This window comes from Microtus pennsylvanicus, chromosome X, assembly GCF_037038515.1.
Source record: "Microtus pennsylvanicus isolate mMicPen1 chromosome X, mMicPen1.hap1, whole genome shotgun sequence".
Classification (NCBI taxonomy): Eukaryota; Metazoa; Chordata; class Mammalia; order Rodentia; family Cricetidae; genus Microtus; species Microtus pennsylvanicus.
In genome coordinates, this window is record NC_134601.1 from 254,595 (window position 1) to 542,952 (window position 288,358).

Below are 288,358 nucleotides of genomic sequence, written 5' to 3' on the forward strand. Positions count from 1 at the left end.
ACTTTGACAAACAGCTGTGAGGAATTCTAATACCCATTACTTAGAGACTTCTTCCTTGTACATTTTAAGATTTCCACTTCCTCTCACCTCATTGGCTGCAGCATACGGGTGTGTTGACCAGTTGCAGGAGCTCCTTCCGCTCCTTCAGCCAATAGCTGCTGATATACTCTTTAAAAAAGCAGTGACTGCCCTCCCCTTGCTCTCTTGTTTCCGGCTCCGCTTCCGGCTCCTAGACTCCTTTAATGATCACGCAGAAGGCTGTTGTCAGGGATGGTGATCTGGAAGTTTTTCCCCTTTAAATAAATAACCATTATATTAATCATAATTCCAAACTGGTGTGGAATCGTTTGTGAATTAATCATTCATCTTGTTACATGGACTCTGCTGTTCACCTGAGCAGAACAGTGGTGCTGACCCTCTTGGTAGGGATGGGGTGGGGGGGGGAAAGGATGGGTGGGGAGGGGAGAAAGTAAGCCAACCTTGAGTGCAGGGGAGCAGAAAATCTGTCCCTGCTACAAGACCCCCTATGTCTGCCATGTGGTGGAATGGGTAAAGAACTGTCCTCCGCTACCACCCCTTGTTACCTGTAGCACGCGGAAAGGCTGGATTTTGGAGAATGAGAGCAGGGCAGCTGGTCCTGCGTCTGACTACTGCAGTACTCAGGAGAGCAGGCCCTGCATCTGACTAACTGCAGTACTTAGGACAGCTGGCCCTGCATCTGACTATCTGCAGTACTCAGGACAGCTGGCCCTGCATCTGACTATCTGCAGTACTCAGGACAGCTGGCCCTGCATCTGAATATCTGCAGTACTCAGGACAGCTGGCCCTGCATCTGACTAACTGCAGTACTCAGGAGAGCAGACCCTGCATCTGACTAACTGCAGTACTCAGGAGAGCAGGCCCTGCATCTGACTAACTGCAGTACTCAGGAGAGCAGGCCCTGCATCTGACTAACTGCAGTACTCAGGAGAGCAGGCCCTACTTCTGACTAACTGCAGTACTCAGGACAGCTGGCCCTGCATCTGACTAACTGCAGTACTCAGCAGAGCAGGCCCTGCATCTGACTAACTGCAGTACTCAGGAGAGCAGGCCCTGCATCTGACTAACTGCAGTACTCAGGACAGCTGGCCCTGCATCTGACTAACTGCAGTACTAAGGAGAGCAGGTCCTGCATCTGACTAACTGCAGTACTCAGGAGAGCAGGCCCTGCATCTGACTAACTGCAGTACTCAGAAGAGCAGGCCCTGCATCTGACTTACTGCAGTACTCAGAAGAGCTGTCCCTGCATCTGACTAACTGCAGTACTCAGGAGAGCTGGTCCTGCATCTGACTAACTGCAGTACTCAGGAGAGCAGGCCCTGCATCTGACTAACTGCAGTACTCAGAAGACAAGGCCCTGCTTCTGACTAACAGCAGTACTCAGGAGAGCAGGCCCTGCATCTGAGTAACTGCAGTACTCAGCAGAGCAGGCCCTGCATCTGACTAACTGAAGTACTCAGGAGAGCAGGCCCAGCATGTGACTAACTGCAGTACTCAGGAGAGCAGGCCCTGCATATGACTAACTGCAGTACTCAGGAGAGCAGACCCTGCATCTGACTAACTGCAGTACTCAGGAGAGCAGGCCCTGCATCTGACTAACTGCAGTACTAGGAGAGCAGGCCCTGCATTTGACTAACTACAGTACTCAGGACAGCTGGCACTGCATCTGACTAACTGCAGTACTCAGGAGAGCAGGCCCTGCATCTGACTAACTGCAGTACTCAGGAGAGCAAGCCCTGCATCTGACTAACTGCAGTACTCAGGAGAGCAGGCCCTGCATCTAACTAACTGCAGTACTCAGGAGAGCAGGCCCTGCATCTGACTAACTGCAGTACTCAGGAGAGCAGGCCCTACTTCTGACTAACTGCAGTACTCAGGAGAGCAGGCCCTGCATCTGACTAACTGCAGTACTCAGAAGAGCTGTCCCTGCATCTGACTTACTGCAGTACTCAGGACAGCTGGCCCTGCATCTGACTAACTGGAGTACTCAGGAGAGCTATTCCTGCATCTGACTAACTGCAGTACTCAGGACAGCTGGCTCTGCATCTGACTAACTGCAGTACTCAGCAGAGCAGGCCCTGCTTCTGACTAACTGCAGTACTCAGGACAGCAGGCCCTGCATCTGACTAACTGAAGTACTCAGGACAGCTGGCCCTGCATCTGATTAAGTGCAGTACTCAAGAGAGCAGGCCCTGCATCTGACTTACTGCAGTACTCAGGAGAGCAGGCCCTGCATCTGACTAACTGCAGTACTCAGGAGAGCAGGCCCTGCATCTGACTAACTGCAGTACTCAGGAGAGCAGGCCCTGCATCTGACTAACTGCAGTACTCAGGAGAGCAGGCCCTACATCTGACTAACTGCAGTACTCAGGAGAGCAGGCCGTGCATCTTACTAACTGCAGTACTCAGGAGAGAAGGCCCTGCATCTGACTAACTGCAGTACTCAGGAGAGCAGGCCCTGCATCTGACTAACTGCAGTACTCAGGACAGCTGGCCCTGCATCTGACTAACTGCTGTACTCAGGAGAGCAGGCCCTGCATCTGACTAACTGCAGTACTCAGGAGAGCAGGCCCCGCATCTGACTAACTGCAGTACTCAGGAGAGCAGGCCCTGCTTCTGACTAACTGCAGTACTCAGGAGAGCAGGCCCTGCATATGACTAACTGCAGTACTCAGGAGAGCAGGTCCTACATCTGACTAACTGCAGTACTCAGCAGAGCAGGCCCTGCATCTGACTAACTGCAGTACTCAGAAGAGCAGGCCCTGCATCTGACTTACTGCAGTACTCAGAAGAGCTGTCCCTGCATCTGACTAACTGCAGTACTCAGGAGAGCTGGTCCTGCATCTGACTAACTGCAGTACTCAGGAGAGCAGGCCCTGCATCTGACTAACTGCAGTACTCAGAAGACAAGGCCCTGCTTCTGACTAACAGCAGTACTCAGGAGAGCAGGCCCTGCATCTGAGTAACTGCAGTACTCATCAGAGCAGGCCCTGCATCTGACTAACTGAAGTACTCAGGAGAGCAGGCCCAGCATGTGACTAACTGCAGTACTCAGGAGAGCAGGCCCTGCATCTGACTAACTGCAGTACTCAGGAGAGCAGGCCCTGCATCTGACTAACTGCAGTACTCAGGAGAGCAGGCCCTGCATCTGACTAACTGCAGTACTCAGGAGAGCAAGCCCTGCATCTGACTAACTGCAGTACTCAGGAGAGCAGGCCCTGCATCTGACTAACTGCAGTACACAGGAGAGCAGGCCCTGCATCTGACTTACTGCAGTACTCAGAAGAGCTGTCCCTGCATCTGACTAACTGCAGTACTCAGGAGAGCTGGTCCTGCATCTGACTAACTGCAGTACTCAGGAGAGCAGGCCCTGCATCTGACTAACTGCAGTACTCAGAAGACAAGGCCCTGCTTCTGACTAACAGCAGTACTCAGGAGAGCAGGCCCTGCATCTGAGTAACTGCAGTACTCATCAGAGCAGGCCCTGCATCTGACTAACTGAAGTACTCAGGAGAGCAGGCCCAGCATGTGACTAACTGCAGTACTCAGGAGAGCAGGCCCTGCATCTGACTAACTGCAGTACTCAGGAGAGCAGGCCCTGCATCTGACTAACTGCAGTACTCAGGAGAGCAGGACCTGCATCTGACTAACTGCAGTACTCAGGAGAGCAAGCCCTGCATCTGACTAACTGCAGTACTCAGGAGAGCAGGCCCTGCATCTGACTAACTGCAGTACTCAGGAGAGCAGGCCCTGCATCTGACTAACTGCAGTACTCAGGAGAGCAGGCCCTGCATCTGACTAACTGCAGTACTCAGAAGAGCTGTCCCTGCATCTGACTAACTGCAGTACTCAGGACAGCTGGCCCTGCATCTGACTAACTGCAGTACTCAGAAGAGCTGTCCCTGCATCTGACTAACTGCAGTACTCAGGACAGCTGGCCCTGCATCTGACTAACTGCAGTACTCAGGAGAGCTATTCCTGCATCTGACTAACTGCAGTACTCAGGAGAGCAGGCCCTGCATCTGACTAACTGCAGTACTCAGGAGAGCAGGCCCTGCATCTGACTAACTGCAGTACTCAGAAGAGCTGTCCCTGCATCTGACTAACTGCAGTACTCAGGACAGCTGGCCCTGCATCTGACTAACTGGAGTACTCAGGAGAGCTATTCCTGCATCTGACTAAGTGCAGTACTCAGGCCAGCTGGCTCTGCATCTGACTAACTGCATTACTCAGGACAGCTGGCTCTGCATCTGACTAACTGCAGTACTCAGCAGAGCAGGCCCTGCTTCTGACTAACTGCAGTACTCTGGACAGCAGGCCCTGCATCTGACTAACTGAAGTACTCAGGACAGCTGGCCCTGCATCTGATTAAGTGCAGTACTCAAGAGAGCAGGCCCTGCATCTGACTTACTGCAGTACTCAGGAGAGCAGGCCCTGATTCTGACTAACTGCAGTACTCAGGAGAGCAGGCCCTGCATCTGACTAACTGCAGTACTCAGGAGAGCAGGCCCTGCATCTGACTAACTGCAGTACTCAGGAGAGCAGGCCCTACTTCTGACTAACTGCAGTACTCAGGACAGCTGGCCCTGCATCTGACTAACTGCAGTACTCAGGACAGCTGGCCCTGCATCTGACTAACTGCAGTACTCAGGAGAGCTATTCCTGCATCTGACTAACTGCAGTACTCAGGAGAGCAGGCCCTGCATCTGACTAACTGCAGTACTCAGGAGAGCAGGCCCTGCATCTGACTAACTGCAGTACTCAGAAGAGCTGTCCCTGCATCTGACTAACTGCAGTACTCAGGAGAGCTATTCCTGCATCTGACTAACTGCAGTACTCAGGAGAGCAGGCCCTGCATCTGACTAACTGCAGTACTCAGGAGAGCTGTCCCTGCATCTGACTAACTGCAGTACTCAGAAGAGCTGTCCCTGCATCTGACTAACTGCAGTACTCAGGACAGCTGGCCCTGCATCTGACTAACTGGAGTACTCAGGAGAGCTATTCCTGCATTTGACTAACTGCAGTACTCAGGACAGCTGGCTCTGCATCTGACTAACTGCAGTACTCAGGACAGCTGGCTCTGCATCTGACTAACTGCAGTACTCAGCAGTTCAGGCCCTGCTTCTGACTAACTGCAGTACTCAGGACAGCAGGCCCTGCATCTGACTAACTGAAGTACTCAGGACAGCTGGCCCTGCATCTGATTAAGTGCAGTACTCAAGAGAGCAGGCCCTGCATCTCACTTACTGCAGTACTCAGGAGAGCAGGCCCTGCATCTGACTAACTGCAGTACTCAGGAGAGCAGGCCCTGCATCTGACTAACTGCAGTACTCAGGAGAGCAGGCCCTGCATCTGACTAACTGCAGTACTCAGCAGAGCGGGCCCTACATCTGACTAACTGCAGTACTCAGGAGAGCAGGCCGTGCATCTTACTAACTGCAGTACTCAGGAGAGAAGGCCCTGCATCTGACTAACTGCAGTACTCAGGAGAGCAGGCCCTGCATCTGACTAACTGCAGTACTCAGGACAGCTGGCCCTGCATCTGACTAACTTCTGTACTCAGGAGAGCAGGCCCTGCATCTGACTAACTGCACTACTCAGGAGAGCAGGCCCCGCATCTGACTAACTGCAGTACTCAGGAGAGCAGGCCCTGCTTCTGACTAACTGCAGTACTCAGGAGAGCAGGCCCTGCATCTGACTAACTGCAGTACTCAGGAGAGCAGGTCCTACATCTGACTAACTGCAGTACTCAGGAGAGCAGGCCCTGCATATGACCTACTGCAGTACTCAGGAGAGCAGGCCCTGCATCTGACTAACTGCAATACTCAGGACAGCTGGCCCTGCGTCTGACGAACTGCAGTACGCAGGAGAGCAGACCCTTCATCTGACTAACTGCAGAACTCAGGACAGCTGGCTCTGCATCTGACTAACTGCAGTACTCAGGAGAGCAGGCCCTACATCTGACTAACTGCAGTACTCAGGAGAGCAGGCCCTGCATCTGACTAACTGCAGTACTCAGGAGAGCAGGCCCTGCATCTGACTAACTGCAGTACTCAGCAGAGCTGGCTCTGCATCTGACTAACTGCAGTATTCAGGAGAGCAGGCCCTGCATCTGACTAACTGGAGTACTCAGGATAGCTGGCCCTGCATCTGACTAACTGCAGTATTCAGGAGAGCAGTCCCTGCCTCTGACTAACAGCAGTACTCAGGATAGCTGGCCCTGCATCTGACTAACTGAAGTACTCAGGACATCTGGCCCTCATCTGACTTACTGCAGTACTCATGAGAGCAGGCCCTGCATCTGACTAACTGCAGTACTTAGGACAGCTGGCCCTGCATCTGACTATCTGCAGTACTCAGGACAGCTGGCCCTGCATCTGACTATCTGCCTTACTCAGGACAGCTGGCCCTGCATCTGAATATCTGCAGTACTCAGGAGAGCAGGCCCTGCATCTGACTAACTGCAGTACTCAGGAGAGCAGGCCCTGCATCTGACTAACTGCAGTACTCAGAAGAGCAGGCCCTGCATCTGACTTACTGCAGTACTCAGAAGAGCTGTCCCTGCATCTGACTAACTGCAGTACTTAGGAGAGCTGGTCCTGCATCTGACTAACTGCAGTACTCAGGAGAGCAGGCCCTGCATCTGACTAACTGCAGTACTCAGAAGACAAGGCCCTGCTTCTGACTAACAGCAGTACTCAGGAGAGCAGGCCCTGCATCTGAGTAACTGCAGTACTCATCAGAGCAGGCCCTGCATCTGACTAACTGAAGTACTCAGGAGAGCAGGCCCAGCATGTGACTAACTGCAGTACTCAGGAGAGCAGGCCCTGCATCTGACTAACTGCAGTACTCAGGAGAGCAGACCCTGCATCTGACTAACTGCAGTACTCAGGAGAGCAGGCCCTGCATCTGACTAACTGAAGTACTCAGGAGAGCAAGCCCTGCATCTGACTAACTGCAGTACTCAGGAGAGCAGGCCCTGCATCTGACTAACTGCAGTACTCAGGAGAGCAGGCCCTGCATCTGACTAACTGCAGTACTCAGGAGAGCAGGCCCTACTTCTGTCTAACTGCAGTACTCAGGACAGCTGGCCCTGCATCTGACTAACTGCAGTACTCAGCAGAGCAGGCCCTGCATCTGACTAACTGCAGTACTCAGCAGAGCAGGCCCCACATCTGACTAACTGCAGTACTCAGGAGAACAGGCCCTGCTTCTGACTAACTGCAGTACTCAGGAGAGCAGGCCCTGCATCTGACTAACTGCAGTACTCAGGAGAGCAGGTCCTACATCTGACTAACTGCAGTACTCAGGAGAGCAGGTCCTACATCTGACTAACTGCAGTACTCAGACGACCAGGCCCTGCATCTGAACTACTGCAGTACTCAGGAGAGCAGGCCCTGCATCTGACTAACTGCAATACTCAGGACAGCTGGCCCTGCGTCTGATGAACTGCAGTACGCAGGAGAGCAGACCCTTCATCTGACTAACTGCAGAACTCAGGACAGCTGGCTCTGCTTCTGTCTAACTGCAGTACTCAGGAGAGCAGGCCCTACATCTGACTAACTGCAGTACTCAAGAGAGCAGGCCCTGCATCTGACTAACTGCAGTACTCAGGAGAGCAGGCCCTGCATCTGACTAACTGCAGTACTCAGGAGAGCAGGCCCTGCATCTGACAAACTGCAGTACTCAGCAGAGCTGGCTCTGCATCTGACTAACTGCAGTATTCAGGAGAGCAGGCCCTGCATCTGACTAACTGGAGTACTCAGGATAGCTGGCCCTGCATCTGACTAACTACAGTATTCAGGAGAGCAGGCCCTGCATCTGACTAACTGCAGTACTCAGGAGAGCAGGCCCTGCATCTGACTAACTGCAGTACTCAGGAGAGCAGGCCCTGCATCTGACTAACTGCAGTACTCAGGAGAGCAGGCCCTGCATCTGACTAATTGCAGTACTCAGCAGAGCTGGCTCTGCATCTGACTAACTGCAGTATTCAGGAGAGCAGGCCCTGCATCTGACTAACTGGAGTACTCAGGATAGCTGGCCCTGCATCTGACTAACTGCAGTATTCAGGAGAGCAGTCCCTGCCTCTGACTAACAGCAGTACTCAGGATAGCTGGCCCTGCATCTGACTAACTGAAGTACTCAGGACATCTGGCCCTCATCTGACTTACTGCAGTACTCATGAGAGCAGGCCCTGCATCTGACTAACTGCAGTACTTAGGACAGCTGGCCCTGCATCTGACTATCTGCAGTACTCAGGACAGCTGGCCCTGCATCTGACTATCTGCCTTACTCAGGACAGCTGGCCCTGCATCTGAATATCTGCAGTACTCAGGAGAGCAGGCCCTGCATCTGACTAACTGCAGTACTCAGGAGAGCAGGCCCTGCATCTGACTAACTGCAGTACTCAGAAGAGCAGGCCCTGCATCTGACTTACTGCAGTACTCAGAAGAGCTGTCCCTGCATCTGACTAACTGCAGTACTTAGGAGAGCTGGTCCTGCATCTGACTAACTGCAGTACTCAGGAGAGCAGGCCCTGCATCTGACTAACTGCAGTACTCAGAAGACAAGGCCCTGCTTCTGACTAACAGCAGTACTCAGGAGAGCAGGCCCTGCATCTGAGTAACTGCAGTACTCATCAGAGCAGGCCCTGCATCTGACTAACTGAAGTACTCAGGAGAGCAGGCCCAGCATGTGACTAACTGCAGTACTCAGGAGAGCAGGCCCTGCATCTGACTAACTGCAGTACTCAGGAGAGCAGACCCTGCATCTGACTAACTGCAGTACTCAGGAGAGCAGGCCCTGCATCTGACTAACTGCAGTACTCAGGAGAGCAAGCCCTGCATCTGACTAACTGCAGTACTCAGGAGAGCAGGCCCTGCATCTGACTAACTGCAGTACTCAGGAGAGCAGGCCCTGCATCTGACTAACTGCAGTACTCAGGAGAGCAGGCCCTACTTCTGACTAACTGCAGTACTCAGGACAGCTGGCCCTGCATCTGACTAACTGCAGTACTCAGCAGAGCAGGCCCTGCATCTGACTAACTGCAGTACTCAGCAGAGCAGGCCCCACATCTGACTAACTGCAGTACTCAGGAGAACAGGCCCTGCTTCTGACTAACTGCAGTACTCAGGAGAGCAGGCCCTGCATCTGACTAACTGCAGTACTCAGGAGAGCAGGTCCTACAGCTGACTAACTGCAGTACTCAGGAGAGCAGGTCCTACATCTGACTAACTGCAGTACTCAGACGACCAGGCCCTGCATCTGAACTACTGCAGTACTCAGGAGAGCAGGCCCTGCATCTGACTAACTGCAATACTCAGGACAGCTGGCCCTGCGTCTGACGAACTGCAGTACGCAGGAGAGCAGACCCTTCATCTGACTAACTGCAGAACTCAGGACAGCTGGCTCTGCTTCTGTCTAACTGCAGTACTCAGGAGAGCAGGCCCTACATCTGACTAACTGCAGTACTCAAGAGAGCAGGCCCTGCATCTGACTAACTGCAGTACTCAGGAGAGCAGGCCCTGCATCTGACTAACTGCAGTACTCAGGAGAGCAGGCCCTGCATCTGACAAACTGCAGTACTCAGCAGAGCTGGCTCTGCATCTGACTAACTGCAGTATTCAGGAGAGCAGGCCCTACATCTGACTAACTGGAGTACTCAGGATAGCTGGCCCTGCATCTGACTAACTACAGTATTCAGGAGAGCAGTCCCTGCCTCTGACTAACAGCAGTACTCAGGATAGCTGGCCCTGCATCTGACTAACTGAAGTACTCAGGACATCTGGCCCTCATCTTACTTACTGCAGTACTCACGAGAGCAGGCCCTGCATCTGACTAACTGCAGTACTCAGGACAGCTGGCCCTGCATCTGACTAACTGCAGTACTCAGGAGAGCTGGCCCTGCATCTGACTAACTGCAGTACTCAGGAGAGCAGGCCCTGCATCTGACTAACTGCAGTACTTAGGACAGCTGGCCCTGCATCTGACTAACTGCAGTACTCAGGAGAGCAGGCCCTGCATCTGACTAACTGCAGTACTCAGGAGAGCAGGCCCTGCATCTGACTAATTGCAGTACTCAGGATAGCTGGCCCTGCATCTGACTAACTGCAGTATTCAGGAAAGCAGTCCCTGCCTCTGACTAACAGCAGTACTCAGGATAGCTGGCCCTGCATCTGACTAACTGAAGTACTCAGGGGAGCTGTCCCTGCATCTGACTAACTGCAGTACTCAGGAGAGCAGGCCCTGCATTTTTCTAACTGCAGTACTCAGGAGAGCAGGCCCTGCATCTGACTAACTGCAGTACTAGGAGAGCAGGCCCTGCATCTGACTAACTGCAGTACTCAGGAGAGCAGGCCCTGCATCTGACTAACTGCAGTACTCAGGAGAGCAGGCCCTGCATCTGTCTAACTGCAATACTAGGAGAGCTGGCACTGCATCTGACTAACTGCAGTACTCAGGAGAGAAGGCCCTGCATCTGACTAACTGCAGTACTCAGCAGAGCAGGCCCTGCAATTGACTAACTGCAGTAATCAGGACAGCTGGCCCTGCATCTGACTAACTGCAGTACTCAGGAGAGCAGGCCCTGCATCTGACTAACTGCAGTACTCAGCAGAGCAGGCCCTGCATCTGACTAACTGCAGTACTCAGAAGAGCTGTCCCTGCATCTGACTAACTGCAGTACTCATTAAAGCAGGCCCTGCATCTGACTAACTGCAGTACTCAGGAGAGCAGGCCCTGCATCTGACTAACTGCAGTACTCATGAAAGCAGGCCCTGCCCCTAACCTGGGGAAAACAGTAGACCTGGCCCTGGTGGTGTGACCTTGTGAGCCAGCCCTTAGGGCATGGAGCAGGAGAACTGTTTCCGCTCCTTGCTGCTTGCTGCAGTGGGCCAACAAACCAGGGCAGTTCTGGAGAGCTCATCCTGGTGGTGTTGATGGAAATATGGCAGGCTGTCCAATCCAGCTAATACTCAGTCCCAGGACCTGGGCTATATGTTAGCTCACCCCGGCATCCACCTCATCTATGAACTGCTGGAGCACACAAAGAGGCCAGAACTACAGATTCAAAAACTGTAAGTTCTCCATGACTTGGGACAATAACAGGATATCCAAGAGGAGTCCCAGGGAGGTCCCAGTATTTCAGGTATAGCAGAAGCAGAGGCCTCAGAGCACAGCAATGACTCATTGCAATGAACACTTACAAGTAAAGGTGTATGGACCAAGAACCACTTAGACTGTGTGTCTCACTGGGCCACACTATAGCTTCCATGCCAAGACTTTTTGTTGTATTTTTCTGTATGATTTTTTAAAAATTTTATTTGGGAGAAGAGATTACAAGGGCAGAGGGCAAATACATAGAGATGGGAGAGGAATGCCATCAGGATCCACAAAGAATCAATTAAAAGACCGACATCTTAAAAAAAAAATAAAAGATTTCCACTCAAGTTCAGAGCTTCTATTATGTTGATGAATCTTCATTTTTATGTTTAATTTTATTGCAGAAACATTGAAAAGCAGCATTGCTTAATAGTACTTGTAGATATTTTTTTTCTGGGGAAATAGGACCTATTTTAAGATTTTAATCCCCAAGTGTTTTGCCCCCACCGTTGCTTTGATGCTCTTTTGTGTTGTTTGTTTTTGGTTTTGGGTCCCCAACCTTGGAATTTCTTGGTTATTTGGGATCATTTGTGCTTCCACATGAACTTGTTTTTTTATTTATTTCAGTCAAGGAGGTCATTGGGCTTTAGATGGGGAGTGTACTGAATCTCACTTTGAATTTAAGCCTCAGGTCTACTCATTATATATATATATTAGCCATATGCCACATCAAGATAAAACATTATTCTGGCTAGTTTTAGGTCAACATGGCATAAGCTCGAGTCATTTTGGAAGTGGGAACACCAGTTGAGGAAATATCCTCACCAGACTGGCCTATGGACTAGCAAGTGGTATATTTTCTTAATTGATAATTGGTGTGGGAGGGCCAGCTCACTATGGCAATAACACCTCTGGCTGGCTGGTGGTCAGTCAGTGCTATAAGGAAGTAGTCTGGTAAAGCCAGTAAGCAGCATCGCTCCATAGTCTCTTCATCAGCTCCTGCCTCCAGGTTTTTGCTGTGTTGTTTTGAATTCCCTCAGTCATGGGCTGTGCTGTGAAACTGTAAGCTGACATGAACTCTTCCCTCCTCAAGTTGCTTTGGTTCATGATGATTTATTTTATTTCCAGAATAGAAACCCAAACTAAGACAAGCATGAAGGAACTTGTCAAAAACATGTTTTCTCATGTCTCAAGCAGCCTCTACCTCAGGATGAGTAGTAGGCAAAAAGAGTGAACAAATGAACAAGTGACAAAAACACACAAGCTCGATCACAGCAGGTTCTAAGTCCAGATAATGTAATAATGCAGAGAAGTTGTGATTTTAGACTGGGTGGCCAAGGAAGGTCCCATCTAGTAGATGACACTTGAACAAAGATCTGAAGGAAATGGAAAGGTGAAGCAAGCATGTATTGTGTGGGAAAGAGCAGCCCAGGCAGAGAGACCAAAAAGCTGAAGCCTAGACATCTACGAACAGAAAGGTGGCTGTGTGTCTCGAGACAGTACAGAAAGAGAGGGTCAGCTGGTACCGAGGGCAAATAATGGGACTAGAAGATGCCACCCATGAAATGAACAGGGAGCTTTGTGTTTTTATTCAGGCAGACCCAGGACATTGTTGGAAGTCTTAAGCAGAGGAGTGACATGGTAACGCTAAAGCTTTCCAGAGATAACTTTGAGTACTACTGAGAAAATGAATTGGTAGTCTGGAAAGGGCAAAGGGTGAACTATGCCAACCTGTTAGGAGACTTAGTCATAGGAAAGCTGGTAAGAAGTGATTGGATCGTGAACATTGTTGGAATGTACAAGCAATGGGGCTTACTGGTGAGTCCACTTTCAGTTTTTTATTATGCTATGTGTATTCGTGTTTGGCTGCATGTATGTCCTTGTATCATGTGTGTGCCTGGTGCCCTCAGAGGCCGAAGGGTGTTGGATTCTGGGACCTGGAGTTGCTTATAGGTGGTTGTGAGCCACCATGTCGGTGATGGGTATCAAATTTGGGTCCTTTGGAAGAGCAGCCAGTGCTCTTAAATATGGAGCCATTTTCCAGCCCCGTGAATCCTGACTCACCTCTGTTACTATTCTAGGAAAGATATGACCTAGAGTAACTGGGTATAAGATCCAAGAGCAACTGAAAAAGTGCATAATTATTATTCCTGACATAGAAAAAACACCTAGGACAATCAGTTTTGGACATGTGAGGTTTAAACTGCTGACTACATAGCTGAATGGTGATGTGTGGTTATGTATCAATGTGGGGTTCTTTGGAGAGGTCTGTGCTGTGCACAAATAACATGATTTGTAGCTATTAGTGTGAGTGATAGTACTTGCAAAAAAGAAGAGCCTCTAAGGTTGAACTTTGTGGAATTCTAATATGTAGAAGCCAGGGGGGTAAAGAAGAGATTAGCATAGGCATTTGCAGAAGAACAGTTAGAGAGGTGGAACAGGGTGTGCCTGCAAGACAAGTTTAAAGAGGACAAAGCAGTACGTTTTGTCGAGGGCTACTGATAGGGTAACTAAGATTACAAAGAATGAATTGCAGGCACTGCGAGGTCGTCAATGACTTTGATAACTGTGGTGTCGGCTGGGGGACAGACTCAAAGAATGATCGGCAATTGTTCATGAGAAAACTGGAAGAGTGGAGTGTAGGGCAGGGAATACATCACTTCCAAGGAGTCCTGCTATAAACAGAAAGGCTAGGGTGATGCATAGAAGGAGACGGCACAAAGAGAAAGGCATTTTGCTGGGTCATGGTTTTCAAGTACAAAAGACACTTGAGTGCAAGAGAACTCAGGCAAAGTAAAGAGAATTGGTAATATAAGGGAAAGACCAAAGAAACGTTGAAGCTGATATCCCTGAACAAGGGAGAGGGCACTGGCTGCCGTGTACAAACAGAGGACATCTGCTAAGAAGGGTCAGGACAGTGTATCCATAGTAACAGAAAAGCAGGCTTAACATAATGGGCTCTCAGATGAGCCCATATTATGAGCTTCTGGGGAAAATAAAAAGCTCTCTGGCAGCTCCTATTCTCTCAGTGAAATGGTCGTCAAAACAAAGAAGCGAGAGTGCCCATGAAAAGGATGGGTTCATTGGTCTTTGCGGTAGAGCCCAGATGAGAAGCTATTGTTTGGGATGGCAGAATGCGTGTCTTGGGGGTAGGTATTGGAGAGGCAGCAGGCAGCAATAAGGATCTTTTTATGCTTCGATGCATCAATACACAGTAAGATACTCCCTCAAGATTATAGATTTTTCTGTAACCATGCAATCCAAGTTTTGGGCTGCATAATATTAATGTATAGTTCAAAAATGTATGAAAATAAAACTTACATTGCCCACTAATAATATTAAGAGATCATCTTCAACGAGAAGCAATATTGGCAGAGTAGTTTCATGAAATGAACCTCCGTAGGTCATCATTTATGAGCCGTATCCCTGGTCAGCCGTATACTCAGTGGATAAGAGGGAAAAAAAAACATTCAAGAAAAGTTATGGTACTTAATTCCCTCCCCTTCAGAACTCCATATTAATCAATTTTTTAATCATCCCTGGCCTGTTTCTCCACCTTGTACTCACCGATTCCTTCACCAGTTAATTTTCTTGTTATGTTGAAACAACACCTGAAAATAGCAGCTTAATCAAGGAAAGAATTATTTTGGTCCATGGCCTGACAGGATAGAGTCCATCATGGTGGAGAAGGCAAGGCTGTAGACACTTGCTTACACCTGGCCAGATCAGGACCTAAACAGGAAATGAGACTGAGCTAGGAAAAAAAAAACACGAATATCCACTCCTGTCCCCATCCCCCAGAAGGGAACTTCTTCCAGTTTTGACTTTCCAGAGGCTCAACCATCTCTCAAAACAGTGCTACAAGCTGAGAACCAAATGTTCAAACAAATGAATATCTGGGGGACTATTTCCCATCAAGCCATAAAAGTGTCTATTGGGTAAATGACTTAATTGATGGTGGATGAATAACCATAGCATCTTGGTCTTGGCCACTTGCTCCCATCTCTTTGGGTTATGATTGCTTAGGTGGCAGATGTCTTCTCACTATACATGTCCTTGAATGTGATGGGATAGAATGTCTTCCAATAGAGGACACTTGAAGGTTTTGCGACGTAAATAGCAGGGTGTGGTACCAGTTGTTTGCCTCTCAAGCCAGGACCTAGTTGTGCTGATGGCTTTGAATACTAAAGAAGATTAATCGGATTTCTATTTGACCTGATCTTCAGGTCTTTCTTTTGGCTGGCTCTAACCTTAAGTAAGAAGTATTAGTTGTCAATCATCTCAGACTCTCACACAAGTTTAGAGACTACGTAAAATGACAGGTTACTAGTGCAGTGGAAAATCCTAGGAATCTACAAGGTGACCCTACAGAAGACTACAAGCAATAGGGAATATGCAGCCTGAACCGGCCATCTTCTGTAACCAGGCAAGATTCCAACTGGAGGGATTGGGAAACCAACCCAGCCTCAAAACCTTCAACCTATAATTTGTCCTACCTACAAGATGGGCTGGGGTAAAGGTGGAGCAGAACTTGTGAGAATGGCCAGCAAATGACCGGTCCAGCTTGAGGCCCATTCCCACCCGACACTGTCTGGAGGGCCAGGACCCAGAGGCTAGGTAACCCAAAGACCTATGATAGAATCAAATATAACTGGCAAAAAAATCAATGGAATGATTTCTAATGATATTCTGATATACTCATAGACTGTTGTCTTACCCAATTGTCATCAGAGAGGCTTCCCCCAGCAACTACTGGAAGCAGATACAGAGACCCACAGCCAAACATTAGGTGGAACTCAGGGAATCCTGTGGAAGAGGGGAAGAAAGGACTGTAGGAGCCAGAGGGGTCAAGGACACTCCAAGAAAATGGCTCAGAGAATCAACTAACCTGGGCTCAGAGGAGCTCACAAAGACTGAATTGACAACCAGGGAGCCTATGTGGGCCTGACCTAGGCACTCTGCATATATGTTACAGTTGAGGAACTTGGTCCTCTTATGAGACCCCCCCCAACAGTGGGAGCAGGGGCTATCTATGACTCTTTTTACCAGATTTTGGGACCCATTCCTCATGTTTGGTTGCCTTTTCCTGCCTTAATACCAGGGAGGTGCAGAGTCTTACTGCAACTTGGGGTATCATGTTTGATTGTTATCCATGGGAGGTCTGCCCTTTTCTAAACAGAAACAGAAAGAGTGGTGAAGGACTGAGAGGAGATGTGGGAGGGGAAACTGCAGGTGGAATGCAAAATAACAATGCAATTAAAGAGTGGTAGGTTGCTAAATTAAGGTAATAAATAATTGACCCACAACATGAGGCTGTATATGATAAAATAGAAAACTAAAAGCCAACCCAAAATCCAATCCACAGGCTGATGTGATTGAGTGCTTGGTTCCCAACTGGTCATAATGCTTCTCATAAGTGTGCCACATTTAGGAGGTTTAGATTTGCTTAAGAAAATAAGTCACAAAAGTCAGGATTTGAGGGGTTATAGGTAAGCCTCACTTTCAGTTTGCTCTCAGCACCCTCAGTGAACTAAGACATGAGAAGGTGAAGGGTCCTAGCTACAAACTACTGGCAATGAAAAGCACCTACTATGTTTTCTCTCGATGATGGACTGTATCCACTCAAACTCTAAACTAAAGTGAACCCTTTCTCCAAAAGTTGCTTTTGGGCAGGTTCTTGGCCATAGAAACAGGAAAAATAACTAACACAATGTTCGTGACATGTATATGGGGTGGAGAGGCAGTGATGGCAGTCCAGACAGTTGAAGATCTACCACAAACACCATCTTATCATGAACACATCTTTAGGAGGGAAGTTACTATTTCATTGTTTAAAAAAATTCATTGCCATTAAAAATTGCAGTGCTTTTTTAAAATTTCACTTTCTAAAACAAGATGTAGACTAGTTAATATATAACTAGATACATCCCCACAAAAGTCTTTAGCAAAAATCATAGTGATGCTAGCTAGTACTTACGATAACCCTGGGAGGTCCCAACTATTAAAACATTTTTTGAGAATTTCATAGATGTGTACAATGTGTTTGTATCAAGTCAACCCCCCAGTTATATCTACCTTCCAACTTAAAGTATTCTTTTTTAGACACTGAATCCAACTGGTGCCATGAGTACATTCATGGCTGTAGTTACATCCCCTGGACTGTGGACAACATATCTGCTCAAACCTTACTTTCAATGTTTCATATCAATTATCTCATTTAATCTCCATCTAACTTTATGAGGCAGGTAGTCTTGGTATCTCTATTGCAGATGTAGGAACTTAGGCAAAGTTAATTATACTTGGCTTTGGTTATATAGTTCATTGGCAGAGCAGAAATTCCAGCCTGGGGACTCAAACTGTAAAGGTTCTCATTTTTTTTAAGTTGTTGCATTTATCTGTCTGTCTGTCTGTGTATCTATCTATCATCTATCTATCTATCTATCTATCTATCTATCTATCTATCTATCTATCTACCTATCTATCGTGTGCATGCATGCATGCATACTACTGTGAGGGTATGGAGGTCAGAGAACAGCTTTAAGCATCAGCTGTCTTCTTCTACCATGTATACCCTGGGGATTGAACTCAGGTCATCAGTGTTGGTGACAAGATGACTCACCCACTAAACCATCTCAGTGGCCCCAGACTGCATTAATCATTAAATAATAATGACCAATAGGGAGGAACCGAGGAGGCATTATAGTCTTCCTGGTTACACAAACAGCACTAAAGCAGGTACCATGGAACATGCTGAAATCCATTGAGATCAAGCCTTGATTTGGGGTGAACCTCATAATCTGCTCTAAGAATGAGGAGCGGGCCAGTCATGGAAAGTGGGACAAGCAATACTACCGTTTTGGAGAAGACTGGAATGCTGAGACTTCAAGACATCCAGTTACATTTTAGTTATTAATCATTGTGATTTTTTTGCAGTATTTTCAAGACAGCATCTTAACATCTTTCTGATGTGGGAGTGTCATATATCAATCTGTTGATTTCATTGGCTAAGCAATAAAGAAACTGCTAGGCCCATTGGATAGGCCCACCCTTAGGTGGGTGGAGTAAACAGAACAGAACGCTGGGAGGAAGAGGAAGTGAGGTCAGACTCCACAGCTCTCCTCTCGGGAGCAGACGCCGCAGCAGAGACGCCATGCCCAGCTCCCAGGCAGACGCAAGCAATGAAGCTCCGACCCAGGATGGACATAGGCTAGAATCTTCCCGGTAAGCGCACCTAGGGGCGCTACACAGATGATTAGAAATGGACTAAATTAATATGTGAGAATTAGCCTAGAAGAGGCTAGATAGAAATGGGCCAAAGCAGTGTTTAAATGAGTACAGTGTCTGTGTAATTATTTCGGGGCAAAAGCTAGCCGGGCAGGCGGCTGGGGTATTGGGGACCCAGCCCCGCCGCCCCCCTAATACAACATCTTTCTTTGTCTTCAAATATTTTTATTTAATTATTCAAGAATTTTGTATATCATTCATTGATCATACTCACACCCTCCCCAAACTCTTCTTATATCCACCCGTCTTCCTACACACCTGGATTTGTGTGCCTCTTGAAAAAGCCACCAAAACCAATATGTGCTGCCCAAATATTCTTGGCTGTGTGACCCTGTACTGTAGCATGACTGGCTTGAGGGAATGGTCTCTTCTCCTAGCAGCTAGCAATTGCCAATAGTGCCTCAGTCAGGGATGGGACTTTCTGTCTACCTTTACTCTCTGAAACTTGGTCTGTCTTTCACGGACCTTTGGCATGCAAGGCCACATTTTTTTCTATGTAGCCCAGGTGGTTGACCTGAAACCCACAGTCCTCTGAACTCAGCTCCTGGAATACTGGCATTACAGATGGCTGTCACCACATCCAATTGAAAAGGTAAGAAATGGAGCTCCAGAAAGTGACTTACCTTGTCCAAGACCACAAATTTCACTAACTTTCATTTAACTACATGCTATGAAGCTGAGAGCAGACCCTGCCCATCCCAACAGGCTCCTGCACTGTAAGAAATGTTCCTGTCCTCTTCAAAAGGTACACACTACACTCTCTGTCTGCTGAACTCCAGTGGAGGCAGAACAAATATCTGGATCCCCTTTGGAAAGATTTTACAGCACCGTGATGAACGCTTTCTGTGTACGAGTCACAGACCAGCACTGTGCTCCTGTCTCTGTAGTAAAAAATAAATAAATAAATAAATAAATAAATAAATAAATAAATAAATAAACAAACACTGTGTGGCTTGAGGGAATTTTTAACTAGAAAATTCTACTTGAGCAAACTTTGGAGCTATGGGCAACTCTGAAAGCCCAGGACACAAACGTCTAGGCTGTTTTTTGCCTATGAACTCAGAGCGGTGGGGGTGAAAATGGAGGCAGAAGCTTTCCTCAATTCTCTCTCCACTTTAGCTCCAACTGATTTTTACAAGTGGTCAGCATGGGACTTGGTGGACTACTCTTTGGGATTTATGGAACTTTCAAGAAATCAATTTAAGGCAAGGGTTTGGTAAATTCAAGCCGTGAATGATAAGGCTTCTGCTGAGGCCTAAAATCAGATCTCACTGACGTTCATTCAGTATGCAGGGCTCCTTATAGAAAGCACTAGATTATGCCTGGGACTGTGGCTCAGTGATTCAGTTCGTGACAATCTCCACAAAGACCTACATTTCATTCACAACACCACTGCCAAATCATAAAAAGAAAGCGATAAAAGGAAAATCCCCAGGATTCTGTAATCCTGGCAGACCAAGTATAATACCGTAGTTCTTATCCTCTGTGACAATAAGTGGAGACATGGACTTCATAGGCACTGACTCCAAATACACTCATCCCCTGCCAACGCAGTTTTAGGATTGGTGCTGAGAGGTACAGGTTACATCACAGTGAATACCGCACAGCTGTTTCCAGAGCCTCTTCAGCAGTAAGACAAGTGAGAAGGGGGATGGTAAAGCTGAGCTCAGGGGGAGATCCAACCAGAGAGGAAATGAGGGTCACGGAGCTGTCCAGGCGGGACTAAGATATCCTAAAGAGGAGCTTGTGTTTCACCCATTGACTGTCAGACTAGTGAAATGTTGGTCTCCAAAAACGTAGAATATCCCTCAGTGATCTCTTGCTGGAGAAGGATAAGCCTGGTGCCTGTTGGAGTGGGAACTCGTCTCCCAGGAAGAAATTTCAGGCATTGCTGACACTTTGTCGAACCTCTCTGCTTGAGAGACTAGAGCTGAGCATGATGGGTTGGGACCACACCTTGACCAGGGATACTTAGTTATGCAATACCTCTCCCAGTCTAAACCCAAATGTCATATGAATAGCTCCAAAGATGGAGCTTGGACAGGTGTGGGAGAATTGTCTGTATTCTGTCAATCATGTTTTATATAAACACTGATTGGCCAGGCAGGAAGTATATAGGTGGGAAAACCAGACAGGAAGTAGAAATGATGCAAGGAGAACAGGAGAATTCTGGGAAAGAGGAAGTTGATTCCTCGCACTCCTGCCCAGGTCACTGAAGCAGCAGGATGTGATCTGCCAGCTGAAAAAGGTACTGAGCCACATGGCTAACATAGATGAGAATAATGGGTTAATATAAGTACCCTGACCTAATGGGCCAATCAGCTTTATAACATATAGAGATCTCTGTGTGATTTTCTTTGGGGTTAAACCACTGTGGGAGCCGGGCAAAACAGAAACCCCAATAAGCCAGCCCCAATCATGTTACAGACTGGTCTCTGGGCTTCTTTGATTCTTTTCACAATGTGACCACATTGAATACATCTCCCTCTATTGACTTTTTACCATCAGATGTATCATTAATTGAATTATTGGGATGGGAAGTTGAATTTGGGGGCTTTCTGGGCCCAGTTTGACTCTAGTTTGGGTAATAGTCACACCAAGTCAGGCCAGAAAGGCAATAAAGGCTGAAGGGATTTGAGAAAGGGAAGAAGGCTCTTTTTCTAGGATGTGTTTACATTCAACAATGGCTGAGAGACATTCACTTCAACACAAAGGACAAAATCAAGGTTGCCAACAAATGCAGCATTCTCTTTCCAAGAGATATTGCGAAGATGCTACAAACAACAGAGCCTGTGCTTGGGAACACAATGTCAGTGACCTTGGATTTTCACCTCATCAGCACCCCTCTCTTCCTAAAACCAAATGATGCTCTTCAGAAAACCACTTCATAATTTTAGGTTCAAAAGGAAATTCTTTACAATAGGAGAAATAAAGAAACCAACTCAAATCCTTTCTACTTGGTTTTAAAACCTTGGTTGAGTTTACAGCCTCCTTTTAAAAGTTCACAGTTTTTTTTATCTTTAAACCCAGTTACAAACTATATCCTTTGAGCAATGTGATTCCAAGAGCCACAAAGTCTCTGTCCTGAACACAAATACAGACAGAAAAAGAAGACACGAGCACAGACAGACAGACAGGCAAACACGTACACACACGCAGACAGAGACAGACAGACAGACACACACACACACACAGGCTAGGGAGGGAAGGTAAGAAATACTCTAATTTGTTGTTGTTTTGATTTCTGTGTGTCAGGGTGTGTACACCAGCAAGCTCTAGGTAGGCGAGTCCTCTACTACTGAGTAAACCCTTCATAGGACACTTAGATATGAGCCTCCCTCTTGAGAAGCCCACACCTGTGTCTTGGGTGTGTACTGTCTTTCTAAAGGTCTCCTTTTCTCTGTTTAATTTTGAATTGTGTACTACCTTCTTATTGCTACTTAAGAAAGACACCAAAATTGTTTACTTCTGACTTATCCAGAATTTATTTCCTCCCTTTCTTCTTCCTTCCTTCCTTTCTTCTTCTTTTCTTTTTATTTCCGGTCTCTCTATGTAGTCCTGACCGTCCCGGATTATCCCAACGCTTCTGACACTGCCCGTTTTCTGCCTTGGTCTGAGCTTGATTCAACACTGAAGTGTACCCCAACTGGAGAGATCATTATAAATCTTGTAGGATTGAATCTTCATCTTAATATATGTTTAAAAATAACTCTTGAGGGCTGAGGACAAGGCCTAGTGTGTAAGAGTGTTTGTTGTGGAAGCGTGAGATTCAGAGTTCATATTCCAGTGCCAATATAAACTAGGCACTGTGGGGTAGAGGGAGACTGGAGGATCTCTCAGGCCTCCTGGCTACTAGTATAGCTCCAAGTTCACTTAGAGACCCTCAGGAGAATAAAGCAGAGAGTAACAGCACATGGGACCAGGTGTTCTCCTCTAGCCTGCACAGGAGGGGTGTGGACACTTAAAAAAAGCACATCAACACGGTATCTCTCACACACACTCATATACCACATGGATACACCGAAAATTAAAAATAAAAACAGTAAGTAACTTCTATAATTCTAAAATAAACAAACCTGGTGTTCAGACCTGGCAAACATACAATTAACAATGTAATAAATGAATACTGTCGTCTGGTTTTTAAAAAAGAGGAAAAAATGAAGAAGGGTTATCATAAGGTAAGATTTATTTTTCTATCTGAAGTCTTGGCAAGTTACACAAGAGGAGAAACTTGCACCACCCCCGAAATTTCTCAGACGTCCACTGGGCAATGCTACCTCAGCTGAGACACTGCTGGGAAATGAAGACATATGGGGATGGGCTTCCCTGGCTCCTCAGGGCAGTCTGTCAGAACAGGCCACCTCAGTCTAGTCCGAAATATCCCAGAACTCTAAGCCTAGCAGCAGGGTGTTCATGCTTTTTGTCCCTTCTCACTACCAGGAATTAGAAGCACAGGATTTGCAATTTAAAAGATTGACTTGGGGCCTTGCTAAGCAACAACTGTGTGACCCTGTGACAGTTAGCTTCTCAGTTCTCTATATTCTGATATATAAATTGGAGAAAGACAGCACCTACTCCTCAGGATTAGGATAATGTCAGAAAGAAGTAAATGAGAGTTACTGCCGTTAGTGTTTTGGGTGCCCCGCCAACTGTTAAAGAGCACGGCTGATGCAATCATCGCCATTCCCAGTGATGCTGTCACTGTCTTCACACTTGCCTCAGGAATCGCCAAGGGGCAATGTCTTGATAGCCAGCCTAATGTGATTGTCTTTGTATTAGGAAAGACATTCTGACCACATTCACTTGGCCTGACCCTCCGTTTGCCGTGGAATACAGTCTAAAGGACAAGGCTGAAAGCCATCCACAAGGCTTCTCTGGAGTGCCTTTCCCAGTGTCCCTAAACCGGGAGCCCAGGGACTTCAGCTCTCTTCCAAGTGAGTCTCTGTCAACCATCGATGCAGAAATGGCCTTTTAAACTGTGCTATGCTGAGAGCCTTCCTCAGTTATCTTCTAGGATATTTCTTTCTGCAGGTAAGGTGGAGGGGACTTCCCCATTTGCCATAAAGTCCTCAAACCAGAAACAGCATTTGGCCCCCATTATGACCCGTGTCTCAGTAATTCAGAAAAACTCGACGGCGCCTTATAACTATTATGGGCCTGTGATTTGACGCTTAGGCGGTGTGCAAGTCTGCCTGTGTCACTGTCACCAGTTGGGAGGAGGGTTTCTTAGACACAGAGCATGCAGAGGGATACTAGACTTTGGCCAACATCCAACTCTCACACAGTTGTTGAGACACTTTTAACCCACTCCATTCTCCAACCCTCTGCATCCCTCACATTTTCCCATCAGCTAATGCAAACAACAGATCCTGGGAAGTGTTTATAAGCAGCATGCAGTGGGGAGGCTTGCTTTGCCTCTCCGGTTTATGCTGAGGTTAGATACCTGAGTGATACTTGATACTTGTCTATATGATACCCCCTAAGGGCCAAATAGATTAAAAACAGGCTTTTTCTCCTCCAGTATGATTCTCAAGTTCCCTTTTCACAGTTCTAAGAATATCACACTACTAGTAGGCCTCAGGGTATCTGCCGGCTTCCTGTTGAGGGCTGCTCTGTGATGTTTCAGTCAGGGAAAGGTAGGAGAGGGGGCAGGGGGGCAGGGCAAAGCCAAGCAGGCACAAGCAGGCTCTCATAATAAAAGTGCACACCCACCAACGTGAAGCCATGCTTTTCATGTTTATTCTCCCAAAGCAGCATCGCTAAACCCTTAAGAACACTCAGACCAAAGGACCTCAATAGCCAGAGTTTGCTGTCTGGAATATGCAAATCAGCAGTACTAGATCCCCTCAAGGCAGAGTTTCCTATATTTTTTGAGGTAAGCATACTTGAGTGTAATTTACGTCATAGAGGCAGCTACAACCAAAGGGGAGTGCGTACAGTACACGGGCATGGATCATATACACACTTTCCCCTTGAACTGTGCCACAAATGTTATTCCAGTGGTCCTCACAATTACATGAGAGAAATATATAAACACAGAACTGAACTTGATGTAAATACTCCTTCATTTATTGGAAAGAGAAAGAAACTGTGAAATCGGGACTCCAGTGAGGTTAGGGAACTCAGGATACCAACAGGAAAGTTGAACAAGCTAGCAGCAGGATGGAGAGCTGCTGGCTCCTGAAAATCCACACAAGTCACAAAACAGCACGTGCCACTTCGGCCTCAGTGTTCGCTCCAGCCACACGATTCTCCTCTTTAATGTTGACTTCATGATTCCGTGAAGTCATTAAACTGGCTCTTCACCATCGCTAATCATTTAGTTCTTCCCCTGTCTTTTGAATTATGAACGCATGATTTGATCATAAAGACGGCTCTTCCCGGGTCTTCAGTCCGCGGTCAGCTAATGTAGCGGTGCTATTCTAACACCATGAGTTTCAGCTAAGCTCCTTCTAGCAAACTCAAGTCGTAGCCATGGGAAGCAGCAGCCTAGAGTGGCAACAAAGAGCTCAGGCTTTGATTTCACACGGATTAGAAGCCCGCTGGCTAGATGCATGACGTTCAGCAACTTCCTCAACTACTCCATGCCTTGGCATTTTTTCTTCTGAAAACCAGACATCACAATAGCATTGAAGACACCACGTTGTGTTGTGGATAATGATATCATCTAATGGGAAGTATCTGGTCCGAGGTAGATGTTCAGGAAGTGTTAGTAGCCACCGCCGCTGCCACCACCACCACCACCACCCCTCCTCCTTCCAGTATGGCAAAACTGTCCAGATAATCCCAATACATAACGCCTCTTCCACATGTCTTTAGAACGTTCATTTCTTTCTTTTCTTTCTTTCTTTTTTGTTTTTTTCTTTGAGACAGAGTTTCTATGTGTTGCTTTGGAGCCTGTCCTAGAACTAGCTCTTGTAGACCAGGCTGGATTCGAACTCACAGAGATCCACCTGCCTCTGCCTCCGGAGTGCTGGGATTAAAGGCATGCGTCACCACCGCCCAGCTGGGATGTTCATTTCTAATATCCATAGAACTCAAGGAATTTCTTTTTGTCCTCTGAGTCTAAAATCATAGATTCATTCCAATTGCTATCCTGTGTGTCAATTTTTCCATAATTATGCCAATTAATTCTCAACCGATCCTCTCAGTGACATGCTAAATGGCTGCACAGGGATGGGAAAGCAACAAAGCTCTGGTCCTTTGGGATGCTCCATTGAAAGATAGGTGCTTCTCTTCCTGAATCCCATCCTCAAGTTCTTCAGCTCCCTTAAAACCCCGGGGGAGCTAGCGAGAAGGAAGCATTTGATGGCAAATATTTACTACATCTGGGAGCAATGTGTGAAAGCAACTGATCTGTATCTTAAGAAAAGAAACCTGAATGTTGTCGATCCTTCAGTCCTCTCACCGCCTCCCATCCACACTGAAGAAGAGTGTGGCTGTAGAATCGTCATCTGTTGTGCCAGGTGCTCATGGATCTGCCTCTGTCTTATGACTTTCTCTCCTCGCATCTATCTCTTGCTTCCCCAAAGTCGCTCTAATTTCAGCCCCGTCACACTCCATTTCCCTCTGTTCAGGCTTGATTCTTTTTATGAGGTAAAACGATAAGAAGAGGTCAGAGAGGTACGAGAACCTCAAGGCAAATGGTTCTAGTATAGAAAAGCATATATTTACTCTGTAGCTCTGTTTTTATTGTTATTCCTAAAATCATCCTCCATTGTCAAACTGCACTACTTCAGGAGCAAGAAAAAAGAAGTATGCCAGGGGAAGCAGAAAAACACTCATGGCAAATATATAAGCAGCAAAATGTGGGCTTGGTTTAAAAACAAAACAAAGCAAAAGAAGGACACAAAGTGTGTAGGGAATGGTGCTAGATCTGAGGGCGAGCTGGGGGAGAGCCAACTTAGGATCCAAACATGGTGTATGAAATTGTCAAAGAAGTAACAAAAATAATTGTCAAAGATTGGGGAAACTGGCTAAGAGAACTATATTTCAGCTCAAGAGTCCTGCATCTCAGGGCTGAAAAGTCCATTGGAGCTTCTCTTAGTATTGTATGTGTTGTCCGAATTCATCTTCACCCCTGAAGCTTCTGCTCTGCTCAGGCCAACTTCCTACTATACTGCTGCTCAAAGATATTTTTCCCAGAGAATTCAGAGCCATGTACAGGGGCAGCAATCTGCAAATGACCATGAGATATGGCTTGTGGCCCCTGGCTCCTTGGGAGGGAATAATTCTCAGATGTATGGTTTACACCATTGCTCACAGATTCTCCACATGATTGTCAGCCCTGTGTGGTGGTAGCTAGCTTCATAGCATATTCCATGGATGGACATTATTTTCTTTAGAAGCTACCACACATATAAACACATTACCTGCAGTGCCCAGACAGCCTATCTTTTAAGATTTATAATTTCCTTTTGTATCTGTCTTCCAGGGTGTGAGAACTTCCATGGTCACATGATCAGTTCAGGATTGCTTATGTAAGTTTATATAACTACAACTGAGGTAGATAATTTCATTTTTTTTTAATACTAGCAGATTCAACAGTTCTAGCTTCTTTATTTTCACCAAAACCTAGTAATGTAACTCTCTCTAATCTTGACATTTTTTTCCATTGTTGGGAATCAAGCCTCTGGAATGCCAGGTAAGCATCCTACCACTGAGATGCACCTCAGCCAAGATAGTCTCATTTTTCATCAACAATCTATTTTTATATGAATCCCTGTCTAAGAATCTGCTTTCCAAGAAGCCCAAGCTAAGGCTTCATGATGATTCATGAGTCCATTGAGAAAGAAGTCAAATTACTAGGGAAATTCCCAGGAATCCACAAGGATGACCCCAGCTAAGAATCTAAGCAATAGTGGTGAGGATGCCTAAACTAGCCTTTCCTTGTAAACAGATTGATGACTACCTTAATTGTCATCATAGAACCTTCATCCAGCAACTGATGGAAGCAGATGCAGAGTACCACAGTGAAGCACTGGACTGAGCTCCTGGAGTCCAGTTATAAAGAGGGAGGAGCAATAATACAAACAAAGGGGTCAAGACCATGATGGGGATACTCACAAAAATAGCTGACCTGAGCTAGTGGGAGGTCACTGACTCTGGAGAACCTACACAGAGCCAAAGTAGGCCCTCTCAATGTGGGTGACAGTTATTGTAGTAGTATATTATTTGTGTTTTAATAAATAAAGCTTGCCTGAAGATCAGAGGGCAAAGCATCCATACTAGTCAGCCATACAGGCTAGGCAGTGGTGGCACACACCTTTAATCCCAGGACTTGGGAGATAGAGGCAGACAGACCGATCTCTGTGAGTTCAAGGCTACCCTGGGTGGGCTACACAAGATTGAATCTGTCTAAAACAGAAGCAGAACTCACACCAAGGTGATCCCAGCACTTGGGATAACATGGTTTTAATCTCATCACTAGGAAGGTAGAGACAGGAGAGATATGGCTGGGCAGAGAGGAATGTAAAGGGGAAGAGACAGGAACTCAGTGGAGTGTGGAGTCTGAGGTTGGTGGAGACAATTGCAGGATCGTCCTTTCTGTCTGAAGAGTTGGTAGAGGTAAAAGGTCTCTCTAGTGGTTGGCTGTTTTGCTTTTTTGATCTTCAAGGTGAATGCCAATATCTGTCTCTGGGTTTTTATTGTTTGTGCTACAAGTTCTGTGGCTTGGGCAGTTTGTGGGGCCACTGTCTGGGAAACTAGTATTCATTCCTAGTGAATGAACTGGAGTTTTGGCACCCATTCCTTATGGAGGGATATCTTGCTCAGCCTAGATACAGGAAGGAGAGCCTTGGTCCTGCCTCAAGTGACGTGACAGACTTTGCTGACTCCCCAGGGGGGACCTCACCCTCTCCGAGGAATGGATTGGGAGTAGGGTGGGAAGAAGGTGGGGGAGGTGGGAGAAGTGGAGGGAATGGGAACTAGGATTGATATGTAAAATAAAAAAAGATTGTTTTAAAAAAGTAAAGAAAGAAAAGAAAGAGGCCAAATGAGATGACAGGTTTTTTCAAAGTGGTTCTTTCTATTTTATCTTAAATGGAACTGAGACATTAACTAAGTAGAATAAAGAGAGTAATTATGGAATGAAGATAGTTGGACATACTTAATTTCCTATTGAGAATATCAGTCATCTAATGTAAGAGAGAAATCCTCATCTTACTCCAAAGTAGGAATGCTGAGAGCAAGGGTCATTTTTCACAAATTGACAAACTAGTGGGATTAGGGAAAGTCATTCCTGATCATAGAAAATGCAAACCTTCTCTGTATAGGTCAAGTGAATAGTCAAATACCTGCTGAGATTTGTTTGAAAAGCTATTTGAAAATTATTGAGGATAAAGATTTCTGGAGCATTCTGAACATTTTTTTTTTTTGGTTTTTCGAGACAGGGTTTCTCTGCCTGGAACTAGCTCTTGTAGACCAGGTAACATATACATTTTAAAAGTATAAATAGAAGTATATAGTATCACATTCAACAGATGAAAAATAAAATTAAGAAAGGCCAAAAGAATATTTTTTAAATTTATTTATTTATTTAATTTTTTCAAAAAACATCATTTTAAGCATGTTAGTATAGATAGTTTGCTACATACTTTATGTGCATTATATCATCCAACCCTCACAGTAAGTCTGAAAAATTATTATTTTGCTGTTATCACTGTTGCTACATTATTATTATTATTATTATTGTGGTAACTCAGGTGAACCCCAAGGACACACAAATGCTAGGCCAGTACTTTACCAATGAACTATTATCCTGATCCTAAAAAGTATTTTTTTGCATTATTATTATTGTTGTTGTTGTTGTTTGTGTGTGTGTGTGTGTGTGTGTGTGTGTACATCCTCATGCTTTGGAGTTTGTATAGTAGTTTGAGGACAACTTTTGGGAGTCAAATTTCTCTCCTCTCATCTTCTGTGTCTCATAATTCTCTTTTTTATACCTATTAATATTTCAATAAAGGCCAGCTGTTAAATGCTATTTTGTGTATATGTACATGTATGTAGCTATGTGTGCATGCTTGCGGGGACGTGCATATGTGTCCAAGTGGAGCCTAGAGGGCTACCTCAAATGCTACTCTTCAGGTATTATCCACCTTGTCTTCTGAGACAGAGCCTCTCCCTGGCCTGGAACTCCCCAGTTAGGCTGGACGGGCCTGGCCTTCAAGCCCCAAGGATTCATCTATCTCTGACCGACCAGTGCTGGAATTACAAGAGCATGCCACGTCACCTGGCTTCTTTACCTAGGTTCTGTGGATCAAATAGTTCCTCGCGCTTGAACAGGAGCATTTTACTCTCTGAGCTACTACCTCTCCTGTACTCTAAATGTGGTGTACTGTTACAGTAACTACTTTAAAAATTCAGTTACAAGGAACAAGAATCAGAGATTCTAAGTCTGGCCCAGGATCAATAGCGAACCTCACCACGCACCCTAAAGAGCTCATGCACTTGGCCTTTTGTCAGAGTTGAAGCCTGCAGGCTTTGTGCTCTCAGTATGGCCTTTGAGTTTCAAGTGGTCTCACCTGATTCATAATACCTTTCAAAGAGGAGCTCTCAATAAATGAAAAGAAACAAATGTATCAAGTCCCACCATCTCTTCCTGTCTGCTGTTCAGACGCAAGATCCACTCTCGATGTTGGAAGTGCAGATCAATACCTTGGCCCAGTTTTGAGATCACTATTTCCCACTCTTCAGTCAATGGCAAAAAGCTCTTGCCTTCATTCATTCCTCTTATCCTCCAGCCTGGTGATTTTACATAGTGTTCAGTTTCTCGGTCTCCACGCTATTGTGTGCTCTGTGTGTCTCGGTGCTGACAACAAGCCTTCATCCCTGAGCCCTGCTCCACACGGTTCTCCTTTTGTCTGTGTTCATGCTCTTCTATGGCCTGGGAAACCAGTCATCTTCATATCCTGACTTCTGCAATGGCCCCTGTCCTGAGTTCTTGGAGTTTGCCTGAACTGAGTGTCTATGTTATTCTAGCCCACTTAAAGCAACAAGAAATATTTACTTCAGAATACAAGGGACTCTAACCTTGACCAGGACCCCAAAACTGGTGGTTGTCCCAGAATAATGATGATAAGGGAATGGAGAGTCCTAACAGGACACCGTTACCCTGTATTAGCTAGAAGCCTGATCTTCATTATGTGCCTTTAAATACCAAACTTAACTCATATGTGTTTTGTTTGAATTCATTGAACGCAACAAGTTTCCCCCGCCGCCCCCCAAACCAATTAAGACAGCATGGGAAGAATCCTGCCCTTACCGGTCCATGATAAATTGGCCAGTCTGGCCTGTAAATATAATTTGGCCTTTTTAGTGAGTCTCAGTTGCCTGTAGAGACATGTAGCCTCACAGAACACCCAATAGACACAGCCCAGAGAAGACGCTGTCAGGAAGACAGCGTTGACATGGAATGCGCACCTCCATACACAGCTCTATTTGAAGGTGAGACTGATCTTTTTTTTCCCGGGGCATGGTCTCATGTATTTCCACTTCCCTAGTGCTGTAATTCCTGGTACATGCCTTTGTATGTGGTTTATGAGACTAGACCCCTAGGGAGAGTCTTGTTGACTCTCGGACGAAGAGTATTGATGTGGTATGTTGGAACGAGCTGGCCCTGGGGTATTTAGAAAATCCACTTGTTTGAACTATGCCAGCCTCAGCATACATGGCAGACAGTTTTTACACTCTTGTTCTTCATTATCTGACCACGCCTTTGACAGACTTCTAGGATATATATATATCCTATGCATTTGCCCGAGGTTCATTTTCACTCCCAGATGAAACATCCCCTTCTTGTTACAATTGTACCTTCAACTTGAAATTTGAGCAGCAGGTGGTCAGAAGCCTCCATCTCTCTGCTAATGGGCTAGCCTAGCCCAGGAGTGGATTTCCTTCACATTATTGTGTCCTTGCAGAAATACATGTCATCACTTGCCTGGCCATTGTTGCTTTATGATTGCCTGATCGACTATCATCTGATGCCTTCCCTAACTCCTCTTCAACCCCAGGGAGTCCTCATCACCGTCCAGGCTCCTACTCATTCTGTTGAAATGATGATAGCTCATAAGTAACTGTTGCTTTCAGTCCTATAAAAACATTTCTGCAAGGAAAAGGTAGCTAGCCTGTTGATTTTATTGGCTTCCAATACGTTGGCATTTTTATTCAATGCAATCGAATTACGTTTGTTAATGTAGCATGACTATGGATCTGCCGCAGCAGGGATCCGTGTTGCCTAAAGCATCGCTTCACAGAGTAAAGGGCAATTCAAATTGGATTGTTTTCCTTAGCAAAGGTGTTCACGTTCTCCAGACAACAGTGCCTGTGAGGAGTCCCCTCCCATTTTGAAGGCACTGTTTGTAAGAAAGGAAAGAAACCTTTGAATAATCTGAAATGTGTGAAAAATAAGGCTAGTCACCGGATTTCCTGCCCCCAGAGCGAACAAACAAACTTTCTTCACTTCCTCTTTTGTTCAGTTTAGGCTCACTGACATAGCTGCTTTTGCTCCAGTGGTAACTCTCTTCACCCTGTTACCAAAGGTTACTCAGGGTTGACAGCGCCCGAAGCACCCCCTCCTTCTCGCCACCGCACACACCACATACTTTAAAATGCCAGACTCTCTATTATGAATTTACACCCAGGGGACTTGGTTTCCTTCAGGTTTGAGTATTTGCCTTTCTGTGTCTGCTTTAGTCTCCTTATCTTAAACTGAGCCTTCTCCAGCCCTGGCTCTTCCTTCAAAGTTCCCACCTCCTCCGTGGCTGCGTTTTTAAATTGTAGTCCCACGGCTCTCCAGTCTCTGAGCTTTTTCAGGCCTTTAGCAAATTCTACCCTTTCCAGGACCTTACCTTTACCCACTTACACCTTCACACCCTGGGCTCAGGTTAACCTTGGCCTTGTGTATATGGATGAGAGTTTAGAGATGTGCTCGTTCCCTAATGTTGTCCCAGGTCCTCAGTGTTTGCTTAATGAATGGAAATAGAAAGTAGATTAATTATTATTCCTGCCAGATGATGGTATTTCAGTTTACTAGGAATGGGTTTTTCCACAAGGCAAGGGAAGATTAAATCTAGTGGTCTGAGGGTTTCTACCCATGAGGAATGATCTCTGTGCGGCAGTGTAGTTCAGACCTTAAGCTGCTGTGTGTGATGGGACTGGAGGTGTTCTTATTCCAGGTTGTGGGTGACTTTATCTGTGCATTTGCTACTCACATTCCTTTATTTCCCTTGTCTTCTTTATTTTATTTTATTTGTCTAACATCCACTTTGTCTACGGAGAATTAGCAAAGCAGTTTGGCGTTCTCAGAAGACATCCCTGTGAAAGAAAGGAATTCCAGACTGTATACTATGTAACCAGTAAAGGCTCTTTTTCCCCAGACACAGTTCACATGACTTTGCACAGCTAGAGGCCCTAGGCGGAATCTACTAGGATTCTATCTGCGAGGCATTCCAGTTTAATCACGTGCCTTAGAGGGATGAGGATTCTGGTTGGTTCACCTTCCTTTTACCCTCTACTCTAGGGTGGAACTCCTCTCTTTGATTCTAATATTGGCTCCTGGAGGGGGAAGGCTCTGTTTTGTTTCACCCCTGCATGGAAAACAATGGCTTGTATCTGAACCCAGTTTGAACTTTGCATGTAATCCCTTCACTACCAATACAACAGCACATTCTCTCCACGGGGCCCTGGGAATTTGGCTCTTCACCTTCCTGCTCTAGCCCAAGTCATGCTTTATGAACTCTCTCCTGTATCAGGCACTGTTCTATCTACAAAGGCCCTGCTGTGCACTGTCTGCTGGGAGATATCTAGGCTCTCGCTGTGGAGTCTTGTTTTTTTCCTCCTTGCTTTGCTCTCAAGCAGTCTTTGCCCACCAGACACAGTCTCTGACCACATTTGGTTTGCTCTGTTAGTTTTAGGCTGACGCTAGTGTGAGCCAGGGGAGAAAGAGATTTTAGCTCTCACGGGTCACCAGACCATCTTGTAGAAGAGACTGGAGCTGAGGAGGAGACACTAAATAGGATTTTATTTTATTTAATCTTTGATTTTTCCAGAAAGTTTTTCTCTGTGTAGCTCTAGCTGGCGTCGAACTCATTGACACCCTCCTGCCTTTGACTCTCAGGTACTGGGATTAAAGGCATGTGCTACCACTGCCTGACTGCTTAAAAAGATTTTAAATGAACAACAATGGGGAAGAAAAAAGTCAACACAGACGTTCCAAAAATGGAATCATTTCCCAAATGATTACTTATAGAAACTGGATCCAGAAATGACTTGGCTTCTTAAGCAAGACATTTAGAGACTACTTTCATTTATTCCCTGAATTCTATCATGTACCCCAATGGAAATACTCTACAAGCACTGTCTATGTTACCACTTCCAATATTAAGTATCCCTCCTAATCAACCCCAGATCTGCCACCCATGGATGCAGCATCCCTGTCTTGCCTGATGAGCATGCTAGTCAGATTGGTTTACATGCCTTATCCCCATCCCTCTCCATTCTCATCAGTCTCCACAGGCCATTGGAAAGGCTTTGGGGAATATGAATGGACATGGTACTCCCCTGCTCAATGTTAGTCCATGAACTTAGGCTACAGACTTTTCAATTCTCCTTTTAGTAAGTATGTTGTCATATAAATGCAGGCTTGAATCTTGAAGCACAGCCCATACATCTTAAGAAAACTGTGTGTGGTTGTGTAGGATGCTACTGCTGTGGCTTCTTAAATATGATGGGAAGACCAAAGCACCCTGATTTAAAGATCATAATTTTGTCAAGCTGGATTAGGTTCCTGAGAGCTTATTTTGTCTAATATACATATATATTTCTGTATAAAAGCAAATTCATCAGACAAAAGCAACACACAAGAACATTCACCCTATCAATTTGTAGAGAAAGCAAAATGGTAAAGCAAGTATTCTTGGCCTTTTCCTGCCTTTTATGTGAATCTGCAAATGTCTCTTTTCTTCTGTCTGTATTCAAGGTTTCTTTCCACTCACTAAATTTAAAAGCTTAGTGACAGGATTTACCACTCCAAACAAAGCTTCCTTTTCAAGATACAAATATTACACATTAGCATACATAATAAATACTTAACACTTAATATATTATTGAGGGAGCTTTTTTCTACAGAATTTGAAAACATAAAATATATATACTAAATGTTTATTAAAAGTCTGAAATTGCCCAAGTATTGGACATTTATCTTACTTAAAGAATAGTGGTTTATATTTCAACTAAACAAAAGAAGAGAATCATTCTGTGTTTATTCTTTTATTACTGTCTTATTTCACTTAGTATAATGTGTTGAAGTTTTATCCTTGTGACAAATGGCAAGATTCTGGTCTTTTTATGGCTAAATAATATTCCATTTCTATATCTATGGCCATTTAGTTTGTTTTCACCTCACTTTGAGAAAAGGGGTTTGACTTTCCAGATGGCCCCTGGTGATGGAGAGAAGCATTAAAAGAGACCACGTACGCCCTGTTCTTACAGGGGTCAATAGGAAGGAACAGAACAATGGGCTACAGAACATCAATATAGCAGTGTTATGCTATACTCAGCTCAGTGGGTAGCATTAAATCCCCTCTCTCTTTTCCTCAAACTGCTTGGTTAAATGTAAAGCCGGCAAGCTTCAATCAGCCCATCAGAGGGAATAAGTACAAATGCTCTTAATGAAGATATTCCGATCATAGCACATCCCCACTAGCTAGCAATCTCTCTCCCAGCACCAGGAGGCACTTAGTCTTTATTTCTACAAACTTTCCTTTACTCGCTCTCTTGAGGGATGAGTTTTTCCCTAAATAGCACAGAGCACCTTCTCCATTAAAAAGCCTTGGGTTTATTAAATCTGATTTACAATGAGTATCATGACACTTGCCAGATTTGTCAATATTCAATTGTTGTTGACCGGTCATAACTAATCGTTGTTTCTGATGTTGCCTCCCTAGTTTCTAATCTTCTGAACTACTATAGACTTTCTCAGTTCCACACAGTCTGTCAATTCGAAAATGTTTTATGTGGTTTCTTAGCAAAACAAATTGTGCAATTCTTTTTCAGTAAAGCTTGGACCTAGTACCTCACTACATTTCATGAGGCTGGCATATAGCACATCTTGATTGCTGGTTGGATTTGAAGTAGTTGATACAGTTTTTTTTCCTCACTATTGTGTTGCAAGCATGGTGCTAGGCAAAAACCACTGTACTTTGCATGAAATACGATTTTCACTATTATCTCACAGTCTAGTGAGCCAAAGGATGATAGAAGTCAGTAATTACAACTAAATCTGTTAAGTACACTGCAGGAGTTTAATGCAGATAAATGCAGGTGTTATATTTCAAGGTGAAAGAAAAATCTTACTGAGGAAGTACACATTAGGCCTTTCTTACATAATAAGGTAGAACACAGGAGGGAGAACCTTCTCCCATCAAATGAACAGGAAAAAAAAGAAATGTTCAGGGACAAGAGTACAAGTTCTTTTTTTATTATTTATTTATTTATTAAAGATTTCTGTCTCTTCCCCACCACCGCTTCCCATTTCCCTCCCCCTCCCCCAATCAAGTCCCCCTCCCTCGTCAGCCCAAAGAGCAATCAGGGTTCCCTGCCCTGTGGGAAGTCCAAGGACCACCCACCTCCATCCAGGTCTAGTAAGGTGAGCATCCAAACTGCCTAGGCTCCCACAAAGCCAGTACGTGCAGTAGGATCAAAAACCCATTGCCATTGTTCTTGAGTTCTCAGGAGTCCTCATTGTCCGCTATGTTCTTATCAACATAGGGCACAGAAGAAGAAAGGGGGGGAAGGACCAATGGGGGCCATGCTCAGAATTTTGAGCCTCATCCAGAAAGCACTAGGGAGCCACTGAGACATTTCCAGCAAGGCAACATCATGCTCTTGTTTGCATTGCTAAATAGGCCACGGGTAGCAGGCTCAAGGAGCACAGATCCCAATACCACCAACACACCAATCTGCAGACTGTTGCTATGGAAGGTAGCCTACACTAGGGTTCCCTAAGATACTGGAAGCTCAATAATAGTTGTGAAAACCATGATAGAAGCAAAACAGATAGCATCTAGTGATCAACAGAAGAATGCACACTCTGCACCAGCTTGAGGAATCGAGTTTGAGTCGCAGTACCTGGAAGCCCAACAGCGTAACCCCAAGCACCATGGCACATGGAGATACACAGGGGACCGCTGGATCTTACCGGTCATATGCCAGTGCTCCAAGTTTCAAAGGAGTGGGGAAGAGATTGATAGAGCAGGACACCTGAGCATCTCCTCTGGCTTCCACAAGTATGTGCACTACACACACACACACACACACACACACACACACACACACACACAAACCCACACACACATGCACACACACCACTCATACACACAGAGAATAAATTACGTCAATTTTAAAATATTAGACTGGAAATTCTGATCAATGGCAATAATATCAATCAACATGAGGTGTGCTATCAAGAGCCTGGAATTTGGAATCCAGACTGGAATGCTCACCGTTCATTAGCCATGAAGTTTGGGGCATGTCTTCTTAACCCTGAAAATAGGTAAAATCCAGATAGCATGACCTACCACAAGAGGTCTGTGTGGGAACTGAACACATGCACATAACTGTGTAACTGTGTATTATATGTTAGAACATGCTGAATGCAAATGCTGACCATTATTCCTTTTACTTGAAGAGTTGCCCTGCCTCCCCCCACCCATGCGCGTACATGCGTGCACGCACACAGGCACAAGTGCGTGGTACTGGAGATGCAACCTAGGCCCGTACACATGCTAAGCTTCTTTAACTGACCTAGCCTCAAATCCCTGCAACCTTAGATTTCTTTTTTTAAATTTATTTATTTATTAAAGATTTCTGCCTCCTCCCCGCCCCCGCCTCCCATTTCCCTCCCCCTCCCCCAATCAAGTCCCCCTCCCTCATCAGCCCAAAGAGCAATCAGGGTTCCCTGCCCTGTGGGAAGTCCAAGGACCACCCATCTCCATCCAGGTCTAGTAAGGTGAGCATCCAAACTGCCTAGGCTCCCCCAAAGCCAGTACGTGCAGTAGGATCAAAAACCCATTGCCATTGTTCTTGAGTTCTCAGTAGTCCTCATTGTCCGCTATGTTCAGCGAGTCCAGTTTTATCTCAGGCTTTTTCAGACCCAGGCCAGCTAGCCTTGGTGAGTTCCCGATAGAACTATGTTCATAGCAGCATTGTTTGTAATAGCCAGAACCTAGAAACAACCTAGATGCCCTTCAGTGGAAGAATGGATGAAGAAAGTATGGAATATATACATGTTAGAGTACTACTCAGCAGTAAAAAACAAGGACGTCTTGAATTTTGCATGCAAATGGATAGAAATAGAAAACACTATCCTGAGTGAGGTAAGCCAGAACCTCAGATTTCTTGAATTTCCTTAGAATCCGTCTTCGGCGACTAAATTAAATAGCACTTGCATAGGCGAGCAAGGCAGAAAGGGTAACAAGGAATCGAAATGCCAAGTCAATCACCCACACTCCCCAGCTGCCTCCCTACCCTGCTGAGCAGGAAATGTCTATCGGGAATTATTGTGCAGGTGACAGTGAACAGCAAACTTTCAACATTCCATCAAAACTGGGAGTTTGGCCTGTTTTAAGTCACTGACGCAAGGCCTCACCTCGGCACTGTGACTCGGTGATTTGAGCTTTGTTTATGCCTGCGAATCAACAGACTCGTGGCAAGAAAAATGCTCTCCGGCTCATGGACGGAAAGAGATATGTTATTTTTGCTAAAGTTTTACAGAAATAAAGATGAATATGATCGTTTTGAATTGTTTATCACTGAGGTCTTGCCCTCAGACCCGTAGCCTGAAGGAACCACGCACCTTATCCACTTCCACTGAAGTGGTTTTCTAAGGACACTACATGCTGGTTGACACAGTCTGATAAAAAAAAAATCAGACCTCCCAAAAAAGTTACAGAGAAACCCTGTCTCGAAAATAAAAAAAAAAAAATCAGACCTCGGGGTGTAGGTAATGTTTGCTTCTGCTTTCAGCTTTGTTCCATCTGTGGATGCATCCGGAGACTGTTTGTTGGGCTCATGAACCTTCGATGCACTATTTTCCCTTCTAACCATACCAGTCAGATGTTTTCCTTGGGGGTATCTTTTACATTGATCTTTTAGTTGGAAGGGGCACGATGCATAAATTCATACTTCTGTGCTAAAGACTGATCATTTGCTGTTCTTTTCAAGGATATTTGCATATTAACAATGGGTTTGTCTAAGTCCTAGAAGAAACAAGCAGAGACCTGAAAATTCCAGGTAAGAGTCTTTTCAGGTAACTTGCAACGCCAACTATATAATAAATTTGAGCCTGATACTCACCAAATGTCTGCTGATGAAAAAGCTGGTATAAACCAGACAATGCTGCTTTATTCATTCAATAGAGAATGTAGAAATTAATAAGCAAAATTGTTTAGTGTTTATCTAAAACTACATTATTGTTAATTAAGTTTGAAGTACCAAAGGACACATTATTAAATTACAATTTCCTGACTAGAAAACTCCTCCTATATTTGATATGCATTGTAGGGTCCTCAGAGAAGCATTCTGAAGAACTCTATATTATTTCTCTCTGTATTACAATCATTACTAAAAACTTCTATGGGGAGTTTCACATACAGAAACCAAATAGAATACTGAGGACCTAGAACTCTATTTGCAGTTTTGAATAATAAGGGTCAAGTCACGGAATAGATTTATCTTTAGTTCTCCATCCGAATTCCATTGGGCCCTGCAGTTGTGAAAGAGCTGAGTGAGGTTAGGGTTACAGGCTATGCCCCTGAAACTCGATGAGGCTAAGTTAAACAAATGGGAATTGACCCACCAACTTTGACCTCAGCCACTGCGTGGTCTAAACAACTGAGCTGTGCTAGCGTTGGAATGAGACCTAGTGACTAAATTCTCTGGCACTGAAAGTTTGATTTTGTTTTGCTTTTAGAATTGATCAAACACGTTTCGTTTTTAAAATCACATCTGTCTTGTACACGGTTTACCATCTGCTATAGCTAAAAGGTACACAGTCCTCAAATACAGAAACAAAATGGTATGCAAGCCATTTAGTTTTAGTAAAACCTTCATACTAGCTATGAAGCTATTCTAAAGTGCAACCCACATGCACAAGACTACTACTGTTCTCAGTAGGAAAGAGTATACTATAGGAAATCCATTCATGTACGCGGCAGGAAAGAGGCTAAGCAGGACAGTCCCATGATCAATTCAGCATCCGCAAAGCTTCCAGTGCTGGGGGTATAGAGGATGGATTGGCAGAGGGTGAGAGGCCTTAAACAATGCCATAGGGAAGAACTTAAGGCGGGAACCGCAGTTTTTCAGAGACGATGACAAGTACTTCTGAAAAATAAAGATGGATTCAAGGGATATATAATCAGAGTTTAGGGTATGTCTCAGTTGGTCAAGTATTTTCCTGGCATAGCCTGCACTTCACAAACCATCCGTGGTAGCACACACGCTTTATAATCTTGACAGTCTAGAGGTAGAGCTAGGAGGATCAGAACTTCAAGGTTGTCTTTAGCTGCACAGGGAGTTCAAGGCTATCCTGGACCACTTAAGACTCTGTTTGAAAAGAAAAAAGATATATGAACAACATAATTATTATGCCATGGTCATTAATCAATGGGGGTCTTGCTGGGGAGAGTTGTATAGGAAGAAGGGTTAAAAAATAATAGTTCTTCCAATTGAACAAGTAAAAAGTACTAAATACTATATGTGTTTATTTGTGTTTGGAATGTGCAAGATTTCTAATGTGCATATAGACACGGGTGGAGCAGTCCGTGTAAAAGTGTTTCATCGCAGGATAAAGACCTTTTCTTCTGGACTATTCTCCCATGGGTGAAAGCAGTGTTACCAGGCAGGGACTGTGGTCATTGGCCCAAGGGAGTTGCACAAGGTTCAAGTCAGAGAAGTAATCGCAAGTGCCGGGTCCTAGGGTGAGGTAAGAGAGTCGAAGAAAGAATGAGTCACGCCGTCAGAAACTTTAAGAGGCAGCGGGAGTTAGGAATTGGAGTCTGAGATAAGCTGGGGTGAATGGTTCAGGAGAGAAGTCATGAATTCTGAAAGAATGAGGGGGGCCTGTTTTCCTGCAGCGTGGGCAGGTTGGTACAGGCAAGTACCTGATAGCTTAACAGCATTGAGCAGGCCCAGACACCGCGTGTGGAATCCCTAAGCCAAATTGTCTCTGCCTGCGGAGCTGGAAAAAAAAAGTACATTCTTATCATTAGAGCCGAGTTTCATGTGTGTGCTTCAGTTTCCCAAGATTTGCTGTGGAAATATCTAACCCCATTAAGAGGCAAGATTCCCCAAGTCCTCTCTGCCCCCTCGAAATGCATGGGACAGATGAGTTCCGATCCTGAAGTTTAAATCCAAGACTATCTTTCTCCTTCTATTTAATAACTGTTTCCAAAAGAGAAATCCTCGAAGCTGTAGACACGGGCTGCTGCACTCATTGTGTTTAGCAGGTAGCAGATAAGCTACCCACAACTGCCAGGCAGTGACTTAGAAAGCAGCCTTTTCTCCGCAACTTTGCTGTCATGTGATAAACAGGGCACACTTGACCTCCAGAGAGATGGCTAGTTTAGGATGATTTTTTTTTTTTTTTTTTGCTCAGACTGCAATCATCTATGCTATTGTCTCGGGCTTCCCACAAAGTACATAGTGGCCTTGAGCTAGGAACAGGCAAGAGCGTAGGGAGAATGCCAACGTACAGTGGCTTTTGCCTGTATCCATCACCAAATTTAGTTGTAGGAATAAAGCAGAAAAGGTTTAAGGAGGAAAAAGCTTGGGAGAGGAAATCCAAGGCAGGAAAGGGACACTAATCCCAGCTGTCTCTTGCCATTTCCAGTCCTAGATTGACACTGACCTTCATTTTCGCCCAAGCCCTCTCCCAAGCCTTCCTAGTACCCTTTGCCATCATCAACCCTGACTGCCTAGAGTCCTGTGAGTGCCCTAATGCTAGTGGACTGGTTATAGGCAGAATACTCTTTGTTCTACCAATACAACGCTAGGATTTTTCAAGTGGATTCTTATAGAGAAGGACTATACAAAGGCAAGGAAATTCTGTTGGCTGGGACTGAAACCCTAAGATTTTTGGATCTGAGACTAGATTTCAAAGAACACTTAAGAGATAGACGACGAGCTGCAGCAAGCAGAGACAAATCCTTAGGTTCCACACTAGACACACTGAGTCTGAATTTCTGGCCTAGGTTCTAGCCATCTTTGCCCCCATGGGACTCTGATGTTTGCTCAAGTTTGAGAACAAGTGACTCGAGTGGTCTCCTCCCACAAACCCCATGACTTTGTCCCATTTCTGTCAGCCATGTTTGGTTTGGCTTGCTTTGTGGCAGAGTTACAAGTGGCCTTCTCTACATCTGGCCCAGTGGACTCCATGTCCTAGAGTAGCATCCGTACCAAGTGCTACCACTAGCAGTCTTTCTAGTAACTGGCACATGCTTGCCTGGTTTCCATTGTACCTGCAACACTCCCATCCTTCCCATGTGTAAGCCCTCTGGTGCTTACTGCTTGGTTCAAGACCTCTGTCTCATAAATGAGGCCATCATTCCAGTTCACCCTCTGGTTAACAATCCTTACAATCTCCTGTCTAATGTTCCCCAACCACTTCCTACTTTACTGTTCTGGACCTAAAAAATGCCTTCTTCACTGTCCCTTTACACCCTGACTCATACTTCCTCTTTGCCTTCACCTGGGAGGACCCTGATTCCCGGCCCTCCAGACAGCTTATGTGGATTGTTCTCCCTCAAGGTTTTTGAGACTGCCCCCGTTTCTTTGGCCAAGCTCTGGCTTGAGATCTCTCAAACTTTGACACAGGTTCCAGCATGCTTCTCCAGTACATGGACGACCTACTTCTCTGCAGTCCTACATTGTCTCTGTCCCAAAAGGCCACCTCTGTGCCCCTAAACTTCCTCAGATCCCTGGAATATCGAGTCTCACCAACTACAGCTCAGTTACGCTCTCCTACAGTGGTATTTTTGGGTGTTTAATTCAACCCAGGGTCTAAAACCCTCACCTCTGACAGGGTCCAGACATTGCGAGATTTATAGTCTCCAACCACAGGGGCTCAGATCCTCTCATTTTTGGGTCTGTTAGGGTTCTTTCACCATTGGATTCCTATCTTTTCCATTACAGCCAGACCTCTGTACCAGGCAGCCAGAGAGACATCCATGGGACCTCTCACCCACTGGGCCATCATCCATCGCCACTTCTCTCTACTGTAGGATGCCCTTCTAACAGCTCCTGCTCTTGCTCTTCCAGACCCCACAAAGCCTTACCATCTCTATACAGATGAGAGGTCAGGAGTGGCCACAGGAGTCCTAACCCAACAGGCTGGGCCTTCAAATTGGGCCATCACCTTTTTATCCAAACAGCTGGACCTCACTGTTTGTGGATGGCAGCCATGCCTGAGAGCCCTGGCAGCAGCAGCTGAACTCACTTGGGAGGCTCTCAAGATCGCCTTGTCCGTACCAATTACAGTATATTCTACTCCCCGCCTCTCAGACCTTCTGAGATACTCCTCTTTCTCTCCCCTTAGGCCTTCTTGAGTCCAGGCTTTTTACTTACTGTTTCTAGAAAACCCCCAAATTACTTTGGCTTCTAGTCCTGCCCTAAATCCCACAACTCTCCTTCCTGTTCTCTCCCCCTCAGGTACCTCCTCTCACTCTTGCCCAGAGGCTGTAGAGGCTTTAACCTCACCCCGGTCTTCTAGACCAGCCACTTACAGATCCCCAACTCACCCTGTTTGTTGATGGAAGTGCCCTTATAGATAAATTAGGAAACCACCAGGCAGCGTATGCAGTGTTGAAGCGACCCGCCTGCCAATGGGAACCTCCTCACAAAAGGCCGAATTAATTGCCTTAACTAGGGCACTCCAAATAGCCATGGGCCAAAAGGCTAACATCTACACTGACTCTAAATATGCCTTCTCAATAGCCCATACTTATTCTGCACTCTGGAAGGAAAGGGGCTTCCTTACTACCAAGGGCATGCCCATAGTTAACAGACCCCTTATAGCCAACCTCCTGGAGGCCCTGCAGAAGTAGCCATTATTCACTGTCAGGGACACCAATCCTCCAAGGACCCAGTGGCCTTAGGCAATGCCAAGGCTGACTCAGTGGCCTGGGGGCGTGGCCTCCAGATCCTCAGATTCACTCTGTTGTAATAGGAGCAGCAGGGCTGCTTCCCGCCACCCAGCTAGCTTTACCCAAAATAATTACACGGAAACCGTATTCTTTTAAACACTGCCTGGCCCATTAGTTCCAGCCTCTTATTGCTCCTGGTGGCAGGGCCATCCACTGGAGTGTGAAACACACCAGGAAACACACCTTAAAAGCCATCAAGTGTCCTTAGTTCCTCAGCTAGGATCAGGGACTCCTGATCCCCTCCCACATCAACGCTGGAATGTTGACTGGCTTGATTCTGTGCTGGTATTCTGCAGGCAGCCGCAGCTGCTGGGCCTTCATTTAGGGCAGTGATCTTGTCATTTCTAAAAGGCGTCGTTTCACTTTTGTCCTTTCTGACCTTTTCAGAGACTCACCCTGAACCTTGAAAGGGGGGTGATCTAAATGTCCCATTTGTGGCTGAACACTCGTCAGTCACTTCTTCTCTGCACTGTGAGCAGCTGTGAGTTTCTGTCTGAACTACTGTTCACTGCATAAAGAAAATCCTCTGATGAGGTTTGGGAGCTACATGAATCCACTGGCAAAGAGATGTATAACAGGTAGTTTGATACTAGGTCCACATAACACAATAATTATGGTAGGTTGACTTCTGGGTCTTGTGAGCGCTCCAAACCAGGGTTTGTGACCAGATTTACAGTCATGAGTTTCCTCCCATGGAAAGGGTCTTAAATTCAACTGGAAAGTGTTTGCTATCCCCATAACACGTGTGTCGCCATTGTGCCCATGGGAGTAGCTTCCCACGCTGAGTATTATTGCAGTGCAGGAGTTCCATCTGCATAAGATTACTGATGAGCTATTCTCCCAGAAGCCTATGTTCCAAATAAGAAAATGTATTCTGAAGAGGAAGGTTTGCACAGGCTATCCAGAGTCAGGATTCCTACCTAGATTTCTAGGGCTCCAACATACTCCATAAAGACAAATGGTTCATGTGCCAGGCACTGTGACTCTGGCAGCTTCTCTAAGTCTATGCCAGCTCAACATCATAAAGGAACAACTCTCCTCATACACTGGCCTTTTGTAGGTTATCCCAAGAAAAGATTTTCAATCTTCAAGAGCATCAATTCTTTTGTTTGTAAAATGGGAGCCATAATTACCTCAGAGAGTGGTTTCAGGAGTTAAATAGAAGGACATACACCCAAGGATTCTAAACTATGTTTTTTGTTGTTATTACTTTTGAGGCAGTATTTCATGTTGTGTTTGAACTGGTTATATATATCAAGAGATGACCTTGAACTTTTGATCTTGCCTCTTCCATCTCCCACTTTCTGATATTATAGGAACATGCTACAATGCCATTTAATTTTTGGTTTGTTTTTTTTTTTTGAGACAGGGTTTCTCTGTATCTTTCTAGCCTGTCCTGGAACTAGCTCTTGTACACCAGCCTGGCACCAAACTCACAGAGATTTGCATGCTGCTGCCTCCCGAGTGCTGGGATTAAAGGTGTGCACCATCACCACCCAGCTACAATGCCTAATTTTTATGTGATGCTGGGAGTCTAACTCCAGGCTTCATGTATGTTAGGCAAGCACTCTACCAACTCAGCTACATTCCCCAGCCCCTAAGCTCTTGGGAAAATGAAAGGCATTGTCTACATTTTTACAGATGAAGAAATAGGAGTTCAAAGTGGTGAGCTACCAGACAAAAACTGTTCACTTGGCTTATATGAGGGTCAGAAGAGATTGTTGCCCTCATGCTATCGCTACTTGCAACTTCAAAGAAGAGACAATATTTAGTAAGTATTAACTTTTAAAAAATGAGGATGAAAAGGTTCTTAGGTCAAGGTAACAAATAGGAGGAACATAGACACACTGTGATCAAATCGAGGGATGAGAATGGCCTACAGTCAGACTAAGTACTTACTGGCTTCCATGTGGGCTGGGAGAAGTTAAAGAAGTCATAGAATAAGATCAGTTAGCTTCATTTGTTTCTGCCTGTGGCCCAGATACCTATACCAGCATTTGAAACTGCATTTAGTTAGTTACCATCTCTCTTTTAAAGCAATTGAAAATGGTTAAGTATAAATATCTTTATAGAACAAGGCTATCTTCACTTGTCCCTTTGTTTCTCAGCTCTCCTCGTTGTTTCTTTGCATACTTCCTGCCCATTGATAAGGGAAGCTGTCTGTGAACTCGGTGGTTACAGCCAATCTGTCTTCTCTTCTTTGCTCACATGCATGGTGTACACAGATCATATACAGTGTTTCAATTAGGGTAGAGGTCATAAAAGTCAAGGTAGGATGTTGGGACATTTTTTTTTTTCAAAACCAGCAGTGTCAGGCCTACGGAACAGAAGACCTTGTGAATGAAGGCTGGTGCAACAGAGAAGCCACTATGTAAGTTTTTTATGGGAGACACTTTCTCTTCAGATTATTTCCTGATGTTTCTCAGATGAAATGTTTCCTTTTAAATGGATATTTTTTGTTTTAAAAATATAGACTCAAAACCCAAATAACCGTTGACTTAGACATTAGATGCTAAAAGAAAAAAAAAATGCTTCTGCCTCTTCTTTGGGGGACAAGGCACCTTCAGTAGGTTGTCTTTACAAAGGATTGCATGTCTACAGGGTGTAGAGCTTTGTTGGAAATGGGAGTTTGTGTGGTTTATGCTATCAATTAAAACAGAATCAGGCATAATATAAATGACAATCACCCTGATGGGTGATTACAAGGAATTGCTGTACCATTTCATCACTTATGTCATAGTTTAAGAAGAAAAGCCACCATGTGGCCAGAATTTGGATCCACATAGCCCAAAAGTTTGAAATGGAACTGAGGGAGTGTATTGATTATAGCAGCAGGGAGTCAGCCTCCGTGACAATCCCATAGGTTGATAACAATTTACAAGATCCTCTTATTAGCATGTTCTAGGTTTTATTTTCTACAGATGTAGTCCAAAGCCTTCTTGAACCATGGACTACCCAACTTCTGCTACTGCTGGATGTGGTGAGCCCCGCAGGTTTTACTGCCCACTGTATAAAGTCTCACTTCCTTTTGTTTGTCTTGGATTTGACTCTTTTGAGTTTAAAGGTCTGTGCTGCGCTCTTGCCTGTTGATAGCTTTGATCCTTATTTACTCTGACCATATCCTTCACGATGCCTTTACCATGAAGTCAGCTGTGGAATCTCCTTCATAAAGTGAACAGATACTGAACGATACCGTGCCTGTTAGGTGCTTAGACTTGTGGGACACGCAGAACGTGTCCTAACTATGTGGTCACTCTTAGTGGTTCTGGGAGCCACATTAACTTTGCCATTCCTTGTATGTCTGTCTTTTGTGGGTAGTGAACGGCAATACTTGGTCGCTGTCTCTATAGCTTCTCCTTAGCCAGCCTTAGCCGCTACCCATCTGCTCACCACTTCACACTTCATTTGTGACTCCGTGAACCAAACATTATGTTCCAGACATGGCTGCAATGGAGTCTTAAGTTTTCTCCCCCTAAAATTAGATAACATGCAATTTTATTTCTAGCTTATTTTCTATCATTGCACAGAGTTTTCCTGAGCTTCCTGGCCAATACAGCCTAGTGGGCTGAAATTCTTCCAGAAGTACCTTTCAGTTCCTAGATGGCTCTCTGGATTCATAGTTAACAGGAAATTCAGTTACTGCTATGGTGTGGGCTTTGCTTTTCTAAATGCTTTACATTAGTTGAGTTTGGTTCACACATCTGTAATCCTAGCACTGGGGAGACTGTGCAGGAAGGTCACAAGTTTCAGGTCAACCAGGCTGCACACTGAAGATCTGGCTAAAACTATGTTTTCCCGTCCTGAGATAACACATTGTTTCTTTTTTCAACTCCCCCTACTTTGAGACATTTTCTTGCCATTTACCCCACAACAGCCTTGCATTTCATTACTGAGAAGAGGTTGGTGCCAACTACAAACACAGAAATACCACCGCATATACTGCATTGCACACCGTTTATTTTATTTAGCAGGTATGAGTCTGGGAGAATCTCGGCTCAGACACACCTTCACCCAGAGAAGCACCCACTTTCCCCCTATCCTCTAGTTAGTTCTGCTAGTTAGCTTCCCTTCCTCCTGAATCCCATAGGGACTCATTTAAAAATAACAACAAAAAAAAATCAACAAAAGAGGATCTTGCCAAGGGCTTTTTAAAAAGTCGTTAGAAATTCCGTCCATGGCTTTCTCCTGTCCCTCCGGTATTTGCTCTCTCTAGGAGCACTGATAGATCTGCCAGACGTGATTTCCTCTCCCAGAAATTCCTCTTTATTTAGAGAAGTCATGTTGGTCTGTGACTCTGGGTTTACTAATCAACTATACAATAATCTTTCGAAAATTTCAGATTCTGCTTCTTTGTTTAAGAAATGTTTTCAGTTTTATCCCAGGCTTTTTCAGACCCAGGCCAGCTGGCCTTGGTGAGTTCCCAATAGAAAATCCCCATTGTCTCAGTGTGTGGGTGCACCCCTCGCAGTCCTGAATTCCTTGCTCGTGCTCTCTCCTTCTGCTCCTGATTTGGGCCTTGAGATTTCTGTCCGGTGCTCCAATGTGGGTCTCTGTCTCTGTCTCCTTTCATCGCCTGATGAAGGTTAATAACATTCAGGAGGATGCCTATATGTTTTTCTTTGGGTTCTTCTTATTTAGCTTCTCTAGGATCGCGGGGAAGAGACAGAAATCTTTAATAAATAAATAAATTAAAAAAAAAATAAAATCACACAAAAAAGAAATGTTTTCAGAAGCAAGTCACTGATAATCACACAATACCATAAAAATAGTTGTTAATGCTTGCCACAATATACTCCTGCTTCATTTTAATGTAAATAACTGAAAAACAATATCTAAAATAAATTTTATCTTAATAAAAGACCCCATCATACCTATCTCCATGTCAATTTAAGAAGTATTAGAGTGTAATTATCAAATAGACATGGGAGCATAATTGAGTTTAAGTCTTTGCTCAGAAATGTAGATAACTGAAGAGACTTGCAAAAACTATTTGCATTTCCTAGTCCTTCTTTAATGTTATTTGTTGCATTGTTCCTTGAAGTAAATTTTTCCCATTATTCTATAAATAAAAATGCTTTGAAGAAAACAAAAAAAAATTAAAAAAAAGAAATGTTTTCAGGGGTCAGCAAGTTAGCTCAGAGGCTAATGGTGATTTGCTGCCAAGCCTGATGACCTGAGATTAAACTCCAGGACCCAAATGGTGGAAGGAGAGAATCAATTTTTGTAGGTTGTCCTTTGACCTTCACATGAATGCTGAGGCATGCGCACACACACTTACATAAATACACACACACAAATGCTTGCAATTATATGCCAAATTATTAATTAATATGGAAAAGAAATATTTTCATAGAACCATTAAATGTCACTGGTGGCATATGCAGTGTCATTAATATGTTAGTCTAGACGAGACTTGCACTAGGACTGCACCTGCTGATATGTCGACATGTATGGAGAACATCTCAAAAAGCACCACCTTCAGATGAAGAGCTAGAGGCAACCAATGGCTGTAGAGAGTGGGCAATCAATCTTCTCCAGGGACAGATCCCCTAATAGATTATCCAACTCCAAGTGGCCAACCCTGAACACATAAACAGAAGAGCACCGCTAAATGGACACAGCAGGTTGTGTATGTATATGTAACAAAAATAATTAAAGAAGAAATTGTGCAGCTGAGTGGCCATGGAGGGGCGTGAAAGGAGGTGGAGGGAGGAACGGGAGGGGTGGAAATGATGCCAGTATAGAACACAGATGCAGAATTCTCCAAAACAAAAAAAAAAATAAATTTAAGAAAAAGTCAGTGTTGGTATGAGAAGCCAAGGACAATGGCACTGGGTTTTGATCCTACTGCGTGTACTGGCTTTGTGGGAGCCTAGTCTGTTTGGATGCTCACCTTCCTAGACCTGGCTGGAGGGGGGAGGACCTCAGACTTCCCACAGGGCAGGGAACCCTGACTGCTCTATGGACTGGAGAGGGAGGGTGAGGGGAGTGGGGGAGGGGGAGGGAAATGGGAGGCAGGGAGGAGGCGGAAATTTTTAATAAAATAAATAAATAAATAAAATAAGAAAAAGTCAGTGTTGGAAATTGCTTTTGAGATAGCCGAATTCTCTTTGTTCTGAAGTGAGAAAACTGAGGCCCCTACTAAACTTATTTTTTTATCTTTCACTCAGTTAATGATTTCAGAAAAGCGCTTGCCCTGATTATGCTGAAATGTTTTGCAAGATACAATGGGTGTATTTTTTCATTAAATAAACAATGAATATCATTTATGGAAGGAAATTTGGAAAACTCCAGCCTACAAGAGGCTTCTCACCCTTAGATTTATTATCAGATGCGTTGCTCTCACCTCACAAAGTTTCCCTTTTGTTTTCTATCCAAGACATAGGAATTTTCTTATCAAAAGCCAGCTGCCAAGTTTATTTAGTGCCTACTATGTGCCAGACCCTGTCCTTGGCCTTTTGTTGTAGAAAATTGGAGTGTGGTGTTACAAACTTTGGAGGAGAAGAGGGCGGCTTTGCGCCGCGGTGACAGTACTTAGATAAACTTTGGAGGTGAAGAGGCAGCTTTGCGCCCGGCGACTGTACTTAGATAAAGATGGCAGCTAAGTATAGGTAGAGTGCTTCCTGTTGACCTGAATGATAAATCACAGGAGGGTTGACTTTGTAAAAATTCTCTGAGCTATTGAACACTTTAGATGTGTGCAGTTTCTGTAGGCATATCACACTTTAATGAATGTTTAAAGAAAAACGAATCTTCATTTGTAACTCTAGATCAATATTTTGAGTATATATAGTTGAAAAATTATAAAACCATAGCACAGGCTAAAAAAATACTTAGTTGAAGACCACAGGATGCACATAAAGAACAAACTAAGATTACCACTAAGTAGCATGGTTCCAGAATCTTTGCTATAAACTTGTATCACATATACCACCTCTCGGATTTGATTCACTTCTTTGTAGCAACTCCTCACTGTCTAGTCCTGTGATAACCTTTTATCTGGCTCCTTCTGAGTCTGCTTCTGTATAATCCCACATCGTACATCATCAGCCCTCAATTAAGTACAAATGGACGTTGAGAAAACAAAATGAAAAGGGCAAACGCTTTAATGACATCAGTTCCCTGACCTGGCCGTCTTCTTTGCTGTCCATTAAAAGAAAATAAGCTACATAAAGCCCAAATTGCAACTTTAAGAACATTTTCTATGGCTTCTAAAAGCCACTCTAAAAATCTTGCAACCTACCTCTAAGAGCAGAAATTACACTGTAGAATCTGCTCTATCCTAATCATGATATGAATTCAGAAAATCACGCAAGGCAAAGTGGAGTTTAGGTAACTTGACCCTTGATTTTTATGTGACTCCAGGCCAGGCAAACGTTGGTAAATAAGGATTATCCTCTTAAAGACTCCTGAGGGCTTGCTAAGAGTAGTAGAGAGAGGCTCAGGAGAAGGGACAAATGAACCGAAAAGTAGAGATAGTACTTTTGTGAGTTTTCAATTCTTTATTAGATTTTATGTTACAGCAGGTTATGTTACTTATCTCCTTTGGCCTCCACAATTGGATATGGCTGTTAATTATCTCCATACTGCACAAGACAACAAGACTCAGACATTAAGTTCAGACAACTAAAAAGGTCCAGCAGGCCCTCCAAAGATGGTCACTTTTTTTCTTTGGAAATTATAGTACTTCTCATCGAGGGAGTATTGCTGTTGTCTATTTTAGAGTAGAAAGATCAGAAGAAAAGAAGATGGTATAATACTTTCAATAGGCAGAACAAAGCTACGTTGTGTTAGAAGCACAAGGTGATTTGAACAACAGTACTGACCAGCTAATTCAGTTCATTACAGTGGATCATGAAGGCCAATCACACTTATTATTTTAATCTCTCCATTAGAGAACACAGAAGGAAATAAAAGTTAATTAATAGTATAGACCTTACCACCTTGGAAACAAAAATTCACACTAAAATGTTGTTATTAAAAGATACTAATAATTACAGAAAATTCTATTAAAATGAAAGTTATTTCAAACTCATGGTCTTCTGAGGCTTATCTATTAGTTACAATTGTTTCTGGTATTCCACATAAAGCCCTCGGATCTTGTAACCAGTTTAAATGAATGTAGTGGGATAAAGCTTGAATTCTGATGCCTTATTGCTTGGCTCTAATTCTCATTTCACCTCTTAATAACTATTTGACCTTGGTTTATAAGATTGTCTGATTGTGCAAGTAAAAGTTATAGTTGAGTTGCAGGTAGATGGTATTTTTCCAGCATAAATATGTATCATACAGAATTATGCATCATTGATTTAAAATTCAAATTAAATTGTCATTCTATATTTGTCTTAGATAAGTGATTTAATCTGTTCTTTTTTTTTTTTTTTTTTGCTTTCTTCATCTGTAAACTGTGAATTGTATTCCAGCTACCAGTGCCTAATTCATGGAGTGCTGGTCAGGATTAAGCAGGATTTTGTTGAAATTATAGTCCTGTCTGATAAAGAGTAAGGGCTGCAGAAATGACATCTATTATAATTAATTCCCTCTGGTTACATTAATTCAAGCTTGGCTTGGGCTTCTGCTTTATGAACAGTGGAAGAATTACTCTAGGCAAAGTAGAAGATTGAGCGTGTAACATTTGCTTATGCACACGCACTTTGGATAGCTTACATTTTGCTGGGAAATATATTCACTAACCCAGCATTTTACAATCCAGACACAGTTTTTCTGCTATTGGTCATATAAATGACCTTTCCATGCAGCAATAATCTTTTATGCTTTTAGAGTCTGGAAATTTTTCTTTTAAAAATCTATATACTTCATAAACTATATTCATTCTTCATAAGCATCTATTTCAATATTTGCATGGCAGGAATCTGTATGTTGTCAGATGCAAAAGAAACATTAAAATTTAAGAGCTGGTATACTTGAGTTTCTTGTAACATGGAGAAAAAGCCCAAACACATAATAAAATGTGGTATACAAAACATTTAAAATACAATCTATTTGTATCTGCTTTCATGATCTCATCTTGTAAATGTCTACCACTATTTTCACAATTTATATGGGAAGCATGATTTATCTATGTTAATTTTGAGCTGGCAGCCAGCCATCTGAATGCTTACCTTCCTATATTGTAAACTACAGGGATGTGTGAAGTCTCACATAAGGTCACTAGCACAGAAAGTATGACAGAGCCAAAAGACTATGAATGATTCTGAAAAACTGAAGAAATGCTAACAAGTCACTACACACTTTCAAAGCCAGCAAAAATCGTGATTTTGACTGTAATCTGTGCTTTAGATTGCAATAAATTGTTCCTGTTTTTCTTTCCATTGTGGAAGACACTAACTTGGCTTCATGAAACCAAGCATGCATGTCATCTCCCACCTCATTTTCCTTTGAGTGTAGGAGGGGAAATATAATACAAACTGTTCTGGTGCACAATAATCTATTTTACAGTTGCATGCAAGAAAACCATCCCAGAAATCCTGGCAACATAGCATTTAGATCTCTTTACATCAGTTCTCTCTTACTTCCCTTGTTTATTATTAATACTATGTAGTCAAAAATAATTTATCTATGCAAGCACATGGCAGAAATATTTAGTAACAGCCCTATACACATGATATTAACTATTTCTATTTGTAGGAAATAGTATGTTTTCTGCAGATATGATGATATATAGATGTGACGTCAGTAGGCACAGACAGCATTTGACTGTCCCCAAGCATAGACCAATTATTTAAGAAGTGGTTTTCTAAATGGGAAGTGAATGTGGTTTCCATTTTTTATGCTCTGTATTGACACTTTGTCATGGGGTTATACAGGATTTATCTCTACAATCATCAAATCTATATTTGCAATCTGATTCCTTGATATTTTCAGCAGCTCTCTGGATATGTTTTTCCACTTAGGTGCCTTACAGGTACCTTAAATTCATGGATCCCAAACTGATTCCCTTATCTTCTCTCCAATCTTGGTGTCCCTTTTATGTTTTCAGGGATCATTTATCCAGTCCCTTAAACTCTATGTTTCTATCATCTTAAATCTCTTCCCTGGTCATGTCCATGTCGAATCAATTGAATGCTGCTTATTTCACCTTCAAATTGTTTCTGGAATCAATCCCCTCTTCTTTATTGTATCAGCCATTAATTTAGCTCATTCACTCCCTACACTTTTATGTTGATAACTTAATGGTCTCTTAATAGGTTCCTTTTCTTCTACTTTCTTCTATATCCAATCCTTTATTTGTGGTTTTCTTTTGGAAAAAAATCTGGTTCAAGTCTCTCACTTCCTTAAAACACTTTGGGCTTTGTAGAAACCTCTGGAATCAAGTCTAAATGGCAGAAAAGCAAACCAAGCCCACAGTCTGCTCCTAACTTATCCCACCCAGCCTTCTTGCTGGGATGCCTCATGGACTCTGTTTCTGCCTGCCCAAAAGCAAACCCACAACTAGACCACAAGGACAGCGTGTCATTTCTCTAAGCTAGCTGTTCTTAATAGAGTACATATAAACAGAACCTCCAAAAAATACAAGTGTTCTTTCTCTATTTGAGACCTAAGAATTCACAACCTGTATTCATGGATGACATAATCTATATTTATCTAGAACAGAGGTGATGTGGGATATGCGTGCCTAACTTATGAATTTCTTCGTGGCTTTTCTTCTTTGGATGCCCTCTTTGCTCTACTGTCTCCTCAGTTCTCTCCCGTTTACTGACCACTCATTTTTCAAGGCTTCACTCAAGTTTTTCCTCTATCCATCCTTCCATGACTTACACAGGTAAAATCAATTGCTCTGTGGTGCTTGCTGCTCTACTTTGCTTTTGTTTCCTTTGAGACAGAATCTCACTATGTAGTCCACACTGGCCTCACACTGTGATGATGTTGCAGGCTTGTAGAGGTATGCCTGGATTCTAGCATTTTTAATGGAATGCTATTAAAATCACCCATTCCCTTGAATGTGTTTTGTTCATGGCATTCTGCTGGGAGAAAGCAAACTTCGTGTTTGTCTTGGTATTTAGTACACTGCCTGGCTTGGTGTTCAAGAAATATGTCAGAAAAGAAAGGCAGAGAAGAAAGGCAAAGTCGTGCGACGTGGGCAGTGTCTAGGGTCAAAGTGAAAGCACAAATGAGCATGTCATCTGTTTCTTGGCACCAGTTCTCTCTCAAGCAACTGGAGTCTTCTCAGCAGGTGTCATCGCATGGCACATGGACTCTTAAAATATCGAAGTGGCCTTGGGGGAAAAAGTAATGGAATAGGAGATTTGCTTGTTTTCAATGTTGAGTTTCTGTCCCTTAGATACTCCAGCGTGTCTCTAATAATAGCCTTGCAACGAGTGTCTGTCATTACTGTACGCTGTTCATGACCTCTTAAGTATAGGCGTAACAAAACCATGGACGTTTTTCTACCACGGTGTGACAGGACCTCGGCTGAGCCAGTTAAAGGTTGGTGATTTTACACAACTGCCTTTCTTAGAGGTCCTGGCAACAACTTCCTTTTCCTCAGTGTGAGCTGATGGTATAGTCACTTCCTATTTGGTTTCAACTGCCAGTTTTTTTTTCCTGTTTTTAACTGCCACCTTTGACTAGAGCTGTTCACTTGAGAAGCCTATGAATTAAAGAACAAGTGGCCAATTTAATACATTTTGAAAAGTCAACTCAGAAGGGAAAATAACACCTAAAATGTCAGTTGAGCATCACTTCATGGGGACACATGAAAAGGCTCTCTCCTGTACCTAAAGTCTGCACTCCAAGGAGCAGAAAAGCTACCCGAGCTTACTACAAGGAGCCCAGCTTCCCAAATCAGTCCTCCGGGGAAATGCCCGTCAACATCCTTTCACAGAAGCCTCTCCACTATCCCTATCAAGGCAACACTGTCATTACGAGGTGACCTGTGCAGCAACCAGTGTTTCTTTTTGGCACCAGAAGAGCTGAGTGCGCCTGTCTAGGTAACTGCAACTCTCCAGCATGATTTTGTCACCGAGGAGGGAGAAGGTAGCCAAACGGGAACCAGGGAAGAAGCCATTCTACCTTTGGATTCAGAAATACACACATGTATGCAATGGCCCAGACTGCATTGCCCTCTCTCAGCTCTGGAACCAACTGATGCAAGCAGTGAGCTCTTTACATTTGGTGCCCAAGTGAAAGCATTTCAAAGGGCTTCAGCACGCACATAAAGAAATGCTACAAGCAGGAAGCTGCTTAAACAACATCTGCTTCCACCCACCTAGTCTGTTGCTGTAGTCCCCTCGGTAGCATCCGGAAGTAACGCTACTGACAAGAGTCTGCTGCCCAGAGTCTCGCACACTTTGCTTTTCTGTTACAAATGATACCGTGGCAGACTACTGTGCAAGCCCCCAAAGGTCTAAGGTTATTCTGGAGAATTCAGCAACTACACAGGCTTAACATTCTCTGACTCAGATTGGATTCCTTAGAGTTTTTGCTCAGGACACTTGTTAGAACAAAGGTTAGAGCTATTATATCATGCTTTCCAATCTGCTACCCACAGAGAGCAGAGAGAAGACTGGAGATATCCAACATGCTTTTACAAAACAAAAAACCCCCTTCTGGGTATGGTGTTGCATGCTTTTAATTTTAGTACTTGGGAGGCAGAGGCAGGCAGATCTTTGTGAGTTTGAGGCCAGCCTGGTCTACACAGTGAGACAATGTCTCAAAAACACTCAAACAATGACGACAACAACAAAAACAAAAAGATCCTCGAATGCTTTACTTTAAAAATCAACTCAGTAGCTTATAGCATGAATCCAAATATCCATATCACACTGGATGGTAAACTTCAAGTATAACCCAAGTAATTTCCTTAGGTTGACTATTTTTCAATAATTAAGATCTAGACAATTGTATCATTTGTCATTACACTTTGCACATTTTATATAGTTCAACATATATATTAGGCTTAAAATACGAAAATTCATACTGTGAGGCCTTTTAAAAAATTTTGTGAACTAAAGGCTCACACTTGTCTTGATAAATTATTATGTTTGAAAGCTCTTGGATAATGCCTGGCATATTAAAATATGCTCAATGACTATGTTTTAAGCAAACCAATATTTTGCTTAAACTTTTCTGTTTGATATTATTTTGAAGTAAAATATGCAAGTCTCGTGTGTGATGGAGAGTGGGTACCAAACGTTATATTTCTTGCCATTATGTTCACATTTTGGGAAAAGGTGTTTTGTGGTACAATGATGACATAGTAGTATTGTTTTGTTTATAGGACTCACTTGACATGTTTTCATATAATTTTTTTTATTAAAGACAGCACACTGGGATAAAATACCCAAAGAACACGGATTCCCTAGTGTGTTACTTTATTAGTAGTGCCTCTAATAAAGAAGGTAGGACATGGTTTCTTAAGTTTTGGTATCACTGACATTTCAAAGGAGAAAATTCTTTGTTATGCACCCGTTGCCTCTACCAACGGTAGAGTGGTAGAATTCCCACATTATTTATTATACCCAAATATTTTCTATCAGAGGTAAAAATTAATGCTAGTTGAGAACCTACATATTTGTTATGAATCAGTCCATCAACTAAATATTTATAAGCATGAATAAAGTTAAATATTTAATATTGAAAGTATGATAAATATCAGCAAATGCAATCCCTAGATATTACATTTTATTTAGTTATTTATTTGTGTGTCTTTGCATGCATATGTGTAGGCCTGCCCTTGCCATGCCATGCAAGTGGAGATCAGAGGACAACTTTCTCAAGTTGGTTTCCTTTCACCATAAAGGTCCTAGCGTCTGAACTAAAGCCCTCAGCCTTGTTGGCAAGTATCTTTAGCTGCTAATCCTTCTCACTGGGGCAGATAGATGTTCATTTTTTTTTTTTAATTTTGGAGGGATCATGGATACTGAGATGGAATTTATTTGCTTCGCTAATTCATCACATACTCTTCATTTATCATAGAAATAAGGTCATATGTATCAAGCAAGCACTAAATTCTGTCTAAGGTGCTGTGTTATAACCCATGAGGCTACCCAAAAAATCATCAGATCTTTTGTCTGTCCTCATGGAACATTTTCCATTGAACTGTGGTAATACATTGCAACACAGAGGCTGGGGGTCCCTAATCTGAAATCCAAAATGCTCTGAAATTTTGAATATCAACCTGATGCTTGTGTAAACAGCCCCATATTTGAAAAACTGGATTTGAGACACTTCTCTCAAGCACTCAGATGAGAGACATTCAACCTGTATTATTAGATTCTGGACAGACATCTTGAAGTAAAAGTCAAGCATTATATGTGTGTGTGTGTGCACGTAGATGTGTGATATTAAAAGCAAACTATAATTTGCCATTTTAATTTAAGATCATGAGAAATAGTGTTATGTGTGTGGGGGGGGGTGTCCTGGTACTCATGATATTTGGATTATTTTCAAACATTTATACCTTCAAAATGTTTTATGCACATGTTCACGTATAGCACACACGTAATATAAGAAAAACATAAACAGAACCATAAGGAACCCCAAGGAAATTCCCAAATGTTCTTTATCAATAACAGCCATAACGAATGGCTTATTCAAGCTCCACACATCTAAAATAAAAACACTCATCTCAGTAGTCTAGATCTGAAAGTTTAGTGTTAATTGTCCCGTATTACCACATCATTCTAGGCTAGCATGATGTCATTTCTCTGATACGTTTAGAGCTCACTTGTTTACTAGAATCATATGACATTCTCTTAGGTAGTTATGAAATTTAAGGAACGAGAAAGAACACAGTAGGCCAAAATTGAATGGTACAACATATAAAAAAGTGACCAACTTCAAGTTTAACCAAGAGCAGTGCCTACGAGTTTACCCTGACAACAATACAATAAAATATAGTGTCCCCAGAATACGCCTAACAACATCAGCAAATCATTCTAAGGAAGTGCATTCCCGCAATCAACAAATATTTAGTGAGGATCTACTCTGTGCCATAGAACATTCTAGGCTCTGGGAATACAGCAGTAAACAGCAACAAAGAGCCATCATTCTTGGATAATTTCCATAGAAGAGAAACTGGATCTCTAGGGTTGGTGGGCAAATAAAAGCCCTTCAATGCCTGAGGTAAGAAGAAACAGCAACAATGTGAGCATTGCTTCCATGCACACACAGTAGGATTTGGAAAGTTTGCATGGAACAGCTATGAAGATTGCATGGTGGGTCTAAGAAAGTTCCGTGTCCTTACTTGAGGTGGGTCTTTAGTGATGGAGCTGGAGTCACGTGACTAACTTGAAACCTGATCTAAGAATCATTGTGCCATCTTGTCGTCTCAGATCTCGCTAACAGTGCAAATTCTTGGGCTAACTCTAAACTTGCAGATTCAAAACCTTCACTTTGAAAAGATCCTCTGAGCTCAGCATGGTGGCACCTTTAATCCTGACATTCAGGAGGCAGAGACAGGTGGATCTCTGTGAGTCTGAGGTCAGTCTGGCCTACATAGGGAGTTCCAGGATAGCCAGCGCCACACAGTGGGACCTTGTCTCAAAAACAACAACAACAACAAACAAACAAAAAACAGACAAAAGTAAAGCAAGAAGGAAACTCCTTTGAGACCTCTATGGACATTAAAGTTTAGGTGGCATTGCATGCTTCAGGGCAGGCTAGTGGAAAGTGTGTATTAGACTAGTGAAAAATAGACACTAGATTGGGGCCTACCATTGGGTAAAAATAAAGAACACTTAGAATTGGGGACCTGTGAGTGAGGAAGAGGCAATGCTATTGTTTAATAATCTTCCAAGTAAACAGAAAGCAAACAGAAGGTAGTAAGTAGTCAGGGGGGACCGCGAGGAGAATTCTCTGATGCATCACTTTTTAATTGCAATATCTGAGTCAAATATTTACTTGGCTGAGCCTTTTGCTCTATTTGTTCAATGGGGGAGAAAACAGTGTGACCCAGGTGAGCTCCTGTCACAGTAACTCATTCCAAAACTCAAAGTCTGTACTTTAGGGGTCTCTGGCCCAAAGCGAATGAACTCATTAGTAATAGCTGTGTTGACAGTAAGCAGCTACTTTCCTTAGGGAAAAGTTATAAATGAAGGCTAGCATTTGTGGGGCGTCTACTTAGAGTTTCCACCCAGTGTGTTGGATACACAGCCTCGTAACAAACTGTAAGGTGTGTCCTCATTTTCGTCTGGCACTTGACTGTTAGCCCCTCCTATGTACACAAAAGAGCTTCCCTAGATTCCTGTGAGTGCTACTATTAGCAGTCACTGCTGATTTGGGGTTCCCGAAAAGGGGCTTGCCTTGCTCCTGGAGTTGAGCTTAAGTTGGAAAAAAGGCAGAAGTCGCTACTGTGTATGCTGAATTCAGCTGTCTGTACTGCCAAAGATCTAATCTCGTGCTCCTCGCCTCTGCTATCCTCATTAATTTCTCTGCCAATAGGTGATCCGTTTTCCAATCGCCTGTCTTTTACACACGCAGAAATTGTGAGAAGTTTCAGCCAGGTCATTCCTCAACTGATAGCCTAAGGGAGGGACAGGCTCAGGTTAAAATGACTTACTTGAGGCATGTATAGGGGTAAGAAAGCTGAAGAGCAAGAGGGAAGGAACCTATGGCGTGAAGGAGCAGGTGTCTGGCTTGGTGGCCCCACCCTCGGCCAGGTGGGGGAGCCAAGCAAAACTTTTGCAACTCCAGACCTCTGGAAGGCTACACGCACCCCAGCTCTGCAACGTGGCCTCGTTCATCCGGGTAGCCCTCATATCCCCCACCCCACTCCTCTCTCGCAAACTCTTCTGTTCTTTCTCCAGGCCCAGTCGTATTCCAAGTTTCTCGATCCAGGGCTTCTGCTGCTCCCCCCAAATCCGGAGAGCCTCCTGCTTCTCCGACTCTAGCTACTTTAGCCAAACCCCTTTGCAGCCTGAAGCCTCGGCTCCCCCGACACCGCCCGGCAGCGGGGTGGAGGCAGGGCCAACTGGGGAACCGCCCCCAACCGCCTCCCAGACTAAGCGATCGGGCGGGTTGCTGGGGCGCCTCCACCTCTTCTTCCTAAAGCGGCGAGGCGCAGCCGAGCGGCATCACTGGAGCCCAGGTCCCAGCCACTGCCTCACGTACAGCCCTGCTTTCAGGAAGAGGAGCAGCACCGCAGTTGGCCACGACCTCGGCGGGCGGGCATCTGAGAGGTAAACTGAGTCCCAGGGAGCAGTGCCGCGAACCGCTCACCTCCCAGGAAGGGGGGTGGGGTGGGAGAGTGGAGGCTGCAAGCCACTAACTCCACTTCTCTGCGTCCTTCCAGGCCCCGATCGAGAAGCCTGGGAGAGCAGCCTAGCTACCCCCGTAGGAGGAGCCAGTCTGAGCCCAAGGCGCCACCACCGCAGAAGCAGCGCAAAGTAGCACTCGCCTCCATGGCCCACTCACCGGTGGCTGTCCAAGTGCCCGGGATGCAGGTGAGAAAGCCCAGGCCTCCTCTGCCATCCACGTGACGGCTCCGGAGCCCCGCTCTGGGCACCAGGGACCAGGGGCAGCCACCGGGCAAACCTGAAGGCAGGGCCGGATCCCTCTCCAGGTGACCCCGAAGTAAAGCTCGAGGTGTTTCCTGGCGTCCTGGCTAGAAGGTGCTTTGCACGAGAGAGATTGGGACGACTGGGGCGCGACAGTAAATGGGGGCTGGGGTTGTGGGGAGGGGGGCACGATTAAAAACAGGCCAGAATCTTAGGCACCTGTGCTTGTTGGCTCTTTGATCGTGGCACGGTTGGGGACTGGGGGGTGGGGGGGTGGCCTAGAACTTAACCTAGATGAGACAGAGGCATCTTGGGGTGCGTGGGCTAAAACACCCCAGCGTTGCCCCTCGCTCTACACACACAGAAGTTGGGGCGGAGCGAGACCAGGAGTGGTGGTGGCATTGAATTGGGTTCTTCCTGTGTGCAGAGAGAGAAGAGCTAGATGACTTTTTTCATCTCTTGTGCCACTTAAAGGCAAACTTGTATCTCGCTCCCCCACCTGGCCCAGGGGATAGTGCTGAGAGGAACGCAGGAGCCTATTCTGAGTACCTGGGTGATGACTTCCCAGGCCCATCTCCCTGTCTCTGATAAAGTGCTGAGCACATGGGTTGAAGCTTTTGTCCAGTGCAAAGGACTACTACTGAGTGGGACCCAACTTCTTATTCGAAGTCTGTGCAGTTTCCCTCATTATATTATAATTTTATTAGACAAAAGCTATGTCAACAGTCTTTCTACACATCTTGTTTATTTTTTAAACCACTATAATATTTTAAACCATTTACATTTGACCCCTGCCACACGGTAGCTTAAACAACCCCTTCATGAATAATGGGTCAGAGGCTAAAAACACTGAAACGGATTCCCTGTGATCTTCTAAATATGCTAAGCCAAACAAACAAACTTTTTTTTTTCAAGTTAGAAAATGTCTGGAACTTTTGCATAGCTTATGCTTCTAGTAGGAATCAAAACTTTGGGAACTGGAGATTCATTTTACTGCTTGCTGCATGCGATTCAGCTTTTGACTTGGAAATTGGTCTCGTTTTACCCATGATCACAATGGTGATTTAAAAAAAAAATCCTTTCTCCTCAAAGGGGCCATTTGTGTAGGACATACAGCTTCCCTGAATTTAGAGCAGGTCTCAGTCGAGACTCAGGAAGTTTGCCTATATTTAATAAAATTACAGAAGGGGAGGGAAAGAGATGTGAAATAGGAAATAGTAGGGCTTTTTATGGTATTAATCCATTTAAGCTTTTCCCAGGGCCCCCAACTTTTTTCTCGTGGTTCTCCTGGAACTAGCTCTCTTTCCCCTAACTACTCTGCCCCGCACCCATTCATTCAGTTCTACCTTTGGTTGTTGCTGGTGAAGCAGACATTTGCAATAGGAGCTACGGTTTTGCTCTGTTTGATCTGGAACACAGTGTGAACTTTCCCCTGCCTGCTCTTCTTGCTATGATGTGGAGAAGTAGAGCTTTACATATATGTTTGTCGCGCGGGGACTCCACGCTTCTTTCTCTATCCATTGTGTGCAGGCGCCCGCCTGCTCGCATCCTCACTGGTACCCCCTCATTCATCAACTCTGTGATTCTGGGGGACTCTGTGTGCTCAGGAGAAAATGGTTTCTGGTCTTTATTTCATTTGTCTTGACTTTATTTGATTTATGTGGTTTCTGGTCTTTATTTAATTTGTCTTGACTTTATTTGATTTAGATGGTTTACGAACTGCTTGCTGTTCAGCATTTTTGTATTGCTCCTTGCTTTGTTTAATTATCTAAGCTGGTTATTTCTTGGGTTTTCGGTTCTTAAGGTGGGTCAAAATGGGAATCACATATTTGAAATGATCAACTTTGCCTCGCATGGTATGCCTTCTCAAAGTTGCTGTTATTTTGTCAGACTGTGGTTGCACAGGGCAGGCATCCCATTTTTAGCCAAGACACAATGATTGTTGATTTGCTACCCTCTCCATCTAAATGAAACAGCAAATTCTGAAATTATTTCCATTTTTCTTTCTAGATGTGGTTCTGAAGTGCTTGCTGTAACATAAAAAACAACAACAAAAACTTTTTCCGTACTTGAAATTATACAGTGACCTAAAAAAATTCACAGCATTCAGCATGACCCTTTAGCCTAGAGTATTTTTGTTTTCTTTTGCAAAACTATGATGTGGAAATATATCCTGGGATCATCATAGTCTCCTAGAGTTTTGATAGAGTTAGGAACAAGCAACTTTTAGGTTGCTTAAGTAGTAAGAAGACTTGATTTTGCCATGTGTTCTTTAAATTAATGTGGAATATTTCCCCAAATCAGGGTGAAGTGACTGACCAGCCTGTACGTTTTTAACTGTTTATGTTGGAGAGTTTTGAAGATTGTTGGGAAAAATTAGTTTTCCAGAAATTAAAAGCAAAATTACATTCCCCACGATGTTTTTCTCCCTTTGAGGAGTGATGAGGAGCAGAAGCCAAGCTACCTGCTCTGTCACTTAAGATTCCGCATTGCAAACTTTTCAGACGAAGACATTTCTGTTGCCACTGGTTTAAAATAGAAAAGAAACTTGGAGTGAAGGAAGAAAACTCAGGATTTGGTCCAATTCAAACTCATCCTTTATGAAATTAGTTCCTCAAAATTTGGGTTGTTACTTCTCAGTACTGTACTAATAATGAACGTTTTTGTTCTGTTACACTCAACGTCTAGGATATGACTTTTCATATTTAACTTGTGCATTTTTTAAAGTTTGTAACTAAAGGAATTTTCCATCCAGGAACTGTACTCTTGAACCACATTTAAAGTACAACCTTAAAAAAAAACCCAATAAACCTGTTTCTTTCCACCCAAATATTTACTCTTCAGTGATTTAAAACCTGTTTTTGTCTTTAAAGTTGTCAGTTAAAAAATGACATTTGAAAGTTTAAGATATTTCCCTTAAAGCTTGTATTAGTGTTTTTATCGAACTGTGGAAATAAGCCTTGAAAGTATAGTCTTGCATTAGTGTTTTTAAACAAATATGCAAAAGCAATTTTCAGTCTTTCATAATGTTTAGGTAAGAGAAAAAAAGTTAGATGTTCAACTGAGCATGAGTTACTATGTTTGTTATGCTTTGTGCTATGTCTCTCACTAGCAAAACAAATTTGCTTACTTATAGAATTCTAAAATTAGCTCTTCTGTACCTTTCCATGTGAACGGGATAGTGCAGCTTAACAGTGGCTGTTTGAGATACCAATGGAAATGGAATTTTCGTATTAATAAATACTTTGAGAACTTTTAACTAGGGAGTAAAAAGCATTACCTGTCACTGGTGAACCCAGTAGTGGCTTCTAGGAAGGACCAAAATAGAAATATATGACCCGCCCTTAAAGAACTATCAAGCAATACGAAGTCTGTAATCTTACCTCTCTAAGTATAAAAAGAGGTTATGAATAGAAGAGTTGAAGACTTTCGGAAGGTCAGTTGACCCTACAGTATTGTTAAGACTTAGGATAGACATTTCCAAATGAAGAAACACTCTTAGCTAAGGTATAACCAAGGGCCTGCCTGCATGTTTAAACATACATGCACACATGCACATACACCTTCTTTGAGAGTGGGATAAAATCATTGGGGTGAGATAAAGTTTTTCTCTAAAGAAATAATAAATGATAATTTTGGAAAACGGAGTGAGGCCGGATCATGGTGGCCTTTGAATGCTAGGGAAAGATTTAAGCATTTGAAATAGCCTCGCACATTTCTTGATAATGGTACTCAATAACCACAACTATGTATAGGGGAGAAAACTCCATATTGGATGAACGAATGTACTGAGGAATTACAATATTTAAGTCAGTTTGATCTGCAGAGGCTCTTTTGGTAGGACAGTCATAACTATGCAGATAAAATGGATCTTTTATTAACAGGTTGCCTGGCATATCTCTGGGTAGCTTAAAGAAAAAAGACATGGCCTGACTTAATAATTAGTTGCAGGGGGAGAAGTGATACAAGTACAGTAGCTGGAGGAAATAAGAATGTAATACAGACGAGGCGGACCTGGCAGGAAGCCGATGATTTCTGTTCCATGCATGTGAATTTGGAAGTAGCAAAGGGATGACACCATACAAAGTCCAACATAGGGTTAGAGATGCAGAACTGGAGTCTTAGCTCCTCAGTAACGATTTACTGAGTGTCTCCTATGTGACCCAGCATTTTACTTGAAGATAAAAAGACGGAGAACCTTTGAGATGAAAGCGGGTCATAACATCAGTGAGACTGTGGAAGTGAAGGCCCTTGCGGGACAGGAAACACAGGTGGTCAGTGAAGATGCATGCGAGGATGAGAAAATCTGGCAAGATAAAGAGGGAGTGATTAGTTGGGACAAAATCTTTAGTAACTGTCACCCAGAAGCCTGAAGTGAAGAGATGACTTGTGGTACCAGATTCCAGTATGTGGTGGTGTTGTCTCCTCATTTCTTTCTCATTGATCAGTCAGCTTTGCTGTGTGTCGTAGCAAGAGGTTGGAAGCATGACCTTGAACTTGGGAACCCTGTGTTGAGTGGTTGAAACTGAAGCATTAGGTAAAATGACAATAGCTGGAGCAAAATAATCCGAGCCAACTTTATCTTGGAGGAGGAGGAGTAGGTGCAATTTGAAGGCTCCACACTAGGGTCTGTAGGCTGGGGGATATTGGGGGAAAGTAAATGGGAATTGGGCAGAGTATAGCGTGTGATGTAAACGGTACAGAGGCTCTAGAAATGGTACTTGAATAAAGAAGGCCCCCCACGCACTTCCCATTCTTGAGCCATAGGAAATGAGAGCTTATAATTTGCCTGGTGTTTAGGAGCCAGTGAGCATTGTGGTGCTGTATTTTTTTATTCTTCCTTTTTTTTCGGTTTAAGGTCATCTTTATTTATGCAATTATGCTCTCATCCCTTTAAAATGCCAAAGATTACATAAATGTTCACATATGCATAAAATGGTTGAAAACTACACAAAGCTGTTAACACTATTACCTCTGAGAAGTTGTTAAGGGGATGAGAGTAGAGAAACTTATTTTAAAAACCTCCTGTGCTCGCTTCTTTTTTTTCCCCTGAGAATTACTTGGTTTTGCTTCTCTTTGCTTTGTGGGGGGTTTCGTTCAACTCACTGTGGTTCACAGAGTAGGATTAGCTAGTCTGATTTTGTGCGACTCCCTTAATTTTACCCATTAGGAAATGGATCCAGAAAATGGAATGGCTTATTCAGACACAGCCTGTACTAGTCTGAATCTGCCTTTCTTTTACCTAACAACCTTGTACAAATTGTCTCCAAAATTGGGAATAATAAAAGCTGCATTTTTTTTTTTGCCTCAGTGAGAGCTTGTTATGATGGAGTTATCTGTGGAGTATACTTGGAGCTCTCTTTGGCTTGATACCCTCCTTTTCTTTTCAGTGAAACCAAATCCTGACCACTCCACTGCCCCCAGTCAGATCCAAGCCCTATGCTCCGTTTCCCTTATTTTCTACCTTGGGCTACTCTCGATAATAGCTCTAAACTCAGTTTAACTACTTCCCACCAAGCAATCCTATTTGATCTGCTGTGTTAGTTCCAATTCATTAATCACTGCTTGGCCAAACCTTACCTGACTTTTCAGGTCCCAATCTTACTTTCTCTATGGACTTCCTGAGAATGTACCAAGCTGAAGAACCTTCCATTTTCACACAATTTGTGTCTACTGTCAGAAGCAGACAGTGCCCAATTTATATCCTGTCTTCAATTTTCTTTGAATGTGTTTGTTTGAGCTAAAGAGATGTTTCAGTCAGTGGGCAAAGTCTTTGTCACCAGAGGACTTCAGTTCACAGTCCAGCCCCACATGAATACCTGGTGGCTCTGACTGTCTGTGATGTGAACAGCGTTTGGGATGAGCATAATATACATATGGAAAAGTAAATAAGCTGTGTGTGTCTCCAAAGCTAGGTTGTAGATTGTTGAAGCTCTGGACCACTCCTTTTACTTTTGTTTATACCATTATCTAGGAGCTTTTACATAGATAAAATAAAAATATAAATGATAGTTATTAAAAATACATCCATGAGTCTTTATACATAGAGTTGGCAACAAACGTACTATAGACTATTTCTGCCTTTTAACTTTCTGGCTGATTTTGAAGTAAGTTGTGGAATGCTTATGTTGTGTGGTCCATGTGGGCAGTAGAGACTTTGCATTCGTTGAAATGATTTTGGCGAATACTATAATATGTAAGCGTGATGTAGTTCAGAACAATTCAGCTATCCACAGTCTGACACTGTTATCCGCTTGTCGTCCATGTCTTTGTGAGAAAATGAGAGTCTCGTGGATTTCCTTCTAAGTGGGACTGATTTCTGATTTCAGGCAAACTTTTGTCTTTGGGGAAAATGGCTTCCTCTGTCTTCATCTCTTCGCTTTGCCTTTTCATTTGAGCTGCCTTTCCGTTGCCCCTGTAGGATTGGTGGGTGATTAAGCCCTCACACCCTCTTTGCATCTTTGATCTGTTCTCCTGTTGCCTATGCTACTTTCTGAGGCTTCTTTATTTCCTAAACCCAGCTATCACATTTGAATTTGATAGTTTCATCCATATCAATGTATTTTTAAAAATATTTATTTTTATGTGTGTGAATGTTGGCCTGCATGTATGTAAACGTGTGTGTACCACATGTGTGTCTGCTGTTCAAAGATGGTAGATTCCCTGGAGTTAAAGTTGGTAGAGCCTCCACATAGGCGTTGAAAACCAATGGGAACCAGGGTTCTCTGAGAGAGTAGCAAGTGCTCCTAATTGCTGAGTCCTTTCTTCCTCCTGTATTAAGGCTGTTTAGACTGAGAGTTCAGTGTGTGGAATCTCTTGTAATAGTCACATTTTACAGGGACTCATGACAACTAAAAGGAAATTTCATAGTAGAGTTTCAAGCATCTTGGTACTACTTTTTGATTGAGTTGTGTCTTCTGAAAGAGTGGTGGTACAGCTGATTGTATTTGTTGCTAGAAAAGGGAATTCAGAGAATTAAAACTAACATCATTATTAGGTGTGATGCAACAAACTCCTTTTCATTTCTCATAATTAAGACTCAAGGTCTTCCTATGCACATATAAAACAATGTTTTTGGAGGAATGTCATGAATTTTATTAGTATTTACCTATTCATTTAATTTCTGCAGCACTTATGATAGAACTCATGGCCGTCTGCATGATGTGTGCTCTAGAATTGAGCTACATTGCCAGCTCCTAATTTTAAAATAAACAATAATTAATAAAATATCCACGGCTAAAATTTTCAACTCATGTTAGATACATATTTCTTATTTGGTCATCTGCCTCTTTAAGTAAAGTATTGTGTTCATAGAAAGCAGATATTTAAGATAATAACTAATTCCCCATTAAAACTCTTATGAAATAAAAGGAGCGATTGAAGGAAAATGCCTTCAAAATGGAATTTAAATGTAGAAGGCTGTCATCGTAGCCCTGGCTGACTGTCTTCCCCAACCTTCACTACAACAGGCTAATCACCTGATACGAATGTTTAGAAAAACAGGCAGGCTTATTTCCACAGCAAGTCCTGTACTCTATTCCTGCCTGCCTCCTCGTAACATCTCAGCAAACACATCCCTACTGGGGCTGGAGAGAAAGGTGCAGGATGCTGCCAAGGATGCTCCTTAGCCTTCTCTGGACTTGTTCCAGCATTCCCCTGACAGCAGCCTACTTCCTTTTCATCTCCTTCATTTCTCCTAAGATCGTGGATTTGAATGATTCATATCCCCAAATGTTAGATTAGCCATTAGAATGGCATACTTTTAGATACTCTGGCAAAATTAGAACACAATTGCGGTTCATACTTCCTGAGCCTTAGGGGAAAAACTGTAGACAGCTTAGATGAAAGAGATGAAAGATTTGTAAACATGCGTGTGTATTCCCCATCCCCCCCCCACAGCATCAGTCACAGTGCCTAGTAGATGCTAGACAAGGGTTAGACCGTGGAGCTACATTCCCAGCCTCTGATTATGTTTTCACTGCTCAACTTCTACCTATTTGATCAAGTTCCTTTCCTGAAGTGTTGTCGAGAAAACAAGGTGCCATGGTTTTGTGCTTTCATCATAGAAAATGTCTACAGAAAAAAGAAAAAAAAGCTTTTCAACTCTTTCTCTGTGGCCCTTGGAACAGGGATTGTGTGTTGATGGTGTTTTCCCTTTTGGTGCACCACCCATTAAGGAGAAAGTTAGGGGGATCTGTAAAACCATTCTGACTTAAAATTCAAAGCACCGAAATAAGTGAGGTTGAAATCAACCATGATGACTTTAAAAATGTGCTTTTTAAAGAACAATAGGGTGTCCCTCCAAAGAATAACTGTTGCTTTGGATTCTAGGAGCAGCTTCCTAGCATCAATGTAATGAAGTTTCAGGGGAATTTGAAATGTACGCTGCCCTGGATGTGTTCCGTCATTTCAAAGTATGCTGGTGAATTACTCTACCAGATTTCAACAGTGCCTGGTAACATAATCCTAGGAGTGGATTTTTGGCAGGTGGAGGAAATGCTTCAAGCATCTAGAAGCACCCAGAGTTTTCTTTGAAAATGCATTTTTGAGCTGCTCTGTTCCAGCGTTTTCTTTTAAAAAATAATTCCCTCCCCTAGATTTCCATTAAACCACTGGATTTGGGGCATATCACTTTACAGCATGTCTATTAAGCTAGGCTTAGCTATTTGATGCAGTAGCGTTTGAATAACAGAGTAACAGGTGATGGGGGAGGGGTGAGCAACATACATAATCAGGTGGGGTGTGGGGTGGGTGTGATTGATGCAAGGAAATTGGAAGAAGCTGAACCAGTCGAAACCATTAAGTCAGAATTTCTTCCCAAACCCTCTGCCTGCTAGAGCTGGGAAAGTTCTTGGATTCCTCCGTCTCAATTTCCTGCTGCCTGCCTTAACTTTAAGCAGAAGCACAAAAGAAACCAACCAGGAAAGCATGCACACATGCTACTAAGTATGGCGATAGAAAGTAGAACTTTGACCTCTTGTGGTTAAAAGAGACTATAGTCAGAGTGTCTAGCCGCCCTGCGGAAAGAAACATTTTTCAGATGTATGCTTTTAAATGCTACTGACCCCATGGGGAAAAGGGTTAGCAAACTCATTAGCTCAGTCCTATTTACTTCTCCAGTTTACATCCAAATCCTTTTGTTTGAAATGAGCTCAGAGCCTTCCTATGTGCCACCCAGTAAATGGTAATATATCAGACCTTCCCATGCTGGGCTGTGCTGCCCCAGGTTTAATGTTTTTCTATCCTCACTCTTCAAGAAGTAACTGGTTCTGAACTCAGGTAGAAAGGCGTTATCAGGTCTTTCCAAAGCTTCTTTTGATTAGGGCATAGGACTTTGTGCTCATCGTTTGAGACAGCAAACACAAGAGATTTTTCTGACTTCAAGAAGGTCGTAAACTAGAATGACATTGAGAAATTTGACAAGGCAGATTGAAACCAATGCATGCTAAATGATATAGCCTCTGCTACAGACGCGTCCCGGAGAAGATAGATTATGTAGAATACTGCCATTTAGAAAAAAAAAAAGAAGTTCACAAAAGAAGAAATGCGTACATCAGAGGTTTGAGGTAGGTACTAGTTAAAATGAACTGTTTGGGACACGTTATACAAAGCTTTGAATGGCAGACTGAGACATTTATTTACTTGGTTAATCTTTAGTCAGTTATCAAAAGTTATTTAGCAAGATGAGTGTTTGTTTGGAAGTTCGCTTAAAACTTCAAAAATATGCAGGAGGCTGGATGGAGATAGGAAAGGTCTGAAGGCTTAAGTTGAAAAGTGTTTGTTCTAAGGTAGTGGTTCTCAACTTCCCTAATGCTGTGACTCTGTAATACAGTTCCTGGTGTTATGGTGATCCTCAACCAGAAAATTATTTTCGTTGCTAATTCATAACTGTAATTTTGCTGCTGTTATAAATCATAATATAAATATTGGATATGCAGGATATCTGATATGCAACCCCCATGAGAGGATCATTTGACCCCCCTAAGGGGCCAAGGCCCACAGGTTGAGAACTACTTATCTAGGACAATGAAGGGCAAATTCCAGCCTGCTACGAAACCACCTGGAGGGGTTGTTAAAAGCAAGGCTGGTCCCATCCCTTCCATTTCTGATTCTGGAGGTCTGAGGTGGACTCTGGGAATTTACACGTCTAATAAGTTCTCAGCTGTTCTGTTGGTTTGGAGACTCTTCTGAGCACCACTCAAGGTGTTTACAGACCTTGGTGACTAATTGAATGTGGGAATTGGAGAAGCATAATGAGAAGGTCAAGAATCAGATGTCCAGCTGAGTCTTGAAGAGAATCCGCCGAAGGCCAGATTTGAAGTGCTGGTTCACACAGCCAAGCAGAAGCAATCATTAGCCAGCTTGTTCGGGAGAGAAAATGGAAACAGGGAGGGAGCTGATAGAAGATAAATGTGTGGGAGATGAAAACAAGATTTCCAGCTATCCCTCCAAGGATGGGAACACAACTGTGTCCGAGTTCTACAGCTTCGGAACCAACCAACCAACTGAACAACAACCTCCCACTCCATCTGTGACTTCTTTCCTCCCTCCAGGTATGTTTGCATCTTAGAGAATGCCCATTGTCATTGTATTGATCATCGACTCATGCGTGCTCTAAGTAAAGAATTTCTATTTTTATCTATCAATTGATAACTTAGATTTTGTTATATATAGTATATATATATTTAACTTTTATATGGGAAAATTTTTTTCACTTAGTGACAGTTTTTAATGAGCCTGGTGTCAACCTAACTGGTTTCAATGGTGCCATGTCACAGAACATCCGCCCTCTGGGTAATTCTTTAGGTGGGAAATTCTTGCAAATAGCAACTTTCTGTTGAATTCTGATAGCATGCCCAGCATGGTTCTGTGCTTTCTGTAGTAAATAGCTCAGCAGATTCTCTTAGTTAGGATGCAAGCACTCATTAAGAACATAAAATCTGGTTAAAATGAGGTAAAAGGCCATGATTATAAATGCCAATATTTTCCCCTAAATCGGAGATTTTTAAAGCCCTTCCACAATTTTCATAAACAGTATCACTTTTCGTTATTCCGACCCTCCTGCGGCTTGCTGTTGTACACCTTCCTACCTACATGGACCTCATCAATCAAACAAACTGAGTCTAATGTATCTAGGCTGCTATTAGAAAAATGTTTATTCATAATCATGCCACTCTGAAGCCAACTTGTGATTAAATATGTAAATTTCCGGAAGAGAGAGGAAGTTAATTCTGAATCATTAAGGAAATATCAAACTACTTTCTAAATGGCCTTTCTGCCTTGTAACACATTCCCTAGACCTGCCAGGTTAGTATGTTAGCACTTGCCAACAGGTACCATGTAGGAAAACCAGAGTCAAGTTCAAACAGAGTATTAGAACTGAAAACAAGGGAAGCAAATATTTAATGAGTTTGCAGACTCCGAACAATGTGGACAAACTTGATTACCCACTGTGCCAGTTTTGTATTAGATCATTTTCCAATTTCTAAAATGAACACAAGTTAACAACAACAACAAAAAAGAATCCATCCTTCAGAAATAAAAATTGACCACCCATGATATCCCAAACAGCACATACAACAATTTCTCTTAAAGTATTTTAATCTATGTTTATTCATCATTAGAATCAACCCATATAATCAGCTATTGTCCCTTTATATAATACTGTTTCTTAAACTGTAAAAGTCTGGTTACCCTATCTATACCCCATGCTTTAGTGAACATCCATTAACGAGAGTCAAGATTGTTAACTTTAATTTGTGTTGGTGAAAATGATTGATGGATGCAGCATACATGTATATATACATACATGTATACATATGTATACATTTACATGTACAAGGGTACTGCACAGGAAATAGAGTTTTGTATTTGAAAACACTTTATTTAAAAAAGAAGGCTCAGCATAAAGTGGACAGAAGATGACATGGTTCCTAAGTTCAAGAAACAGACAAATACGACTTGATAATGACATTTAAGAAGGTCTGCACTTAATGGCAGGAAATGAAGGTTCTGGAAAAGTGTATTTGTGAAAATCTGTGGCATTCCTGTTGCTAGCAAATGTTTCTGACATTTGGAAAAAAAATCTAGAGAACGCAGACTGCCATTTAGAATGTTCCCTGTAAGGTAGGGCGTCTGTTTATTCCTACCTCTGCTGAGATGCTGGACACTTCATTGTGACGCATGGTAGTTACACTTCCATCGTGCCTAGTTCTTCCTTCCTCATTTTGTTCTCTTGCTATTTAAACTCCCATGATTCTTACAGAAATTGAGCGCACCTCAGTCTGTTCCATACAGATCATGAGAATTGACTTTGAAGGAAATTCGATGCCAGTGTTAAGCAGTTTTAGAGAATTAGAATTGAACATTACGTGGGATTACATTTATCAAGATTTCCGATAGTCTCCTTAATTTCTCCCATAGAACAGTCTTACAGAGAATCGTTGCATTGAAGGAGCAGCCTTTGATAAACACAAATCCATTCACCTGTTAGTAAAATCAGAGGTCCTGGGCAGTATGCAAATGATTTGTAGCTGTCACTGTCCAAGCTAATTCTGAAGCTAAATGTATTACCGATGTTTCACACTATGGATTCTAAGGTGAAGGTTACTGAGAATGGAGGGAACCAGATAATGGAGTCTGACTCAGTCACGAACAGAATCTTGTACCAGGAAGCTGCTTTTTCTTCCAACTATTTATTTCGTTATGAAAAATGGTGACTGTCACTGAAAGATCTTTTTTTTTTTTTTTACTCTGCCACCACCTTCCCAAAGGGCACATAAAATGAAAATGTGGGTTTCAAGTTGTTAAGGATGACTCAGTTTTGAGACTTCAGTATAGATGACACCTCCACGGTCGTCTTTTGGGACTGTGATCTCTCATACTAGCACGTGAAAAAGCTATTCCCTTTCTTGCTCTGGGTTGCCTATCTTCTGAGGTTCAGGCATCGTTTTTGGAAGCCCTGCTTAGGGGAGGTAGCATTTCCTAATACCAGAGGATTACTGCTGTCTCCTGAGCAAACAGAAAATATAGGGGAAGTAAAACGGTGCTGGACTCAGGGAGCACAGAAGGACAGTGTTTCCAAGGAAGAGGAAAGTAGTCTTTTGCTTCAAAGACAGAGAATTTTGTCTATCTATTTTTTAAGAATGGGAAATTTCCCTACTTTCTGCAGAGTGGAGAAAAAGCTAACAGAAAAGGAGACTGAGGAGGTAATAGTAATTCTTTTTCTAAATGTTCTTATGGCTTCTGTGATGAAAGTTATATTTGCATAATTGATTTGTAATTACAAGAAATATCTGTAATGAGAATTGGGGGCGGGGGGCTTGAGATCAAGCTTGTGAAAGATTGGGAGGATAAGTGATGACAATGGGGTGGTGATTTTAGCTGCTTTTCTAATTAAGATGTGCAAGTTTAGTTGTATGCATATTGATCTAAATAATTGCTTCTAGATACCTGTAATCATTTTCGGTGGTCCTATCCCCATGTCTTATTTTCTGCAGACCCACTGTCCGCACCTAAAGGCATACTTTGTATTTAAGCAAGGAAAGATGCCAGAATAGCATGGATTTCATTTAACTCATTCGGACTGCTGTTTTGTGTGGAGGAAGGACAAAAGAATGAGTCTCACTTTCAAATGATTGGGCTTAATATAATGGTTACATTTTCAATAGGCTCTGACATTTAAGGTCTCCCTGGAGAAGGGATTAGAATAGTTATTTGGCGTGCTTCAAGATGGAAGACCATCTCTAATTTACTTTGAAATAAGTTTGCATAATGACTGTTTGATTTGTGTTTTGGCTGAGAAAAGAGTTCAAGCTGTAGTTACCAGGTTTTGTTTGGGGTTTTTTGTTTGTTTGCTTCTGGATTGTTTTCTCCCTAGGAACACCTAATGGATATTGAATATTCCATTGTTTTTATTACTGATTTAAGTCTGCAATAGTTTAGAAGGTATAAATGTCTTCATTCTTTGCAGAAATAAAAAGAAAAAGAAAACAAAACTAAGCCCACTTGTTTATCCTAGGGGTTTCAGTGCCGGCTTCAGATCTGGGACAGAGAAAGTTCTTTCCTGTTGCTCACCTACATTCTTCTCTCAAGCTGGATAACAAGAAGCATTTTAATCTGATTGCTCGGTCGTATATTTTTTTTTTGATGACAGTTTGACATCCAATTACAATGTCAGGGATCAAAATTCTAGTTGATAGATAAGGCGCAGTTTCCGATTTGCCAAAGTACTCTGTTAGCTGAAAAGATGTGTTCATTGTGAAAAAATATTCTCGCTTAACATAACCAAATATTTCCCAAGCTTGAGAACTGGATTTTTTTTAACATCAGGAGGTCAGTAAATTGTTTCCTCTTACCCATGAGGCTGGAGAACGCAGTGCAGTCTGTTTTCCTATGCTCTAGCATCTGCTACACTACGATATAAGGAGACTGCCCCAATGACTCTCCAGGTACGAGTTTGTGGGGAGTAGGAATTAGGACCGAGACATTGTTGCTGTTGGTTCATTTTAGTGGGTTTTGTTTAGTTTCTTCTGCTTTAGTTAATTTGGTTGTGACACAGAATCTTGAAACATAGCTCAGGATGGCCTGGGACCTGTAGCACGTCTCCTGCCTTAGCTTTCCAAGAGCTGGGATTACATGCCTGATGCATCATATCTGGCTTAGTTTTTATTTGTACATCAGGGCAATATTCAAGTATTTATATATTGGAGAGTCTGGATTCCCATTCCAAATAAACTTTGATTGAGATGTGAGGTATTTTCTGTGAAAGCAGTTTATGTACAGCTTATGTTTTGACTGAGAAATCAGTTTTCTACTAAGAGGTATATATAATGTTTGCCTTGCAATTGAGACAAAGGAACGGGGCTTGAAATTGGACAATTTTGCATTCTCCCTTGGTAAATATTTATAAATGACTGTGTATTTGGTTTTGTATTTTTGAGGCAAGGTCTAGCACTATAGCCCAAGCTGGTCTCTCATTCACAATTCCTGTGTCTACTCCTCCTGAGTGCCTTACCATGCCCCAGTCCTTGACTGTATTTTTAAAACATTTATCATTCACCTTAGGGTGGAGCTTTTGGAACTTTCTCAAGTAGGACTTGGTTATCTGAATCACGAAACAAGAAAGGTCCCGATTTTCCTTTGAAGGACACATGACTAAGGCTAATTCTCTTTGCACTCTAGAGCAGTTATGATTGTGTGTGTTTGTGTGTGTATGCGTGCGCACACATGTGCACACGCCCGCACACACACACTTAACATATAGTGGATTCCTGATGGCAACAGTTAGCACACTATAGCTGAGAACCAAATTCTGCCTGCAAAACAAAATAATATTAATACTTGCAATAGTAATAAAAATGAATATAGCCATGCTGGGGATGGAAGCAAGTACATGCTTGGGAAGCATTTTAACACTGAACTCTGTCCCCAGGCAGGAAGAAAAAGATGATCCTTGTTATGTTTTTAGAAAAGAGTTTATAAATATGGCACTCGGGGACTGCAGGCTTCATTTGACTCACAAAGCCTCTTTTAAGAAAACGTTTCCCAGCTCTGCCTTAGGACCTTGACCCCAATGAGAATTGCTGATCTAGAGAAAGTAGGGTTTTATATCGTTTCCTATAAAGGTAGACGTATAGTGTGAAAATTAAGTTTTCTGTTTGCCGTACACCTGATTTATATGCAGCCCTATTATTAAAATGAACCCAAGGAAATGCCTCAGATGATAGTAAATGTATACTTATTTTCTTCACTTCTTCAAGATAAATTTTAGCCACTGAAGAATATAGAAAGTTGGATTGATAAGAATAATGAACATAAAGCATGTGTGTTTTTTTAATGGGCACATTTAAATTTTTTTCTCAATTTTAACACAGAAAATAAAGAAATGTAATGGAGGACAGAAGATAGTGTTCTTTGCGTTTATTTGTATTTTAAATTAAACAGCTATATCTATCTATTCAAGAGGGGAATTGAATAGCGAGTGTTAAGTGTCAGAAATAATCACATTTATTTCTTCCTTGTACTGCGTGAGTGTCCTCTCCCTACAATTAACATCTCAGGGACCTCGTCAGCAGAAAGGAGAAGAATACTTAATCAAAAATGCATTCAATTTATTAGATCATAGCATGTGAAATAATCAGGCTCTATCAAAAGCCACTTAACCGCTTGATTTCATGGGGGAGGTGACATCAGCCATAAAGCATGTATTGGCAAATCACAATATGATCGAGACCAGCAAGCATTATGTATAACCTGCTGCAGATTTCCTTTCTCGCCCCATTTCGTTAATCACGAGGCTCTATCAGCATTTTCCCCCTTGGAAAGTGTCGGATATCATCCTTGCTTTTTATCATGCCCTTCTGGCTTTTGTCAGTAACTTGACTCAAGGCTGTGTGCAGGCATGATGGAATTACCTGAACTACAACATTTATTTTAGCCTTCATCTGCTGAAAACTGTCAGTGGCTCCCTGCCAGCCGAATAGAAATTCCGAGGAAGGCTAAGCCAGTCCAAACTGTTGAAATGATCAGGAAAAGCATTTTGCCATAGCTGAGCTGCCATTAAGGTTGGGTATGAAGAAAGGAAAGAAAAGGGAAGAAAGAACTTTCCTAAGGCAAGGAAAATCAAAGAAACCTCTTCCATTTTATTTCTAAGTGATTTTTTTTCAGTCTTTTTGGGGTGGGCAGTGAGATTTCCTTGGTGAATGGCACTTTCTGGCTAGGGCTCCAAAGTGAGAAGCTGAAATTCAGCTAAAATTGGAAATCGCCTATCTGAAAGCATTTTAATTGCTTTGAGTCAGCCTTCAAGATTATGTTGATGACAGCAAGATAAGAACTGATTAAGGGGCTTGATCATCTGCGTTCAACCTGGGATCACTCGTTTGTGAAAATCCACTGCACCATCCTCCCACCTAGAAACTCACGATGAAACCAAAAGGGCAAGTGCTTCTCAATGCTCATGTCTGTTTTCAAATCTTGCCCCTTTTCAAAAGCTATAAATAGAGCGTATGGCAGGTTCTGAAGGGAGAAATTTTGATTCCTGTGCATATAAAGCTTTGGCACTAGCTATTGTTTATTCTAATTGGAGAATGACAGTTCTGTTGGATTGATTGTCAGATAGACAAGGACTGCAAGTTTCCAAACATAAAATGGCTCGCATTTACATTAATATATATAAGTCATATTTGTAGAGAAAACACGGAAGCAACTTCTTGCTTATAATATTTGTAAAACATTTTTTTTTAAAAATTAGCTCATTATTATGTAACTCAGAACTTAGTGATATTTTCCCTTTTATTTTGGCATTTAATCTATCCACAGATTTAAATTGTGCTTTGGCAATAGGTACCAATTTTGGTTATGTCAACAAGACCAAAGAGTTTAAACACTGGTGAATCCGTACCTGTAGGGAGAGACATTTGATGCCCGAAATGCTAAAGACAACTGGGATAACAACGGGGGTTTTGAGTGGGATTAAGGTAGGTTTGAAAATTTTCAGTTCAGGAAATGTTGCTGAACTTCCAGAGGAGATTAATTTAAAAGAAAAGGTAGAAGAGCTTTCCTAGCTCCCTTCTTTGGGAAGATGCTTAATATTTTTCTTAATCAATGTTATTCCATATGTCGAGGAAATGACAATAATAAAGTCACCATTAGAGAGGATGCTGGCATCCAGCCAGCCCTGTCCCCGTAAAGCAACGACTTATACATGTTACATACATGATGTGCTGAGTGCACACATGTTTAGTTTAGCTGTACTAGTTCTTAGCATGGATTTTCAGGCATAGCCAATTTTTTTTACTTGGTTTCTGAGTGTATTCTTTTTCAAAAACATTTTTATTGTTGTTTTTTGGGAATTTCATGTATGAGCTCCATGTATCTTCATCATATTCATACCCTCCCCGTCCAACTCCTGCAATGTCATCTCACATTCTCCCCAAATTCATGTTCTCTTCTTCTGTAATCATTATTGTTCTATTTATATATCTACATATAGATATATGTATGTAAAACCTATGGAGTCAAGCCGGGCAGTGATGGCGCACGCCTTTAATCCCAGCACTCGGGAGGCAGAGGCAGGCGGATCTTTGTGAGTTCGAGACCAGCCTGGTCTACAGAGCTAGTTCCAGGACAGGCTCCAAAAAACCACAGAGAAACCCTGTCTCGAAAAACCAAAAAAAAAAAAAAAAAACCTATGGCGTCCACTCTAAACTTATATATACAGAAGCTCCAGTAGTATTTTTAACTTTCGAGAAGTGAAAATAAATTGTCTATCATATTGGAAGACTATTCTATTTTAGTTTACTATAATCTCCCCTTGACTCATTAGTAGTGTTTCCCATGATTAAAATCATTTGTTGTTGAAGACCTCATGCCATCAACATCTTTTCTTGTGATTGTAGAATGTTAAAGCCAGCAGGACCCAAGAGATCATTTTCCTGAGTCGTAAGATTCCTTTGGGCAACTCCTTGCAAATACTTTTTGATTAAATTCATTCCAAGGATAGATTTGATTAAGGAAGAAAATGTTGGCAGGGAATTATTTTACGGCACTTTTTCATTAAGAATGAAAAGGTAAGTCTACGCAAAATTCCACTTTTTCAATCAGTGTTAATTTTCTAAAGGAACTCACGGTGTTAATAATTTAGTGCCATGCTTACAAGCTTCAAACCTATTGATTTTAATTGGAATTCTGTATCTAAAAGGAAGCCAGGGCATGAGCAAATCAATTTTGTTTTAATTCAATGCATTTTAATAAGTGTGCTAAAGATTCATCATAACATTACCGGGGACAGCTCAATGTCTGCTCTGACGGGCTGCTGCCCTCGGTGCTGAGCAAAGGTGCCCATCTCTGGAAGTACTACAATGACATCCTTTTATTTAACTCTGATATGGATGACAGAATGAGTCTCTCATTGTCCATCACTTTAAAGAGCCCTGTGTGGGTTTGATGAAATAATAGCCTGAATATATCAGGCTATCTATTTGACCATTTATATATTAACAGAATCCCTGTCTTTCTTTCACTGTGTGGCCTTTTCCTCCTTTCTGAATGAATATTTCATAGTTAGGGCTTATTATCAATCCCAGGCTATATTTATGTAACATCCTGTCTAGTCAGTAATAATCCCTTTCATTTTAACATTAATGCTCATGATTCAGCCTGACCCTGGCTGAATTGTGTATTTTTATGTGTTTAGCTGGGCTTAATTAGAAGAGATGCACAGCACAGTGATAAACCAAGTCCTGGGTCTTGAAGCCTCTAATCTTTACATTACAGTATAAAATGGCAAGACAGCCCCAGGCCATGCAGGAGTCGTGAGCTTTGCCTAATTGCTACTGCAGATGGGCTCACAGAATCAGATTTGTGTATTCTACTGATAGGAACCCTGGTGTTTGTGGCTACTCCCAACTCTTCCCTGGCTGTAGATTCAGACTGTTTTCCAAACTGCTCTTTTCCAAGTCTAATGATGTCTCCCACTGAAGAAAAATCTTAACCTTTAGAGAAAAGTCAATCATATATGAGCGCAGGGATTACCAGAAAATTCCATGTCTATTTTAACACCCTTCAGCTTATTAATTGTAATCTCCCTTGTACCAAACCAGCAATCCAACTGCAAATGAGACAATAACCTGATGCCAAGGATTTCTCCCCTAGGTGGTCCTTAAATGAAACACTTTGTAAACAGCCAAGGACTACAACGTATAAACTATTGTCCTGGGGTCCAGTGAAGCATAGCTGGTACCAAGGGAAAGAGAGCCCTACCCTTTAAATTAACTTAGGGATGAAATCAAAAGGTCGTGGCAATGGAAGAGAATGCAAGCAGAATACAATGCATGCGCTAATTGAGGCACGAAGAAAGGGTACGAGCGGACAGAGGATGAAACAGTAGCTTCCGCTCGGAAATTGTGAGTTGGGAGAAAGTATTGTCTTTGAAAAAGATAGGTGATATCCAGAAACAGAAGAAAGACAGGATATTGTTCATTGAGAAAACTGCATGGTTCAAAGCCTCAAAACTAAGAAAGTAGAACCATAGGCTACTGGAGCATTGCAGTGAAATTGGTACGTCTAAGCTACTATCTTCAGGAAACACTGGCCTTGAGATATGGTAAACTATCCCTGGAACTTTCGCCTTGGTGCTTAGTTTTGTTGGCTGTTACTGTTCTATTTCTGTTCAGTATAGCTGTGTTACCTTTCTGAATCCTTTTGGAGAGAAGTTACTTTTAGGTTCTATATCTGTTCCAGTCCTGGATGTCTTGACGTCTTTGGGGACAGTCATTTATATATAATGGTGAGGGGCAGAGGTCAGTATGCATAGTGATTAACTGTATTGCCATTTCTCTATCCTTAGCTCTGAGGTCTGCATCACTGTTCTGCTCGGGAGTTGGGACTTTGGTACAGTTGGCTAGCGATGCTGATCTTACTGGCACATAGTAGTGCAAGCTTTTCATTTCACTCACTATGTACTACTATGTGATTAATGCCAGTTCATCCCTTCCTTACTTGTGTTTAGAAACCAGGGCTGGTGACTGTTAGTGAGAAAGGGAAAACAAAGGAACTTAACTTCTAATACTTCACAGCTACCCAGCATCTGAACAGTACGGAATCTAAAGCTCACTGAATCCACCCACTCTTCCTCACCAGACAGATGGACAAGCTGACATTTAATTGTGGATGTCTTGTAATTTGCAGGATAAGCAAAATTAAGGCAATTTTGCCTGACCTCACTGCTCTCTTTACCTCTAGAATGCTAGGAGACCCCAGACCTCCCTTTTCCTTCAGAATGGATTTAAGGTCAGAGAGAAATGAGCTAAATGATGCAATGGAATTTGCATCCAGCGTTTCTTGTGATGGTAGCCTTGGCTTTGAGTTTATCGAGAAAAGAATGTGATTGTTTGCAGGATCCCTCTTTCCCCTTATCCATGGCTATAATTAAAGGTTTCAAGAACTCTGGATCCCACAGTTCATAAAAAAGACAAAATTAGTTATTTCCTTTCATTTACAACCACTTTAGGCCCACAGATGATTAACTTGGCTGGACAAAATAATCTGAGACATGTCCATTAGAATAACAGGGACGTAGAGACCGCTCTATCTGGGAAACAGAGTGAATAAAAGTGCTGCTTCTTGGCTCTGCTTCCTGTGTGAGCAACTCAGAGGTGGGATAAGTATGCTCATTATTTCTGCATTTCATCTTTCTTTGAAAACACATGGAAACGTGACAGGAGACTACAGGGTTTCATTCTTCCTCCCCCCACCTTCGCAAATTGATCTGTCTCACAAACATATGTAAAGAAGCTCGTTTTTCACATCTCTGAATGTGTGTCCCACTCACTTTTCTTTTTTGTGATCTGAGCCCTGGGGAAAGAGCAGAATGCAAGTTATGGGTAGAGGAAGCTCTTCTCTTTCCTATCCTCTCTTGAGTAGGCGGAATTAAGATGAAGGAATAATATCAATTATTCTTTTGTTCTTAAAAGATAAAGTAGACTCAGAGTTACGAATCATGGGAAACTCCTCGAACTGCTGTGGTATGCATGCAACTATGTGAAGAGCTTTTATTTTTTAACAATTTTCATGAAGTTACCCTTTACCAATGTATTGCATCCTCACTAGTTTTGCACTTAAAAATGGACAAATAAAATCAAAGGGGGATGAAAAAGTACTTGAGAATTTAATTGTATTTCTGCTTTATGAACACATTTTTCTTGGTGCTAAGCACAGAATGGCTGAAAGTTAGTGCTTCCTTAAGAGTACCAAACAAGGCTGCTCAAGGCCTCTGACTCCATGCCTTGCCACTAAGACCAAGGTTTCCGTGCTGGCCTCATCCATCTCTACACTGGCTTTTAAGTGGGTGTACAAAGAAAGGGACTGGCCTGTGAATGATTAAATGCCTTCTAATGGCCACGGGGAAGCTCGGAGTTGTTGGAGCCGCATTTCTCACTACATTCCATTTATCTCGTTGCACTCCCGGGAAAGATGGTGACTGGAGACCTGCGTTATTGTGCAGAGGCCAGTTTAATAACCTTTGAGAGAGACATAAAAATGTAAGTACACTATAAAAATAGATAAACTAAGACCATTTTCTTTATATACCTACATAAATATTTTGAAGTCTTATAAACGTGGAAATGCAAACTGAAGCAACTGGCCACCTAAAGGAATCTGACCTCGAGCCAAATTCCTTGTGTTTAATTAGAAACATACTTAATTTTGATCTCAGTTCTTATGCTGTCATACGTAAAATATAGTCAGGCTAAGTATTTTACTTCAGAAATATAAATCGCGGAAATCTCTTAAGGTTTCCATAAAATTTTATCAGATCCTTGTAATACGATCCTGAGGTTGTGCACAGCACACTCTTCAAGAGTTTAGCAAAATTTATGGAGAGTTTGTTTACGCTTTCTCGTTACTGAAGTGATCTGAAAACTTCTACAGTCATTTAGACCATTCTAGACCTACACAGTACTTAGCACCAGCTTAATAATTGATAGTAAATATTTTAATCTTGGATCAATTCATCAGTTTGTGGGGATTGTTTACGAACTGAGCTGAAGTCTGCAGTAAGTCACTGATTGGAGCTGTTGGCATGCTGACATTGGATCCTAGGGGAGTCATGAGAGAGACTGTCACCTTTGCCTTCCACACTCTGGAGGTTAGCTGCTTTCAGCCTCATTATTGCCATGGGAAAAAAGCAACCAAGTGTAGTAACCTTGATGGAAAGTCAAGATTATGGGATCATCCCCCCCTTTTTTTTATAGATTCTAAATCGAAACATATGGTAGCTGCATATATGTACAGGAGTTGGTCAGGGTACTGCGGATTGGTTCAGAGATTAATATAATAATATAAGACTTTATATTATTAGCAATGTCTCCTTGATATCTAGCTCTACCCTCACCAACTGACCCAGTCCCCAGTAACCATTCCTCTACACACTGATTCTGTGAGATCAGTTTTTTTAAAGTTCCACACATGAATGAGGTACTTTTGTCTCATTTCATTAATGTCCTCTAGGCTTTGCAATGCAGTGATGTTTTGAAATCATCACTGTAGTTGGTGAAAGGCTACAAAATTTTAGTTAGCTATAATGAATAAGTTTATGAGATCTCTTATAGAGTGTGTTGACTGTTAGGATCAGGCGTCTGTACTGGCCCTCCCTGGGGGTCCTGACAGGATCCATACTCAGCTGTGGCCATTAAGACCACCTCCTGTGCACTCACTGTGTCCCTTTTAAAAGGGCCCTGCCCACCTCCCATCTCTTTTTCTCTGTTTCTTTCTCTCTCTTTTTCTCTTCTGCTATTCTTGTCCCCAAGGACCAGTCTCTGGCCCCCTCTCTGCCAGCCTCTCTGCCCCTTCTCTCTCTTCTTCCAACAAACCTCCTATCTGAGCCCCGTTGCATGGCATGACTTCTTCCATGAGTTTTTTTTTAAATTACAATATTGACTCAAGTTATCAACTATACATTGTAGTCTTGAAAGTACATATTACATGTTCTCGGTACAAAAATTATATCTGTGGGAGGTGGCGCATGTTCATTATATAGATTTAATCATTCTAAAACATATATGCTTTAAAACATTATAAATCCATGATAAATGTGTAATTTTATCAATACATTTAAAATAAAAATTTATAATATGAAATTTCTGTGTTAAAATTTGAAAACTCTTTTGTTTAATTTTTTTAATCTCTTGAAATGATGAGTTATTAGAAAACTGACATTGGTCATTTGTTTGGTCTATTTATAGTGGAAATAATTTTTGGCTTTATGGCAAAAAGGGAATACTGTTTAAGTTTCATGTAAACTCAAGCTGTAGAAAGAAAACTTTGGACTTAATAATCAGGAACTCTGGATTTAAGTTTGACCTTTGCCACTAGCAAAACATCTTGTGTACCTAACAATTTGCCATCCATCTAGGCCGTGGTTTGTTGTGCTACAGAAAGGTTTTGGCTAAAGCGTCTGGCTAACTTCCTATTTATCTCAAAGGTCTTCTCATTCTTTTAATCCCAGGATTATGTTTAGCCCTTGGCCTCTCACTATCGCTGCCACCCCTCAGACAGTAGTTTAGGGCACAGCAGACGCACCACAATCCCCCGGCGGTGTAGATAGCAGTGGTAAGAGGTAAGGTTTTGTGACCTTTGCATTTCCTGTTGGCCCGAAAGCCTGGGACTGAAGCAGAAGCCAGTTGTATTTGCATATGTTCAGTCCTGGCAAAAGATGGTGATCTATGAGGCCTCTGCCTGATCATTTGCAGCCAGATCTTATCAGTGTCTTGTATAGGAAATCCACTGGGAACTTTTTTCTTTCACAATGCTCAGAGAGAAAGTGAAACATTTTAACATGAGGGAATAGTAATTTAATTGAAGGCTCACAAAGGCAGTGGAGACTGATTTTTATTTCTGTGCACCTTGCTTGTTAGGTGACAGGTAGCAGCTATAGACATGAGAGTAATCCAGAAAAGCCCATCATTTTTAACTTAGAAGGAATCATCTAGTAACTGTGCGTTGTTGGGCTTTAGCATATTGTTAGGTGCTGTAAACATAGACGCCCCAGTTGGCTGCATGCCACTTGGGTTTTAAGGCAATAAAAGGTGTCTTTATTTATCATCCCATTGGGGAGACCAATGCCAAACCTCTCAACCTCTCAACCTTTCTAATGTTGTGACCCTGTAATACAGGTCCTCATATTGTGCTGACTCCAACCATAAAATCATTACGTTGCTACATCACAATTGTAATTTTGCTACTGTTACAAATCATAATCTCAAGGCTACCACAGCGGGGTTAGGACTCCCAGGTTGAGAACCACTGCCTTAGGTGGTCGGCCTTACTCAATCTGGTTATTAAAGACTCTTTAAAACACCCGAACTTAGCCATTCCTACCCCACAACTGAGAAATCTACCCACTTTACTTAAACTTCTTATGATTTCACTCTTTTCCTCGTAATGGCAGTCTTACTTAACTACCTCGTATTAGCCACTGCATATTCAAAGACGTAGATAATATTTGATTTTTTTTCTTTTTTTTTCTTCTAGATTTCTGATCTGCTAGGGCCCAAAGAATATTTCTAATTATTTCTACAGTATTTTTCTGCACCCATTGTCAGTGTCCCTCTTTAACAAATTGGAGCTATTTTCTACTGCCTTCTAGATCAAGATTTTTATTCCTCATTGTTGGATTTTTAACGCAAATACTATATCATCAGTTACAAATCAAATCACTGTGCACCCCAGAGACGATGTCAAATAAAAATGATGTTTGAGAAGAATTACAGGAAAATGAGGGTCTGTGGTGGACAAACCCTTTGATGTTGGTAGTCCTGAGGGAAAAGTACTGATTTTTGAGAAGTGTTTCAGACTTCATTTTAAAGTCTAGGTACATGCATGTAAGCAACACAGTGCTCTTGCTTTTGTTTTTGTTTTATTATGGTGGTGAAGATAGAGCCCCAGTATACACATGCTAAAAAATCTATCGCTGAGTTACACACAAACCTCCTCAGTTTTAATCTCTGAGTTGTTCCCTTTAGTGTGCATAAGTTGATGAGGCCTATATGCTGGCCCAAAAAACTAGGGACAATGAGTTCTCTGTACCCAGTGATGTAAGCTTCACTTCTTTGTGCTCAGTAGTTCCCAAATTCTGATCTCAAGACTCATGCCAAAGTGTCTTTGCAGGAATCATTTAGGATACTTAAAAATATATAAATTGATGGCAAAGTCCTAGTCTCAGGCACTCTGAATCAGAAGCTCTGGGATGTGTCCTAGGTGTCTACATTTCTTAAGGCTATACAGATGATCATGGTGTTTAGCCAAGATTGGAGCACATTCCAAAAGCTTTTCCAAATTGTACTAGCCCTCTGTCTCTATAACTTGGGAATTCAAAAGGCCTTCTTCCACATATCACTGGGAAGGTGGGTTTTCATTGCATTGCTTTAAATGCTTGCCATTTATTTATTTGACTTTGCCTTCATTCTAAATACAAGAAAGAGTTGGATATGATTGCCTGCTCCCACAGTCTCAACTCTCAGCGAACTGAGGCAGCAGGATCCCTGTAAATGGAGGACATCTTGGGAAACAGAGATTCCCGTCCTGATCAGGATAACATGGCAAACATCTATCTAGGAAAGAAAAAGAAGGAAAGAAAGAAGAAAAAGAAAACAACGATAGAGAAAGGCCTCTGTGAAAGTAAGAATGGAAGAAAGAAAGAATGAATGAATGAATGAAAGATGAAGAGAAAACGATGATAATGAAAACAAAACCAAGCAAATTGTCAAGAAGGAAATCTGTCCTTGTATGCTTGGAAATCAATGTAGCGATTTCTCAGAAAATTGAGACTCAATCTACCTCAAGATCCAGCGATACCACTCTTAGGCATATACCCAAAGGATGCTCAATCACACCACAAGGACACTTGCTCAACTGCATTCATAGCAGCATTATTTGTAATAGCCAGAACCTGGGAACAACCTAGATACCCCTCACCTGAAGAATGAATAAAGAGAAATTTAGAAATTGGGTGTTATTTATCAAAGATTCAGGAACTGTCAGTGAGACAAAGATTTCTACCCTCCAGATAGTTAGGAGAGGGAGGTTACAGTAGAGAAAACCCTTTGTTTCAGATTTCTTCTACTCTGAAAGTCAAAGTTTTGCAGAACTCGTAAGCCCAGAATTAGAGTTGAAGTAGAATTACTCTGTAAATGACGGCTCTGTCTTTCTATCTCCAACTTGCTGTTCCTCAGTTGAAATTCTTAAGCTATATTGATAAGTTAGGATTCACTTCATAGCCTCCGTAACATGTGAAGTGTGACTTGGTTTTTAAATCTGTGATTTACATATTTTCAGGAGCCCATTTATTACAGAAAGCAGTGAACAGCTGTGTCCTCCTTAGGGTTAATAGCTCCACTTAAAGCCCTTTAAAACACCAATTAAGAAGAGTAGAATTTAATTTCTGTTTCTTATTAAGTTCTTATTAGGAAGTTAGTTATTAGTATACTCCTCAGAATGTATTATTAGACAGTACATCCAATATGTAATCAAGACTGTGTTTTCCAAAGTTCAGATTTCTTTTGCAAGTATATTTAAAAAAAAAAACTCAAGGGGTTGGGAAGACAGCTTCATTAAAGTGCTTGCACTGCAGTGCTGGCAAACATGAGGACCTGAGTTCAATCCCCAGAACTGGGCTGAGGTGGGTGAGGTATACACATACTTGTTATCATTGTGCTGGGGAGGTAGAGACAGGCAGACAGATTCTTGGGGCTTTGCTGGCCAGACTGCCTCGCCTACTAGATGAGCCTCATGCTCCAGTAAGAGACCATGTTTGATTATTTGGATTTTTTGTTGTTGTTGTTGTTGTTTTTGTTTTTTTTAGAAACAGGCTGGCCTTGAACTCACAAAGATCTGCCTGCATCTGCCTCCTGAGTGCTGGCATTAAAGGGGTGTGCTGCAACACCCAGCTGAGAGACTTAAAATACAAGGTAGGGAACAGTGAGGTGGCTCAACAAGGTGAGATGCTTGCCACATAAGCCTGGTGATCTCAGTTCAGTCCTTGGAAGTCACATAAAAATGAAAGGAGAGACTACTCTACAAAGGATGTGTTTACACATATGCACTGTGGCACTTGCACCAAATAATAATAATTATAACAATAATAATAATAATAATATTTTTAAACTTAAAAACACAAAACAATTTGGGCAGTTGGTGAAGACTGACACCCAAGGTTGACCTCTAGCCTTCCCATGCAAGCACACACACATGCACATGTACCTATAGTCAAATGTGAACCTTCACACTCATTCACATACATGTACCCATATACACCTAAAAGAAAGAAAGCAAAAACTTGACATCAAATCTTTTTCTAAGTTCTCTACGTTTAAGAAGTTTAAGAAGGTGAAATCATCCGCAGATTATTTCTTGACTATTTTCAGCACAAGCTACTACAATGAGAAAAATTATCACACAAACTAGGAGGAGGTAACTGTGGGCTAGCCACCATACATGTGGTAGTAATCACAGCACGGTGCTGGCAAAAGGCTACTCCAAAGGAGTAGTGCCCAGTTGTTCACACCTCTAATTCCAGCACTCAAGAGGTCCGAGACAGAATCACCAATTCCAGGGCAGCCTCGGCAATGGGTGGGAACAACCACAAACCAAACCAAACTGCAAATAAGAGAAAGCACCTGTGCTCCAAAGAATCTGTAATGGTGGCAATCGAGTTGTTGGGAAGAAATGCTAACAAAATGTGAGCTTTGGGGCGTCACTTATAGCCACTTAGAACTGTGTTACAACTCCTTCGAGACGCCCTATGGGAATTTCCAGGTGTATTGGTTAGTTCCATGTAGAGATGCACATTGGACATGGTCACTAAAGGTAGGTAGGGACTCACACTAATCTTGAAATGGAGAAAAATACTCATAAATGGAAAGTTTATCTCCGAGAAAAAGAAAATTAAACTTCATCGAGGAGAATATGTGAAGACTGGAAGGTCGATAGATCATGTGCTTAGCTTTATTTTTGGGTAAGATGACAAAGAGAAGTTCAAGACAAAGCACTTGATCGGAAAGCTTGAGCAGCTTCTTTGTCTAATGAAGTGACACACAAAGGATATGCAGACTCTAACTGTCTCCTGAAATCCATGTTGAGATGAAGCTTGGGGGAATTATAGCAAAGGAACATAGAGTAAATGAACTCACAGTAGGCTTAGGTTTAGTTGGCAAATTTGATGGAGTGACTAGAACTAGGTAGTATCCTTTTAGGTTTTGAAGAAGCTCAAAGTAAAGTTTTGGACTAACAGGCCCCTCAAGTATACTTTAATAATGTTCTGTTTGAAAGGTTTGAAAATCTTCCTTTTCAACTTGGTCTCTTTAGCCATAGCAATAAGAATATAGAATGGTTATCTCATGGGACAAATTGTTTTTTATTTATTTTTTTTAATTTATTTATTTATTAAGGATTTCTGCCTCCTCCCCGCCACCGCCTCCCATTTCCCTCCCCCTCCCCCGATCAAGTCCCCCTCCCTCATCAGCTCGAAGAGCAATCAGGGTTCCCTGACCTGTGGGAAGTCCAAGGATCTCCCATCTCCATCCAGGTCTAGTAAGGTGAGCATCCAAACTGCCTAGGCTCCCCCAAAGCCAGTACATGCAGTAGGATCAAAAACCCATTGCCATTGTTCTTGAGTTCTCAGTAGTCATCATTGTCCACTATGTTCAGCAAGTCCGGTTTTATCCCAGGCTTTTTCAGACCCAGGCCAGCTGGCCTTGGTGAGTTCCCAATAGAACATCCCCATTGTCTCAGTGTGTGGGTGCACCCCTCGGTGGTCCTGAGTTCTTTGCTCGTGCTTCGTCTCCTTCTGCTCCTGATTTGGACCTTGAGATTTCTGTCCGGTGCTCCAATGTGGGTCTCTGTCTCTGTCTCCTTTCATCGCCTGATGAAGGTTAATATTCAGGAGGATGCCTATATGTTTGTCTTTGGATTCACCTTCTTATTTAGCTTCTCTAGGATCACTAATTATAAGCTCAATGTCCTTAGTTTATGGCTAGAAACCAAATATGAGTGAGTACATCATGGGACAAATTTTGCGTCTTTTTAGGCAAAGCTATCTCTGTATCAACAAAGGTCAGTACATTTATGCATTTAGGTTTTGCTAATGGACATATTTATTCTTAGTTCTAGATTGTTTTTTGTTTAAGTCTAGCTCCCTTCTGTAAGATGACTTGAAAAAATATTTTATATTTTTCTTTAAAATTATTGTAATTATATACATGATGTCATAATTCAATCCACAAAGGACAGTGTATAAGAATCACCTGGGGCAGTTAATATTGATACCTCCTTAAACATAAAAAATCAAAGACACATAACAGTAGTACATATTTATGTGGTATGGTACGGTATTTCATGTGTATACTTTATGTGCAGAGCATATCAAGTGAATGACATTCCTATCTATTTATCATTACCTTGTGTTTGAGTTCTTATTCATAGAATGTATGAGCTTACTGTGAGCTATACTCCCTGCACACACATACTGAATACTGGAACTTATAAACTCCTCTCTGCTGTGTTTGGCTACCTGTCCTCCAACCTCCCCCCATGCTCTCCTCCCACACTCCCAAACCTTAAGTAATCATTATTACATATTCCAATTGCCTTCTCAAAGCATACTTACGTAAAAGTGTGTGGAGAATCCGTCTTTTTGCAACTGTCTCACTTTACGTAACACCCTCTACCTCCTTCCATTTTCCTGTAAAGGATACTATACTAACCTTTTGATAGCTGAATAGTATTTTATTTGTGTGCATGTGTCTATACGTCACATTTTTCATATCTAGTCATCTCTTGATGGTCCCTAGACTAATTTCCTATCTTAGTTATTGTGAGTAGTACCTAACTATTGTGAGAAAGCATGAGGGTGCACATGTCTCTGAGACAGTTACTTCTTTTCCTCAAAAGACAAACTCTAATGTGTGATACCTGGATCAAATGGTAGGTCTCTTTTTGATTTTCTGTCCCTACTATTCTCTATAGTGGTTCTACTCATTCACTTTCCTGTTAACTGTATATAACAATTTCTTCTTCTCTACCTCCTTAGCAACATTTGATATATATTGGGGGGATAAAAAATGAAAACTTCCATGAAGTAGTCTATATTTAATCTGATTCATCTTTCTCGATTTAGAAAGTTTGATTCATGCAGCCGGAGAGATGGCGCAGTGGTTACGAGCACTGGCTCTTCTTGCTGAGGACCTGGGTTCAATTCACAGCACCCACATGACAGCTCACAACTGTCATTAACTCCAGTTGTGGGGAATCAAATCCTCTGTTCAGTTCTCCATAGGTACCAGGCACACGTGTGCTACACTTACATACCTGCAGGCGAATAAAAATAAACACACGTAAAATAAAAATAAACCGAAAAGAAAAATTGATTCAAAGCTTTTGTGTTTCCTCTCTGCTTTCTTCCCCTTAGAATAATATAGCGGATCCAGAAGAACTGTTCACAAAATTAGAGCGCATTGGAAAAGGCTCCTTTGGAGAAGTTTTCAAAGGAATCGACAACCGTACCCAGCAAGTGGTTGCAATTAAAATCATTGACCTTGAGGAAGCCGAAGATGAAATAGAAGACATTCAACAAGAAATAACTGTTCTGAGTCAGTGCGACAGCTCATATGTAACGAAATACTATGGGTCCTATTTAAAGGTAATGTGCTCATTATATATTATATTATATATTATTTCATAATGTGTTCATGCTATATTATTTCATAAGGTGTTTTCATTATATATTTTTTGCTTTCTTTTCATTCTAATTTTAAGAGGCAGTATCTTTTTTTCCTTTTTTTTTTTTTTTGTGAAACAGGGTCTCACTGTGTAGTCTGACTCTCCAGGAACTCACCATGTAGACAGAACAGGCTGGCCTTGATCTCATAGAGATCTGCCTGCTAGTATTAAAGGTGTGCACCGCCACACCCAACTCAGAAGGCAGGGACTTAAATTAGGATTTGGTAATCTTTACCGTCTAGGCAGAATCAGCTCCATTTGTGGTGTCAACTGAACCATTGTTAGAGTTAACAGCCGCTTCTTAAAAAGTACTCCAGAGCTCAGCTGCTCTCTTCCATTCCTGAACTTTTGGTACAGGGGAAGAGGAAAAAGGTCTCTGGTCTTTAGGCCACATTGCCACATTAAAGCTGTACCCCTGGCTTTCCACATGTAGTAGTCTAATCTTTCTCATACTCAGAGTGGAGGGAGCATATAGATAGTATTGAGTTATGGTTGTTACTTATGCATTCCTTTCACCAGGTTGTGAACTCATTGATGTTTAGCTGAACTTGTCCCCGTTTTTATATCCTTTAGTCCAGCTTATGATGCATACTAAGCACATGGTATAGTTTACCTGAACCATCCCCAGGTTCTTTACTTCTTCCTCAACAACACTAAGATCCATGTGACCAAATCCTTCATTCACATAAGATGGTGCAATATTTGCAGAGACACTTCCCATCCCACCTAGAATAATGTGTTCTACCCCAAAGCCATAGATGTCAAGTGCGTTCATTAATCCAGTGACTCACAGATGCATTCTTTAATAAATAAATTCTTTTCTTATTGTCAAAAACTAAAAAGAAATAAAATAAACAAGAGACAAATAAACAAGAAAGAAAAGAAACTACATCCAGCCCAGTATGAGCCATATTGCTATGGCGGCAGTATAAAATCTGACTTGTGGGTGGCTACGTTGCCATGGTATAATGGATTCACTGCATGGCTTTACTGCCACGGCGGCATAACTTTGCGTTAGAGACAGGAGTGCTTGTCTGGAGCACAGGCACGTGCAGAAAGATTTCCAGTTTGGTATGGTGGTGCCTGGGTTGTCGGAGATATGGTGAAGACAATGTAGCCATTGAGACATCTAGCCTCCAGAGTGCTTGTTTTCCCTTGTGGCCACCAGGCGAGTTAGCGTGTGCAGCCCAGGTGCACACAGAGAAATTTTAGTTTCACCTGAGTGTGAACTAGGGGTCTGAGGCAGTGACCCCACCTGGCAGTGACATGTGGTTCGATCTAGAACAGCTACAGAACCCAGGTCTGGACTGTGGACCCTCATAGAGCAGCCATTAATCCAAGGCTGAGGAACTGGCATGGTTTGGGAGAATGGAGGGTCCTTTTCCCAGTGCCTCAACAGCTTTTTTGCTTCATGAGCAAGGTTGGGTTACTGTGCCTGCCCTCCCTCCCTGGAGCTCCGTAGGAAGACTAGCTGCTGATCACTTCAGCAGTTACGATGTCAGTTTCTTCTGGAATAGTTCATTTGGGGCCGCAGTGGTTCTTACTGCATGGCGATATTGATAGCCTTCCTCTTTCTTTTTCATTCATGGTCATCTCTCAGCTGCACAGGTATGCCACTCACCAGTGACCCTTTCTGGGGAGAGATCCTGCTGCCTTTGTGTCTCCTGTGCTGCTACAGTTAGGGCTAGTGAGTTATTTTAGTTTGTGGGTATGTTCTCTCTCATCTTCTCTCCTTCCATCCCACCGTGTGCACCCATTATGTATGCGTGCATGCATGCGTGCAAGTGTTTGTGTGTATGTGTGTGTGTGTGTGTGTGAGAGAGAGAGAGAGAGAGAGAGAGAGAGAGAGAGAGAGAGAACGAAAGAGAGACAGCACGAAAGAGAGAGAGGTGAAGACTGGTGTCTTCTATGCCTCCATCTTGGTGACCTAAGTGTCATTGCTTCCTTGATCTTTATGTATTTATATTAGCTTATATTGATATGAATCATCAATTTTACTGACTTTGAAAAACTTATTTTACTAATATATTGCATACATTAGATTGAATAGGGAGTGAATTTGCTCTAGAGTCATTCAACAGCTAGACACTGTGTCATACGGGGTACCAGGTGCTGGAGATGTAGAATGAATAGCGTACTCCTGTAGCCAGAGAGCACTCAGTCCAGCATTACATAAAAAAGTACAAATTTTATGATAAAAGTATATGGATACTTATCATACCATATAATACTGAGTATCTACATATAGCAGATTACAGATGAAATGGGCAGGAGTGTATAGCTCATTGACTGGGAGTTTGCCTAGCATGCTTGTCTTACTGGGTTCCATTCACGGGACTGCAAAAATTAAAATCAAACAAAAGCTACATATTAATAAGTGCAAATAAGCAAGTGCTTACTTGTGTATTTTTCATCAAGAATAACTTGAAGAAGGTGCCTCAAGGAAGAGGTGATGAGAACGGAAAATTCCATCTAATTTCAGCATTTACTCCTACGAGTTAGCTGTCATCATATTTTACTACATACGAAAACTTCTGTTTTTTTGTAGCATAGTATTTGCTTTCATATTCATCCCTAAAATATCTAACTTAGAAGTTCATCTAGTTCTCCCCCTAATTCCTACGGTGGGCTTTGTTGTAGGCAGCTCTGGGAATTTTCTGGTCACATGTATTATTGCTCGTTCTGGATTGAGTACTGGTAATTCCAGACTCTCTCTAGAGCAAACCTGAACCCTTGTTATTTTTAGGCACCTAGATCAGATAAGCTATTTTCGGTGGCTGGCTTAAAATATTCAATAGACTCTATTTAAAATATTTTTTAATACTTTGTTCTAACTCAGCAGTAGCATGGCGGTGAAGATTTCAGTAGTTACTAGGAGCCTTTGTTTACTCATGCTTCTTCCACAGACGAATTGCTGCAGTTGCGTGGGTTTCTATTTGTAAGAGATTACATTTCAAAAATACTGCCTTCAAACCTAGCCTAGTAGGAGCTACATACTAGTCTTCTAGTAATTACTCCAGCTGTTAATAAGTACAAACTAATGCTTTATTTGGTCCCACATAGTGACTGTAGAATTCTTTAGAGCATTCCCTGGTAGAACACTAATATCCAAGATATCTGTTAAAGTATAAAACTGAAATATTTTCATCTCCTTTACTAATCATTAGTGGAAGTCCTGGAAAAGGGTATTTGAGGAACCTTTTTCTTTCATGATAAACTCTATAAATACAGTTATGGGTAAATGGCTATACATACAAAATGTAGGACTCTTATCTGATTTTGAGTCACTTCCTCTTTGAGTCGTGTGTGTGTGTGTGTGTGTGTGTGTGTGTGTGTGTGTGTGCACATGGTTGATGTTTATTAGCACTAAGCTAAATCCTAGGCCTAAAAGTATAATCCACGCTGGCCCTGAACGCATGGTCCTCCTGAGCTTACCCTGTGTAGCTTTTGGATTACTATTGTTCACTTCCATGGTGGGCTAAGTATTTTACTGAAATTAACCAACTCATTATTTTCCATTGATATTATCATATTGTGATTGCGTAGGCATGCATTTTTTTTTTTGTAAACTAAAACCACATCAAATCTAACAGCGTTCTGTTTAAAGCAGTCAGCGTAACTTGAGACCACATCCTGTTAGTATCATGAAGGAATGGCTTTGTCAATTGACTTAGATACGTATTGGGGGGGGGGGGTTGTCCGTGCATTTCAGATGGCAGTGGAGTTTGTGAGTCGGCTTAGTTGAGCAACATAGGATCTGGGATTTACACAGGCTACCATACATAACCAAGACTTTACTGGAAGCTGGGGTAAAAAGGGACTTTACTGTAAGCTAGGATAAAAAGTGACTGCATTTGAGAGAAAATTATATGTTCTCTCAAACTGTGTGCAGTTGTAGCGATTTCCTTCAGACATGCAAAAATGTACTAGGTGTTCATTTTGACTGAGCTCACTGTAGATTCCAGCTTTAAAAACAAGAGTAAAACAACCAGACAAGCACATCAGTGTGACCACAGTGTTTTCCTTTCGTTTTCGTTCACTGCAGTTTCTTGACAGAGTTGTCTTTATGAAGAGTGCTAGGAGTGCACGGGCTTTCCTTTTGATCTCCTAATAGTGCTAGAATCTTTTTGAATCTTTAAATATTTTGTTAGTTCAATGTCATTTTTAAATGAAACCCATTTAGGCATTGAACGGAATTTGGGCCATGCCTTTATTTGCAGCTGAAAGTGCCTTTAGATTTCTGTTTATGTTAAGGGAATGTGGTCCCTCCCATAGGTCCGTATAGACTACAACCAGCATCTGTTTAAAAACTTGAGTGAATGAAGTGAAATGTTCCAGAGCAAAATCTATAGTTGTATGGTCTTCGTGCTATTTTTTCATCAAACTTTGTGGTTTTATCTAGAGTATATTTAATGCCTCTGGAATATTTTTTTTATTTGAAAATGTGTTTGGTGTTTTCTTATAAAGCTTGAAGTCCACTTCTTTCCCCTTTGTAAAATGCCCTTTTCTCAAAATGAAATGATTTTAGGCTTAACATAACCCATCTCTAAGAAGCCCCATCTTTCAACAGACGTGCATTTATTGAATGCTACTATGTGCCTTCATCTCATTTTGCATAATTTGTCCAGTCAATCTCATCCACTTTATTCTGTCAGCTTCAACATTCAGCCTCCCTCCACAGCTCCAGGTGTGTGTTTCAAGTTTGTTTCCTCTTCCCTGCTGAAACTAGAGTGTCTAGAGGGCAGTAACACTAACACTGGGGAGCAGCATTTGAGCTCCTGGAGGTATGACTTGTGAAGCATGGGCTATGGACAAAGGATTCACAGCTGGAGCAGAACCCTGTGGAGGGCATAAAGTTTCTGGCCCCATTCTTCATAAAGCTATCTCTACTCTCCCATTTAATTAATTCTATAAACTCGTTCATGCTACATTTTTAAATGATGGCAATGAATAATGTAACTTTACTATTTTAGCCATTTTCTGTATTCATTTTAATAATGTTTTTATTTTTTATATTTTTCCTGTTCCCATAACTCCTCCCCCACCTCCTTATCCCTAACCAACCTCATGTTCTTTCTCATAAAAATAAAATCAAAACATGGAGTCCAATTTGTGCTGGCAAACTATTTCTGCCATGGACTCTGCCCTGGAGGGTAGTTGATATGCTCAGTATCCATTTTTAAGTGTGTCATTTTCGTGCTGTTGTTCAACCATCACCACTATTCATTTCTAGGATGTGTTTACCAATTGAAATTCTGTACCAAGATATAATAACTCCCTGTAGCTAGCTTCCTTGGCATCCACCATCCTAGGACCTACTTCTACGCTCTTGACTGCTCTAGGTACCTTATACAATGGAACCACACAATACTGACCCTTTTGTGACTGGCTAATTACAATTCTACATTCTAGTTTATGTCGTTAGTGTTACAGGCTATTGGAGTAGGCCACCCACTTGTATTGACTTGTATACAGTATAAATAATCCTCGTGTGTGTGTGTGTGTGTGTGTGTGTGTGTGTGTGTGTGTATGCCATGGTGTGCATGTGCAGGTCATGTGCATGTGACTTGTGAGAGTCAGTTTTCTTCTTCTGCCATGTAGATTTCGGAGATCAAACTGAGGTCTTTGGACTTGCAAGCAAGTGTCTTTACCACCCTCTGAGCCATTTTGTTGGTCTTGGAGTCGTTTCTTTTCGTGTGTTCTAAATTTGGGCACAGTTTCCTATAACTTAAATTTTCTCCTTCAAACCATCATTCAAATGCATGGCTTCTTTTATAAGGGAAGTGGAGGTTTCCCTACAGAGATTTCCTGCCCTTAACAGTGATGGGTTTATGGTTATGGATTATAGTCACTTGGCACTTTTGGAATTGTAGACCAATATATCGACACCATTTCAATCTAGCACATTTATTTGCATTCTGCAATACTAACTTCTGTTATCAGAAATCAAATGCAGAAGCTGTCCTACCCCCAAATAATAATATTTAGGTTGTCTTGGTTTCTGTTATTTGTAGTCCTTTTTTGTTTGTTTGTTTGTTTGTTTTTATTTTTGTTTTTGGACCCTTTGCGCACAGATGTAGACTGTAGATTCCCTGTGGGACAAGCTTCCTTGGGCAAGCTTTCTTTTTTTTTTTATGGTGCTCCTTCAGGCCTTGCCCTGGCTCATGCCTTCTTAGCAGGAATTCAGATGTCCCCAAAATCCTCCTGTAAAGCTTATCTCTAGAAATGGAGAGATCTAACGAAGGTAGCTGCAAAAACCTATCAAGTCCCCTGGTTGTCTCAAAGTTCCAGTGAACCACCTTGCTTACTGGTAGAAAGCCTTATTTTCAGATGTAGAAGTTCCTTAGATGGGACTTGAGAAATCTCAGCCATATAGCCTGCTCTGTAAGGTCACTGCTTAAAAGCTTTCTACGCATCCATTTTGGTGACAGTTGGAAAGCTTCCATTTAGAACTGGTACAAACAAAATGCCATGTGTTGTTTTTTTAACTTGAAAAACAGGTTCTTTCATTCATGCAGAACAGCAAAATAGAAACATATTTTATAGGGACTTTCTTTTAAATGTCAGGCACACAAGAAGCACTCTGAGTTCATGTGGTAGAGAGAGTATAGTTACTTATTAGGAACAAGTGTGTGGCAAATGAACAAATCTTAATTTATCTGTTGGAGAAGGGCCGCTTGTTGGTTCCCGGCGCTAGCTTAGACCTGAAATAATCACATAGAAACTGTATTAATTAAATCACTGCTTGGCTGATTAGCTCTAGCTTCTTATTGGCTAACTCTTATATTAATTTAACCCATTTCTATTAATCTGTATATCGCCATGTGGCTGTGGCACATCTGTCTCCCGCAGCTCCATGGCTTCTCTCTAACCCCGCCTTCCTCCTCCCATGCTGTAGGCCAAGCCAGTTCCTTTACTCATTAACCAATAAAAACAACACATAGACAAAAGGACCTCCCATATCATTTATCAGTAATTATAAGAATTTTTTCTTCCTCATGAAAACGCGTAAAAATGCATCACATTCGCCGTTTTCGCTGTCTCAGTGTCCAATTGCTCTACATAAAAGCAAGTTGCATGAACCACTCCTAGATCTCTGCTTCCTCCCCTACTATTGTGGGCGCTCATATCTTCTTTTCTAATGTAGACATAGGGCTCCTGGTTCTTTGCTTCCTCGGTTCAAGCTGGACTGCTATGGCAGAACAGATGGATGTCAAGATTACTGGAGGGGCGTGAAGAGGATAGGGAACGCTTTCTTTTACATATCCCACATAGAAACAGAATCAAGAAAAGGATTAAAAGGGTTAGGGAGGTGGTTTGCAGGTAAAATGCTTGACATGCAAGCAACAGGACCAGAGTTCAAATCCCCACAACCCATGTACAAGTTCTGTAAGTGCATTTGGCCTATAATCCTAGCCTATAAGAAGCACAGAGAATCCCTAGAGCAAGCTGGCTAACCAGACTAGCCAAGATGGTATGTTCAAAGTTCAGTGGAAAGAAACTAAAAAACCTGCCTCTGTATATAAGGTAGAAAGCAATGCTGAAAGCCATTCAACTTCAGACCTCTATACACAGTCACACACATGAAAACAGGAATATACATATGCATATCATACATATACATATGGAAGAGAAAAGACATCCTTTGTGTCCTATATTTGATATGTGTGAACATTCGCTCCCTAATTCTTAACTCTAAGCTACATCCCGGTTTTCCTACTACAGAGTTCACCCAACTCTTGATTCTTTAACCTTCTCTCATGAGTGTTTGTATCTCTGGAGTCCGTTCCCTGCCGTAATAAAGCTCCAGGCTCATGGGACTGTTAGAAATTTTAAATGAAACTTCTGAACACGACTGAGGGATTTTAAGAGTATGAGGGCTAGTAGCAGTGGCTTGAGAACTTTCATCTCACAACTGGGCCTTTAAGTGACAAAAATAGTACTTGTGTCATAAGTTGAAGCACAGCAATGACTGTATTTTCCCCTAGAAAAAAAAATTGTTGATGTATAAAACTGTAGGCCATGTCTCTACCGCACTTCGTGCTTGCTACTGTGGATGCACTTACGTTGAAGTTGTCTTTGGAAAGCATCTATTCGCTGCCTGCCTTCCCCTGGAACCTAGGCATTATTTTAATGAAGAAACACAGGTTTCAAAAACTTAAATATTTTACTTGGTAATGGGCTCACAGAACACAAATCATTCATGGTGTGACCTGCCGTCAGCCTTGTTAAACCTGCCTTTTCACCTCGAGTCGGTTCTGTGGTCTCACAAAGTTTCAGCAAATACCATTCATGAAGTACTAGAGAGAAAGGAGTGTTTCAAGCTATGTCTGAAAGAAAGAGGAAGTTGGTGATTTATTTTTAAAAGGTTTTATTAGGAGAGGGAGGTGTTTGGTGCCTCATAGGGTCTAGGCAAGCACTCTGCTATTGAGCTGTGTTCCTAGTCATCTAGTGTTGATCCAATAGAGCTGGAAGGTGTGCATGCGTGTGTGCATGCATGCGTATGTGCATGCATGCGTGTGTGCATTTTATAGTGCATTTCTTTATAGCTCCCCTATAAAATGTTTTCTTTTTTTGTTCAGCTCACAGTGAAGTCCTCGGTTTGGAACTTAACTATCATATTAAACTATATACTCCCCCCTCCTTTTTTGGAGGGGGATAGTTGTTTTTTTTTTCTGGATTCCATGTGTGTGCAAAAATATCTATTAATCATGGCTGGAAAAGGCTCTAAAATGTCTTAAAACAAATGGAACAATGTAAAATGTTGCGTGTCTTCGAACTCTAAAATTACACAGAAAGCATTCAAAATTGTCTACTTGCTCCTTAGTTTTTGATGTCATTATACTTTTCTTTCAGTATTACTTCAAATAATGACTTCAAGTGATTGTTAATTTTGTGGATTTTATAAAAGTTAGTAATAGTTAAAGTGACACGTGGTAGTTGTATATGGCTAGCTGTATTGTTTAAGTAGTTTTGCAGGAAGTACAGGATTAGAATCTGACTCTAATTTTCTATGAAAAAACAATGTATGGTCTGGATCCCAAAGAACCATGTTAAAGTTTGTATTTATAACCAGTAGACTGGTTACTATGTAAGTTTTAATTTTTTTCTAATGGGTGATTTGGGGCCAGGCATGTAATCACTAAATTGTCTTATGTCTTTACAGGGCTCAAAACTATGGATAATAATGGAATACCTAGGTGGAGGTTCAGCTTTGGATCTTGTGAGTATTTTAAAACAGTTATATACACATACATAAACTTATTTAACTCTTTGAAATTATGTAAGCAGTAGCTTTGGGGCAAGCTAAGTTATTCAGGTAAGACATTCAAATTAAACTCTTTTGGGATGGGCTTTTAATATTGTTTGCACAAACTGCATTATAAATTTCTTCATGCTGCTAAGAGTCTTAAGGTATGTAATCAATGCAAATATCCCAGTAAGATAAAGTCCTGACGTTTACAGTGATTGTTTGCCAATTGCTGTCAGTTTGACATTTTCATGCATGCCTTAATACTGAGTATACTTAGACTTAAAAATACATTATGGGGGGATGGAAAAATGGCTCACTGTTTAAGAACACTGGCTGCTCTCTTCCAGAGAACCCAAATTTGATGCCTAACACCCACATGGCAGCTCACAACTGTTTGTAATTCCACTTCCAGAGGATCTGATGTCTTTTTTCTGGCCTTCTCAGGCTCCAAACACATACGTGGCACAGGGACCTACATGTATACACACAAAATAATACAGAAAAACTTTAAAATACTTCATTGAGATAACTGTCACTAACAGTGATTATGAACCAAAGGTCTGAGTCTTTGAAAACTGATGTGTTACTACCCTGCCCCCCCCAACATGATGGTATTAGGAAAGGTAATGAAGGCATGAGAGGCACAAGAGTGGAGCCTTCAGGGATGACAATGGTGTTCTTGTCAAAGTGGCCCTGGAGGACTTTCTAGCTCTTCTTTTATTATATGAGGATACAATGAGAAGGACTATCTGGAAACCAGGAAAGGTGGTCTCAGGAAATACCCGTCTACTTAGACTCCCCAGAACTGAGAAATCGGCATTTACTATTTAATCCACCTTGTCTGGGATGTTTTGTCACAGCAGCCTGAGGTGTAGGAACGTGTTACTGTCATTTTTTTGTTTAAATTTTGTAAATTGTCTTTTATTTGTGTTTCTTATGAGGGTGGAGAAGGGGTATACATAGTCCATGCTACACCTAAGAAAGTCAGAGGACAAGTTATCCAAGTCTCTTTTCTCCTCCTACCATGTGGATTCTGGGAAGCAAATTTAGGTCATCAAGTTTGATGGCAAGAGCCTTTGCTTGCTGAGCCTTCTGCTGGCCCCTTTCTGAGGCAAATATTTCGGTGCTAAAATCTGGTGCTGCATAGGAAAAGTTCCACCCAACGAAGACATATTCACATGGAAAACGCCTCTGAGAAAAACTGATCGTTTTTCCTGCGTTGCTGTGGTGGTATCAAAGTTGTTCCCTCCCTAGAAAAATTATGAATGTGCATTTATACTTAAAGTTCAATACAAGTTATAATAGTCAACTTGTTATAGATTGACCATTGGGTGACCATATAGCTGTTTGAGGTTCTTCAGCTGGCTCTAGTCATCAAGGTCTGTGACTTTGAAGCTTTGGACTTGAAAATTCTACAGCACACAGAACTTATACTAAGTGCTTCTAAGTTCTCTTGCAGCTTTAATAGTATGTGATATGATGTATTTGGGGGTTTGTTTTATTTTTGAGGCCCAGGATGACCTGGAACTCATAATCTTCCTGCCTCAGCCTCCTGAGTGTTCTATTCTTGTTTTGAGGCAGAATCTTCAAACCCTCTCATATATCCCTTCTTGCTCTCTTTCAGATTCATGACCTCTTTTTTCATTAATTTTGTTACATGCATATATGTACATGTATATACATGTATATCCCTTAACTATAATTTCCAACTTCTACCATCTTCTGTTCCTTTCTTCAATATTTAAAATTTTTAACTGTAGAATTCTTTTACACCCTAAGTTAGGTATATAAATTTCAAAGTATTGTATGTCTTTGAAAAAATTGTGAATGAGATTACTTCTCTAGTTTCTCTCTCAGCATGTTTGCTATTGGTATATAGAAAGGATGTTTATTTTTGTGTGTTAAATTTGTGGCCTGCCACAAAAGTGGTGGGGCTGGAGAGATGCCTAGGTGATTAGGAACACTGGTTGCTCTTCTAGAGGACCTAGGTTTGATTCTCAGCACCCATATGGCAGCTCACAAATGTCCCCAGTTCCATGAGATCCAACACCCTTACACAAACATACATGTAGGCAAAACACTAATACACATTAAATATAAAACATAAAAGGCTTTAGCCCTGACTGCAAATGACTTCAAATTTCCGGGAATTTGGTGACTAGGAAAGTGTCTGAGAGATTTTCCTTGGTGGGGTAGGTGGTCCATACTTAAACTATTCCAAAGAAATGGCAATTAAGCCAAGAAAGCCAGCCTACAAACCACAATCCCAGAGAATTTAGACAACAATGAGGACACTGAGAGAGAGACATACATAGATCTAATCTACATGAGAAGTAGAAAAAGACAAGATCTCCTGAGTAAATTGGGAGCATGGGGACCTTGGCGGAGGGTTGAAGGGGAGAGGGGAGAGGCAGGGAGGGGAGCAGAGAAAAATGTAGAGCTCAATAAAAATCAATGATAATAATAATAATAATAATAATAATAGAGAAATGACAGTCTCAATGGAGAGCCTCACCTAGGAATTCATGGCTAATTCTTCCTTGACTTTTCTCTTTTATCTCAAGTTCAGTCTTTATGTCTCTATTTTTTCCAGTGAGGCAATTTCTTTTAGAAAAATCTTTATGCCTGTGAGTTTAAGCTGTGTTCTCTTCTCGAACTGAAATGAGCTTATTTCTATAGCACAGGCTCTCCCAGTTGCTCTGGTCTACCTCCTCCATTCCTTCAACATGGATAGCCCTTTATGGAGTCACCACTTACTAAGTCACTAATAGCAATGTACCCATTGGCTGCTGCCATAATCCTAGCTAGCAACCCTAATCTGTATCCGCTGCCAGTAGTTTGTCCAGTTTAATGTAATGTCTAAGTCAAACAAACATATTTCCTTTACCTTTTTGCCGCCCACTTCATCATAAGAAGACAATTGGCAATTCATATAAACTTAATAAGTTAAAATGTCAGCACTCCATTGGTTAAAAGTCTAGTCACCTAATCCCAGCTCTACTAAATGGCTCATGGCTACTGAGCATGCCAGTCACTCTGTGACTTAATTTCATCACATGTTAAATCAAATGAGGAAAATGGGTTAGAAATGTCTAGTTCTGCTTTTCTAGCTAAAAATAAAATTGACACTGCTGTGGTTTAATTATACAGCCCAGAAGATACTGAGAAAACATGTTGCTCCTTTTCAATGTATAGTCATCGACAGATGAGTGCAATTGATTTTGATTAAGAATTTGTTGTAAAAAAAAAAAAAAAAAAAAAAAAAAAAAAAAAAAAGAATTTGTTGTAGAGTAGTAAGAGAAACAAGATGGCTCTGAGCAGCGTGTTTCTCAACTCAAACTGGCACCCACCTAACTGGCTAACACGAGACTATCAATTCTAGTTTATAGTCAGGATTATACACTGTACTCCTCAAGAGTCTTATTCCAAGAAAATCATTCGTTGCAGTTGAACAGACTTTGACCATTTTAGATGCGATGTTATGAAATTTATTGTTTACTGCTTCTTTCTAAAACAGTTAAGTTGTTTTGCACAAAGACATCTGATGGGTAAATAGGATAAAACATGGGCACTGTAGAAAGAAGCCTGGAACCACGTACTAGTTATAAAAGAAGGCCTACTGTGGTAGGCAGCCTCACGGACTGGCAGGAAGTGAAAGGAATGTAGGGAAAACCCATAAACCCACAAGTGCAGGGTCTTTAAAGAGCAATTGTCCCTCTTCTGCATATCCTTATGTTCAAAACCCAGGCAGGTTATACAAGGCAGGTATGTTGCCCTGAGCAGAGGCTTAAAACTTTGCAGAGAAGTTTCAGTTAAGCATTCCAAGACCTTGGCATTTTATTTCCCAAAGTTGTATTTGAAATTTTAAAGAAGCAAAACAATCACTTCCTCTTATATTGCATCTTTGCCACATTCCTTCTGTTCCCCACATGCTTTGTCCTCTTTTTCTCACAACTGCCAGCACACCGTAGGAAACATGTGTACTACAAGGTTTTAGGCCATTTTGGGTATGGTAATGGTCCAGAAAAATCCACCCACACCCACCATCCCATATTCACCCCCTCCCCCTCGCACCACCACCACAAAATAGTCCCTCCCGTCCCTTTTCAGCTTCCAGTTGAAGGTTTACTTTGAATTTTCAACTAATCCTAAAATGCATCATATGTTAATGGACTTTCAAGACCCTTTTTGTTGTTCGTACTGACCTGTTTTAAAAGTTCTGTATTAGGAAGTGGATTGAGCTATCTATCCCACACTTAGAAAACCTTCAAAATGATAGTGGGTGCCCTGAAATTGCCCTTGCCCAATTTCTTAAGTAACCAAGAGTATGCCTCTGGCCCTACCAATGCTTTATGATCATGTACTAAATTCTAGTCTTTGCTCATATGATGTATGTCCTCTGGTTAGTTGGTAGTTCCACGGAATTTCTTTGCCAGCCATTAATAAAATAATGTCTCATTTTTCACCTTTAGAATCACGTTAATCACTAACCTTTAAATTAAAAAGAAATTGAGGTGGAAGTTTATAGATTTGAAAGTTAATAGATAATGTTACCTAGGAACGGGATCTATTGAATTACAGGCATCTCTGGGGGATACAGTAAGACCACTCTTAATAGCGGATGGTGAAACCAAAGTACAAGGTCTATTTTAAGCTGCTAAATTTTGACATAAAAGTGCCCTTTATTCGGTATAAATATGGCATTCATGGAAAGATGAAATACACAAGGTGCCAAAGAGCTGTGAATCCCTCCCAGTGAGGCAGAATAGGCACCTCCCCCCTCCTTCCAGCAAACAGAGCTTTGCCTCCCTGTGCTTCCAGCTTCCCACCCTTCCTGGAATAACACTGTTTGTGCTTTATGAGGTACCAGAATTTTAAAATGACCATTTATTTTAAAGGGATTTTTTTGGGTGTTCCATTACAAGTTCTCCTGAAACCTAATGATTGCTTTCCTTGTCTTCCAGTTGGAATGACTGGCTTTGGTACAGGGGTGGGGAAAGAAAGGGAAGTGTGTTACATTTATTTGAAAAATATTATTCCTCCATGATCTGAATTTTTTACAATGAGAGTCTGAATGGTTGAGTTATTATATTTCTGGCTGAATTTAGATTACGGATGTGTGATTGAAAAACCAGTTCAGTGTTAATATGGAGTGACTGTTTAAAAGCAAGTGCATTCTGTCTTTATCTAGTCATTGTACATGGTATAGTGTGACCTAAGGACACTGCCATGCACACACATGTATTATACTCTAACTGTATTCCCTTCATGCCCCTAAACCCCTGCTTCTTAGTCTTCCTGCTAGTCCATTGTTCCCTTGGAGAGCTTTACTCCCTAAGTAACAGATTCATTCCCCCTTTGCCCATGTGACAAAAGTTCCATTGCCCTTTGCACAGTTTTGCTAAATCTTGGATGTAAATTTTAGAACCCTCAGTAGTTTGCTGGTGGAGTTTTTGGAGTCACTTATGTATACTATCATATCATCTACAAATAGTGGAAGTTCGACTTTGTCCCTTCTAATTTGTAACCAGGATACCTTGCTCAGGCTTGATACAGGGGGAGGGGATCAGTTCTGCCTCAATTTGCTATGCAAGACTTTATTGACTCCCCAGAGGAGTGGGTGGGAAGCGGGGAGGAGGGAGGCAGGAGAAGTGGAGGTAACTGGGTTAGTATGTAAAATGAAAAGAAATTTAAATAGAAATCTACTGTCAAAAAAAAAAAGAATTTGGAGCTAGTATCTAGGTAACGCTTAGCTGAACTTTCAAGATAAATCATTTGTTTATGTGTATATGGGTGGCTTGTTTTTAGGCAGGATCTCATGGAGCCCTGGCTCTCTTGTAGCTCAGGCTAGCTTCAAGCTGTGGATGTAACCAGGGACGAACTGCAACTTTTGACCCTCCTGCATCCATCTCCCAAGTACTAGAATTACAAGCATGTGCCTCCATGCCCAGTCTATGAGTGCTGGAGATCTAACTCGTGTGCTTCCACGCCCAGTCTATGGATGCTGGAGATCTAACTCAGGGTTGTGCTCATGTTAGGCACATACTCTACCAGCTGAGCTATATTGGCATCCTGCAATCTAAATGTCTAAAGCCCTGCACAGCCATTTGAAATGACTTTTATTACCTTTTCTCCCTTTAAAGTTTTTTTTCCTCATTTGTTCAAATGTTGGTTTAATAAGCTATTTCAGATAACTAAGTGATCCAAAATGTCAAAAATACCAATTTTTAATTTCTCCCGAAACTTTTGAAGTGTGTGAGTGTACACGTGTTTTCTTCTTAAGCTGCGCGCTGGGCCATTTGATGAATTCCAGATTGCCACCATGCTCAAGGAGATTTTGAAAGGTCTGGACTATCTGCATTCTGAAAAGAAAATTCACCGAGACATTAAAGGTATACAAAAGTCAAATAGAAACCTGAGAAAAACAGATTCGTTTTGGAGAAGCTGGGAGATACTCATTTTGATTTTCTTTGCCCCCTAGCCGCCAATGTCTTACTTTCAGAACAAGGCGATGTTAAACTTGCTGACTTCGGAGTTGCTGGCCAGCTGACAGATACACAAATTAAAAGAAACACCTTTGTGGGAACTCCATTTTGGATGGCTCCTGAAGTTATTCAGCAGTCAGCTTATGACTCTAAAGTAAAGTATTCTCTGTCCAGATGGGATTCATTGGATATAGGCTTGTCGATAAGCTTTTTAATTTCTCCTTCCTTCGCAAGTGCTTCTAAAAAAAATTATGTCCTATTGTGTTCCTTAATCATAAATCTCTTCAGTGTTGGAAGTATTTGAACCCTATTTATTTCAATGGCTTTTTATCGCACTTGGAATAAAATCTAGAGTCCTTATGGTCACTCATAAGGCCATTGAAGATCTGGCCATTTTTTATCTTCTACCATTGTCATTTCTACTTTCTTTGCTCCAGGCATTATGGCCTCATTGTTCCTCAAACACAAGAACATTTTGACCTCAGGATTTTTCCTCGCTTTCCCCTTTGTCTGGCGAATAGCCTTGCTCCCAATGAGCTATCTCTAAGCATCCCCTGTACAGAGATGCCTCTGCCAACCATCCCGCAGAAACATGTAGCTCCTGTCCCTACTTCGGTCACCATTCCCTTTTCTACTCTTTGCTTCCCCACAGAACTTGGTCCTACCTCACATAATGTTACTCCTTTATTTGTCCCTCCCTCTTAGTAGAATGTAAGCCTCTTCAAGGCAAGAGCTTTCATCTGTTTATTTAGCATTCAAGTAGTATTGTGCCCGTACAAAATATGAGATTTAAATTTTGAATTCATGAGTTACGTTAATTAAAATTGTTGTAATTATTATATATTATATAATACTATTATATTATTATAATTCACCATATTCCTTGATATGTCATTGCAGGAATTTTTGGGCAGCATCCTAGAATGGAGTTTCAAGGTGATAAACGGTTTTTGTTATTATCTTCTTTTTAGGCTGACATTTGGTCATTGGGAATTACTGCTATTGAACTTGCCAAGGGAGAGCCTCCGAATTCTGACATGCATCCAATGAGAGTTCTGTTTCTTATTCCAAAAAACAACCCCCCAACTCTTGTTGGAGACTTTACTAAGTCTTTCAAGGAGTTTATTGATGCTTGCCTGAATAAGGATCCATCGTTTGTGAGTATATGTCATTACCACTGGTGGTTTCCTATTGTTCCATCTACTTCTAACTAAGATGGTGTTTCCTATGGCAGAGAGTACAGTGTGTGGCGAAAACATCTGTGATCCATTTGTACTGCTAATTCCACTCTGTTCTTAACCAGATCCTTGGTCCTTTTTTCTCCTCCCTGACATCATCTTCTTAGTCCCCAGCTACCTAATTATTTCCTATTTCAAGGTTTGGAGAAATAATTAATTTTCTATTAGTTATTTCTTAAAGTACGTGAGTACCTGCTAGTGGTAGAATTGACTAAATTTATTATACCGTGTAGTGTTGTTAAAATAGCCCTGCTTCCACTCCTGGTGATTAGAAAGCCATGAGTACTTTTCTAAGCGAGATGTAGTTATGTTTATGTTGACAGCAAACATTCCAATAGTAAAGAAATGATGAAACAAGCACATTCCCCAAGCACTTGGTGTTTGCATTCATCTACAATAAGAATTAGTGTTTGAAAGAGAAGCATATGCTAAGATGTGGGCAGATAATGACAAAATCAGGGATTCATAAGATGTGCAGATAGCAAAATTGCAACAATCTTGCTCATTTGAATGATTTTTTAGAAATTACAGTCAATGTAATAAAGTGTCTTAAAGTGTTGTTTTGACATTTTAGATGCGTGCTAAGTCCCACTCTTTCTGAGAAGGCTTTGTTGCCTGGCATGCTGGTGAGGTAGCCCAGTATCCGCTTACTGCTGCTCTTTAACAAATGAAGCCGTTAAAGCAGCGAATTTAATGTGCTTACCTTGACCCACCTCAGATAATCGAATCGTCAGCTTTCCTATTACATTTTAACCATCCTTGTGTCTGTAGATATTATTTTCTAGATTTCAGTTTAATAATTCAAATGATGTTTTACCACCTACCTCTCTCTGAAAGATCCTCAAAATAGTCATGAGTTCTTCTTTCTTTGTGTGTGTGTGTCTGTTCCTTAGCGCCCTACGGCTAAAGAACTTTTAAAACACAAGTTCATTGTGAAAAATTCCAAGAAGACTTCATATCTGACTGAACTAATCGATCGATTTAAGAGATGGAAGGCAGAAGGCCACAGTGATGATGAATCCGACTCCGATGGCTCTGACTCGTAAGTACACATTACTGCTGTTTTTATGTGGGCAACCCGTTCTTGTATGCGCTGCCTTTTTGCAATGACCTTCTTGCTTTAGATTAAGTTAAAAATCACATTCTGAGGGCTTACTTCAGCCCCTCTTTACAGTCTGTGGGATACAATAAATTTGGATATATGCTTTGGAAGTGAAAAGCCCTGCTTTTAAATGGTCTCGGTCTAACCCCTAGTGGATACTTGAGTACATTACAAAATTTTGGAATAGGATTTGATTAAAGGTGTTCTATTAGTTCACAAAAAAAGCAATAAGAAGCCATGTTTTCTCGTTCTGCCGTGGCAACCTGCAGAACCCTTTTGAGACCTGTTCTCATGACCTTTCCTACCTCCTGGTCTCCAACCAAACTGATCAGACTGATCTGTGAGCTGCTATACCTAGTTACTTAGGTATGATTTTTACTCTGTGGACAAGTTAGTCTTTTTGAAAAATGGCAGTATTTGCACTAATAGTTCTGCTTCTTAACTTGTGCTCATCTTAACTTGAGTAGAAGAATCCAAGGTAGGTAAACCTCTACAAAGGTAGCACCCTGTGTCTTCACACAAGATTCTCAAGTACCTGCATTTAGGAGAAATTGCCCAATATTGAAATGAACAAAATATATCAGGATAGTTTGTCCCCAATCTAAGGCTTGTTAACCTTAACTGCCCATGAAAACTTCTTGATGGAACTTTAAAAACACAAGGCATTCTGCTAGGGAGCCTGGTTCAGGCATGGAGGATAGCAGTATTAGCATATAGAGATATGGGTGATCAATTGGAGCTGAGAAATGCTGCTGGTCTTGAATAAAACAGAGTATCCACCTGAAACTGAGGTCAGATGCGGTATTGTATGGCGACTTTACTGTAAGCTCTTCAGATTTGGTGTGTTTTGCCATGTCAAATTACTTCGCATCTGGTATTTCTTTAGGGAATCCACCAGCAGGGAAAGTAATACTCACCCTGAATGGAGTTTCACCACTGTGCGTAAGAAGCCTGATCCAAAGAAACTACAGAATGGGGAGGTATGTATATGGAGCTAATTATACAATTTAACATAGTAGATTGTATCATATCATCTTCATATACATATCATTGTAAGTTTTTCTCAGCTGATCATATCCTCCTTCATATCCTCCTTATAGGCTTTTTAAAAATAGTGTGATGAGATTATAATGTGCAAAACTATGAGAATTTAATACCACTGCATGCCTGTCTGCCTCCCTATCTGCATAATAATGTTCATTTATCATTAACTGTGACCTAATTTAGTCATAGAAATCATTTAAATGGCCACTGTTACTTTTAAAATTCATGTCCATGTAGAAATGTAAACTCAGGGAATCAGATGTCTATTGGAATCCTAGACATTAGGGGGCTTCCACTGATGGGTGCGAATCTGTGACAGAAAGGAAATATGGGGACTAGCCTTATCTTGGGTCTTTTGAAGGAAGAATTCAAATTGATTCACATTTGCTATCAAATAAGTAAGAAAAGCCATGAATGATTATTTTAATTCCGTGTGTGTAATCTGTATCATTTCTTCAAAGGAGCAAGATCTTGTGCAAACCTTGAGCTGTTTGTCTATGATAATCACACCTGCATTTGCTGAAGTAAGTGTGGGTTATTTAGCATCCGATATCGGTCTCGAGTGGCAGGATAGTTTAAATGTTATAGCTATCATTCTTTTCCAGCTTAAACAGCAGGATGAGAACAATGCAAGCCGAAACCAGGCAATTGAAGAACTTGAGAAAAGCATCGCTGTGGCTGAAGCTGCCTGTCCTGGCATCACAGATAAAATGGTGAAGAAATTAATTGAAAAATTTCAAAAGTAAGTTTTAAGTATCGTTTTCAAAATGATGTTAACATTTCAGATGTTAATTTATGGTGGAATACGGGTGCCTTGGTGCAGTCATTTATGTTCCCCCCTACAGGATCGCTTCCTAATAGTTGTGTACTTGAAAACAGTTTTGTTTCTTGTTTCTTGCCCATCTTAAACATTGCCTTGTGTGTGTATGTGTGTGTGTGTGTGTGTGTGTGTGTGTGAAAGAGAGAGAGAGACAGAGACAGAGAGAATGGAGGGAGATTGCTGCATATGCTTATCCACATGGGTATGTGGGCGAACTGTCTTGCACACGGGCCTGTGTTGGAAACAGGTCAATATCAGATTTGTAACCCTATCAATTTCCACCTTACTTTTTGAGGCAGGATCTCTCACTGAACATGGAGCTTGCCCTTTTAGGAAGACGATCTATCCAGTGACGCCCTGAAATACTCCTCTCTGTCCTCCCATGCTGAAGTCCTGGGCCTTAGTCACACCTGACAACAACAAGGGCACTAAGGATCTGAATTCAGGTCCTTGGTCTTGGACCTCAAGCACTTTACCTACTGAGCCAGTCCAGTATTAGCCCCTGAACTATTATGTTTAGATATGGAAAGGCAGTTTTCTACTGAACCAAACAGCCTAGATTTTTTCCCTCTCTTCCTCCGTCAGCATTGAAATTTGGGCACATGTAACATCACGCATGTTTCCATTCTTGGCAGTACTCTTACTATTTGCAGAAACACCACTAACCTGATTATTTCCACTAACAAAGTTATTCCATTTGAGCCCTTATGTGATGTTGATTAAAAGACTTAGAAAAGACAGCCCAGACCAGTGGTTCTCAACCTTCTTAATGTATGACCCTTTAATAAAGTTTTTCACATTGTGCTGACCTATAACCATAAAATTTCTTTCATTGCTAATTCATAATTGTAATTTTGCTACTGTTATGAATAGTAATGCAAATACCTGTATTTATTTTTATTTTTTTCGAGACAGGGTTTCTCCGTAGCCTTTTGGTTCCTGTCCTGGAACTAGCTCTTGTAGACCAGGCTGGCCTCGAACTCACAGAGATCCGCCTGCCTCTGCCTCCCGAGTGCTGGGATTAAAGGCATGCACCACCTCCGCCCGGCATACCTGTGTTTTCTAATGGTCTTTGGTGATACCTATGGAAGGGATCATGACCCACAGGTTGAGAACTACTGCCATAGACAGCAATAGAGGCTTCTTCAGTTTCTGCCTTGTTGCCTATTCGCTTGATTTTGTTCAAAAAAGTTCTTACAGTTAATGTGAAATTTCTTTTCTTAAACAAGACTTTTGTATATATACATACATATTCATTAGCTTTCGTGAGTTGAAACATGATTGTACAGATCATAACTTTAAACCCATCATATCTCTTCTGGTTCCATCTTTAGATTTCCCTGCTCAACTGAGCTCAAGGTGAAACTAAATATTTATCTTTCCACCCAATAAAGTTTACTACTGAGGACTAAGGAGCTAAAGTAGTCTTAAAAATCCCCCAGATTCTAATAAAATAAAAAACACCTCCCATCTCTTTTGCTGTTTACAACCAGATCCATTGCAAGTTAGGAGAGCAGATGCAGAGGAATTGTGGACCATCTTTGCATCTTTTAATATCCATCTACATAATAATCAAAGAAAAGAATTTGTCTCCATTTGTTGTAGAGTTCATGAGTGAGAAATATGGATGACTTGTCTAAAATTATACATTGATTTATACTGTTCTTAATTTTACAGATGTTCTGCCGATGAGTCCTCTTAAAAATGTGTTGTTGCTATTGCTGGCTTCAGTTTCATATGGAGCTAGAGAAACCCACCAAAGCTATGTCAACCTTAATTATGCTTAACCCATGAGCTCCCGGTGCCTTTGGATCTTTGCGACATTGAAGATTTAGGAGAAGCTTTCAAGTATTTTGTGATGGTGGCTATCATTTTGTATTTTAAAGAGATTATTTTGTAAGGAATAATTTTAATACTATAGTTTCACCTGTATTGTAGTAAATGTTGAGATATGGTTGATTTTTTTTAACTTTAAGTACCATTATTTTTTATGTTACTAGAATGAATACTGTTTGGTTTTCAATCTTTAGTTAACTGTACACTCATGAAACATACAGGTCTTTCAAAGTCATCCTAAATATTGAACGTCTGTAAATCATCAAGCTTTAAAAAGCATTCTTTTTTTTTTACACAAACACTCTAAGATTGACTATTTGTAGGGAGATAGAAATAAGTCATACCTTCTTAACATCATATTTTTAATAAGCTCTTGGAAGAAGCGCCTAGAAAAGTATTGATTTTTCTAGCAAGGTATTCTGGATTCCAGGCAGCTCCATGATTATCATACTTGAGAACCTTGTGTTTGAAGAACCATTTCCAGGCAACATGTAGCAGAAGTACTTCTTGGTATTTTTATCTTCTCTTTAAGATGGAAGAAGCGGTTAACCCTTATTTAACATGATTAGACTTTTAAAGTAATCTCATTTAGCCAAGGATGAGGGTTTGGTTAAACTGGAGGAATTAGTCTGGCTTCAACCTTCAAATCTTCAGCTCAAATAATATTGTACATGCTTGGATTTAGAAAAGTTTTAGAAACCTTGTTGTCTTGTGAGTAAATACCTGATCCATAGTTATGAACATAAGGACACCAGCATCTTTTGTCATGGTAACTCAATTTTCGTAGAAACTATTTATATATTTTTTCTTTATAATTATACACACATAAGCATAGTGTGTTCGGTTTTGAAAAGGTATTTAAGTGAACATTGTCTAGCTCATGTGAAAATACCATAGGGCACGAACATTTCTCTTCATACAAAGGTAAGATAGACTGTACAGTTAATTTTCAGTTCTATTTATGGTACTGTTAAGTGAGTGATACCCTCTTTTAGCCCTATATATATACTATGTTTGCCTAAGAGCTGAACTGGGGCTATAGTTTCATAGCTGTAGGCTTGTTGTCACTGATTAATTTTGACAGTTACGATTTTCGTGTTTGTATCTGCACATGATTTTTGCACAAATGATCTTTAAAATGTCTGGACAACTGCCAAATATTAAAAGAAAGGTGTTATGTAAGTAAACAATAGAGTTTTTAGTTGAAGTGGCCATTACATGCCTTCTTTTAAAAAAGAAATTCAAACACTTGTGAAGGTATAGTGTTGTATGTCATGAAAATTCTTTTTGTTGGTGCCTGTACGCTAACAGTTGCTTTTACTTGATTGTATTTTGAAGTCATGATTCGGTTAGAGTTTTCATCAGTTCTGTAACTGAAATTCAATTACACTTTGTTCTCCACAGTGTTCTACAAATAATTGTGTGACTTGAATCATGGATTACATTCGTATTTTTGTAAAAATAAAATCCACCAGTTCATAAATTGATTATGTAAAACCTTACCACATAACTGCATCCCAAATACAGCTTGTATTGCTTGTTCATTGGAGCTTTTGTCCCGTAGACTGTTTCTAGGTAAAGCATACTTCAGTGTTTGGGGGATTTTAAAAATAAATATTTAAACTTTATGATCCTTGACGCTTGTTTTCTTGAGGGTAGGTCTGATATGTTATTCTAATTGTTTTAAAATACTTCTCCTTTTTCTTCTATTATTGGAACATAACCAAGGTTTACTAAGAATTGATTCTACCCACAGGTGAACACAGATATCCTGCCTCCCCCCTTAACAAAATTATTAAGTCCTTTCAAAAATGTCTTCAGACAACCAACTCACTGCTCTCCGTAATTACTATTTTAAATAAAAATCACATACAGATTTGAAATTTATCATTCTGAAGGAAAGTGTACATTTAGCCAAAGTGTTTAGAAATGAAAATGAGATAAGGAAAAACCATATAAAATATAAGATTTTGAATTTCTTGTGGGGAAAAGATTACAGGTAATTTTTTAAAAATAATAAAGATCTCTATAAATTACAGCTAGGTGGTCAAGCTTCAGTATATTCATAGTTTTCAATAACTACTCTACACTTGTGACTTAGTGGATTTGTGTCCAGGAATAGAAGAAAAGGAGTGGGTTGAAGCACAGTAAAGCTGTTTTTGCTAAGGTGGAGAATAAAGAAATCTGTTGTCTACCTTTTCACTTATTAAATCACATAGAAAATTGTTTATTCTATCACTTCACTTCTTTGACATTTATATTTAACACTGGCTTGAAAATTCATTGTACTTAAGATTATCAACGAAGTTCTTCAATAGTCTTCCTTGAGGATTGGTAGACAAATATTGAATGGGTCAAGAGCAGAATTTTGAGGGTTGGAGAAATTGCTCAGTGCTGAAGAACACTGGCCGCTTCAGCAAAGGACCTAGGCTGAGTTTCCTAGCACCAACATGGTGGTTCACAACTATCTGTAACTCCCATTCCAAGGGATCCCACCCCATCTTCTGGCCTCTACAGGAGGCAGGCACACACATGGTATACTTACTCATGCACATAACGTTTTTTCAAAAGCAATCAAACTGAGCTTAGCACCATGTTACATCACTGTAACCGCTAGCACACGGCAGGCTGGGGCAAGAGGATCAGGAGTTGGAGACCACCCTCAGCTTCTTGAGAAAATTAAAAAACAACCACACAATAGAATTTTTGGTCCCTTTCAGAGCCTGGTGGTGGTGCTCTCTCTTTTTGTCTCACTCGGCCCTTGTTTCCACGTGATCCCAGCCATTCATTTTCTCCTGTCTCTATTCTTTTTCCATCTTCTAACTATCCTCTTCTATAGATATAGGCCACAACCATCTACTTCAGAATTCTTATTAAAACAAAATGAAAGTCATACGTATAACTTCTGTTTGAGTAGATCTTCCATTGTTCTTTATTAAAATTATACCTCAGATCCTTGCCTACATGCATGCAACCAAGGTATGGCAAAAATATACTCCAGCAGGAGAAATTAATAAACAAACTTGCTTGTTAACATTGATTTCCACCATATATCATAAGTAGTTAAGAAGAGAGAAATTAGAAGTCAACATCATAATATCTTCATCAGGCACACATCTGACATGAGAAATGGGCCTAATCTAAGAACCTCCAGGATATAGAATTCTGTTAAATCCTCTATTAATTCTAAACATGTTCTGCTGAGAGGAACTATGCCACTCACTTACGTATATTGACATTCTTAGTATATAACAAAACTGATCACTGGGTCCCAAACAGGTTATCAGGAGAGAAACCATAGTTTAGTGTTACATAAGCACAAACACAAACCCAACATAATCATGGACTACTGAATCACAAAGTGGCATTAGAAGCCAGTCCCATACACCAACCCATGCCATTGTTCTTCAGCTTTGAAGATGGTCTTCATTTATAATATCTGCTCAAAGAAATGTTGAATGGTGATGGCGTACACCTCCCTCACACTGCCATAGGAGAAGGCATGTTCCAGAGTCTGCTCGGAGGAAATAAAAGAACGAAGTTCCTAGAAGGAGACCGCAACTTAATCTTTCATAAACTGAGTGCCAGCAGTGAGCAGACTCCATTAGCATCAATTAAGATGACTAAGGAGAAGGTATATTGAAAGGCTCTTAGGTCTTACCTAAAGCAGTAACAGGGAACAGGCCAGGAACATTCACAGAGTTCACTCTTTTAAGCTAAGAAATAGTTGCATGGCTTCAGCAAAGTCCTATCTTCAGCATCTGGCATGGTGAAAGAAATATCTTCTTCCTCTTCATCTAGCTGTAGACTACCAGACGACAAGCGGATTCGGGCCCTAGGTGACTTTGTGCCTTTGCCATACAAAGAGTAGTAGTCTGGTTTCAGAATCTCCGATTCTGAATCACTGGACTCACTAACTACGTATCTTTCTGCCGAGCTCTGATCCATTACAACCGTGGGGAACTCCTGCTCTGCAAATGTACAGGTAAAGGGATCTGTTTTACGAGTCAAAGCAGGACAAGGCCCTAAAGGTCTAAATTCTGACCCAAAAGGAAAACGGATCGTTTTCATGTCTGAATGGCTCTGAGATCGTTTAGGAGTTTGCTCTTGAAGGTTATATGCAAAAGCATCATCCAAATGTGGATCTTCCTCCCCTAGGTCTACACTGATATTGCTCCTCCCACAAGTTCTAGCCATAGCTTCTTGAAGGTCTTGCTGTAAACTTTTTATCCTGCTATTCCTGGGGCTCCTCTTGACTGGTTTTACTGCACTGGGATCTAGATAGCTGTCTGATCTAACATTTTCCTCTGCCATGATTGGAGACCGCCTGGGTACCTGGGGTGGCTTGTCCACATAAAAAAAGACTTGAGGAGGCATGATATCAACCTGCTGGCTAGTACAAGGAATATAGGGCACATCGGTGTATGTGAGCTGCCTTGCTGGACTCACTTTGCTGGGGAAAGCAGGAGATGTGCTTATGTGATTGTCCACACACTTCGAGCCTGTCTGGAAGGAGCTTAGAGGGCTCCGTTCCTCAAAAAAGTCTATGGGATCCGGGTCGGTGTTGAAGACAGGATCTGCATAAACAAAGGTGAAAGAGGAACTGCTTTGGGATGGATGGAGCGGTGTGGGATCTGCCTCTGGTTTGGACCTCTCCAGCTCGGCTAAAAATGTCACCTCTACCGCCGAGTTTCTCCTCCTCTTGTCTAGCATAGGTTCAGATGTGTGCGCCCCATCTGCGTTTCGGTAGTAGCCGCTGCCATAGGGAAGTCTCAGGTCTTCCACCTTGAAAACCCAGATATGTTGATGTCAGATGGGTTAGGTTAGATATGTAACCATGAACCAAGTTATAGGTTAGAAAATACATGTGGCACTCTTCATTCTCAGTGACATCTCATTTCTAGACTCCACATTTCACGGGTCCTTCAGGTCATTCTATTTCAAGCAGTTCATTTTGGTAGCTATGTCAAAGAAGTAGCAATCCCACGCCTGTCTGCCTTTGTCTAGCTATGTGCACCTTAGACACCACGGTCTTACATTCCTACCCCAGCCTCCTCTATATTTTCTGTAAATAAAAGGTAGAAAGGAGAGCTGTGCATGGCCTGAGAGATTCATAATCTCCATGATCCCTTTCAGCGGTTACATCTGATGCCTTTCGGATAAAGGCCATCTGTGACTTGAGTGAAGGCATGGGAATTTGTGTCGCCTACAATTAACTTTTGTAGACAGTACCAAAGAAAAATGATGAACAATCTTCCTGATCTAAGTCTCAAATGGGGCGATCATTTTACAGTTCCAAGGTTGTAACTGTATCTAGAAATCATGTTACCCAAGTAAGAAACAACACCGTACGCCTTTCTTGAAGCCTTATTGTTTCTACTTGATTTAAAAAAAAAGAGCTTTTAAATTTAAAATTACGAAGCCATACAAATGTATTAATTATTATCATCTGAATTTTTAAAGATGTTGATAGGACAGATTGCAATTTGAAGGTACACCAGGGATTTCACTTGTACACAGTACACAGTTAGTTGTAGTTTACAAAACGGCCTATTAGCAGGAAGGACTGACTGTGCCAAGACCTCCCCAAGCGACTAACCCCGTATGGAGTGACCTTGGTACACAGTAGGTAGATCTGGCAAAATCAACTCTTGGAAGCATTTGAAGACTGGATGACTTATACCTAAAGAAGTAGGGCTTTTCTGAAACCTTACTTGTTTGGACACGTCTGAGAGAATGTCTGGTGATGACCTGCACTGTCGCTCGTGATACTGAGATGGGTACTGTTTCCTGTAAGCCCCAAACAGAGAAGTCATTGAAATGCCCATTAGGTAAATTACAGGCTACATAGACATCGCTAAAGTCAACTTCCAATCAGCATGAGAAACAAGAAGGAAAAAGGTGCACCTTTCAAACGGCAGGCTCTTTAACCTCCCCTTTTTCCCATACTCCAAAAGTTGCCTTTGAGTTCTTCCACTATTGTAAAGAAAAGACAAAAATCATTAATTCCATCATAAGACTATATGCCACTAAAACCCGACACCCTCATCTTTGAACCTTAAACTGTCTGGATGAGTGGCATGCATTGTGACTCTCTGTCATACTGATGCTATACCTACTTCTCTGGACACCAAGAATAGAGTAAATTCATCTACCCAAAAAATGGGCTTTAAAAAACCTGTAAAATACAAATCCCAACTGACTCTTACTGGGAGAAACACAAGAGGCAGGAAAAAGTCACAATAATAAGAAAACCCAAAATTTCGGGACCATTTAGCAAAGGGCCAGACCTAACATGCCACCCCTACCTAAGGCTATCACTGCACAATGGCCTGCAAAGGCTAAGAAGGGAGTTTTATAAGTCGGGTCATTAAGACAGAGCAAAATATGCTCAATATCATCTGTTTAACAACATAGGGATTTGTAGAGTACACTTTGGAAACATTCCATCAAAAATATGTTTTTTAAATATCTCTATTCTTCCAAGGGCAGGTTTCCAGGGTCTGAAAAATTCCTTATGTGGAAACATTATGATTAGAATCATTTTTGCAATCACTAGAGTTTTGTAAGCTTCTCCCCGTGGATTTCAAGGCTAGTGTGTTCAAATAGAAACAGTATCTCAAGTCTACCTCTCTTCAATTCCCCTAAGGTGGAAACTTCTCAATACAGGATTGCTCCATCTTTCAAATCTCTTGACCCGCATCCAGTGTTTACTCACTCTATCTTTTCCCTAAATGCCATTAATAGATATGATTGACCTTTCCTTCCACATCCTGCATAGAAGCTGCCTTTCAGGGAGACAGTAAGTTCATTGAATACAATTTTTCAAGTACCCTCTGCTACCCTACATCCTCACTGTAATTCTGACCCAACCCCTTTGGTTAGTAAATACTGACCTAATGCAATGCAGCAAGAATGAACAGTAAGGAATATTTATAATCTTTCAAGTGACTTAAATAGATTCTTTATTACTTCTGGAATTCCGACTCCTCCCACTGTTTCCCATGGACTGAAAAGAAAGTGTGCATGGTCTTCCCATGCACGGAGTGTAATTACCTGTAGCGGAAACTGGAGCCCTTGCTGCAGAGAAGGGTCTTGGGCTTTGACTTGGGCTCTTCGGAAAGCCTGAAGAAAGCATGGTACTCCACACAAGTCTTCCAGAAAGCTTTGCATGCATCTCGGCTAGCCATGGTGAACTCCAAAGTGTCTTTGTACAACATCTATATAAACCATTTTCTATCAAGCAAAACATCCTGCGAGAATACCAAAGACCTTCCAACCTTCTAAACAAACAGTCCGGCAGCCCATGAAGTGTCTGCTTTTCTGTTTGGCTCCCCGTAGGCTCCACAGCCACCGGAACCAAATGAATCGCAACCTTCCAAAGATCAGACACTGCATCCACTCATGCGCCAAGCCTTGTCTCAGAAGCCAGGCTTGCTTCGCGCACTCCCCTCCCTTTAAATGCCGTTCTGCCTTGCCTCTTTGCTGCCAGAAACATTTTAGGAAGCTGTAAATTAGGTTAAAATGAATATCAAAGGGCTTCTTTTTCAAGGTGGCAAGAAGGTATAAATGACCAAGAAGCAAGGGGAAGGGGGGAGATTTCATTCTTGCTGTGAGGATGATTAAATGTGTAGGAGTGTTTTCAATGACCCAGCAAGAAATACACCTGCCTCTACGTACTTTCTCATACCGCAGCGCTTTGTATTTCTCTCTTGGCATAGTCCGTATTTTAATGTGTCCTAAGGGAACTTCGATTTACAGTTCTAAAGTACAAGTTTTTCCCATCTTGAGTCACCGTGCACACTCGTTGGCCCAAGGCTCTATGGAGGTTCCCAGCTGTCTTTTCAACAGCCCCACCAGCAGTCAGAACTGACTTCCCCCTCCTCTCATTTCCTTCCAGGTTCTTGCGTATAGCCCCTGAGGCTCCCCATGAAGTTCACACTAGGTCTGGTCCCATGAACTATTCAAATGAACGCCTTTACATAACACCAAGATCTAGGCAATGTAATTCAAACTTGATCTTTTATAGGTTCAAATTACTTGATACACATATAGGTTTTTTACCCCTTCATGGTCAGTCATTAAAACATCCTTCCTAACACCTTGTCAGCCTAAGCATGTAGTTGATGTTTGATATTTTTCTCTTAAGGGAAGTGTGTGAAGATACTTTATAAAATATAAAAGAGAAGGTCAAACAATTACTTCTGTTGTCCTAGATCTGGTGGCCCCCATTTAACTCATCAGATCCCTCAAAGATGCTATCCACAGAGACTTGCCTTTCAGTCCAGCTGCCTCATTTTCCTTTTGCATCATTTGTTCTGAAGTGCAAATCAGATGTCATAGTGTTTTGCCTTTAGTTGAAGCATCATTAAATCTCTGCTCAGTTTATATAGAGGACAAAGAGGGATCCATCACCCTTCAGGGCTAGGCACCTTTCACCATTTATATTCAAATCATTTCTAGAGCAACAGCAAAACTCCAAGTGAACAGAAATAGAATGTATTAGAAACCTACTCACCAAAATATTAGCATGAAGTTTGATGAGAAAATGTTTCCTCTTAAAACTCAACTTGCGGATCTTAGCCCAGTTGAAAGTATTAATCTTTGTATTTCCCTATAAAGAAACACATAGGCAGTTTCAGAACATATCTGCATGAGTTGGGTTGTGCCACAGTAAAAGTATGATGGAAAGTACTGTTCATGAATAAGAGCCTGTGCAACTTAAACATTGCAGGTAGGGAACAAGTTCCTCCAGTATAGAAGCAAGAAGGAGCACCAAAGGGACTTTTAAGGCAGTACAGTGAGACCACAGCAGAATGGATTGATATAATGCCCTCTGTGATCTCACCCCTCCCTGTCTGCAAACAACAAGTGCTAAAAGAAAAAACCCGATTATCCTGCTGCCTCATTTAATTAATAAATCTTCAGCAGTTCCTCGCTAGCCACATCATTAAATGTGGGCTGGGTTTTGTTGTTCAATATACAACCATCTCTCCCACTGCTTGTTACTTCAAGCTTCTGTCTATATCTGTACCATCATCCCTGTGACCTCTTCATTCTCCCTGCCCCAAATGCCTTCTGCATCATCCGACTTCTTACCAGTGCTGATAGCCCACTCTCTGGGACATTCTGACAGCAGTTCATTTCTAGCTCCTTTAAGGAATTTTGGTTTTAAGCAGAGCAGAAAAACCAAAATTGTTTAGTGGAGTTGAGGGCGTGGGGACAGGGCGGCGTGATGGTAGAAGACAATGGCCCTTCAAGTTGACTTCTAACTTGAAATCCCAAATCCCAGGGAAACAATGGTGTGGTAAACAGCAGCAGTTGCCGGTGGGATTCAACATTAATTCCCTACCAGCTGACACCGGTTATGCCCAATGCAAAGAGTTCTAAGAAAGGACGCATCACAGTTTGGACCACTCAGGGTGGATCTTAACCATCTGGCATGTACTAGAGTCAAAGATTCCCTAAGAGCCTCTTGATTTTTCTCACTTCACCATGCTGGCCTAATCTAAAGTGTGATGGTCTCAAAGCCCAGACAGTACATTACTGACCACACACAGGGGCAAAGCACATTTTGGGGAGAGGGCTTTTGCACACCATTTTATTAGCTCTACTGCCCTTGTAGTTGATGGTATGACAAAGCCCTATGACCCTCTGGGGAACAGATATTCAAGTTGAAGTCACGATAACCACTCCCAGCACACTGAAGGGCACTCAAGGGAAGAGTTAGTACCCGTAACACCAGTACTCCCATGTGAGTAACAGCCAGGTAGATCTGCATCCCTTCGCCATCGCTGGCAGGCTGAGGTCTGATGCCATACATATCCAATTTCCTTGCTATGTCCAGTAGCAGAATGTCTGATTCAGCTGGGCTCCGGCCCCTGCAATGGGAAGGGATTCGTGAGCCCAACAAATGCAGCAAAACTCACCCCGCCCCTCAACCTTTTCTCTGAGAGATGTACACAGACTGAGCGTGTTCTTGGGACTGAAGCTTCTCAGACGTAAAGTTTGCTCTCAAGAGTCGGTCCTAGCTTTAGTGTCCTCCACTGGGAAAGCAGGGGCCAGGGGACGTACTTACACGTGCTGCTGGTGAAAGTGCATGATCTTGCTCTCTAAACAGTCTTGGCTTGGGAAATACTGGGTTTGTACCAGATGCTTCCTAACTGTTTCTTCATGAAAGTCTCCTAGTTCTGCTGTACAATAGAAAAGTGACAGTTTTCACATTTCCATTGAGGAATTAATGTACAACCTAAGAAACGTCCCATTTAGCCCCCAAAAGCCTTTTCTCTGCAGCTAGTGTAGCCTAATTCCCCAGCACGCCCCATGCTTTGAGTATATTTCTGTCTGTACAGGAGGAAGTAATGAACTTGTTCTCACATCACAAGCGGCGGGTTTCTGTGAGCTCTCAGCTTGGATTGTGGGTCACACACCCAGAACAGACATTAAAAGCTCCAAAATCCATTTTAAAAGAGGAAAGCCACGCACACAGGGACTCTCAGATGGGTACACAGGAAAAAAGATGACATGGGGACACAGAAAGAAAACTGCCTTCATCAGGATGACGAAAGAGGCTTCGAACTAAAGGAAACCTTCCAACGCCTTCATCTTAGACTCCAGCCTCCAGGGCGGTGAGGAGTCATCCGCTCATTTAAACTTTCCAGTCCTCGGGATTTTCCTATGAGGAACCTAGTAAAGACTAACACATCCCAAATTTCCTTCTGCTATGACTAGCCATTGTCATAATCAGAGAATAAATATCAACTATAGTGCACGCTAACTACAGCCAAGTCATCAGTCTACCCTTGGGCAATTTAGTAAATCCCCAACAATTTGAGTCCCTGACAGACAAATCATCCTTTCCAAATCGCTGGAAGTTTATCTATGAAGCTAATTTACTCTTTTTCAGACATCTCCAGTCTTGTTAGAGACAACTACTACAGGATAAAGTCCGCTCTGGCAGCTATGCACTTAGAATTCTCTGCCCCTACTGTAAATGGCATTTGTCTTCTTTGACTTTTGTTCTCTTTGGAATTGTTATGTTCTTCTGGGTCTAAGATTCATATGAGTTATTTTCTGATTGTTTTTTCTCCTAAAGTCAACGTTTAGAGCACTTTGTTCTCCACTGTTGCTTTTAATCTAAGATACCTGGACAAGAAGAGATATAGCCACACCTATTATTCACATATGTTCTCTCTCTCTCTCTCTCTCTCTCTCTCTCTCTCCCCCTCTCTCTCTCCCTCTCTCTCTCTCCCTCCTCTCTCTCTTGCTTATAACTTCACCACAACATTTCTCCCTTCTATGTCCTCCCTCCAAAGCCTTACATGTACCCTTTCCCACTGTCCTTCCAATTATGACCTCCTTTTTCATTAATTGTTATTGCATGCATATATGTATATACATACATACTGTAGGCCATATATAGTGTTTAAGAGTAATACACTCTTTGTGGAATCCTGTGATATTCTCATTTTGAGTAAAATACATGTACATGGCTAAGAACACTATATAAATAAGGAACTAAAGAAACCATATTCAACCTGATAAAAAGTTCTCTATGAAAATAATCTGTGGCTAACAATATAGTCATATCACATAGCAAGATAATAAAGACTTTCCCTTAAAGGCAGAAATAAGATAAAGAAGCTTGCTTTGGCCACATTACCCAGTATTGTACTTATGAGCACAGTAAGTACAACCAGACCAGGAAAAGATACTTGAAACTTTTGCAATGTAAATAAAAAGATAAAATTGTCTTCTGAAGATATAAAGATTTACAGACTTCCAGTTTTTACAGATTTACAATATTTACAGATTTCCAAGAAACCAAGAGAGAACAATGAAGCTTAAACGAAAAGTCAAGAACTAAATTCTCAGAGTTCTTTTTGACAAAGCTGTCAAGATAATGCAGTGAAGAAATAACAATCTTTTCAATGAATTGTTTCAGCACAAAGGGAAATACATCTGAAAAAATACAATACAAACCAGTTACAGTTAAATCATCACTCTGTCCATCGGGAATCTAGAAAATACCCAGCAATGCTACCCGAATCCCTTCCAGATGAATCCTTCTGACCTTTCTAAATAGTTGGCCGTTTATCTGTGACCTCATGTAACACACCACACAAGTATACTGGAAGTGAACTCAAAATGGATCAGAGACTTACATCTAAGGGGTTAACCTAGGAAAGACCTAGAAGAAAAGTAAGAAGAAGAATGTCTTGTGGCTATGAGAATTTGTTTTAAAAAAGAAACCATTCTAAAATTCAATGGTAAGATAAAACATTTCAAAATGGGCAAAAATATTTCAGTGGACATGGATCAATCTCAGTCTCTCTGTCTCTGTCTCTCCGTCTCTGTCTCTGTCTCTCTCTCTCTGAATAATCACATGAAAAGGTGTTCAAAACAATTAGTTGGTCATTAGAACAATGCTAGTTACAATTTTTATGTACCCACAGTCCTGGTCTCTCAACCTTGACCAGAGAGGCCTCTTTTTGCATTGGGCAGCTGTCAATACAGAGACTCCTAATTGGTCAAAGTACTGTAAATAGGAGATTAAACTAAACTGAATATCCTCACCACCAAGCATAGTTCAGGAAACAGAAAAATAGGGGCAAGGAGGCAGAGGGAATAACAGGGTTGGAGGATGGGGAGGATTGCTGTAAGATGCTGTCCTCTGAACACTATGAGGCCAGTGCACTATGAACTCCCAGCAGCTGTGATTACCTGCACAAATCGAACGAGCCAAAATTCTGGTACAGATAGGGCAGGTGATCTCTGGGCCCCAGTCTTTAGTGTGGAGCTACTGGCAGTTCATAGCTGCTGGAGAAGGGAGAGAATCGCTCTTCTTTGAGGGGGTAGCCACTGGTAGATTTCCTGTGTTCCAGGGAATGGTCCCATATCCATGCGCATGGGGGCAGTACTAACTGGACTTAATGGGTTATCGGAAACAAAACAAAACAAAATAGAAGGTATGAAGTTGGGAGGGGCATATGTTGGGGGATACAGAGGGAACTGGCCTGGAAAACCAGCGGGGTCTGACCATATTTCATTGTAGGAAATATCAAAGAATAAGAATAAAGAAAAAAGCTAGTTATCCAGGTAATGAGCTATTTCTTTCTACCTACTAGGATAGTCATAATTCCCAGTTATATCCCCGTCTCTGAGAGTTTTCTGTGGACATTATAGAAGTGTTCTAAACTGGACTGTAGCCATAGCTGGATGGACATGAATTTACTAAAACCCATTGGTCTGTGTATTATAAATGAGTAAATTCTACAGCATGTAAATTATACCTCAATTGAGTCATTTTTTTTTAGAATACAGCACACACTCACACACATCATATATGAACATCTTTCAGGTTCCTTAAGAACAAAACCCTATAACAACCATCAGGAAAATGTAAGAACATAAGTCATTGTTAATTTCCTCTCCGTGTGACAATTTAGCAGGAAAAATATGGTATCGCCAGTAGCAGAAACTGTCAGCTGCTATGTTCAAGTGTTAGGTCTTTCTGGTTCAACTCCTATCACCTCTTTTAAAGATCTCCTCTTATCATTCTGCCTACTGCCACCATTCCCTTCTAAGTGCTAGAGTTTATCAAAGCAGCCAATATGGTTTTCTTACAACTTAATTCAGATTTTGTTCTTATATTTAAAACAGTGGCCAAGAATTCCTTCTGATGGAGGTGCTTCTGATGATCAAAAGGAAATGGTCTTTTTTCTCCTACCTCAGTCTTCTTTCCCTATGGTTCCTACCTCATTTAGAGTCGTGTTCTAGACCTTCAGTGTGCTTGGAACTCCCCTCTACTTACTCACTCAGGCTGCAGCCAGTCACAAAGCCTTCTTGATGTTTCTTAAACACACCAGGCAAGTCCTCCCCTCTGGCCTTTTCCACAGAGTTTTCCCTATGTGTGGCCCTCTCTGTTACTAGACTTGGCTCCTTTGCTCACTTTTGTGCCTCCTACAAACTATTGTTCAACTGTCCCCTTTATGCTAGGCTTACCCTCCCCACTTTATTGCAATGCCCAGCACCCACACCTAGAATCCCCCATCTCCCTTTTATGTTCTGTTTTTTTTCCATTGCTCTCATTCCCTCTGAACATTCATATGATTTTTTTTGTCATTTTGGTCAATGTCTGACTCTCTTGCTCTGCCAGAATGTGGGGTCCATGAAGACAAAGGTTGGGTCATAGCTCACTACTGTGCTCTCGATGCTTATAATAGGATCTAGCAAGGTGGCACTTACTCCATAGTTTTGTTGTTTAATGAATGATGAAGAAAGATCATACTATGTGTTTCTAAGAAGGACTATTTATCTAAATTATGCAAAGAATGTTTGGTAGGGACTATGTGGCTAGAGGTGCATAAAAGACGTGTAACTATTAAAATGCCAAAGCCAGAATGGTTGGGTTCTTGAATGTCTAGCCTACAGCAGGCACTCAGCAAATATTGGACCAGTGAGAAAATGGGCAGATAAATGAGCAATTGGCCTGTGGTTCTGTGTGTGACCTTGAGTCCTCTGAGTCTGACCGGGATTGATTGAAGTGCTAACTCGCTAGGCCCGCAGCTTTTTCTCCACAAAATCAATGTCTTTTGACTACATACCTTCTGGAAAAGCTGAAGTAGTCTGTACTCTATGTGAAATGGTCATTGGGCAATGCCCAACTCTATATGGCAGTACTGTTAAGAATAAAATTGGGGTCCTCCCCAAGAGGTCACCTGGAGCCTGACCCTCTTAAACTTCTTTCTAAAGAGGTAACTGACGGAGAAGGAAGCTCCTCCTAGCTGCTCTACGCCACGCGTCATACGTCAGTGCCAAGAATGACACTGGGCATGTGGCTCGTGGTTTCATTTGCCACCATGTCTCCTAGATAGACACTATTCTTGAGCTACGTGTGGGCATTCTTCATGCCCTGTGTACAGTGCTTCTTGAGCCATCACCAATTTTATGCTGCTTCCTCTGCCCATCTTCACATTCAGTTCCCATGTATTCCTTTAAGTCCAGTACAGAATCCATCTCCTCCACCAACTTTCCTTGACGCCTATGGCATTTTCCATCTGCTGCCTTTTTGAGAGTCCGGAGCTCTCTTTTCCCAGCTGGGAGTCACTTGACACACTGCCTAGGATGTAATACCGATCCAAGCACTTCACTGTGTTGTTCTTAGCAACATCCGAAGTCTACCATTTATGGACTGGTAGAAAGGTAATGAACAAAGGTCAGAAATGAACTTAGGAAATAAACAAAAAAATAAACCCCGAAGTTATGATTCTGCAGGATTATCAAGGAACATTGTATTCTTGGGAGGCTTCTTCAAAATAGAGAAAGTCCAGCTGGCCTTTGAAAAGATGTTATCTCACACCGCCTAGCCCCTACCCTCCAGACTGCAGGAACAGCATGGTCTGGCCTGTGTAACTCCGTCCCAGGCATGTCCCCATGCTTCCCCAGGCCTCCTCCAGTCTACCTTTACTGTTCTTGCTAGTCCAACTGCTGGGCTGCTGACATGCTGAGAACACTGGCCTAAGCCTGGTGCCTTTCAGTCTCTTTCCACCTTCCCCACTCCATAATTTACGCTCTTCAGAAAACATGGAGCAGACATATAGCCTAGGGCAAGCAGAGGGAGCAGGGACTCCTTGGTTAAATCCAAGGCAAGAATTAGTCAACCCAGTTCCTGGACAGCAAGTCAAGGGACGGTGACAGCAGGGTAGGTAGATTGAAGTAGGATAAACCAGCACTTACTTTTACCCATCAGAAGCACCTCCATGAGATGGCATTCTTGTCACTATTTTAAATACAAGAACGTCAGGCTCACAGAAATAAGGGAGCGTGCTTTACAGTCATGACAAGGGACAAGATTTTATTCGGATCTCAATGAGTATGATGAAGCACCACTTCACTGTCTCTGAACGAGGTCTTCTTTCCTCTTAATGCTGAATGAATACAGTGCCAAGCATGCAAACTGGAGGTGTTTGGCTCTGTTCCTGGCGAATGGGCGAGACGTAGAGTTTTGGTACTTACATTGTAAGATGTGCGACACCATTAATGCTGTACAGTTGTCACTGCATGGGAGCCTTCCCAGAGCCAAGTCCTTCTTGATTTGAAGAGTGAAAAGATACCTACAAAGGATTGGAGGAAGAGATCTTGACAAAGAAGCAGGAATACAGAAGGAAAATTTCCTTTCTCCCAGACCCAAGCTAATTCTAAGAAGGAACAGCATCCAGTCCATCAGAGGCCTTTGGGGGGTGGTGAATCATACATAGGCTTTGCTTCAGAACCAACCCAATCCCAGCCCACAACTGGCTGACTCAGCACTTTGGCAGGTTCTGCGACTGTTAGGAATTGCCCTGACTGTAGCCTGCCACCAGCTTGAGGGACTCGGCCAATCCTCTACTAGTGCTTTCTGCTGTGGAAACGACCACATCCTGAGCTAGAGAAGCAGGAGCCCCAGCAAGCACAGACTCTGGGGAACACTGAGAGCAGCCAGGTAGGTAGGGCCCTAAGAATTCCTGAGGCCGGGGGAGCATTAGCAATCACCACATTTTACAATGACGCCAAGCTCTTCTGAGCAGACTGTAGCGCTAGGGTACTGGAACCGGTGCTGGAACCTAACATCTGCGGCTGAATGTAGGCTACCTACCCAAAGAGCAGATCTCAGGAGTCAAGGCAATCAAGCCAGGCCTGTGCCCACCTTATTCCTTCGTCTAGACTGCCATGGTACCGCCAATCGGAGCCCATTTGAGTACATTACAAACAGTAGGTGGACAACTAATGGCTGATGAGCTTGGCCATGCGGAATCTTCATCAGGGACCATAAAATGCAGGTTTGTGTTTAGGGTTCTTCCCCGAACTGGACTTAAGGCCTTAGGAAAGGAGAACTCGTGTGTGTGTGTGTGTGTGTGTGTGTGTGTGTGTGTGCTTGTTCATATGTGTGTGTACAGAGGTCAGAGGACAATTTTGTATATCAGTCCCTGCTTTCCACCTTATGTAAAATAAGATTTTAGACATTAATTTCGCTGGCTTACCAGTTTCTAGGCATGCCTCTCCTCTCAGTGTAAAAGCACTGGGATTATACCCCATGTCCAGCTTTATTTGGGTTACAGGGATTTGAACTCAGGGATTCACTCTTGTGTGGCAAGTGCTTTTTTACATAACCATCTCTCCAGTCCCAGGGCCCATTTTTTGGTGAATAAGTGTATAAGAAAGACTCTACTGCTTTCTTGTCCAGAGCAAAACTCAGTTACAGTACTTTCTTTTCTATACAAGCACATGCATTACCTATTCTATTTCCCTATATAAAATAAAATATCCTAGATTAGATTCTATGTGAGGTTTTCAGTGACTAATGCCCTGAAGGCAATGTAATAAAAGATAACTAGTTGCAGATGATAAATGAAAATCTGGTCTGAAGAATCTTGACACGTGATCATTTAGTTCATGGAAGCTTTAACTGTGATGTCCCTTCAAATTGTAGTGACTCTAATGCCCTAGAAATGATTCCATCAACATAGTTATTTTTGTATAATATTCTCAGAAGTCCATGCATTGGCCCCAAACAATAAGGTATATTTTTAAACTCTACAACACGTAGGTTTTTATTCCTTTTAGTTGTCACTGCTGGATTGTGTGGTTCTTTGTTTGTTGTGACAGGTTCCACTTTGTAGCCCAGGCTGGCCTAAAATTTCCTACATATCCCAGGCTACCCTTGAATTCACAGCATTCTTCCTGTCTCGACCTGTGGAGTGCTGCAGCTACAAGCATGAGCGATCACACCCAGCTCAGTTGTGTATTCTTAAATGGAGCAACAAGGAAAATCTACAGGAACCCTCACATTTACCGTTGCCTGTTTTCAAATATAGTTGGATATGCTATTAATCGGTCACTTTGCAGAAGCTAGAGGGAATTGAAGTTTGTTCTTAGCAAGGAAAAAGAAAACCTTTTGTCGTTTGATTATCCCTCATTGAGAAAAAGGCATCACACTGCTTCAGTAGTAACAAGCACCACCTAAGAAGACAGCAGCCTGCTACAAATCCTTACTCTGAATAATTGATGAAATATTTATCATCACATTAATTTTCTCGTATTTTTGAGAAAGTTCATCCCCATCAAAATTGGTCATAGTTTAAAACCCAACTACCAAGATTTAGTGAATGCAAGCTAGTTTACACAGCAAGGAAGCGAGAGTGGTGGACAACAGCGAAATGTGGAGAGAAGCAGAGCAGGGAAGGCAAGCAACTGTGCAAAGAGCCCACACCAAAGGTGCAAGTCAGTCGGCCCCCTGTGGAAGGGAAAGGCACTAGGGAGATGAACGCCCAACAACCTGCAGTTTTTCACTCAGTCAACTTTAGCTTCCAGGATGTACTTCTTATCTGTAATCTAAAAGACCTCGCTCCTTTCTATGGGTAGCAGTGTCAGTCTAGAAAGCAGACTGTGTTTTGGGGAAGTGTTGCAGTGGCAATTTCATTTTGCCGAAGTAGGTTTCCACTGCAATTACCAAGAGCATTTCTCATAAGCATATATCGTCATTACAGAATGCTTCCCTTTCTGCCTATGGGATCCCGCTATTCATTTCCAATGATCACGAGCATTGGCTCACCCCAAAGCTATGCTGATTGAAACACAGATGGCATAGAACAGCATACTATTGTGACACTTAACGGATTAAGCCTTGAATGCCACCCAGGTTTACCACTCATCTATTCTTAGTTCTGAAATTTGGAGAGATTAACATTTGGGGGGTCAGCCAGATCTTCCCCCTTTCTAGCCCTTCACCTTGATTCAGAGAATGACATAATCCCAAGCCATGCAAAAGGGAATCAGAGCCCCTTCTTCAATAGCTGAAGAATAGGTATTCTCAAGTAGCATCTTTCAGCACACACACAGTTAAACAATTTACCTTGTGAGTTCTTCCCGAAGGTGTCCAGGGTCCACTGGGAAAAATTTCACCATAAATTTGAAAACAACCTCCTTAGGATCTTAAAACACAATATCTCCATAAGTTTTCTTAAATGTTCATTACAACAGTTAAGTCTCTCTCTCTCTCTCTCTCTCTCTCTCTCTCTCTCTCTCTCTCTCTCTCTCTCTCTCAGACACACACACACAGGCACACACACACACTCATGCACACACACACACACACACAGTGTTCTTTACATTTTGGGTTTTCACATGTATGTTGTTTTCATTTCTGGATTGTGACCCCATGTGTACAGCAGTTGAGTACGTCCTCCCAATCAGCCCCTCTTCACACCCTTTCTCCCTTCGGGTTTCTTTTGTAAAGATATGTCCACTGGGGGCCTACTCTGTCTTTTCTTAAGAAGTGAGTTATTCAGAAGACTATTTACAGCTCACTGTCTGTGAATGTCCAGCCACGCATGAGGAAAGGGCCCAGGTTCAGCTCAAGCACGTGAGTGGATGTCCTAAGGGTTTCATAAAAGGAAGGCCAAACAATGTGGGCCAGTGTCTCTATCAATCTTAAAATATACCCCTGAGAAACCACATTTGCACATGTTCACACCTACTTGCATTTGAAAATGAGAAACTTGAGGCTGGGGTGGAGCTCACTGGTAGGATACTTTGCTAGCATATACAAGGTCCAGGGTTCTATCCCCAGTACCAGAAGAAAAAGAATAAAGTTTGTTAGATCGAAAGTAACCGCACACAAGAAGGAACAGTGTCGTCCGTTCAATACATCATTTCCGGGTGTTCTTCACTGCGGGATATTATTCTAAGAAGATACGGAAATTACAAGATACTCAAGTGCTCCCAGTCTTGTTGGAGAGACAAATAATTAAACAGACCAATTTGAGTACCACACAGCCTAGGTTGAGGAAGCCTTCCTGGAGGAACTGACAGCTAAGTACGTTAGCAGAGGCAGGAATTGAAATGGTAAGTGGGAGGGACAAATCGCTTACTATAGGGTCTAGAGCTTTGCGTACCATGTTAAAAAGGTTGAACTTCAGAGGTAATTAGGGAGCCAGGGAAGCATTTTAAGCAGAAGGGAGATGTGGTGTGGTCAGGATTATATATTTCAGTTGATCCCTTGAAGAGTGATAGAGGTGCTTTAATTGGAGAAAAATCAGTTCAGAAGCTACTGGAATTGGGTGACATACATCACAGAATTGGGGGAAGTAGAGTCACAGGAGACATCAAAGTGTTAAGAGCAGAGTGGACCAAGGAACCAGGAAGAGACTGAAGCAATGTTTCCCAAAGTGTTAAGATCCACTTGCAAAAGGAAAATGCCTGTGCAGTTAGTTAAACGGCCATGCCCCTGAACCCTTGTCCCACAAATGAGGTGCCGTGTGAGATACAGGAATCATCTGAACATAAACTGAAGCAAATGGCAAGGCTGGCGATGGCAGGAAAGGAAAGAATTTTCAGGCAGAAGGTGAACATTCTCAGAGATTAACACTAAGGATGCTTGAGGCTTCACAGGGCGCCCCGTGAGATACGCTCCCACGCGCCATCTGCAGGTGGTGTAATTACCAGAACCCTTCAGATGTACTCCAAGACCAGCCACATGAGCTTCTTTAGCTCAGACTAAACTAAGGCAATTTTCTCTATTGCTAAACTTACTGGACAGATGAGGGGCTGAGGCAACCTGTCTAAAGCCCTCTTCCCCATTTCAGTAGGGTGAGGGATTGTGTGGGGTTATAGAATCACTTTTCCAGTGTGAGTTGAGGACGACATTCCTTGAGTGATCTTCCATACTTACTTTTTACTTGCTTTGTTATGGGCTTCAGCAGTTCCAGCCAAACCTGCAGTAACATCAGTGAAACAATTGGTAGAACACAGCAGCAGTGACAGAGGTTTTTTTTCTTTCTTTTTTTTCTTTTTTTGGTACCAGATAAAGGTCAACATCAAATGAACAAACCCCGGGACGATTTAGATTTCCAGAAATAGTTGGTAACAGTTATGTCAATGAGATGATATACCTTCCCCATTCTCAGAAAGCCCCCCTCGTAGTTCCCAGTGACAGTGAACACTGCTGATCTATAAACTCTGCATTGGTGACGATTCAATCACCGCTTCCCTGCCTGGGTAGGATGATAGAGGCAAGACTCATCCCTGGCTACGAGGACTCATAAAAACATCTGGCTTCACATTTGAGTCTCGCCTTTCCCCTTGCCCATGCTCACTTAAGAATGAGCCTTTCTGGGAAGGCATCAGATTACAGATATGCCAAGGCAAGATGCAGCAGAAGAACCTTCTGAAAGTTAGATCCCAAGAAATGGGGAAAGAAATCTCCCTAAACAGTCATGAGGTCAGGAGTCTTAATTCTGGGGACTAAAGTCCAACCATTCAAAATAGATAAGACTCTGATAGCTGGTCAAAGAGTAACAGAAAAGGGTCATAAGGCAGAAGAATTTGTTTGGCAAACCAAGATAGCTTAAAAAACAAAGCAGGGGGGAGGGAAGTCGGTTTTAAATACAGTGATTTTGCAAGGTATAAATAGGTTTTGCATTTTAAATACGGGATTGAGCCTTGTGTACCTAGGTGCAAACTGCATCTTGAAGCATTTCTAGACACACAAAATCCTGTTTAAAAAACAAAAAGCACTTACATTATTTCCAGAATGACTGCAGAATTCTAATCCAAAATATTCCTTTTCCGAAAGATTAAGGTGGCTGCAACTCAGGTTAAAGAGCGCCTTTCCGGATGATTTTTGCTAAACAAAACAGATTGTAGCACAGTTTGAGTTCCTAGCATGGATGCATGGTAAGGGGGAGAAGCAATGCCTTTCTTCAAGCCTTTCTGTTTAGAGGACCTGCGCATTGCAAAAAGACATTCGGAACTTTACAGATACAGACAGATCTCCCTACAGATATTCTAGCCACATCGCTAAGAACTCCTCAGACTAATGCCAAGCCCTCTTGGAAGAGATAACCTTGCACTCAGCAGTCACTGATCTACACATTTATCCTTCACATTAAAAAAAGCCTTAATTCATTTATTGCAGGCAGCTTGAATGATTTTCCCCAAACCGACAGACGGTTTAATCAAGATGTAAATCTGACCCTACCGTAGCCCTACTTCAAGTCCTCCTTTGGGAAGAGCCTGACTGCTCAGCCAGGGAGGATGGCATCTCCTTTCTCTCACTCTGCCCGCTTGCCTCTCCAGCTGTGTCTCTTGCCCCATCTCCCGGACGCATGGCTCTCTACTGATCTCAGCTTGCCTGCAGCTCTCCTGACATGTCAAGGCGTTTCATACCTCCGAGCCTCAGCGCATGTCATTCCTTCTCCACAGCCTTCCTGCCCTTCCCACCTCTCTTTGGTTTGGCTTACTCCTACTCAGCTCGGATAGCATTGCCCTAGGAGAGCTTTCCAGATGCTCCCTGAGTTCCCATTCACCCTGGCTTACCTCAAGCAGGACACATCTTACCCTGCTTGTCTGCCTTCCCCCTTATTTGAAAAAAAAAAAAATCCCTCCATATCAAGAAGCAGCCTTTCTTTTCATTGTGACTCCTCAAGTCTGGCTCAGAGCTTGTACAGTAGAGGCTTTTAAGGGATTGCTGTCCTAACTGGAAGTTGATCGAATTCATCATATGAGTTTTCTGAGTAAATTTCATTTTGGCAGCTTTGCCCGCAAAATCTCCATACAGCATGTTCCATTCACGCAAGTCCCACATATTTCTTCATAAAGCCCCCACACACTCTGAGCCCAAAGCGGTGCCACTTTCTTAGGCTTCTCTGGGAACCGGCACTTTGAATAGGACCGGCTGTGTGCAAATCTCATCGAGCTCAGTATGGCTTTAAGGGCCACCATCACCCAACCCAAGTGTCACGCTGTTGCAGGAAAGATGGCTATGGGAAAATTGGACCCTGGCTGACCGTCACAAAAACATGCCGCTGAAAACCCCTAGCTAAAGCAAAGTCGGAGGGTGCCCAGCGTGCTGAGAAAGAAGCCAGGTGTGGGGTCACGGAAGTGGAGTTGCAAGTCGCTGAGCCATGGAATTAAGAGCAACTAGGAGAGCAGGGGTCACCCTAAGGCAGTGGCACACTGAACAGTCTACATCTGGGATTTAATAGCTTCCAGGAAGGTAGCCCACCTCCCCACCACTTCCCCCACTGACCAAAACTATGCTGCTCACCCCCTTCCCTTTCCTCCTCTGGTTACACTGCACAGAGCTCCAATTTAAGATTCATTTGGGTTAACCAAGGCCCTATTTTTAAACTCAGATAGGCCACAAAGGGCAAAAGAGATTGCACCCCCTCGCACCTGGAGAGAAGGCTAAGGGAAGCAGAGCGTGATTTGATGTGGGAGACCGTGTTGAAGTTACTGGCCAAGAAAAGGGAGTCAGGCCTGGAGCTGGAAGTGGGGGTGCAAAGGGCATGGGGTTGTCGAGTGGGAGAGGAAAGGGCTGGCCAGGGGGGATGGGAAGTGGGGGTGTTTCAGGCCTGTGTGGCAACCTTGCCTAGGGCAAGTGCTGACACAGACCATTCCAGACAGATGAAATCGCTCCTATTTTTAAAGTCCTCCAGACAAGGAGCTGCCACGGGATTTTTATTATGAAGGAAAAAAAAAGAATTTCTAAAGGGAGAAGGATGGCAGCAATACTTTTTCCAACACCGTTTCTGTCGTGAGGACTAAATCCTGGACTCCAGTTTCTTTGCGCTCTCTCTCTCTCTCTCTCTCTCTCTCTCTCTCTCTCTCTCTCTCTCTCTCTCTCTCTCTCCCTCCCTCCCTCCCTTCCTCCCTACCCCCTCCCTCCCTCCCTCCCTCCCTCCCTCCCTCCCTCCCTCCCTTCCTCTCTCCTTCTCTCCCTTCTTCCTACCTCTCTCCATTTTTTGGTCAGATTTTTCCATCACGGTACCTATTCCCTATCAACATTGCCATGCTCTGTATGTTTATATACATGTGTTTACTTAAAAGCTTCTGCACGCACTAAAATACAAAGACAATCACAGAAGGGTTTTAAGTAAGGCTTTTTTTTTTGGCCCCTTTCCTTCAGACCCCACCATGTTTATGACTATAATCCACCAATTCTTCCATCCCTGCAAATATTGCCAAATGGTTCCCGAAGCCTTTAGCTTTTTTGCAGTTGGAGTCTGGGCGCTCCTGTGGCTCAAGTACTCCACCCCCATCTCGGGACAGGCATTTCCCTTCCTAGTGTACATTGAAATTGGCCAGCCTTGTGGAATGTGTTACATAATAGGTAGGCTTTTTGGTTCTGTCTCAACATGCAACCTTTAATTTTTTTCTACCACTTATGATCCAATTCTTCAACGTTTGTATGTCCTTCACAGAATATCTGTTAATATACAGCTTTTTGGTTTTCTCCTTCTCTCTTCTAATTTTCTGTATAATTATCTGCTCTTGTTTAAGACGGTACACTATGACATTCTAATCAAGCTCCTTTGTAGATCTAAAGCCTCTGCCATCAGTCAGTCTTCTTATATAAGAAACGGAGACTCCAATCCTGATTATGGTCCGGGTTTCGCCTCCCTTGGCTAGCCGTAGAGCACTGCCTGCCTTCTAAACAGAACTTCTAATTGTGATGTATCAGAGGTCAAACCTAGAGTTTCACATGTGTTAGACAAGCGCTCTACCACTGGCTACATCTCTAGTCCTTGTGTTGTTTCAAGCTAATGTTTCTGAACTTAGTTATATAATGTCCAATTTACTGGGTCATAACCATTAGAACTGATTTCTGGAGTTCCAAACTCATCATCTCACAAAGGTAATAATATTTCAAATGCTTAGTTGTAAAATTCAGGTTATGGAACTTTCTTTGTACCTAGAGTTGTCAGAACCTGTTTGTTAAATACATCTGGATTGTAATCTTTCTCTATTCACTAAATGAATGGAGGCAAATAATGTAGCTCACAGATCCATCTATCCATTCCAGGTACCTATGATTTTGAATATCTAGATGGGCATTCGATAAGCATTTACTTGACCCAAACATCAAACTGGATTGGTGTACGTTACTATGACAACCCTCTCATGAGGAAACAAACGCTGTATGATCTTGGGGAAATGAGTGAATCTGTCTGAACCTCACTTTACCAGTCTGTGAAATGGAGATGATAGCAATTAAATTAACTCAGAGGGTTATCGTGAGGACTAAGCAAGATAATTCACAATGAGATCTTAGTCTGATGCCTGGCACAACATAACATACAAACATATGTAAAGTATGTATACACAGTGTGGATAACCTAGAGATAAATACAATTACATAAGTATGGAATGATACACAGGAAACTAACAGATTTATTATACTTTCACACAAAATAGGATTGGGGGTGGTCTTCACATATTTTTGCTGTGTATGTGGCTGAGTATTTTTAAATAGGCAAGACCAGTAGAAATTCTCTTGACCAAATTCCACTATGCAGACCAAGTTTTCCTTTCCCTCTTTAAAACAACAGGCAGAATACTATGAAAAAAAGCCCACAGTGAGCGTGGGTGCTGCTGTACAACAACGAGACCCATGCTTATCAGGAACTATTTTCTTCACCGTATTTTGGACAGTGTGATTGGTTAACTCCGCTTGGACAGCTTGACTAGATCATAAACACATAGCCATTATTATGAACAGTTAATAGTCATTTCGACGAAGGTTAGAGCAACCCTTATAAGGACTACAGAAGGGGCAACCCCATGTACTGTCAAATTTGTTTTGGCTATGAAAAACATAAAATATTAGAGAAGAAAATACATCAAAAGTCGATAGAATTTTGTCCTCAGCATTGTTTCCCAATCATCTACATTCTCTTGTCATACTTAAATAAAATGATATTGGAAATGATAGATGTGTGGGATTTATGGGAAAGGGACAAAGGAGAGCATAGTCCATACCTAACAGGCTTTGGTCCTATGAGGAATTATTGGGATATGTACATAAATGTGAAATATATTCTTTATTGGCATGTATACATATATTACTGATATACATATATTACTAATCTCTGCTTCAGCAAGTACTATCAGTTAACAGGCTAAGCAGCACTTTAGAAAAGATTGAGGAAGGCATTCTCACCTATCCCCACTGAGTGCATACTTTGATAATTCAATCACATACAGACTATGTAATTAAGCTTTCAGAAAGATTGGATTAAAATATAGCATATTAGCAGAGTATAATGGGCATTTTTTCTTTTGTCTTTTACTTGTTATATTTTCTAAAGAATTCCAACGGATGTAATAAAATTTAAAAACCTAATATCAAATGAAGTATTTTGCAGAGATGTGCTCACTTCTACTGTTGACGCTAGCATTCAAACTGTTTCTTTTACTCTCCTTCGGAAACTATTCTTGAACTCAGAAATGAGAATTAATTTGTCCTACTTTATGTTCACGGCCATTTTTATCCCCTAATATGACTGCCTTTGGTGTGTTGTGTTGGGCATAACAAAATATCACTCAACCAGAAGAGATTAACTTTCTCACAGTTCTAGAATCTGACAGTAACACGAGGGTACTGGTACTGTGACATGCTGGTAAAATTACCTGTGATGAGTGCCCACCTTGCATAGGCGAAGTCAGCACATCGTGGTGACTAAGCATGCGGGTTTGCAGCCCAGACACACCTATGTCCTGCTCTGACTTTCCTCCCAGGAGATGGGGTGTCTTAGGCAGGCTGCTTTGTCTATCCTGAACTTCAGTTTCCTTCACTGGAAAAATTAGAATATCAAAAGCCAGACCCCAGGACCAGTTATTATATAAGTCCATTTAATGCAAAGTGTCTAGACTCAGCAAACCCATAGAGATAGAAAATAAAGACAGGGTTTCCAGGGGCTAGGGCCTGGGAGGAATGAAGGAGCAATGACTCTTAATTTGTACCAAATTTCTTTTGGGAGTGACTAAAATATTTGAGAGTTAGATAGGGTTTGAAGGTTGTGCAACACAATGAACTATTACAGACATTTATCTGTATACGTTCAAATGAGGAATTTGATAACATTCAAATTATAATCTTAACTTCAAGAAGAATCTCAGTGAGTAGCTCATGGAAATATTCTCCTGAAGTACTTTATATGGTACCTGGCTCGGGGAAGGCTGCCATAAGTGCTGAGTATTTGTACAGTGATCACATAATTTATCAACCATACTTGGATACTTTTAAGGTTGACGGGGCCACTAATAATAACTGCAGCTTCACAACAGGTGTAGCCCAGGACTGTCTTAAACAAACGCTGGTGTGTGGTCACCCAGCTCGCAGCATTTGGACTGCTTACAAAGTCTGTTTTCATAGAAGTGGTGTTCCTTTGTATTATCAGAATCCGGAACGTTAGAGCCCACACACATTATTTCTCCTAATAGTGATGAACGCCGGCTGATGTTTGGTCTTCATAGCCCTGGGTTTCTATTTCCATGCTAATGAGAGCAGAGTGCTTCACTAGTCTTTCCGGTGTCCTCAACACTCTAACACTTCAAAGGTCCATCTCACCCCTCCTTTAGCACGGTCCTCTGCTATTTTTTTTCCTCTTCTCCGGGTTCTTTTGGTTTGCTTGATCTTCACGCTGCTCATACTCTAAGCTTATTTTTGACTCCCTTGCTTCTGTATATACCATTACCCACTATGACCCTTTCCACCTTCTCTTCAATTCAGTACATTGTTGAGACCCCCACCCTGTGCAAGGTGCGTTCCTACTGTCCAGTGAGGATGATGTGAACAGCATAGAGAGGCATTAATATGATGGAACACAGACGGAAAGGCAATGTAGGCACACAGAAAATCACAGCAGTGTGAAGGGCCCAGTGCCTTTGTGTAGGAATGTATGCATGGTCGATATGAGATCCCATCCAAAGGGCACCTAGCTACCCCCAAATGGGATAGTACATAGCACGAGGGACTTCCAGCAGAGGGGATGTCCAACCGGACACAGAGCTAGAACTGGCAAAAGGAAAGAAATAAGGGCCTCAGAAGCAAAAAGGATTAGAAAACCTTGTCTAGACAATGACCAACTGAGCAGTCTGCTGTTGTTAGGAAAGGAAGTGAGACTCGGTAGCTACAAAAGTGGGCAGTAGTAGCCATACATACCAGAGCGTGTGTTTTATGGCATATGAAGTCAAGCCCCCAGATGTGGGCCTCAAGGAGGGAGCAAAAGACATGAATGATTTTTTAAAAAGATATAGACATGGTCAGAATCTTGTTTTAGAAACATAGGGCAGGAAGTAGAGCACAGCTCCCCAAACTATAAATTCCAAGTGAATCCCTTAGGAGGGGGGTCTTGTTCAAAAGTATGCTGATTCAGTAGGTGTGGCCAAAGTCTGAGCGTCTGTGTTTCTCACTGCTCATGAGGCCCTGGGTAGGAGAAATGCTGGCTGGGACTATTTTGAGAAACAAAGTAGGTGAGGATGAACAGAAGATGGGGCAAATGGTGGTCACGAAGATTCTCTAGGGTACCGTCATGATTGTGTTAAGTGAAGAAAATAGATGTGAAGTAAGGCCGTAGGCATGACAACAGAGAAAAGCCAGATGTGAGACAGCACCACAGTGAGCACAAGAGATCAGAGGCAGGGAAGGGGCGAAGCGTCTATTACTGCTGGCATACCCCCTGCCAGGGTAAGGGTGTGCAGACACCACCTCTGAACTCGGTCGCACTTTGCAGTCTACTGGGTTTTTCGTTTCGTTTTCTAAACTGGTCTCTAAAAATGTTTATGTGTGTGTTCATGTGTGCGTGTGTGTAATGTATAAATACGTGTATCCATGCCTCTCCTTTGACCCTCTATCCTTTGCCCAAGTCTGAAAAGCAAAGTAACCCTTGTCGTATCTTACGCCCTCTGCTGGCATAGTGACAAAACAGCCAAACCTCTCATTTATTCCCTCTGCTTTTAAAGTCACTACCTCCACCTGGTGTTTTCTTTCCTGTTTCCTGGGGTGAATTTCAGAGCTTCTTTGTTTTCATATCTCTTTTTCAGCTGACCGCACCCACCCTCTGGAGCTGCTCCAGATCAGCTGTGCCCATAGCAGTACAATCACATTGTATCCTCATGGGGTCTCTTGGGACACGGTTCCTTCTGGACACTCTGCTTGCTCCTCTCCTTTTCTCAAAATCCTTCATTCCTGAACTAGAGCAGTGGATCTCAGCCTTCCTACTGCTGTGACCCTTGAATACAGTTCTTCATATTGTGCTGACCCTCACCCATAACATTATTTGGTTGCTACTTTGTAACTGCAATGTTGCCACTGTTAAGATCGTAATGTGTACTGATATGGAGGATATCTGATACGGGACCCACCTCAGAGGGGTCACAACCCACAGGTTGAGAATCACTGCCAGAGAGCATTTTTGTGGAACCCAGAGCCAATCAGAGAACTCTGGGTAAAGGATGGAACAGGTTCTAAGTCGAGCAAGAGGTTTTGGGGTATTTCTGCATTTAGTCCTGTTTGGTGCATTTCTGAGTTGAAGCACTGTTGTCCATGGTAAGGATTTCATTCAGTCTTCTCCTGTATCTTTCGCTTCCATCCATGCCTGTGTTGGGAAACAACACCAGCAAGTACTTCATCCATACTGAGCCTGCCTCCACCCCCAAGAGAAATCTTTCTCATTTCTTAGCCTCTACTGACCCGGGAACCCAAGGACTCCTTGAAGATTAAACTCTGGCACTGCTTCTCAAACACTATTTTTACTTTTTCATCAAAAATACAAATAACTCTGGGGCCCCAAAAGATGACTGTACTGATAACGGCACTTGTTACTAACCCTGATGACCTGAGCTGGATCTCAGGGACCAACATGGTAGAAGAAGGAATGGACGCCCTAGAGTTTTTGTGCACCATGGCACGCTCACACACATGCATGTGTGCTCTCTCGCTTGCTCTCTCTCTCTCTTCTATCTATCTATCTATCTATCTATCTATCTATCTATCTCTCTCTCTATCTCTCTATTTATCTATCTATCACTGATATATATCATCAAATAAATCAGTTAATTAATACGTTAATAAGCATTTTTAAAGATATAGAAAGGTGAGTGGGCAGCCAGAGAGAAAAATAATAATAATTCTGACACTGCAAAAATTGTGGCATGCATCTTACATATTACTATTATCAGATGCAACCAATTTTCTAAGAAGCAAATGGAAAGGGGAAGGGAAATTAGCACTGGGAAGTTGCCTAGAGATGCAGGCGAGGTGGCTTCTTTAGGGCAGGGCTTCTGGGGGATCATTCCTGGTAAGAAGAGCCCGCCCAAGCTTGGAGAGACTAATTAGCGGCAGTGGCAGCTCCCTTCTAAAATGGGCCGCTCTTTCGCAGGCAACCTTTTAGCTTTTGGTGGGGAGCAAGGTGAGGTTGCACATAAAACAACAAAGACCAAGTAGGAGGTGGACAGAGGCCCTTTCTCCCAGAACCCACCGGACTCAGCCATAAACCCTGGAGGGAAGCAGTTTAACTGAGTACTTGCGATTTCCTCATGGGGGTGGTGGTGGGGGGGGGGGGACAAGCAGAGAGACCAAACCTTAGAGTTGCTGGTGCATGTGTGAAATTCACACCGAATCCAACCACTTCTCATTTGGTTTCGGAAAACCCATAGCTGTTCAAAGCCCTGCATGTGTGCAGGAAAGATGGGAGGCTTCAAATTGCTCAGGATTAACTGCTCAGAGAGAGTTCCAGCCAGGTGACTTTCACTGTCCGGGGGGGGGGGGTCCTGCAGACTCAATTGAGAAGCTGCCTATCACCCCCTTTGCCTTTAGCCATATTGATGCCGAGGGAAAGCAAATTGCAAAGAGAACTCTGGAATCACACAGTGTAGCATCTGATAGGTGATACTTTCTGGCAGACACCCTTTGAAAGTTCCAAGGGAATGAGAATGCTTCATTGCCTGGGGCTTTCCGGAGGCCTGGCAGTGACCTGGACAGGTTGCATCGGATTCAAGTTGCTAGATTGGTTGCAAACTGACTCTCACCACTCAGTCACCCTTTATACTAAGAGGGGAAAAAGGAAAAAAAAACAACCCACAAGATTATCACCCTAATAGCAGCCATGCCCCCACTCCTGGGACATTGAAATTATCATGCTTGTGCTGGAAAGGCTGCTGCAAAGTGACAGGGTAATAACAGCGTTCTTAAGACAGAGCTCCCAAGTCTTCTCGAAATTACTAGCTACTCTGGGTAATTAAAACAATTATAATTGTTTGTTTCCATGAAGTGCTTAGCACTAAATCCAGGCAGTGTGCATGAGGCACAACCAGATTCCAAATGGTTGTTGGCGTTTCCTTCTAAACTTGAAATCAGTTCTCTATCGTAAAGCATACAACAGGACCCCCACAGAAGCCGTTCCAAACGCCACACTCCAAAGCCTTGTTCTACGAAGTTGGAAGCTAACATCCAGCCCAAGTAAGACACTTGTCTGGGGCCTATCAGAAAGTGAGTAGCCCACCTAGGAATGAAACCCAAGACGTATAAAGGGAAAACCAACAGCTATGCATAGGAAAGAGCGGAAGCAAGCGGGGTCTCAGGAATATGCTTTGCTATTTAGCTATCCCTACACCCCTACACCTGAATGCTACTCTTTCGTATTCGGTCTGGCTCCCTCTCCCTGACAAAAACCATCCTTCCTGATGAAAACTATCCTTCCTCACCACCCCACGGTACTCTTGGTTAGCCTTTCTTTTCTCCTGCTTATGACTCTGGGGCCTCTTCTTTTCCGTGGCATCCTCCTCGTTTGCCCTTCTGGAATCAGCTTTGCTCAGTTTGGCTGAATGGCCCAGCTGGACCGGGACCTGGATAAAAGTTATTTTGTTCTGACAGGCTGGGAATTCCAGCAGAGCCCCATCCCTAACATATTAGGGGTGCTAGGGAAGATCACCTCCCTTCTTCTCTGTTTCTGTCTCTCTGTCTCTGTCTCTGTCTCTGTCTCTCTCTCTGTCTGTCTCTCTCTCTCTCTCTCTCTGTGTGTGTGTGTGTGTGTGTGTGTGTGTGTGTGATGGTGAAGCGGGACAGAGAATTTGTGCTCTTTAGATAAAGAATCCAGGCTGGTCTTGAACTCACAGTTCTCTGACTTCACTCTCCTCACCTGAGTAAAAGTAGTAAAATCTGGGGAAGGAGTCATGGTTGAGTTTTACCTTTTTCTTTTGGATTACTCAAAGTTTGTAAAGGTTTTTTTTTTTTTGTAAATAGCTTAGGTTCCATCATTTCTGGAAACTTAATACGAAATTTTTTTAATTAAGAAAATCCCCTTCAGGGGATTCTGAGTGGCGCAATGACAGATCAGACAAACTATTACTCTCTTTCTGGGACAAAGTGTCTCATTCCTTTATTCTTTCAACACCCTCTCATTAGCCAGGTGTGTTTGCTTGTTGACAACGGAGGACCAAAGGGAAGGGAGCAGTTCTACCCTGGAGCAGGAAGCCCCTGCCTCTGTCTCACTTGGACTCTTTCCAAGTACCCTAGTCACAGGAGTCACTTTAAGTCCTTCTGGGTCACTCCTTTGCCCTCTGACACATGCGCTTGAGTTCCTGAGCCCAGCACACATCTAGTCTCTTCCTATGGGATGGGCTATCGGCACTGACTTGGACCTAACATAGCAGCTGCTTAGAATCCAGTTAGCTCTACTTGCCTCTTGACTGGATGTTACGTATGCTGTGCACACAGTAGGTGCTCTGTAAAGATCTGCTAAACCTGGGGCACCGTGTTATAATTTCACTCCAGGGCCTGCCTGCACTTCCTGCTCCTTTCCTTGTAACCAATACTGGCACGTAATCACCCACATTCTGAGGACTGTCTCGTGTATTTGAGACTCTTGAAATAATCCAGACTCCAACCAATGCCTCAGGGTCCCGCATTCTTCTCAGTCTGGGTTCGGCCCCATTACAGTTGGCCTTTGTCATTCCCCACCTCGACATTTCGATCTGGAAGCTCTACCATGAGGGGGCGTATGCCAGAACTCAAAGCTGCTGGCTAGAATTCTCTAGTCATACCCAGGCGCAAGCACAGTCTTGTCCGGGGCACTTTTAATTCGTACACTGCCTTTAAATACTGCGCATCAAGAAATCCAGTGCACGAGAAAGAGAAAGCATGATTTGACTTGCAAAATGTGACACTGTGGGCAAGCCAAGAAGAATTTCTAAGTCATGAGCAATGTTCAGTGGGAAACTTGATCCCAAAAGAGGCTAGCCTTCGGGTCTTAAAATTAGTCATTCCCAATACATGCTTCCCAATACCTTCCTCTTTTGATTGCTTAGGTGGAGGTATTTCTGGAGAAGGATCTGGTTAAGCTGACTCATTGCTATTTATAAGTCAAAGCCAAAGATATTCTTCTCTTTGGAATGTTAAATTGACACTAGCTATTCCACATTGTTTCAAATGCAGAAGTGGGCTCCTGGCAGCATCCAAAGGGGCCTTTGTGGGTTGGTAGGGTCCAGGTGACCTCTCTTCTGTTTCGTTCTCCGCAAGAGCCCGAGGCAGGGTGCTCCTGCTCCCCATTCCTGGTATATCCATTTCATAGGACCAGAGGAGGCTTACTGAAACCGCACAATCACACACCTGCATAGAAAAAAATTGATACTCTACTATATAAAATATGTGTACTGCATCCTTCTTGCCTCCTAAAATCAGCAGACTGGCATTTGGCCTGCTGACTCAGCCATCTGAGCAGGGACTAGTTGCCTAGCAGCCAAGAGCATGAACAAAATGCGTAGATTCATATTTCTTGAACACCTACTATGTCCCAGGCCAAGCACTAATAAGTCAGTGTACATGCTTTGCCTTCCCAGACTTCATAGACCTCGCTTCGCCTGAACTTTCTCCTATTCCCTGAGAGCACAAAAAAAAAGCAAGGCCACCTTTGTGTTCCCATGTGATCCTCTGACGCCACACACCTTTGCGATATCTCGGAACTGTTTTCATTGTTCCTCTGTCCCATGAAGGCTCCCTAAGAGCTGAAAGACTGTTTCCTCAAGCCAATTTCCCCGACCAGCTGCTGAACATTATCTGTACCATCATCCCCTGCACCTGTGATCGCTAAGGCAGCAGCTCTAAAATGGCCAGGCCTTCAAGAACAGGGAAAGGGGTCAGAGTTACAGGATCTTTCCCCAGTACCATCCCATGCAAAGCTTGTTTCTACCCCTTAACTAGATAGCTACATTTTTAGTGCCAGGAACTGAACCCAGGGCCTTGCACACATCTGGCAAGCACTCTACCACCGAGCTATATTCCTAGTACTTTTCGGATTTGTGTTTGGGGCAAGATCTTGCTAGTTTGCCTCGTCTGTGCTTGAACTGTCTCTGTGTTCCTAGGCAGGCCTTTGAACTTGTGACAGTTCTTCCCTGGCCACCCAAGCAGATGGAAGCAGAAGCAAGATTAGTCTGCAAACTTGAGCGTGTCGCTTCTACACACCTCCCAGTTGTTAGGTAGGAGTGTTGCTGCCTCCTATCTTGCCGTGAGTTTCATTTAGGGAACACATGCAGAATTCCTAGTTTCATGCCTGGAACACAATAGACATTTTTAAACACATACCAGCTATTATCATTATAATTTAGGTTGGAAAAGAGTCCGAGGGTCCTTGTGGGCTAGTGGACCACAGCTTGATATTTAGGAGCAGGGACCTGGCACATCTGCAGGGCATATGACTTTGCTATAGGAGCTTTACCACTTTCGGAAGAACTCCCATTTTGTGGCTTAGGCAGAAAAGGACTTTATACTGCAACTGTTTTAAATGTATTATTTGTAAATGAATAGGTAAAAATTACACATATTTATCATGCGCAGCATGACATTTAAAATATGTATACACTGCGGAATGATTAATTTGAGCTAATTAACATATGCAGTACCTCACAGATTTATCATTGGGACAGCTTTTTTAAATGAAGCTTCCCTTGTTGTTTTGGTTCTGGATTTTTGGCCTTACTCCAAAGCAATAGGTGCTTATTAAAAAATGAGGGCATCAAGCATGGTGGTGCGCGTTGTTACTCTCAACTCTTTAGGGAGCTCCACCTACTTGGGAGGCTCACCTGAGTCATGATTTCCAGATAAGCGCTGGCAATACAGCAAGTTATCTCAAGAGATGGATAAACAAATAAGTCTGGAATGAACTAGATATGCTAATGCCCATCTGGAGTCTCCGCATTTGGGGTGTGGAGGAAGTAGGAGCATCAAGAGTTCAAGACTAGCCTCGCCTACATGGCGAGTTCATGGAGCTTAAAGGGAACCTGGGGTAGATGAGACCCTGCCTCCAAAAAAAAAAATGAGGAAATAAGTCAACAGAAAAGAAGAAATTATGCACTCAGAATTTCATTAGATCAGCCAATCTAAGGACCTTACAGTAAAGCTTGCAGGACAATTTTCAATGGATGTCACCTAAGTCTTTAGTGACAAACTTTTTACAAGCTTAGTACTGCATGACAAAGGCCATAGAAAACCACCTTGCTGACGGCTAAGCTGTCTTCTCCTCTTAGCAGTCCCAAACAAAATGAAGACAAATATCTTTGCACAGAAAGAAGTACACACATCTATAGACACAACCCTAATTGTTCCCTTAGGATACATTTTTTCCCAGAAATTCAATTTTCTCAGCTAATTTGGGGCAGTTTTGGTTGTTGCTGTTATTGGTTGTTTTACTATTGCTTGAGACACAGAGCTAAGTAAAACTGACACATTTTAAGATTTATTTTTAAATGCTGAAGTCCAAATACAAGTTGCAAAAAGGAGACAGGTCAGCGAATGGCTTTGCTCATTGTGAAACTGTGACAGGATTTTCTGAGCCCAGACTAGGCAGTTCTGCAGTCAGCTTGTTACCGTTAGCTCCTGACTTGTCTTTCGGGGTAGTTGTACGACCTTGGGCCCATATGTAACCTTGCCGAACAGTAATTTCTTCGCATGAGCCCCCTCTGCTTGGCTCTTGCTTCTCTCTCCTGTCTCCAGTCTCTCAGTACTCCATTTCCTCACCACTCAGAGGAGCCCGCCTGATCTACACACCACAGGCTTACCCTTGCTTCCTCCTTTGTCTCTGGACCATCTTCGCCTCTGCCCTCTCAGCCCCCAATGCCGCCCCAGCACACGCCTAAATAATTAGCACTGGTCATTTAGGGCTCAGGTCAGAAAGAGCTTCCTTTGAAGGCCCATGGTGCCAGGGGAAGAAACCTATTATGGTGGATGTCTTCCGGCACTGTGGTGCCTGGAACTAGTAAGGACTGTTAGGTTCTTGTTTAAATAAGAACTTATTGTGTGAAATAAGTGGGACCTCCAGAAACATGGGTAGGTGTGGAAACTGTTATCTCCTAGCTTCGAAGGCAGCTGACAGGAACTTTGTGAAGTCCTGAGCACCGGGTTCTGGAGGACCTTTGTCTGTCCCTAAGTCTGCGGAAAGGTGACTTTCATCATCACAAAAGGAATCTCAGAGGACAAAGGGCTGCTTGTTTAAGACAGCTAAGCCCTACGAGTAGCTGTGAGGCGCCACGCCTAAATGCTTCCAGGGCCGGGGGTCAGCACATTCTAGACAAAATCCATTTTCTGGCCCCACACCTTGGGACCAGAAGACAGGGAGGAAGTTGGGGAGAGAGGAAAAGCAGGAATAAAGAAAAGTGGACAGCAAAAAAGATTCTGGTGGTGTTGGGGGCAGGGGCGATATCTGGAGGTTCACATAGCTGCTGTTTTCACAGCCTGCTGTTCTCTCCCAATGCCTGTCACCTTCCAGTTTAGCCTAGCATTGTGGCCTTCAGCTGATCTTATCAGGAGGGTTTTGTCCTAGCGGCTTGTGACTCTGCTTGTGACCTGCCTCCTGGGGTACAGAGGAACTCTAAAGGCCAGGCCTCTTTGTGGGAGAAATGTGCCAACCAAATCGTTTCCAGCTCTGTCAGTCACGGTGCTGTTGAGTGACAGCAAGTATCACAAAGGCTAGCACTGCTCTCTGGCACTTGGCTGGCCGGCTTCAGGCCCTTCGAGGAAATAGCTGGGCCTCTCCTGTTACCCCAGTTAGTTCTGCCCCCAGGGCCATTGACCTTTGACCCCAAGACATTGGATCCCCTTTAGTGACTTTGAAAATCTGCTTTCTCTGGGCCATAGTTGTCAGCTTCGTTGTCTTCATGCACAAGTTAAACCTAAATTCTTAAGACTCAGACATGTTTGTGTTCCTGACAGTCCAGACAAACACAGAACTGCTGTTTCTGGAGAAGAGAGAAACTTAATGGACTCTTGCTTGTTAGCAACAGAGTGCCTGGCCAAGAGTGAGAAGCCTCAGCTAAGCTTCCTCAGCACCAGGATGGCAGGAACAGCAGTCAGGGGGCCCTGTGTTGTGATGAAAGGCGAGAGGCCGGCAAGGCCTCAGCCAGCTGAAACTCTTTCCTGAGGTTCCTGCAAGTGCAGACAGGAAGAAACATCCAACCATCACCCACCTGACTCCAAACCAGTTCTGAGGTCCTCCCCCCACAAAGCTCCCTTCAGATCTTCTTGGGACTGGCTCCTTCCTCCTTTCTGCTGTGGAGAGTGAGGAGGCTGGGGAGAGGCCAGCTGCAGGCCAGGCCTGTCCTGGACTCTGGCAGGAAAGCATCCTGGCAGCCAGGTGACAGTAGATGAAGGGCCCCCAGTTGGGTGGGGTTGGGGGTGGGGATGAGCAGTACCCAAACCACATTTGGCTTACTGGCTCCTTGACAGACAGAACACAAGCGTTTTCTTTCTTTTTCAGTTCAATTTATTTTCCAAATCAACAAACCTTAGGCTGTGAGGGACAGAGAAAACTCAGTTCAAACAAAAGCGTTCTCTGGGCAGCATTGGTCCCCTGTAATGAGAAATAAATCCCTGGCAAAGACACTGCTAATATTGGCTAGGCTGGGCTTTATGATTCCCGGCTGATTTTCCATGACCTGACCTTCCAAGTTCCTTCCTTTGGCCTTCTTTCCACAAGTGAGCGAGGAAGTGAGCTGCTCCAGTTCATCTGTTTTTCTATCTGCAAACCCTTGATTTTGGAGATCCAATATGGGGAGGTCTGCATGGATCTACAGAACAGATTCCAAATTCCTGAAAACTCAGGCAGCTTCATTGCTCACAATGTAATTTCAGAGAAAGCCTAAATGCAGAGCAGTCAAGAGTCTGAAGCTCGAGACTCTATGACTTGAGTCCTGGTTCACCTACTAAGCAACAGTGGGGTCTTGGGAAACTCAGTCTCTGTGTCCATTTCCACACCTGTACAAATGCACAAGAACCTATTATTTCTGACCTCACCAGCTTGGGCTGCTGTTGCTGGAACATGAGTCTCAGGATGTCCATTCAACGTTTAAATCTGGATGAGCCAGTGAAATGGCTCAGGGGGTAAAAACACTTGCCGCCAAGCCTGATGACCCGAGTTCAGTCTCCGGGACTCATATGGGGGAAAGAGAGAACTGACCCCCTCAAGTTATCATCTGACCATGTATCACAGGTGTCACGGCACATGTGCATCCGCACGCATACAACACACACAAAAGTAATAAGGAAAAGTGTAAGAATAAATTACACCCAGAGTCTCATCCATGGGCCTCAGTGTAGACTTACTGGCTTTGCTTAATTACATATGCTAATTTGTAACAACTCTGTGGAGTGGGTACTAATAATTTTCTTTTTTAGAGACGAGACAAATCTTGAGTCACAGAGAAGTTACAGAAGCACACTAGTTAATGACACTTGTTTGTTTGATTTGTGTGGATTATGCAAGATGGAGCATGCAAAACGTATCTAGACCATACCATTGATCAACACTATCTATGGCAGTATTGTTGCTATTATTGACTGGGTTAGCATTACTATGAGTTGTGACCATGGAGTAATTTACAATGTGGTTTGGCTGTTTCCATCTACTTCCTCCAAGGAAACCCTGAGTTATTTTAGGTAATAGTAGACAGTTATTATTGACCCTCATAGGATAAATGACCAAAATCCCAATGGAAGGGCCGGATAAATTAACCACTCCTTGAAAGCCCCAGAGAAGTGAAGAGCTAGGAGAACACGGCTTTCCCAGTGGAGGTGATTGACAAGCTCAAGGATTCTGCAAAGAAATTGAAGCCCAGGAGAAGAAGACTGTTCTGTCACTTTGGAAAGGGTAGAAATGACAGTTCTGTGAGCAAGGAGTGGGAGGTAAACAAACCTGGGGTTCCTGCCCTGTGCCAGGAACCTTCCATTTGCTAGCCCATTTATTTTTTCCACTGGTCTCCCAAGCTAGGTGGTATGACTGTTACCATCTGACAGCTAGGAACACAGGTTCAGGCAGGAGGTGTGGCCTTCCTGATGTCCCACTCAAAACTATAAGAGCTGACACTAGAATTAAGGCTGAACCAACTCCAGATACATTTCATTCTATAATTCCATCCTTAAATCCAAATGGGAATTATGATTGTCCCCTCAGTGCAGTCTGCTCGCTAGGTTTTCAGTCTCTGTGGCCAAACGGCCAGAAACATGAAGATTACTTGCATTCCTTCTGACTTGATCGCTCCTCAGTTTCCTTCCATCTCCAAACAGGAGTCATAAAATGATTCTAGAAATTCTGCCTCCTTTAGGATCTCTTGTGTCTGGCCTGTTTCTTGTCTGTAATCACCGCTGGCTAATTTCACACTTTATAGGAGAGAGGGAAAGAGGTTTGGGGAACCGGCTACCTTGCTCAGTTCCTTTGACTGGTTACAGAAACCCAATCACTACACTAGCTGATTTAACTACATACTACGCCATAGCTTTCTTCAGTTTACAAGTGCATGGAAATAAGCACAACTGTTAATTCTGAAGACATCATCAAAGCACAGAACACTCATACTATTTAGACAAAGAACCAAAAAGCTCTGACTTAATTGACTTAATTGGTATCTGGACTACGGTAGTAAATTCTAGGGCCATCCGCACAGAGACAGATGACAGACGGAAGCAGTTGCTATTGGAAGATAAGGGTTAAATCAAAGAGCTTGTTTACCCAAGGGCTCTGCAACCTAAACAAGTCTCTTGTGACCAAGGCCATTTCCCAGCTTTGGTATGTGAAGGCCATCCCTCCGGAGAGAATCATTAGGAGTCTGTTAAAAACAAAGGCCAAATGGCCCTTTCCAAAGTTACACGTCCTCAGAAGATTTCAGCTTGAAATAATCAATAGTCCAGCCTGGCTTATTTTGAGATTAGATGGCGTTAATTCCTTCAGCCCCTATCTGGCTACAATACTGATGTTCAGGCACACATTTGTTAGAAAGTGCTTTGAACCTGTAAAATTGGAGCCACTGACTTTGCTATCATCCAGATTCTACCTGCTCTCTCAAGGACCTAGCACACATCTTTGACTAAATATCAGTTGGGCAACTAAACAGATAAGTTAATAAACCAAGCTTATTTTAATGTCCTCACTTTTTGACATCAATAGCCTCCCCAATTCTCCATCACCTTCAGAAGATAGATTGGACTTCGTCACAGGTAGACCCTAGTGCCTGAACAATGGAATCTGTATTGAACCTTGGTTTTTCAGTCAATCCCTGTCTTCCTTGCAATCCAGCCATCCAAATGACCTTTTCCTTTTGTGAAAAGACCATGTTCTGGTCTCGTTTGCACGTGCATCTTCACATTGTCTTTTGCAGAAGTCACCATCACCCCTTCATTCTAGCTTTCGGCCTCTTACTCTCTCGGGGCCCTCCTACTCAACAGCCTAAAGAGCTGTTCTTTGGGGGAAATTTCCTAATGCTTTTAAGTCTTGTTTTTGACAGTTGTGATTCAGCTGAGATTCAGATAAGCTCCTCAAGGCCCCACAGCTTGTAAATGCAGATTCCAATTTATCCTGGTTTATCAGACTCCAGATAAACATTATCACATTTGCGTTACCCCTCACAACTCGAGATCAAAGAGGAGACGTGACTGGCCTAAGATGGCAGGTTTTGCAGCCTGAAATCCAGGTGCATTTTATTATACCAGAGCAATCCCTGTCACTGGCGTTGGAAAACCCTAGCTTTGTGATGTGGGACAAGTTATCCGATTCACTGCTGACCAAATTACAAAAGTTCCCTCATCACTACAAATTGGGAAAAAAAAAACAACTTTAGACAAGTACCTATAAAGTAAATTCCACTACTGATTAAAAAATAATCACTGGGCAATGCTTTGCTTTTCCATTTGCCTTAGATAATGCTCAGTCTAGACACTGCCTATCCTTTGTCTTTGTTAGCAAATGAGAGCCCGTGACCTTTGTTGTGAGCTCCTGAGGGGATCAGAGGAGCTGATTGACTGTTCTCCTACTGGGTAATCACCGGATGGTCAGCAAGATCACCTAGCAATCAAAGGTCAAAGCAGAGATACTTCAACCTCTTGCTTGGACTTTAGCGTCTAGAAACTATCAAGTGAAATGTGGTTTTGAAAAATCCAGAAACAACAGCTTTGGTGGAGACAAGAACAGAGCAGAGGAAGGGAGTGTGTAGACGTCAGGCCGGTTGTGGTGATGGGATAACTATTTCAGAAAACTCTCCATCTAAATGGAAGTGGAGCAAACAGCTCGAGTTATAAGAAAGTTGTGCTGCTGTGGTGTGTATATGCGGAGGAATAAGGGATCTGTAGTCAATGTCAAAACCTAAGCTCTACTCTAATAGCCCAGAAAAATTTAGCGTTATTGAAGGAGCAAAACTGAATTTGCACTAAAACTTGTAATCACTTTTGGAACCATCTGATAGGACTCTATAGCTCCTCTTGGCCACTCAGTCTCAGCATCCAAAAAGCCACCCTTGATCTTCTAAGCATGCTAACAGCGGTCCTAAGGTTGATGCCTGAATTTGACAATGATAAATTTTATAAAATATATATGGGGACTTGAAAACCAAGATGAGATTCTTGCTCCATGGTCCTCCTAGGATCGTACTTCAGCAGGCACCTTCTGGCAGTGCTGAAGCTGTCTGCCTTGCCCTAAACACACTTCAAAATTCGCAGTGGAAAAGGCTGATGACGATTTTCAGACACTTCATCTGTAAGATCAGCACACATTGCCTTAGAGCAAAGAAACGCCAGGCAAACAGGATGTCTCCAGAGCCAGATGCTCTTCTGAATAATCTAACTAAAGGGCTTAGCAAGTTAAAACCAGACTAGGACAAATGTACACTAATCACATTGACAACTCAACAAGAGGAGAAGGAATCACCCAGGCCAAGCTACTGCCCAGCTAGCACGGCTTAGGCTAGAGTACGCCCTTGCTTAAAAGAACTTTACCTACCCCTGTGATAGTCAGCTACACCCAGAATAAGGCCTGGACTTACAAGATCCTCAGTGGTAATTTTTAACTAAACAGCTACATTAATGAATGAGTAATTAATAAGTGTCACTAGTAGGGCTTTGGTTGGCTACAGATGCCTTACCAAACTGTTAAATATGAAAGCTGCATATTAAATTCCTCAGACCTGACTTTTAACATCATTTGGCCTTCTCAGTGTTTAATCAGAAGACCCAAGTATACATAATCCCAGTCTAAATGGTGACCTTGGCATTGAGGATTTGTAATCAGTCTTTGATTTCAGCTCTTGTGGAGTCTTAACAAATGAGGCTTCTCATTCTACAGGCCCAAGACAGATCTTGAATATTGAGAACATCATAAAGATTATGCCACTGGAGTAGAGATTAATGGTTCTGAATTTTTATTACTCTCTTGGATAACATTATTCTATCTGATAGTGTGTGCTTTTTAGATCTACCCTGATATATGTGCTATACAATTGGCACGGATGCCTAACTGGCCACTATTTTAGCTTGCATAAGAAATTACTTTCTTGAACCTTATCTTTAAAGGACAGTCTTCCCAGGGAAAGACCCAAACTTCTTCTGACTTCAGTCTGCTATCAGAAACCCTATCACATGGCTTTTCTGGGCTATGAATAAGATCTCCTCATTATAACCCCATGTATTGCTTGAATCTGTCTGAAATATGAGAGCTGATATAAGAGAACTTTCTTCAAGTTGTTTTTTTGTTTGCTCTTTTAAGCTGGGGTTTCACATAGCTGATGCTGGCCTCAAACTGAACATGTAACTGATGACAACCCGTAATCCCAGCACTTTGGAGGTGATAGAGTCATACCATTTCTGTTGCTTTTAGGCATCAAAATTAGTGAGCAAATTTTCAGTACGGTGCCCCTGACGTCTAGTGACTGTCTTGCTGCATACATCCTCTTTCACGGGTAAGGAAAGAAGGACCTGCTAATGGCTTACAAAAGCCACAAATGTTCACTGTATGCTAAATTATATATCCTTTGGGGACAATACAAAATGATGGTCATGAGTCATGTTTCAGGCCTAGCCAACTACTGACAGATGCGTTTTCTGCATGCAGTTGCAAAAGGAAGAGTGGGGGGAGGTTCTGGATTCAAAACCCCCACTCTGTACGCACACACTATGTTGTGATGGTAATATAAGGTATCCAGTGGTCCTGCATCCCCTGAGCCTGCTCTCACCACCACCACCACCAGCACCACCATCGTCACTATGGATATTGTTGGTAAGGAGACACTGTCGTGTTGATGGCCAGATGCTAAGCTCTTTTCCCTCCCCACAAAGCTGCTTATAGTACTGCATCCTGTGCTGTTCCCACTCAGGAAGGCACATGATTGCTACGCGTGGTGCAGCCTTGCACTGAGGAAAAGGGATAGGATGCTTTGACACCCGAATTGCTGGGTATCAAATCTCTTCCATTATCTTCCTAAGGAACACAATGTGTTGCAGCTGGAAAGAGACACTCTGACTTGAAGCCAAATCAGGCTGCCTTCCAGCTGCTGGAACTGGCTCCTAGGGAGGTGAAGTCTATGCAGCTTCAGTGCTGCGCTCCCCACTCTTCATATAATTGGATCTGAATTAGAACTGCACATTCATAAAACTCTTCTGTCACTTTTTGTCAAAGATTTCTCTTTGAGATGCCTAAAGTATCTATTAAAAATTTAGCCTCCAGCGGTATCTTTTGAATATAGCTCAGTAATTTGGGTTCTGGAGCACGGCACCAGCCCACCACCAGCTTGCAAATGGACAAATTACTCAAAAGACATTTTCCACCCCTCAAATATACTTCCAAGAAAGAATAGGAAATGCCCCATAACTCTAATGGAATCCATTTGCTACAAAACAAATCATTCGGGTCCGTGGAACTAGAAATGCCTTTTGCGCATAAAACTGAAAGGAAGAGAAAGCAAAATAGCAGCTAAAACCAGAAAGTCATCACCAACGAAACACATGATTCAAGGCAAAATGAAATTCTCATTGGAAAGATGGGCTACCACGCATCACGCTGAGCCTAGAGTAGCTGTCACTTTATGTGTGAAAGGGGGGAAAATGCATGCAACATTTCTGTATGAATTTCATGGAAAATGGACTGTTTGTTCCTTGTTAGTAGCTTATGTAAATATCACAGGAAACAGCACTTTGCCTTCCAATAAAAAGAAAAGTAGAACGTTTCAAAATGCTCGTACATAAATCCTGACATCAAATTGCACAGATGTGAGGATGTTGGAGCTTGAGCATTAGATGATGTGCTTAATACATTTGTTCTTTCTTGAAGAGATGAGGTATAATTGTGTGCAATCATCCTGTAGCTAGGAATTATATTAAGAACTCTGAACTCTAAGTATCAAATCAAACTAAATCGTCTCTTATCCTAATTTTCTCCTTCATTCGTGGCGTTGTTTCCTGAAGCTCTCATTAGAACTGTAACTCTACTCCCCGTAACCCATAGGTTTTCCTCCGAAAAGGAAGGCAGCCTTCCCATCTCCTTTCCCGCAGAATCTACCTCAGACTACAGATAAATAATTCCAATGAACAATAATGCCTTATTGGGTAGAACTGAGTCGTTGCTGCCTTTTCACAAATACTTAGCGTATTTTTCAAATCTGTTTTCAATGTCTCTTGAGAAAAGAGAGCATGTTCTAGAAGAAAGGTTAATGGGAAAACATGAGCCACATCGTGACATTAAATACAGACTTCTTTTCCAAATCTAAAAACCACAGTCCTCCTCCATTCGGTTCTAAAGCAGGCATAACATCCTTGGCTAATGAGCTATCCACAAATGACCATTATTGAATGAATAATAAAGGAATCATAGCGACGTGATTTCCACTTACATCAACCACAAAAATCTTCTGGGAATCATCCAAAAACTGCACTTTTAGATGGAGCATCCTTAGCGAGGCAGTTGGGCTGCGAGCAGATTCCGAATGCCGTGGGTGCTGTGACAGGAAGGGGGCTTGCTCCAGGAATCTCACTCTCAGCTGGATGCTGAGCACTTGGGTCCCCCCACCCCCAGCCAGGCATCCCTACTTTCAGCGGGGCCCACTTCTATTTGCTTGAAGTAAAGCACACCCAAGGGCGTTTGTGCTGCTGAGTGCTGGGGATCAATAGCATCCGGGCAGCCTCTGCTTTGGTCCACATGAAATCCAACTGGACTTTAAACGCGTCACCTCTCTGCAAAGAAAAAGAAAACAGCGAGGAAATGGTTGTGGTTCTCTTTCCTTCCAAAAAGAGCGATTTGGAAACGCTTGGTGAAACTTGGAGAAGCTGAGACTAGCCATTCTCAGAAGCAGAAAGATTAGAATTAGTCTCATTTTATGCTAGAGATGCCATAGCTGAGCTTAGAAGCCATGTGAGCTACACTTTACACTTTAAAAAGACATCTTCTCTTGATTCTTTTGAATTCCCCTGATTTACAAACAAAAACTGATATCTTTATCCTTAGATAACCTTTATCCATATATGTCACATGTATACTTTTCAATTGTCTTGAACATCCATAACTTAGAAATGAAAACCATACAGCCAAGAACATACAGAAAGCTCCATTTCTAACCCTGCCTGCTTCGTTCTCTGTCACATACCCCTATCAACAATCAATTCGAGCCGTCTCCTTTCCTGCAGTTGTTTTACATTCAGAGTCTCTACAAATCCCATGCGTTTCTCCTATGTAGACCACGGGCTATTATTATGCTGTTCACTCCTTGCCTTTTTTACCTCCTAGTCCGTAGATCTCCATCAGCAGTGCCTACAGAGCTTCCTCCTCTCTTCACACAGGGGCATTTGGGCTTAATTAAATATCGCCGTACATGTCATTTCATGTGACTGTAGGTCTGTCTCTCTAACAGATCTCCAGAAAGTGGGTTTGCTGATCAAAAGTAATGCCGTGTTAATTGGCTCATCACTTCTAAGTTTCCTTTCATAAGAGCTGTTGTTGTCTGAATTGTCACCCAAAATGTGAATAATTCCAGAAATGTGGGGATGGAGTTGGTCTGAAAGAGATTGGAAGAGGTCGTTAAATTCAAGCAAGGTTATTGAGGTCAGTTCAGACCCAGACCCATAGGGGAGCATGGATAATACATTGAGAATTTCAAGATATGGGGAAGAGGATATGGACACCTAGAAGCCCTGGGAAGTCATCTCACAAGTCCTGTAAACACATTGAGCTCAGACTTCTACCTCTGATGTTATGAGAATATGAATTGCTATTTATGTCCCCCAGTTTATAGTGCTTCATTCTGGAGGTGCATCAAATAATGCAGTCTTCAGAGCAATGGGGGAGAGGACAGCAGTTTTTCCACAGTCTAGACAAAACTCTGTGGTGTTCAAACTGGAAGGTGCCAAGAAAAGAAATCTCAGGATAACCCTAAACTTCAATGAATTCTCATTATAATGTTTAAAGAGCATATCAATTCCTTTTAAGGTATGAACAATTTGCCTTTTAAAATGTCTTCACTTTCTTATCTTTTCTCTTCCACTTCTAGGAACATTTGGTATTTTTTTTTAAGTTAAGGAATGTGTGGCCCAGTTATAGAGTGCCTGTATAACATATGTGAACTTCTGGGCTTGATCCCCAAAACGGAAAAACAAATAAATGAGAAAGTGAAGAAATCAATAAGTACATAAATAAATAAAATCACAAACGCTAGTCATATGCCATTGGCATTAATTAAAACATTTCATTCATTTTTCCTCTATCTGTTAATTTTGCTTAAATTGTGTGTCTCATGAGAAACTCTTATTTTTGTGTAATTAAAGTAATCAATTATTTTAAAGATAGTCTCTGGATTTTATGTTTTATTTAGTGTGTGTGTGCCTGTGTGGGTGCACGTGTATAAGAGAGAGAGAGAGAAAAAACTACAGTGAGGGTGTGGAGGACCAGCAGTGAGAGTTAGCTCTCTCTTTCCACCATGCATATTCTGGAGATCAAACTCGGGTCATCAGGTTGTTTTGTTTAAACAGAAAAGGGGAAATGGTGTGAGAGGTCCTTCTGTCTACATGGTGCTTTTGTTAGTTAATGAATAAAGAACTGCTTTGAGCCTATGACAAGGAAGAACATAACTAGGCAGTGAAAGCTAGGCTGTATGCTGGGAGAAAGAAGGGCAGAGTCAGAGAGAAGCCATGGAGCCACCTTAGATAGACACTAGAAACTTTAGCCAGTAAGCCATAGCCATACGGCAATATGCAGATTAATAGAAAATGAATTAAATTAATATGTAAGAGTTAGCCAATTGTAACAGCGTAAGTGAATTCAGACAGATTGTAATAATATATACAGCTTTAATGGGGAAATAGACTTACAGAACCACCGTTCCCATGGAGAACAGGGAAGCAGAGAGAGCAGCGGGCTCACGCTCACTAGATTTATAAGTAAACATTAGCCCGAGGCGAACACTACCCCTCATGGGCTGGGCTTATCCCTACATCTCCCCCTTTTGTCTAAATAAGACAGAACTATACCAAATACAACTATATACAATAATAACAAATAATAAATATAACAAACAATATTGAGAACAAAAGTTTTGCTAAACATTCTATCTCAAGGAGTCTAAATAATGTAGAGAGTAACTATAATTATATAATCTTCAACTCCATCAAAGATCTGAGAAGGGAATAAACACTACTCAACAAACGAGATATATCCAAAATGTGCAGCAAATGACAGAGACAACTACCTGGGCAATCACCCAAAGTCTCATTTGTAATGTTGAGTCAGCCAACTTTGGCTAAGGCCTAACATAACTGAAGGCAAGGAACTTTTTTAGAATTATCTTACCCTGTCTTGGCAAGATAAGACAATCCTGTTTCATATCTTTGTCAGTAGTTGAGGTATGGGCTTTTCTTAACCCAAAGGCCAGTTCTGCCAAGAAGACAAGCTCCCAGTGGAGTGTCTTTGGTGTTCAACGTTCTCTCGGGAGTAGAGTGGCATTGCCAGGAGTAATTGTGTCTCATTGGCACAGAATTCTAGGTTAGATTAAAGGCCATTTTCTACAGCTCTTGGAAGAGGCTGAAGATTATACTATCTATACTAAATATAATCTCTATGTATCTAAAAGACCTGATAACCTAAAAATAAATATGACAAACATATAATTCTCAATACCTATCTAACTTGAAGACTAAGAGAATAAACAACTGTGCAATATATGAAGACAATGATCTTTAACTGTAAACAATGTCATATAAATAGTATCAGAGGTAGAAATGTGCATTGTGATATGGTAGATGTATCAATACAATATAGACAAAGTTATAAGCATACTCTTATACAAAAATAGAGGTAGGAACACTCACATTCAATATTTAATATATCAATATACAAGAAACAGCACCAATACAATTTTTTTAAAAACAGTAAATCACAAATATCAATCATCCCATCTGGCAAGGGGGAGAGGCCCCCGGAGGGGGTGGGGGCCGCTGGCTCCCAGCAGTCGCCGGGGCGGGTATCTGCAAAACCCCACTTTGGGCGCCAAGTGTAATGGCGTAAATAAATTCAGACAGATTGTAACAATATATACAGCTTTAATGGGGAAATAGACTTACAGAACCACGGGTTCCTGCGGAGAACAGGGAAGCAGAGAGAGCTGCGGGCTCACGCTCGCTAGATTTATAAGTAAACATTAGCCCGAGGCAAACACACCCCCTAATGGGCTGGGCTTATCCCTACAGCCAATAAGAAGCTAGAGCTAATGGGCCAAGCAGTGATTTAATTAATACTGTTTCTGTGTGATTATTTCAGGTCTCAGCTAGCCAGGCAGTCAGGAACCAACAAGTGACCTCCCTTCAACAGACAATCACTTTAATACATAGAGCCATTTTACTGGCCTTAGCATTTGGGTTGTGTATAAGAGTTGAAATCACTTTCTTTGCCTTAGACTTCTGGTCAGGGTTCCTATTGCTGTTACAAAACACTATGACCAAAAGGCAAGTTGGGGAGGGAAGGGTTTATTAGGCATACACTTCAGCATTGCCATTCACCACTGAAGGAAGTCAGGACAGGAACTCAAACAGGGCAGGATCCTGGAGACAGGAACTGATGTCGAGACCATGGAGGGATGCTGCTTATTGACTTGCTTCTCCTGTCTTTCTCAGCCTGCTTTCTTACAGAACCCAGGACCAGCAGCTCAGAGATAGAACCACTCACTATGGCCAGGGCTCTCCTACATAAATCAGTAGTTGAGAAAATGCCTTACAGTTGGATCACATGAAAGCATTTCCTCAGCTCCTTCCTCTCTGATCACTCTACCTTGTGTCAAGCTGACACATAAAATCATCCAATACAGTAATTAAATGTTTTTCTTTAAACTTCAATCATTGATCTATTTGGGTTTTGTGCTGATGTGTGCTGTGAGGTATGAATTCAACTTAATCTTTTTCCAAATGACTACTCAGCTTTTCAGATGTTATTAATCAGAACGTTCATGTCTACTTCTATTGATTTGGGAAGCTTTATTTAGCAAATTCACAAATATGTACTTTGGTCTATTTGAAGTTTTTATGACCTTCCATCCATTCACAAATACACAGTTGGTTTTTGAAGCTCTAGAGCATGTGTTAATATCTAGTAAGGTTATGAATGCTCCCTTACTTTTCTTTTACACAATTATCCTGTTTTATCTTTGTTCACTTATTTTTTTTCTGTATACTATTACCTTGTCCAGTTTCAGGCAACAAATAGTGTGTATTATAACTTTGCTTAAGGATAATCTATATCTTTGTGATGATGAGTAGCAGACTATGTTTTTCTGTTTCTTTAAATTTTTCGTATACATTGTTGTGTTGTATGGACACACATGTTGAGTTCCAAGGACAAATTCCAGCAGTCAGTTCTCTCCTTCCACTGTAGGTTTGGGAAATCAAACTCAGGTCACCAGGTCTTTATCTACTGAGCTGTCTTGCCAACCTCTTGTTCAATCCTTAGTTTATTTCTTTCTTTCATAAAACTTTATTGTATATTACATATATTTTGTAAATAAATAAGAGCAAAGAATTAGTCTTCTCCAAGGATCCCATATCATGTGGTCAGTCTTAAAAACATAAACATACAAGTAGACAGACACAACAAGTTCTATTTGTACATCTTGGTTTTTTTTTTCTTCTTCTGGTTTTTTGAGACAAGGTTTCTCTGTGTAGCTTTAGTGCCTGTCATTGAACTCATTCTGTAGACCAGGCTGGCCTCTAACTCATGTAGATCTGGCTGCCTTTGCCTCCCAAGTGCTGAGATTAAATGCATGTGCTTGACTCATCTTGATTTTTTTTTAAGAAAAAGAGAGTATGGTTTGAGGGCATACTTAGGAGGAAAGGAAGGACGGGTGGTATATTATTTTAATTAAAAATAAAATTTAAAAAATTGTTTCTCATGTAGACTTTACATATTTGGTATGAATCACACATACATATGTCATCTTTTTTGTTGTTTTGTGAGAAGGTGATCTCTGCCATTATATCTTCTGATTAATTGCTGTTTGCATATGTGGAAGGAATCTAATTTGCCTATTTATTTTATATTTTGGGTTTACTAGTTTGTCATTTGACATGTATTTCCAGGTCTATTGTTTGATCTCTTCCTCTAATACTTGTGACACTATTTTTGCCTTTTGTCTAATTGGTTTGGCCAGTGTCCCAATGAGTTGTTAAACCATAAAGACAATAGCAAGCCTCTTGTTTTCTTCTCTCCTGACCTGTGTGGGAAATCTCCCTGTGCTTTGGAAAAGAGGCGTCTTCAAAAGTGCATTTAGCCAGATTAGGCAAGAAGCCAAATGCACCACCCTTTGTCTATACTGGGCTAACTTCTTCCATGTCACTAAATAAATAGGCTGGTAAAATGAGACCAATGAAATGTGGTCCTCTGATGGACAAGAGTGCATACCTCCATTACTATTCTGACAGCTCACAGCCCAGTCTCCACAGCAACTGCCTCCGCACAGGCAGCTGCCCCACCAGGCTGGTAGAAAAAGAAGTAGCTCTGGTGACTGAAGAGTCTGTTTTGAACCTTAACCAGCAAAGTCACCTGGTCACTTTAGCTCCCTGAGCTGCAGAGGTCCCTAAAGTTATGTTAAGGAGGTAATCCACACTCACAGGTTTGTTTCAAGGGTGATGGAGATGGGGGCAGAGACATACTCCAGTGGCTGAATCCAGAGGGCAACGCAAGAAATGTTGGTTGAGGAAGTGAACGCCAAGAAAACATGTATGATAGAGACATGATCCTTTGGGGCTGAAGATTTAATGCTCAGTAAAGGGTAGATGACCTTTTTTTCCACCTAGACTTTATCCCTTTGGTTTTTACTGGCATATTTAGGTGAATAAACTGTGATCCAAAACAGGAAACCCTTCTAAAGGACACTCAATTCTACTTCAGAGCGAAACTCCAAAGCTGAGCTCACCCTTGGAAACACGAGCCAGTCTGTCCTCACTTAGTCTCTCCACAAGCAGGGAGGTGGAGAGGGAGGGCTGGGCAGACAGCCAGGAGAGGAGCGGAGGAAAGAGAGGCTATGGATTCCCGCCTTAGCAAACTGAATAGAATTAGTTTGTCAACACAGAGCTTATGATTATTATTTTTAAAAGAAACCAGAACTTCGACAGCGACAACAAAGCACCACACAACCAAGTTCTTACCTAATATCCTGAATGGCCTGCCATGATCCTTGAACAACTGAAGCTAAGAACTGGAGCCAAAGTTATGCCACCTCTTGGCATCTCATCATTAGAACCCTATTCCTGTGGGATTTACGTCTGTTACTTTTAGGATTCCATATTAAGGTGACAGTGTTCTTGAAAGCATTCAGTCTTACTACTTATGTATGTATTTAATAGAGTATCCAGACCTTAAAGAAGTTTTTAACATGGAATCTGTTGTTCATTTCATGTACCTCATCCAAACAGCTTTTTTTACCCCTGACTTCATAAAACACACTCATTTTGGTCTGGGCATGGTGCTTGCATTAGTTACTTTTTTGTCAAGGCAGCTTGTAGAAGGAAGGCTTTATTTGGTCTTGTGTTTGCAGAGGGATAGAAGTCTATTATGGCGGAGAAGTGAGCTGCAGGCCTATGGCAGGAGTAGGGAACTAAGAGCTCTCATCTTGAGCCACAAGCACAAAGCAGAAAGAGCAATCAAAAAGCAGGGAGTGACTCTAAATCCTCAAAACCGGCTGCTGGTGGTGCAATTCCTGACAGGGCTCCACCTCCCCAGAGTTCCACAGCCCCTCCAAAGAGGGCCATCAACTAGAGAGGCTGTTGCTGTTTGAATAATCAGAACCTATGGGGTAATCCCCATCCAAACCACCACAGTGGAGTATGATTATAGTACCAGAATTTAGGAAACAGGGGTAGATCAATTTGAAGCCAGTCTAGCTTACGTAGCAACACCCAGGCAAATCTTGGAGATTTTGAGTCTGTATATGTATCTATATCTTTATCTATATGTATATACGTGTACACACATATATACATGCCTGTGTGCATATGTATCCACGCACACGTTGATCTCTGTGAGTTCAAGGACAGCCTGCTCTTTAAAGCAAATTCTAGGCCAATCATGGTAACACAGTGAGACGCCTTCGCAAAAAAAAAAACCAATAACATCAACAACAAAAACCCTCAAAGAAAGGGTGCAGGGTCAGTTCATTTATAGAGTGCATATCTAACAACTGGGCATGAGAAGCCCTGGGGTCCATCCCCAGCATAAAAATAAAAATAAACCAAGAACAAGTAAAGAAGGAATTTAGACACCTGAAATTAATGCAAGCAAGCTGAGATGACCTCCATTTCTTCAGAGACTCACAACCTCACCCCACCCCAACACAGGAAAGAGTGTCACTAGGCAGGGGGTCAGGGATCAAGGACAAAGGCCAAATGCCCTCATTAAAATCAACCCTCCTTGATTTTCTCTTACTAAAGATCAATTGTCCAGTTCTTGTCAATCAAGAAGAGGGCATACCCTGCTCTCCACGACCCTCAACTACATCTTTAAAAACGCTATCAGCTCAGCGACAAACACCATTATCAAAACTACTTGGGGAGAAATGGCTTTATTTCAGCTTGCAACTCACAGAGCATCTCTGAGAGACGCCGAAGCAGGAGCAGAGGACCAGAGTTTGAAGCAGTAGCCACAGACAAACTCTGTTTACTGCCTTGCTGCCAGGCTAACCTTTAGCTACCTTTCTTATATAGCCAAGGTCAGCCTACTGAGAGTTGATACTGTTCACAGGGGTCTGGGCTATCCTATGTCAATTAGCAACTGAGAAAATGTCTCACAGATATGCCAAAGGCCAGTCTGATAGCATTAATTCATCAGCTGAAATTCTCCCTTCCAAGATGTATCAAGCTGGCAACAAAGATTAGCTATCATATGGCCACATGCTTTAAACTAAGCATGATTAAGACTGCAAATACCTTTTCTAGCCAGGCAGTAGTAGGATATGCCTTTAATCCCAGCACTCAGGAGGCAGAGGAAAGTGGATCTCTTAGTTCGAGGCCAGCCTGGTGTACAGAATGAGTGAGTTCCAGGACAGCCAAAGCTATACAGGAAAACCCTGTCTCAAAAGCAAAGACCTTTTCTGCATGTATATGACTATCTCACTACTGGCAATGGAATTGTTTAACTAGCAATTTGCTACACATACACCAACAGCTTTAGTTTGACTGACCCACCCATAACTGTATAACAAATAAAAGAAACACCCCAGTCTTCCTTGCTGGTCCTCATTCTCGTGGTTGCCCACACTCCTTCCTAGCATAAATGTTTTTGCTCCCTACTTAAATAAAACATCTGCTTACTGACTTATTATGTCTTTCTATAAATTCTTTCATCAACAAGACTGTGGTAGTTTGAAATGGCCCCCAAAGGGAGTGACACTATTAGGAGGTGTGGCCTTGTTGGAGGAAGTGTGTCACTGTGGGGTTGGGCTTTGAGGTCTCTTTTGCTCAAGCTTCCCTCAGTAGGACTATCAGTTGATTTCCTGTGGCCTGTAAGATGTAGCACCCTCAGCTCCAGCACCACAACTGCCTGCACGCGGCCATGCTCCCCTTCATGGTCATAATGGACTGAACCTCTGAAATTGTAAGCAAGTCACCCTCAATTAAATGTTTTCTTTCTAAGAGTTGCCATGGTCCTGGTGCCTCTTCATAGCAATAAAAATTCTAACTAAGACAAGACTGAGACTAGATTGAAAGGGTTCTACCCTCCTGCATAATCTTACAACATAAACACATTATATTTAAAACCCTTATAGGCATGTATATGTTTTATAATATATATATATATATATAGCTGTTTATTGTGGATACCAATGCCCTGTATTCTTTCAATCTTTCTACTTTTCCAGGTAGGTCATGTGTGTGTGTCCCTTCAAACTCAATTCCATTCATGGGATTCTGAAGGTTTGGGAAACTGGCAGAGAGCACAAGTGCCTTGAGCTTCAGTCTTTCTACAGTCCACTTCTGCTGGACCAAATTTGGCTCAATTCATTATTATTTTCTGGTACTGAACATGGAACCTAGGTCATTGAACATACTAGTCAGATGTTTTACTACTAAGCCACAACCCAAATCCTATTCTTTTTTATTATTAAGATTTTCACACAAAATATTTTATTTAATGAAATAACAATACATATTATTTACAAAATGCTCTGTGTGATATTTCAATATATGCATACATTGGGTATTGCTTCCCATAGTCTTATCACTTGGGTGTCAGTAACCTTCAAACACAGTTCATCTAGTTTTTCATGAAATATGTTATGCATCATTGCAAAATACTCATCCTATGGTGATATTCAAGATATTCATCAGTGTGGTTATGGGACAAGGCCAGTTCAGGCACCCTCTCCTTTACTGCCCAAGGACCTAGCTGGAGACATCTCCTTGGACACCTGAGAAACTCTCTAGAGCCAAGTCTCTTGCCAACCCTAAAATGGCTCCCTTAATTAAAATATCCTCTTCCCTGCTCCCATATCCGCCCTTCCTCCATCTCAACCATCCCATTCCCTCAAGCTGTCCCCAATCCTACCCTTCTCTCTTTTCTCCCCCCCTTTCCCCCTACCCCCATGCTCCCAACTTTTGCCTGGTGATCTTGTCTGCTTCTAATTTCCAGGGGGATCTATATATGTTTTTCTTTGGGTTCACCTTATTATTTAGCTTCTCTAGGATCACGAGCTATAGGCTCAATGTCCTTTGTTTATGGCTAGAATCCACTAATGAGTGAGTACATACCATATTCATCTTTTTGGGTCTGGATTATTTCACTCAGTATAGTGTTTTCTATTTCCATCCTTCATCTGGTGATGGATGGAGATAGAGACAGAGACCCACATTGGAGCATTGGACTGAGCTCCCAAGATCCAAATGAGGAGCAGAAGGAGGGAGAACATGAGCAAGGAAGTCAGGACTGCGAGGGATGTGTCCACCCACTGAGACGGCAGGGCTGATCTAATGGGAGCTCACCAAAGCCAGATGGACTGGGACTGAACGAGCATGTGATCAAACTGGACTCTCTGAATGTGGCTGACAATGGGTGCTAACTGAGAAGCCAATGATAACGGCACTGGGATTTGTCTCTACTGCATGTGCTGACTTTTTGGGACCCTAGTCTATTTGGAAGCAAACCTTCCTAGACCTGGATGGAGTGGGGAGGGCCTTGGACTTGCCACAGGGCAGGGTACCCTGACCTCTCTTAGGACTGGAGGAGGAGGGGGAGGGGGAAGTGGGAGGGAAATGGGAGGAGGGGAGGAGGTGGAAATTTTGAATGGTATTATTTATAAAACAAAAAAAATAAAAAGAAATAAATATTCATCCTGCTGTGCTGTAGAGCACAGTTTCTTAAAGTATGGGTCAGGAAACCACAAGGGGTCAAGTCAATAAATGTAGGAATTGTGGAAAGTTCAGCACTCATGTTCTATATGGCACTCCTGTACCTTAGTTCTAAACACGTGTGCCTTACACAGTGCTAACAAACAACATGTAAAACACCTCAGCTCCCACTACTGCTGATCGTGAACTGTAGTGTTTAAACCTTTTCATTACATTTGGTAATGGGAGAGGGCATGTGTGTGCCATGGCTCACTTGTGGAGGTTAGAGTACAGCTTGTGGGAATCCAGTTCCCCCTTCTGCCATGTGGGGCCTAAAAATCAAATTCAAGTCACCAGATGGATGGAGCAGCAAGAGCATGTACCTGCTGAGCCATCTTGTTTTCTTTTCTAAATATATTTTAGATGTGTCATTAGTGTGTGTTTGTTCATGCTGCATGTGTGTGGACCACATGTTGTGATGCTGGTGTGGGCCACAGGCTTGCCATATCAGTGTGGAGATCAGAGGACAATTTTGTAGAGTTCATTTCCTGTCCTGTATTTACGCGTTCCAGGAATTGAATTCAGATGGCCAGGTTTGTCAACAAGAGCTTCTAATCACTGAGCCATCTCACTGACCCAATTGTATTGGCTTTATTGTTCTACACACATAAAGTTTTCTGCATTTATTGTTTGATTTTCCTCATAATGATTCAATTACCATAAGCAAACTTTAATACTTTCAACGTATCATTAATCAGTATGCTTCAAATTAGCATATATTTGAATTATTTTATTATATTAGAATACCATATTGGAGTGTTTAAATTTAAACATTGCTGTTTGATTTGCTGTTTTGAGTTTCATTTAAAAAAGTAAGTGAATTTTGGCATGGGATTAGACTAGAATTTCCAACAGTGTCTGAAATAGCCTTGAGCATGTTTCTGCAAAATTGTAATATGTATTTATGCAAAGCAGCATTCTCAGCTGATTAATAAATCAAAATATCAATCAACTCAGAAAAATATTGAATGTGTTCTATAGCCTGCCATATCTATTATCATCCAAGATTTAATTCTTTATAAAAATGAACAAGTACACCAACCTATTAGCTGGTAAATTTGCTTTCATGTTGAAAAATTAGTAAAAAGTTTATGTATATGTGTGAGTTTAGTCTTCATTCTCAGCTTTGTTGAATTTGGAATGACCTAGGCTTCATGCTTCTTGGTGTATCTGTGAGTATGTTTTCAGAGCACTTTAACTGAGCAGGGAACACACAGCCCTGACTGGGACCTCAGACTAAATAAAAAGGGATTCCCTGTCTTTGTTTCCCGAGTAGGAATGAAATTTGACCAGGGGTGTCACCACCCATCTACTCCCATAATAATGGACTGCATGTCCTCAAACCAGGAACCAAAATAAACCTTAAGTTATCCTTGATAAGTATTTATTCATGTAAGTAAGAATAGTAGCTAGAACAATAACAAGAATTGTTTAAAAATAAATGTCTTGGCAATCTTACCAAAAGCAATCTACAGATTCAATGCAATGCCCATCAAAATCCCAGCAAAATTCTTCAAAGACCTCGAAAGAACAACACTCAACTTTATATGGAAAAGCAAAAACCCCAGGATAACCAAAACAATCCTGTACAAGAAAAGAACTTCTGGAGGTATCACAATCCCTGACTTCAAACTCTACTACAGAGCTACAGTAGTGAAAAACAGCCTGGTATTAGTATTAAGAACAGACAGAAAAACCAATGAAACCGAATAGAAGACCCAGACATCAATCCACACATCTTCGAACACCTGATTTTTGAGAAAGAAGCAAAAAATATCGAATGGAAAAAAGAAAGCCTATTTAACAAGTGGTGAAGGCATAACTGAATAGCAACGTGTAGAAGAATGAAAATAGACCCATATCTATCACCATGCACAAAACTCAAGTCCAAATGAAGCAAAGACCTCAACATAAAGCCAGACACTGAACCTTATAGAGGAGAAAGTGGGAAGTACACTTGAATGCATTGACACAGGAGACCACTTCCTAAATATAACCCCAGTAGCACAGATGCAGAGAAACAATTAATAAATGGGTCCTCCTGAAACTGAAAAGCTTCAGTAAAGCAAAAGATATGGTCAACAAGACAAAATGACAGCCCACAGAATGGTGCAAGATCTTCACTAACCCCACATCCGACAGAGGTCTGATCTCTAAACTATACAAAGAACTCAAGAAATTGGTCATCAAAAGAACAAATAATCCTATAAAAAAATGGAGTACAGACCTAAACAGAAAACTCTCAACAGAGGAATCTAAAATGACTGAAAGACACTTAAGGAATTCTTCAACATCCTTAGTGATCAGAGAAATGCAAATCAAAACAACTCTGAGATTCCATCTTGCACCTGCAAGAAAGGCTAAGATCAAAAACACTGATGACATTTTATGCTGGAGAGGTTGTGGAGAAAAGGGAACACTTCTGCATTGCTGGTAGGAATACAAGCTGGTACAACCCCTTTGGAGGTCAGTGTGGTGATTTCTCACAAAATTAGGAAACAACCTTCCTTGAGACCCAGTAATACCACTTTTGGGCATATATCCAAAGGATGCTCAATCATGCCACAAGGACATGTGCTCAACTATGTTCATAGCAGCTTTGTTTGTTATAGCTAGAATCTGAAAACAACCTAAATGCCCCTTGTCTGAAGAATGGACAAGGAAAATGTGGTACATTTACACAATGGAGTACTACACAGCAGGAAAAAATAACGACATCTTGAATTTTGCAGGAAAATGGATGGAGCTAGAAAACATTATTTTGAGTGAGGTAACCCAGACACAGAAAGACAATTATCACATGTACTCACTCATAGGTGGTTTTTAAACATAAAGCAAAGAAAACTCACCTACAAATCACAATCCCAGAGAACCTAGACAACAATGAAGACACTAAGAGAGACTTACATAGATCTAATCTACATGGGAAGTAGAAAAAGACAAGATCTTCTGAGTAAATTGGGAGCATGGGGACTTTGGGGAAGGGTTGAAGGAGGGAGAGGCAGGGAGGGGATCATAGAAAATGTAGAGCTCAATAAAAATCAATTTAAAAAATCCTAAAAAAAAGTAAGACAAAAAATAAATGTATTTATGGCTTATTATCAATGAATATTTGATTTGCATACCTACTTTATATACCTGGAGTTGCATTAGAATTTCTCAGGTGAAAGGGGGGTGTGAGCAGAAAATAATAAGAAATGAAAACTGAATAATCCAGCCTAAGCATCCTCTTCTGCTCTTTACAGAAGGCCCTCTGTCTCCCTGCTTACCACCTTCCTAGTTGCTAACCATGATTCTGCACTTCTTCAATGGTTGGACCTTAGGTTGAACCTTTTCTGCTTTGTTTTGTTTTGTTTTGTTTTTTTGTTTTAGTTAGGTTCTCACAGTATAGCCCTGGCTGATCCAGAATTTATGGTGTCATTTACCTGACCTCAAACTTTGGGCGATTCTTCTGACGCTGCCTTCCGAATGCAAGCATTCCAAGCATGCAGCAACATACCCAATGAACTAAGCTTGTTTATTAGAGTGTCCACATACGTAGAAAAGGCATGTGCCCCGTTTGTCTTTCTGTGTTTGACTTATTTCATTTAACATAATTTCCTCTAGCTCCATCCATTTTGACACAAATAATAGAATTTCTGTAGCTAAATAAATCTCCATTGTATATAAGCTCCACCTTTTCCCTACCCATCCATGTGCCTGGTGGATACCCCAACTATCTCCACATATTAGCTGTTGTGAATGGATATAGAAGTCGATGTGTTTCTTTGATATGTTCAGCTTATTCCCCTTGGAGGTCGACCCAGAAGCTGGATATCTAGATCACGTGGCAAGTCTAGTTACTTTACCCTTTGTTGTGCAGAGCTAAGAATTTTCATAGCATAAGACATTTAATAAAACATATATAAGATATAATAACTTTGAGGGCCAGCAAGATGGCTGAGTGTAAGGGTGCTCGCTGTCAAGTCTGACTACCTAAGTTCAATTAGCTGGACCCACATGATGGAAGGAGAGAGCTGATTAATCTAAACGTCCCTTGACCTACACATACTCCCATTCACGAGCTAGCACAGATCTACAAAGGAGTTCTAAGAAAACCTAGCAAGAAGCAAAATCTTGGGACATCTTAAAAATAGCCCATAGTTTTTCTCTTCCCATAGAGCCACCGTCAGAGGAAGTCTTCAAGACCAAACATGTTAGAATGCAAACTTTGGCCAGTATTTGGTTGATAACTAAGCTATAAAAGCCCACCGACGATCCTTAAGGATTTGGTGTAGGTATTCTAACCTGGCTACTAACGAATCAAGCAAAATCAAACCAAACAGCAGCCACCATTGGCAGAAGAGTCAGGATCTAGAAAGGTTGTACTACATTACTTGAAAGGTACAATGCACAAACACAAAGTATGAGATACTCACACAAAAAGGTGTGACTTATACCCAGGAAGATGAGGAGAATCAGTTAGCAGTAACTATCCCCCAATATTTCCAGATGTTGAATTTAATAGAGAAGTATTTGAGACAACCGTCATGAATATGCTTTAAAAGAGAAAGGAACATTCACTTGAAAAGAATTAAAAGAAAGTTTGATGAAAATGACACTGAGAATAGAGACTCTCACACATGTCATATAAATCATACACAATAAAGCTACCAGTGAGTCTAGAAATTAGAAAATAATAGAAATAAAAAATACATATGGGCTCAACAAAAGATTTAAATGGGCAAGTCAATCAATGAATGTGGAAATAAAATAGAGAATATCTATCTTGAAGAACAGGGAAAGTATAAATGAAGTATAAAATTAGCAGAACCACATGGCTGCGCAACCAATATACCTAGCACTACATTGTTCTTGTAACTTGTAAAATTGTTTGACAGCGGGGTCACAAAGGAGGAGATAAAAGTTTAATATTCTACCAATTAATGACTATGATATCAAAATAAATTGTAGTAGCAAGTTAAGATTAATATTGTAAACACTAGAAAGAGCATTAAGCAAACAATGAAAACAGTATGTTAAAGGTGAATTAATAGAGAAATAACAATTACACAGGTAAATAGATTTATGCCCGGGACCAGCCTCGAGGGGAGCTATGCTTTGCCGTCTCTGGCTGGTTTAACCTACATAGGGCAAATAAGGAGCAGAATGTACATAAATACAAGGAGAAAAATAGAAACGTATGACAAAATGGCAGATCCAAATGCAAACCTATGAATCATTCTATTAAATGAGAGCATACAAACACCCCACTAAAAAGTAAGAATCATCAGACTAGAAAAGCAAAAGTAAGCCTCGTCTTGTCTACAGAAGGCACACATTTCAGGATGAAAGCAAGTCAAGCAATGAAACACAGATCCCGTGGGCATTGCGACCATGTACGAATGACACGCGAAAACGGTTGTAAGATAATTAATGCTCCTCGAAACAGAAGGAGACCATGTAGGTGATAAAAGTTCCATACCCACATAAGGATGTAATAATTGTAATACTTGACAGTAGAAGCCCAGAGAACATGAACTAAAACCTGACAAAGAAATGAGTAAGAGACGAAGCAGTGATAATGGTTGGACATTTTAATATACTACCTCCAAAATCTTACAGAAAAGAAGCAAGAATGCATAGACTTGTATATCACTGTTAACCAACTTGTCCTGGCATTATCTATTTTTCCACTCAGTGATTATAGAATACACGGTTAGAAAATTTGATACAGAACATTTTCTGGATGTGCTATGCACTGAGCCATGAAAGAAGTAACAATAAAACTGAAGATTCAAGTCGCTTATGTACATTATAACCTTAATTAAATCATTGCAGAAAGTTATCTGAGAATATCCAATGTTGGGAAATTAAATAAGATACTTCTAAGTAACACTGGTGTCTAGGCAAAACTTGAAAGTCTAGCTAGACAAAGTCTTCACTGTGTAGCTCTGGCTGTCCTGAAACTCACTATGCAGGCCAGGGTGACCTCAAACTCAGAGACCCACCCATCTCTTTGGCTCAAACACTTGCATATTTTTGCTTATTTGTTTTTGTTTTATTGTTGTTGTTGTTTTGTTTGTTTTGAGGCAGCATTATATAGCCCAAACTGCCCTTGAACTTGCTATGTAGCCACTGCTGGCCTTGAACTCTCAATCTTCCAGTCTTTGCCTCCAAACCGCTGAGATTACACTTGTGCACCATGACCCCCACCTTAGTCAAAATAGATTTACATGAATTAAATGGGCACCATCTGTATGGTTTACAGCATTGAATTAAAGCACTACTTAGGGGAAAATATATAACTTTAAATGCTTGCAGCAAAAATTAAAGGTCCAAGTCAATGACACAGACTTCAAGTTTAAGAAGCCGGAAGCACTTTAAGAAACAAAACAAACAGGGCACAGATAATAAGTAGTGAATGAAATAGAAAACCAAAAAATTTAGAAAATGTCAGAAAACAATAGTTGATTTTTTTTGAGGGAAAAAGTGGTACTATTGACAAAATCCTAGATTGATGAAGAAAATAAGAGAGAGGATGAACGGAAGAGAATCTATTGCTACTAATGTCTAGGGGTTTTGGTGCTTATAAGGTCTTAGTGGAAACTAGTTTATTTAAAAGGAATTAGACCATTTAGATGAAATGATATGATCTTTATTGTTTTTCTTTTTTGTTTTCGAGACAGGGTTTCTCTGTAGCTTTGGAGCATATATTGTAACTAGTTCTTGTAGACCAGGCTGGCCTCGAACACACAGAGATCTGCCTGCCTCTGCCGCCAAGTCCTGAGATTAAAGGCATGCATCACTACTGCCCAGCTATGATATGATCTAGAGAAAGCCAAAATTGATCAAAACTGATTTAAGAAAAATTTAAATCTGAATAGACCTACAACCACTTTATAAATTTATTTTACTTTATCTGTAGGATAAAGACAAGGTTCACTCAGTAGCCTAGATAGCCCAGAACCTCACTATGTAGCCTAAGCGCTCCTCAAACTGGTGACAAACCTCCTGTTTCAACCTCCCAAATGACGACTTCAACCACACACTTGCCTTATTTTAAAAGTTTAATCAGGGACTCCGTGTCTTCCAATCAAGAAAGCCCAGGCCAGGGGAGTTATTTGGCAAATTCTAACACTCAAGGATGAAACAACTTCAATCCTTCTCAAGCACCTTCAGAAAACACTGTAGGGGCCATTTCTTCTGCTCTTCCCAATGAAAAGAGGGAACACCTGGACTCCCATTGCTCTGTTGGCAGAGGCAGAAGAATCAGAAATTGTAGGGTATCCTAGCCTACAGAGTGATTGGAGATCCAGCCTCAGTCTTGAAGAATCAGAAATTGTAGGGTATCCTGGCCTACAGAGTGATTGGAGATCCAGCCTCAGTCTTGAAGAATGAAAGAAGAGGACGAGAAGATGGTGAGCGAGGAGGGAGAGAAGGAGGAAGCTACTAGATGAAGAAAACAACCCAGCAGAACCCTGATATGAAAATAAATCTGTGACACCACAAGGTAGGAAAACCCACAGAGCAATGTCTTTTTGAAGGAGAACGAACAGAAATCAACAGTGTATGAAACAGATTATGCAAGCTGAATGAGTGTTATTTACCCCAGGGACGCAACATTGGTTTAACATTTAAACTCAATTAAGATGATGCACGCGGCTGGCAGAACGATGGCTCCTCAATATGTCCGTGCTCTAATTCACAAAAACTATGAATACCTGACAGTACATGGCCAAGGGAAATTAAGATTATAGATAGCATTAAAGTTGCTAACCACAATGGGGAGATTTCACTGGATTGCCTAGGTATGCCCAATGCAATCGAAAGAATCCTTAGAGATGGAAGACAGGGAGAGAGGAGGAAGTAGTCAGAATGAGGGCCCACCCCAAAGACTGGATCTACCATTGTTATCTTTCAAAACAAGGAGTTACTAACCAAAGTTCACGGATGGTCATGAAGTGATTTAAGGCCATGCCGTGGGTTCTCCTGTAGAGCCTATAAAAAGGAGCAGCTCTGCTCACGCACTCACTTTAGCCCAGTAACAAGAAGGCTGGTTTATATGGAAACATTGTGTTGTTACTATGAAATCTGAGATGACTATTTCTACCTTTTTTAAAGTCCTTAATTTGAGTTGTTTGCGCTACATGGGTGATGTTGGTCAGACAGTGCTGTTTATGCACCTATGCAGGCATACAATCATCCTCCACCTTCAAAATGGCTTCCAAAACTTCTTAGGAAATGGGAGACTCTCAGCACAGGGCATAACCTGAAAAACAAGGCCAGTTTTGCACAACACAGAATAACTTAGAGTAGAGCCCAGCCCGACCTCAGCAGTCCTGCACTGTACCTAATTTGTAAATTAAACATTCGGAGAGGCATGGTTAATTAGAAGAGATAAGAAGTATAGGTTGGTGCACCCCTCGCAGTCCTGAGTTCCTTGCTCGTGCTCTCTCTCCTTATGCTCCTGATTTGGGCCTTGAGATTTCTGTCCGGTGCTCCAATGTGGGTCTCTGTCTCTGTCTCCTTTCTTTGTAGTGATAGGAGCGGCGGCGGGGCTGCGTCCCCAAAACCCCAGCCGCCTGCTCGGCTAGCTTATGCCCCGAAATAATTACACGGACACTGTATTCTTTTAATCACTGCTTGGCCCTTTAGCTCTAGCCCTTACTGGCTAATTCTGATATCCCAATCAACCCATCTCTAATAATCTGTGAGCACCGGTCTTACCGGGAAGATTCTAGCCTAAGTCCATCCTGGGTCGGAGCTGGGGCATGACATCTCTCTGAGGTGTCTGCTCCGGAGAGGAGAGCTGTGGAGTCTGAGCTCACTTCCTCTTCCTCCCAGTGTTCTGTTCTGTTTACTCCTCCTACCCATGTTCTAACCAATAAAATGGGCCAAGGCAGTTCCTTTATTAGCCAATGACCTTCCTCCATCATTTCATCACCTGATGAAGGTTAATATTCAGGAGGATGCCTATATGTTTTTCTTTGGGTTCTCCTTCTTATTTAGCTTCTCTAGGATCACTAATTATAGGCTCAATGTCCTTTATTTATGGCTAGAAACCAAATATGAGTGTGTACATCCCATGTTCCTCTTTTTGGGTCTGGCTTACCTCACTCAGTAGAGAGTTTTCTATTTCCATCCATTTGCCTGCAAATGGGGATGTTCTATCGGGAACTCAACAAGGCCAGCTGGCCTGGGTCTGAAAAAGCCTGGGATAAAACCGGACTAGCTGAACAAAGCAGACAATGAGGACTACTGAGAACTCAAGAAAAATGGCAATAGGTTTTGATCCTACTGCACGTACTGGCTTTGGGGTAGCCTAGGCAGTTTGGATGCTCACCTTCCTAGACCTGGATGGAGGTGGTGGTCCTTGGACTTCCCACAGGGCAGGGAACCCTGATTGCTCATTGGGCTGATGAGGGAGGGGGACTTGATTGGGGGAGGGGGAGGGAAATGGGAGGCGGTGGCGGGGAAGAGACAGAAATCTTAAATAAATAAATAAATAAATAAGAAAAAAAGAAATTACAAAAAAAAAGTATAGGTTGATTAACCCTCATCTGAAAACTGAAAACCCTAAAGGCTCCACAATCCAAAACCTTTGGAGCACCAGAACACGTAAGTGAAAAAGTCTATGCTGTAAAGCTTTGGTCCACATACAAAATCCACTTGAGTCTATGTAATAGGGGTTATATGTAACAGAACTGAATCTCTGCTTAGACTAGAGTTTCATTCCTACATTTTATTACATGCATGCAAATGTTCCAAACACCAAAGCATGTACCTCCTCTGGCCTCAAGTATGTGAAAGAAGGGAGACTGTCTACAAAGCTTGGTACTCTCCACTGTTTCTGGCATTCACCAGGGGCATCAGATAGTAGCCCCCATGGACAAGGGGAGGAAAGTGTTTTGAGACACACACACAAGGTTCTTCGCAGAGTTCTTGCCGTTACACAGATTCACATGGCCCTTTGTGCAGATGTCAAAGCTTTTGGGACAGAAGCTCAAAGCAGGACATCAAGATGGATGTCTTTGGAATAAGGAATGTATTAGAAGAGATATTAACACCATCAAGAGACAGCAGAGCGGAGGCCCTCCTGGTACTCTGCCCCTCTGCGGAGAGTGGGAGGGTCCCTTTTTACACATTTCAGGCGAAGGGAAGAGGTTCCAAGCTAGGCAGTTGATGAGCACTCCATGGTGCACGCTGGTAATCAGGCTGTCTCTACTTCTCGGGGGGGGGGTAGGGGAGAGAAGAGGATTTTACATTTTGAGGAATGAATGTGTGACCTTTGGGGTGTGGAGGGAAGGGGAGGACGGACCATTTAGTTAATGCGTATCCATCATACCTGGGTTTGCCATCATTGGCTCCTGATAGCTTGGAGGTTGCTAATCTGGGCCTGTATGGAAAGTCAGCTATCCTAGCTGCTTTAAAAAAGTAAAGATAGTGTCCCTTGAGAAAAGTCTTTGCAGGAGCATTTCATGACAAACGCAGGAGGCACACAGTTCTTGACAATTCTATTCAAGCAGAAACACTGCTGGCTCAGACTAAATAGGACACAGAGAATATTATATGGGGGAAAAAGACCAGCTGAGCCCCAAACGTCAACAGGCAAAAGGCATCCAAAGGCTGAAGAAAGAGTAACCTGGAAATATGCAGTGCCTTTTATGGATGGTAAGTGGGAGCCTGAACCCAGAGTGCAGAGCTACAGCTGGTCAATAGGGTAAAGCGAGTAGCTTCATTATTTCTAGCTCTTAAAAATGAACAGAATTTGCTTTCCCTTGATTTTAAAATTGCTTGGAGAAAAAAATGAAGCCTTGATTTAATTTCACTCTCTCTCTCCCTTTGTGAAGAGGAATGCATTTCACCATTATTCTGATTTATCATCATAGTTTGGGAGCCAGCGAACGTCTGAAAGTCTCAAGGTTTGCTGGCTGGAGAGGCATCATGCCCTAAAAGAGATCATACCCAGAACCTCGCTCCCACTTGATTTAAATGATGAAATTTGAGATTTTGGAGCTGATAGATTTTGGATGATGCTGATTCTTTTTAGTTCTTGCTATAATTGGAGGAGGCATTTGGGACCTGTAGATGGGATGGATGCATTTCTTGTGTGAGCCAAACGTTGCAGAGCATGCTGTATAGACAGTCCAACTATAGTCTCTCCAGAGTGTCCATCTTCTCATCCCTTTAACCTACACATATGTTACTGATCAAGAGAAAATCAAAGCTGCAGATGGAATTACAGGCAATGATCAGAAAACCCTAAAATGAGGGAGATGGTGTATCATACAGGTTGGTTCACTGTCATCACGAGCATCCTTAAAAATAAAAAAAGAAGATGAAAAAAAAAGAGCCGGAAACATGTTATGTGAGAGGGCTGTACCTCCGGTTGTTGCCTTGAAGAAGAAGAAAGGATGAGGGAGATTACAGTCCAAGACATGAAGGTGTTCCCCAGAGGATTTCCAAGGCGAGCCTTGGAAAAGAGAACCATGTTATTATTACACCATGGTTACAAACCAATGAGACCCATGTTGGGTACCTAATGTGTGGAATTGCAATATAATTAACATCTGCTCTTTCAAGGCACTAGGTTTATGGTTAGTTGTTGCAGCAGTAACACACAACTACTAAACATGAGAATAGAAACATTGTACTTGCCATTCTAGCCTGTGCCTTTATTCCTGACCTCAAAGGGAAAAACAGTGAGTACTTCGCCAGTGAGATTATTGATTGGAGCTGTGGAGATGGCTCAGTGGTTAAGAGCACTTGTTGCGCTTGCAGAGGATCTAGGTTCTTGTGCTGGCACCAACATAATGGTTCATGAGCATCCATGGTTTCAGCTCCAGGAAATATAGTGCTTTTCTGACCCCCACAAGAATCAGGCACACACATGGTACACAGACAAATAAGCAAATAAAACACTCATAAAAAGAAAATAAATTGTAGTAATATGAAGCGTGGCGGCAGGGCTGCATCCCCAACACCCCAGCCGCCTGCTCGGCTAGCTTATGCCTCGAAATAATTACACAGACACTGTATTCATTTAATCACTGCTTGGCCCATTTCTATCTAGGCTAATTCTCACATATTAATTTAGCCCATTTCTAATCATCTGTGTAGCGCCCCTAGGTGCGCTTACCGGGAAGATTCCAGCCTCTGTCCATCCTGGGTCGGAGCTTCATAGTGTGCATCTGCCTGGGAGCTGGGAGCATGGCGTCTCTCTGAAGCGTCTGCTCCAGAGAGGAGAGCTGTGGAGTCTGAGCTCACTTCCTCTTCCTCCCAGCGTTTTGTTCTGTCTACTCCTCCCAACTATCTTCTAACCAATGAAATGGGCCAAGGCAGTTCCTTTATTAGCCAATGACCTTCCTCCATCATTTCCCCTTTTTCGGTTTAAACAAAAAAAAAAAAGACCAACACCCCAGCCGCCTGCTCGGCTAGCTTATGCCTCGAAATAATTACACGGACACTGTATTCTTTTAAACACTGCTTGGCTCATTTCTATCTAGCCTCTTCTAGGCTAACTCTCGCACCTGGACTAGCCCATTTCTTATCATCTGTATAGCACCGGTCTTACCGGGAAGATTCTAGGTCGGAGCTTCATAGTGTGCGTCTGCCTGGGAGCTAGGAGCATGGCGTCTCTCTGAGGCGTCTGCTCCCGAGAGGAGAGCTGTCGAGTCTGAGCTCACTTCCTCTTCCTCTCAGCGTTTTGTTCTGTTTACTCCTCCCACCTATCTTCTAACCAATGAAATGGGCCAAGGCAGTTCCTTTATTAGCCAATGACCTTCCTCCATCAATAAATAAACCTAAAAATTTAGCAGATAACTATTAACTGTGTTCTTTTTTAATTTTTTTGGTTTTTCGAGACAGGGTTTCTCTGTGGTTTTGGAGCCTGTCCTGGAACTAGCTCTTGTAGACCAGGCTGGTCTCTAACTCACAGAAATCCGCCTGCCTCTGCCTCCCAAGTGCTGGAATTAAAGGCGTGTGCCACCACCGCCCGGCTTAACTGTGTTTTATAAATACATTGAATCAAGACGAGAAACAATTCTTGAGTTTTGGTGACTTTGACTTTATTATCATGGATAAGAATTAGATTTTTTTGTATCTTCAGGGATAATTGTGGTAGTGATGTCTTTATCTGTAAAGTCAGAAACAAGACAAAAATGTCTGCTTTCACCATATCTGTTCAATATGGTACTTGGATTCTAGCTGGTATAATGAGGGAAAATTAAAATGAAAAAGGAAGGAAGGAAGGAAGGAAGGAAGGAAGGAAGGAAGGAGGGAGGGAGGGAAGGAAGGAAGGAAGGAAGGAAGGAAGGAAGGAAGGAAGGAAGGAAGAAACAAAAGGGGAAGGGGAAAAGGAGGAAAGAGAGGGAGGGAGGGAGGAAGGGAGGGAGGGAGGGAGGAAGGGAGGGAGGGAGGGAGGGAGGGAGGGAGGGAGGGAAGGAAAAGGGAGGGAGTGATAGAGTGAGAGAAGGATGGCAGAAGGAAGGGAGGGAGATACCTAAATCCAAATTGGAAAGAAACTACTAAAATTCTTTTCATGCATAGATGGCATAGATGTCTACACCAAAAGTTCTTGAGAACTCAGGAATAAAACTATTAGGCCTTAGAAGTTAAATCAATTTGCAGGATCGAAAATCATCATGTAAAAATGAATTCAATCTTTATACACTAACAGTGAAAAACGAAACTCAGAATGTAATTCAATAAAAATTAGTAACAATGAGTAGAAAGAATCTTCACAATTGTCGTGTTTGTACAGTAGGGATTATAGTATGTCAGAGAGGAAAATGACACTTTAAATAAGTAGAGAGATACTTTGTGTCTCTGCATTAGAAGATGCACTATAGCGTCTACAGATTGATACCTGTGTTCAGAATCCTGGGTGAGCTTTCTTAGAAACTAATAAAATGAACCTACCATTTCTATTTAAACACAAAAAATTTAAGGTGAGGTAGCTCATGCTCCTAATCCCAATACTTGGAAGGCAAGGGCAGGAAGATCAAGAGTTCAAAGCCATAAGACTCTATCTCCAAAAAAAGAAAATAAATTAATTTCATGCCTCTTTTTTTTTTTTTGTACTTGGGGGTTGACACAGGAAAATTAGGAGCTCAAGGCTGATCTCTGTCACATATCATGTTTGGGGCTGCCATCTCAAATAGATGCCCCATCTCAAATAGACAATACTTAAAATAGATTAAAAATTTTTTTGGAAAAGAATAATGTTCCAGACCTTACATTACCTGACTACAGAAATTACTGTAACTGCATATTAATCAAGATAAACCAGTTTCCATAAATGAATAAGCATAAATTAAGGGAACAGGTAGAGAAATAAAAAGAACCACACACACTCTTATAACTTCTTTTTGGCTAAAGCAAGAAAACAACACAGTAAGCAATGACTAGTTTTTAAACAAACAGGACAGAAATATCTGGAAACCCATACAGAGAACAAACTTTTAACTTTATCTTGAAACATGCAAAAATTAGAACTTTGAGGAAAATATTCCTGATTTGAAGGATCAAAAATTAGTGTAGGGAATTGTAGATGCAGCACAAAACATGAATTACTAAATGAGATTATGATAATCTTAACATAATTTTAAAATTTACTCAAATGTACCATTAAAAGATCAAATTAAATGAAAAGACCAAGAGAAAATAGTTACCGTGCCCACAACCCACAAAGCACTTATATGTACGATATATGAAGAGCTTTCAGAATGAAATAGAAAAAGAAAAACAATCTAATGAAATATAGGTCAGATGTTCACAATGAGTATAGAAATGACCAATGAGCACGTGAAAAAATGTTCAACATAGTCCAATCATCAGAAAAATGCAAATTCAAGTCTCCACGGTATGGTGCCTCAGATCCATTCAAATAAATAAAATTATAAATACTCTATCAAATGGTCAAGGATGTGAAGCAACTAGAAGTCTCACAGGTTTGTCCCACAATACAAACTCCAGATTAAATGATAATGGCTACTTTGATGGCTCTTTTTAACACTGGATAATATTCCATCATTTGGCAACACCCCAGCAAACTTACCTGTTTAACCATACAAAAACAACATGGGATCTTTCAAGTTTGGGCTGTTACAAATGAGGTTGCAGCAAACGTTTATGTTGGTTTTTTTGTGTGGACACACATTTCAATGTCTTTGGAGAGTAGCAACAAGTGTATTGGCCCGAATCCTAAGGGAAGGGATTGTTTTCTTTGGTAAGAAACTGACAAACTGTTCTCCAATGTGTTTTGCTTTTAATGGCCAGTACTTGTGACTCTTAGGAAGTCTGCCCTTGAGTGATTAAAGCCCCCTTTCTTGAAAGCACAGGAAACCAGAACAGCCTGAGAGGAAGTCCTTAGCCGATGAGTGGCTGCTGCAGGAAGAGTGAAGTCCAGCACTCATGTGCCGTTTACATGCCTCAGTTTCCCCGAAGGATACAGAGGAGGCTGGGCCTGAACTAGAAACCCCACACTTTTCTTTCTTCTCCTATCCGTGTCCTTACCTGGTACTCATGTCCTCCAGTTCTCCCAGGAGCATTGAATAGTAAGTGATGTACACTCAAACCTTGATCCCAGGGTCTGTTCATAGAGGGGCTTCTGGGCTAATGGATGGCCAGCTGCTTTCCTTACATGCTCTTATCAGGGAGGTCAAGAAAGTGGAAATTGTGATCCTTGCTAAATCTTGGGTTCTCCAGTGGCCTTTCTCCTGCTTCCTGCTTGAAGGGTGGGCTCTTCCTAGGACTGGCTTTCAAGGAACATGTGGAACCACTTAGCTAGAAGTGAATGTCTCTATTCCCACTGAGAAAAGACCTACCACTGTTTCTAATCCACTCTGTCTATAATCCTAAGGACACTAGTACTCTTCCCACTACTTCGCCGAACTCTTTCCACAGTCAAGAGCATTCCATTCTCCTCACTACGGTCTCGTGGGGCCGGAACTGTTACAATTCCATTTTACTCGTGAGGAAACGGACGTTGAGACAGATAAAGGATCAGGACGTGGCAGGACTAGGATTTTCAGCTCAGATCACACGTGCAGGACTCCGCTGAGTAACTCTGACCTCTGCACTCTGTTATCTCTCCCGTTTTACCTACTTCCCAGGGAATTCTGCAGCCCTAGTCTGCTCCTTCTCTCATCACCCACTGTGCATATCCAAATAGCATCAGAGAAAATATGCCTCCATTCAACACTAATATTGGCCCCTGCACTCAAGCTCCCGATTCGTGCAGAAATACTGAGATTATCATTGACTGTTGCTTTGGAGCTTCTATATAGAGGAAATTACCTTTTTATTATTATAAGTTTATTGTACAAACTAATGATTTTCATTATGGTGTTTACACATACGCATGCATAGAATATACCTGTATCGCCTATCACCCCAACCCTGACCCTCCTCCTACTCATCCCCTTCCTGTTCTCTGATAATCCTCTTTCTACTCTTATGCCTTTTAAACGATTATTTCTTTTAGCCTTTCAGATTATAATCTAATCAAATCCTTTCCCCTTTCTTTCCTCCCTCCAAATTCTCCCACGGGTCCTCCATGCTCTCCTTCAAATTCATGGCTTCTTTGTTCATTAACGGTTTCATGTTGTGTCTAAAAAGCTTCTACATGTGAAAGAAATCACGTGAGAACCTTTATTTGTGAGTATATTTTTTATTTTCTCACATATAAAAAGACTTCATCCTTTGTGGTGACTGAGTAATACTCCACTCCACATACATCCTATCCTCCCGCCACCCACGCATCTGCTGTTAAGGTACCTAAGAAGAGTCCATATCTTAGTTACTGACAATAGGGCTGAATAGACATGTATGTGCAGTTATTTCAGTGGTGTGTTGACTTAGAGCCTTTCAAGTATATACCCAGCAGTGACAGAGCTGGTTGTCTATTTTTATTTTTCTCAGGAGAAAAGCTTGTCTCTTAATGACTTGTCTTGGACTTTTGCAGGAACAACAACAACAACAAAAAGCAAAGATCAGTTTTTGTCATTTCCCATGTTGCAGGTATTCTGTTGATCAGCCAATTAAGTTCACTTCCTTTGCACAACCTACAGCATTGGTATGACTTTTCAAGGATAAGGTGGGAGATCTATACACTTCTCCCAAGCCCTCCTTATTACTTAGACTCTATGGGTCTGTGGATTGTGGTTATCCTTTACTTTACAGCTAATTTCCACTTATAAGTGAGTACATACCATGTTTGGCTTTCTGGGTCTGAGTTATATCACTCAGGATGAATTTTTTTCTAGTCCCATCCATTCGCTGGCAAATTTCCTGATGTCATTTTTAACAGGTAAGTAATACTCCGCTGTGTAAATGTACCGCATATTCTTTATTCTTCAGTTGAGGGACATCTAGGTTTCTTCCAGTTTCTGGCTGTTACGAATAAAGCTGCTGTAAACATGGTTGAGCAAGTGTCCTTGTGGTAGCATGGAGCATCCTTTGGGTATGTGCCCAAGAGTGGTCTAACTGGGTCTTAGGATAGCTCGAGTCCCAATTTTCTGAGTAACCACCATATTGATTTCCAAAGTGGCTATACAGGTTTATGCTCTCACCAGCAATGGAAGAGTATTCCCCTTGTTCCATATCTTCAACAACATGAGCTGTCACTTGTGATTTTGATCTTAGTCATTCTACAGGTATTAAGATGGACTCTCAGAGTCATTTCAATATGCATTTCCCTACTGGCTAAGGATGTTGAAATTTTTTAAAGTATTTGTCAGAAATTTGAGATTCCTCTGTTGAGAATTCTCTGTTTATGCCTGAACCCAGTTTTAAATTTGGTTATTTAGTTTGTTGATGTTTAGTTTCTTGAGTTCTTTATATGTCTTGGCTATTAGCCTTCTGTCAGGACTTGATAAAAAAAAAAACTTTTCTTATTTTGTAGGCTGATGTCAATAGATTTCTCGGGTGGACTAGGGGTAGGTGGGGATGGGAACAGGAGGGAATAGGTGAGGGGTGCGGGAGGAGAGAGTACTAGGAAAGACAACTGAAATCGGAGAGCATTTTGAGGGAAAGGAAGAAACTTCGTGCAATGGAAGCTCTGAGAATTCTATGGCGGTAACCTTAGAGAAAACTCATAATGGGGGGTATGGAACCTTGACTGGCCATCTTCTGTGACCAGGCAAGGCTTCCAGTGGAGGGATTGGGACACCAGCCCAGCTACAAAACCTTTGCCATACCATTTGTCCTGCCTTCAAGATGTGCTGGTATAATGGTGGTGCGGAACTGGTGGGAGTGGTCAAACAATGACTGCTCCAACTTGAGACCCACATCACCATGTGAGGGAGCCCAGGCCTGACACTGTCTGGAGGGCCAGCAACCAGAGGCTGGATAGTCCAGAGACCTAGGATAGAACCAAGCACATCTGGCAAGAAAGACAAAACAAAACAAAAACAGTTGATGAAATAATTTCTTTTTTTTTTTTTTGGTTTTTTGAGACAGGGTTTCTCTGTGGCTTTGGAGCCTGTCCTGGAACTAGCTCTTGTAGACCAGGCTGGCCTCAAACTCACAGAGATCCGCCTGCCTCTGCCTCCCGAGTGCTGGGATTAAAGGCGTGCGCCACCATCGCCCGGCTGATGAAATAATTTCTAATGGTACTCTGCTATACTTGTAGACTGGAGCTTAGCATAGTCGCCATCAGAAAGGCTTCATCGAGAAACTGATGGGAGCAGATGCAGAGACTCACCGTCAAACAGTAGGTGGAGTTCAGGGAATCCTGAGGCAAAGGGAAGGAAGATTGAAGGAGACAGAGGTATCAAGGACACAGCAAGAAAATGACCCAAAGAATCATCTAACCGGGGCTTATAGGGGCTCATGGAGACTAAGCCAATAATCAGGGGGCCTGCATGAGGCTGACCTAGGTCATCTGCATATATGTTGTGGTTTTGCAGCTTGATGTCCTTGTGCATCATCTAACAGTGGGAACAAAGGCTGTTTCTGGCTTCTTTTGCCTTCTTTTGGGACCCTTTTTCTCCTACTGGGTTGGCTCACCCAGCCTTGATATAAGGCTTTCCGTCTAGACTTATAATTTGATATGCCATATTTAGTTGATATCCCTGCAAGGCCTGCTCCTTTCTGAAGGGAAATGGAGGAGGAGTGGATCTGGGGAGAGGGGAAGTGAGAAGAGGGGCTGGGAAAAGAGGAGGGAGAGGAAACTGCGGTTGGGATGTAATATATGAGATAATAATTAAAAAGGAAAAAATAAGGCAGGAAGATGGGCTTGCAAAAGGACAAGCGAAAACACAGGTGCTTCTTCCTCCAAATGTCATCCAATCTAGCAAACAGAATCTGGGCCCTGGTGACAGAAAACTTTCTTTGTGCACTTCCATCACGCTACTTCTTAACTTTAACAACCCAAATCTCCAATATGATTTGCTGACAATGGAGCAAGGATGTTGCTTGTCTTTGCTGAGATGTTATCATAGAAGAGGGTGCTTGTTCAACTGTGCTGTGCGTTTGTTTTTCACTGGGAGCTCAGTGTGACTTTTGCAAACTGTGCTACTTAGCCAAGATGTTTGAAAAGGTGGGAAAGGCTCCATGAGGCCAAAGTTACTGTTGTCTTCTTCTTCTTTGTACAGTTGACCTCCCAATATATACCTATCCCTCTTAGACAGGACATTAGTAGACAAGGGATTCCCTTAGTAGACAATACTAAGGCAGATAGGTGATCATAGAGGGCATGAGTCTTCTTTCAGGCTGGAATTTGTCTTCTCACTCGGACACTGTCAGTGATTTTCCTGCAGGGTTTTAGTCAGGAAGACCCCAAGATATATTCAGCTGCTTTTTGTATGCCGGCTTTTCCTTATGTGTCATTTATCCATCCGTCATTCGAAGTGGCTGTGGAGTCCTAACAATGGGTGGCATTAGTGTAGCGGTCAGGATGCAGCATTGAGTGAAAAAAGGAAGATGCTTTTCTGTTCTAGAGCCTGCATTCTAGTGGGAGCCACACCCAGTCCTCCTTTTCTTCCTCCAGCCCCGGCCTCGCTCTAATTTTGTGTCTTTGTGCTTATCTGTATTTCAAAATTTGAGTTCATTTCTTTCTCTGCCTCTGTGAGTGCCATGTGCGCATGCTTGGTGTGAGTACACATGATCACAGAAGTGTGCAAGCATGCTCATGCAGAGCCCAGAGGAGGATGCTGGGTGTCCTGCTCTAGTCTTTATCTCCTCTATTCCTTTTAGATATGCTCTCTTACTGAGCCTTGATCTAGGCTATTGGCCAGCACATCCCAGTGATCTTGTCTCTGCCCTCCACACCCTAGCCAGCACTGGGGATACAGGTATTTGCGGCTACACCCAGCTTGTTATGTTGCTGCTAGGATCTGAACTCAGGTTGTCATTATGTGCAGCAAGTTTTCTTACTCTTCAACCCTTTAAATATTTGTATTCTAGAAGAGAGTCCATTTAGCAAAACGAAAGACACTGCAACCTAGAAGGTACTCAAATTTGAGAAAGCTCAATAAGGAAATAAGACAGCTCAAATACAGATCCATACTTTAGATAAAAATCTTTTGACTCCAAAAAGACTTCATTTTGTTGGATGTTACTAAGATATTTTTCTTGCTTATTCTAAAGCAGGAGCAATGCTGAGGCACCACCTTATTTATGAGTTATTTGCCAGAGGGTCCCAGAGACCCCCCAAATAATTCAAGCTTTTTATATTCCTCCTGGTTACACACCATCACTAGAGGATCTCATTGTTGATGATAGCTCACATTATGGTTGCAAAATACAGAGAAAAGAAGCCAGAACTGAGCTGGAAATATCCTTCCTGCTTCCTAGCTTTTGTAACACTAGAAGGTGCTATAAAGGCTGCTAAGAGAGGAAAGACCCAGTTGTGAACCCCTGAACTTCAGTACCAAGTTGTCATGCAATGTGTGCCAAGCTCTGCAGGTGTGGCACAACCATTCTGAGCGCTGGGTGGATTTGAGGCCCATTCCAGAGATGGCACTGTAAAGTCAGCCCAAAGCATCTGGTTAGGGGAAGAGCTAGCTTTTGAGAGCACTCACTGCTTTTCCAATAGATCTTGGTTTGATCCCCAGTAACCACATGGTGACTTCACACACACACACACACATACACACACACACACACACACACACACACACAACTGTCTATGAAGATAAAATAAACATACATATAAAATAAAACAATTTGAAAGAAATTAACTATGTGACAGGGAGGTCATAGGCTCTAGTGGGGAACTTACTACTATTGTTTAGTTAAACCTACACAATATCAAACTGCCGTTGGAGAAGGCTGTTTATTGGTTCCTGGCCACCCAGCTAGCATAGACCTGAAATAATCACACAGAAACTGTATTAATTAAATCATTGCTTGGCCTGTTAGCTCTAGCTTCTTATTGGCTAACTCCTACATCTTAATTTATCCCATCTCTGTTAATCTGTATATCATCACGTGACAGTGGCTTAGTTTCGGCATGTCTGACTCTGGCAGCAGTTCCACATGGCCTCTCCTCTGACTCCATCCTTCTTTCTCCCAGCATTCAGTTTAGTCTTCCCTTCCTACCTAAGTTCTACCCTATCAGGCCAAGGCAGTTTCTTTATTCATTAACCAATAAAAGGAACACATAGACAGAAAGACCTCCCACACCAAACTGCTGTCTAAAATGTCTGTGTTTATATCTCAACCTTAATCAGAGAAGCTTTTCTTTGTAGCAAATGGTAGTGAATGCAGACTCAGCTGCCCTAGATGCTGAGGATAACTGATGCCTGAGAAGCCAGCCCTAAACAAGACATTCACAACATCCCATCTAACACTTAAGGAATATTGCAGAAGAGGGAACAAACAGAATGTAAGATCTGGAAGATGATGCAAAATGTCATCTCCAGGGCAAGACACGAGAACCACAATTAAAAACTCTTAACAGCTATGGATGCCTGCACTGGGAAGGCACAAAACAGGCCTGCCAACAGTTAGGCATGAATGAAGGGGCCTCAGGAAGCCCTGCCCTTCACTGCTAGACCATTGAACACTGATAGATTCAGGGAGTAGGAACAATTTACCTCATTTGGGCACCCACGGATGACCTGCCCCTCCAGGTTCCTGTAGGTAGTTCCAATTGACTAGTTATACAGTTGGCCTTGGTTAAGCTAGAAGCTACGTTACAAAATCAAAACAAAAATTGCAGATCTGGAAAAAGTACTAGTGATAAGGATGGGGGGGCTAAAAAGGGTAGGAGGGAGATAAAACAAGTTACGAAGAGAGAGGTTAATCAGAACACATTGTATACATGTATGAAATTGCCAAATCAGAAAAAATCCAGCTGGGTCTAGACATGTAGCTCAGTTGCTACCAAACATATAGCTAACATGCAAAAAGCCCTGGGTTTAATACCTAGCAGAGTATAATTAGGGTGTGGTGGTTCACCTATAATCCCAGCACTCAGGAGGCAGAGGCAAAAGGCTCAGATATCGAAAGTTATGTTCAGCTACATAGCAAGTTAAGTTTGAAGCCAGCCTGTACGACATGAGACTCAGTCTCAAAATAAAACAATGCAGCAAGGCCCTAAATAAATTAAAAGCTTGCCTTTTCCAATGAGTTAGAAGGGGTTGGTTGTAACAAAATTACCTTCTTGTGTCACGGCTGAATAAACTAGGTTTTAGGGTTATCTCACTGTACAACCAGGGAGACAGGATATCAGAACCAGACAAGTGGAGCAGAGTGGAGGTGGGTGTGGCAAAGCAGGGATTTGAGTCTAAGTCTTGACTCAAAAGCCCAGATATTTTGTTCCCACTAGGGTAGAGTATGTTGTGTTTCTGTTCCTTATGCTGCCACTAGCAAAAGCATTATCTTAGACAATTTGTTCATGCCTTAGCTAAAGTAAGGGCGGAAGGATTTCCAGCTATGCTGCCCCCTCAGTTCCTTGACCTGACGGACGTTCCTGGGATGGAGCATGCTAAGAAGACAGCTCAGCCTCTTGCCAGATTCCAGAGATTGAATTTCAGTCTCCTATGAAGCAAAGGGTAGCAATTAGGTCGTTTCTATCCTTTGAAAATGTCCCATGGTCCCTACAGAGGCAATCCAGTAGCACAGTGAGATTGTTTAGTGTAAAGGGCCTGACAGAAATGAAGATATTCTAAAGAGAAACTCAGGTCTCTCAATATGACTATCACAATACAGAAAACAATGAATCCCTAAGAAAGGGGATTTCCTACGAATCTCAGGCTGGAAGAAGGAAAAGTCCCCAGCTAAGAGGGAAACTTGTCTCCTAGAATGAGATTTCACATATTTCTAACAACTCCTCAGACCACCTTAGAGAATGAAGCTGAAGGCCAGACAGGGATAGGTAGGTAGGCCACTAGCTGGCGGGACCACACCTTATATTGACTCAGATGCCTTAGATGTACATATGTGTGGTCCTCTATTTAAACTTTAATTTCATTTTGTAACCCTAAAGATAGATTTGGGGGTGAGAGGTGGAAGGCTTGTTAGATCCCTTCATCCCTTTCCCCAGTGCAGCCACATTGAATAAATCTCCTTTCCCTGACTTTCTTCTTTAATTTGGCCCCTTTGGTGTGGCTAGAGCTAACTTGGGACATAGGCTGTGACCCCCCAAATTTGATAACATTAGGACAAGAAATTTAGGGCATCACAGTGTGCTGCTGAAGGAGCCAACTCAACACTTCGGCTTAGACACTCCAGGCACAGCGGATTTTGTCCTTTTTGCCCACCCCTGCCCCAGCTCTGGTTTCCTCAAATACCCATCCCCGAATCAGTGCACAGCAGAAACAGCAAGTCAGGGATGCCCTCAATTGGCAGAACACAGGCAAGTCTTTGAGAGCACATGCAGTGGAATCCAGCAGATGGTGATGTTTCCAAACAAGGTGATGTGGAGCATGACTTTGAGCTGCCTGGGAGGTCTGAAGTGTTTACTGATGCCAAACTCAAGGAAGGCTTCAGATGTTTCTCAAGAGTCAAAGGGCACCTCTGCAAGCCATGAAGATTCCTGGGCTATGCAAAAGAAAAGAACCATGTGAGGCAGGTTGTGCGGAGCCAGGAATCAATCATTCATTTTCTACACCAGAAGAAACCCTTTGGCATGCTGAGGATGTAAGCCCTGCTCCCTGAAGGCCCCTGGCCCTTTATGGCTCTGAAAATGAGACACATGACTAAAATGAGCGATTGATGTCAGAGATTTGAGCCCGAAAGTAAGTCCTAATGTCCGACGAGAGATCAGTCCAGAGGAGGCCCCATGTCCTACATGATCTGTATCAGTGGCTGGCAAACTTTCAGGAAGGGCAGGCCACAGCTTTATTTAGCCCCTCTAATTTAAGGTTGTGTGCGCCAGGAATACACTGGAGCAGTTGAGGTCTCTTAACTCAGCCCTTCACATAACACAGCAAATATGGATTCGTAAGTATTCAAGGACCTTGCCGGGCGGTGGTGGCGCATGCCTTTAATCCCAGCACTTGGGAGGCAGAGGCAGGTGGATCTCTGTGAGTTCGAGACCAGCCTGGTCTACAAGAGCTAGTTCCAGGACAGGATCCAAAACCACATAGAAACCATGCCTCGAAAAACCAAAAAAAAAAAGAAAAGAAAAGAAAATTGAGCTGCAAAAGCAATTTGGCCACTTCTACAAGATTCTTGCTTGAGTTTTCTTGCCAGCACGTTACCCAGAGTGCGTTAACCTGCCTTGACACAAGGAAGTCTGCGGTGGGCAGTTTCTCTCTGGTCAGTGCCACTCTGCCTGCAATTTCCCAGGGGATTAGAAGATTCATCTCCAAACGCCAAGCTCTTGGTATTTTCCCGTTCCGGGCCCTCCAGACCTTTCTTTATCAGTTACAAGCATAGGCTGTCCTTCCCTGTAGGCAGCTGCAGCGGCTCCAAGGAATGCTGTCCAACAAGCCGAGCATCTGAGCCCCGCCAGAGACCACCGGAATACCTGGGTTTTTCCACCCTCCTCCCATCTGTCCAGCACTCTTCCCCAGGCAAGTTTACTCAATCTCCAGGCCTCAGTATAAGTGTCACTGCTGTTCCATTGTCTAGCCTGACTCCCCAAACTAGGATAGATGTTTTTCTTTGTGTTCCTAATAGGTCTGTCTTCCCCAGTAGACCATAGTGTGATGAGGGCAGGGCTCTACTTTGCTTCCCAGGAGGTAATACAATTTATGATTTGAAGTTTTGTTACTAAGAGGCACTATGTGCCATTTACTGTTCTACCAGTTTGTATATATGAATTCATCCATTTTTCAATACCTATGGGGTAGCTCTTGAGAATTGAGGCGCGCCTTCAGCTGTAAGAGAATGCAGGGAACTCTGGCCAATAAGCAGAGAGCTTGGGAGGCAGAGGCAAGGCTAATGGTTCCAAGTACATGGCCCGTGAGTCCTACGTACCCAGTTCAAGGGAAGCTTGCGTTATAGTGTCAGACTCCGTCTCAAAAACAAACAAATAGGTAAACAAATAAAAATAAAACAAGAAAAGAAAAAGAAACCACTACAAGAGGGGCTAAAACAGGAAGGGCTGAACTATATGGGATTATTGTTTCTCTAGAACCATGTCTCTGCCTGCATGCTGCCATGCTTCCTACCATGATGCCAGTGGACTAAATCTCTGAACCTGTAAGTCAGCCCCAAGTAAGTGTTTTCTTTTATAAGAGTTGACATGGTAATGATGTCTCTTCACAGCAATAGAAACCCAAGCTCAGACAAATGTGTTGTTTTATTGGGTTCTTGAGTACCAGTTGGTGAGCATCAATTAGCAAGAGAGACAGTAATGATAAGTTGGAGTCGTTTGGAGAAAAGACATAAATGTAAAGGCAAAGTTTACATTGAATTTGCTCGTGCGGTGGGAGGAACTGAAGGCTTTGGTACAGAGTACTGTGACTGTCACTATAGCAACAACTTATCTTTTAGCAGGGGAAGTATGAGAATACAGTGAGGCTATTGACTGCTCAAGTGATGCAACCAGCCCAGATAAAGTGGGGGTTGTAGAATTGAAAGGGAGGCAAGGGGGTCAGTTTGAGGTTTCTTGAGCTTTAGGAACCATTGGGATGTCTGCATGAAGATGTGTATACAAAGATACACTGGAGAACGAGGAGCCCAGAGCAAAATGCTATACTGTAACACCCGATTTTGTGTTACCTCCTTGGTTACAGTTCTCCCACCACTGTGCCATATGCGAGTAGGGCAAGGGCCTGGAAATTGAAAGAACACACAAAGAAACCTGGGTCATTCGAAAGGAGATCAGCCAAATGCTGTTTACTCAACCTTGGGAAAATCCTTATATACCTAGCTGCTGCACAAGGATTTCTGCCCAGGCAGGTGGGAAATTACCACACCAAAGATGGAGTAAACAGTGCACTACAGCTAATCACCAGGCCGGGCAGGGGGAAGCACAGGAACAAACAGAATGCTTTAGTTAGCTGACCAGAAACTGTCCTCAAGATGAACCCCAGGAACAAGGGTAGACCCGGGTCCTACACTATACCTGTCATACATATTTGAAAGTGTCATTACTGAAGCAGCAGTAGAAGCATCCAAAGCAGTGGTTCTCAGCCTTCCTAAGGCTGCAACCCTTTAATATAGTTCCTCATCTGTGACGACCCTCAACCATACAGTTCTTTTGCTACTACTTCATAACTGTAACTTTGCTACTGTTCTAAATTGTAAAGTAAATATTTGTGTTTTCTGACAGTTTTAGGTGATTCCTGTGAAAGGGTTATTTGACCCCCAAAGTAGTCGCAACCCACAGGTTGAGAACTACCACTTTAAAGGAATGCAGTTGCAGGGGAGAACGTATAAAGACAGAAGGAAAATTAGCATGGCGGTCTGAACAGGTGACTTTCAAGCATGGAGGGAAGGAAGGTCAATGTTAATGGCTTTAAAGAGGATGAAATGAAGGCGGATCCTGAGGACAACAGGAAAACTGGTAAGTAGGGTTGAGTCAGCACGGGGTAGTGTGCTGTGGGAAGTGTAAGGGAAAGGCAGTCACGGCAAGGGAAAAGGAGAAAATTCCAGACCACAAGGAAAAGGTATGGGTGGATGACAAACAAGTTGAGGTGGTTTTTGTAAAGCATCCTTTGAGTACGTGGTGTGGGCACAGCATGGCTTCTGGTTCACTCACGGTCTGAAAAGCTGGAGATAACAAAACCAGAAGGAACACAGGATGGTTCATCTGTATTATCAACTTGAGTGGATTTAGACTCTCCATGGAAACACGCTGCTATGAATGCATAAGGATGTTTCCAGAAAGGATTAACTGAGGTAGGAAGATGCTCCTGACATATGGGCTGGGGTCCCAGAGGGAATAAAAAGGAGAAAAGAAGCTGAGTGCAAACATTAATCTCTCTTTCCTGACTGGATGTTCAACACTTACACCATCATGCCTTCTCCACCATGATGACGTGAGTCAAAGTCAACCCTTGCTTCCTGGAGTTGCTTTCCTTAAATATTTGAGCACAGCAAGGGGAAAAGGAACTAATATGAGACTATATTAAGGACAAAAATCTATGACCACACAAGAAAACCCAACCACTTCTGCCCTTGACTACTTTTAACCAAGGGATCAGCCACTTTTAGATCCAACCGAAAATTACATAACAGGACCTGGTAAAGCTCCTTCTAATCCCATTTGCCGATACAGCAACTGTTTCCGAAGATTCAAAGTATGACCCTAATGGACAGATGATCAGTCTTTGAGAAGACACAATACCCTCTCTGAGCACACGGATAGTGAACAATGTCTATTACAGAAAAGATACAAAATTTCAGTTGCCTACTAAGCCTTGGAAACTAGAAAGTAGAACCATGTTCACTAACTTCCCCCTCACTTTAAGCAGGCCACCATTTTGAAAATTTTGCTTGGCATTTTTTATTGCACATGATGTTCACCTTCATTTTCATAAAGTACATGGTATGCATTGAACCTGCTCCTCTCATAGCTCCTTACCCTAATTTGTATATCCCAATTAGTTAGTCTTTTTTGTGTCCCTAGATGCTTCCGTTTCTATTTTGTCACATAGACACATATGATTTTACATACCTTTATAAAATCTAGGTCCCACAAACAGGAGAAAACATGTGATACTTACCACTTTGTTTGGTTTTGCTTTGTTTTTGGCAGAAGTTCTCATGCATTCCAAGCTGGCCTACAGCAGGATGACCTTGAACCTCTGAGCCCCTGGCCTCCACTTCCTGCATGCTTCAATTACAGGTGTCTTCCCTTGCTCTCAGTTTAATGTGGTGCTGGAGGGAGCCCCGGTCTTTCTGCATGCTAGGCGGACACTCAACCAACTGCAGCATAAGCCCTGCTCAAAGGGATGCAATTATTTCCTAAATATTTATTCTTTTATTTTCATTATGTAATCATGTATATGGAGGTGCACATAAGAACAGTCCCATTGGAGGCCAGAAGCATGGAATCACCTGGCACTTGAGCTGTGGGTCTCCTGCAAAAGCAGTATGTGTTCTTCATCGTTGATGCCTATCTCCAACCCCATGAAATTCTTTATTTTGTTTTATTTTTAAGGCAAGTTCTCAAGCCCAAGTTGGTCTTGACTTTTCTATGTAACAGAGGCTGTCTATGACCTTCTCATCCTCTTGTTTTTACTTCCCCAGAGCTGGAATTTCAGGTTCGCACAAGCATGCTCAGTTTATGTGGTGTTAGGGACCCAATCCAGGCGTTTGTAAATGGTCGGCAAGCACCGTACCAAATAGGCTCCATTCCCAGCCCCTGACTACCGTTTTGACTTACTGTAAGCCTCCCTCTGGCTAGACCTCACTTATCAAGCATGTTGTCAAGGACTGTCAAAAAATAGTTTAGTATATATTCATATATATTTAGTATATATTCCTGTTCAGATGGTGAAAAATTTAAGTGTGGTATGGTAGTGAGGGACTATGGAATAAAGGAAAGGCCTAGCAAGACCCTAGGAGACATAAAAGCAGATTGCTGGAGTTTTGTTTTATTGGGGATGGGTGGTATTATTTTGATTTTTTTTCGTAGATAGGGTATGGTAGTTTAAATGTCATTGGCCCCATAATCTCACAGGGAGTGGCACTATTAGGAGGTGTGGCTTTGTTGGAGTGGGTATGGCCTTGTTGGGGGAAGTGTGCTATTGCTGGGGTAGGCTTGAGGTTTCTTATGCTCAGTATACTGCCCAGCATCTCAGTCAACTTCCTGTTGCCTACAAGATGTAGGCCTTTCAGCAACTACTCCAGTACCATGTCTGCCTGCATGCCATGATGCTTTCCACCATGATGATAATGGACTGAACTTCTGAAACTGGAAGCAAACTCCCTCAATTAAATGCTTTCTTTATAAGAGTTGCCATGGTCATGGTGTCTCTTCACAACAAGTTTGGCTCCCAGTACCCACTTGGACACCTCACAACTACTTGCAATTCTAGCTCTAGGGTATCCAGCAACCTCTTTTGGCCTCTGTGTATGTGTGTGTATGTGTGTGTGTGTGTGTGTGTGTGTCTGTCTGTCTGTCTGTTGTAGTCTCTCTCTTTCACACACAGATACAAATAAAATAAATGAAACAATCACAAAAAAAAAAAGAAACCCGAACTAAGACATAGGGTCTCACTCTTTAGCTCCAGCTGGCCTGGAACATACAATGTATCCCATGTTGCCCTCAAACTCATAGTGATCCTCCCGCCTCAGCCTTCTGAGGTGCTATCATCATGGGTGTGAGCCAACATGCCCAGCAAACACGCAGATTTTAAATCATGGACAGAAACAAGGAAAGAGAAATGGGAAAATCCCATCTTGAAGTTGTAGAAGGTTGTGGAGAAGGGGAATAGCAAGGAAACATGGTTTAGATTTTGCAGAGACCTGTCTTAGGTAATCACTTGACCTCAGAAAATGGGGCCCTGAATGAATCTAGCTCTGCAACAGGCTGGCCATTATCACTGCTCTGCTCCCAACACACTTTCACATTTCTTCTCAAGCTGAAACTTGAGTTTGAAGCAACCCTTATTTGTAATGTTCCGAAGGTTTTACATATTTATGAAGGAAAATCGCACTGTGTGGAAATCTTTAGAATACTGGAGATGCCAATTTCTAGCTTTAAACTCTTTATTCCTGAAAAGCTTATTTTTTAAGCAAGATATGACTATGCTCCTATCAGAATATCTAAAATCCAAACCACTGTTGTCCCCACATATTGAAAAGAGTGTGGCTCAACATTCAAATCTGGCAGAAAGGCAAAATACTAGTTACTTTGAGGGAAAAGCAGGTTCCACACAGCCGAACAGGCTCTTACCACACAATCCAGCTATTATGCTGTTTGCTGTTTACTCCAGTGAGTTAAAATTTTTATGCTCACACAAAAGCACACAAACAAATGTTTGCAGACTCTTTATTCCAAAATTCAGAAGCAATCAAATTGTCCTTCAATAGATAGCAATAAACCTTGGCACACTGAAACAGTAGAATACTCTTTAACCATGAGAAGCAGAAGACTGTAACTCCACAAGAAGACATGAATACCTTGCATGAATATTGGGAATCCAAACTAGCCACAGACTAAGCCAACTTTGTAGTACTTTAGAAAAGGAAAAAATACAGAGGCAATAAATGAGAAGTAGTTATCAGGGATCCCGAGAGAGAGGAGAGAAGATGAATGGGTAAAGCACAAGGACTTTTCCATGCAATAAATCTATTCTTAATGATACTGCAGTGGGGGATACATGGCACTGTGTATACGGGAAACCTCATAGATCTGTCTAACACTGAGTAAACACTAATGCCAACTAAGGACTGGTTAGTAATAATGTATCAATATTGATTCACCAGTTGTAAAGCGTGTACCATACTAATGCATTGTAGTAATAAGAGTGGCGGGGCTGTGTCCCCAACACCCCGGCCGCCTGCACGGCTAGCTTTACCCTAAATAATTACACGGACACTGTATTCTTTTAATCACTGCTTGGCCTTTTAGCTCTTGCCCTTACTGGCTAATTCTGATATCCCAATCAACCCATCTCTAATAATCTGTGAACACCGCTCTTACCGGGAAGATTCTAGGTCGGAGCTTCATCGCGTGTGTCTGCCTGGGAGCGGGGCATGGCATCTCTCTCGAGGCGTCTGCTCCCGAGAGAAGAGCTGTGGAGTCTGAGCTCACTTTCTCTTCCTCCCGGCATTCTGTTCTGTTTACTCCACCTACCTATGTCCTAACCAATAAAATGGGCCAAGGCAGTTCCTTTATTAGCCAATGACCTTCCTCCATCAATGCATCATGTTAATAATAGGGCAATCAGGCTGAAGGGATGACTCAGCTTATAGAGTGAAGACCTGAGTTCAAATTTCCAGTGCACAACATAGTGCTAGGATTACAAGTGCGTTATGTTTTGTGGAGGGAGGGATGGGGTAATGGTTGGGATTTTCTGGCTTCCAATCTGGTTCCAGGTCCATTGAGAGAATCTACCCAAGGGTGTAAGGCCTCCATGTGTGCACACATTTACACACATATTTGTGCATGTAACACACACATACACATACATACATACATCAGAAACTGTGAGCAATAAGAGGCTAGCAGAACAATACTGTGATGTTATAGGCTCTCTGCATTCCAAACCTTAAGCTACTGTAAAAATAAAATCTATTCACAAGTATAAAATAGAAGAAAAAAGGTTGCCACCATACCCCATTTCATTTTCCCTCTAATTATTTTGTGGTTGATGCTATTTATTATCTCTGGAAGAGTTCTACGTAGGCTGACAATCTAGTTTTGATTTGCTGGAAAAAAATCAAAGATACCAATTTTGATTTCCTGTTCAAGTTTTAAGAACTACAGTCTCAAGTAGTTTAAATCACTCAAAGAGCAACAATCCCTTAAACTCTTCAGAGCACTACCAACACTTTCGTCACTTCTACCCAGTGGCCAGATGTTTGTGTCTGAGTGAGATCTCCATAGTAGCCATCTTTGTGACATTCTATTCTATCGGTGGGACTTAGAGAAATATCACCATTTTGTACTTAACAACTGTAGAAATTTTCTAGCATGGACTATAAGAAATGATGGTAGTATAGAGGTGCTCCCAGAGCATTTGTTTCAGCATGCTCCTTGTGTACTCAATCAAATCTATAAATTTCTGAGTTCCTTATGTAAATAGCCTAGTTTTCATGTATAACCTGTGCATATCCATATACCTCAGATCATCTGTATGTGTTTTCGGCTGCAATGATAAAGTCCCATAGCCAAGGCAACTTACAGAAGAAATGCTTATTTTGGCTCTGGGTTTCAAAGGGATAATAGTCCATCACAGAAGGGAGGTATGGAAGCAAGAATGCATGGCAGGTAGTGCAGGAAGCTGAGAAATCATGTGTCAACCACAAGAACAAAGCAAAGAGAGTTAACTTAAAGTAGGGCAGAGCTTTAAACTTGAGTTGTTGGCAGTAGTTTCTGTCCTGCCTGGTCTGCAGCTGTTCATTCCCAAAGAAACACACAGAGGCCTACATTAATTATAAACTGGTTGGCCTATTAGCTCAGGCTTCCCATTAACTCTTTCTTACAGCTTAAATTAGCCCATAATTCTTGTCTGTGTTAGCCACGTGGTTTGGTACCTTTTATCAACAAGGCATTCTCATCTTGCTTCCTCTGCGCCTGGGTGATGACTGCAAACTGACCCTTTCCTCTTCCCAGAAATCTCCTGTTCTCATCTTCCTGCCTCTATTTCCTGCCTGGTCACCCTGCTTAAACTTCCTTCCTGGCAACTGGCCAATCAGCATTTTAGTAAAACAATACAATATATTTGACAAGGTATAAGACTGTTGTCCCACAGCATCTAGTGACATACTTCCTCCAATAAGGTCACATCTGAAGGTTTCCCAACAGCACCAAAGAGTACCACCAGCTGGAGACCATTTGATCAACCACACAAACTTATGGGGAACATTTCTCATTCAAAGCACCAGACACATTATCTCTGGGTGATTTCTAATTCACAAACAATGTAAATGTATTTTAAATAACTTTATGATGCACCATTTATGCAATGGTTATAATAGAAAATGCCCATCCCCATTCAGTATAGATATAATTATTTTGTGAGATGTTCAATGTATGGCAGATTAAAATTGTGGGTGTGGTACCTGTGGGTACAGAAGAATTGTATCACAACATGGGTGGCTTAAAACAGCACACATTTACAGACTGAGTGAATTCCTTCCTAGCCTCTACCTGGCTTCTATTGGTGGCTGCTAGTGTTTGGCCTTCCTTGGCTTGAAGGCCCCACATCGTTCTAGTCTTGGCTTGCACATTGTACTCCCCCTTTCTCTGTGTCTCTCTCTGTTTCTTACAAGAATACCATCACTTTGGCTTTATAGGACCACTCTATTAGGATTTTACTCTGACTTGGTTCCTTCTTTAACAAATGCATTTCCAAATAAAATCATATTCTGAAAGACCTGGGCTGTAGGCCTCCAATATACCTTTTGGGGGGGTACAATAGCAGCAAACAAATGGAATAATGACTTCACATGGGCAATTTAGACCTTCAGTCTAAAGGAGAGCCAGTTTACTAGTGATGCCTCCACAGAGAAACCTAGATTTTGAAACAAGAAAACATTTGCTCATCAAAGTCTTAAAGTTTTGAAATACATACTTATGGAAGGATAGATTTAGATTGCTGAAACCTCCTTGGGATTCTCAGTGGTGTCATGTTTTGCTTTGCCACGTCCCCAGGGAATCCTCAGAAAGGCACTCAGTGAGAGCTGAGGGTACTACTCAGTGCTAGAGCACTTGCCCAGCATGTGGGATGCTGTGGGATCAATACCCAGCGCCACAGAAAAGGCTCTCCATTGTCTCCGTAATTCATGTAGTCTACTAAGTTTTAAGCCCTTCACAGGGCTAGGCAATAAAACTTCTGCCCTTCCTTGATTTTGGAAATCATCTGAGCTCCTTTCTCCAGCACCCTATGACCATCCTTCAAGCACTGGAAATTTCTGCAAGAGGTGGGTGATCCCATTTGGTCTCATGGATTCCACTGCAGGCTAATGATTTCCAAATCTGTCTACAACTTTGACTCTTTCCTGAACTCCACAGCCAGTATCTGATTACTGACTGGAAGTTCTACCAGGGTGATGCACGTGGGCTTCTCAAATGTAACCTGTCCAAATGAATATCGCTTACGCCCAGCTCAATGAAAACACTATCTGCCAGAAGTGTCTGTGCTTTTTACCCTTCGTGTCCAGCCCACAGCTCTGCCTCTCACCTGGCCTGTCTCTTGATAATCACTACCCTAGATAGAGCCCTTGTTGTACTATGAACTTTTAAAATCATTCCATGTGGTCTACTTCCCATCCTATACTATAACCCAATGACGCCTAGAGGGAAAATATCACCCCACAGGAAAATGGTGGTTGCAATGGCTCTTTATTGCCTCATGGAAAAATCCACATTCACTAATGAACGGGGAGTCTTGAACTTTCAACATCCGTCTTCCAGGATGTTCTACCCACTACAGTATCAGAGTACTTAGATGGTTTTAGAGTTGACTATGGGGGAGCTATTTGCATAACCTTCTCTTGCTACCTGGAGTACTTCCCTCTATACCTTCTCTCCAAAGCCTCTCTCCTCAACGATTCCAGAGACCCAGTCCTGACCTCCTCTCTGAAGGTCAGACGAGAGAGATGCCCCTCGATGACAGTTCACACCCGGGGGATGCGCCAACATCTCACTCACTGCCAAAAGCTGCGGAGCAAAGGCAACTTCTGTGGTCATGGTCTCGTCCGGATGCATGCTAGTTCTGAGAGATGCTATGGGGCTGCCAAGTTCTCAGGCTGGCTCTCCCTGCTGGCAGTCCTCCAGTTTCTCCTGCTTTGGGTGCCAGCACTGATAGGGATTCTGCTGAGGATCCGGGTCCTGTCTCAGGGCCAGACTCTAAAGCAGGTGGGTGGACAGGGCAGTTCTCATCACTATTGGCTCCTGACAAAATTCTTGGTCTCTGCTCCATACGTGTAGCCCGCTCTCTCTCTCTCTCTCTCCCCTTCTTCTCCTCACCTTCCTCTTCCTTTTCCTATCTCCTCCCTCTCCACCTCCCTCTTCCGTTTGTGCAATTAACCAATATTTTTGGACTGAAAACTATATGCTAGGCACTTTCTTAAATGTTAAGTATTCACCAATGCACAAAAAAGGCCCAAAAAGACAATAATAGTACTATTCAGTCTACAGACATTAAGTAGAAACAACAGATTTTTTTTTGGTTCTTTAGAGACAAGGTTTCACTGTAGCTTTGGTACCTGTCCTGGAACTAGCTCTTGTAGACAAGGCTGGCCTCGAATTCACAGATATCCCCCTGCCTCTGCCTCCCGAGTGCTGGGATTAAAGGTGTGTGCCACCACTGCCCAGCTGAAACAACAGATATTTAATAGAATATGAAGGATAACTGGCAAGAAGGAAGACTACCGGGTTATGTGAAGGGATCAGGTTATTATCAGTCTTATCTGTAGAATAAAATCCTCCAAAAGTGTATAAATATGTTTTTCTTGTTGTTGCTGTTTGGTTTGCCTGCCTCTGCCTCTAGAGTGCTGAGATTGAAGGCATGTGCAAACACCACCCAGGTCAATTGCTTTCCTTAAGGTTTTCTTTCTTCCGTGTTTGTATAAGTTTCTAGATTTTAACAATATAAGAATTCTAGTTCATTGTGGATGTCAGTTATATTAGAAGAGTCCACGCAGTCAGTCATTATGTAGGATTCCTCCTATTTTGAGTCACCTTTTTCAATCATCTATTTATTTTACATTGTTGCTGCAGCCTCCCCCAAGTCCTCATCTCCCAGTCCCTCCTGTCATTCTCCCCATCCTGGAACAGGGGCTGTCTCTGACTCTTCTCCTGGCTCTTGAGTCACTTCTTTATCCAGTGCAGGTGACAGATATTTTTTGCGGTCACTAGAGCAGTGGGGCTCTAGCTTCTTTGCCATATTTGGACAAGGAACATGTGATTTCAGTGTGTTCTACCAAGGATGCTGCTGTTTACCTGCTCCAGAAGGTGTATCTGCCAGCCCTCCCCACTCCAACATTACCCTTTTGTTCTCTGTTTTCTTCTTCATCCTGCTTGGACTTCCATTTCATAATTGAAAATAGGCTGCTCTTCATGGATGTTTGCCTCACTCAAGTGTGAACAAGGTTGCTACCTTCTCCAGGCTCTGCAGCCTCACCCAGGACCAGCCCGCGCCAACCCTCCTCAGACTCTGATCCCCTGTACCCATTGGCTGTCTGAGTCTCTGTCGTGCTAGGGCTCTCCGAGGAGACACTGGCTCCACTCCCTAGGTTACCTTCCATGGACCCTGCTCCTGACTAGCAATGACTCAGACAAGCAGTTGCTCAGAAAGGGAAGGGAAAAGACACACCGATACTTCTAGAGCCCAAAGCCACCATTGCCCTCCCCAGGCAATGACATCACAATAGTTTACCTTTACAAAGGTCGGCATAAATGTCATGTTGTTATGGTGACGCTCTCCACCCCTTTCACAGCGTGGACTAGACCAATAGCAAAGGAGATGGACAGAATCTAATGGCTGTAAGAGATCTGATGGAGTCAAATTTGACAGGCAAGGAAAGAGAAAGAAGAATCTAGAATGACTAGCAGTTTGCGGGTAGTGCCAAGAGACAGTAACAGCCTGAGGATCTGTAGAGATAGGATCGCCTCTTTGGTCTGAGCATTAGCAGAGGTAAGAACTAATATCTGGCTTCTCTGATCCTTCCGCTTTCACCCCCTAATATATGAGTCTGAGTTTTTGTTACTAAGACCAATTAGAAGTTGTGCTATATACGTGTGCGTATGTATGTTTATATACACACATATATAATTCAATTTCTGAGAATTTAATATATGAGTACTGTATTTATATTATTCACTCCTCCTCACACCAAATCCTACCATGTCCTCTGTACTCCTCAAATTCATGGCGTCTTACTTTTTAAATGTCATTGTTACATAATATATATACATATGAATTAATAAATACAATGTTCTGAGTTCAGCTAGTGTTGTTCATATGGATACATGTACAGGGCTGACCTCTTGGGATTAGATCTCATCTGAGGGGGCTTGTCTCTGGAGCCCCATTCTCAGAAGTCATTAATCTCCTGCAGCTCTATCTTTATATTTCTTCATATTACCTCTTGCATCTTGATGAGAATGACTTCATAGGCTCAAATACACTACATCCAAATCCTATTTGAACGAATAGGTTCAAATACACTACATCCAAATCCTATTTGAACGAATAGGTTCAAATACACTACATCCAAATACTATTTGGACATTGCAAATACTACAACTGAAAGAATATAGCTGACAAAAAATAGCCCCCAAACTTAAAAAAAGACCAGGTGTATAAATCCCAATGCAGTGACATAAGAACCACCATAAAAAGTCAAGACAATGTAACTCTTAAAAACTTATCAAATCTAAGAATGTCATCTAATGAGAGTGAATTAGATGAAATCCCATACAGACAACTCAAAAGTATGGCTAAAAGTATGCTCAAAGATACAAGTAACTGAATGAAATAAAGAAGGCGGGGGATGACATGAAAGGAGAGAAATACTGAAGTAAAACCACTGAAATAAAAAACATCGGAAGTCAAATAAAAGTCTCAATAAACAAGTCTTAACAATGGAATTAGGCAGAGAGAAAACAGTATCTGAGCTTGAAGACAAGGTGGAGGAACAGGAGTAATTCAGCAAGAACGAAGATAATAAACTACTAGGGGAATTCTCAGATATACATGACGCTCTGTAAAGACCAAATCTACACATAACAGAAATCGAAGTAGGAGAACTTCATTCTAAGGGCATAGAGAGCATTTTTGAAGGAATAATATCAAAATTTCCCAGCCCTAAGAAAACAGAAGACGATCCAGAAATGGGATATTTAGGACACCAAATAGACAAGACTAGAAAAGAACTTCTATCATCATATTGTAATTAAAAGATAAATACAGAGAATAAAGAATGTGTTTTTGAAAGCAGCAGAGGGAAACACCAAATGCCCATCAAAATCATGCCAGATTATTCAACTGAAAATTTTAAAGCCAGAAGGATCTGGGATGAAGTGCTGAAAGATAAAGAAGTACTGACCCAGACTACTCTACACAGCAAAGTAATCTGCCATAGCTGAAGGGAAAACCTCTCCATGATAGAAAGAGACTAAAGCAATTTCTATTAAAATGCAAACATTAATGACAAATACAGCAAGAAATCAAGCAGGGAAACAATCCCATTCACAGTAGTCTAAAAAAAATCAAAATATCTTGGTATAACTTTAACCAAGGAAGCGAAAGGCGTGAATGATAGAAAGGTTAAAGTACTGAAGAAATTTAAGAGGGTAATAGGAACTGGGAAGACCTCACGTGCTGATGAACTGGTAGGATTACCATTGTAAAAAAGGCCAACCTACCAAAACCAATCCACTAGTTCAATACAATCCCCATCAAAATTTCAATGCAATTCTTTACCTAATTTGAAAATATTAAAATTTTATAGCTAAATACACACACAAAGCAAAAATAAAAAAAATAGGCTAGCAAAAAATCCTGAACAATAAAAGGTATTGCTGTAGATACCACTATCTCTGATTTCAAGTCATAGTACAGACCTCTAGTAATAATAACAGCATGGTACTCTGTCCTAAAAACAGACACATACGTCAATGAAATATAATAGAGACCCCAATTACATAATCACACATTCACAGCCATCTGATTTGTAACAAAGATGCCCTCCCCTCCCCCCAAATTGGAGAAAAGACAGCATCTTCATCAAATGGTGTTGTGGAAATTATCTGCATGCAGAAGAACGAAACTAGATCCTTATTACTCTTCCTGCACAAAATGCATCTTAAATTTATTAAGGACCTCAGCAGAAGACACGAAACTGAAGGTGCTGGATGAAAAACTATGGAATGCATTTCAAGGTATAGGCATAGATAAAGACTTGCTGCATAGAAATCCACCTGGTCAAGAAATAAAGCAAAAAAACTGACAAACAAGGCCTTGTGAGGGCTTTTATTTATTTATTTATTTAAGATTTCTGTCTCTTCCCCGACACCGCCTCCCATTTCCCTCCCCCTCCCCCAATCAAGTCCCCCTCCCTTTTTAGCCCAAAGATCAATCAGGGTCCCTGCCCTGTGTGAAGTCCAAGGAACACCCACCTCCATCCAGGTCTAGTAAGGTGAGCATCCAAACTGCCTGGGCTCCCACAAAGCCAGTGGTTTAAAAAAATCCCCCAGACAGCTCAGGGAACTATCCTTTAAGTGAAGAGGTAGCCTGCAGAATGGGAGAGAAATCTTTTCTGCTATACATCCAACTGAGGATTAGCACCTAGACTATACAGTCAACTTAAGAAACCAAACACCAAGAAAAGAATTCAATCAAAAACAGGTTCTGCAACTGACAGAGAATTCTGAAAAGGAGAAATGCAAATATCTAATACGCACTTTTAAAAGTATTCAACATCACTAGCCATCAGGAAAATCCAAATTAAAACTACTTAGAGATTCTACCTCATCTCAATCAGAATAACTATATTATCAGGAATACAGATAGCAACGCTGCCAAGGATGTCGGAAAAGGGGACCTTTTATCGACTATGCTTGGGACTGTAAATTGGTATAGGCGCTATCATATGACCCAGATATTTCTGGGCACATTTACAAAGGAGTATGTATCTTAACTCCAGAGTTACTTGCATATCCATGTTCACAATAGCTAGGAAATGGAATCCCCACAGATGTCTACTTACTGATGAATTGGTAATGAAAATGCAATACATATGCACAATAAAATTTCCTTCATTGTAAAAAAAATACAATTGTAAAATTTTCAGAGAGATGAATGGGACTGGAAAACAGCATAGTAAGATAACCAGGCCCAGAACGATAAACATCATGTGCTGTTTTTCATATGTGGATCTTAGCTTCACATTTTACATGTTGTATGTTGAACTTGTATGTGTGTAGAAATCGGGAAGCCAGAGTCTATGTGAGGGGTGGGGGAAGGGCCCTTATGGGGCAGGATTTAGTAGAACACATTATATGAAAAGGGTGTATGTGGGGGGAAATACTGGGGATTAAGGGTTTAAGTTGGGATTGGTCTAGGGATATGGGGCAAGGTGTCTCTGAATTAACCAAAACTAAGGATGCATGAAAAATCCCAATGGAGACCTACTATTTTGTAAGATAATAAAAAAGAACATTAGTTAAAAATTGAGTTTGAAAAGAAGTGTCCTGTGGTGGTGGGTAGGTATTGATGTTTCTAGAACACAAGGGGTAACTTAAAAAAAATTCCAGAGGCAAGATAGATCCCTACAAGTTATTGGCCAGGGGGCCCCTCAAAGCCCCTAAACAATGAAAGCTCTTGGTTGCCCACCATAACTAGATGGAAAGACACATATTTTGTGGATTGCTAGACACGAAGACATCAACCTGGAACTGACGGGAAACTTCCTCCCTTCTGGCTAGCTTTCAGGGCTAGAAAGTGCTCTGCAGGCCATTGGAGGAGATCTTCCGTGGTCTTACCGAGCTCTGGGCCATGCTACAATACTAACCTGTCAGTCAACACGTGTCCACGGGTGCAATAGGATCATGACTATTTTAAGGGTAGCCAGCTGCTTTCTGGTTGGCTTTGAGGACTGTTCCAAGGAAGGGATGTATACCTGCTGCTGTAAACCTGATCAAAATCGCATGGCTGGAGAGATCATAGGCCCCAGGGCTGAATCCACTCTTGCTTTTCTAAAGGGCTTGGTTGTCGAACTGTCTTCTAAATATTTATAGTCATACCCATAGATTTGTGCTCTTCTCAACTCTGGCCAAGAAAGCCTTACTCCCCGCCCCCGCTCCCCCCCCCGCCCCCCGCAATGACAACAATTGATAAAGTGGTTCAAAACTGCTTAAGATATTGAGAAAAAAAAAGGTTGCTGAGAGCTCAGCCCTTGGTGCTTAAAGAGCATCTCAGAAGAGGGCTCGGAAAAACTGTGAGAGCCAGAGGATGCAGAGAAGTGCTGAGAGACGCTGTCTTCCAGACATGGCCTGCTCATTGTACCCATGAACTCCCAGTAGCTTTCGTTACCGCAAAAGACCTGCGGAAGATGAAGCCAGTTAAAAAGTTCAGAATGGAGGTGGGAGGGAAAACCAAGGCCCCTCGGTTAGCTGAGGAGCCATTGGCAGTTGATGGCTGCTTCAGGAGGAAGAACCAATTTTCTTTGTGGTCGTGGCCCCTCGTAGGTTGACCATGCTCCAGTGAATGACCCTACATCCGTGTGCGTATGAGCCGCTGTAATTGGACACCCTGGCTAATTGTTTTAATTGGACACAAATATGGAAGGGGGCATATTAAGGGAAGAAGTAGCGAGCTAAAGGTTAGTGTAATAAAATGCTTTGTGAGCGTATAAGAACTTCTCTACAATAAATCCAGTGGGTGTTTTTTTAAATAAGTTTTTTGAACAACTGTTACAATTAGCACCACTGCAAACTAATTTTTTTTTAACTCAACAGGTAATATGTTTTACCCTTCACCCTTGTTAATAGTTGCAGATGGAGACATTTGAAAATAAACCTAATCACAAAAATAGATGCTTTTCAGAGTATAGTGCAGATTAATTTCAGAAAGTGTGTGTCTTCAGAAGACCCCAGTTTTAGTGCTTTCTCTGCTGCCAAGCAGTGGTGCACGTCTAGACCCATCACCTAACCACCATTGTTTCCTTGTCCCTGCAACACGTTTCAAGGTCAACACTGTAACGGGAGTACACAAATTCATTTTGTGCACTTCTAAACTATATACCACGCGTTGAAAATTGAAATGGCTGAAATTTCAAAGGTGTGGCAGTTCTTTTAAAATGTATTAAGAAGACCAGTTGCCAGAGAAAACTGCCTGGAAGCAATAAGAAGTGGATGGAGAATTCATAATTAGCAACGGATTCAATGTGTTTTTGCTGTGAACATACTCCTGGCAATACTCTGAGAATCCTCAGCTGTAAACCTCCAGGCCCCGAGTCCAGCCAAACAGGGAGCATTCTCCTGGGGAGGGATGACGAAATCCAGGATGTGTCTTTTTGACCTCCCTCATCACCCTCCACCCCCACCCCGCAGTCTCCGCCCCCACTGGCCCCTACCAGCAGAGGCAGAACAGATCTCACTCTCCAGCAATGCAGGAAAGTGGAGGAACTGCCCAAGGGCACAAGGGGGCCTAGAGAAGCAAACACTCCTTCCTGCCAATTTCCCCTCCCTACGCATTTTGCCAAAACCCAAGTTACATCTCCACCTGGTTCCCTCTGCCTCTCAACTTCCTCTCTCCAGGCTTGGCCTGTGCAGAAGGAACTCTTTAACATGCAAAGTCTGTCCAGATTCCGGTGAAGGAAATGTGACTGTCAGTGAATGGAAGCAGTCCTTTCGGAGGACGCTGGCAGTCTAACCTGATATTTGTCATCTTGATTTCCAGTTGTGAAAAATCATAAAAGGAGCTCCAGGCCTTGAAAGTTCTAGTCAAACCTTCTTTCCCCAGAACTGCGTGTCACCAGGAGCGATGGCTTAGCTGGTGAATGGGTACTGAAGCGCTTCTGGCTTCTTGGTCATTTCTTGGAGTCGGGAATTTAATTAGTGACCGAGTGCCGAGAGCTGGGTGGGAGGGGGGTGTTGGCAGTACAGTGAGACCTGACTAGTGTTCCTTTCGGGGGAGATGATATGCCCTGACATGGACTGTGGTGATGGCCGCCCCGATCTGTGAGCGTATTCGTCCTGGAACTAGACAGTTTAAATGGGAAGACTGCATGGTATGAATCATATCTCATTCAGGCCGTGTTAAAAGAGTGAACACTCACCACATGATTAGAGTGTGCCCCTGAGTTGTCCAGCACTAATCGAGATGATAGAGCATGCTCTTGATGTGACCCAGACTGAATCAGATGAGCGGGTGTTCATTGACCTGGCTGAGACTTCATTTTTCCTTTGAGGAGAATAACTGAGTTCTCCTAGGCTTCGAAGGGGCTTTTGGTTTAGAAAGCAAATGAAAATATGCATAGATGTTCATCCTCATGTCTTCAGAGCCCAAGGCTCCTTCAGCAGGCAGCAGTTTTCACTGTGTTGGGGAGGCAGTGCCGGAAGCAAAGGAGGGGACTAGGAGAAACATCAGCTCCGTGTCCTCTGGGCTGACAGCAATGTATCAGGCTCCTCACAAAGTCTTTATTCTTGCTATGAGTAAGGAACAAGTATCCTTGTTCCCCAAGGGACTATGATACTCCACCCCCATCCTGCTGAACCTGATAGAAAAGCAAACACTAGTCTTCAGTGAGATTGACTGGCATGACCCTACCTTTCATAATGCGTTTGTCATCAGATGCCATTAAAATCCACCGTAGACAGCTCTTGCACTAATTTCCACAGGCACCACCTAGGCCAGGCCTCCAGCACGGCTTGCATAACGATTGCGACATCTTCCTGGCCTGCCTCTCTTCTTCCCCTCCCAACCTTTTCTGCTCCGCAGTCACAGGCATCATGGGAAAGTGCCAATGGCATCTCAACTGTATGTCTTGTACAAATGCCTCCCAGTGCTTCCCTAGACCTTGGTCTCTCCCTCCCCCCCCCCCCCCCGTCTTGTCTGTTGCTGCCACCTGCCACTTATATGCTCTTGGACTATCATCTCTCTCTTTCTGTCTCCATGTACCCCACCCACGCTGTCATTGCATGCTGCCGGGGCTCATGCACCCGGCTAACAGGCCTCCTCCCCGGCTTTGGCCATTGTCTCATTAGTTCACTTTGCACAAAGCAGTTCTCAGCACGCCAGGCCTCTTGTTCCAAGTCTGCCTACTTGCTTGGGGGCTTTCTATGGAAAGCTCTTCCTTTGCTTGTCTTATGGACAAAGTCTGATTTGTCACTTTCCGACTCCTTCACCGTCTCACTCAGAGGCAGCTTCTAGCTTACAATCTTACCCGGAAGTCCAGCAATGTCTAGTTTGCCTGCTCGGTTTTCCAAAGCGAAAGATGGATCTTCTTAGCAGGGCCGCATGACCTTCCACAAACCTACCATGCCAGCAGTCCCCTTGCTGCAAGTATCTGAAATATGAAATATTACAGTGTGTATTCATCCCTCTGTCCCAGCTCCGGACTTCTGTGAACCTCCCTCCTTTCTGGAATTTACTACCTCTGGCCTGGCGTAGCCACATTCCACGTCCGTCAAGGCCTAATTTAAGTGGCGCTGCTTTCAACAGTTCTCCCCCAGAACCCAAGGAGCCGTGCTTTCTGGCTTTTAGCAAGCTCATTATATGTTGTCCCTTGTCTCCTACTTTCTTATTTCATTTATCATCGAGGCCAGGATGCATCTGGCTGCCTCAGCTTTGAGAGACTTGAGGTTTAACCACAAATTCCTGACTGAAACTTCAAGCAGAAAGCAGAGAGTGAACCGGGGAAGGGGACGGTTATGACAGTGGGAAGCGGGCCAAGCTTCCAGATATACTCTTTCAGGGTAGCTGAAGCGGATTAGAATCGTCCCTGCTTGGAGGGTCCTGTGTGTGGATTTAGCTTTGGGGGAGTTCTGCCCAAAGCTCCGGACTGAACAATGAAATCGAGTTCCTTGGCACAGGACTCCACCTAATTACGAGTCTGTCAGACAGTTGTTCTGGGCATGTGCTTGTGCGTGGGAACGCGCATGGTGTGTCTAGAAACATGCACACGCATGCTCGTCTCTGTAGCTCTGTGTGATGGCATGTGTGTGAATGGAGAAGTGGGTGGCTGTGGCTCTGCGTGAGCAGACGTGTGTGTGCCTGGTTCTGGTTAGGAATGCATTCAACGGGGCTGTGTGCGCTGCATATGTAGTTGCGGGGAGGGAGGGTCTTTACTAGAGAGGAAGCTGGGTCAACGCTGGCATCCACACATGCCCAGGCATGGCTGGGAAACAGGTTAGGCAGGCCTGGCAGAAATGTATTTGTATTGAAATTTTCAGGAGTTCCCGGGAGATGGTTGGAAGAAGCGGGCACAATACACACTTGGCCCAGGAAGGAAGCTTTTGTCACTACATGCAAGGAGAGGCCTTGCTGAGCAGGGGCTAGAGGTTTTCCACTTGAAATTCTCTCTTGATATAGTCACAGGCGTTCAGTGTCTCAGTCTTATTGGCCCCAAAGAAATTGCACTTAAAGGGAAAGAGTTGTTTTGCATAAACCTGTCATCATTATGGCACATGCCGGCCTGTCTTGAGCCTCAGAGCGGCTTTGTCGCAGATTCTGTGCTAGTGCTAGGGGCTGGGGAGACGGCAGTGACTAAAGCGACAGAGTCCTCATTGTGGTGTGGACTTTAAAAGGGTCAGGCTGTTTCTGGACTTCATACCAAACAGACAAAGTCACCGCTAATCGAAATGGTACCTATGATACCTGCTCTAGGCATCCCCAAAGCTGAGTCGGAGCAATACCCTTTAAGGTGGGTTAGCTAGAATCCGATAGTCATGGCCTCCCGGGAGACGGATCCAACATTGCATCTGTGCTGTATGGCAGGGCTGGCTAGGTCTCAGTGTCTTTTTCTCAGCTAACCATCTCTCATGCCTTGTATAGCCTTCATAAGGATCTGCGTCAACCTCTGCACCTAGGCTCCAAGGTGTGTCTTCTCTGGGCACAGGTTAGTTAGTGATAGCCAACCCTCTTTTGTGGTGTCTAGAAAAAGCTGTTACCAGGAACATAGAAAGCAAGCTGCGGGCTCCAGAGTGGATTGGAGAAGCCGGTGGAAGCAGCTGATGCTCAGTAGATGTGGCACCTTGTTTTCCAAATGTAACAGTCTACAATACAAGTGTCGACTCTGCCCAGAAAACAGAGCTATGCCTAGTTCACAACAACCCTCAGAGGACACAAGCTGGACCCAGAGAATAGGAAGAAGAGAAAACACAGAAGCAATGTGGAAATAAATTGTCAGTATTTATTCATGAGCACATATGAGAGTCCCCCTAAAATCATCCCGAGGCATGTTTATGGTGGGAGTCTCCATTCAGTGGGCTGAGAGAGGAGGCAAGGGCCAACCAGACACGGCACATGTATAAAAGAATGGAATATCTGAACTCAGCTCTGCATCACATTTCATAGGAAAGGGGAAGTCCAGTATGCGGAGACAGAACTTTCTGGGCACTTTGAGAGCAGGAGTGGTTTTGTTTGTTTGTTTGTTTTCCCTCCTGAGTAAAAGAAAATCCATTGCTTTTTGCTAGGCATAAAGGGCTTTCTGGGATTTTAGTTGGACTGTCGAATTTAGGCTCACAGGATACAAAGTGTTGCTGAACTGCAACCAAAGGGTATCTTTAAATCTACATCCGTGGGACTTGCCTTCAATGGGTGTGCTTTCGGCCTATAATAATAATAATACAGAATAACAATGCCCACTGCAGTGGTTTGAATGAGAAGTGCCTCTCCCACCCCCATCTCCAGCATTTGACTACTTGGTCCCCAGTTGGTGGCATTTTACAGGGAGGTAACAGAGCTTGCTGGAGTCAGTAAGGTGGACTTGGAGGTTAGAGGCTTCATGCCATTTCCTGTTTGCTCTCTTTGCTTCCTTGTTGTGTTTGAAGATAGGAGTTTTCAGGTTCCTGCTACTGCTCCCATGGCTGCTGCTTGTGGCTATGCCTTCTGCCATCAGAGATGCTCCTCCTGGAGTTGGAAATTAAAATCACTTCTTTCTTCCACTGGCTGACTTGGTCAGGCTATTTTATCTCAGGATCAAAAGAGTAGTGTGCCCACCAGTAAGGAGCTGTTGTGTACAGTCACAGACACCTCTGAACACTGAGATTGGTTGACATCTTTTGTTCGGGTTATAAAAGCAACGTGTAGGGGCTGGAGAGATGGTTCGGTGGTGAAGAGCATGCAATGCTCTTGCAGAGGACCTGGCTTCAGTTCCAAGCACCCATGTCAGAAGCTCCCTATCACCTGTAATTCTAGCTTCAGAAGATACGACACACTCCCCTGGACTCCACAGGCACCCACACTCACATGCACGTGTATACAGACATGTGAATACACAGGCTTAAAAATAATTTTTAAATGTGTTTTTTTTAAAAAAAAACTCGATGTGCACTCACTAGCCTGAAGTATATGTAAAATAGGAAGAATATGCATATAAAAGGAAATAAAAACTGGTCACAATCCCACCATCTACATATAGGCATTAATATTCCAAAATACATTCATGCACACACACACACAGAGACATGTATTAGGACTATGCTACTCTATACAATATTGTTGGCTAATTTCCACTTATCATTATATCAAGAACATTTTCCTGCAAATCAAAACTAGACTGAAACTCCACCTGACTAGTATCAGAATGTTATCCTAAAAAAGCAGACAACAAAAGGATATAGGGAGACAAAGCAGTCATACGCTGCCTGTGGGAAAGTAGACTGGCAGAGCTACTATGGAAATGAGTATGAAAGTTTCTCAAAGGACTAAAATGGATCCAGATCTACCACTTCTGGGACTCTACCTGAAGGAATGCGATCAGCATACCCAGAAATACTTGCACACCCATTTATCCTTGAAGGAGCTGTGGGCTGCATTCCTGCCACCCAGCTCCCAGCTGCCCAGCTAGCTCAGTTGGTAGAGCATGAGACTCTTAATCTCAGGGTCGTGGACTCAGTCACCCCACATTGGGTGCCAGATGATGAAGGCGTAAATCACAAACAATCCCACACCAGTTTGGAATTATGATTAATAGGATGGTATTTATTTAAAGGGGAAAAAACTTATAGATCACTGTCCCAGACAACAGCCCTCTGCTCAATCAGGAAGGGAGTCTAGTCACCGGAAGCAAAGCAGGAAGTAAGAGAGAGAGGAGAGGGAAGTGGCTGCTTTTTTAAAAGGAGAGAGACTCACCCCAATGGGCTGGTATCGCAACGGCTATTGGCTGAAGGAGCGGAAGGACCTCCCGCAGCAAGTATCTTTGCTTTGCTATTACATAGTTTTCAAAGTGGAATTATACAGTCAGGTGTGTGAAAATTTAAACAAGTTTTCAGAGTCATATTGCTAAACAGTCCTTTATTGTGGAACTAATCTCTACTCAGAGTATAGTCCTACCAGGAATATATGGATACTGTTTTCAGCACACACGTACTAAGAGTGATGACTGTCTTTCACCTAGTTTTGCTAATTTAGTTATCAAAAGGATGTTTTCATTTCAGACAGTATGCCGGTCTACACATTTTAACAGTTTCTACAGAAGAGAACAATTTAAATTGCTACATAAAACATATATAACCATATATAAATTCACATATAAGAATATATATCATGGGGGAGAGGGAAATGGGAGGAGGGGAGGAGGTGGAAATTTTTAATTAAAAGAAAAGAAAAATAAATAAAATAGAATATATATATGCTTGTGTAATATATATACACACACATAGAATATTCTTTTTACATTTTTTCTAACATTTATTTATTTACTTACTTTGTGCATGACTATGCTTGTCTGTATAGTCCATGATGACTGTGGAAAGCTCAGAGAACAACTTGAAGCCATGGCTCTAAAGTTCCAGGCTCCAAACTCAGGCCGTCAAACTTGGTGTCAAGCGCCTTTATCCAATGAGCCATTTTGCTGGCTTTTCTTTTTAAATTAATTAATTTAATTTAATTTTGTCTATTTATTTATTTATCCATTCATTTGCTCATTCAGTTGTTTGTGTGAGTGTGTGGGGGAGGGGGTTCTGTGGTACATGCATGAAGGTCAGTGGACAGACCTTGGGAGCCAGTTCTCTCCTTCTACCATGTGACTTCTAGGTACTGACCTCAGGTAGTTAGGCTCAGCAACAAAGGCTTTTATCCATGTCACCATTTTGCTGGCCCTGAAGTTAAAGTTTTAGGTTCATGTCTATTGGTTCAAATTATGAGCGTGTATGTGTGTATGTGTGTGTGTGTGTGTGTGTGTGTGTGTGTGTGTACGTGCACACAAGTGCATATCTTGGAATTCAGATGAGGGTTTCAGATGAGGGTGATTGTGGGACACCTGACACGGATGCTGGGAACTGAACTTGGCTCTTCTGTAAGAGCAGCACCCATTCATAGCGGCTGAGTCATCCCTCCAGAGCTCCAGAAACCAATTTTGAGTTAGAATACAAACTGGTGCTTTCACTGTGCTATTTTTTCTAGATGTTCTACTTTCTTCCTAACACCTTCTCCCTCCTCACTGTTCCCCTTCCGACCCTAAGTCATTCTTCCTTCTGTTCTCATGTCACATGTGTGTCACTCTCAAGGCTCATGAGCCCTCGGAGTCCCGCTCTTTGAATGAAAGCAAGCTGCTTTGGCCTGGGTATAGCACTGTGGAAGAGGAAGAAGGCCCTGATTCCATTTCCAGCATTGAGGAAAAGAAAAAACTGGAAACAAAAAAAAATGAAAGCTAGAAAGGGACCCTTCTCTATGCTGTATTTCTACAATTAATGAGAGTCATTCAGAAGCAATACCCGACAGAAAGAATATTCTTGTGTGAGACAATACAGATGCACACACTACACAATGACTGGCCTCTGTTGGGTGAGGGATCTCTGCTTAGATTCCATTACACCTCTCGGGATTCTTTGATAGTGTCAAATAAAAAAACATATCAGATGGAATTATTTGCCAAAGGGAGCGGATATGTTTGTCTCTAACGCTCTCAAGAAAACTTTCATTGGAAACTGAAGTCTCTAATTCTTCCTCTATCCGTAAAAGGTACTTCTGCCTTGACACACACAGGCCATGGAAAAGATAGGAGAGTATTCATTTGTTCAGGAATGGATTGTGGCACCCAGAGATTTCCTTGGGTTGAAGGAACATGAGCAGGACTGAAAATCAACCACGTCAGTTGTATGGGCTGCAGGGATGAGGCAGCCTTTACTAGAATCATTTGACTTGGGCTACAACCGAATGCCCTTGAGGGTGACAGAGGAAAACATATATATTTTGCCCAAGTCCAGTCCCCCATCTCTCTCTAGGCATAGAGTCGGAAGCAAAAACACTAGAAATTTAGCTTGGCTCACTTTCTTTTGACTAGTGGGTGTGCATTTGCATAGTTGCTGTAGTTGTTTGAGAGAGCCTCTGTGTTGTCCTGGGTTCAAGCTCTTGCTGTCTCAGCCTCCCAATTGTCCGGAACTACGAGTGTGCACCGCCCCACGCAGCCAAATTTGCACTAATGTGAACTGGGAGGTTGACAGATATCTCCCTGGACTGAAAATAGTCTCTGGCTCTGCTTTAAGAATGCCATTCCAAGAAAGGATGGAGGGCAGGAGCTTGTGCCTGGAGAGGATCACAAGCCTCCACACCTGTCAAGGGTTGAGCATGCCCCAGGTTAAAGTTACAACACACACCATTGCTCCCATAGCCCAGTAGCTTCCTCATTCTATACAGAAGTCCTAATAACACGATCATTCTCGTTCTGTGCTTAGTCCAAGAAGCTTCTAGTACATGCAGAAGCGGCTAGGCAAGCAAATTCAGAGTCTAAGTAAAAGACAGGCAAAGAAAGGGAAGGGGCTTGCAGCAGAGAGGACCCGTTTTCAAGAATCTCCAAAGTCATTTGCTATTGGAGGGGAAGGGGCACGAAGGGTAAAAGGGTGGAAAAGGAGAACAGACAGCTCAGCAGGGGACAGACCCCGCCAGGAAGTCGGAACCACATTTGAGCCTGATAAGCAAGCAATCTCCAGGGAGCTTTTGACCTGGGAAAATCAGGCTGGGCTTGTATTTACATTTGTAAAAGATTAGTCTGGTTGCCCCACAGAAAGGATTACAACAGAAGGGTGAAAGTGGGGTGCAGGCAGGTGAGGGAGTGTGAGAGGTGGCTCAGAGCTTGAGTTCCAGGGTTGGTCTAGCTGAGACAGAAGGATGTGGGGTTCTGGGCCAACCTGGTCTCCAGGGCAAGACACTGCACCCATCCCTTCTCGATAAAAAGCAGAGAAGCCTACACAGAAACAAAGAGAATTTAGGGCCAATTCCCAGACTATTGGCCACAGCTTTACGCCTATCCTAGGATGGCAAGAATTAGCAGCTTGACTGGATTTAGAATCACCATGGAAAACACACCTGGGAGGGTGCATCTTCAGGGGCATTTCCAAAGTGCTTCACGGGAGCAAGAAGAGCCACCATGAACGGAGGCAGCACTATCCTATGGGCTGGGGTCCAGAACAGAGTGAAAAAGAAGAAACTGAACCCAGCCCTTGCACCGCTCTGTCCCAGTTTTCTCATTGTGGACACAGTGTGATCACCTAGCCCCCATGCCTGCTGCCGTGCCTTCCTAGCATGAGAAAGCTGGGAGCAAAATTAAGCTTCACCTTTTTCCTCTTTTAAGTTGCTTTTGTCCGGAATTTTGTCACAAGCCAAGGAACTCATACACCTTTTTAATAATGCATCCGCAATAATCACACCAAGTCCTGCGATTTCTTCATCTGAAATTCATTTAATCCCTCAGTACTTACTGAATCCTTCTGTGCAGCCAATGGGCATGCTAGGGTTCAAAAACAGGATTCCTTTCTCATCTCAGAGAAGGTGACTGCCTCGTGGAGCTGACTGATTGTGAACCGGTAAATGTGAATTACCGCAGTAGGTACTTACTGTGTACTAGCCAAAGAACGCTCTTCGGGCAAGAGGCTGGGGAAGGGGTGCTGTATGAGATGGGATAGCTTATGTGAGGACATGGGAAGAGAGGGCATGATGTGTGGGATCCCTGCCACCCAAGATTAGTTCTGGGAGAAGGAATGGAAGATGAGCTGGGAGGGGTGGGCCACGCTGACATGTGAAAGTCCTGGCTTCGTAAGATGGGACCCAGAGTTAGGAAAAAATATTTAAGCTGGATAAGAGGGATACAGGCATACGTAGAACTTTAATTGTATCACTATCATTTTCTCTAAGGGTGTCCAGTCTAGGTCCGTCCTCCATATCACTTATAGAATTGTAGCAGCCTCTTTCCCAGACCTGCCTAACCCAGGAAAGAGCCTCACGGTCCCGTCTATTGAAGCCTCGCAGCAGCCTCCTCTTCATCCTTCTTTTCAAGCCAGAGTGGTTTCGCGGTTATCTTCTCATTGCAGATGCCCTGAGCCTACCAGGGACTCTCAGGATGTATTTGCTCACACTTTCAAAAGCCCACTGGAGATGCCCACTTTTTGTAAATTGCTTTCAGCCTTGAAGAAACAACTCACATCACAAATTCCTCTGACCTTCCCTTGACCCAAAAAAGGAGATCAAATCCTTTCTCTGGACTCCCTGGCATCCAGTACATGCTGATTTCATTAGAGTTCACATCATATTGCCTCACAGTGGTTATTCGGAAGCCTGTCTCCTGGGTCAGAAGGTAAGCTCTATAGGAACATGAGGCCCTATCATATATCATTTATACCCAGCTTCTAACATCATGTTTGGCACAACCTTAAAACCTCAATGAATGGTAAATGAAGGCACTGATCTTTTAGGTCCATTTTTTTTTTAAATAAATCGCATCAACACCAAGCAACTTTACTGTAACAAGCAAACCGCTTTTCTGGGCAGGTTTCCATTCCTAGGTCAAGGTAAGTGCTATCTTTACCCAGCTGGAGCTGGGCCATAGCTACCAGCGGGACCCAAGCACATACTTAGACTTGATTGATCAACAATTAGCATAGAAAGCCTGGCATGTATTTTAAATGAACTCCCCTTCACTTCTGTACATTTGGGGACCCAAGCAAAGTACTGAAAATATGCTTAGAGTGATCGTAGGGAATGTCTTGTCTATACTTAAAGTGGGGATTTTTTTTTTCTAAAGATAGTCAGTATGTACAAGACAGAAACCACAGGGAGCTCTGCTCTCCTCCCCTAAGGGGTTCACACTGGCAGGGATATTTCTATTTCTCAACTGTGGAATTCACATCTGTTCACTTTTTAAAAAATCAAATGCCCACGTGATCTTACTCACAATCATCATGCTCAGGAATTCCCTTGGTTTCTCAGCTTTCCATTAGTATTCTTGTTATTCCTTCTTGCAGAGGAAGTTTGCAGTTTCAGGCTCAAATATTTTTAAAATTTATTTTTTTGAGATAATATTATAATTACATCTGCCTGCTTTTAAGTTGGAAGGAAAGATTAGCATGGGCTTGGCCTGGCACCTCACCAACTCTCAACTTCTCAACATTCTAGCTGCCTGCAGGAGCCCTGGACTGGAAGGCTTTAAACACCAGGACATTCCATGGTGTTTGCTGCAGAGTATGGAATACGTAGACCCTCCGCATCCAGTTCCTGGAGGACTTTCTGGGGCATCTGGAAGACTGCTTATATGACAGACTGCACAGAGCACTATATGGGAGTACATGCTGATATTCCCAGGATAGTCTTAGACTGGCGGAAGGACAAGCAGCAAACTGTTCCAGAAACCATTGCGAAAGGAGTTAGGAACTGCATTTTAGGGCTTCATCACTCATTCAACTGATTCATACAGAAAAGGGCGATGGGGTGGGGGTTGAGTAGTTCAGTTAAATTTAAATGAGGTACAAGCTGGTGAGAAGAACAGTAAGAAAATGGGGGTCAGGACAAAGGCAAGGCAGAGGAGTTGACAAGCAGTCTAGGTAGGAGATCATTTGATGGTTTAGAAAAAAAGAGGAAATTGCTGCCTTATTAAAAGGGAAACATTTGACAGCTTGGGGATCTTCACGGGAACATTGTTCTCAGACATAAGCATTGAGTGCAGTTGAATGTAGACAGGAAAGGAACCCCAAGGATGGGCAGCAAATGCTTTCCTGATTATACATTTTAAAGAAATATTTAAGTTTCACTTAACATATTTTGACCATATTTACTATTTATTCCCCATTCACACTCGAACTCCTCCCAGATCCGCGCCCACCTCCCTGCCACCAATCCTGTTGTACTCTTGAAAAAACAATAACCCATCAAGTCCAATTTGTGTTGTCCATATACTCATATACTCACGAGTGTAGGGCCAACCACTGGGGGATTGGTTGACCTACCAAGAGCCAGGCCCTTAAAGAAAACTGACTTCTCTCTCCCCTAGAAGTCATAAACTGTCAATAGCTCCTTCGACAGGGTGGCTGGTGACCTCCCCTTTCCACTCCATACTAGAATGTTGACTGGCTTGAATTTGTGCAGCCAGCCACAACTGCTGTGGCTCACTGACAGCAGAACTTCTGTCATGTACAGAAGACCCTGGCTCTTACCATTTTTCCACCCCCTGTTGTAGGGAGAGGGCCCCCTTGTTCTTCCCGGTCATCCGGCTAGCTTAGCACTGCAATAACCACACAGAAAATGTATTAATTAAATTACTGCTTGGCCCATTAGCTCTAGTTTCTTATTGGCTAATTTCTACATCTTAATTTAACCTATTTTTATTAATCTGTATATTGCCACGTGGCAGTGGCTTACTGGGTAAAATTTTTAGCATCTCTCTCCTACTCTGCCTCTCTTCCTCCCAGCATTCAGTTCTGTCTTCCCACCCACCTAAGTTCCACCCTATCAACTAGATCAAGGCAGTTTCTTTATTCATTATCCAATGAAAGCAACACACAAACAGAAGGAACTCCTACACCAATCCCCCCATCCCTGAGCCTTGGGGAGAAGCTGTGACTGAGTACTCCAGGCACCCTCATTCTCTGCATTTGATTGACAGTTGATTCTGTGCGAACCACTGTCCACCGCATGAGAGGTACAAATTTTGAGGGAAGTTTGACACTATGTCCATTTATTTAGCAGAATAATATATAATGTATAATAATATAGTAGTAGGGTCCCCATGGTGTCTGTGAGCTCATGGCCAGATTTACCGTGTCAGACATTCATCTTATTTGTGGAGCAGGTCTTAAATCCACTCATTATAATGTTGTCCCTTGAATCATAGAGGATTTGATTATGGACCCAAGGCTTTTAAATCCAGTCACATAATTCCTATATTTGACATCTATCTATGCTATACTGTTACTTTGGAAGTGATTTTAGAAACCACTATTAGAAACAAAATGAAAAGGCATAACAAAAAAGAAATCCAACATTACCAAAGATGAAGGAAAAAACCCATTTCCCAAGATACCCAATGGATAAAGTATGAAAATCCAGCAGGGAAAAAGGGCGGGGGAGGGGTTGCTAAAAGACAAACACCTGGGTGCATGCCTATTTTGTAAAACATTTGTTGGATCTTCGCAACAAACTAGGGATAAGCACCAAGGTAAACAGGTGACATAGCCAAAGTTCTTGGAGCTTGCGTCCAAGGAAGCAGCTCAATTTAAAATACAAAGGTAGAAACCACAGCATTTCTGAATGGGGTAACCTGGGCAATGAAAACTATCTGAAAATCATGGAAGTAGTGTTCTTTACTGAAGAAGAACGTGACTGGGACCAGCTGCACTTCTGATTCTCCATGCATACTGTTAAGTTTGAGCACTGGGTGGGGGTGGGGGGGAAGCAGCTGAGCTCTGCAATGGATTCTGGATACAGCTGCTAAATCAAACTTCAGTTCTTTTTGGCACTAACGGGGCTGGATTCTGTCTGGTAGTCAAAGGCTGCCAAATCCCTGATTTAAGACATTGCCTTTCCAATGAAAAATAGCTATAATGAAAATAGCTTATGTCTTACATAAACTCTTAGCAGTATCACACACACATTAAATAGGACCCACAGTACTTTATTGCACGTGGACTGTCACACTGAGTTAAACAGCCATTTCTTCTTTTTTTTTTAAAAAAAGTCTTGTTTCTTCAAGATTTTTACAAATAAGCTGGGCAGTGGTGTCACACGCCTTTAATCCCAGCACTCGGGAGGCAGAGGCAGGTGGATCTCTGTGAGTTCAAGGCCAGCCTGGTCTACAAGAGCTAGTTCCAGGACAGGAACCAAAAGCTACAGAGAAACCCTGTCTCGAAAAATCAAAAATAAATAAATAAATAAATAAATAAAACAAAACCCAAAACTTTAACATTAGTCTGTGAAGAATGCTTCCTGAATGTACACAGACTATGTGTGTGTGTACCTGGTACCTACAGGCAACAGAAGAGGGTGGAGTCACTGGGACTGGAGTTAAGAGCATTGTTAGTCACCTGATGTGGGTGCTGGCAACAAAAACGCTTTCCTGGTATAAGTACCGTTTAACTGCCAACCCATTTCTCTACCCATACAAGATTTTAATAGTACCAGTTTGATTTTACTCAACGATGAATTCATGTTGAAAATAATCATTTTTTGTGATGTGATTTTTCCTTTATGCACTTAAGTCATGACTTTCCTGTGTCTTAGTTTCATCAACTATAAATGAGACTATACTTCAATCCTAAGTAAGTCTTACAGCGTTGGATCGTGATCCTAGTATCTTATATTCTGATGGAGTGTAAAGATTAGATTAACCATCTTCCTAGGTAAGAATGACCTCTCAGGACCACATGGAGTAGGTACAGGTGATGTGGGATAGAGTTTCTTCTGACACTTGATGCTAGTTCTAACTTATCTGCTGACTTTTCCTTAGCTCTTTCTTGTTCCACGCCATCCTCTTTCTTTGGCTCACCGGGTTAAAAATGTGGGCCTTACTGGATGAAAGGATTCTATTCCTTTGGCCAAAGAAAGTTGGACAAACCCTGGAAGACTGGGAGGATGTATCTAATGCAGCATATATGGGATGCTGGAACAGAAGTCTGTGATTGACAGTAACAAACAAACAATAATAATAGTAATAAACAATAAACATTTTCTAAATGTTGTGACACAGGAATTCTGCCAATTCTTTCTGAAATCCCACATGTAGTCCATAGGCACCTACACAGGCATTTTCATTTTAAAAAGTTGATCTTAAGTTTAAAAAGTAAGGTTAAAACACCTACACAGTTCAAGTTAAAAGTACTGGTCTTGACAGTGAATTAAGCGACTGGCAAAACCTTCAAATGGAAAAGACAATGTAGCAATGCACCTGAGTTTGCCCAGCACGTACAAGGCTCTGGATTCAATTCCAAGCACTGCTAAAACAAACAAATCAAATGGCATCCACCCCAAAAGCAAAACTACGGTAACTTTTGAACTTTGTTTGAACTTTCTTAATTCGGTGTATCAAAACTTAATTATACACATAGTACTATCTGAAATTATTAATCTACGGATAGTTTCCAGCCAACCAATTTGTATTTGGATCACCTTCTGCATATGGACTAAGCTATATGCATTTTTATTCATTTATCATTTCTGAGTTTTTCCAATTGATTAAGCATTACAATTTAGGACATCTTTTAAAATTCCCTCTACAATGTCAAAATAGCAATTACGGAAATAAGTGAATAAATTTTTAATTTCTATTTAAATTATGTACTATAATACATATCATGTGGATAATGACTTTCTGCTAAAAAAAACAAGTTAGCAAATCTAGAACAAGAAGCAATATACCAATAATAATTAAAGAGACAAGCCTCAGTAATACAGATATCTATTTTATTAAAAAAGTTACAAACAGGTGGACTGCAGGGTCGTCTTACAAAATGACAAGAATGAAATCTATTGGAAAAATTTTACTTTTACAAATCTTCATAGGTAATTGTTCAATGTTTGTACTTGTTATTGGAGATTTTACCGTTCACTGATAAAGTTACAGTACATTAGATCCATGATAATAGGTTACATGGTTTATTCGCAGAGCCCTACTGCAGTGATCTGAACAACTCCTAAACAGATGCCATAGTAAAGACAAGACATATATTGCATTTAATATTCACTTCTTATCCTAATAAGCAACATGCAATCTACTGAGGAAGCTAAAATAACTTTTGGTCCCTTTTCTTAAAATGTGCTGGAGAAACCACCTTTAAAACCACTTTTCCCCTGATTCCTGTGATCCTAAGTGAATCTGAGTGAAATTTGCTGCTGAGGTCAATGATAATGAACACTGTGATAGAGATAGAGGTGACAGAAGGCGAAGAAGGGAAGGAGGGAAGAATGTCCATAGGAAAGAACACTGTATGAAATCAGTCTGCAGACAATTGAAGTCATCATGAATTACTTGATTCCCTTAGAATTTCACAGAGCTAGTAATGTGGAGCCACAAGCACTTACGCTACTCTGAAATGAGGGTTTGGTTTTAAAGTGCAAACTTAAATGAAGTATTCATTTCAAGCCGTTTGTAAATAAGGAACAATGTTTTGATTGCCTCTACCTTTATAATCTCACCATCAAATCCCAAATTGAAGAATAAGAGCTCACTTTGAGGGAATCTGATCAGGAATCAAATGCAACACGATTTAAAAAAAGGAAATCAAAGCTTAATCATTTTCTACTCATTAATGGCCATGCTGACCAGTAAATCACATGAATGTAAATATCACTTTATTTGAACACCACGCACAAGACAAATTTAAAACTGCCACACCCTTCCACAAACCATCACTGCATATAGTAGAGCTTTTCTTGACAAAGTTATTGAGCTATTATTATAGATCAAAAGTATAGTTTTGGTTTTATTTTATTTAGAAGCATATTCAAATGACTAAAGCTGGGCTCCTAAAATTGAGAACTTTGGTGCAGTAGGTGAGCTGCAGTTTCTAATTTCTGCAAATTAAAAGGACACAAATAAAATCAAATAAAAACTCAAGAACAAAATACTGTCAAACTTATACAATTGAAAAATAATTGCTAGAAAAAGCACTGGTCATGATGTTAAAACTGAACCAAAAGATTACTCATTGTAAGTTTTTCTTTCTCTGTTTCTATACCTGCGTTACTGGTAAAATGTTCAAGTATTCAGACAAAATGTGCTGATTAGGTAAACAACATGGAAGGCAATGGCTATTAGAAAGCACATTTGCAAAAATGAAAAAGAATCAAAACAGCCAGAGACTCGGCGCTATTCTCCCTCCTGTCACACAGACTTTTGTCTCTACTACCAACATGCTTCTTGAAAACAAAAACTAAAAAGCAGTTGTGACAGTGCAAGAAAAACACCAACAAATATTGCTTTAAACTACTGTTCAGAAAGACAAATATTAAGAACTAGAAAGTGTACATGATTTTATTTGAATTCAATTTTACATGTGCAGAAGTCTACAAGATGTCAATGAAATGCCTGACAGGCAAAACTGAGCTATCTTTGTTTAGGTATACAATTAATTTACCATGGACACAATATCCCTTTTCAAAGGCATTGCTAAGTAGGTCATAACTAAGTTTAGAACTTCACAGAAAGGAAAATGTTACTGCTGCAATTCAATGCTGTAAATGAGATTAACACATGTGAAGGCCTAATGGAATCAAATTCTTCAAGTAAATGCTGTACAATCAACTTCCAATATCACCTGTAACTTTCAGATTGTTAATTACAAAACACATCACAAACTGCACTTGAAGAAAAGGGAAATTCCATCCATACAGGTAAAATGTGATCTTTAGTTTCTTTTTACAACACTGCCACACGTAAACAAAGTCTCAAAGTATTAAGCAACCATTTAAAGGAGAAAGATTTTACAAACAGGATGAAGCATTGGTACGAGGTAATATACAGAAGTAACCATTTGTTTAAGGCTCAATTTTTCTCCATTATATCTTTCTTTTAAAAGGCATTGAGTAGGTAATACTGAGTTTGAGTAATAAATACAAGTTGAGAAACTGATTAAAGAAATCAACTAACATATTAAAAATTAACCCTTTCATATTAGCCATCAATAAGAACTTAAAAAGCTATAAAAGGACGGATTGATAAAGAACAGATTTTAAATGTATGGTAAACGTGCTAAGCATTACTGTTAAGGTCCTTGGATCTTGAAGGCCAAAGACCTTATGCACTTCATTAGATGTATGGCAACATGCTGTGATAGAGACAGGTTTACCAAGGCTCAGTTCTGCAACCCAGGTTGTAAAGTTCTCCAAAGCAGCATCTGTGCAAATTTCCTCTGAGTTTTATCTGCAAGAAAGATCAAAGAAATTTCATGAAAACTTAAGAGATATACAGTTGAATATTCAGAAGCAACCCTGACAACAGATCCATATGTATGTATGCATGCTGAAGCTCATTAGTATGGGATCTTAGGGTCTAATTTCACTGTGGTCTCCATCAGTTTAAGTAACAGAATCATTTTCTGCAGATTCAGAAAAGTCCCCAGAAAGCATTAGTGTAGTATGGCTGAACCAGAGAGAAGACACTGCGTCTGTTAGTAGTTGTTATAATCCTATGTATGACACTTCCTACTCACACATATGTGATATTAACAATATTTGTATGTAATGATCTTACAATACAGAAATTGGGACAAATGGTGCTTCTGGTTTGAAATGGTGATAGATTTCATTGCTCATTATGTGTTACCTTGTAAGTATACTACTTTTTCCAAAGTTTGGCTTTGTGGGAATTTTGTATGACTCAGACCTGGAGGGTGACACACAGCAGGCCACACGCCCTACTCTGATCTGCTCTTTTCATGGAAGCCTCTCACTCACAAGAATTTCTCCAATAGAGATTCTTCAGTTTCTATCCTTATAGCTGACAGATTTCTGCCTTCCATTTAATACTAGGAGAGAAAAAACTATCATTCAGACACATATTATGCCCTTCAGCTGTGCTGAGTCACCAACTGGCTTCTACAGGAATGAAATTGTGTTTGTTGTTTACTGTAGAAGATAAAATATGCTAGCCTATCAGGCAGGAGTGCCAAGTAAGTTGGTGTGGGATCTGCACGGGCTCTAGCAATGTCTACAAACACATAATTCTACATTTACTTAACAGCTACACTTGTATTACTGTTCAAAGAGCTTGCAAGAATGTGTTCTCATTAGCTGTATCATAAACACGATCCCTTTGAAAGACATCCCCACTCATCATTATTGAGATTCTGCCCCTAAACATACTAGGAAAAGCTTTCTCCTTAGAAACTATAAGAAAAACTTGGTCTTCTTAAAAGTCAGGCTTAAACATGGAAAGCTAAGTATTAGATTAGAACATGGGTTAAGTTTGAGAAAGTACAGTTTCATCATTATTAAAATAGCAAGAAAAATTCTTCCCTCACAGAGATATTATCTCTATCATATAAGGCAATGTGGGAAAGTACTCTATAAAATGAGGATATAATATAAGGAATTGCTTTCCTTTTCCAACCATGTTATTGATTTTTAAACCGCTAGGATCAGATCATCAATTCTTCAATATCTACACTAAGGATATTTGATTTTCAAGCTTAGTTAGGATTTATGTATCTTTTAAACCAAAAAGTGCTTGATTATTTACATATAATATTTGACTTCTACTAATTCATATTAGACTTCCCATGATTAATTCAAAACAGTATACTATAAATTCTAATTTTCAATTTTCAAAATAAATATACAAGAGCTTGGATTTTTCAGTTATGATTATAGCATCATATCTAAGATACTAAATGTGACGGTTTAACACTCTACCATCCAAGTGACAAAATACTTACATCCCACAAACCAGCTTACTAATCACAATCTATATGAAATAAAAACTACGTATCCATGACTTCCCACCCAGACAGCCCTGAGTAACATTCGATCTATCTACATGCCTCCAGTGAAATCAAGTCAAGCAGACCAACTCTGCATCACACCCAACAATGTTAACATTGAGCATACCTTTAAACAAATAAGAGCCACTTTTTAAAAGAGCAATACATTATAATCCTCTGCAGCAATAAATCCTGAAGCAACTTCTTTCATTAAGCCAAAAGGACAGCGTCTATCATATTAGGAATGTTCAGGACGGGAAATGTAAATGTCCTTGCTGTACAGCGACAGCGAAATGTTCAGTTTATTAACGCTCTCGTCCACTTAAAAGAAAAGCACTCCCGACTCTTTAAAGGCAGTCACTCAGACCAGTGCATTTGCACTCTCGGCTATTACACTGAGACACACTTGATGCAAAGCCTTAACTCGCTACTTTCCTTGTCCACAGGCCAGAGGATAATACTTAAGCTACCAGCCAGCAAACAAATCTTGGTTCTGGCAGCTTCTACTCAAACTCTCACTAAAGTGTTTGGTTTTATTTAATTTTTTTTTCTAATAAAATTATCGGAGTAAAAAACAGAAGCAAACAGTAGTTCAAACACTGACTCAATAAATGAAAAAGGACCTCCCAAGTGTAGTAACCTGGTACACAAACGCACCACACACAGACCTGAAAGAACAAAGATCATTATTTATGTCAGCCTGAAGAAAAAGACAGATTCTTGATTCAGGACAAAACACATCATTTCACGAGGCAGCAGAATGCCTGGGATGGTAACAAAGGATCATGAGACACTACCAGTCTGTGAAGTTTTTTTAAGCTTAACTAGAGTTTCCATTTTAGAAACAATGGTATTTACTACCATAATTTTTCTCATTTTAGCAAATATAGACGTGCAATACCAGTCACTGTTTTCTTTCCTTTTCTTCTTTTCTAGTTTCAGACATTTGAAATTCTGGAGATTTAAGCAAGGGACAATCATAAAAGATAAAATTCTTTTTACATTTTTACTTGACCTTTTCATATTTGAGCTAAATATTAGTTGTATTAATGAAATTCTGTTATGTGTTCGAGGCAGAATTTTATTGTTGTTGTTACCTATCTTGTTTCATTCCTTTATTCTAATTTGCATGAATCTTATTGGTACTGGAATAGGAAGACCAAAACATTAACAGTATTCATTGTCTCCCATTAAACAGACAGCAAAAGATGAATCCATGCTGGAAGGGAAGCACACATGCTGAGTGCACATATGAACCCTGAGTCAAGAGGAATGGTTTAGATAGTGTTCTTGTTGCCTCGACCTAAGATTGTCAAATGCTTTACCATGATGAATTCAATTCCAACATCTCAAATACTGTCACCATGTCCAGTGGGAATAATGTGAGGCCAATGATGTGACTCCAACTGCTAACTTTGAATCACACCAAGTAAAATACTGTTCTCCACAAATATAAGTAGTACTTTCCGAAAGAGACATTTCCAAAACTTATGGCTAATCCAAGGACTTGTGCATATGGTTTTGATTGGATACGTTTTCCCCACAACTGACAGGGCTTCATTTTTTCTTAGTTCCATTATCTTCTGATTTGTACAACTCCATTGAGAAGCAATCCCATGAGGAGAATTGTTCCAGTAGTAAGGCTAGAACGCTTCCTCAGAGGCACTTCTCCAGCTCCATGATGCAATATTTGTTAATTCTACTGACGATCCATTCTAAGCCAGAGGTAATGGAGTAAAACTTAGCAGTCTGCACATATTTTATTCTATATTAAAAGCCTAATCTTGCGGTGGAGAGGAAGCAATTAAAGAGGGAATAGGTACACAGTCTCTCTCTAGTCACACCTCCACACCCAGTGCAGGGCTAATGAGGCACCTATCTCGTCCGAAGTGTCAAACTGAGAACCTTGTGGAGGTCAGAAGGGCCAGGGAGAATCAAGAGTGGCAGGGAAGGCAAACAGCTCTGTTCATCCCTAGCGCCCCAGGTCTACTGTAGGCACTCACAGTACTCTGCCCCAAAGCAAGCTTTTCCCCAACCCAAATCCTCCTCTTCTCTCTGGCTCACAATATGAAAGGGGGACTGTTTTCCCACTCCAAGTCTCATGCTAAATAGGGCAGGGGGCAGATGATGCACTTTTTGCAACAGAGATGCACCCTAGGGTTCTACTCATATAAGAAATATTTGCCTTGGATACAAAAATGCCAGCATTTTAAGGTACATTGATTTGATCTTGAGGATCTTCCTTTTACATTTGCTGAACTATCATATTTAGTGAAAAGAAAAAAGATTAAGAAACTGTTCTTAGTCTACATTTACATTAAAAATCTTGAAAATTGGAATCCATCCTAGTCCATTTAAGAAATAATAAACCCAGCTAGAATAAAATCCCATTCATAGATGGCTGAGCCTCCCAGGAGTCTTTGTTACCATCCCGGGCACTCCGCTGCCACGTGAAATGACGTGCTAGTCTTGAAATAAGAATCTCCCTTTTTCTTCAGGCTGACATATATAATGAACTGAGGCTGCCATAAATAATGATCTTTGTTCTTTCATTTTGCTTCCTGGTGTTTGGTACTCTGATGCACCATTTACTGTACTTGGGAGAACCTGTTCCATATCATGCTGAGGAAAATGGTAGAACATTTTTCAGACCTTCAGCCCACAGTAAAGAACACATTTCCCTCTTTAAAAAAAGTTTCCTTTGTAACATTCATCAAGGCTGGACTGACATATATGACTGCTTCAAGTATCATTTTAAAAACTCTATTTGCCAAAAGGTTAGACCAAATTATCACATAAGAGATAACCTGAATGCACATCTCCCTTCTTTGCGGACATGGCTAGAACATTTGAGGCTATTATTATGCCTTTTCTTCAGATTCCTTCTGTTTAGGAAAAACTCTCCCTTCTATCCCCTGCACCATATCCATTTGCCAAGGCCCGACTCAAATGCTACTGTTCCCAAGCTCCTTAAGCTCACTGGCTCTTAACGAGGGGTCGCTCAATCCCCACAATCAATGGGTAGTCTGCAATTTCTACAGATAATAGGTTTTGTCAAAAGTGGAGGGTTGGAGCATAATATCAAATCTACAGGGTAACTGCCAGGGATATTGCTCAACCTTTGATGGCCCTAAATATAGGACAGCCCTTAAAAACAAAGCCCTGAGTACTGGGAATTTCTGCTTTTTCCTTCTTCTCAATGCCCATACTGCTCTGATTTTCTTCCTTTATAGTATGTTATTAACAAAACAGCCATCCTTCTCAATACCATTATACCCAAACAGCACATGTCGACTGAAATAATATCCACCAGATGGGGCTGAAACAAGGGCTCCAACACTGACCTAGGCTTTTATGCAACTGCGGCTGCCCGGGGAAACAGTTCTACAAAGTGCTTGCTAGAAGCCACTGTGGGTCAGTCAGTAAGGAAATCAGGATGGCAGGTCTAAAGAATCTGCCACACTTTCTAATTTACAATAAAATGACTGCCAGTGGGAGGGTAAAAGGGGAAGAAACAATCATGGGAGCTGGGCCCTGGAGCAGGTGTTGGGCAACAGACTGGTGAACCAAATGAAAGGGCATTAGAAAATAAATGTGAGGAATTACCAGGAGCCATTCTAAGAGCACTAAGAGATCCCCATCTCAGCTGAATACAGCCAACCATTAGCAGAAGCCATGGTCTTTCTGTCTTAAGTATTACTACTTCTAACCAGACAAAGTACTTTCCTAAGACAAAGGACAAACCCTTCTCAAGTCACCTTTCCTGTCGAAGTTTGATAGTCAGTCTAGATCTGGAACTGCCAGCCTGCAGGGCTCCATGACTCACAGGGACTCACAATCCATCACATACTTGTTCAGGTAACAGTGAGGAAGGACAACCACAAACTCCACTGGCCTCAGGTTACAGACCTGCATACCTATCAGTTCCATCTGACTTGGCGCTAGAAAAAACTCTGCATACAGTGCACACTGTTCTAAAAGATCCTTCAGAAATCCAGCTGATTAAGTGCTTTATTTCAGGGGCCACACCTTCAGCCATGTGCTCTGCTTACAAGAAGAATAAATCAAGCAGAAAGCTATATATTATTACAGAGTCACTTAATAAAAATGTGTAATTACTGGTAGAAATAACATCTGAGTTTAGTTGCTGTTAATCAACAAGAAACATGAACATAGTAGGCTTGGTATATTCAAGTCCTCCCATGTATACATCCCTGTAAGTAAGAAAATTGAGATCATGAGAGCATACACAGTCAAACAAACTCAGATAGAATTTATAATAAAAATTTAAGGATATCTGTAGAAATTATCCAAATCCCAACAGGTGTAACAATTGACCCTTTAGGTATATGAGACTAATTTTGCTTTTACCCTCCTTTCCTACATTAACAACAAGAAGAACCATTTTTCATGTTTTGGTTAATTTTTTATAAGGATGCTAAAACTGAAACAAAGTACATAGATTTACATCTTCTGTTCAAAAGTGTGAGAGAAGTAGAACTTAGGAGTACAGATGCTATCAGCATACAGGACTTGTTCAAACCTGAAGCTCGTTTACAACTTAAAAGACAGATTGCAGAGTCAAGAATGTGAGACTCAATCACATACACGGCTACATAAGCCTGTTCCTACCTCAAAAACTACACTGGATGGGCGCCACTGTCAGCACCCATAAGCTAGACCAAAGCCCCAGCAGTGCCTGTATAAAATAACAGATGTAGCTAGAGGTTATAAAGAGGTTTTCATCAATGTTTTCAGATGGTAAAGGCATTTTGAAGAAAGCACCATTGTCATCCTTTATTTTCAAAGGTGACACTACCTGACAAGAGTCCTTGTCTAAAGAGATAAATTAGGGTCTGTGAGTCCTTTCTCTAGGCAGCACAAATAAAGGCAGACCTCTGGTTAGGAATCATGTCTGTGATCTGGCATGCCTCTTGCCATTTGCAAAGCTGCTTCCTAGACTGGAGGTCAGCCCGGGCTCAGAAGGGTCAGCTGCATTCTGATACTGTCTTGCTAGTCTGGCATTTACTGTGGTTTTCTTAATCTTCCACAGTATTGGTGCTTTATATGATTATTTAAATGCTACTCTAAGTGAGACTATTTGACCGATTACATTTCAGCTGAAAATCTATCTATCTATCTATCTATCTATCTATCTATGTATCTATCACTATATATATATATATATATGCAATCATCTCATTTTAAATGCTCAATAAAGTTTTACATGACCTTATTTTCCCAAAAGCTCTTCAAAACATACTATAATTTATCATAAGGTGTGAAGGTTTTTATTGTTCTCAGTTGCATTATTTATTAAGCTGAGTAGAAATGCCCCCTTGTGCTTCAGATGGTTTCTTCTGACATATGAGAGATGATTTAAGCAGATTTTTACTTCATCAGGTATTCGAATGAAGTGAAGGTACTTTGTGACGGTGTAATTTGTTATCAGAGGTCACTTAAGTTGCACAAGTGCAAGGTACAGATGAACTTGATTAAATAATCATTCTGTTAAATCAAGTACTTGAGTGATTAGAAAATTAGTGGTTTCAATTATAGTGGCTCTCTTGCCCAGAATATAAAAGCATTAAAAACATCAGAAAATTATTCATCATCTTGTGATATTATTTTTCAGTGTTCTGCTGTGCATATTGGACACTAAGACTACAGAACATGGGAAAGATGTACTATGGGATGAATCATCCCCTCCAAATGTTATCGAGTAAGGCTGAGAAGGAAAAATAGGAAGCCACTCCTTAAAAAACCAAATCTCATCAATGGCAATACACACAATTTCTTACCTTTGTTCTGCTTATCTGCAGTTTAAAAAGGTTTTCTGCATTGAATGATGATGGTTTTATGCTGAGGAAAAAATGTTATTTTAAAAATACAGAAACTTAAGGTGGTGTCAAATGTATGGACATATTACTATTAACCAGTTGTTTATTTTATACTTGATCAAAACCAAAAGGCCACCTGGCCCGTACAATTTCAATTCCACCAACAACTAACCTGCTCGGTATGGCCATGACTGAGGTTTTCTTTTTTACTGGACAACACAAGTTGTACAACACTGATCTTGCTTCTCGGGGAGGGATGAATAGTTCATTTGCCTGACGATCTCAGCAAAAAGTTCATCCACCATCGATTTACTTTTTGCTGATGTTTCCATGAAAGGACAGCCCCATTCTTGAGCCAGAGCTCTGCCTTCTGAAGACATAACCTCTCTTTCTGGTTCCAGATCCACCTTGTTTCCTACTAGGATTAGTGGAACTTTTTCATATCTCTTCACTCTCACAATCTGATCTCTCATTGGCTTGATATCCTATTCAAGCAATCACAAAGGAAAAGAACAAAATTATATGTTTGCATTCCACAGCAGATGTGTTACAATATCACAAGAATCATTCCTTGGTATCATATAAAGCTAGAACCACATACTAAAACAAAGACAACAATGTCATTTTCCCCCGTGGACATGAGAACTAGATAATCTCCACAGGCATTGGCTGTTCTTCTGCATCAGGAATATAAAATAGAAAAGTTGCACACTAACCTTAAAATTCATCTAACCACTGCCCCCATCCTCCGTCTATTTCAATTAAAGAATCAAGTTCTCAAATATGATTAATCCATTTGCACATACAGATGTTTGGCCAGCTCCCTAAACCTGCCTAGCTGTCTTCATTCCCTGTAACACCTGTTATCCCAGCACAAGACTGCAGTGTCTATGTAACTCCTAGTCATTCAGCAAGAGGGCTTAAGAGAAAGTATTTTAAGAAGTAATCCCCCCAAAAATCCACCCAAAAACAACAACCCCTCAAAAACCCACTTTGTAATGCTTAGAAATCCAGTTTTAAAAACAGATTCATACACATAAATATTTCATTTTAAATTGGTTACTATGTGCTTGGCCTTGTACCACCGAACAACTGTCCTAACAGTGAGCATGGCCCAAGAAGGACACCGCATCTGGAGTGTGGGTGGGAAGTCACACATTTCTTCTCCCATGTGTGTTTCCTCCTGATTTCCCCCACTAAGATCAGAGTCATAGCTGCCTTTCAGTAACATCAATTTTTGGAAAGAACTCTATTGATGTAAGACAATATTAGAGGTTTAGGCCCAAAATTGCATTTTTTTTTAGTTTTGTAACTAAAATGATTTGACTTAAAATATAAAATATGTATTTGAGTAACTCCAGTAAACAGAACACTCGCACACAGGTCAAATACACCCATTCAATCTTCTCTCAATTATCAAGCTGCTTTTCTGAGTTTCCTTATGGAACAAGTTTAGCTAAGAATACTAACTTTCGCCTCAAAAAAAAAATCTGTGTATCTGCTGAAATAATGCCACAGTTCCATATTCCACACTGATGTCCAGAACAGAAGTAGGTCCAGTGAAAATCTTAGGAGACGCCCTTGAAAAGATTCCCAGCCTCGGGAGAGGCTGCTGATAACAAACTAATCTGAGGACCCCTTAGAAAATACCCTTAGTACTTTCTGAAGGAAATGCCTTTATGGTACTTTAGTTTGGAATCTAAATGTACTTTAGATTCATTTACTCAGGACTTACTATCTTTACAAAAAAGTTCTTGAAGTTGTTCTGAGGTTACTGGAAAAATTCCTATTTAGCACTTAAACTTCAACTCCTGAAGAATGGGAAACTAGCACATTATACTGGCTAAGGCACTTAAGATTTCTTAAGTAAGCAACATTAAGTGCATACCTTTAAATGCAGAAAAAAATATCCGTTTCCTAAATCAATGGAGGTCAATATAACGGGTCAATACAAGGTCATTTATTTTCAAAGAATAAATAGCACAATTATTGCATCTCTTAAAATAACGTTAACTTCAGTCTGTTTCCCAGTGAAAGACAGGACGCATTTTCTGAAGCAGCTGGACCAGATCCAGGTTGGCTACCCCGCTGGGATAAGAAAACTGCCCGCGCTCAGCGTTCCCAGTTCCACATATTTTCTCTAAGTATAGCCTACGGTGGCAGAAACGATTCGGATCAACGAGAGAAAAGGAGAGTCATTCTTACTTTCTGGTGGTTAGGAATCCTAGGTACTAGTCCTTTAGACTAGTAACTTCCTTTCTGGCTGCATCCCCCCCCCCCCCCGCAGTAAAATACCATGAAAACAGGACTTGTACTCATTTTGCAGCACTGAGATTTAGGATTCCAGTTGAGGAACTTAGAGGCGAACAGAGAAGCGGAGGAAGCAGGCGCACAGGTTTTTTTTTTATCTATGTGTACGAGATAATGGACTTAACAATTTCTTTCTTCGTGCTCCGTTTATTTGAGATTATCTATGAAATATTTTGTTGAGCACGTTAATCAATACTTGTTGAATTGAATACGCAACTTCAGGTTAGAGTAAGGGCTAAATATACGCAGGCTGACCTATTTCGTTTTCACTTTTCTTTTCCTTAAAAATAACTTTAAAATGTTTGTCGATGCCTGTGACTTTAGCACTCTCCAGAAATAACCCAGTGCTTGCCCATGCCACACCAAACTTTCAAAAGCCAAACACACTCATTAACGCACAGCTCAAGCAAATCAGAAGTACATGTAGGATTACCACACCCCCTTCGAAGAAATTACAAGAGTCGGTTTGATTACCTGAAAAGACTGTTGATTAACCAAACTATACACCAGGATGAAACCTTGGCCGTTTTTGATGTACAGATCTCTCATGGAGGCAAACTGCTCGGTTCCTGCGGTGTCCAGAATTTCCAGTACTGAGGGGGAAGAGTCCACTTCGATCTCTTTGCGGTAGAAATCTTCAATGGTGGGGTCATATTTCTCAATGAAAGTCCCGGTGACAAACTGCACGGTGAGGGCAGATTTGCCAACCCCTCCGCTCCCTAACACCACTACCTTGTATTCCCTCATGAGTCTCACCTTCACCAACTCCTACCCAAAGGGGGGAAAAATAACACCCGCTAGCTGAGCTGCGGCAAGGCGAGGCGGAAGGTGGGCGGAAATGTGCGAACTGGGGAGGAGAGTGCAGAGAAGCCGAGGGCCCAACCGGGGACGAGGAGGAAGTTACAGGAGGGGGAGGGGAAAGAGCCAAGTGTCGGGTGGGTGGGGATGGGATGGTAATGCCCTTCCTATAGGAACCCAAGGCTGGCCAGGGGGGCGTGGGGAGGAGGGAGCGCCCGCGAGCGGCCGAGCAAGGGTGGGGGAGCCGCCGCGCGCGCACCCCCACGCGGGAAGGGGCGGGGGCCTCGCGGCCCGGGGCTACCCGCCACCCCTCCCCCGCCCTGCACACAAAGGGGCCCGGGGACCCCGCTTCCTGATGGCGCCGCTGCCGTGCCGGCCCGAGGCTTCGTGGCCCCGCCGCGCTCGCTGTCACCGGGGCAGGGTCTCTGGGCCCCGGGTTCCCGCGGGGGTCGTCCGGCCTGTAACGAGGGGTGGGGGGGAAGAGACGGGGACGGAGGGGGGCGGAAAGGGGCGCACGTTAGGAGTCGCCTGACCTCCACGTCGGCCCCCAAAGTCGCCGCCTCTGCTGCCTCCTTCCCTGGAGCCGCCGCCGCCGCAGCTTACCCTGCCGCCTGGGAGGCTCAGTCAAGCCAAGGCCATGGCCACTCGGCCGGCCCGGCCTTGCTGCTCGCGGACGGGAAAGGGGCGGGGGCCGTCCGGCGGTGGCGGCGGCCGCAGCGACTCCAGTCGAACCCACCTCTTTTTTTTTTCTTCACCCCCCACCCCCCCCCACCCCCACCCCCCCAGCATAAACCCGGAAGGGTTTCCCTGACACACTGGCTGAGGTGCCCCAATTCCCCGAGACTGGACGCGTTCACTTCCGGTGGGGAAAGTCCCACCTCTTCTTCGGGGCGAGCCGGGTGGCGCAAGGGCCGCGCCCTGCTGAGCGAGCCAGCGGGCCCTGCCGGGTTACCGGTCGGGGCCGTGGCCTTGAGAAAGGGCGCCTCGGTGAAACCTGGGGCTCCCTTGCCTGCAGGCTAGTAGCGATAGGCCGATTTTTCTCAACCCCTGACCCACCAGAGTCCCCCTGACTTCTAGGCGTCCACCAGCTGTTTCTGAGGACCAGATTCACTTCTTGGCCCTTGCAAGACCGCCAGCCAATAATCTAGCAACAGAGAGAACACCAAACATCCCTAAGCTGGAAGTTGCTAGGAAAATAAAACAGTTTAGGAAGTTGATTCTCTTCGCTGACATTTCTTCAACTTGATGTTTGTCCTGAGCAATGTAAGCCAAGGACCCTCAGAGTTGGTTTGGGCTCTGATTTTTTAAGGTGCTGTTTTAGTCATAAGTGGCACTTTGTACTTTATCAATTGGCATAGCTGCCTCACGTCCCTCAGCAAATACAAGCTCTTTTAAAAAATCACAAAGACCAAAACATCAACATTACAAGTAGACGTTATGGTGGGCTGTTCAGTTTTGTTTAACACAGCAGAAATGGGAACCAGTATTCAAGAAACTTGATTGCAAATGTTTGGGCCCGTGAAATAATTTTATTTAATCTTTTTTTTTTGTCATCTGCATGTCTAAGAAATTGCCCAGCTGGCTGTTCCACAGTGGGACTTTGTTTTAAAAGCCATCTTTCATAGCCTTGAAATTCAAAAACAAATAATAACTCTCCTGTTAAACTGAGTTCTATTTTTAGAGAAAATTGTTACTGCTAACTTTCTATTTGTAAACTTTATGTCAGATCCACGGGGCCACAAGGCTGAGCAGTATTTTGGGCTTTTCACTCCCTTCTTTATTCAAGCACACTCAGAAATCTGAGCTAGTCGCTGGCCAGCCTAGTTAAAGTGACTCCACATTTCCTCATTTGCAAGCCTTAATGAGCAGTCTAAAGTGTTAGACATTAGGAAAAAAAGGCGAAACACAGAAGAGGGAGGTCCCATTGTCCCTGGTCAATATTCCCCAATGTCACTTACAGTAGTCAAAGGATAGTTTGGTTCAGTTTCTCCTCGGTGGCAAGCTGGTGCAATCTCTCCAGCGAAGTCTCCAGCTCTGCCTCCTGCTAGCCTGGGTCCAGCCTGCAATCCAAGGCACTGCCCCCTGCTGGAAGAGCTTTGGCCTGTGAGCTTGGAGTCTCCCCATAGGTCACTGTTCCTTGCCCACACGTGCTGTTGCCAGATTTGGAGCTCTGCTGCTCATCGCCCAGTCTGGCTGTCTCCAGACTGTCTGGTGGAATCCACAGCCCTCCACCAGCCATGCTTAGAACCGAATGGGGAAATTCCTCTTCTGATCCCGCCAGCAATGAGCCGTCAAAGCAAGGCTGTGCTCTGTCACACAACTGTCAAAGCTGTTCTTTTTGAGGCCATCTCACCTGTTGTCAACTTTATTATTATTATTTTTTTTTTGGTTTTTCGAGACAGGGTTTCTCTGTGGCTTTGGAGCCTGTCCTGGAACTCGCTCTGTAGACCAGGCTGGTCTCGAACTCACAGAGATCCGCCTGCCTCTGCCTCCCGAGTGCTGGGATTAAAGGAGTGCGCCACCATCGCCCGGCTGTTGTCAACTTTAATATCTTTGTTTTGGCCTCGCTGAGGAGAAAGTTCTTTGCTTTTGCATATACTGAAACACACTCCAGCATGTAACAGAGTTCTACTGAGTCACTCCCAACTCTCTTCAGTACAGGAAGGCCAAATGGTACACCCCACCCCGTCTGAAGAGCGCTTCAGATCTTGGCTGGAAGGATGCTTGTTCACCAGTTACATCACTTGGTAGGAGATTAGACTTGGAAGTAACTTCGATTCCAATTTATTTCAGGTACTTTTTGATAATTGCATATGTTTAAAATGGAATACTCTGCAGTTTAGAGGCACAAGAGTTATGTGTTGGTATTAAAAATGGCCCGTGGAGGACTAAAAGAGAAGAAAAATGAACAAATATATAGTGAAATGTGAGTGTGATACAGCCTTTGACTCGGAAACAAAGCCATTAATTATGGGCTCAGAGCATGATGAGTGGACTTTCATCTTCCAAATAATTCTATTTTTTAAAGAGCAAAGAGAAATTATTGTAGACAGAAAGTAATGGTAATCTTTGAATTTTTATTTTATGTATTATTATTATTATTGTGAATGATGTGCGTGTATGTGTTTGATATGTTGTGTATGGTGTGCATGCATGTGTTTGATTGTTGTGTATGATATGCATGTATGCCATGCATGTGAATAGATGTTGGAGGACAACCCATAGGAACACCAGTTCTCTTCTTCCATTTTGGATTCCTGAGATCAAACTCAGGTTGCCAGGCTTGTCAGCAAACGCTCTTACCCTTCGAGCCATTTTGCTGACCCTACCGTTCATATATTTTCGAAGGAGGAGCTAAATAAGATTCTTAATTGCCACTGCATCAAAAACCAATCTCCCAACCATTTAGGAATGGGTCTGTCTAATTTAAACAAGCTCCGACCTTCTGCCTGCCTCCCTGGATGGCTCTCTGCTTAGGAAGGTATTTCTTGTGAATTATCTGATAAAGTACCAGTTGTTCACCAACATATTCTCAGTAGGCAGTGAGGGTATAAAGACGATTTAAAGTGGTTTGGCCTGGCAGTTGAGAAGCAGTGGTCTAACTGGTACATTTAAATTGTGGCTCTGCAGCCATCTAGCTGTTCAACCTTAAGAGACTTTGCAGCTCTGAGCCTGCAGCTCCTCACCTGTAAAAGGGAGATAAGAGTCTGACATGGGAATGGAGTGGGGTATTAGAAGGAACCAGCAATACACAGGCCCCTCCAGCATTATGGAGCTTCAACACATACATGCGATGTTTGTACAAGAGTTTAATGGGGCTGTGCATGTGGGTTTCTGGTGGTACAGAGATTGCCGAGCATGCAAATGAAGCCCCGATTGGGGTCACCAGCGCCACATATATCTAGGCATAGTGGCCCATGCCCGTAATACCAGCCCTTGGGAAGTGGAAGCCGGAGGACCAGAAGTTCCAGGTCATCTTGAGCTACATAGTTGAGCTTTGAGCACCCAAGACCCTGTCTCCAAAAAAAGCTAATAAAATAAAAAGTGAAAAAATAAAATGTTAGGGAAGAAAACAAAACTTTTAAAGACCTAATGGGTTCAAATGGCACACCAAAATAATTCTCTGACCTATACTGTTAAAAGCTTCTTGTGTTCTGTTTCAGGGTAAAGACATTACACGACAGTGTGTCTGTCAGTCCCCTTCCTACACACATTATTTTTAAACCAAAAGAGTATTTACACTTCTCTGCACCTTGCTTCTTTTCGCACTTAATACATCTTGATAGTTCTTTTTCTTTTCAGAGCATGTAAGTTTACGTTTTTCTATAAGTTTGTTTTCCCTTCATGCCTGTATCAAATAAACCACGTTCCTAACTGAAGGACAATCTTTTTTCTTTTTATTTGTTCTATGCATATTTTACATCATGTGTCTTGATCCTATTTATTTCCCCGTCCCTTTGCATCTGCACTCTATCCCTTCATCCCCCCAGTAAAATAAAATTTAAGAGAGAAAGTATTAAAAAGGAAAAAAAATAAAAATTCTCGACATGGAAGATGCAGCGTGACACAGTATTCCCCTTTGTCCATTACTTGCAAGTGTTCGTTGCAAAGAGTCATTGGTCTGGTTCGAGGCCTCTGGTTTCTATTGCACTACTGATGCTGTGTCCTCACTAGGACTTTTCCTGGATATCCTTTCGTTGCTCTGTGTTGTGGAGATCCTGCAGCTTTGGGTCTGTGGGTCAGGTCCCACTGAAAAACAGTCTTTGCTTCCAGTTTCTTGCACTGAATGGTTCGTGCATATGTCGTTGTTAGGGCAAACTTCTAGTTGTTCAATAATGGAAACAAAGGGTACTTGAATGTTCATTTCTTTGAGAAAATATTGCTAAATTGTTCTTCTGAAAGGTCACCCGATTTACATTCTCACCAGTGAAGTACGGCCATGTTACCGTCTTTGTAAATTCATCCTAGGTATTACTAATTTTAGCATTCTATGGCTATTGTTACTTGCTTTGGAGTATCTAGAGGGCTGAAATAGGCAGGGTCTTAGTCTAGAAGGAGTTTGAGCTTCAGCGTCATAAAGCCAGGCATACTTTCACTCCTTTGTTTCTAAAGCTGGTCGCAGTAGTCTAATTCATAGATTAAGCAAGACAGACAACCTGCTCAAAGATTTAGTCTTCCAGACACTGACTGTTCAAAGAAGGTAAACTGTTCTAACAATAAATTTTACCCTTATTGAAGGACCTCAAAACCCATGCCCTTGAGATTTAGATTTTTTTTTTCTTTCATTCTGTACACACCTCCTCTCCAATGGACCTACTGCACAACTCTCATTCACAAGAGCACAACATTTTTTTTTACCATGGTATGAAAAAAGAGACTAAATTGTATGTCGAATATCTAAATCATAGGTAAATATGGTTAAAGTCTTTGATAGCCTACTTAAGTTATCCGTTGCTCACTTCTGTTAAGTCTGCTGCTCTTCTTTCCAATCCACGCCTCTGTCAGTTGCTGTCCTTAGGGCCTTTAACTGAAAAATAACGTGCTTAAAGATCTCGGGGAAGAGCCCTGTCCTGGGGCCTTCCTTCTTTTTGGCCTCAGATTGTGGAGTTCCTGGATGAATGAGTCAATAGTGTTCTCAGTGCTCACTACAGCCATATTCTGAAGGCTATCTGCCTTCGTGGGTGCTGCAGAAGCCCCCCTCCCATGCCATATGGTGGAGACTCTCTGGGGGTCTTTGCAGCTCCTTCTGACTTCTCAAATCCCACACTCTTCCCTTGGGACTCCTGCCTCCTGGTCCTCCTCTCAGTTTTCCCAGATATTTATAACATCTTAAAATTTTTTCTGATCTTTTCTCATTACAAAGATTAATACTCTTTGCAAAAGATAAGACAAATGTGTCGTCCCATAACTAACGGAAAATCACCATTAAGATTTTACCATCAGTTCACAAATTGTTGCTGTGGTAAATAATTTTAAAGATTATGCAGCCCCTCCACCCATGAACATACATACAAGAAATAAAAATCAAGTAAAATGTTTTACAAAGAATGGAATTATAAACTTTTGAGCACAGTGTCATTTGTTTACTGAAATATCATGTTCGTACACAGAACTAAAACTGCTTCCTACTGTTACCCAAGTTAGTCTCCTTTCCTACAGAGCGGTTGCTGTTTAATCCCATTCAACTTTGCCCTCCTGGAATTTTTCACCCATCCACTGGAATTCCATGAGAGGGACTAACTAGTACATAACCCACAATCCCAGCCTCTGCAGACAAATGTGGTGATATTTGGTTTGTGTTTTAAAAAATAAAGCTTGCTTGAAGATCAGAGTGCAGCACTAAGCCGTGAGAGACCAGGGAGTGGCGCACACCTTTAATCCCCTGACTCGGGAGACAGAGGCACACAGATATCTGTGAGTTCAAGGCCATCCTGAGCTACAAGACCTTGAATCTTTCTAACACAGAAACAGAGCTCACACAAAGGAAATCCCAGCACTTGACATCACGTGTCTTTAATCTCAGCACTAGGAAGGTGGAGAGAGGAGCAATATGGTTGGGTCTGGAGAGAGGACTATAAAGCAGGAGACAGGAGCTCAGTGTAGTCTGAGGTTTGGTGAAGGCGCACGGAGTCTGGAGATGCAGTCTGAGGACAGAATTGCCCCTTCGATCTGAGCGTTGGTAGAGGTAAGAACTCTAGTGACTGGCCGCTCTGCTTCTCTGATCCTTCAACTTTCACTTCTGACAGCTGACTCTGGGTTTTATTTATTAAAACCAATTAGAATTCATGCTACAGGCAAACGTTCACATATCAACACAGATGCTGTTTTAGGGCTGTTATTGCTGTGAAGGGACACCGTGACCGCGGCAACTCTTATAAAGGAAAATATTTAATTGGGATGGTTCACTTACAGTTGCAGAGGTTGGTCCTTTATCACCATCGTGGGGAGCATGGCAGCATGCAGGCAGATGTGGTGCTGGAGTAGTAACTGGGAGTCCTACATCTTGCAGGCCACAGGTAGTTGTCTGAGGCACTGGGCCGTATCCTGAGCATAGGAAACCTCAAAGTCTGTTCCCATAGTGACACACTTCCTCCAGCAAGGCCGTACTGACTTCAACAAAGCCACACCTTCTAATAGTGCCACCTCCTATGAGATTATGAGGCTCAACTACATTCAAACTACCACAGTACCCTTAAACATGGACGTACTTAACTAATTTAATTTTTGTTGCAGGGTATGGTGGAACTTTATATCCAGGTCCTCCCTAGTCAATATTCATTAATTTGTTAATTCATCACACTTGTAGCCAGTGAGTTGTTAGGAAGAAAGACAATTAAATCAACATTTCTAGAACAACCTGGAAAGTACTATGATGGAGATATGGCCAGAGAGTTCTAGAGAGTTTCTTTGAGAAGGTTGTTGGACTGCAAGTGAGGAGAGTCATACGGGTTAGTAGGTAGAGGTAGACAAAAATTAGCCTTGTAATAAGGTTTTGACCTTTCCCCTGGATACTGTTGCAAAAGACATCTTTTCAAACGTCGGAAAATACCTTACATTAAGTATAGGTTGGTGGGCTACAGTACTGGTCCGGGTTCAACATTTGGTGGTATTGCTTGAGAAGAAATTACTTGCCTTCTCTGAGCTTCCATTTCTACAAGTGTAAAGGTCAGATACAGCATCCCCCTTCCCTAAATATCTGGCATGTGGTAGGTGCTTAACTCATGGTAATGACGGTCAGGTTTGAACATCAGAAAACTAAAGGCATACTTTCTGCATTTTTATAATTCAGGGCATGAGGAGCTGACTCAATGGGTAACAGCACTTACTGCACAAGCAGGAGGACCTGAATTCAAATCCCCAGCACCCATGTGAAAAGCCGAGTGTAAGTGTGGGTGCATCGGTATCTATCCATGCACTAGCACTGCTTGGGAAAGGGACAGAAAGATACTGGGACTTGCTGACCACCAGCCTATTTCATGGTCAGTGAGAGACCCTGTTTCTGGACAATAAGACAAGAGGTGTTAGAGCAGGACACCCATTGTCTTCCTGTGGCCTTCTCTTGCACACATGAGTGTATGAACCTTCACACACGTGTGCACACACCACACACATATACAAAATGCACATCCTCAAGACTTAATTATTACGATGTATTTGTCACTGCAGGATACTTCAATTATAAAGGTAGGATTGGATGTGGCAGCAAGTAGCATGATTTAATGAAATAATGAAAATCATTTATTGATTACAGATTAGATACTAGGCATTCAGCAAAGTGATTGCTATACATTTCATTTAATTCTTCCAATTGCCTTAAGAGTTATTTTTGTGGAATAATATTTTAAGATTGTTGCATTCATTTATGCTGTGGAATATTTTTTAATGATGCAAAGATGGATTACATTACGTTGCGTTTGTTTAACTCTGTGAAGCTGTGTTACTTTGCCTGTGTAAAACACCTGATTGGTCTCATAAAGAGCTGAATGGCCAATAGCTGGGCAGGAGAAGGATAGGCGGGGCTGCCAGGCAGAGAGAATAAATAGCAGAGAGAAGAGGGGGAGTGGGAAAGGAGAAGAAGAGAGGACACCAGGGGCCAGACATCCAACCACCAAGCCAGCTATTTGAGTAAGAAATAAAAAAAAGGGGGGGGAAGTAAATAAAGAATATAGAGTAGAGAGAGGTAAAAGCCCAGAAGCAAAAGGTAGATGGGATAATTTAAGAAAAACTGGCTAGAAACAAGCCAAACTAAGGCTGGGTATTCTTTTGTTTGTTTGGTTTGGTTTGGTTTTTTCAAGACAGGGTTTCTCTGTGTAACAGCTCAGAGATCTGCCTGCCTCTGCCTCCTGAGTTCTGGGCTTAAAGGCATGTACCACCACTGCCTGGCAAAGGCCATACATTCTTAAGTAAAAATAAATCTCTGTGTATTTATTTGAGAGCTGGGTGGCGGGCCCCCAAAGACCAAAGAATTAAAAAAAAACCCTACAAGTTATACATTCCCATTACTCCCAGTTTTGCAAACGAAAGAGTGAACGCTCAGGGAAGTTTACAGGTGGAAGTTGAATTACAACTCAGTTCAATCTGAGCCTGGAGCCTACCCCGTGTTCATTCACCACCTCCCTCCTTACCAGCCAGTTCTGTTTCAATGGAGTGCAGGTCTGAAGTGCTAGTGAACGGTGTGAAACAATTTGTATTTTATTAGCCCCATCTTCTGACGTTGAACAATTTCATATCCCTCGGGGAACTTGCTACTATGCCTGCCACAGGACCCTTGACCTTGGGTCTATGTCACCTTGTGCTGAGATGCTGGGGTGGTCACAATTACCTTTCAAAGTTCTCTGTAGCCTTTCCAGCAAACTGTCTCCTCCTCTAGCTGCTGGGACAGCATTTGACTGCATGGGTAGAAGCAAGGCATGCTTCATTCTTTTCAACATGGTTATTACAAATGGCAGTTAGGTTTATTGTGTCTATAGTTTTGTGAAACATTTCGATCCTTCCAACAACACCACAAGGTAAGTAATATCATTATCTTGAGTTTAGAGATAAAGAAACAGTACCCCAGTTAAGGTAGAAGAAGAGACAGGCACATTCGTTCCGTGTAAACCTTAGAGTATTCATTTCTCTTTGCCTCTATGCCTATAATCACAAATCTAATCCTCTTGAATGTCCCTACTGACTACGTGATTTAATTACTACAAATCCTTCAAACACTATTTCAAAAATGCATACACAGATCAAGCCTCATCCTCCAGAGGTGGTCCTTCCCTTCCCCCACTACACATTCCTTCTTCCTTGTAAATATGTATTATAGTAATTACATGTCAGGCTAAAGTTCTGTTGTTTAGCATGGACTCTTACTATAAATCTGAGGGTTCTTCAATGGCTGAGAAGTATGGTTATGGAAAGAGTGTAGCCTCCAGTCCCAGGCAACATTACTTCCAAGGAGACTTGAACATTTTCTGCTTTAAAATGTGCAGGGTGTAACTGTAATTTAGGCCTCCACGGACTGTGAAGAATATCTGTAGCAGGTAAGCAAATTAAGAGTAGAGATGACCTGAAATTGGAATTTCTGGACCTTCAAAGAGATGGATATCTAATTGCTTCTTCTGACTGGTATTTAGTGTAGGGGTTGATGTTAGAAAACTGACATAAAGGTATGGTAATGTGATAGTATGATCGCTATTTTAAAATGGTGTGTGTGTGTGTTGTGCGCTTTGTGAGTGTAGGTGCGCACATACCACAGCACTTATGTGGAAGACAGCATCCAAGAATTGCTTCTCTCTACATCTTGATTTCAGTGTAAGGCCTCTCTTTCTGTTGGTGCTATGCCATGTACTCCAGGTTAGCTGGCCGATGAACTATTGACTGATTGTCCTGTCTGCACCTCCCATTGTGATGTAAGAGTTCTGGGAGTACAGATTCACCACCACATTAGGCGACAGGCCCTCCCGTCATTAGGCTTGCCAGGCAAGTAAGTGCCTTTATCCCCTCAGCAATCGAACAATCCCCAGCTAGGATTGGTCAATGAAATATGATGTGGGAAGTCCTTCTGAATATGTGTTGCTTTTATTGCTTAATGAATGAAGAAGCTTCTTTGGCCTGTGATAGGGCAGAATAGAGCTAGGTGGGAAAACTAACCTGAATGCTGGAAGAAAGTAGGTGGAATTAGTGGGACCCCATGTAGCCGCCGCAGGAGACAAACGCACCAGAACCTTGCCGGCAAACCATGAGCCTCATGGTAAAATATAAAATAATAAAAATGGGTTAATTTAAGATGTAAGAGTTAGCCAATGAGAAGCTAAAGCTAATAGGCCAAGACGTGATTTAATTAATACAGTTTCTGTGTGGTTACTTTGGGAGTCTGGGCAGCCGAGAATAAATGAGCAGCCTCTGCCTACAAAAATAGATCATTTTTTTTAGTTTCAAATTAACGATAACTTTAAAATCCAGATACTGCCCCCACCCTTTGTGTGGGACAGTTAGCAGAATATGCAGAATTCTGGCACTAGGTGTCAGCAGAAGATTAAATTAAAAATATCCACTTTAGTTTTTTTTCTAATTTTCTACATTTTTCATAGCTCTTAGAAGAATAAAAGTGTAATAGATTTTCTGGATTTCATAACAAAGACACAGCATATTTCCTTGTGGCTGTCGCACTATTGATGTGGAGAAGGTTGGATTGCTGGTGTTCAGAGTAGAGACCTTAGGGAGACCGCCATGGCTTAAGGGATCTTTGGACTACATTGGTCTCAGATATGAAGAGTCTGGATCCTAAACATCTAATTATCTTGTACACAGTAACATAATGTTCACACTGGCCATAGTGCTTGTGTGGGTCACCTACTGCAGTTTCTTCCCATATGGACAATATGAACAATAGGAAGAGGACCAAACGCTCTGAGAGTCATGTGTTTGCTGACCCACAGATACCTCAGACTTGCTATAAGCGGAACGTACTAAAAATCTGGACTGTTCACCAGCCAAAGCTTTATCAGTGCCAACATGGCACAAATTGAAAATTCCACGCCTGGCCTCATGCTAGAGTTGTGGTCAAAGTGCAGGTATACTAAAACTGTAGGCAATTCCCTTCCGGCCCCGCATAGGAGGTGGATATGAATCAAATGAATTTCCTATGGCTCCTAGATGTCATTATGTCAGTATAAATATCCCAAGATCCAGAAGCAGTCAGAAGTCTGAAATCCTTCAGGCTCTAAGTATTTCAGATAAGGGATCCTCGATCTATATCCATACATTTAGCCTTTTCTTTTCCTGTCCAGCCTGCACCACCCTATTATCATGCTTCCTCCCATGTATTCAAAATAGAACTCAGGATACCACCTTCAAGTCTGCCTTCATCCTCAGTCCCCAAAATCAAAAACAATTGAAGTCCTACCAATCCTCTCTTTACTATTTCTTAATTCTGTCCTGTTTGCATGCGTGCTGTAATATATGTATGTATAATGTTCAGGAACACTTCCATGACATCTTAAACTTCGTAATAGTCTCCTAAAAGGTTTGGGTGTCCCCAATCTTTTCTTTATACTTTCATGAAGAAAGGCTAGTCTGTTGATAACTTATTTCTTTCTGTTGGCTTCAGCTATGCTTTGCCAAAATTAAATGCATCCATGTATGTACATGCGTGTGGAAGCCAGAGGCTGATGTCTGGGGTCTTCCTCACTTGCTCTCTGTCTTACGTTTTGAGACAGGGTGTCTCACTAAGCCTGCAGTGAAGTGCTATTTCATTTGTATTTTAATAAATAAAACTTGCCTGGAGATCAGAAAGTAAAACAGCCGTACTGGTCAGCCTTACAGACCAGGCAGTGGTAGCACACACCTTTAATCCCAGTAGCCACACTACTTTGCCATAGAAACCAGGTGGTAGTGGTGAACACCTTTAATCCCAGAACTACAGAGGATTATAAAATGGGAGGAGACAGCTCTCATCCTCAGTCTCATTCTGAGTTTCCTGGAGGCAAGATCACCATTTTGGACTGTGGTAGAGGTGAGAGGCAGTGGCTGGCTGTTTTGATCTTCTGACCTTCAGGTTGAACCCAATTTCTGTCTCTGGGTGTATATTAAGCATGCTACGCTGCAGCTGTTCATTTGGTTAGACTGCCCAGCCAGGGAACTCCAGGTATCCACGTGTCTCAGCCCTACCATCCCAGTGCTTGGCTGACTAATGTGTTTTCTGTGCTCAGCTTTTCCGCAGATCTGAACTCAAGTTCCTACGACTGTGTGTCAGACATTTTAAATACTCATTAAGCCGTTTCCTCAAGATCATCAGATCTGTTTTCTAAAATTCTGACCTTGCCTACTTTCCAAACAAACTTCCTGCTTTTACTCTGTTAGGAGTGAACTCATTAGGATTTCAATAAATCTGTACTTAGTCTCATGTCTTTACATACAATTGTATGCATTATAGCCTACTGCACTGACATCACTAGGTGTATTGCTCCCATCAACATTACATTCAGACTTACTCTAGTACTCCTTGTGTGTGTTCAAGCATCTGAGATTTAAACTACCTATCCCCAGAATACACCTCAGTCAATGAAAACTGGAATTTCAGTTGCTTAGTTCAACCTTTTACAGGTAGACTTCAGTCTTCTAGTTATAAAGTGTTGTGCTATTAAATTTATCTTGAGATACTGAAAGTCTTACGTGTGTGTGTGTGTGTGTGTGTATGATGTCTTCCTGGCTTTTATGTGGTTTCTGAAAGTATAAACTTCTGCCCTCATGCTTTCGAGACAAAAACTTTTAAAAATAATTTGTTTTTATTTTATATATATGAGTGTTTTGCTTGCATATGTGTATGTACATGCACCATGTACATGCAATGCCTACCATGGCCAGAAGAGGGCGCTGTATTCCCTCAAATTGGAGTTACAGATTAATGGGAACTGCTTTATGGATGCTGGGAATCAACCTTTTACTGCTTATGGTTTAGGCATAATATCTTAACTGTTTTGCCAGTTTTGAGGTCATTAAAACACCTTACATTTTCATCTGGGAAATTTTAAAATTAGCCTTACATCTTTAATCCATTTTGATGTTGTTATTTTATGGTTTGAGTCATGGTCTGGTTTCAACATTTTGCATATGGATGGCTAAGTAGTTGTTACAGCACCATTTGTTGAAAGGGGGATTTTTTCCCCTGTTTAGTAGTGTTACCAGCCTTGTCAACAATCAATTAATCATAGGCATCTAGTTTATTTCTGAGCTTTTAGTCTGTTTTGTTGCTCTGTATGTCTACTGGTTTTACCCTCAAAATTAATACAAGATTAAATTTTCAAATGCAAATTTAATAAATATTAATTATAAAAGTTATACTTTTAAGGGTGCTATTAAAATTGTTCAAGTACCAAGAAAGTCAAAATATAATTTTTTAAAAAATTCCCACAAGAAAAATTCAGGTTTAACCTTGCAGAATATTTAGAGCCTATTTTCAGTTTCGTTGAGGAGACTAAAGAGTTCAATAGCAATTTATTTACCATAGAAGATATTCATGTAGTAGTTAAATGGAAGCAGAAAGAGTGACCATACAAATCGATATAAATTTATTCATTCTTTGGCAATGTTATGCATGTACATAATGTATTTTTATCTTATGTACCCCATTCTGTTCCTACATCCTCTTCCGCTTTCACTGAACACCTTTGCAACAAAGAACCAGTGATTCTATAATGTGAAATACATCAAGATTTTAAGAAAGCAATAATGACTATTTTTAGTTAATATATTATTGAGACTAAAACAGTGATAAAAATACACACTATGCATATTGTGTCATTATAACCCTGATTACAAAGAACAAGGAAAAACTAAGAATATTAAATATGAACAATTAAGCATATTAGCATATTAAGATAAATGGCAATGTTTAAGACATTCAAACAAGGTTAATTTGTTTCAAATCTACCATTATTCTTCAGAATACATAACAGTAAAATCCCTTTGTTATAATTTAATGAATATTCATTTTTTACCACTACAACAATTTACTATAAATAATCCTACACAATCTAAAATTGATGGAATATTTTCTTGACTATTACAGATTTTATTAAGCTTTAGAATTAGGAAATATTAATCTTCTACATTCATTTTTCTTAATTTGATGTGACAATTTTATTTATTTTATCAGTTCTTTAAGTTTATAAGTTCTTTAAGAGTTTTGAGTTTTGTCCAATGTGTATCGATCACACTCGCCCCTTCTCTTTCTCTACTCTTCCCACATCCACCATCCTTCCTTATCCACTTAACTTTGTGGCCTTCTTTTTAAACCCTTCAAGACCCTTCAGTTTATGATGCCTACAACTTTTGGATGTGTGGCTTTTCACTGGCACACGGTGGGCTGATCAGGAGAAAACTCTCTATCTCTCTCCCAACAATAAACAGTTGGCAGTCTTCCATGACTAGTGTGGAATTGGATGCCCTATCCCTTCTTCGTGATGGCCTTTGGACTGACGTGGGCTTGTATAGGTTTTGTGCATGTTGTCAGGACTGCTGTCTGTTTTCTTGTAGTCATGCATTGCCTTTGGCTCTTAAACTCTTTCTGCCCCCTCTTTCGCAAACATCCCTAACTCTTGGGGGCAGGTGCATAATATATATGTTCCCTTTATCCAGAGGATATGACAACTTATCTTTAAAAAAGCTTCATCTCAGTTTTCTGTATGCTATGTTTACAGGTGATATGTGGATATCTTCTTAAAAGTCACCATCTAACAAAAATATCCATGTACTTGAAACATAACAAAGGTGTTTGACTTCACTCCTTAGTGAGAAAAATATGGATTGAAACCAAACTGAGGTGCTAGAAGCATCATAATACCTGACCTCAAATTATACTCTGGAGCCATAGTAACAAAATCAGATACACCTATCAATGGACTAGAACAAAAGACTTTCAATAGACACTATATTTTTTAAACAAAAATGCCAAAAACATACACTGGAGAAAAGATAACTTCTTCCACAAATGACGTGAAGAGGATTGGAATCTACAGGTAAATGAAAAAAACTAGATCCGTAGCTCTCCATTCTTCAGGAAAAAAAAAAAACAAAAGAAAAAAACTAGATCCGTAGCTCTCCGTTCTGCAGAAAAAAAAATAGGCCCCAAATCGTTCAATGATATTAAGGTAAGATTTGTAACTTTGAAAACGCTAGAGAAAACAAAGGTAAAAATTCTAGATGTAGAAATAAGCAAGGTCTTTCTGAACAGGACTGTATCGTCACAAGAAATGATCCAATAATCAGCAATGGAATTCCATCAAAACTTCCCCACAGTAAACTAAATAAACCAGCAGAGTAAAGAGACAGTTTACAGAATGAGAAAAATCATTGCAATTATATGCTAAACATGGAATAATGTTTATAATATACAAAGAGCTACAAAATTTTGAGTACAAACCAAAATCAACCAAACAATAAATGGGGTAACAAACTGATAGACAGTTCTCAAAAAATTAAAATATTCAATAAAGATATGAAAAAGTAGTCAACATCTTTAGCCATTAGGTAAAAGCAAATTTAAATTCCTTTGAAATTCTATTTCATCACAATCAGAGTGTCTATCATTAAAAGAAACAACAAAGGAAGGCCAAATGCTATCAAAAATCCAAGAAAGAAGGAAGCTTTACTTACTAGCAGTAGGAATGTAAACTGGCATAGCTACTATGCAAATCGGTATGGAGGTTCCTTAAAAAATCCCAGAAAATAACCACCACCACATGAGTCTCCTGGGGATATACCTGGAGGATTCTAAATGTGCACCTCACAGAGGTACTTGCATACTTGCATCTATGTTTATTACTACACTATTCACAAAAGCCGGGAAACAGAAGCAGCCTAGATGTCCATCAACAGATGAATGGATAAAGAAAATGTTGTACATGTGCACACGAGTTCTATTCAGCCATAGAGAAAATGATCATGACATTTACAGGAAAATGGATGGCACTAGAAATGATGTTACGTGAAATAAGCCATTTTCAAAAATATAAATGCCGGGTTGTCTCTCATATGCAAAAATATAGATTTTACTTTTATCTAGTACATATGTGTTTAACATGGAGCTATTCATGTGCACAAAGGTCATTACAGTAGTGTAAACAGAAATAGAGAGGAAGAAGAGATCTTAGCTGAGGTGGGAAGGGGAAGTACAGGGTAATGGAAACTCTCAGAAGGTGAGACTGTTTGTCTAGAGGAACTGGATGAGACAGCAGGGGCGTGGCGGTGGGTGGAGCACATTGGGGGAGGGCAATGAATAAGAACAAAGTACATGGTTCGGTGTATAAAATTCTTGGAACATAAGTGTGAAGAACAGAGTTCAGATCCCTAGAAGTCATAAAAGTTAAGCAGAAACAAGGAATCTGGAGGGCAAACCAGTTAGCTATAATAGTTGGGAATGGGCAGCTCTCAGTTCAAGGAGAGCCCGTCTCAATAAACAATGAGGGTCAATCTCTGGCCTTCACACACACAGACACATACACACATGCACATACCAACATGTATGTACACATATGTTGCATACCACACACATACATAAAAAGCTAACATGGAACAAAATATAAAGATATAGGTATGAAAATGTCATATTGAAAAATCATTGTTTTGAATGCTAACTTAAAGTGGTAATAAAATAACATTCAAGACAGCATATTGATTTGGTAACTGGCTTTCAAGGACAAAGGCACAAGTATAGTCTCTGAAGTAACAGACGGATTGTTCATCAGGACTTGGTAACTACCTCCTCCATGGTCTGGCACGCGCTTAGATGTACTCAGTTGGATTAGCTTTACATCAAGAGTTCACTAGGTGGTTGTTAACAGCCAGATAGCATGTAAAAACAAGTCAAATGAATAAGTGGTCTTGCTGGTCCATAAATTTTGAGTTAAAGCTGAAGTGTGATCATTAAGAAATGAGATAGCTTTTCTTGAGGGCTCTGTAATTGGCTCTGAAAGCAAGTCCCATTCCTGGCGATGTTTTTAAGTATCAACGTCTGAGTGCACTGCCTCCCATGGGAGAACTGTGGAAAGGCAACAGTACTCATCTGGTGTACCGGTGACTTCCAGGCTTGCTTAATTTGAAATATAGGATTATTATGAGTTACAAGCTATGCATGTTGGCACACACTCATAACACCAGCACTTGGAAGGCTGAGGCAGGAGATTCACAAGTTTTAGGAGACCCTATATACATCGAGTCCAGGCCTACTTCAGTTATATCAAGAGGGCATAAGTGTTTTGTTTGTTTGTTTTCTGTGTGGGGGTGTTTCAGGACAGGGTTTTTCAGTATAGCCCTGGTTGTCTTGAAACTCGCTCGGTAGACCAGGCTGGTCTCAAACTTACAGATCTGCCTACCTCTGTCTCCCAAGTGCTTGGATGAAAGGCATGTGCCACCCCTACTTGGCATTTTTGTTATTTTGACTTTTTAAAACTTTTTTTCCAGAGTTGAGGACAGAACTCTGGGCCTTGCACTTCCTAGGCAAGTGCTTTACCACTGAGCTAAATTCCCAACCCCAGAAATAGTAAGACCCCCAAAGAGTTACATATTAAGCCCTAATTAATACCCTTATTATTATAATAGTATTATTATTATCCTCATTGTTATAGTTTGGGAATATGAAACATCTTTTACTTCAGTAGAACAGTATTTGGAAGCAATATGCAATAATCTCCTCCTTTGAGGAGTCTACACACTGTACAAGATTAACACCCAGAGCCATCTCCATGAAGAAGGCATCATGCATTCCATTTAATGGCTGTTGAAATCAAGATCCAGGGAAAGCAAATGCTGTATCAAAAATATCAGAATCTTCCTCCATGTTTACAAAAATCTACTAAAGTGGACTTGCTTGTGGTGCATGGGAATTGTTCTTGCTCAGCAGTCAACAATGCAGTATTGGTACAATAGAGTCAGCCCCTTTTCAGTGTTGGAATACCACTTTAGCTGAAGAGAGCCCAGCATCCCTGTCATAAGAGCCTGCCCCAGACTAATGTGATAAAAAATTATTTTATTCATTGACAAATAAATGAAGCATATAACTTCCTTTGCCAGTTGTCTACGGAAGGGCTTCCCTCTGCTGTTGCACGGTTGATATGCTTTATTAAGCGTCAGGTCTTTTTGACCCACACTACGTATTCATCTTGACTACTAATAAATGTTCTTTGTTCTTTTAAGTCTGGACTACTTAGTCTTCAGGCTTCAAAAAAAAAATCACAGCCAAGAAAATGGTAACTAACTAACCCCGGGTAATGTATTTAATCACTCTGAACATGTTTTCTTTCTTGCACCTGGGAATAAAATTGCCTCTTGCTGCCCCTGGGGGCACTGATGGATGATCCGAAGGTGGTAATGTATTTGAATGGACCCCGAAGAAGCATAATATATGCTCCAAAATGCACAGATTTTTTTCCCCCAGTGATTACGTGATTGACTAACACATAGTCACTGTGGATTCGGATGTATGTAATTTGATCTGGGCTCTGAGCTGGTTCCAGAGAAAGATGACTTGCCTGTGCTAGCTGGAAACAGGGGAAAGGAATGGCACAGCACTCAAGTCCTGCTTCACAAGAGTTTCCTTTGGACAATCAAGTGTGGCAGTGGTTACTGCTCACTGTCTGAAGCCTTCCACGTGGTGGTTTATATCAATGAACCCAGTGGGAACTTTTCTCTAAGAAGGAGCTCCCTGAAGGGAGACGCTGATTGGCCTACAGAAGGGAAACAAAAAGAAGAAGTAAACACTCTCAGTGTTAGAAGCAGGGGGGCTCTCAGGCATTCAGCCCTGACTGTTGCCCATTGTTTGATGGCGGGCTAAGCCCTCTCTGCTCTCTGATTACTCAGTTTCTTTAACTAAAGAAGAGGATGGGCTGAAGGAATAACATTTGCTTTACTTGCCCTGCTGGAATGCCGTAAGATGCTTTGTCAGTTGTAAAGAGCTATACACAAGGTATTAACTCAAGAAATGCTTATTATCAAGAAATGCTGTGTAAAATTCACACTTGCCATTTACCTGCCCTTAAAGTCTGGGGAATTAGGAGGTGATTCAGCCAGTAAAAGCGCCTGCTCCGGCAAGCACAGGGAGCCAAGTTCAAATCCTCACAACCCATAAAAGAACCCATACAAAATGCCCAACATAAAAACCCAAGAATAAAACACAAGTCAGTGATTCCAGAATTGGAGGGATTCAGAGGAGGGAGACAGATCCCTGGAGCTCCTTGGCCAACCAGCCTAGTGGAATCACAAGTTACAGGTTCACCAAGAGAACCTGTCTCCAAAATAAAAGCAGAGGCTGACCAAGGAGAGACTTTTGAAATCCACTTTGGGTCTCTACATGCACACAAGCACATACTACCCACATAACACAACACCACAGAAACACACAAAGCACTATATAACACAGACACAAGAAAGGAAAGGAGGAAAGAAAAAGAGAAACAGAAACAAAAAAGGAAAGAAAGAAACTGCTAGATAGCTCAGTTGATGTTTGCCTCTGCACCTGAGTTCTACACACACACACACACACACACACACACACACACACACACACACAAAACCTTGCCTCCCCCACATAAACAAAGAAACTGGTAATCATCACAGAAAGAACATATATGAATTGTGATGTAGAAAATCATGAGCCTAGTTGTCATCTGGTCTCCACCAGCATGTGACAGGCATGTCCCTTTTCATAGTAATAATAGAGAAAAGAAAAGAAAAGCCTCCATTCAAGGAACTGGTGTTTCTTTCCTTCCTTCCTTCCTTCCTTCCTTCCTTCCTTCCTTTCTTTCTTTCTTTCTTTCTTTCTTTCTTTCCTTTTCCTTCCTTTCTCTCTCTCCTGTCTCTCTCCCTCCCTCTCATCCTTGTTTCTCTTCTTTCATTTCTTTTTGTTTTTGTTTTTATAACAAGCTTTCTCTGTGTAGTCTTACAGGCTGTCCTCGAATTTGCTCTATAGCCCAGGCTGGCCCCAAACTCAGAGATCCACCTGCATCTGCCTCTTGAGTGCTAGAATTAAAGGCATGTACCACCAATACCTGGCAAAACTGGTATTTCTTAGAAATCATGGTAGTCAAAATAGAGGCAAGCATACTATTTCAAAAGACAAATCAAGTATGTGACTGCTGGGCTGGAACTGATCAGTAAGATGGTTAAAATTATAAAGCAATTCCCTTCAAGTACACAGCTTTAGCATCTCATTTTGTTCCTTGAACTTAATGCATTGAATTTTTTCACTGAGCAAAGGTTTGTTGGACAACATTGTAATGTGGGATTCCCCTCTATATGTTATGAATATGTTTTATTATCATTAGTTAGTAAAGAAGCTGCTTTGAGTTGTGGTAGGGCACAATAGAGCTAGGCAGGAAAACTAAACTGAATGCTGGGAGAAAGTAAACAGAGTCAGGGAGAAGCCACATAGCCGCTGCAGGAGATAGATGCTGGATGCCAAACAGAACCTTACCAGTAGGCCACAACACATGGCAATATACAGATTAATAGAAATGGGTTAATTTAAGATATAAGAGCTAGCCAATAAGAAGTGTGAGCTAATAGGCAAAGCAGTGTTGTAATATGCTAGAATAACAGGCCAAGCAATGTTGCAATTAATATAGTTTCAGTGTGTTTATTTCTGAACCAGGCGGCCGGGAAACAAATGAGCAGCCTCTGCCACCAACACTGTATGTTGTTCCCTGAGCTAGGAGGAAAACTATAGCTCTGGAGTAGAAATAAGCACACACAAATGTGATCCAAAAGAACAGGATGTAATTATGGAAACTAGAGTATTTCAAGTAGGGAGACCAAAGGAAGCAGCAGTTGGTTTCAGCTGGCGACGGAGTGAGATGGAGCTCTGAGTATTACAGGTCAACAAGAGCAAATGAAAGTAACTTACAATGTTAATGACTCATGCCATAAAATCACCCCCACGCTCAGAAAGGTTCAAGAAGAGACCTCACTTCTCCCATGTGGGCTCTGATTCCTCTCTTCAGACAGCCTGCCATGTTGTCACTGATGATGAGACCTGGACTCTCATCAAAGCCCTTACCATAGTGTTGTCTAGCTGTCCACAACACTGGTAACTCTTCTATTAAACTACACACCCCGGAACAATCTGTCTCAATGTCTCTCTTGAACCTGCATTCAAGACCTGTCCCTGAGAATGTTCATAGAGAAGGTCACCATTGAATATAGGAGAGGGAAGATTCTAAGGCAGATAGGAAGCAAGGAGCATGGTTATTTCCAGCAGAGGGAAGGGCCTGGATGAAAACACAGAGGCAAAGAAGTTGGGGGATGCAACCAACTTTGCATAGCTGCATTACAGACTGAGTTGGAGTAAGGGAAGAGGCAGAGATTATATAATGGGATCATTTCACTCTCTGTCATTACTTTATCTAGATGCGAAGCTGAAATCACCTTTCCACCTGCCTTGCCTCTGTTTCATAAAATCCCACCCATTTCGAGTCATCCTGAGTTGGAGGCACTTTCACTTACATGTGAGTTTCTGAAATTGTTTACATATATTTTCCATATAAAAGCCATGATACCAAATAGTGCAACTGGATTTTCAGGGCCGTGCCATCTCTTGCATACTGGTTAAAGGGTTTCTATGTGAACTTTTCTTGTCAGGAAAAAAAAAAGCATTACAAAACAAATCCAAATTACCAGTCTGTCTTCTAGAGCTCGGAGTCAGTTGTTAGCCCAATAAATGTTAATGTTGTTTGGAAATGTTTTAAAGCAAATTCTGTGTGTTCCATGTTGACATTACCTTCACTCTATGGCTTCAAGTGCAACACTGTTCATGAGTCAGTGAGACTGAGGCCTTTCTTTTTTGCTGTGGAACCTATGGACTATTGTGGTCAAGCTCACAGGAATGGATACTCAGTGTTCCTGGGAAGCTGACATGTGAGTTCCCTTTTGTGATATATTCCCCACTCAGAATTGCAGAGTCGTTATCTGTTGTTGACTACAGGCAACCTTGCATGGACATCATTCCTGTCTTTTCAGCAGGGATTGGTCCAGTGCAACAGTCATTTGCCATGGGGGAATTCCATTACCTGTCTTTACCAGAAGGATAGATTCTGTCTGGTGTTTACACTAAAGATGGGGGGAGTTTAATTAAGTTCTTCCAAGTGCTAGATTTACTTACACTATCAATTTACTGCTAAAACCACCATTCTCATTTTGGAGAAGTAGAATAGGACCATATGTCTCAAACTTATCAACTGTCAGCATTTCCAGTAATAGTTTTTCTGCTTAGAATAAAAGGAAGACTCTGGTTTTTGAGTCTCCAAAGCCCTCCAGTTAGAACCTTAAGGAGATGGTGATTTGGACCCAAAATGACTATGCTCTTTTAACAGAATGAGTTGTGTAACAAATTCAGTTTCTTCTTTGTCAAATGTTTCAGGGAAGAGTTTGGCAGAGTCTTCCAAAGGTAGGTCTCTTCTCCTCTCATCACCAGTGAAGTGTATGCAAGCATTGAATAAACAATACCACTGCTCCTAAATCATGTGCATCTTTGGCCACGTGACAAAACTTTGGCCTGTGGGAAAAGGTAGAAAACATTAGGATAAGTACATATATTTATTGGCTTGGAGATATATCCAAAGAGATTAGTAAAGATTTCTGAGTCACCGATACATATTTCATAATCCTATCCCAAAATGTTAGCATGGGAGTTCCCCTTTCTTTTCAGCTCAGATGACGGACTTATGGGTGGAGCAGAAATAGACATGCATCTTCTTCTCTAGGAAACAGAATGTCGGACACATGGATAGAAGTTTAAAAGCATATCAACTATCTAATAGAACATGTGGTCTGTCCTCAAATCACTTCGAATGCAGTTGGAAAGATGAGGGTGGCATTGCTATTCAACTCAAAGGAAGTTCACAATGAAGGGTGAAGTGAAGAAAAGTTATTGCATTAAAGACCTGCACCTTAAGCTCTGGAAAGACGCATCTGTAATACCACCACTCATGAGGTTATGGCAGGAGGGTGGTGAGTTCAAAGCTAGCCTGGGCACACAGACAGACGTCTTACAAATAGAAAAGTTTTTACAAAAATCTTACAAATAAAGTGGAACAACGAAGCACTGAGTTTGGAATCCTGAGGAAAGATTTGGGAAGGTTATGATTTGTATTCTGACTGAAAAGCTAGATAGTTTGTACATACAAAATGAAAGGGAATATGGGACATTTTGATTGACAAAGGAGGAAGAAACTAGCAAGACATAGGCAACAGACTCTGTATGGTGGGCAGAAAGTCAAAAAAAGACCCACAATTCCTGGGAGTATGTGAGAAATTTGGCATGGCCTGGTGGATTCCCACTTGGCCTTTTTGGTATAATCTTAAGAATTTCGTTTGATACTGGGTGTGGTGGCCCCCAGAGCCTGTAATCCCATCATTCAGGAGTTAATGATCTTGGGTGAGTTTGTGGACAGCCTAGTCTATATAGTGAGTTTCAGGTCAGACACAGCTGTATAGTGAGACCCTGTCTCAAAGAAAAACAAAAAAACAACAAAAACAAACAAACAAAACAAAACCCAAACAAAACAAGAAAGAAAGAAAGAAAGAAAGGAAGGAAGGAAGGAAGGAAGGAAGGAAGGAAGGAAGGAAGGAAGGAAAGGAAGACGGAAGGAAGGAGAACTTGTTTTGAGAGGTTGGCATGGAGATGGCTTAGTGTGTAGGAGATTTTGTTGTGCAAGCTTGAAAACCTGACTCAGCACCTAGGTAAAATGCCAGGTGTGTCCATGTGAGCATCCGCCATCCCAGTGCTGAGGCTGAGAGGGAGACAAGAAGGTCATTGTGGCTACCATCCTGGCTAAAAAACAGTGAGCTCTGGGTTCAGTGAGAAACTCTGTTCCAAGAGTTTCAAGAGCTCTATACATTGTTAAATTTCCCAAAGCCCTCCTTGCTACACAATAACATGTTTCAAGGCAGAGAATTATGTCTTTCTCTAGCTGCCATAAGCACAGGCACATACATGTTAGTGTCTGTACATGTGCCTACACACACACACACACCCATCCATCCACCTCCCCCATGCACGCGTGCGCGCGCACACACACACACACACACACACACACACACACACACACGATTTGAGTTCCGTATTCAAAGCAAAAGCATCAGGATCCATTGAAGAGCATAACAACATGAAGAAAGCAGTGTTGTGGGACAATTAGAGTAAGATTTATGGGATTACATATGGCCAGCCAGATGGCAAATGCTCCAGCTGCAAAAATTCTTCCTTACCCCCACAATGAGCAGTGAGACGAAAGCTGAAAACCAGCAGCAAAGCAGGCTCCGTTGGAGAATAGGACCTAACGGAAGGAATTCAGATGCGAAGGACACACACCTCCACCTGGCTTACAAGGCTGCAATGCAGCATTCTGATATAGTGTACCCAGAGGGAACCAAGAGACACATAAACCCGGCAAAAGAGGAGAGCTACAACAGTGAGAATCTATTATTCCTTGGCCCCGTGCCTGCCACTCCAACCCAGTTTTTATTTACACCACTATCATTGAACTGCCCAGAAATTCATGTTTTCTAATCCTTCCAGACTGTTGGCCAGAACATGCTTTCTTTTGTTGTCTTAAATGCATCTTTTGTATATAGAATGGCCACCAAAGATATTCAGGCCATACTCTCAGGATTCTGTGAACATGTTATTGTTTAGCAAGGAGGACTTTTGGAAATTTAGCAGTGTACAGAGCTCAAGATAGGGAGGCTGATCCTGAGCCATCTGAGAAGGTCAGTTCCAATCAGAGAACTCTTCTTGTCTGTAATTAGAGAGCTACAGAAAGCAGAGGAAAAAGGAAATGTCGGAGAAACATGAAATATGAGAACAACTCACAGCCATTATATCCACTTTTGCTGGAGGGAGAAGTGACATGAAAATTGTGCGAAGGAATGGGGGTGGACTCTGGGAACAAAGATTGGCCTCTGGCTAAGAGCCAATGAGGAAATGAGAACCTCTGTCCTACAAAGGGAAGGAAGTGAATTTGGTGAACATCTGAACAGGCATGAAAGCAAATCCATCTCCTAGCCCCAGAAATAAATGCAGCTATCATATCTTAGACTTTGTGACGCTCAAAGCATAGAAGCCATCTAAGTCATAATTTCCACAATTTTTTTAACAAGTTATACTTGATAGGATTGGCGAAAAAATCAGGGGCATATTTTAAGGGGCTCACTCTGACCAGTTTTTGGTGTCATTCAAAGACTTGGAGATGAGTAAATCATTGCCCTTGGATTGTTAAATTCTGGATATGACTTTGATGAAGGTTCTATCGTTTTTAATCAGCTCAAATCTGCTATCTCCTGGAAGACAGAAGAGAAGCCCCCTTATCTCTCGATGCCATTGCAACTGCTGAGAGCATGAGTATTTATGAGGGCATCGCTGCTGATGTGCCGCAGCAACACCAGGAATACAATCTGCACATCTACCTGAAGGAGTCCTCCACCAGCGAGCACAGTGCCGGGATGAGAGCTATGGATAGCACCCGCAAGAACGCCTCTGATATGATCGACAAATTGATGCTGATGTTCAAGATCACCTGTGTGGCTATCGTCACAAAGGAGTTGATTGAAATCATCTCTGGAACTGCTGCTCAGGATTAATGGAAATCAAGTTGCATCCTTAGACAAGAGGTAAAGAAAGAAAACACAGTAAACTGATTTTGACTGACTGCTGTCTGTCAGGAGAAAACAGGGTCCACTGAGATACAGAGATGGCAAGGTACTTGTAAATTATCTTATGACAAACAACTTACCATGAGAAAGAATTTTAAAGTTAAATGTGGCACGTCTGTGGACAGAGGAAGAACAGAAATCTTACTCTTCAGAACAAAGCGACAGAACATAGCAATGCACCGTAAATTACTTTTGTAAAAACAAAGACTATTGGCTGAGGAGATGGCTCAGTGGGTAAGGGTGCTTGCTGTGCAAGCAAGGGGACCTGAGATCAAATTCCAGAATTCATGTTAAAAAGTCAAATGTGGTTGCATGCAAGTCTGTAAGTCCAGCACTGAGGGGGTGGAGTGGAGTCAGAAAGATTACTGGGTCTTGCTGGCTACCAGCATAGCTCCAGCTTCAGTGGGAGACCCTGTTTCCAGGAAATAAGCTAGAAGGTAATTGAGCAGGAGCCCTGGCAGCCCCCTCTAGTTTCGCCTCATGAGAGTGTGCACCTGCATGCATATTACAAAATACATGTGCAAATACACACACACACACACACATACACACACACACACATACACACACACACCACAACTATTTGGAAAAATAGTCAGTGATGGCTGTGATGGTTAATTTTTTGTCAATTCTATACAAGCTGGGGTCATGTGAAAAGGGGAAATTTCAATTGAGAAAATGCCTCTATAATATTGGTCTGTATGCAAGTTTGTTGGTCCATTTTCATTTTATTAATTGATTTGGAAGGGCCCATCCTACTGTGGATGATACCACTCCTGGGAAGGTGGTCCCAGTGGTATAGAAAAGCTAGCAGAGCAAGCCATGTAGTACAGCTCAGTGGGCTCCCTTTCTCTACAGCCTCTGCTTTATTTCTTGCCTCCAGGTTCCTGTTGTGTGTTCTTGCACTTACTCCCCTTCATGGTGGATTGTAAGCTGTGAGCTGAAATAAAGCCTTTCCTTTCCAGATTGCTTTTGGTCATGGCAGTTTCTACAGCAGTGGAAAGAAAACTAAGACAGTAGCTTAACATAAAAGTTTATGTCATCCCATTTTCGTCAGCAGTAACTGGAGACAAGAGGCTTCCTTCTGATGAAGGGTCCCAGAAGACAAAAATCTATACTTTTATTTATTTTTGACGTTTAAATTAGATTTCTTCCTTTTTTGAACTTTATGTTAAAGTTTTTTATTTTTAAAATTAGCATACAAAGTAATGGGTTTGGGTATGGCATTCCCACACTCACTTTGTTATTGTTGAACCTCCTCCCTCCTTCTCCCAATCACTCTGCCCTCTTCCTGTTGGTCCCCTTCCGTCATCACACTAATAGTTTTTGTGGGAGTTTGAATGTAATCTCATGGGAAGTGGCACTATTAGGAGGTGTGACTCTTTTGGCATGACCTTGTTGGAGGAAGTGTGTCACTGTGGGGTGGGCTTTGAGATTTTCTATGCTGAGGATACCACCCAGCATCTCAGTCAACTTCCTGTTTCCTGCACGCCAAGAGGGAGCCAGCACCACATCTGCCTGCATGCCATTATGTTCCCCGCTATGGTGATAATAGACTGTAAATGAGCCACCCCAATTAAATGCTTTCTTGATAAGAGTCACTACAGTCATGGTTTCTCTTCACAGCAATAAAAACCCTAAGACAGCATTCATGTCACAGGTACCCTGTTACCCTCTTTTGTGTCCTCATCCCATCATTTGATACCATTATTCTCCTCTCTGTCTTCCATTCTACCCTCATGATCTGTACACATACCTCCACATATATGCATGAAGAAGGACGTGAAGAAGAAATCCCATACTAGCTCAGAATTGAGTATAACAGATAGCTATTTATTTAGGGGTAGGCTCACAGATCATGATCCTCTGCATGAACAGGGAACAGGAACCGAATCATGCCACTCAGAAGAGAGGCCAGACGTGTGCTTTACATAGGCATATACAGTATAAGAGACCATGCCCAAGTGGGCAGGTAAATTAAAGGCTACTGGCTGTAGGAATTCCTACAGCATATCCACATAAATAAGATTAAAATTTAGAAACCATGTATGAGAGTATGTATCCAGCATTAGTCCTTCCAAGCCTGGGTTTCCTCACTTTTTGTAGTAATTTTCTGTTCTATCCATTTTCCTACACGTATCATGGCTTCACTTTTCTTTCTTACTGAATAGATCTCCACCATGTTTATGGACCACATTTTCTCTAGCCACTCGTCTGTTGATGGACAGCTCAGCTGGATCCACACCTGGCTATTGGGAATCGTGTGAAACAATAAACGTGGAACTGTAAGTATCTCAGAGTCCTTTGGGTATATGCCCAGGAGTGGTATAGCTGGGTTTTAATTTTTTGAGAAGCTCCATACTGATTTCCTTAGTGGCTTCATCAGCTTTTCAGTTTTAAAAAAGAAGAGTGTGGAGTGCACCAGTTCTGAGCAAGGAATAATTCTGGACATGAATATACAAGACAGTAGCACAAATCTTGATCAAGACAAAGTTCAGTAGCATGAGTTGGTACTTTGTAGCAGGGAGGCTCTCATGTCTATCTCCGCGGAGTAACCAAACCAAACAGCTATATTTCATTCATAAATGACTTTTTACCAAGGTTGTCTTGTCTGAATCCTATAAGGCCAAGCTCATCTAGTTAATGTGTGAATAAAGATGCAGCAGCCAATAGGATCTAGGACTGACTTGAGGGACCCCAGTTTCAGTACCCACTGCACAAAAGTGCTTTTGCTACTGCTGTTTTTTAGGGTTAAGTGTGAGCTTAACCCAACAGGACAGGCTTAGCTATTATCATAGCGTTTCTCTTGTTACGAAAAAACATCATAATAAAAAGCAACCTGGGGAAGAAAGGGTTTGTTTCAGCTTACTGTTTCACAAGACAGTCCACCACTGACAGAAGTCAGGGCAGGAAGTCAAGGTAGGAGCCTGGAGGCAGGAACCAAAGCAGAGGCCATAGAATAGAGTGCTGCTTACTGCTTCCTCCTCACGACTTGCTCAACCTGCTTTATTCTAGTACCCAGGATCATCATACCAGAAGTGGTACCACCCGTAGTGAAATTAATCATCATTCAGTAAAATGTACCCCAGGCTTGCTCACAGGGTAATTTGCTGAAGGCCCTTCTCAATTGAGGTTCCCTCTTCCAAAATGACTATCTTATGTCAAGTTAACATAATAGCTAAGAACAGCTACCCATCCCCAACCTGCCAATTAACAGTGGCTTTTAAGGGGCAGTTGGGAAATGGCTCACTCAGGAAACTACTTGCTACTCGAGGGTGAGATCCTGAGTTCAGTTAACCAGAACCAAAGTAAAGCTGGACACAGATGTGCATACAGCTGTTATCACTGCACTCCTACTGTGAATTGGAAGGGACAGACAGTAGCATCCCTGGAGGCTCAAGGGCCAGCAAAGCTGGTATACATAGTGGTGAACAACAAGAGAGGTTATCTCAAGCAGGAAGGTCAGGACTGACGCCCATGGTTCTCCATCGACCTCCACACACACACTGTGGCACATGAATACTCTCTCCCCTCTCCTTCTGCCCGCCCTCTCCCCTCTCACTTGCACACACTTACATACACCCCACAAATATTAAAAATGGGCCTAGTGAGATGGATCAGAGTTTAAGAGCTTCTATTGCTCTTGCAGAGAACCTAGGTCCAGTTCCTAGTGCTTGCATGGTAGTGAATAACCATCTAGAACTCCAGTTCCATGGGATTCAACACCCTCTTCTAACCTCTGAGGATACTAGGCACGCATGTGGTATACACACATACAACAGCTGAAACACTACTAGATATTAAATAATACAATAAATCAGTCTAAAAATATTTTAAATAGAGAAAAGTATCAGTAAAAAAGCAGAAAGAAAAGGTCACTGACATGAGAGTTAGGTTTAAATAGAGGGCAAGATGTGTTCATAAATAAGCAGTCTGCTCAGGGGTTAGTCTCAGCCTACCATTGACACACCATTGTCTTGCTTTTGTCTTGCAAGGCAATCTGACAAATTGTCAGGTGGGAAATCATTCTTGAGGAAAAGTTCTTCCTCTGGCTGTCACCATGACTTACCCCTAGGCAGTTTTACTCCTACTTTCATGTTATATGTACATATATATATATATATATATATATATATATATATATATATATATATACATACATACACACACACACATTCTAGGAACCACAAATGATGAACATATAATATTCATCTTGTTGCAATTGGCTTACAATGCTTGTATCAGCTCTGGTTGCATCCATTTTCCCACAAATAACACAACTTCCTTCCTTATGGTTGAAAAAAATATTCATTGTATATAAGCATCCTACAACAGAGAAATGAATAAGAATAATGTGGGATAAGTCATGGGATTTTTGTGGGCCCCTCCACTCGGAGCACAAACACTTGGTTAGCAAATTCTTGCTGCTCACACCTCTGCTGCTGCTGTTGCTCCCCCTCATCTTCCCCTTCTGTTTGATTATTTATTCATTTGTTACATTCATTAATTTGGAGACAGGGCTGTGTCACATAGCCCAGGCTACAAAGAAGGTCTATGCCACAAACTTGGCAGCCGTCCCCTCTCCTATCTCTGCCTCCCAAGTCCTGTGTACAGGCCTGAGACCCTGGCCTTGGTTTCAGCTCTTGCAAAAGTCCACCATCAGCCTTCCTACTCCTAGTCTCTCTTCTTTCTAAAGACAAAATCATGGCCAATGGAGAAGGGGCACTAGAAGAGACAAGCTGAGGCAGTAACAGAGAGGGAAATTAGGTTTCAGTCCCCAACGTGTTCATCTGATAAGAGCCTCCAAACTGAGTCTTGCTACTGCTGGCCTTCTGGGCAAAGGATACACTAACAAAAACACAAAGGAGGCCATTGCCCATAACTGCCAATCAACCCACAGCAGGCGTGTCATAGTACACCATTTATCAGCCTTCCAGGATGGAACCAAAACGAGTCTCCAGTGCCCGTCCCACCAGATTTTCTTTAATTGCCTCAACCAGACATTTGGCAGGTGGATGCCATCCAGACCAATGTCCAAATCAGCACCTTAGGAACTCCTGCCAAGCTAGGAGGAGCCTGGGAAGCCAGTTCACTGTGGGAATCTCGGGAGAAGCTGAGCTGGATAAGTCAGAGATAAAAGATGAGGATTTTGCTTCAGAGCTTTGCAAAGGTTAGCTCTTGGAATGTCCCCATTGTTAGGGCCAGCCATGGCAACCCAAACACAGCAGTGCCTTCAGAGCTTTGGCTCGGTTGCTAGAGTACCTGTCTGGCATACAGAAAGTTCTGGTATTCAACCCCAGCACTGCAGACATGTTGGCACACTCCTACACTCTCAACACTCATGAGGTAGAGGCAGGGGAAGTACATATTCAAGAGACCCTATTTAAAAAAAAAACTGAAGCCTGGGGAGGAAGAGATGGCTCAGCATTTAAAAAGAGCACTGGGTGCTTTTCCAGAAGCCCAGGGTTCAATTCCTATCAACCACATGGGGACTCATAACCACCTGTAACTCCAGTTCCAGGGAATCTGATACCCTCTTGTGGCCTATGTAAGCACCACACACACATGATACACAGACAAACACACAGCAAAACACCCATATGCATTCAACTGTTTTCCTTGTTTATGCATCCTAGCCAAAGCTTTCCCTCCCTCCCTTATACAATGTGACCACTGTTGTAGAAGAGATAAGTCGAAATTGTGGTGACTTCGAAAAGTGCCTGGAGAAGGGGAACCTCATCTCATCTGGAGGACATGAAGTCAGACAGGGTTTTCAAGAATAAGTACTATCCAAAATGACATATTAACCATGGTAAGAAACCCACAATGACCAAGCCAGGCAGTCATTTTCAAGGAATTCAGTGTCCAGTGAGGAGGACAGACAGAGATAACAAATACCTTCTGCATTAAATGTCTGTGGAAAGGTAACCCCAGTGTCCCGTGGGAGTCCAAAGAATGAGCTCATAACGAGAGGGGAGCAAGGGGGTCACTGTTCCAATGATGACTCTTCCTCAGTTGGTTCTTGATTTGGGCACTGTTGTTCTCAGAATGGGCCTGGGTCTAGAGACAGTGATTTTAAAGTGGAAATTATGGTAAAATGCGCTTATTACAGCTGCCCTTATTAGTTTTCTGTCCATTTGCCACAAGCTAAGGTCATCTGAGAGAAGGAAACCTCAATTGAGAAAACACCTCCATAAGATCTGCCTGCAAGGCATTTTCTTATTTAGTGATTGATGTGGGAGGGCCCAGCCCATTGTAGGTGGTACCAGCCCTGTGCTCATGTTCCTGGGTTCTATAAGATAGCAGGCTGAGCAAGCTATGAGCAAGCCAGTGAACAGCAGCCTCTTTGGCCTTTGCATCAGCTCCTGCCTCCAGGTTCCTCCCCCTGTTTGAGTTCCTGTCCTGACTTCTTTTCATAATGAACTGTGATGTGGAGTGTAAACCAAACTTGCTTTTGGTCATCGTGTTTCATCACAGCAATAGTAGCTGCAAGTAAGACAATAGTGAACCCTAATTCAAGGTGAATTATGACCTTCTAAGAATAAGAAATCTAAATGTATATTGTTATATCTATGCATTATGAACACAGAAGTTAAAGGATGCCCATTGACAAACCAAGACAATTGGCCTCAGAAGCAGTAAACCGAGGCAACAATTGTGTCTTAGAATACTAGGTCTGGAAGTATGAGAAAATAGATTCTGTTGTTTACTTGTGTAAAGTCTGTTGTGGTCTCTTATTGTGGCCTATGACAACCAAGAGACAATTCTTTACACTGACTTTAGAAGGACTCTTGACTACCGAATTAGTTGTGTAAAATATCTTCATTTTTGTTTGAATATATTTTTATTTTGAAAGTGATAAATAACAGACCTTTAAAAATTAAATACCAAATTAATAAAGAGAATGATCATGTTAAATGTCTTGACTCTTTATATTAAATAAAATGTGGAATATTTGTTGTATTCCAAAGATTTCCATAGCCTTGCGGTTGATATGCTGCTTTCCTAGCCCATCTGACCTATTTGAAACCAGAAAGACGAGAAAGTGTGAAATAAGAGAAAGCAGTTTTAAAAAAATAATTTCTTTCTTTATTTCTTCCTTAATCCAGGTATGGTTCAGTAGTTGACTGTTCAGTTTCCATGAGTTTGTAGGCTTTCTGGGGGCAGCATTGTTGTTGAATTCTAACTTTAATCCATGGTGATCTGATAAGACACAGGTGGTTACTAATATTTTTTTGTAACTGTGTAAGTTAGCTTTGCTACCGAGTATGTGGTCAATTTTCGAGAAGGTTCCATGAGCTGCAGAGAAGAAGGTATATTCTTTCCTGTTCGGGTGGAATAATCTATAGATGTCTGTTAAGTCCATTTGCTTCATTACCTCCATTAATTCTCTAATTTCTCTGTTAGGTTTCTGTTTGATTGACCTGTCCATTGGTGAGAGAGGAGTGTTGAAGTCTCCTACTATTAGTGTGTGTGGTTTGATGGCTGCCTTGAGTTTTAGTAATGTTTCTTTTACATACGTGGGTGCTTTTATATTAGGGGCGTAGATATTCAGAATTGAGACTTCATCCTGATGAATTGTTCCTGTTATGAGTATAAAATGTCCCTCTCCATCTCTTCTGATTGATTTAAGTTTGAAGTCAACTTTGTTAGAAATTAGTATGGCCACACCTGCTTGTTTCTTAGGTCCATTTGCTTGATAGGCCTTTTCCCAGCCCTTTACTCTGAGTAGGTGCCTGTCTTTGTGGTTGAGGTGTGTTTCTTGTAGACAGCAGAATGTTGGATCCTGTTTTCGTATCCAATCCCTTAGTCTGTGCCTTTTTATAGGTGAGTTGAGCCCATTGACATTAAGTGATATTAATGACCAGTGGTTGTTAACTCCGGTCACTTTTTTAGTAGTAGGGTTTGTGTGTTTCCCTTCTTTGAGATGCGCTGGTGAAAGGTCTCTAGATGACTGAGTTATTGTGGGCATTGTTGGACTCCTTGGTTAGTGATTTTCCTTCTATTACTTTCTGTAAGGCTGGATGGAGATAGAGACAGAGACCCACACTGGAGCAATGGACTGAGCTCCCAAGGTCCCAATGAGGAGCAGAAGGAGGGAGAACATGAGCAAAGAAGTCGGGACCATGAGGGGTGCACCCACCCACTGAGACAGTGGAACTGATCTACTGGGAGCTCACCAAGGCCAGCTGGACTATTACCAAAAAAAGCATGGGATAAAATTGAACTCTCTGATCATGACGAACAATGAGGACTGATGAGACGCCAAGGACAATGGCACGCAGTTTTGATCCTACGCAATCTGCTGGCTTGGTGGGAGCCTAGCCAGTTTGGATGTTCACCTTCCTAGATATGGACGGAGGGGGGAGGACCTAGGACTTACCACAGGGCAGGGAACCCTGACTGCTCTTTGGACTGGAGAGGGAGGGGGAGAGGAGTGGGGGGAAGGGGAGAGGGGTGGGAGGAGGGGGAGAAGAGTGGGAGGAGGGGGAGAAGAGTGGGAGGAGGGGGAGGGAAAGGGGAGGCTGGGAGGAGGTGGAAATTTGTTTTTTTTTCTTTATTCTTCTTTTATCAATAAAAAAAATTAAAAAAAATAAAATAAAAAACCAAATAAAAAGCAAAAAAAAGAATAAAATTATAAAAGATATCCAAAAAAAATAATATACTCTGTAGAGAAAGTAAGTAGGATTTGTGGAGGAGAATGTATCCCAAATCAGCAAGGTGAGGAGGGGGAATGATGCCTGTGCATGTGTGTATGTGTGTGTGTATGTGTGTGTATACATAAATGTGTGTCTACACAAATATATATGCACACTATATAAATATATAAAATGAATCACCAATCATGTAGTTTAAAGAGTGAAATTGCCCTTAAAGGAGTGGCTTACAGGGTTGTATTATTTGGAGATCATAGTACCTCTAGGAAGAAAGACATGTTAATCCCCTTTAAAATCCCCTCAATGGGGTAAAGGGGATTGTATCAAACTTAAAACCTACATATCCAAAGAAACACTTAACACATTAAAGAGATAACCTATGGGATGGGAGAAAATATTTTCAAACCATGTACCAGATAAGAAGTTCATATCCAAGTTTGGCAAATTTTCCATAGTCAGAGGTTGCACATCTTCAAATCCCATCAACCTGATGTCTTGAAATATCTTTTAAAATTGTGCCTGTAATAAATACAAGCAAAATTTTTCTTGTGACATTCCTCAAACAATACAGTTCGACAGTTGCATGGCTGGGCAGACTGAGGGGCCACTGGCAGTGGATTTATCCCCACTGCATGTGCTGGCTTTTTAGGATCCTATTCTCTTTGAATAAATATCTTGCTCAGCCTAGATGTAGTACTGAGGGCCTTGGACCTTCCCCTAAAGCAATGTGCCTTACCCTCTTTGAGGAGTGGATGGGGGTGGGGTAAGGGGTTAGATGGAGGGAATGAGAGGAGGGGAGGGAGTGGGAACTTGGATTGGTATGTATAATGAAAAAGATAGATTGTTTCCTTTTTAAAAAAATAACAAGTAAAAAATAAAAATGTTTAAAATAGAACTCAGGAAATTGAAGCAGGATATTGACAAGATTTTTGTACTCCCATGTGTGTTGTCAAGATAAGGAATCATCATAACTGTTCCTCAATGGATGGAAGGAAGAGAAAATTTGATGCAGGCAGACATACAATTGACTATTTCTCAACCTTAAAGAAGAAAATGCTTCCATTATCATCTGAAGGATGATGAACCATTTAGAACCTTCATAGTCATTAAGACACAACAATTTCATTGTGTCATCTGCTTTTGGCATCAGGATGATGATACAAGTTTCACTCAGAACTTTTGAGGAATTAGAAGAGACAAGACCGTATGGCCGAAAACCTGAAGTGTGTGTGTGTGGCAAATGACAGATGCAAACATAAGGTATATGGAGTATATATGCTAACAGAAAAGAAATGCCTACTAATTAAAATGTCAAGCAATAGAGGAAACAAGATACACTGTACAAAAGACAGAAATTGAACTAAGTCATTCAAAGATTAGAATTGAGCCAGGTGGTGGTGGCGCACGACTTTAATCCCAGCACTGGGGAGGCAGAGGCAGGTGGATCTCTGTGCGTTCCAGGACAGCCTGGTCTACAAGAGCTAGTTCCAGGACAGGCTCCAAAGCTACAGAGAAACCCCGTCTTGAAAAACAAAACAAAACAAAAGATTAGAATTGAAATAATTTAAGAACTCACTATATCTGTATACAGATGCTAGAAGAGAGGCTAAATGAGGGAATATCTGATTGTCAAAAAAGAAGAGAAAGTTAAAAGAGTGTGAGTAAGTGACTTTCGCATGGCTTATTAGTATGACTATGTCTTAATTATACACGTTAAAGGGACTCACTGTGATATCTTCACAATGCATACATTATACTTGGCAATGCCATCTGTCCTAGCTCACTCTTCTACCACGGTCATCGGCGTCTCAGTGTAGTTTTGACACGCATTTCTTTTTTTCTCTTTTTCTTTTTTGTTTTTTTGAGACAGGGTTTCTCTGTAGCTTTCGAGCCTGTCCTGGAACTAGCTCTTATAGAGCAGGCTGGCCTCAAACTCACAGAGATCCGCCTACCTTTGCCTCCCGAGTGCTGGGATTAAAGGCGTGCACCACCACCGCCTGGCTTGACATGCATTTCTTTAATTACTGACGCTACTGAGCATTTTCCTGAGCCAGTATCTTTCTATGTAGCTCAGGCTGCTCATGTATAGGGGAGAGGTCTCAAGAGTACATGTGAAGAGAAGGTGGGTCAGCTATCTCATACTCTGTGTCTTTGGGTTCTACATTATAGATTTATCTATTACAAATCAAAAGTATGTTTTAAGTTGCTGCCATATTCAACATGTCATTTTTCTCTAAAGAACAGAACCTCCCAAATATTTTCTCCCTATTTATATGACAATAGTTATTATGAGTAATCTAGAGATGATTTAAAGTATCTAAGAGGATGTATGGAGATTATATATGACAATCTTCTGTAAGAGCTCTGGCCATCTGCAGATTTTGTTATCTTCTGGGCATTCTGGAACTAATGATCCATTATTGCATAAACTTTTCCTTGGGAGATAAGAACAAACAACTACTCAATCCAGATGACCAACCAAAGTAATGATACCACTGATTTGGTGAAGCGGTGAAATTTCTGGACTTAGCTATGGATCATAGGTGATGGGTTATTTCCAGGAGTGTAGATGACCCCAAATCCTCTGCATCACTAAAAAGTCTCACTCCAGAACAGAGAATGAGTTTCCCTTCAGTTAACCTTCCACCCCCTCTCCATATACCCTAGCCTTGTACCTTCTGATTCCATGCGGCCAGATGCAGATTAGGCACGGATACATTCATTTGGAGAGGATGGTGTTGGATGGAGAATCTAGAATCTCAAGAGAGGATCTGACAACCCTCCCCATCACCACCACACGTTTTTTTTCTACCAAAAATGTGAACAAGCCTGAACCTGGGTGTCTCTTGCAAGTAGTCACAGCTTTTGCAATTTAGATGGCAATGGTTATTACGCCCAGAGGACAGAATTCTACAGCACCAACCATACGAGACTATATTCCATATCTCTTCGGTTGTTCACCAAAGGCTCAAGACCCAGATGCTCCCAGTTCAGGAATCATGAAGCAGGTGGAGAAACACTCTGGAAGACTCATAAGCAAACACCCAGATAAGGGGCTTCCTCCCCGTCTGTGCTTGCCTGTTTGGAGGTTGATAATTGCTCAGCACTATGCCTTCCCAAGGAAGCCGAGCCCCCACCACATATTCTTCCAAGTCCTGGTTTCACTCAGAAACTCTCACATACAAATGCATGATGTCATCTTGAAGTTCACATCAGAATGAGTTCAGATTACATCTTACTTACTCCACGGGGCTCACTGTGCCGCAAATGTCGGAGCCATATTTACTCCTAACTCTGCTTATTTTTGCTTCTTTGACAAGAATTATACTTTAACCAGCTCTGTGAAAACATTAATTTGCAGATCCGATCACTTCCATGTGTATTTTGGGGATAGTTGACGGTATATCACCCAAGAAGATGACAAGTGGAGTAATCTTTGCATTGTCACATCCAGGGTGTCCATCTTTTATCTTATAAATGCAGTCAACTCCACCGTCTCAGTTACTGAACGGGAAGAGTAGTATAAATAATCAAATGGCTGGGGGAAGTTCATTTGGATTTGTTTGGGGGGAATGTACCATAGTTTGTCCTGCAGCAACAGCAGGTGTTCCTAATTACGGTTTTGCTTAGGCTAATACTGGAATTAGCTTGCCTGCACTGAACGTATATATGTCAAGAGCATGTGTAACTGAGTGGGAAGAAGTGACCCAAGACTCTTGATGCTATTTGATATACAATTTGTGTGTGCGGTCTGGAGTTCTCTATTTTTAACTGACCTATCAGACAGCACACATTACATGAAAGGTACTTTCCACATTGACAGGAGGCATGCCAGATCCAAAGATGCCATTAATTTTTTCGATGGCTCAAGATCTCCCTCTGTGATTTACCCTGCAAGCTGTCTTCTTTCCTGACAGCCTGGCAATTGCGATGTTTGAACCTGGAGGAATTTGGGGGCAGGCGTAGCTGAGAGGCATGAGGAGGAAAGCAAGGCGTGTGGTGGACTCGGGATGAGACGGCAAGCAAGGCTTCAGCCAGCATCTCTTCTTTGCTGACTTCAAAATTCCTCTCTCTGGCCCCAACCTCTCTCCCAACTCTAATGGGGTGTGGGTCTGCCTATTCATCTCCTCTGGAATAGACACAACACACACCCCAGTTAAGTTTCTCCTCTTCAAATCCCCTCCGGGATTCATTTCGTCGATGATTGTAATATCTCTTCTATCCAGCCTGGGCCTAAGAATTCAGTAATCATCGCTGCCAACCTCTTTTCTGCTCCACCACACAATCTCCAGCTGTTGCTGCTTTAGCCTCTTGATTGTCATTTGGATTTGCCCATCGATGCCCTCACTCCCGCTTAACCCAGTCTTTATCGAGTCTTGTCTCTTTGACACAACCATTTTCATATACGGTGTTCTTGCATTGCATCTTGGCCCCTGCCCCTATCCATCCTCCACAAGACAGAGAACCAGAAGCACTGTCAAACGGAATTGTATGCTGTGTCCCGAGCAGGCCTCACACTGTCTTCCTTGCGCATTTGCTTCTGGAGATGCATCCTTTCAGCAAGCTCTCAAGAGCCAACTCCAAATCCCCATCTCGCCGGAAGCTTTTGTAATTCCTGCTTGCAGCTGCAAATGTCTTCCCCTTTCTTCAAATGTCCCTAGTACTTTCTCCCTCTGTTGTTGTAGCCCTGTTCCCATTAGTATAATGATCCTTGTGAACACAGGGTGCAAAGTGCAAGAGGGGAGAGTCCAGTCATTTGAAAGTAGCTGAGAAAACTCAGTTCACTCACACAAGAAATCTGAGTCTAGTTTGCAGGCCAACTGCACGTCTGTAATTTTTTTTAATTAATTTATTTATTAAAGATTTCTGTCTCTTCCGCGCCACCGCCTCCCATTTCCCTCCCCCTCCCCCAATCAAGTCCCCCTCCCTCCTCAGCCCGAAGAGCAATCAGGGTTCCCTGCCCTGTGGAAAGTCCAAGGAACCCCCACCTCCATCCAGTTCTAGTAAGGTGAGCATCCAAACTGCCTAGGCTCCTACAAAGCCAGTACGTGCAGTAGGATCAAAAACCCATTGCCATTGTTCTTGAGTTCTCAGTAGTCCTCATTGTCCACTATGTTCAGCGAGTCCGGTTTTATCCCAGGCTTTTTCAGGCCCAGGCCAGCTGGCCTTGGTGAGTCAAGACAACTTTAAGATACCATCTTACACCTGTCAGAATGGCTAAAATAAAAAACACCAAGGATAGCCTTTGCTGGAGAGGCTGTGGAGAAAGGGGTACACTCATCCATTGCTGGTGGGAATGCAAACTTGTGCAACCACTTTGGAAAGCAGTGTGGCGGTTTATCAGGAAATTCGGGATCAACTTACCCCTGGACCCAGCAATACCACTCTTGGGAATATACCCAAGAGAGGCCTTATCATACAACAAAAATATATGCTCAACTATGTTCATAGCAGCATTGTTTGTAATAGCCAGAACCTGGAAACGTCTGTAATTTTGTACACAGATGTAGCCCAAAGACCAGAGGCCAAGGTAACACCCGAAGGCTTGCCACTTCCGATCTCAGGCCCACTCACTGGACATAGCAAATCAGAACCCGAATTTCCACGTGGTCCTAGGTGATTGCTGCGCACACTCAAGTTTAAGAAGAGTACTGTGGTTTTGCATAAGTAGGGGGGGGGAGAGGGAGCCACCTCCAAAAGAGACACACACCAGGTCCTGTCATTAATTCAGTCCTCTGGGGCATGGTACTAGCTTCCGGGTCAGTCGCGCAGTATGTATTGCTTCTCTGAATTTACCAGTCCTGTTTCCTTCCTACCCTTAATTTGGCGGTAGCCCCCTTCCCTTCTCCAACCGCAGACAAGAGAACCTTGTCTCCTATTGGCGAGCTGCGGCCACACAAAGCTGGCCCCAATTAGGGACTGGGATTCTGTACAGCCTGCCTCAATGGATGTGGTCTCTGGCCAAGGTGTGAGTCACACTCGAGTCCTCTGTTAAACATCAGAGAAAGGAATGCCACAGGGTGATGTCAAAGTGAGCTTTGGAGTCAGCCACTCCAAAACATCTGGTGCCTGAGGAGTATTCTGAGTTTGCATGAAGAGAACACAAGAGCGATTTGGAGTAACCATCGTGTTTAGTGTCTTCTATGAAACATCTTTGTTTTGTTCCAAAGAGGTAAGTAAATAAGTGATATTTGGAAGAAAGATAAAACAACAACAACAACAAACTACAACCCCCCCCCAAACTCCACTAAAATGACTTTCCTTCCTTCCTATTTTTTCTCTTTCCTGAGATCTTCTGAACAAGAACAGCCTTCCCTTGTTTCCTAGCCTTTCTCTAATTATCTCAGCACAAGCTCGGCCCTTTGTACCCACTTTGTTGGCAGATGCGGGTGGGGCCCATGGAGCACACTCTCACTTCCTTCTCTGTGTTGCAGAGAAGCTGGGAATTAGAAAGGCTCTCAGTTGAGGCAAAGTAGCTCACCCTGGGAAGTGGCAAAACCTGCTGCGTTTGCCTCAGGCGTGTTTTTGCTGATAAATTACTGCTCCTCAAAGCTCCTGGCCTTGGTGGAGCTGTTCAGTTTCTAATCAGAACCACACCCAGACTGGGACAGGAGTGGTTTCTGAGTGCCCTTGTGTCTGGTGGGAAGAAAGCTAATACTGTCCTCCTGCCACTAAAGTGACACAAAAACCAGAACTTGCTGCTCACTTCTGTGTCACAGACCACTGACTGTGTGTATTTAATGAGTATATATTGTCAGATTAGGTCTTGCTAGTCAGTGACATACATGTTCTAAATTTAAAAAATCTGAAAGATGATGACACACTCTTGGTAGAAGCTATACAACTCACGAGAAGTTGCCTCCACACAAAAATCAAGAAATAAACACATTTTCCTTTGAACTGTTTCTCCATTTGCTGAGTGTAAGGGTTCTTTTGAGAACAGATGTGTGTGTGGGGTGTGGGGTAAAATGGGTTAACATAGTTGTGAAGATTGGCAATTAAAAATCCATAGGACAGAGCTAACGAGATGGCTCTGGTGACAAAGGCTTTCACTATCAGCCTCGGTACACAGTGTGATCTGGGACCCAAATATGCTAGGAGGAGCAATCCTCTAGTTTGTCCTTTGACTTCCATGCACAGATTACAGCAATGCACGTACACACATGCGTGCATGTACATGCACACACACGCACACACACACCTAATACATAACTAACTAAATGAATAAATTACATAATTTAAAAGAAAAAAGCAAATCCAAAGGGCAGGTTAGCAGCAAGCAGGAAAATCAAGCAGGGATTTCCATGTTACAGAATTTCTTTTATGGTGTTACGTGATAGTTCTAGAGTTGAAGTTTCATTTTCTACAGGTCATATTTGGTTCCATGTTTTATATGCTCAATCACAGTAGTAGATAAAGGTAAGGCTAGCCAGGCTTTCTCGAAGAAGACTACATAAGTACAATGTATCAACACAGGTTAACTACCCTGTGTGATTAGAAAGCCATGAAAGTCTACGGTATGGTGACATTTGTCCGGTGACTCCAACATGCATAGCAAGAGTCTGTGAGGCAGTGTTTAGGCAGCCTGTGAGTACACTTTGTATTGCTGTATCAAAATGCCCGAGTTTGAGTATTTTCTTTAAAACTCTTTGCTTATCTTAGAGTTTTGGAAGCTTTAAGTCTGAGATTTGGTAACTTCATCAATTCAGCCCTTTGTAAAAGCTTTGGTTGTACATCAGGACATGGTGGATAGCACCATGGAGCACATGTAGAAGAGAGAGAGAAGTCACTTGGTGAGACAGAAAACAAGAGGGATCTGGAAGCTAGGCATTTAAAAAAGATTTATTTTATTCTAAAATTAAATGCACATGTATTGATGTGTGTGAGCATGTGAGTGCGAGTGCCCATGAAGGCCAGAAGAGGGCGCTGGATCCCTTGGTACTGGCAGGTAGTTGCGAGCAGTCTGCTATGGGTGCTAGGAACTAAACTTGGGTCTTCTTCATTTTTGTTTTGTTTTGTTTTTATTTTTAAGCAACACATTTATGTGGGAATTATGGGGAGAACTATGCAAATTACACTAATCCCTTTTAGGGGGACTGTTCCAATGAGCTAATTATTCTTCACCTGGCTGTGCCTCTGCAGCACGCCACCACTTCAACACTCCTGTACTGGATAGAGGCTGACACATAAATCCTTGCGGGACCCACTCCAACCATATTTAATGGATAACAGAATCAAATTCTCAAGGTGTCATATGTGTGACTTTTTTCCTGGGGAGCCATAAAGAAACATCTATCTGTCCCAGATAAAGAGGAAACTGAGAAACCAAAAGGAAAAAGTATTTGTTTAAATTATTTACCAGGGCATGAGCAACTCCAAGATTAGTTTCCTGTAGCATTTATACTGGCAGCCACATCACAGAAAAGTCCCATTCCCACCCATTGTTTATACCTTGCATAATCTCAGAAAGCAGAAGAGTTAATTGGCCTGATCTTGGGAGGATCTCAGGCAGGTGGTCATAGGTGCCGTGATTCAGGATACGGACAGTCATATGCAGTCAAGAAGAAACAGCTTCACTACACACATCAACCAGGAGATGGCCATGGTATTCCAGGCCATATTTTCCCCTTTCTATGTCTTAAGCAGCGAGCCTTCCCTGTGTTCAGAGCTTCTGATCCTACACATGGGACCCTGGAGTTCACTCTCAGGAAGCAGAGTAGCAACAAGGTATGAATAATTGGGAGTAACTTCGTGTGTTTGTCAACCAAGAAATATGTACCTAGAGTCTGCTCTATGCAGTGTATTACATGTCCAGTTTACATGGGTTCTCTGGATTGAAACTCAGGCCCTAAAATTTGTATGGTGGGTGATTTTACCAACTAGACTATCTCACCACTGCTCTTTTATCTATATATTCATGATACAAATTCTTATTAGATATACAATTTACAAATTTCTTTTTCATAATCTGGTTGGTCTGCTTACTTTTTTCCTGATGATGCTTAAAATCTTTTATTTAAAAAACAAACTCATTAATTTTACATTTTAGATTTAGTGCCTTAGATATTGTATTTATAATTTTCATCCAGGCCAAAGTCAGAAAATTTTCCTTGTTCTTGTTGTTTGAGACAGGGTTTCTCTGTGTTGCCCTGGCTGTCCTAGAGCTCTGTACACCAGGTTGTCCTTGAACTCACAGAGATCCACCTGCCTCTACCTCTCAAGTTCTGGGATTAAGGCATGAATCACCATTGCCTGACTTTATTTTTTAATCCAAAAGCTTTATACATTTAAGCCTTTAACCCATTCTGATTTAAATTTTGTCTATATGATATATGATAAGGATCTCTCTTTCTGCATGTGAAATTCAAGCATCTCAGATTATTCGTTGAAAAAACCCAATTCCTCTTTATTGACTTACATTGCCGTATTTGTCAAAAATCAATTGTCTGTGAACAGATTCTCAATTCTGTCTGCTGCTATTGTGTCATTATTAAACACTTTGATGTCTGTGCTTCAAACCAGGTAGCGTTTTCCTTTTCAAAATAATTTCTTTATTTTTACATGCATGTTGGTATGGGATTATCAATTTCTACACAAAAACCTGCTGCAGTATTGCTGACACTATGGCATTTTATTACAACATCCACTTCAGGCTAATACTCCTGCTGACAGTATTCAGACTCCTAGCTTCTGTTATTTAGATCTTTATTTTCTCTCAGCAGTCATCTAGCGTTTTTGGTGCCTAAGTCTTTATTATATTTTTTATCGAATATATTCTGAAGCATATTGACTTTGATGCTAACATGAATGGTACTTGAAAAGCTTTGATTTTCATGATTTTTTTCTATGACATACAAACACAGCTGTCTTTCTTTTAAACTATTCATTCATTTTACCGTGTGTGTGTGTGCGTGCATATGTGTGCATGTGGGTGTTCCTTGGTATTTTCTACACAGAGGATCCTGCCCTGTGTCATGCATTCAATTTTCTCTCTTCTTTTTCAATATGAATGCCTTCCGTTCCTTGCATTTACTGATTTACTTTCTACACTTGATAGTGCCCCCAGAGAAATGTTGAATAGAAGTGAGGAAACTACAAATTCTTGCCTTGTTCTCATCTTGGGAAGCATTCATTATTGCATCACTGAATAAAATATTAATCCATGTTTCCTTTGATCTCATTTTTGTTTGTAACATTCTTATCAATGTTAGGAAGCTGTCTTACCTTCCTAATTTGTTGAGAGCTTTTCTCATGAATTTATGTTGGCTTTTAGATTTTTGGAAAATCTCCTCCTTCTCTTCTCCTTCCTCTATCCTGTTTCTGCTTTTATTCTCCTCCTCCTTATTTCCCTCCCTTCATTCTTCTTTTACGTCTATTGAGATGATCTTGGGTTGTTTGTTCTCTATTCATCCCAATATAATGTCTTATGTAATCAATATTCAACAACATTACATATCTGAAATAAAATTCATTGGGACGTGTATATCACAGGTACGTCCCAATGAGTTTTATTTCAGATATGTAATACATAGATCCACCTAGAAAGGGGAAACAGACAAGATCACCTGACAAGATTGAGAGCATGGGGCAGAGGCGGGAGGGTAGGGAGGGCATAAGGGAAAGACAGGGGAGAAGGGGAAGGGGGAGGAGAACTTGAGGGAATGGGATAGTTGAGATGGAGGAAGGACAGAGATGAGAGCAAGGAAAGAGATGTTTTGAATGAGGGAGCCATTATGGGGTTAGCAAGAAACCTGGCTCTAGAGAAATTTCCAGGAATCCAGAAAGATGACCCCTGCTAAGACCCTAAGCGATAGAGGAGAGGGGGCCTGAACTGACCTTGCCCTGTAGTCAGACTGGTGAATATCTTAAATATCATCATAGAACTTTCACCCAGCAATTGATGGAAACAGAGGCAGAGACCCACATCGGAGCACTGGGCTGAGCTCCCAAAGTCCATTTGAAGAGTGAAAGGAGTGAAAATATGAGCAAACAGGTCAAGACCATGATGGGGACACCCACTGAAACAGTTTACCTGAGCTAATGGGAGCTCACCAACTCCAGACAGACTGGGAAGGAACCAACATAGGACCAAACTGGACCCTCTGAGTGTGGGTGACAGTTGCAAGACTGGGGCAGACTGAGGGGCCACTCGTCAGTGGCACCAGGATTTATCTCTATTGCTTGTTCTGGCTTTTGGGGGAACCTATCTCTTTAGATGTATACCTTGCTCAGCCTGGATATAGTAGGGGGGCCTTGGACCTTCCCCAAAGCGATGTGCCTTACCTTCTCTGAGGATTGGATGGGGATAGGGTGGGGGGCTAGGTGGAGGCAAGGTGAAGAGGGGGAGGGAGTGGGAAATGGGATTGGTATGTAAAATGAAAAAAGATAGTTTGTTTTCTTTTTAAACAAACAAATAAATATAATCAAGTCTGTAAAGTTCTTTCTCCAGTTTTGGTAGACTGTGGTTTTGTTGTTGTGATATTTTTGGCCTTTTAGACAATATTTCAGTGTACTATGATAAATAAAAACCCAGAGACAGATATTGGGGTTCAACCTAAAAGTCAGAAAAACAAAACAGCCAGCCACTGGCTCTTACTTCTGCCTGAGTTCAAAATGGTAACCCTGCCTCCAGGAATCTCAGAATGAGACTGTGTGTGAGAGCTGACTCCTCCCATCTTATTTTCCTCTTTAGGGCGGGGATTAAAGGTGTGCACCACTATTGCCTGTTTTTTATGGCAAACTAGGGTGATCACTGGGGTTAAAGGTGTGTGCCACCACTGCCTGGTCTGTATGGCTGACCAGTGCAGCTGTTTTACTCTCTGTTCTCCAGGCAAGCTTTATTTATTAAAACACAAATGAAATAGCCCTACATTTCACACTGCAGCCCTGACTGGAGTGGAAGTTGATATATAGACAAGGCCAGTCATGAGCTCACAAAGATCTGCCTTTCTCTGCCTCCCCAGTGCTGGAATTAATAGCATGCACTACCATGATCAGCCCAATTTGCGTTTTTTAAAAGGAACTTTTTTAGTTAGTTACATTACCCTATTTGGGGCATGAAAGTTTTTATTAGTATTTGAGTTTAATCTTTTTAATTTCAGTACTGGTGACAGTAACACCCTCTATGTCATTCCCGACATTGCCCATCTGTGCTTTTTACTTGCTTGTAGAGTCTAGGGATCTTGATCGGGTTCATTGTCTCTGCCATTTTGTTGAAGAATTAACAGGCAGGAAAAATCTCAAGGACAACAGGTGGCATTGGAGAAATCCCAAACGCCACAGAGTGCAGCAGACAGAATCAGCAGGTGAAAGGTGTTTAGTCAGAGTGAGGAAGCACACCCCTGCAGCACACACAGTGGGAAAGACCCTCTGCAAAGCAGAGAAGGACTCAGAAAGCCAAAGAGTCCAGCTCTTCTCCGGGGTTGAGGGTTTTAAAGTCTCTCAAGACGTTTCCTCCCCTAATTGAAGAAGATTGGTCAGTTTGAAGAAAGATTGGGTGGTTGGTTGGCTTGGAACTGTGGTACAGCAAGTCCTGATCAGGCCTTCAACTTGCCCAGCCAGTCCATCAGCTTGTGGAACGTGAAAGCTTAACAAGGCCTTTGTTTCAAGATCTCAGGTTTTTGTCTCAAGTCTGGAGGGGAGGATGAGAAAGAAGTCGTTCAACTTAGAAGTTTGCTGCCTTCATTACCTAGCTATGGCCCCCCTCTATATCTATTATCCTACCATGGCGTCTTCCTACCTCTTACTTGCTTTATCTTTGGAGTGGAATCATTTATCACATCTTCTTTTCTTTTTATTTTTTAATGGATTTTCAAGATAGGGTTTCTCTTTGTAACAGCTCTGACTGTTCTGGAACTTGCTTTGTAGACCAGGCTGACCTCGAGCCTCAGAGATCCACTTGCCTCTGCCTCCTGAGTGCTCAAAGTAAAACTGTGTGCCACCATGCATGACTCTTACTGAAATTCCTTAATTTTTTTCAAGGAAGCCACTTTGGTTCAAATGATGTTCTTTCTGCATACTTTTCCATCTTGTTAGTTACATTTCCCTTTTGTATTTACTTATGGCTTTAACTCTTTTGTCCCCCTCTACTTCTGATTTATTTGATTTGC

The 288,358-nt window shown here is 42.0% G+C and overlaps 3 protein-coding genes and 1 pseudogene across 4 annotated transcripts; 2 read left to right on the top strand and 2 right to left on the bottom strand.

The window, feature by feature from the left end:
* Positions 1 to 60,575: 60,575 nt before the first annotated feature.
* Stk26 (serine/threonine kinase 26) lies at positions 60,576 to 115,759 on the top strand. The gene is made up of 12 exons (XM_075957551.1): positions 60,576 to 60,760; positions 60,874 to 61,024; positions 92,043 to 92,273; positions 101,520 to 101,576; positions 107,890 to 107,998; positions 108,088 to 108,245; positions 109,063 to 109,248; positions 110,223 to 110,371; positions 111,318 to 111,411; positions 111,937 to 111,999; positions 112,081 to 112,217; positions 113,973 to 115,759. The coding sequence occupies exons 2-12, from the start codon at positions 60,983 to 60,985 to the stop codon at positions 113,995 to 113,997; spliced, it is 1,251 nt and encodes a 416-aa protein (XP_075813666.1). The 5' UTR covers positions 60,576 to 60,760; positions 60,874 to 60,982; the 3' UTR covers positions 113,998 to 115,759.
* Positions 115,760 to 117,057: 1,298 nt separating this feature from the next.
* Positions 117,058 to 204,799, bottom strand: Frmd7 (FERM domain containing 7). The gene is made up of 14 exons (XM_075958541.1): positions 204,632 to 204,799; positions 159,325 to 159,426; positions 159,087 to 159,191; positions 135,691 to 135,795; positions 134,842 to 134,884; positions 133,024 to 133,057; positions 130,149 to 130,246; positions 124,210 to 124,324; positions 123,865 to 124,012; positions 122,650 to 122,745; positions 121,188 to 121,351; positions 120,039 to 120,107; positions 119,846 to 119,921; positions 117,058 to 118,916 (listed from the first exon to the last, which is right to left on the bottom strand). Exons 1-14 carry the CDS (start codon positions 204,797 to 204,799, stop codon positions 117,843 to 117,845), a joined length of 2,397 nt encoding a protein of 798 aa, XP_075814656.1. The 3' UTR covers positions 117,058 to 117,842.
* A 22,631-nt stretch (positions 204,800 to 227,430) lies between these two features.
* On the bottom strand, positions 227,431 to 242,454 carry Rap2c (RAP2C, member of RAS oncogene family). Of its 2 annotated transcripts, none has more exons than XM_075957187.1 (4): positions 242,367 to 242,454; positions 240,085 to 240,866; positions 237,473 to 237,785; positions 227,431 to 229,902 (listed from the first exon to the last, which is right to left on the bottom strand). In XM_075957187.1, exons 2-3 carry the CDS (start codon positions 240,355 to 240,357, stop codon positions 237,507 to 237,509), a joined length of 552 nt encoding a protein of 183 aa, XP_075813302.1. In that variant the 5' UTR covers positions 240,358 to 240,866; positions 242,367 to 242,454; the 3' UTR covers positions 227,431 to 229,902; positions 237,473 to 237,506. The 2 variants fall into 2 exon arrangements, with proteins under 2 accessions (XP_075813302.1, XP_075813301.1); XM_075957186.1 differs by lacking the exon at positions 242,367 to 242,454 and adding an exon at positions 241,012 to 241,164.
* A 22,702-nt stretch (positions 242,455 to 265,156) lies between these two features.
* LOC142841637 (ATP synthase F(1) complex subunit gamma, mitochondrial pseudogene) lies at positions 265,157 to 266,520 on the top strand (annotated as a pseudogene).
* The last annotated feature ends 21,838 nt before the right edge of the window (positions 266,521 to 288,358 follow it).

Excerpts from the sequence above, each read along its gene's own strand:
- Frmd7 (XM_075958541.1), bottom strand. The coding sequence starts at position 204,799 with ATGACCACAGAAGTTGCCTTTGCTCCGCAGCTTTTGGCAGTGAGTGAG. Across the intron at positions 159,192-159,324 it reads AGCAGCACAAACGCCCTTGG|CACCCACGGCATTCGGAATC; the intron begins GTGTGCTTTACT and ends TTCCTGTCACAG. Across the intron at positions 122,746-123,864 it reads TGGGAGTACTGGTGTTACGG|GGAAATACAAAGATTAATAC; the intron begins GTACTAACTCTT and ends GTTTCTTTATAG.
- Stk26 (XM_075957551.1), top strand. The coding sequence starts at position 60,983 with ATGGCCCACTCACCGGTGGCTGTCCAAGTGCCCGGGATGCAG. Across the intron at positions 101,577-107,889 it reads GAGGTTCAGCTTTGGATCTT|CTGCGCGCTGGGCCATTTGA; the intron begins GTGAGTATTTTA and ends TTTCTTCTTAAG. Across the intron at positions 109,249-110,222 it reads TGAATAAGGATCCATCGTTT|CGCCCTACGGCTAAAGAACT; the intron begins GTGAGTATATGT and ends TCTGTTCCTTAG.
- Rap2c (XM_075957187.1), bottom strand. The coding sequence starts at position 240,357 with ATGAGGGAATACAAGGTAGTGGTGTTAGGGAGCGGAGGGGTTGGCAAA. Across the intron at positions 237,786-240,084 it reads TTAATCAACAGTCTTTTCAG|GATATCAAGCCAATGAGAGA; the intron begins GTAATCAAACCG and ends TTGCTTGAATAG.